The sequence below is a fragment of the Coregonus lavaretus genome (assembly GCF_964263955.1).
Source record: "Coregonus lavaretus genome assembly, chromosome: 20".
Taxonomy (NCBI): Eukaryota; Metazoa; Chordata; class Actinopteri; order Salmoniformes; family Salmonidae; genus Coregonus; species Coregonus lavaretus.
Genome location: NC_140007.1, coordinates 24,307,344 through 24,595,701, shown reverse-complemented (window position 1 = coordinate 24,595,701; position 288,358 = coordinate 24,307,344). Strand labels below are relative to the sequence as shown.

General features: G+C 42.9%; 15 protein-coding genes across 37 annotated transcripts; 8 read left to right on the top strand and 7 right to left on the bottom strand.

Moving 5' to 3' along the window:
- The first annotated feature begins 32,062 nt into the window (after positions 1-32,062).
- On the top strand, positions 32,063-51,760 carry LOC311147469 (cold shock domain-containing protein E1-like). 10 transcript variants are annotated; one of them, XR_014614793.1, is made up of 21 exons: positions 32,063-32,135; positions 35,912-36,563; positions 40,601-40,799; positions 41,171-41,337; positions 42,143-42,229; positions 42,320-42,417; positions 42,535-42,616; positions 42,714-42,842; positions 43,458-43,583; positions 43,707-43,922; positions 44,484-44,624; positions 44,959-45,129; positions 48,102-48,209; positions 48,341-48,516; positions 48,618-48,730; positions 48,845-48,964; positions 49,094-49,272; positions 49,506-49,669; positions 50,057-50,189; positions 50,309-50,719; positions 51,186-51,760. XR_014614793.1 is itself a non-coding variant. In XM_084184180.1 (20 exons), the coding sequence occupies exons 3-20, from the start codon at positions 40,601-40,603 to the stop codon at positions 50,354-50,356; spliced, it is 2,400 nt and encodes a 799-aa protein (XP_084040306.1). In that variant the 5' UTR covers positions 32,063-32,135; positions 35,912-36,563; the 3' UTR covers positions 50,357-51,760. The 10 variants fall into 10 exon arrangements, 9 of the variants coding, with proteins under 9 accessions (XP_084040306.1, XP_084040304.1, XP_084040305.1 ...); XM_084184180.1 differs by having other exon boundaries at positions 41,171-41,280; positions 50,309-51,760; XM_084184178.1 differs by having other exon boundaries at positions 41,171-41,280; positions 44,484-44,648; positions 50,309-51,760.
- On the bottom strand, positions 51,058-55,640 carry LOC311147480 (uncharacterized protein). Its single transcript, XM_084184204.1, has 2 exons — positions 53,637-55,640; positions 51,058-53,523 (listed from the first exon to the last, which is right to left on the bottom strand). The coding sequence occupies exons 1-2, from the start codon at positions 53,737-53,739 to the stop codon at positions 52,136-52,138; spliced, it is 1,491 nt and encodes a 496-aa protein (XP_084040330.1). The 5' UTR covers positions 53,740-55,640; the 3' UTR covers positions 51,058-52,135.
- A 4,174-nt stretch (positions 55,641-59,814) lies between these two features.
- LOC311147472 (AMP deaminase 1-like) lies at positions 59,815-81,924 on the top strand (the record flags this gene model as incomplete). 2 transcript variants are annotated; one of them, XM_084184183.1, is made up of 15 exons in its annotated part: positions 59,815-59,848; positions 64,322-64,487; positions 64,608-64,773; positions 65,472-65,637; positions 65,832-66,054; positions 67,096-67,225; positions 78,561-78,755; positions 78,990-79,121; positions 79,208-79,371; positions 79,641-79,767; positions 80,368-80,531; positions 80,716-80,836; positions 80,962-81,135; positions 81,361-81,471; positions 81,769-81,924. In XM_084184183.1, the coding sequence occupies 15 exons, from the start codon at positions 59,815-59,817 to the stop codon at positions 81,922-81,924; spliced, it is 2,229 nt and encodes a 742-aa protein (XP_084040309.1). The 2 variants fall into 2 exon arrangements, with proteins under 2 accessions (XP_084040309.1, XP_084040310.1); XM_084184184.1 differs by lacking the exon at positions 59,815-59,848 and having other exon boundaries at positions 64,336-64,491; positions 64,672-64,773.
- A 619-nt stretch (positions 81,925-82,543) lies between these two features.
- Positions 82,544-106,937, top strand: LOC311147468 (DENN domain-containing protein 2C-like). The gene is made up of 19 exons (XM_084184171.1): positions 82,544-83,027; positions 86,625-87,936; positions 89,415-89,539; positions 89,847-89,968; positions 90,086-90,235; positions 92,121-92,205; positions 92,425-92,469; positions 92,710-92,897; positions 93,145-93,254; positions 93,591-93,660; positions 94,000-94,077; positions 94,449-94,589; positions 94,997-95,145; positions 95,429-95,606; positions 95,985-96,026; positions 104,857-104,959; positions 105,118-105,354; positions 105,482-105,568; positions 105,656-106,937. Exons 2-19 carry the CDS (start codon positions 86,879-86,881, stop codon positions 105,679-105,681), a joined length of 2,994 nt encoding a protein of 997 aa, XP_084040297.1. The 5' UTR covers positions 82,544-83,027; positions 86,625-86,878; the 3' UTR covers positions 105,682-106,937.
- A 3,633-nt stretch (positions 106,938-110,570) lies between these two features.
- LOC311147478 (pre-mRNA-splicing factor SPF27-like) lies at positions 110,571-119,026 on the top strand. The gene is made up of 7 exons (XM_084184202.1): positions 110,571-110,778; positions 115,378-115,470; positions 115,647-115,717; positions 115,855-116,016; positions 116,840-116,890; positions 117,087-117,167; positions 117,254-119,026. The coding sequence occupies exons 1-7, from the start codon at positions 110,686-110,688 to the stop codon at positions 117,378-117,380; spliced, it is 678 nt and encodes a 225-aa protein (XP_084040328.1). The 5' UTR covers positions 110,571-110,685; the 3' UTR covers positions 117,381-119,026.
- Positions 119,027-119,878: 852 nt separating this feature from the next.
- Positions 119,879-146,617, top strand: LOC311147467 (E3 ubiquitin-protein ligase TRIM33-like). Its single transcript, XM_084184170.1, has 20 exons — positions 119,879-120,440; positions 125,179-125,297; positions 125,440-125,587; positions 125,973-126,105; positions 127,164-127,280; positions 129,818-129,932; positions 132,224-132,370; positions 132,553-132,670; positions 133,149-133,459; positions 133,840-134,025; positions 134,497-134,706; positions 139,111-139,252; positions 140,331-140,394; positions 140,637-140,799; positions 141,577-141,989; positions 142,204-142,327; positions 142,844-142,918; positions 143,293-143,445; positions 145,110-145,160; positions 145,735-146,617. The coding sequence occupies exons 1-20, from the start codon at positions 119,882-119,884 to the stop codon at positions 145,957-145,959; spliced, it is 3,573 nt and encodes a 1,190-aa protein (XP_084040296.1). The 5' UTR covers positions 119,879-119,881; the 3' UTR covers positions 145,960-146,617.
- A 779-nt stretch (positions 146,618-147,396) lies between these two features.
- Positions 147,397-152,649, top strand: LOC311147477 (lysosomal amino acid transporter 1 homolog). Of its 3 annotated transcripts, none has more exons than XM_084184201.1 (9): positions 147,397-147,901; positions 148,630-148,702; positions 149,019-149,219; positions 149,313-149,442; positions 149,675-149,762; positions 150,399-150,550; positions 150,663-150,755; positions 150,914-151,099; positions 151,481-152,649. In XM_084184201.1, the coding sequence occupies exons 3-9, from the start codon at positions 149,026-149,028 to the stop codon at positions 151,568-151,570; spliced, it is 933 nt and encodes a 310-aa protein (XP_084040327.1). In that variant the 5' UTR covers positions 147,397-147,901; positions 148,630-148,702; positions 149,019-149,025; the 3' UTR covers positions 151,571-152,649. The 3 variants fall into 3 exon arrangements, with proteins under 3 accessions (XP_084040327.1, XP_084040326.1, XP_084040325.1); XM_084184199.1 differs by lacking the exon at positions 147,397-147,901 and adding an exon at positions 148,251-148,308; XM_084184200.1 differs by having other exon boundaries at positions 147,815-147,901; positions 148,630-149,219.
- A 6,532-nt stretch (positions 152,650-159,181) lies between these two features.
- On the top strand, positions 159,182-181,614 carry LOC311147474 (bile acid receptor-like). 5 transcript variants are annotated; one of them, XM_084184192.1, is made up of 11 exons: positions 159,182-159,271; positions 175,239-175,380; positions 177,678-178,046; positions 178,276-178,416; positions 178,839-178,969; positions 179,498-179,596; positions 179,712-179,811; positions 180,013-180,162; positions 180,323-180,415; positions 180,796-180,909; positions 181,132-181,614. In XM_084184192.1, the coding sequence occupies exons 2-11, from the start codon at positions 175,284-175,286 to the stop codon at positions 181,347-181,349; spliced, it is 1,512 nt and encodes a 503-aa protein (XP_084040318.1). In that variant the 5' UTR covers positions 159,182-159,271; positions 175,239-175,283; the 3' UTR covers positions 181,350-181,614. The 5 variants fall into 5 exon arrangements, with proteins under 5 accessions (XP_084040318.1, XP_084040319.1, XP_084040316.1 ...); XM_084184190.1 differs by lacking the exon at positions 159,182-159,271 and adding an exon at positions 174,499-175,082 and having other exon boundaries at positions 181,135-181,614; XM_084184189.1 differs by lacking the exon at positions 159,182-159,271 and adding an exon at positions 174,499-175,082.
- A 1,654-nt stretch (positions 181,615-183,268) lies between these two features.
- On the bottom strand, positions 183,269-211,328 carry LOC311147649 (plasma membrane calcium-transporting ATPase 3-like; the record flags this gene model as incomplete). Its single annotated transcript, XM_084184378.1, has 22 exons — positions 183,269-183,706; positions 188,923-189,009; positions 189,773-189,955; positions 190,180-190,287; positions 190,492-190,703; positions 191,325-191,538; positions 191,847-192,038; positions 192,712-192,818; positions 192,921-193,008; positions 193,151-193,330; positions 193,961-194,195; positions 195,079-195,320; positions 195,692-195,934; positions 196,225-196,439; positions 196,792-196,953; positions 197,377-197,415; positions 197,752-197,802; positions 198,577-198,708; positions 204,015-204,140; positions 204,439-204,696; positions 205,329-205,526; positions 211,112-211,328. The coding sequence occupies 22 exons, from the start codon at positions 211,326-211,328 to the stop codon at positions 183,269-183,271; spliced, it is 3,927 nt and encodes a 1,308-aa protein (XP_084040504.1).
- Positions 211,329-221,399: 10,071 nt separating this feature from the next.
- On the bottom strand, positions 221,400-241,564 carry LOC311147648 (scavenger receptor cysteine-rich domain-containing protein DMBT1-like; the record flags this gene model as incomplete). Its single annotated transcript, XM_084184377.1, has 13 exons — positions 221,400-221,640; positions 221,960-222,004; positions 222,118-222,435; positions 224,131-224,175; positions 224,289-224,606; positions 224,702-224,795; positions 225,172-225,540; positions 239,075-239,310; positions 239,438-239,461; positions 239,603-239,920; positions 240,034-240,057; positions 240,263-240,598; positions 241,516-241,564. The coding sequence occupies 13 exons, from the start codon at positions 241,562-241,564 to the stop codon at positions 221,618-221,620; spliced, it is 2,199 nt and encodes a 732-aa protein (XP_084040503.1). The 3' UTR covers positions 221,400-221,617.
- A 1,906-nt stretch (positions 241,565-243,470) lies between these two features.
- On the top strand, positions 243,471-251,768 carry LOC311147473 (UDP-glucuronosyltransferase 2C1-like). 4 transcript variants are annotated; one of them, XM_084184187.1, is made up of 4 exons: positions 243,683-243,751; positions 245,340-245,433; positions 248,297-248,322; positions 249,912-251,768. In XM_084184187.1, exon 4 carries the CDS (start codon positions 249,919-249,921, stop codon positions 251,545-251,547), a length of 1,629 nt encoding a protein of 542 aa, XP_084040313.1. In that variant the 5' UTR covers positions 243,683-243,751; positions 245,340-245,433; positions 248,297-248,322; positions 249,912-249,918; the 3' UTR covers positions 251,548-251,768. The 4 variants fall into 4 exon arrangements, with proteins under 4 accessions (XP_084040311.1, XP_084040314.1, XP_084040313.1 ...); XM_084184185.1 differs by lacking the exon at positions 245,340-245,433 and having other exon boundaries at positions 243,471-243,751; XM_084184186.1 differs by lacking the exons at positions 243,683-243,751; positions 245,340-245,433 and adding an exon at positions 243,818-243,852.
- Positions 251,769-255,529: 3,761 nt separating this feature from the next.
- On the bottom strand, positions 255,530-259,614 carry LOC311147475 (death effector domain-containing protein-like). 4 transcript variants are annotated; one of them, XM_084184195.1, is made up of 5 exons: positions 259,476-259,614; positions 257,668-258,330; positions 257,309-257,410; positions 257,054-257,191; positions 255,530-256,727 (listed from the first exon to the last, which is right to left on the bottom strand). In XM_084184195.1, exons 2-5 carry the CDS (start codon positions 258,242-258,244, stop codon positions 256,306-256,308), a joined length of 1,239 nt encoding a protein of 412 aa, XP_084040321.1. In that variant the 5' UTR covers positions 258,245-258,330; positions 259,476-259,614; the 3' UTR covers positions 255,530-256,305. The 4 variants fall into 4 exon arrangements, with proteins under 4 accessions (XP_084040321.1, XP_084040320.1, XP_084040322.1 ...); XM_084184194.1 differs by having other exon boundaries at positions 259,484-259,614; XM_084184196.1 differs by having other exon boundaries at positions 259,480-259,582.
- Positions 259,615-259,934: 320 nt separating this feature from the next.
- Positions 259,935-263,961, bottom strand: LOC311147466 (phospholipase A and acyltransferase 1-like). The gene is made up of 3 exons (XM_084184169.1): positions 263,925-263,961; positions 261,271-261,391; positions 259,935-261,089 (listed from the first exon to the last, which is right to left on the bottom strand). The coding sequence occupies exons 1-3, from the start codon at positions 263,940-263,942 to the stop codon at positions 260,782-260,784; spliced, it is 447 nt and encodes a 148-aa protein (XP_084040295.1). The 5' UTR covers positions 263,943-263,961; the 3' UTR covers positions 259,935-260,781.
- A 1,640-nt stretch (positions 263,962-265,601) lies between these two features.
- LOC311147766 (biglycan-like) lies at positions 265,602-268,724 on the bottom strand (the record flags this gene model as incomplete). Its single annotated transcript, XM_084184539.1, has 7 exons — positions 265,602-265,799; positions 265,908-266,046; positions 266,771-266,864; positions 267,014-267,124; positions 267,300-267,513; positions 267,862-267,974; positions 268,460-268,724. The coding sequence occupies 7 exons, from the start codon at positions 268,722-268,724 to the stop codon at positions 265,602-265,604; spliced, it is 1,134 nt and encodes a 377-aa protein (XP_084040665.1).
- Positions 268,725-272,074: 3,350 nt separating this feature from the next.
- LOC311147748 (extracellular matrix protein 2-like) lies at positions 272,075-280,403 on the bottom strand (the record flags this gene model as incomplete). Its single annotated transcript, XM_084184521.1, has 10 exons — positions 272,075-272,267; positions 272,694-273,020; positions 273,813-273,952; positions 274,628-274,785; positions 275,091-275,226; positions 276,305-276,420; positions 276,731-277,235; positions 277,829-277,980; positions 279,804-279,929; positions 280,247-280,403. 10 exons carry the CDS (start codon positions 280,401-280,403, stop codon positions 272,075-272,077), a joined length of 2,010 nt encoding a protein of 669 aa, XP_084040647.1.
- Positions 280,404-288,358: the final 7,955 nt, after the last annotated feature.

Sequence of the window (288,358 nt, the reverse complement as noted above, 5' to 3'; positions counted from 1 at the left end):
GAATAAATGTTTTTGATTAAATTTTTAATATTCATATTTTTATTGATTTATTTAAAGGAAATACATTTTTTTTTTTTTTTTGGTGGGTTGTTTAAGTTATATTAATAATTAAAGGGGGGAAGCCATAGGCTATATAGGCTAAAATAAAATAGTTCACAATAAAGGAATATAAAAGAGTAGTTACAATGGGGAGAAAGGACAGCAAGGCTATGAAAGTTATTACACCGGTTGATATAGTGGAACATAGTAATTGGGCGGCAGGTAGCCTAGTGGGTAAGAGCGTTGTGCCAGTAACCGAAAGGTCGCTGGTTCTAATCCCCGAGCCGACTAGGTGAAAAATCTGTCGATGTGCCCTTGAGCAAGGCACTTAACCCTAATTGCTCCTGTAAGTCGCTCTGGATAAGAGCGTCTGCCAAATAACCAATTATATTATTATTATATTATAATCCTTTAGTTAAGGGTATTGCGAGATTATCCGGCAAATGGAACAAACGTTGGCCTGACATTGAACAACCATGGCCAGTGGAAGGGACTCTTAACCCTGACGTCATCAACATCATGAAAGTGCTTCTGTCAATTTACAAGGCAGATCAGAAGAAGAGAAAACAAAAGGAACGACGTAAAGAAAAGAGACAAAGGGAGCTGGGTGTTCTTAAACTGTTTGAAGATGAAGGACAAAAACTGATGAAAGATACCAACGATAAGGGAAGCAAAGGTATGGAGAAAAGGCTAAAGGAAGAGAAGTCGACAGAGAAACTAAGGGTAGAAGTCGGTATACCTTTCTCACATACGGATTCGGCGAAAAGACCCCCACCTTATGAGAAGGAAGTAGAGCTTAGGGATGCTTTTTCTCAGCTTCCAGTGATCCTCCAGCAGGGTGATTATTACATCAGAGATGAAGATGAACAAATAATAGAGAGAGGACAAGCAGAAACGACCATAAAAATGCATCCAAGCTCCAAAGGTAAAAAGAAAACGAGAAGTCTGAAAACTAAGGGTGGAATGAGGTTAAGTAGGATGGAACTGGATGAGGACGATGATGATCAGAGTGATTTAGAGGGGATCATGGGTGGATATGATCCTGTGATCAAACGGAGGTTGGCCAGAACGGAGAGAAGGGGTGAGGAAGGTTGGAAGAAGAAGGATACAAGATATTCCAGGGCTGAGGAAGGTTTGAAGAAGAAGGATACAATATATTCGAGTTCTGAGGAAAGCAAAGATGAAGACAGCGATAAAGAGGAGACTAAAGGTGCTGTGTATTCGAAAGGAGTTTATCCTGCAAAGACTGGCACAGAAGAAATAGAAGGAGATATAGACCGATGCTTATCAGAACTGGAGAATGCAAGGACTGCAGGAGAGGTAAGAGAGCTAGAGGAAGAACTCCAGACGCTGACCATACAGAAGGAGAAACAGCTGAAAAAAGAATCCAAAAAAGGTGAGACAAAATATGCATTAAGGTCAAGGAAAGAGACCACGAGCAAAATGATACCAGTTATCATTCGAGGTCAAAACTTTGAATATAAGCCGTTGCAAAATACCGATATGTCAAATATACTTGAGAAGCTGCCTATTCTTCAAAATGGGGCCTATCCTTGGATTTCGAAATTGGAAGAAATTACGGTGGGAACACAGTCCGCCATAGGAGACATCAAGAGACTGTTGGCTAATCTCATTGGGATTCCAGATATGGAAGAAGTCTTTCAGAGAGCTGGACTCATTAGATATGTAGGGACTGCAGGGAACGATCCTGAATTGTTGGCTGCAAGTAGGAATCGTCTGTGGAGAACATTGAAAGATACATTTCCAACAAATGTGCATCCTGATAATATTCTGATTGACCCGCTAGGACAACAAGAAAATCCGAGATCCTATGTGTCAAGAGTTCATCAAGTGTGGAGAAATATTACTGGAAATGATCCAGATGTGAGTCAAATTGAGCAGTCAATTTTGAGAGCTAAACTGCAAATGGGACTGCCCTCACCAGTAAGGAGCAAACTGGCAGAAGTGGTTGGACTTGGAAGCATGACAAAAGGTGTCTATACAGATCACATAGCTCATCAAGTGGATCTGTACAGGAAAAAGGAACTCAACCAGAAAGAGCAGGACGAAGAAACTCTCAGAAAACTCAATCAAATACAACTGGGGGAGAATAAAAAGGATAAGAAACAAGCTTTGGTTATGCAGAGTCAGTGTTCACCAAACCAACAATCACTGCCACAGCTTCAACCAGAACAGTTCCAACCGCAATTGTACCAGCCACCCATGGCGGGACCAGTTGATTCATATCCACAGCCAATTTCTGGACAGACACAGAGTTGGAGAGGAAGAGGACGAGAAGGCTTCGGAGAAAGAGGAAGATTTAAGTCATCCTTCCAGCAACTTTCAGAAGCATGTTATAGTTGTGGACAGGTTGGTCACTTTGCCCGTGGGTGCAATAGGTCAGGAGGAAACATCAGAGGGAATTTCAGAGGAGGATACAGGGGCCAGTCAAGATCATCTGGAGGACCGGTGAACCCCTACAGGGGTCCGGAGCAAGGATTCTAGAGGTGCCTAGATGATCCGAAAGGGGGGTGTCAGCTGGTAGCATCAGGACCGGAAAAAGATCCAACAATTGAGGTGAAAATAAACAACCGACCATTGGAAGTGATGGCGGATAGCGGAGCTGCGTTCACCTGTGTTCGACCTGAAGATGCTACACATCTCCCTATGTCCAATCAACTCGTTAGGACAATCGGATTTGAGGGAGTAAAACAGCTGATTCCTCTTACGGAACCAATTGAGCTCTGCTATAAAGATCAGAAAATTACAATACCCATACTGGTATCAGAACATACACCTATTGCATTATTGGGAAGAGATGCATTGTGTAAGTTGAACTGTACAATAAGATGTACACCAGACGGCTGTCTGATAGAAATGCCAAAGGAAAAGGTTTACCAATTGTCGATGATGACGGAGATGGATTCGTCTTCAGTATTCTGGATTGGAAATCTCAGTGAAGATTTTATGAAGCAGGCTAAGATATGGGAAAGATTTATTGTTGCAAATATGCCGGATGCAAAGCTTCCGGAATATCCATTCCATTGTACGCTCAAGTATTTCAAGAAGGCTGCCCAACCACACTCAGAGGAATGGTTGAGTCATCAACCGAAGAATGTTCAACTTAGCTCAAGTTGCATTATTTTAGGACCACAAGGAGCAGCTATGAAGATAAACACAGACGACTATCTGAATAAAGAATTTGATATTGAGGAGAGTGTGCCACATGTTACCTTGTTGGTTTCGGAAGGCTATGAGCAAAAACAAATAGGAGAAATGATGACAGAAGCAGAGAAACTTAGTTTCAGACCAATGAAAGAGAATTTGGCGATCTGGAGAAGTGAAGATCAACGATTTCTTAAAATAATGATTTCGGCTCAAGGACAAGGAGAGCCACAGGCTGTAGGAATGACACATGAATCTATTTGCAATATGAAGATGGATTCAGACTCTATGAAAGAGGAGATGTTGCAACAAGTTCCAGAAGGGTTGTGGTCTCAACATAGTACTGATATTGGACTTGTGAAATCAGCCCAACCTGTGAAAGTTGAACTTCGACCAGGAGCCAGACCTCCATGGAAAAATCAGTATCCATTGAAAGATGAAGCAATCCAAGGGATCGAACCACAAATTGAAGGACTTTCGAAAGCAGGTGTTTTAAGGACAACAAAAAACCCTCGGAGTAACACGCCTTTGTGGCCTGTGGAAAAACCAGATGGAACTTATCGTGTAGTTCATGATTTGAGAGCAGTAAATGAGGTAGTGACTGACTTTCCATCAGAAGTGCCAGACCCTCATACCTTGTTAGCCCAAGTTCCTCCTGATGCAACACATTTTACAGTACTAGACTTATGTGGAGCATTTTTCAGTGTTCCACTTAGTGTAGAGAGTCAGAATTTATTTGGGTTCACATATAAGGGACAGTTCTATGAGTACAGTAGAATGCCACAGGGGTACCGGCATTCGCCTCATATCTTCAATAAAGTACTGAAGGAGGATTTGGTAGGGATAGATCAGATATTGCAGAGCACTGTCATTCAGTACGTGGATGATATAATGGTTTGCTCACAAAATAAGGAAACATGTCATAGGGACTCAATTAAATTACTACAGGTATTGGCAGAAAAGGGGCATAAGGTTTCACAGAAAAAGCTGCAATATTGCCAGGAGAAAGTTGTATATTTAGGTCAAAACATAACTCATGGCCACAGAAACATTTCGGACAGGCAAGTGGAAACTATTCGTAAGGCTCCAAAACCTAGAACAGTCAGAGAAATGATGACATTTCTGGGTATTGCTGGTTATTCCTCAGCTTGGATAGAGGATTATACTAGTTTGATGGCACCTTTGAGAGCTATGGTTAGGGGTACTGAGAGTGGTCAACTCCATAGCAATCTTTCCTGGACACAGGAAGGCCATGTGGCATTTGAAACGATCAAACAGAGGTTGCAGGAGGCACCTGCACTTGCACTACCAGATTACTTGAATAACTTTTTGCTATATGTGTCTACTTCTACTGGAGGTAGATATGCGTGTGCGGTTCTTTGTCAACCGACAGGCACAGTGACGAATCCTCAGCCTGTTTCCTACTACTCTACTGCTTATTCAGAGGTAGAACTAGGGTTACCACTGTGCTACAGAGCAATGGTGGGAGTATATTCAATGTATGACAAAGCAGCATCGGTCACGATGGGCTACCCAGTAACAATTCTTACCCATCATAGTCTCAGAAATCTTCTGAACTATGGGAAATATACATTGACTATGCCTAGGCTCAGAGACTATCATAGGCTCTTAGAGCAGGAGGATGTCACCCTAGTGAGATGTGATACAGTAAATCCAGCCGAGAGTTTACCAACTTCAGAGGATGGTGAGCCACATGATTGTGTCCAAGAAGCAGAGAGATATTCGAGGCTTAGATCAGATTTACAAGCCTTTCCATTACGTGAGGCAGACCTGGAGTATTGGACTGATGGGTCTTGCTATCGGGTGGGAGATAAATTATGTGCTGGTTATGCAGTAGTTAGAGGCAGAGGAACGGGATTTGTTGTGGAAAAGGCTGAAGTAATACCACAGCCTGCGTCTGCACAACTTGCTGAACTTGTGGGGCTAACAGAAGCATGTTTGTTAGCAGAAGGAAAGCGAGTAACCATATACACTGATTCAGCATATGCACATAGTGTATGTCATTTGTTTGGGGCAGTATGGAAAGGTTGAGGGTTTAAGAAAACGGATGGTTCTCCGATACAACATCATGCACAAATAATGAAACTGTTGCATGCTATGATGAAGCCTAAAGAGATAGCGATAGCTAAGTGTGCAGCTCACAAGACAGATATGTCAAGAGTGACACAAGGGAACAAAGCTGCTGATGAAGCTGCAAAAGCCGTCGCAGGAGCGGATAAATTGGGAAAAGTTTTGCTGGTCACTCATGTAGTGGACTTGGAAGACAAAATTACGCTTCGGGATGTAATTTTGATGCAAGAAGCTGCTTCTATGATCGACAAACAGCTATGGCTAGACCGAGGAGCGGTCAAAGATGCTACTGGTCTGTGGAGAAACCATGAGGGGTTGATAGTAGCGCCTCTAGACCTCTTAGGTCTGATGATTCAAGAAGCACATGGGTTAGCTCATGTTGCGAGGGGGGAGGTTAACAGAAAGATCACAAAGGAATATGGTTTTTGGGCTCCATATTTGTTTGAACAAATTGATTATATGATAGGAAGGTGCACTATCTGTCTTAAAAATAATGTTCGAAGAGGGATACCTTTTCATCCAGGTTACATTCCTACACCAAGGGGTCCTATGCGTGAGTTGGTCATTGACTTTGTTGATATGATACAACCAGTTGATGGGAAAAGATACATGTTGGTGGTTGTAGATAGATTTTCACAATGGACGGAAGCTTGTCCAACCAAGCGTAAGGATGCTCAGTCGGTTGCCAAGTTCTTGTGTAAAGAAGTCATAAGCAGGTGGGGATTACCCGATCGAATATCCTCGGACAATGGAAGGGAATTTGTGGATAAATCAGTTAAATTGATGTTGCAAAAATTGGGAATTAAGCAACGTCTTGGAGCAGTTTATCACCCACAAAGTCAAGGGATGTGTGAAAGAATGAACGGTGTCTTGAAAAATCGCATTGTGAAAATTTGTCAACATACAGGTCTAAACTGGATAGCGGCGCTTCCTTTAGCACTAATGGTGTGTCGCTCAAGTGAGTTACGTGATCTACGTATGACACCCCATGAGTTGGTAACAGGAAGAAGGATGCCTACGCCTTGTTTGCGAACAAGCGGAAAGGGTCCAAGCTTGGCCCTGTTGGAAGATGAAATGAGAGCGTACGTTACATATATGGCCAATTTTCATAAAAAGTTGTCCACATATGTTTCTGACAGGCAAAGACAAGAAGAGGTGCAGAAGGCGCTTGAGGAGGATAAGAGGAATACAGTACAACCGGGAGACAAAGTATTCGTAAAGGTATTCAGAAGGAAGTGGTATAACGAACGTCGTGAAGGACCATTTGAAGTGGTTCGTAGTACTGGAACACCTGTCCAGGTTAAGGGGTCTCCTACGTGGTATCATTTGTCACATTGTGTTAAAGCACCTACAGAAGAGGTGCCACGCGCAGAGAGAGAGGATGGAGATAGGGGAGAACAGGAAGAGGGAGAGATTGTCAATGTTGGGGTTAACGTTGATAATGGTGACACTTCTGATGATGCCAGAGATGACTATGCAGGGGATGGAAAGGAAAGGGGATTTGGGGAAATTGATTTTCAATACGTCCCAGAAGCAACAGGGAATATTTCAGTGGGATGTGAAGCAGCAGAGACCACCAAGGGCAACTCTGTTACAGGAGAAGCTAGTGATTCAGTTAGACAAAGTAGGCCTAGACCAGTTAGGAGAAAAGTCAGACCAAAACGTTACGAAAACTAGGGATGAAGTTACAACAATAAAACCAACACTTCAGTCTGTTATAACAACAGTGGGAAGCAATTTAACTCTTTCAACATTGACAGTTATTAAAGCCATAAATATATCGCATTCGATTACAAGGGAACCAATAGCTCCAGCACCAATTTTAGAAGAAAAGACTGTTATTAAGGTTAGGAGGGGGGAGACAGCTCATCTTCCGTGTAGCTGTGAGAGATGGAGTGGGGGAGGGGACGTTCCTCCCACATGGAGAGATAATTATGGAGAAGAAGTATTGTTATCAGGACCAGATGTAGAAGCGGTGCCCCCTAGTGAAAGAAAGTATATTTTGTACAACAATAAGAGGGTTGTGAATGATTGTTCACTTATGTTGCGTAATGTTACAGAGAAAGATCAGGGAGAATATATGTGTACTTATCTAGTGCAAGCGTTAAAATTTGTTCCGGTTAAGAATTATTGGTTAAAAGGCTATGTAATTCGTAAAGTCACGATTATAATGGAAGAATTGAGGTCTGTTGTAGCCTCCACGGTCACCAAAGGAGTTCAGGATAAGTTTATCACAGTAGTCACTCCAACAATTAATAATACACAGAGAAAATCGGTAACTTTCCCACTAGAAATAATTAAGGTTAATACATCAACTAAATCAACTACTTTAATGGTAACTTTGGAAGGATTTAATGGTACGACGGCAATAACAAATGTAGGAAGTATGACACCGACACCGACAACAACTTTTCTGAAATTAAACGATGTAACAGGAATGACTCAGCAAATAGTGGTAGAGAACAATATAGGTTCATCTGAAATAGTACAAGATAATATCATGGAAGTACAGGATGAGGTCTTTGGGTTCAACTTAACATCAGAAGATACATATGATCAATACCGCTCGTTAGGGAAAAGAGAAGCTAAATGGAAAGCATATGGATTTGATTCGTCTGTTTTGAAGATTAAAGATCAATGGGCAGGGAGAAATCTTTGGTTCCAGCAGTTAACTCATTCTGTAAGATCAGTGAGGAATCTTGAGGGTCCATATCTGTTGAGAATTCCAGCACCAGAGATGTGGGGTTCAATTTTAGAGACGGTCGCTCAACCGCTATCAAGTGGGTGTCAGTCCTATGCGTTGAGATGGTTGTTGTATCATCAACGAGCATTGACAGATAAAGTAATGTCGTTGTCACAACATTTGTTTAAGCCTAGGTATAAGTGTTCTTGGTTAAATGAATTACCCTATGTGAATATGTTGGATGGTAAAGAAAGTCAGGTAACAGCGATCCCTGAAGCATTTGAGGTGAAAGCAGTGAGGGCTAAAAGTTGTTTTTGTTCTAATAAAACAGATGATGTAAATGGTATGTTCATGGGAATATCAGATTGTGATGATTATATGATGACTTTGGATAAGCACGGACATAAGGTTAGAAAGGACAAATATAATGTAACTTTTTATGTACCAGGTAGTAAGAAGAGCAGGACTTTGATGGTGAAAGATCAGCTTTTGCCTGTCAATGTAACTATTGGGAATTTTTGAGATATTTGGTGGGTTTGTGGTGATAAAGCATATATATTCTTACCCTATGGATGGAAAGGATGTTGTTACATGTCAACGTTGAAGCTTCCATATGAGGTTTTTACCATTAGAAGAGGGGTAGCACCGAACACAGATCAATCTGAAACTACTGTTGAAAATAGGGTGAAAAGAGACATGGCTACATTTAATAATCTTGAAGCCTACCATTGGAGAATAAGTCTGGGAGAGAAGTGGGGACTTGGTCTTTTTCCATGGTATGGTGTAACATTTTTAGCAGATCATATTGATAATATTACATATACTTTGCAGGGGTTTGCGAATGAAACAATAAGAGGGTTTCACCTTCTGTCAAATACTCAAAGAAGTCACAGACTGACGCTGTTGAAACATGACATGGCTCTTGATTATATTTTGGCAAAACAAGGTGGCTTATGTTTGGCTATGAATCTGACGGGGGATGATTGTTATACTTTGATCCCAGATAGTTCCGATAATATCACGAGTGTTATAGAGGCGTTGAAGAATATAAGGGATGCATTTGGGAGATCTGAGGGAGCTGGATGGTCAGCGAAGTCTTGGTTGCAAGATCAGTTAGGCCCAATAGGAGCAGTGATGGTTCAGATTTTAGTTGCAGCTCTGATAGCGTTGTGTGTCATGTTTTGCTTTTGTACTTTGTTACTGACCTTTGCAAAAGCTATGATATTAAGATGGGTTGGTGTTGTGATGCCTGGAGACAACACTCAGATGCCGTTGTTGACTGTTCCTGATCTGGATGAAGATGGACAAGGGGGTCTGATGGACTACTAATGGATAAATATCCTTTTTGATTATTTGATCATTTTTCAATTTTTTTAATATTAGTGTGATTTTTAGTATGATTTTATGAATCTAAGGGGGGGAAGAGGATAATGTGATTCATACATCATTTATATATCATTTTTATATTCTTAGTTGATATCATTTATATAGAATTTTTATATTCTTAGTTGATATCATTTATATAGCATTTTTATATTCTTAGTTGATATCATTTATATATCATTTTTATATTCTTAGTTGATATTGATGTTAAATTTGAAAGTGTTGTTTTGCAAAAGATACTGTTTGGTTTTTTATTTTCTTCCAGAAGCATTTGGGGGAACATGTGGAGATTGAAATACTCAAACAGGGACAATATGACTGGAGGAGATGAAACAAGGAGGGTGTGGCCGATTCCATCATCAACAATCCATTGGAAGTCGAGACTACGGGGAGATGAAGTGTAGTGGACTACATTCCAGTGTCTGCAATGAAATATAGACATATTTGATGTGTAATACATAATTGTGTCATATTCTTAGGTATTAAGTTTTGTAGAGTGATGTTTGATGTTATTGAATACATGTGAGGATCTTAGATGTTTTTGTTTATTTCGGTGATGCTTAGGGACAGGGAGTCTAGGCAGGGAGAGGTCCACTGTAGGGTCCAATGGGTTGACCAGCCTTAGAGTGGATATTTTTGGGATAGGATTTTGTTTGCAGGGGCTTACATGAGTATTTAATTGCATCATAGTTTCAAATGCATTTACATTGTTTATGAGTTTATCTGGAGTACCGAGGTGGTTGCCTGGGGCAGAGGGACCGTGAGAGAATTTTACTGTCTTGATTGATGGATGGATATCTGAAAAGATGGCTGCCGGACAGTTTTTCGCTCTTACACTCCATAAAGATTTGTTCATATTTCATAGTAATGTATTCACACTTCATAAAGATAGTAATGTATTCACACTTCATAAACAGTTATTCATATTTCATAGAAAGGTATATACACTCTAGAGGAGAATGTTTTTGGTTTAATGTTAAAGATACTCAATAAGATAAATTGTTACTTGTCATAATCCTATTCTGTTTGTTTTCGAGACTTTTAGTTTGTCTCGAAGGGGGGAAATGTCGTGTATTAGGATTATGCCTTTGTTAAATGTTTTTAAGTGGAACTGAAAGAATGTTGATTTTAGTATCAAGAGGGAATGTTTTAGTGTAACGCCACATACAACAGACAGGAAGTGTGTTGTAGACAGGGGATTGGACAGTAGAGGGAGCCACCCACATCTTGGGGAGTTTATATATACTGGGGGAAAAACGAAGAAGGGTCAGAAGCATTCAGATTAAATTGGGACGGGGCTTCTCCAGACTCCGCGGGTCTGTAACTTACGCTGTAACCTCGTGATTTTAATAAAAGCCTTTGAACACGGTGCAGCCTAAGCGGACTCCTTGATTGACGGCAACAGCCACGAACAACAGACACGACAGTCCCCAAGAACACAGTGGCCTCCATCCTTCTTAAATGGAAGAAGTTTGGAATCACCAAGACTCTTCCTAGAGCTGGCCGCCCGGCCAAACTGAGCAATCGGGGGAGAAGGGTCTTGGTCAGGGAGGTGACCAAGAACCTGATGGTCACTCTGACAGAGCTCCAGAGTTCCTCTGTGGAGATGAGAGAACCTTCCAGAAGGACAACCATCTCTGCAGTACTCCACCAATCAGGCCTTAATGGTAGAGTGGTCAGACGGAAGCCATTCCTCAGTAAAAGGCACATGACAGCTCGCTTGGAGTTTGCCAAAAGGCACCTAAAGACGCTTAGACCACAAGAAACAAGATTCTCTGGTCTGATGAAACCAAGATTGAACTCTTTGGCCTGAATGCCAAGCGTGACGTCTGGAGGAAACCTGGCACCATCACTACGGTGAAGCATGGTGGTGGTAGCATCATGCTGTGGGGATGTTTTTCAGCAGCAGGGACTGGGATACTAGTCAGGTTTGAGGGAAAGATGAACGGAGCAAAGTACAGTGAGATCCTTCATGAAAACCTGCTCCAGAGCACTCAGGACCTCAGACTGGGAAGAAGGTTCACCGTTCAACAGGACAACGAGCCTAAGCACACAGCCAAGACAATGCAGGAGTGGCTTCGGGACAAGTCTCTGAATGTCCTTGAGTGGCCCAGCCAGAGCCCGGACTTGAACCCTGTGGAACATCTCTGGAGAGACCTGAAAATAGCTGTGCAGTGATGCAACCTGAGTGGCGCAGTGGTCTAAGGCACTGCATCTCAGGGCTTGAGGCGTCACTACAGACCCCCTGGTTCGATTCCAGGATGTATCACAACCGGCCGTGATTGGGAGTCCCATAGGGCGGCGCACAATTGGCCCAGCGTCGTCCGGGTTTGGCCGGTGTAGGCCGTCATTGTAAATAAGAATTTGTTCTTAACTGACTTGCCTAGTTAAATAAAGGTAAAACAAAAAAATAAAATAAAAAACCTGACAGAGCTTGAGAGGATCTGCAGAAAAGAATGGGAGAAACTCTCCAAATACAGGTGTGCCAAGCTTGTAGCGTCATACCCAAGAGGACTCATGGTTGTAATCGCTGCTAAAGGTGCTTCAACAAAGTACTGAGTAAAGGGTCTGAATACTTATGTAAATGTTATATTTCAGATATTTGCAAAAAATTGGTTTGTGTGCTGTGTGTGTGCGTTGAGGAGATGTACCGTTTAAGAACTTGTGTGTGCACCTTGCTCTTATTTGCTGTGTGATGACAATCCATTCTAAATTTCTACATTTGTTTGCGTTGTTCCCAACGCAAACAGGGGGGAGTGTCTATAGGAATTGTTAACACGGCACACGGATATTTGGCTTGAATAAAATTAAAAGGAGTGTCCAGGGATAGCATGAAGGAATAATGCCAGGAAATAAGGAAAAAGTATACTTTTAGGACGTCGCTGATTTAAGGAAGCCCTCAAACGAGGTGATCATTAGGATGGGCCGAAAATCCTGAAAACTCACTAGGTTGATTTTTAAGGTCAGTTATGGGAACTGGAGTTTGTGGAAGATACATTCCATTGTAAGTTACCTCTCGACATATAGTTGACGAGGTATGTGTTCGAAGTAACCTCTCATTGAATATCTGCAACTCGAGGTAGCAGACATTTAGGAAGGAACAATGAGAAATAAGGAGCGACGGTAGCATGCTTAGTGTATTGTATGAACGGATGCATTCCTCTTGAATTGTGTGTGTGTGAGAGGAAGAGGGCCTAAAAGGGGAGGTCTCTGCTGTGTGTCGACTGAGGCTATGACAACAGGGGTTTTAGTTTTTTGTAAGTAAATATGTTAGTTAAGGTTAAAATCTTATGAGTCTCCATTAGAGAGAACGTTAATACTTGTTAACTATATATGAGCCACCGGGAGGACGTTAAGGTTAAAACCTTATATGAGTCTCTATAAAAGAGAACGTTTAATAATTGTTAAAAAACGATGAGCCCCTGGGAGGACGATTATTTGTAATGGATGAGAAAATAACTATAAAATCTGCAGATTAGAATAAGTGAAGATAAGAAACTTCGAAGTAGGATTTGTGTTCTATGTTCTGTGTTGGTTTGTGAGTTTTGTTAAGTGTTACTGTTTGTCTGTGTTGGAAATAACGGAGGGACAGCTGGTCTGTCTGCTTTCTGTTGTTTAGCATGGAGAGAGCTGCTTGGGAGAGCTCCTCTCGCTTTGAAATCGCACTGGTGAATGAGCTGCGCATGTGTGGGATTTTATGAGTTTAGAGTTACGTAGAGCAAATATGCCACTCCCCTGCCTGCACTGAGCTGCTGTGACACGCAGACTTAGTGCTGCAGGGATGTGAAAAGGGGGGAGATTTTGAATACACACGGATAAAGTATTCTGTTTGATAAGTGGCTGTTGCTTAACTATGAAACTATATGATTGAGATCAATTGAATTTATAAATGAGAGATATGTTGACGGATTAAAAATAAAAATAATTAAATAAATAAAATGCATTGATAAAATGTTATTGCGCTATTTATAATATTCCTGAGTTAAGCTGTTTGCTTATTTCTTAGCGCGAATGTGAACATAGGTATGCATAAAATACTAAATTGTTGTCTGTTTCCTTTGTTCTCCTGTCATGTGCGAGACGAGAAGGAGGAGACAGAGAGAGAGAGGAGGTGCTGACCAGTGCGTCACGCGACAGTGTATGCTGCTCCAGATTCAGTCCAATCAAGGCCAGTACTGTTCTGTTCACAAACTTACTTTCCCATACAGGATATTGTGTGTGCCTAGCATATTTCATGTTGTGACAATTTAACAGGGACTTGGCAACAGACTGATCAATTGATGTAATTAAGAATTGCACATTGGAGTTTTTTGTGCATGGGTTGGTTTGATTAGAGTTGTGTTGGAAATCCAGCACTGACATTATTCTGTAAAATTAAGGTAATTGGGTGATTATTAAGCAATTGGTTTGTGAGTGCTGTAGTGTTGCTGGATTACAGGTCTTTCTATTTTGGATTGCTCTGAAGTTGACTACTTTCCTTTACTTTTCCTGATTGGATGTGGTAAGATTGCCACTAATCAATAATTTGGTCAAATAAAATAAAATAAAAATTAATGAATTTAAAAAGAAAAAAGAAAAAAGAAAAGGAGGGAAACATAAGCTACATAGTCTAAAGTATTTTTTGGTTTACAAATTAATTGGTTTAAAATACTACTAATAATAAAATAATTCACAATAAAGGAATATAAAATAGTTGTTACAATGGGGAAAAAGGACATCAAAACTACGAAAGTAATTACTCCTGTTGATGTAGTACAAAATAGTAATCCTCTAGTTAATGGTATTGCAAGGTTATCTGGAAAATTGAATAAACGTTGGCCTGACATTGAACAACCATGGCCAGTGGAAGGGACTCTTAACCCAGACGTCATCAAGATAATGAAAGTGCTTGTGGCCACATATAAGGCAGATCAAAAGAAGGGGAAAAAAAGGGGAACAACGTAAAGAAAAGAGACAAAGGTGTTCTTAAGCTGTTTGAAAATGAAGGACAAAAACTGATAAAAGATACAAAAGATAAAAGAGACAGAGGTATATAGAAAATGGCAAAAGAGGTGAAGGTGACAGAAAAACTAATGGCAGAAGTCAATACACCTTTCTCACATATGGATTCAGCAAAAAGACCCCCACCTTACGAGGAAGAAGTAGAGTTTAAGGATGTCTATCCTCAGCTTCCAGTGATCATTCAGGAGGGTGATTATTGCATCAGAGATGAAGATGAACGAATAATAGAGAGAGGACAAGCAGAAACGACCATAAAGATGAATCCAAACTCAAAAGTAAGAAGAAAACGAGATGTCTGGAAACTAAGGGTGGAGTGAGGTTCAGGAGGATGGAACTTGAAGATGATGATGATGATGATCAGAGTGATTCAGAAGAGATCATGAGTGGATATGACCCTGTGATCAGATGGAGGTTGGCCAGAGCGGAAAGAAGGGGTGATGGAAGTTGGAAGGAGAAGAATACAAGAGATTCGAGTTCTGATGAAAGTGAAGATGAAGACAGCGATAAAGATTTGGAGATTAAAGGTGCTTCATATTCAAGAGGATTTTATCCTACAATGATTAGCACAGAAGAAATAGAAAAATATATAGATTGATGCATATCATGCCTGGATAAGGCCAATAATTTAGAAGAAGTAAGAGAACTGGAAGAACAACTCAAGAAGCTGAAGATACAGAAGAAGAAACTGCATAAAAAAGGATCCCAAGAATTGGAGAAGAGGTATACATTGAGGCCAAGACAAGGGGGCACAAGTAAGAAGATGATGCCAGTGATAATTCGAGGACAGAACCTGGAGTATAAGCCTTTGCAGAATACCGATATGTCAGATATACTTGAGAAGCTGCCTACTCTTCAAGATGGAGCATATCCTTGGATTTCAAAATTGGAAGAAATTACGGTGGGAACACAGTCTGCCATAGGAGACATTAAGAGACTTTTGGCTAATCTCCTTGGGATTCCAGGTATGGAAGACATTTTTCAGAGAGCTGGACTTCATCGATATGTGGGGACTGCGGTTAATGATCCTGAATTGTTGGCTGCAAGTAGAAATCGGCTGTGGAGAGCACTGAAAGATACGTTTCCAACAAATGTGCATCCTGACAACATTCTGATTGACCCACTAGGACAACAAGAAAATCCGAGAGCCTATGTGTCAAGAGTTCATCAAGTGTGGAGAAATATTACCGGAAATTATCCAGATGTGAGTCAAATTGAGCAGTCAATTTTGAGAGCTAAACTGCAGATGGGACTGCCCTCACCAGTAAGGAGCAAACTGGCAGAGGTGGTTGGACTTGGAAGCATGACAAAAGGTGTCTATACAGATCATATAGCCCATCAAGTGGATCTGTACCGGAAAAAGGAACACAACCAGAAAGAACAGGACCAAGAAACTCTCAGAAAACTCAATCAAATACAACTGGTGGAGAATAAGAAGGAGAAGAAACAAGCTTTGGTTATGCAGAATCAGTGTGCACCAAATCAACAATCACTGCCACAGCTTCAACCGAACCAGTTCCAACCGCAATTGTACCAGCCACCAATAGTGGTACCAGTTGTTTCATATCCACAGCCAGTTTCTGGACAGACACAGAATTGGAGAGGAAGAGGACGAGAAGGCTTAGGAAGAGGAAGAGGAGGAAGATTTAAGCCATACTTCCAGCAATCTTCAGAAGTGTGTTATAATTGTGGACAGGTTGGTCACTTTGTAATGAGTGTAATGGGCCAGGAGGAAACACCAGAGGGAATTTCAGAGGAAGATACAGGGGCCAGTCAAGATCATCTGGAGGACCGGTGAACCCTTATAGGGGCCCGGAGCAAGGATTCTAGAGGTGCCCAGAAGATCCGAAAGGGGGGTGTCAGCTGGTAACATCAGGACCGGAAAAAGATCCAACAATTGAGGTGAAAGTAAACAAACGACCATTGGAAGTGATGGCGGATAGCGGAGCTGCTTTTACCTGTGTTCGGCCTGAAGATGCTACACATCTCCCTATGTCCAATCAACTAATTAGGACAATCGGATTTGAGAGAGTGAAACAGCTGATTTCTCTTACGGAACCAATTGAGCTCTGCTATGAAAATCAGAAAATTACAATACCCATACTGGTATCAGAACATACACCTATTGCATTGTTGGGAAGAGATGCATTGTGTAAATTGAACTGTACAATAAAATGTACACCAGACGGCTGTCTGGTAGAAGTGCCAAAGGAAAAGGTTTACCAATTGTTGATGACGACAGAGATGGATTCTTCTTCAGTATTCTGGATTGGAAATCTCAGTGAATATTTTTTGAAGCAGGCTAAGATATGGGAGAAATTCATTGTGGCAAACATGCCAGATGCGAGGATTCCGGAATATCCATTTCATTGTACGCTCAAGTATTTCAAGAATGCTGCCCAATCGAACTCAGAGGAATGGTTGAGTCATCAACCAAAGAAAGTTCAACTCAGCTCATGTTGCATAATTTTAGGACCACAAGGAGCAGCTATGAAGATAAACACAGACGATTATCTGGATAAAGAATTTGAGATTGAGAAGAGTGTGCCACATGTGACCTTGTTGGTTTCTGAAGGCTATGAGCAGAAGCATATAGGAGAAATGATTACAGAAGCAGAGAAAGTTGTTTTTGCACTGATTAAAAAGAATTTGGAGGAGTGAAGATCAGCGATTTCTCAAAATCATGATTTTGGCTCAAGGACAAGGACAGCCACAAGCTGTACGGATGACACATGAATCTATTTGCAGTGCGAAGATGGATTCAGACCCTATGAAAGAGGAGATGTTGCAACAAGTTCCAGAATGTTTGTGGTCTCAACACAGTACCGATATTGGACTTGTGAAATCAGCCCAACCAGTGAAAGTTGAACTTCGACCAGGAGCCAGACCTCCTTGGAAGAATCAGTATCCATTGAAAGATGAAGCAATCCAAGGGATCGAACCACAAATTGAAGGACTTTCGAAAGCAGGTGTTTTGAAGACAATAAAAAATCCTCAGAGTAACAATCCTTTGTTGTCTTTGGAGAAACCATGAGGGGTTGATAGTAGCGCCTCTAGACCTATTAGGTCTGATGATTCAGGAAGCACATGGGTTAGCTCATGTTGCAAGGGGGGAGGTTAGGAGAAAGATCACAAAGGAGTATGGTTTTTGGACACCATATATGCTTGAACAGGTTGACTATGTCATAGGCAGGTGCACAATCTGTCTGAAAAATAATGTTCGCAGGGGTGTGACTGTTATTCCTGGTTACATTCCAACACCAAGAGGTGCATAATATGTCCAACTAGGTGAAAAGATGCTCAGTCGGTTGCTAAGTTCTTGTGTAAAGAAGTCATAAGCAGGTGAGGACTTCCCGATTTAATATCCTCAGAAAATGGGAAAGAGTTTTGTGGATAAATCAGTGAAATTGATTTTTCAAAAATTGAAAACAAATGTAAAATAAATAAAAAGTCTGACCAAAATGTTAGGAAAACTAGGGTTGAAGTAACTCTAGAACATTTGGAATATCTGATTGCGTGATAATTTTTCACGTCTTTACATATTATTGTGATATTTAGTATTTTCTCATGAATCAAAGGGGGGAAATGGAATGTGATTCATTTTATATATCATTTTATATATCATTTTTATATTATTGTTGATATTGATGTTTTAATTTGCATGTGTTGTTTTGCAAAAGATACTGGTTGGTGTTTTCTTTTCTTCCAGAAGTATATGGGGATGTGTAGAGTGGGATTCAAATACTCAAACATGGACAATATGAATGGACTGGAGGAAGTGGAACAAGGAAGGTGTGGAAATGTTCAGATTCCATCATCGACGTTGCATTGAAAGTCGACACTGCTGAGGAGATGCAGTGTAGTGGACTACATTCCAGTGTCTGCAATGATATATAGACATATTTGTATGTGTAATACATAATTTGTGTCATATTCTTTCTGTATACATTTTTTGAAGAATGATGTTTTCTGTTGTTGGGTACATGTGGGGACCTCAGATGTTTTTGTTTTTTTCGTGGATGCTTAGGGATATTGGGTCTAGGCATGGACAGAGAGAATCCACAGGAGGGTCCGATGGGTCGACCAGCCTGAATGTGGACATTTTTGATTGTATTTTGTTTTCTGAGGCTTTCATGTGTATTCAATTGCATCATAGCTTAAAATGCATTGATAAAGATTTATAAATTGATCTGGAGTACTTAGGTGGTCGCCTGGGGCAGAGGGGCCGTGAGAGAATTTTACTGTCTTGATTGATTGATGGATATTTGGAAAGAAAGCTGCCAGACAGGTTTTTCGCTCTTACACTCCATAACGATTTGTTTACACTTCATAAAAATTTGTTCACACTACATACATTTTGTTTTATTGTTAAAGTTACACAAGATTTGTCATAATCCTATTATTTTTGTTTTCGAGACTTAATTAGTCTCGAAGGGGGGAAATATTTAGTATCTGAACATTCCAGAACTTGGCTCTGCTTGCGGAAACATCTGGAAAACATTACTATAGGGGCCCCCTAAAACAGAGGAGAGTCTGCTATGTAAAGGCCAGGGATTGGTCTATTAAAATCACGCCATACCATGTTTTTGAACAAAGGACGGAGAGAATAACATATTTGAGATTGGGTCAGTTTCTGCAGGAGTCTGTAAATTCATACTGTAATCTTTGATGTAATAAACCATTATAATCAAGGACAGTGTCAGCAGGTTTCTTGTCATCACAGCATATCAGCATCATTGTCTCGACACCACACTACTTTCAGAAGTACTTGCAAAAAATTCTACAAAAGTACCGGAGAATCTCTTTAAAGAGGTAGGGTTTCAGACTTATCAGAAGTTGTGCAGGGACTCTGATGTCCTGTCATTAGGGGGAAGCTTGTTCCACCATTGGGGTGTAAGGTAAGAGAAGAGCTAGGGGTGGGAGAGCCAAGAGACCAGAGTTGGCAGAATGGAGTACTCGGGTTGGGGTCTAGGGTTTTAGCATAGCCTGAAGGTAGGGGAGGCAGTTCCTCTTGCTGCTCCGTAGACAAACACCTGAGTCTTGAAGATGATGCAAGCTTCGACTGGAAGCCAGTGGAGTGTGCGGAGGAGCGGGGTGACATGGGGGAACTTAGGAAGGTTGAACACCAGGCGGGCTGCGGCGTTCTGGATAAGTTGCAGAGGTTTGATGGCACAAGTTGGGAGCCCAGCCAACAGAGAGTTGCAGTAGTCTAGACGGGAGATGCCAAGTGCCTGGATGAGGACTTGCACCGCTTCATGTGTGAGGAAAGGTCGTACATTACAGATGTTGTAGAGCATGAACCTGCAGGAGCAAGTCACTGCTTTGATGTTTGCAGAGAATGACAATCTCTCCTTGTCCCAGTCTGTAATCCCAACATGTTTCAAGTTGACCACCATTGTCCCTGTTCCCAAGAGCTCCAAAGGTAACCTGCCTAAATTACATCTGTAATTATGAAGTCCTTTGAAAGGCTGGTCATGACACACATCAACACCATCATCCCAGACAAGCTGGACCCACTCCAATTTGCATACCGCCCCAATAGATCCACAGATAATGCAATCTTAATTGCACTTCACATTGCCCTCTCCCACCTAGACAAAAGGGGAAATAAACTAGACTACAGCTCAGCGTTCAACACCATAGTCCCCTCCAAGCTCATCACCAAGCTGGGGACCCTGGGACTGAACACCTCCCTCTGCAACTGGATTCTGGACTTCCTGACGGGCCGGCCCCAGGTGGTGAGGGAAGGCAACAACATCTTCACCATGCTGACCCTCAACACGGGGGCCCCTCAGGGGAGTGTGTTGAGTCCCCTCCTGTACTCCCTGTTCACCCACAACTGCGTGGCCACACACGACTCAAACACCATCATCAAGTTTGCTGACGATACGACGTGGTAGGCCTGATCACCGACGGCGATGAGACAGCCTCCAGGGAGGTCAGATATTTAGCAGTGTGGTGCCAGGAGAATAGCCTCTCATTCAACATCAGTAAGACCAAGGAGCTGATCGTGGACTATAGGAGAAAGAGGGGAGAGCACACCTCCATCCACATTAATGGGGCTTTAGTGGAGCGGGTCAAGAGCTTCAAATTCTTTGGTGTCTACATCATTAAGGACTTAACATGGTTCCTCAAGCTAAATTGCCATAAATTGCTAAAAAGTTAAAGGTCCCGTACAGTCATCCTATTTCCCCAAGTAAAAATTGCCTTTGAATGACCAAAACATCACCCATAACATTTTTATGCTATTAAAATGCTCAGAATTGAAGAAATGTTACCTTTTCGCTCATCTCTAACTATCAGCAAGCCTGAAAGCATAAGCTGAGTGGGTGGGGAGCTTATAATCATGAGCTCGCCTTGACTGAAACGCCCTTGTGGTTGTTGCCAGGTAACAAAGTAAACAATGGACCACATGTCATTCCATGCCTAAATAGTATGCCTCAAGGTCAACAGAGCTGATCATGAACTTTTAGATGTCAGACTAACAGCAGCAATACACAATTTCATTGTAACTAATTACAGAAGACAGTTAGTTCACTGATACACTTCTTCACAATAATTAGTAAAGCCTGGGTCACCTTAGAAGCTTAGACATAAGGGAATATACATGAAAACAGCATACAATAAGTGTACTGGACAATTTATTGGTGCCTCTGCATTAGCATTATAAATGACTATCTGTTCAGAATTGTCCAGTACACTTATTGTATGCTGTTTTCATGTATATTCCCTTATGTCATAGTCAAAATATTGATCAACATGAACACTTGTGATTCATTTGACATTTAAAAAAATGTATTAGAGCCATAAGCCTAATATAGGCATCCGGCCGCCCTACAGTGTGCAGGACCCATTGAGTCTGACAATTTGTAACAATACAAAGCAACAAAATGTGATTACATATCACATAAAAGTGAATTACTTAGGTTTTAGGAAATGCAAACAACTACAGAGATTGATGGGGAGGGGAGCGGGAGAGGGGGACCCATGTACCCCGCTTCAATCAAGCAGGCTTCAGTCACCCCAAGATTGAAGCGGGAGACAAATCCAGCTATGGCCTCCTCCTTGTCAGGCCTCTCACACTGGGCAGACAGGGGTCCTGGGATGGACAGCTCGCACAGCTTCCCCACTGGATCAATGGTGACCTCGTTGAAGAGGAGATCCAGGAGCCTATCTACATAGCCTGTAATGTTTTTGAAAAGGGAAATGTTTGTTAAATGGGTAGTGAATTAAATGTCCAGAGTTATGATACTATCAATTTCTTGATGTAATAAACTACTCATTCTACAATATGTTTTCTGGTGTTTTTTAAGTACTCAATTTGAAATATGAAATATTTGGTTGTGCACTTTTTTGTGAAACTTTTCAATGTTAGTATTTGGAAATGTTTGTATTTGAAATGAATAACCATGACTTATATTATGTTGGGTATGTCTTCACAGGCTTCACAGCATATCCCCTCTTCTTCGCCTTTGGGAAAGCTGATTTTGTATCACAGCATTCCTGCTGTGGTAGTTGCCTGGGAGGCTGTGTAGACAGAGTAGATGTTGAATTGTCTAAAATGTCTATCATTACTGCTTGATGATAGTGGGTTTGGAGCTGTTGTTTTTTTTCACACAAATTGTTAAATTATCATCGATGGTGGTCTTTATAAATGTATGTAGTGTTATTAACAAAGAAATGAACTTGCATTTCTTTAGTGGTCTGTCTTTTACTATGTTTCTCAAGAAAAACACAATGTCCCTATGGCGCTAGTCCAAGATGGACCTTTACTCCTTAAGGTCCAAGGACCGATATGCTATTTTCAGAGATAGACTGGCTCTGGCATCCAAAACAGCCAAATACTCCATCTAAACGTGAATTGACTCTCAATTGCAATACGGTTCTAGAAACATACAGCCCTTTACTTTTATATCACATCAAAATAATTTCACAAATGCTAAACATACACTTACTGTACACTGTTTAACCAGCTTTATCACAGCTGCAGCCGACAGTATTTTTCAGTGACTACACACTTCTGGCGGCCTTCTTCCGTTACACACAGGTGTTCGGAGCATGCTAGATAGCTAATTAGCACAGGTGGTCCCTCTGTCTTCCGTCTGTCTTCCGTAAACACGTGCTGTAACATGGAGATATGGCCGTGTGGAACACTAACCCTAACCCTATAAAGGTGTGTATCAATTGAATATTTTTTTTTATATGGAAGATAAGGTCCTTATGCTTCCAAACCCGTACTGCAAGCGATGCGTGTTAATGTTCAGACCGAGTGTCTGGGCTCTTAACAAAACTCTCCTGTACAGAAGACGCCTTCATCCAATGACTCTTATGTGTAATGTAATGGAACTGAGAGTCATGATCAAGGGCTAGGTCAGTGCTTGCGAGATCCACTGTCAATGACGGTACAGCACCCGTCTTATGGATTAACTTCCTGGCAAGACCTATCGTATGTTCTCCCCAATTGATAAAGCAACTTTGCTCGAAATGTGCACTGCACATGCTTGACATGATCTTAATTTTCAGTGCAGCCTGTCCACCCGAAATTAAAAGCAGCCACTGCTGTCTGATGTCTTCATTCTTCATTTACACTATGGCATCCAATCACAAGACAATGTGCTTTTGGCGGCATGCTGGTAAATAGCTTGCTAGCTAACGGTCACACCACGGATGAAATGTTACCAGTATCTTTAGTTGTACGTTCTGCTTGACTTACGGTTCGTAAACAGACGTAGCCGCACGTGATGATGGTTTTAAGGCAGTACATATTTAAATAGGTAAAGATGATAAGATGCTACCATTGGTGTATTAAAGTAAATCCTTGGTAATCCCTACCTCCTGAATCCAAGTTTGTTTGGCACGGGGGAGGCGACCAGTAACTTTATGATCAAACTTTTTCAATGTACCAGCTACAGTCATTCTTCATACTTGGGTCACCCTACTTTGAACTGGTTTCATCCAAATATCACCCAGTTTGCTGAAAAACATGATTTTCACTGTTCGGGTCCTTCAATTAAATGGTTACCTGGACTATCTGCATTGACTATGCACACTCACAAGACTACAGTGGAGGAAAAAAGTATTTAGTCAGCCACCAATTGTGCAAGTTCTCCCACTTAAAAAGATGAGAGAGGCCTGTAATTTTCATCATAGGTACACGTCAACTATGACAGACAAATTGAGATTTTGTTGTTATCAATATAAAAGACACCTGTCCACAACCTCAAACAGTCACACTCCAAACTCCACTATGGCCAAGACCAAAGAGCTGTCAAAGGACACCAGAAACAAAATTGTAGACCTGCACCAGGCTGGGAAGACTGAATCTGCAATAGGTAAGCAGCTTGGTTTGAAGAAATCAACTGTGGGAGCAATTATTAGGAAATGGAAGACATACAAGACCACTGATAATCTCCCTCGATCTGGGGCTCCACGCAAGATCTCACCACGTGGGGTCAAAATGATCACAAGCAAAAATCCCAGAACCACACGGGGGGACCTAGTGAATGACCTGCAGAGAGCTGGGACCAAAGTAACAAAGCCTACCATCAGTAACACACTACGCCGCCAGGGACTCAAATCCTGCAGTGCAAGACGTGTCCCCCTGCTTAAGCCAGTACATGTCCAGGCCCGTCTGAAGTTTGCTAGAGTGCATTTGGATGATCCAGAAGAGGATTGGGAGAATGTCATATGGTCAGATGAAACCAAAATAGAACATTTTGGTAAAAACTCAACTCGTCGTGTTTGGAGGACAAAGAATGCTGAGTTGCATCCAAAGAACACCATACCTACTGTGAAGCATGGGGGTGGAAACATCATGCTTTGGGGCTGTTTTTCTGCAAAGGGACCAGGACGACTGATCCGTGTAAAGGAAAGAATGAATGGGGCCATGTATCGTGAGATTTTGAGTGAAAACCTCCTTCCATCAGCAAGGGCATTGAAGATGAAACGTGGCTGGGTCTTTCAGCATGACAATGATCCCAAACACACCGCCCGGGCAACGAAGGAGTGGCTTCGTAAGAAGCATTTCAAGGTCCTGGAGTGGCCTAGCCAGTCTCCAGATCTCAACCCCATAGAAAATCTTTGGAGGGAGTTGAAAGTCTGTGTTGCCCAGCGACAGCCCCAAAACATCACTGCTCTAGAGGAGATCTGCATGGAGGAATGGGCCAAAATACCAGTAACAGTGTGTGAAAACCTTGTGAAGACTTACAAAAAACGTTTGACCTGTGTCATTGCCAACAAAGGGTATATAACAAAGTATTGAGAAACTTTTGTTATTGACCAAATACTTATTTTCCACCATAATTTGCAAATAAATTCATAAAAAATCCTACAATGTGATTTTCTGGATTTTTATTTCTCATTTTGTCTGTCATAGTTGACGTGTACGTATTATGAAAATTACAGGCCTCTCTCATCTTTTTAAGTGGGAGAACTTGCACAATTGGTGGCTGACTAAATACTTTTTTTCCCCACTGTATATATAAACACACACTTTTAAACTCATCATTCGCTGCTGCTACTCTGTTCTTTATTTTACTCTTATCATCTATCCTGATTCCTAGTCACTTTACCCTGCCTTCATGTGCATCTACCTCAAATACCTTGTACCCCTACAATTTGTATATGGCTTCATTTATTAGATTTGCTTATCCAGGAGCAATTAGGGTTAAGTGCCTTGCTGAAGGGCACATCAAGTGATTTTTCACCTAGTCAGCTCAGGGATTCGAACCAGGAACCTTTCGGTTACTGGCCCAACGCTCTTAACCGCTAGGCTACCTGCCGCCTAACACAGATCTGTTACTGGTACTCCTTGTATATGGCTTCATTCTTGTATATTTTACTTCTCTTGTGTTACTATTTGTCTTTTTATCATAATGTTTTTGCTCGTAAGCAAGCATTTTACGGTAAACGTCTAGCCCTGTTGTATTCGGCGCATGTGACAAATAACATTTGATTTTTTGGGTGTTGCCCAGGGTCACGAGAAAGTTATTTGCACTCAGAGAGGGGGAACAATGTGGAGTTGTTAAACATGATGAAGAGGTTTTGAAGCGTGCAGGCCTTCCCCGGGAGGAAAAGCAGCTCTGTCTTGTCGCGGTTGAGCTTGAGGTGGTGGGCCGACATCCAAGCTGAGATGTCTGCCAGGCCCGCAGACATGCGTGTCACCACCTGAGTGTCAGAAGGGGGGGAAGGAGAAAAGTAGTTGAGTGTCAAGTATCAAATCAAATCAAAGGCAGGAGCCTAGAAAGAAACCTAGAGAGGAACCAGGCTCTGAAGGGTGGCCAGTCCTCTTCTGGCTGTGCCGGGTGGAGATTAAAAGAGTACATGGCCATTAAGGCCAGATCGTTCTTCAAGATATTCAAACGTTCATAGATGACCAGCAAGGTCAAATAATGATCACTGTGGTTGGAGAGGGTGCAACAGGTCAGCACCTCCATAGTAAATGTCAGTTGGCTTTTCATAGCCAAGCATTTAGAGGACAAGACAGCAGTTGAGGTAGAGAGATCATAAAAATGATTAAAGGAGTAGTTCACTATTTTACAGCTTTATGTTAGAAGGTTCCCTGAAAGTAGTCTATGGGCTAAGATAAACTGTAATCAAGGGTTCAGTTCTCTTTAAACAGCCACTACAAACTTCAGGTAACCTTAGCCACCCCAAGCTAATAATCAATGGAAGTGATGGGGGCATCAAATAAAATAAAATATTATTCATCACATGCTTCGTAAACGACAGGTGTGGACTAACAGTGAAATGCTTACCTACGGGCCCTTCCCAACAATGCAGAGAGAAAGAAAATAGAGAAATAATAGAAAAGTAAAACATGTAATAATAAATGTAATAGTAGATACAGAATGAGTAACGATAACTTGGCTATATACAAGGGGTACCAGTATCGAGTCGATGTGCAGGGGTACGAGATAATTGAGGTACAGTTGAAGTCGGAAGTTTACATACACCTTAGCCAAATACATTTAAACTCAGTTTTTCACAATTCCTGACATTTAATCCTAGTAGGAATTCCCTGTCTTAGGTCAGTTAGGATCACCAATGTATTTTAAGAATGTAAAATGTCAGAATAATAGTAGAGAGAATGAATTATTTCAGCTTTTATTTATTTCATCACATTCCCAGTAGGTCAGAAGTTTACATACACTCAATTAGTATTTGGTAGCATTGCCTTTAAATTGTTTAACTTGGGTCAAACATTTCGGGTAGCCTTCCACAAGCTTCCCACAATAAGTTGGGTGAATTTTGGCCCATTCCTCCTGACAGAGCTGGTGTAACTGAGTCCGGTTTGTAGGCCTCCTTGCTCGCACACGCTTTTTCAGTTCTGCCCACAAATTTTGAGGTCAGGGCTTTGTGATGGCCACTCCAATACCTTGACTTTGTTGTCCTTAAGCCATTTTGCCACAACTTTGGAAGTATGCTTGGGATCATTGTCCATTTGGAAGACCCATTTGCGACCAAGCTTTAACTTCCTGACTGATGTCTTGAGATGTTACTTCAATATATCCACATAATTTTCCTTCCTCGTGATGCCATCTATTTTGTGAAGTGCACCAGTCCCTCCTGCAGCAAAGCACCCCCAAAGCATGATGCTGCCACCCCCGTGCTTCACGGTTGGGATGGTGTTCTTCGGCCTGCAAGCACCCCCGTTTTCCTCCAAACATAACGATGGTCATTATGGCCAAACAGTTCTATATTTGTTTCATCAGACCAGAGGACATTTCTCCAAAAAGTACGATCTTTGTCCCCATGTGCAGTTGCAAACCGTAGTCTTGTCTTTTTTATGGCGGTTTTGGAGCAGTGGCTTCTTCCTTGCTGAGCGGCCTTTCAGGTTATGTCGATATAGGACTCTTTTTACTGTGGATATAGATACTTTTGTACCTGTTTCCTCCAGCATCTTCACAAGGTCCTTTGCTGTTGTTCTGGGATTGATTTGCACTTTTCGCACCAAAGTACGTTCATCTCTAGGAGACAGAACAAGTCTCCTTCCCGATCGGTATGACGGCTGAGTGGTCCCATGGTGTTTATACTTGCATACTATTGTTTGTACAGATGAACGTGGTACCTTCAAGCGTTTGGAAATTGCACCCAAGGATGAACCAGACTTGTGGAGGTCTACAATTTTTTTTCTAAGGTCTTGGCTGATTTCTTTTGGTTTTCCAATGATGTCAACCAAAGAGGCACTGAGTTTGAAGGTAGGCCTTGAAATACATCCACAGGTACACCTCCAATTGACTCAAATGATGTCAATTAGCCTATCAGAAGCTTCTAAAGCCATGACATCATTTTCTGGAATTTTCCAAGCTGTTTAAAGGCACAGTCAACTTAGTGGATGTAAACTTCTGACCCACTGGAATTGTGATACAGTGAATTATAAGGGAAATAATCTGTCTGTAAACAATTGTTGGAAAAATTGTAAGTGTGACACACGTGACATCTGAGAAAAAACGGAGTTGTCCCTGTTCAAATTTTATGAGGTCTATGCATATTCATGAGGCAAGCATCTCACTCTCCATTGAATACAGGGGGTTGACGTCAACATCCCTCATCGAATATTCAAAAGAGTATTCAAATAACGAGATGTACACAGCCCACCGTTCCGCTCTTTGGATAACGAATCCCATTGTTAGGGCGGAGAGGGTGGTGCGATCAGCTCAACGCATCATCGGGGGCACACTGCCTGCCCTCCAGGACATCTACAGCATCCAGTGTCACAGGCCTTTATGGCAGAGTGGTCAGATGGAAGCCATTCCTCAGTAAAAGGCACATGACAGCCCGCTTGGAGTTTTCCAAAAGGCACCTAAAGACTCTCAGACCACGAGAAACAAGATTCTCTGGTCTGATGAAACCAAGATTGAACTCTTTGGCCGGAATGCCATACGTCACGTCTGGAGGAAACCTGGCACCATCCCTACGGTGAAGCATGGTGGTGGCAGTATCAGGCTGTGGGGATGTTTTTCAGCGGCAGGGACTGGGAGACTAGTCAAGATCGAGGGAAAGATAAATGGAGCAAAGTACAGAGAGATCCTTGATGAAAACCTGCTCCAGAGCGCTCAGGACCTCAGACTGGGGCGAAGGTTCAGATTCCAACAGGACAACGACCCTAAGCACACAGCCAAGACAATGCAGGAGTGGCTTCGGGACAAGTCTCTGAATGTCCTTGAGTGGACCAGCCAAAGCCCGGACTTGAATCCGATCGAACATCTCTGTAGAGACCTGAAAATAGCTGTGCAGCGACGCTCCCCATTTGACCTGACAGAGCTTGAGAGGATCTGCAGAGAAGAATGGGAGAAACTCCCCAAATACAGGTGTGCCAAGCTTGTAGCGACAAGAAGACTTGAGGCTGTAATCGCTGCCAAAGGTGCTTCAACAAAGTACTGAGTAAAGGGTCTGAATACTTATGTAAATGTGATATTTCCGTTTTTAAATTTGCTAAAATGTCTGAAAACCTGTTTTTGCTTCGTCATTGTGGGGTATTGTGTGTAGATTGATGAGGGGAAAAATCGATTTAATCAATTTTAGAACAAGGCTGTAACGTAACAAAATGTGGAAAACGTCAAGGGGTCTGAATACTTTCCGAATGCACTGTACATGTAGGTAGGGGTAAAAGTGACTAGGCAATCAGGATAGAAAATAAACAGAGTATCAGCAGCATATGTGAAGAGTGTGAAAGAGTGTGTATGTGTGTCTATGTGTGACGTTAATATGCATGTGTTTGTTTTTAGTTTGTGTGTGTGTGTGTATGTGTGTGTGTGTGTGTGTGTGTGTGTGTGTGTGTGTGTGTGTGTGTGTGTGTGTGTGTGTGTGTGTGTGTGTGTGTGTGTGTGTGTGTGTGTGTGTGTGTGTGTGTGTGTGTGTGTGTGTGTGTGTGGACATGTTTAACTATACTTGTGGGGACCAGAAGTCCCCACAAGAATAGTAAACCACATTTTTTTAAACAATTGGGGACATTTTGTTGGTCCCCACAAGGTCAAATGCTATTTCTAGGGGGTTTAGGGTTAAGGTTAGAATTAGTGTTAGGGTTAGAATTAGGGTTAGGGTTAGGAGATAGGGTTAGTTTTAGGGTTAGGGTTTGGGTTAAGGTTATGTTATTGGGTTAGTGTTAGGGTAAGGGTACAGGTTAGGGTTAGGTTTAGGGCAGGGTTGCCCAACCCTGTTCTTGGAGAGCTACCCTCCTGTAGGTTTTCGTTCTAACCCCAGGTGTTACTAACCTGATTCATCTTATCAACCTGCTAATTATTAGAATCAGGTGTGCTAGATTAGTGTTGGAGCAAAAACCTACAGGACGGTAGCTTTCCAGGAACAGGGTTGGGCAGTACTGGTTTAGGGGTTAGTGAAAGAGGATTTTGAATGGGACTGAATTGTACAGTACCAGTCAAAAGTTTGGACACACCTACTCATTCAAGGCTTTTTCTTTATTTTTGCTATTTTCTACATTGTAGAATAATAGTGAAGACATCAAAACTATGAAATAACACATATGGAATCATGTAGTAACCACAAAAGTGTTAATCAAATCTAAATATATTTTATATTTGAGATTCTTCAAATAGCCACCCTTTGCCTTGATGACAGCTTTGCACGCTCTTGGCATTCTCTCAACCAGCTTCATGAGGTAGTCACCTGGAATGCATTTCAATTAACAGGTGTGCCTTCTTAAAAGTTAATTTGTGGAATTTATTTCCTTCTTAATGCGTTTGAGCCAATCAGTTGTGTTGTGACAAGGTAGTGGGGGTATACAGAAGATAGCCCTACTTGGTAAAAGACCAAGTCCATATTATGGCAAGAACAGCTCAAATAAGCAAAGAGAAACGACAGTCCATCATTACTTTAAGACATGAAGGTCAGTCAATACGGAACATTTCAAGAACTTTGAAAGTTTCTTCAAATTAAGTCGCAAAAACCATCAAGCGCTATGATGAAACTGGCTCTCATGAGGACCACCACAGGAATGGAAGACCCAGAATTTCATTAGAGTTACCAGCCTCCGAAATTGCAGCCCAAATAAATGATTTACAGAGTTCAAGTCACAGACACATCTCAACATCAACAGTTCAGAGGAGACTGTGTGAATCAGGCCTTCATGGTCAAATTGCTGCAAAGAAACCACTACTAAAGGACACCAATAAGAAGAAGAGACTTGCTTGGGCCAAGAAACATGAGCAATGGACATTAGACCGGTGGAAATGTGTCCTTTGGTCTGGAGTCCAAACTGGAGATTTTTGGTTCAAACCGCCGCATCTTTGTGAGACGCAGTGTGGGTGAACGGATGATCTCTGCATGTGTAGTTCCCACCGTAAAGCATGGAGGAGGAGGTGTTATGGTGTGGGGGTGCTTTGCTGGTGACACTGTCTGTGATTTACTTAGAATTCAAGGCACACTTAACCAGCATGGCTACCACATCATTCTGCAGCGATACGCCATCCCATCTGGTTTGGGCTTAGTGTGACTAGGACGTTCAACAGGACAATGACCCAACACACCTCCAGGCTGTGTAAGGGCTATTTGACCAAGAAGGAGAGTTATGGAGTGCTGCATCAGATGACCTGGCCTCCACAATCCCCGACCTCAACCAAATTGAGATGGTTTGGGATGAGTCGGATGGCAGAGTGAAGGAAAAGCAGTGCTCAGCATATGTGGGAACTCCTTCAAGACTGCTGGAAAAGCATTCCAGGTGAAGCTGGTTGAGAGAATGCCAAGAGTGTGCAAAGCTGTCATCAAGGCAAAGGGAGGCTATTTGAAGAATCTCAAATACAAAATATAGTTTGATTTGTTTAACACTTTTTTGGTTACTACATGATTCCATATGTGTTATTTCATAGTTTTGATGTTTTCACTATTATTCTACAATGTAGAAAATTGTAAAAATAAAGAAAAACCCTTGAATGAGTAGGTGTGTCCAAACTTTTGACTGGTACTGTATGTCCCCACAAGGTTAGCTGCGCAAGACTGTGTGTGTGTGTGTTGGAGTGTCAGTGTAGTATGTGTGATTGTGTGGGTAGAGTCCAGTGAGTTTGCATAGAGCCAGTGCAAGAAAGTCAGTGCCAAAAAAAAAACAATAATTGTAATATTGAGAGTAAAGAAGTCAGGAAAAAAATCCAAACCAGGAAAAGTTAAACAGAGAAAACAGAATTCAGGAAAATACAAAATATAATTTTATGGGGCCCCCTTAGAGTTGTTTATTAACCATTATTTTACCAGGTATATTGACAGAAAACACATATTTTGTACACCTAGAGTTGTTGTTTTTTGGGGGGGAGTAGATTGTAACTTCCATCAATGTAATTGTCTGCATCACTTCCAATCCCCCATGTTTTTTTTATATATATACAGTGCTATGAAAAAGTATTTGCCCCCTTTCTAATTTTCTCTACTTTTGCTAGAAAATGTTATAGACCCCTGGTCTATACACACCATTATATTTGTATTCCGGACTCTGACATTGCTCGTTCTGATATTTCTTTATTTCTTTATTTTTACTTTTTGGATTATGTGCGTATTGTTTTGTATTGATAGGTCTTATTATTGCACTGTTGAAGTTAGAAACAAGCATTTCGCTGCATATGGGATAACATCCGTAAATCTATGTACGCGACCAATAAACTTTGATTTGATTTGAGACCCAAGCATCTCGTCATTATATCCAAATCTCTGGTATAGCCTCTCATTACCGCTATCATATGAAATCTCGCGATAGGATCCCACTCAGATCAATACGTAATGTGCCGTGCTGCTTCTGGCGGCGCTGGTGATAGTGCTGAAAGCTGTTGGGGTGAGTTTTGTTTAATTTACTAATTGAAAATTACCGTTGGAACCCCATTAACATGATTATATTCAAGTTATATATATCTATACAAAATAATTTGAAACTTAGTTCTTATCCTTCAAAGCTTAGGCGGGGTAGTGTTATCCGTTGTTTTTACTCGTCCTACCGACACGTTACAGTACTGTAGCTAGCTATCTGGGGAGCTATTTTAGTAAACGTTTCGACGTAATTAATAAGAAGCTGTTTAAACATGATCAATGGTTGAATTGTTTAATGGCTACCGGTATCGTCGCGTTATGTTTGGTGTTAAACAAATTGAAGTGACAAACGAGCTGACTTATCTGGACTTGCACGAGTTTAGCAAACGTTTGCTAGGTAGCCACAAGCTAGCGAATTTATCTGTCGCAGTTCCTTTGTTGTCCCGTGCCACACTAACTACTGCGCCTGCCACTCTTAATGTTAACCCTTGAAGTAAATGGGTTGTTGATATTGGCACAATATATATTGTTCGTATTCACAAATCCATGAATTAGGAAGAAACTATTTAATGTATGATTACCTAGCCAAGTGTTCACAATAAGTAACGTAGTTAGCTAGCGAAGTAAAGCTAACGGTAACGCGTTGTTGGCTAACTAGCTAACATCAGCTAGTTATCGTTTAACAAATATCGAACGTTAACTAGCCATTTGATTTGACAACTTGTTAACCCCTCCATTTGTTTTGTAGCTAGCTATTTAGTGTGCTTGTTAGCAAACCACGGCATGGTTAACCTTAGTCAGCTAGCTTGCAATGCAAACGAATGATGCGTTGGCTAGTAGGCCACGTTACTGCAATGCAAAGCGTGGCTGCTTGATAGCAAATCACATGGCTGTGCATAGTTATAGCTAACAGTAACCTATTTGCATGGTAATTAATTCATTGCTTGGTGTCAAACCTGTTTCAACCAACAGGGACATTTAGGTAACGTAATAACTAGTAATAATGAACGACCTAGCTAGGTTGCCATTATCCATGAACTTTACAGTTCTAGCCAGCTATCTAGCTGAGACGAGGCAGTATACGTATTAGGCTGGACAATAGAACGAGTCAAAATTCACCCAAGGCTGGAAAAACTGCAATAGAACGTTGGCTAAACTGGAACACTAGCGCGAGCCCATAGCAAACGAATTGAATCGAACGTTCGCAGTCTATTTTGACTGGGATTATGCTTAGAATTCCATTTCGCATAAATGGCACCAAAAAATGTATACCTTTTCATGTTACCACAACAATCTGTTCTTAGGACGAAACTGAAAAATATCAACTCGTGTAGAAAGTAAACGTCCACACCTCGATGGTGTCAACTGTGCTTATGTCTGCATAACGAGGAAGTAGGGGGGGGAAATGTCCACTTCTGACTATTTCTGGTCTAGCGATCGATGACAACTGAGTACGCTGCCCAGCCTTACATAATTAGAAAGAGGAGATTGTCGTGATTAAAATGGTGTCCTACTTGAAAAAATCAAAATATACACATTGCGAGGTATTTGGCGAAATATACCAGGATGCCTCTCCATAGGAAAACAATGGGGGGAGCTCAGCGTTCCAAGGGAAAAAAGTATTTCGGGGCTAGCGTTTGACGACAACTGAGTACGGTGCCCATCATTATATAATTAGAAAGAGGAGATTCTCATGATTAAAATGGTGCCCGACTTGAAAAAGTCATAATGGTCACATTGCGAGATATTTGGCGAAATAGACAGACATACCTATATTTCCCCTATAGGAAACAATGGGACGACCGCAGAGTTCCACGAGTAATTTTTTGTTCACGTTTTAACTATCAGCAATTTGTTCAACCTTGGCAGGTCTCATTGCCAACAATAGCGAAGCAGGCATTGTGACGTAGAACAATGGGCTGGGATTAAAACATTTGGAAGGCGAGTTGGTGCTCAATAGAACTAATAGGAGCTGGCAGGTTGAAAATGCCTTAAAATAAGGCCTATTTTTTCGTGATTACTTCAAAACTATGGCAAGCAGCTGGGACATATGGTAATATTATGGAGCTAGGCTCCACGGCTAATGCAATGAACTAGTTTTTATCTGAAAAAAGCGTTGTTAAAAATGTACTGTGTCCAATTCACTGACATGAATTCAGACTGGTGAAACATCAAAACAATATGTAACGTTAGCAAGTAAGATGACAAACAAGTTAGGGGCTTCTGAACTCAACAATGTTCGACCACCAGTTTTGGTAATCTGTGCGAAAAGGCCAATCATGGCCAGTGATTTTAGTGGGTGGGCACGGGTAGACAAATGTTGTTTTTATGGCTGCGTCATGAGCAGCTGAAAAGCACACGCTCCCAAGTTCCTGTTTTGTTTTAACCATGTTGATATTCTTCATTGGTTTAAGCAAGGGTTGTTGTCTGAGTGAATGTTTCCCCCACTCCTTTCAACCAACGTGACCCTATTACCAAGGGTGATGAGATTGCAGACCATTCTTCTGTTTGACAGTACAAGTGTTGTCTCAACTCACCTTGCTAAGTGGTAGTAGAGTTGTGCCAATCCGTTGACAGCCTAACCACACAATGACATGCTGTAACCAAACTCACTAATGAGTGTTATCAAGATGCATGTTAATGTAGATGTGAATTGAAATCATAGACTGGCAGGGCGTTACAATTTTTATTTATGTAGATAAGTGATCCATTATGATTGCATAATTTCTCTGAAACTTTGTTTTCAAAGAGATTAAACTGAGCGCTGCTGTCCATAAGCAGCTGTAGCCTGGATGCCAAGTATGAGCTTTAAAGACTCATCCACTCCTTGGAATTATATTTGACCCCTTTCACAACATTTAGTTTTTAGCCATGTGGTTTGGCGCTCATTGTGACACAGCCATGTCGGATTAGGTTTCATGTGGCCCTGTTCAGCCAATTTGTTTTCATACTGCTGCATTGAGGTCAATAATGCCAGCAATGCCCAGCTAAGGGGGTTGTCCCAAAAGCCAAACTTGGTGGATGTGTCCCTGCTTCTTGTTACTGTGCAAAGTCCTATACAGTTAAATGTTAGGATCAGTGTCTGAGCCTTTTGTCATGATCCACATAGCTCATGATTACACAGACCTCACTGGTTAGAAACGGCCATAAATATCAGAACAGCCAAAGGTATGCACAGGGACTTGTTTATCCACAGGACTTCTAGTATAGTATCTAGTCAGCTGGCACTGTGTGCAGGGGCAGCTGAGGAAGGTCTATATTTAGGCCTGGGAGTCTGGGGGCAACGAATCTGGAGTTCAATTCACATGTAAAGGAAGTGACCCAGGGCACTAGTCTACAGGTGGCTGTAACTGTTTTTCGTGGTACTCTTGAATCTGGAAAGTTGATTTAGAATGTTGTAATGGTAGCCCCTTAGTACTTTGTTGCAGTGTTTCCAACTCATGAGGTCCTAATTTATTGTCAACCTATGGGCTAATGGTACCACCACCACCATAAATGGTGACATATGTCTTTGATGGCACATTTATCAGGTGTCACCCAATTTGCTAGTTGCTTATTGAAATCGGTAGGCTATATGTACATTGAATATAGGCCTCCTGTAGCTCAGTTGGTAGAGCATGGTGCTTGCAATGCCAGGGTTGTGGGTTCGATTCCCACATGGGGCCAGTATGAAAAATGTATGCACTCACTAACTGTAAGTCGCTCTGGATAAGAGCGTCTGCTAAATGACTAAAATGTAAATGTAATGATTGCAAAATCTGATTTATTTTAAACTAATAGTGAATCTCATTTTTTACTCAACAGTATGAAGTGAAACGGAACTGAATTTTTTGTACCATCCGCAACTGCTTCTTCAAGTTCAGATCACAACGAAGAAACAAATTCAAGAGAAACATCCCGAAACGAACAGTCGCAACAACTCAAGGAAAGGATCACTTCAAAGGAAAATCTAGAAGCAACCAAACGAAGAAAACACCAAAGACAAAAGATACACGGCTGCCCAATCGAAACGCACTCAAGAGAAGCAATCCTTTGCCAACATTGCAAAACCGAGAAGATAATAACTGATCTGAGACCAGAAGTTTGTGCCTACTCAACAGCTTTGACAAAGCACACGTCCCAACGCTACTCCCAGCCATCCTCACCTCACCACCGACTCACCCTGGGGTGCCTAGAGGGCTGCTATTTGCTTTTTTTTATTTTTATTCTGTTCCTTTAACTATCTCCATCTCCTTCGTCTGTATCTCTTCTTGCTCTGTTTGTTGTTTTCAAGCACTGTTATTGCACCTGCGTTTGCCTTTTAAAAATAGTTTCCCCCCTTTTGCTTTATGCAACTCGTATCTAGAACTTGTGCCAGAAACCTGTAACAAATAAGTGTGTGTGCGAATGTGTGTGTGAAGATCTGCAAAGGCGTTAGCGTTCAAGGCTACCACAAGTTTCAAGACACCAAATCAAGGTAGGTCCATTAAAATATTTTTTAAAAACGTATTTCATAAATGTGTTGTCGTTTTGAATAACTGTTGTCTTTGTTTTTTTACGATACTTGTTTCAATGTGTCTAGAAAGGCATCCTTTATATGGGCCAGACATCTTGGCCATCTCCAAAGAAATTTGCACAAATGTCAAATGTATTTACACTGCATGAGGCTTTTACTTATCTACTCATCAAGGACTGATTTGATAGGACTCAATTAATAAATGCATTTGCAAAGTACTGTAATGGTGTATCACAGGGCATTTGATCTAGAAATGGATGCTCATGTTAATGTTACATTTGATGGTAAACCAATGAAGGGGAAAATGCAGGTTCCCAAGTACCAGTCTGGTTCCCTGCTGTGCTGACATGGCAGGATTGTAGATAATGTATTTGTTATGATAATGAACACAAATAATGCACTAAATGTCCCAATCTTGCCTGACTTAACAATATTCTGCTCTTGTAAATGTGCACATCCGCTACCATTTTAACTAGGATGGGGAATATTGCCCCTTACCTAAATGGTGGTGTTTGATATCATAGAAAAACTAGCTTTTCTTTGTGACATCAACATGCACAGCAGCTCCCCTAATTTGCTTGAGGGACTGACCTTTGCTTCTACTTGATAGGGATGAATCATTCTGCAACTTGTTTGGGTCAATTGTTAACAAGCTAAATTAATTGCACCAACTCTAGCAGAAAGATTTAGCACAGTTTTAAAGTGTTTTAGTGAGCCTATCTTTCTGCCATAGGCCTACTTCATTATGGAAGTTGTTTAGCTGTCTTTCCTCTGCCTCTGTATCCTGCCCCTCTACCTGGTCATATCTAGCCTTCTGTTCCCTTGTCTCCTCACGCCCACAGACCCTTTCCCATGATTGTGACACTTTGTTCACTGGCTGACCTTTTTGCCTTCCCCTTTATTTATTTTTTTGTCCCTTTCCCATTTTCACCCTTGCAGACGTCCAGAGGTGTATCATTGGGTGGTTGAGGGGGAAAAAAGGAAAAAAATAACAAACAAAAGTGAAGTCTGGGCAGTCAAGCAAACCAGTAATCAAGTACAACAAAGGGGTGGAGTTTGGTTTGAGTTTATGGAAAAATATGGGAAGCCCCTGGAAAGGCTTTGTTGAGTTTACCTTGCCCACGTCCCCACCTGCCGCATTTATTAGCGCTGACCTGAGCAGCACCTCCCCCGTCGGACTCAGCCTGTCACCATACGGCCGATCCGTAAGTTCCATCTTCCCCACCACCTCCCTCCGTCTCCCCCATCGAACACCCATTCACCCACCTTGCCCTGCCTCTCTCTGCTCTGACTGGCCTTACCTTTCCATTCCACGGGGCTCAGAGACTAGCCTCTGCTCAGGTGCAGTCAAGCAGGTACAGGGCGGTCTAAAGGTTACTGGGGATTTGGGTTTGTTTCAAATTTGGTTTTACCCTCCACAATTTATTTAAATAAGGCTGTAAATGCGTTTTGCCATGCCCCACACCCCTGAGATTAATGGTGTGGGATATGATTAGTGCTGCAATTTGTCTCTTATGTAGCCAATATAAACAAACAGATTTAGAATTAGTACATTTAGCCTAGTACATGTTTAGGAAAACAATGTGAGTGTAATCTAAGACTAAGTGAGAGAGGGTGACTGTTTAGCAGACTACAAAGCAGTATGCAGAGGCTAAGAAGATATTACTATTGATTTTCTGGTTTATTACAAAAGCTAAACTTGTGTTTTTGGTTGAGTCAATTATACCATGCCCATTTCAAGCTTGTCTAAAAACAAAATATGTTTTTAAATGTCACTACTTTGTCAAGTTAGCTGGCTAACTTTGTAGTTCACCCCTCAGGTGGCGTTGATGCTCAAAATAATGTGCCCAGTAGGAACCTGACTGTTCTTGACAAAACTATTTAAACGATGTCAGTTTGAGTCTTAAAAAAAAAAAAAGAATATTTTATTTTTGTCCGTTTGACAGTCTTTCCCAAATAATTAGACTGAAATAAAGCTAATTTAACTAAGGTAGGTCCGTTTTTTGCTAGTTTGTAAGACAAGTTGATTTCGAACTGAATGGCACCAGCCATCGGAAACTGTCGCTTAGTCTGAAATCTTAGGTATCGAACCAGCAAATAAAAAATATAGATTTATATTCAAGATTATTCACCCCATCGAGGACAGACCACCCAATCCACTAACTACTAGGAATTTCAACTGTTAACATTGATGCTAGTAAGGGACCTAACAGATAAGGCTGCTCTGGGACCCTTCATGTACACACTATCATCTTACTGTGTTGACATGCTTCTGTCTAACCTGTCTTTCACATCAGCACTTTCTGATTCTGTCAACTCTTATTTTAACATTATTTCAGGCAATAACGATAACAGCTTTTCATGAGTCATGATCACTTAAGTTACATGACCACCTTTCTCAACGCTTTGTTCCATTCCTTCAAATGTTGAATGGCAAATGTTTATTTTAGTTTTACTGATCAGGCTGATTATTGTAGGGTGTCGCAGAGACTACCTCACAGGGACATTCACTAGAGATGCTAGGTCTCTGCTAATAATTTATGAGTTTCTCTTAAGGAATTATGATTCCCAGGGTCAGCATCGATCTGTGTTTATACTTGCCCCTCACTTTTACAATTTAAAGTGTAAGAAAATAACTTCAGAGACCTAGAACGCTGCGGTGTAATGGAATGAAAGCTCATGAGTAAAACCACAGCTCCAAGTATCTGAATGTCCAAATTACCTTTTGACCCCCCCCCCACAACAGTGTGTCCCAGTCCTGACCCCACTGTCGGATATGGAGAAGGTGCACTCTGAACCCCCTTTGGCACGTAATACTGCCCCTTCCACCTCTGCGGTGGCTATCCCCCGCTCCTTCTCTGTTTCCCACAAAAAACACAAGCGGACCCCCCTGTATCAGAGATCAGTAAGTGGGCATGTTGTGTGGGCATCACATCAGTTGCACCCACAGTGGTAATGACTGCCAGGGGGATGTTAGTTAACCGCATGGTGTGTTTTGCAGTGGCTTTTGATTACTTAGAGTGAGATGATCAATAAATTGATTTCTGGTTCTGTGTGAAGTCATATTGTAGCACCCAGTTCATGTGTTTTTTGTTTATTTATTTTAAGACGTTTATTTATTTTAAGACGCTCTTATCCAGAGCGACTTACAGTTAGTGAATACATATTTTCTTTATACTGGCCCCCCGTGGGAATTGAACCCACAACCCTGGTGTTGCAAATGCCATGCTCTATCAACTGAGCTACATCCCTGCCGGCCATTCCCTCCCCTACCCTGGACGACGCTGGGCCAATTGTGCGCCGCCCATGAGTCTCCCGGTCGCGGCCGGCTGTGACAGAGCCTGGATTCGAACCAGGATCTCTAGTGGCACAGTTGGCACCTTAGACCACTGCGCCACTCAGGAGTACATGTTGACTTAATGTGCTAGTCAATGTGAGACGGCAATGGTTTCCTAGTAGGTTTGGATAAAGATTAAGTTCTATAACCAACTCTCTTTGCATGTATAATGTTCCCAACTTTGTCAATTCAGGGGTGCTTGTTGTGATAGTGACTGAGTGAATAGAAATGCATGATTCTCTTGAGCCAACTAGAAATGTCTATACAGTATGGCCTTTATGGTAGTGAATGGTCTGAATCAACATGAAAACCCATCTGGGGTTGGCCAATTGTGCTCACCGGCATTCACAAGAGGAAAATGGTCAGATAACACCAGAAGGCTCTTTTGGTTAGTCTCTCCAAACTTTGGTGCACCCACCAGTCAGGAAACACATTTTAGGTAGCGGATTTTCTTTGTAGATGTGTGTAAATGCATGTTTGGGTGAATTAGATCCTATTGGCGTGTATGTGGGAGTTTCATTTGTCAAAGAGAGTCATGCATTTACACAATCCCACTCATAAACTCACATCTGCTCTCATTCAATGTTAAGAGCTGTGTTTTGACTGACTGTTTGATATTTTTCTTCAATAAGTAACATTGTCCGTTTCTTGTTCTGCTCAGATGAGTTTTGACCCTGGCATGCTCCACAACAACGGGCACACTGCGTTTGCCAACGGCACGGCGGCGGGCATCAGGGAGACAGGAGTGGTGGAGAAGCTGCTCACCTCCTACGGGTTCATCCAGTGCTCGGAGCGGCAGGCGCGCCTCTTCTTTCACTGCTCCCAGTACAACGGCAACCTGCAGGAGCTCAAGATAGGAGGTGAGAGTCCAGGGCTGCTTCTAGGCATTTAGTAGTCTAGTCTCATCCACCAGCCTAATACTGAACAACACAACCTTTTTAGGGGTGGTTTCCCAGACACAAATTAAGCCTAATCCTGGACTAAAAAGCATTTTCAAATGACATTCTCCTTGAGTCTAGGAATAATCTGTCTGGGGAAACTCCTCCTAGATGTTTATCTGTTCAAAAATGAGAATTTCTTTAAAAAATCCTTGGATCTAAGTGGTAACAATTGATTTCTTCCTTGGTCTCTTCACAAGCTACTGTGTGCAGCCTTTAAGTCGATCAACCTCCATGAATGTCCGGTCAGCATTTGGTGACAACCTGTTTTCTTCATCTCTCTGCCTCTCTAGATGATGTGGAGTTTGAAGTGTCCTCAGACAGGCGCACTGGCAAGCCCATAGCAGTGAAGCTGCTTAAGATCAAACCAGAGGTGCTTCCAGAGGAGCGCATCTCGGGCCAGGTGGGGCCAGACTCGCACGCCTCTCCCTTTACTGTGCTGCATGGTTATATTCATCCAGTTAAGGAACACCATTTTACTTTTGGTTCTGTTTTTGTCCCTGTCACCTCAATGTCGGTGTTTGTTCGTCTGTTGGGTGTATGTTCAAGCTCATTGTAAATCTTTAAACTCATTTTTGGTTATTAATAGTTTCATAGATTTGTACATTCTTAATATGAAAACTTTCCCACCACTGATTTTAATCTGATTTTAAATCCACATTTGTATGGCCGTTATTTATGTTGGCCTTGGTCTGTTTGTCTGAAACACTAGGAATATATAATCTATTTCCATGGAGATTTACAATGGGCTTGGCTGTCCTCGACATACATGTTGTGTGGTGATGGTGTTCAGGGGTAGAGGTGGGATTTGACGTTTAAACAAAATAGCCTAAATCTTTGTCCAGAAAGTTGTTCCTAAATGAAGTTGAAGGCTTATTTTCAAAGGAATGACAAAATATGAAGTCAGTAAATCAAATAGGTTTGATTGGATGTAATATTTTGATAGCCATTGACATATATATTTTTTATTAGCCTTCTCTTCAAATGGCATTTACTCATTCAAATGAAGAAATTTGGCATCTCAAGCGTTTCACATCTCATGCAGTAGTGTCTATAGTACATAACAGACTTCTATCCCTTCACTCTCTTGATATACTTTTGAAAATCAACCAGTTTTTGTTTCCCCAGAATGATTATTGTAATTTATGCAATGTCATTTCCTTATTTAAGTGCACTGATTTATATGAAGGTAATCATGTTTGTGTGTTGAATCACCCAAATGCCATTCTTAACCATCTCCCGCTGTGGTTCTTGCTGTCCTTTAGGTTGTCTCAGCGATTCCCACTCACCTGGATGGCAAGTCTGCTCCAGGGCAGGTGCCCACTGGCAGTGTGTGTTATGAGAGAAACGGGGTAAGACTGTCAAATGGCCTGTAGAAAGAGACTTGTCATGACAAGGCTGGTAGTCAATGTAATGTAAAGTATGGATTCCTTCCCACGCAGGAGGTGTTTTACCTGACCTACACCCCAGACGACATAGAGGGCAACATGCACCTGGACACGGGAGACAAAGTCAGCTTCTACATGGAGACCAACAAGCAGTGAGTTGTTTTTCAAAAGTGTCTTATTGTTTCCCAAACTTGAGTTTCCCAATTTAAAATGTTATGATTGCATACTACCATCGCCCTTTCCTCATGCTTATCTTCTGTGTGTTTCAGCACTGGTGCAGTCAGTGCTCACAACATCGTCCTGGTAAAGAAGAAACAGATGAGGTGCCAGGGAGTTGTCTGTGCCACCAAGGTAAAGCCACAGTACACCCTTGTGGATCCCTGGCTGGACATTGGCTACTGAATGTGCCTGATTATGATCTAATCTATAACCCTTTGTTGTCTGGTAGGAGGCCTTTGGATTCATTGAGAGAGCTGACGTGGTGAAGGAGATCTTCTTCCACTACAGCGAGTTCAAGGGCGACTTGGAGGCCCTACAGGCCGGCGACGACGTGGAGTTCACCATCAAAGAGAGAAACGTAGGTGGCATCACAGGAACCGTTCTTCCTAGCCAACTCGAGTGATCCGTTCTAATGGATTGCAAAAGTATAGAATATGAGGCCAGTATTGGATCATTGGAATCAAGTTATTCTTAAGATGTTAGGGACTTAACTTGTCAAATCAAGCAATGATGGTTTAATGGCAGTGAGACTCTCAATAGGAAAAGCTGTTCAATAGAAATTGCTCATGTATACATTCTGAATACGTATTGATGCTATGAGCCTGTAAATATGCAAAATAATGGAGAGAAAAAAGCAACATTGAAGTAACTAAAGCATTTACGACGATACCGCCTCTGCAGAATTCAGGGCATTCATACTTCTTGCGTTTCGTGGAGCAGAGTTGTTGTGAAGGAAGTTGTCAAGGAAGTGAGTTTGTGTTTATACATGAACTCCCACCCCCACCTACGTCAACCAATCATGTCAATGCGGAGCTATACGGAGCCCTCCGTATTGTAACAACATTTGGGAGGTGCATGGCATTGCCGCAGGGAGCTCGATTTGACCTCCGGAGGCTCCGCAATTGAGCCTCTGGACCACTTTGCCTGATCAAGCATAAATCTGCTATAAAGCATTTTGTTTTCTCTCCTCTAGGGGAAAGAGGTGGCCACTGACGTGAGGCTGCTCGCCCAGGGAACGGTCATATTTGAGGATATCAGCATCGAGCAGTTTGAAGGCACTGTCGCCAAAGTCATCCCTAAAGTTCCAACCAAGAACCAGGTCTGCAACTTACACCATACCTTCATACTCAGGAGTAACCTGAGCTTGGTTTTTACTAAATCATCGATTGTTATTTTCTCATGATAATGACAAATATTTGTATTGTTCCTCCCCATCTTTTAGAATGATCCGCTCCCAGGTCGCATCTGTGCCAGGATCAGCTTCACGGACAAGGAGCTCCTGTTTGGTGAGAAGGACACCAAGTCCAAAGTGACCCTGCTGGAGGGTGACCATGTGCAGTTCAACATCTCAACAGACCGCAGGGACAAGCTGGAGCGGGCCACCAACATCGACATCCTGCCCGACACCTTCCACTTCACCAAGGAGTCCCGTGAGATGGTAAGGACCATGCAATCTATGGTACACTCTAGTTCATTTGAGGAAGCTTTGTGTGGAGTTGAATCAGTGAATGTCAACCTGAAATGTACATTCCTAAGAAGTTGTCTGTATTTCATACTGTTGTGTAGATCATATTAAATGGAAGAGCATAAACCTGCAGCCCCGAATGAAAGGGAAGGATTGGCACAGTTCAACATTTTATCTACAGTGCACTCTCTTTAATCTCGGTTAGAAGTAAAATCTTGTGTAATTTGGTCAGCTGCGTGATTAACTTCTGGGTCTATACATGCGTGTTAGCAAGTGAGATTTCTGGTGGTTAGCGAAGTCGCCACCTCTCCCCTCCGTGTGGGCACACAAAGCACTCAAAGTGAAGCGGTTTAAACACTGCCATCGCCCAATCCTGATACGTCCATATAACGAGTGACGAAAGCCCGAAGATCGGAACTACTGCAGCTCGTTATGTCACGCATCCCGTTCAGTCCCAGCAGATTATTCGGTCTACATGCAGAGTCGACGGCATCTCTGCTGTGTTAACGGCTCTCCCTGTCCTCTGTCCTATAGGGTGTGATCGCTGCAATGCGTGACGGCTTTGGCTTCATCAAGTGTGTGGACCGGGACGCCAGGATGTTCTTTCACTTTAGCGAGGTGCTGGAGGAGGGCCAGCTGCACATCTCTGATGAAGTCGAGTTCACCGTTGTGCCCGTGAGTCCAGAGAGAACATCCATGGTCCGTTTTTCAATATACAAATGCTGTCTTTTTAAAAATTCCTTTAATCTCTCCTTCCCACTTTTTCTCTGTCCATCATCCAAGGCTGTTAGTTTAGTAGGGAACTCTTGATTTTGAAATGAACATCCAGTAAATTGTTATAAATATTAGGGAATCTCACTCATTGAACCCATTCATGTTTCCTAGGCACATTGTCTTCCAAATGAATTTTGGTCTCTGGCTACCTCACAATATAATCCAGACAATCTCAATGAGCGCATTATCGAACACCAACACATTGGAACGGGTGTTTTCTCCCTCTCCTGTGCAGGACATGTTGTCTGCCCAGAGGAACCATGCGGTGCGCATCAAGAAGCTGCCCAAGGGCACAGTCTCCTTCCACATCCAGTCTGAGCAGCGCTTTGTGGGCGTGGTGGAGAAGGAGGCCACAGCAGCCATCACCAACAACAAGAGCGCCAGCCCCAGCAAGGCAAAAGAGAAGGTACGAAAGCACCCAGGGCAGCACTTGGGAACCCACAGCGACATTGTCAACATGTACATTTTTTTTTTTTTTTAACAGTATATGTTTCTTTCCTTCCCTGCTTGATGTTTCTTTTACTTTTCTTTCCTCTTCCCCTCTTCCTAGTCTGATCAGTATCGAAATTTAAAACCGCTCCGAGACCCACACGCACACATTTCCCCTTACAATCAGGCATTTTTCAGACCATTGATTTTTGACTCCTCTTTAGTTCTAATTCTCTGTTTGCTTTCTCCTTTCACCCTTTCCCCCCCATGCTCCTTCTCTCCATAGAAAAAAGACAAGGTAGGAGTTTTGTCTTTGCATGATGCCATCAAGTTGATCAACGCTAGATAGATAGATCTATCTAAATGTTTTCCTACCGGGTTGACACAAACTGAGGCAAAGTACTAACTACTAATTTTGTCTCAAATTGGCTAGATGATTTGCCAGACATTTTACATGGCAACTGTGACAAGTTCCCCTAGTTACCTTAAAATTCATAATGTATAGTTTTTTTGCCCAATTGCTTAAATCGGTTTCTCTCATTTCCTGACCTTTGCTCTTCACATTGCTGCAGACATACTGTAGTTGCCATGTACGCTCAAATAGGTAGACTAATTGTACATTTCTCTTATTTCTCAAGGGTAAAGTAGTAGAAAAGGTCAGTGGTGTGGTCTATGGCCTGCTGAATGTGCTCCTCACCCCATGGTTGACTGCATGTTTTCAGTCCTAATCAACCTCTAAATCAATTCCTCTGTAAAAACATTTCATTCTCACTTTTGTAGTCTTGTAATTTACTTTACTAGTTCCTAAGGAGATATGACATTAACTAAGGCTTACCCCATTAAGTCAACTCGTCAATTGTTTGGTCTATAGGCTTTTGGTCGACCAAGATTTATTTAGTTGAGCAGTAGCTAAAAATAAAAAGGTAATTAATAGCTTAGGATCATCATCACAAAAAGTGTTAATGATCCTAAGCTATTAATTACCTTATACAAATGTGCTACTACTTTTGGCCATAAACACCAATTCTACAGTGGCACCTCAAACCGACCAATGGGTTTGAATTTTAATACTGAGGGGTTGCAATGCCGATCGATTTGAAGATCCTGCTTGTGTTGCAGGTTTGTTTAATAGTCTACTGATTCCGTGATCACCAAGCCTCATGCAACCACATGTTGGATAAACATGTTCACAAATGTGGCTGTTTTTCATCTTTGCTATGCTTTAATAAAAGGTTAACTTTTTTTGTTAGAACAGCCTCTGGTATTATTTATGGTTTACTCTGTTCCAAATTGTCTGAAAAAATATGAATAATAAGCCTCTTTCGCGATCTCTTATTGTATTATTGTGATTATAATAACTAATGTCATTATCATTAAGAGCTTATAACAGCGTTGTATAACCACCATCACGCTGTAGGCCTAAGAGCGCATCCTGTTAGGTCTTAATACCGTAACTTACTTATGCCTATATTTCAATTCTTATATTGACTACTGTATCAATCATTCGTTCATGTCATCACACAGCATACAAGTTATTCATGAAATGCAATCAAGCATTTTCGTTTTAAACAAAAATAACAAAGTGACCCTTGAATAATTAGTATTAACAATAAATAAACTGTTCCATTCACAAATGAATGTCACGGTCTTTGCTGTAATAAACACTTTACAACATACTCTGGTACGCGTGTTATTTAGTGTTTATGTTGTTCCCAACGGTCAGGAAAATTATATTGTAATATAACAGCACCTGTTTGGCACGCAGCGCTTGCGCCTTACCTTCTTCTTGCTCTCCGGTATTTTCCACAACTAGTCAAATTTATTCCGCACATCACTTCCCCTTTTACCTCCTGAGCAACCAGTAAACATTCCCCAATTTCGAGTTTGTCAAGTCCTCTGCATCCGTTCTGATGTTATGGGGTTCAGAGTTTATAACCAAATTATTGATGTGATTATGATATGCTTTAGGTCCTATTGGTCACATGCATTCGACACATACGTGTCACAAGTTGAGGGAATAGGGAATGTTTTTCCTAAACATTTACATTTACATCATTTAGCAGACGCTCTTATCCAGAGCGACTTACAGAATTGGCTGTAATTATGTTGCAGCTTCAGCAACAAAGAGAGCGCGATAAACACTGATGTTCTGTGGTCACTGCAGCAGGGAGGAGAGAGAGAATGGGTGCTAGTCAGTCACTGGCTGTCTTTAACACAGCACAGCAAGTCTGAGCCCTGCCCTGCACAATCAAATCAATTGCGGTTGTACTCCCTCGAGTCATTTGTCTTATTTCATCAAACAGTTTGCTTAAAGCATCAGACAAGCTCAGTGCAAATAGTTGATTTGATTAAAACATGGACACATCCTATCAAAATACATGTTTTAAAATTGACTGATCGATTGGTCAAAAGAATGGACAACTCCCGGTCAAGCAAGATTTTTTAAAGTCTGGGACAGCCCTACATTTAACACTGTTTGTACAAAGGTGTTGATTTCAAACACTAGTCAATGCTAACCGAAATCTAACGGGTGCTTTGGAATGTGTGCTATTGAACATCTTGGTGCCAGTCATCTGCACTCTTAGTTTTAACAAGGAGTTGCTACTGCTGTTCATCTGATATACTCCAAAGCTTTTAAGATGCATCATTCCTCCCTTCCTCCTTTTGAAGTAATTACTGATATGCACCGGCGTGGATGAAATAAAACATTATCCTACACTTTTACTTTCATCTATCCAGCCTCTTCAGATCAGTAATTACTTTATTTTTTAGCCAGGAGCAGTGCATTTTTCTAACATGTCCCAATGCTCAGAACCACAGCAGTGGTGTTATCCAGGTGTAACAGTTCAATGCCTGAGTTCTGGAGAGGAGTGCAGCAGCCTACCTCTGACTCTTTGACTGAAACTGCCAGTCTAATCAGTTTTATGGTGTCTGTGTCCTCTCATGTAGGAAGCAGAAGAGGGAATGATTTCTTATGAGGACTGTGGAGTGAAGCTGACTGTGTCTTACCACGTCAAAGATCTGGAGGGAGCTGCCCAGCCACAGGCAGGAGACAAGGTACTGAAAACCAAACAAGTTCACACTGGCTCAAATGGGCTTTGTTGAAATGGCGACTTACCAAACCCCAAAAGATTAATAATGGAGTTGGCTCTGTTTTCATGTGGTGTAAATTCAACCATGTCCTCTAGGTGGAGTTCTCCATCAATGAGGTAAAGAGGACGGGCCAGCAGAGCGCTGTCACCATCAAGATCCTCAACCGCACCGTCAACACCAAGAGGCTGCTGGGATACATCGCCACCCTGAAAGATAACTTTGGCTTCATAGAGACAGCCAATCACGATCAAGAGATCTTCTTTCACTACAGGTACAACTATTCAACACAGGCAAGCTACAGTGTAAAATATGTTTGTTGGTGTGACATAAGATCTGCCCTGGTTTTTCATGCTTCCTGTTTGTCTGTTCCAGTGAGCTGTGTGGAGACTTGGAGAACCTGGAGCTGGGCGACACTGTGGAATACACCCTGTCCAAGGGCAAAGGAAACAAAGTCAGCGCTGAGAAGGTTACTAAGGTGGCAGCAGGTAGGCAGTAAAATGCTCTAGTTATTGTTTGAGTTTGCACTACAGTCAGTTCTATAGTGAAGAGTTTGTATCAACCATCCAAGTGAGTATGCTAATGGTGTTCTGTTATTGCAGTGAATGGTGTCGGGCAGGATGTTGGTGAGACAGTGATTTTGGGGAAGGTGGTGCGCCCTCTGCGCAGTGTGGATCCGTCCCAGACAGAGTACCAGGGGCTCATCGAGCTCTCGGAGGAAGGTAAGTCACCACTGGCAGTGGAGGGTTATGTTAATCAATTCAATGTTTTTACTAATGCACATACTCTATAATAACCAAATGGCTAAATTGACCATTCCTCTTCTCCCACCTGTCCTTCTACCCATTCAGATGGCACGAAGTGCCAGAATTACCCCTTTGGCATCGTGGGCATGGCGAACAAGGCAGACTGTCTGCAGAAAGGAGAGATGGTGAAGTTCCAGCTGTGCACAGTGGCCCAGACAGGACAGAAGATGGCCTGCAACGTTGTCCCCCAACGTAAAGCCCTGGTGGAGTGCGTCAAGGACCAGGTATCTGATCATGCTTGTCAAAATTGGTGGAGATGGACATGATTTTAAATTGCCTTTCAAAATTGAACTTAAATATTCTGCCATTTTTATTTATTTTCAAGTGTGGTAAGTAACCCAAACATGAAGTAATAAGAATGTATAATTTGTTTTGGGACTTTCTCACTATGCAAGGTATTGGTGTGGCTACCTATGAGCGCTATGCCTATTCAGTCTGTAATGTCTTGTCTCCCCAGTTTGGTTTTATCACATATGAAGTTGGCGAGAGTAAGAAGCTGTTTTTCCATGTCAAAGAGGTGCATGATGGCTTGGAGCTCCAGCCCGGGGATGAGGTGGAGTTCTCAGTCATCCTCAACCAACGCACAGGGAAATGTAGTGCCTGCAACGTGCGCAGAGTCAGGTAAATACTGCAGGGGGGGTGTACTAGTACCCATGTTCGGAAATGGAAGTATTACCTCAACTTAGCCAATAAGGATGCCCGTTTTCTTGATGGCAGGCAGTCAATGGAACTGAATAAGTGAAATTGGACCTCTAGCCTCCTGTAGCTCAGTTGGTAGAGCATGGCGCTTGCAACGCCAGGGTTGTGGGTTTGATTCCCACGGGGGGCCAGTATGAAAAATGTATGCACTAACTGTAAGTCGTTCTGTATAAGAGCGTCTGTTTAATGACTAAAATGTAAATGTAGCCCACACACTTGCTAGTCAGGTCTCACTTATGACCCAGTTATTCTAAACCTAGACAGTATATTGTTGGTAAAAAAATCCCTCTTGTTTCTCTACCCCCACAGTGAAGGGCCTAAACTGGTGGCAACCCCCCGTCCCGATCGCTTGGTCAACCGGCTCAAGAGCATCACCCTGGATGACGCTAGTGCCCCCCGCCTAGTCATTGTGAGACAGCCCCGCGGCCCTGACAACTCAAAGGTACACATATTTGAACACGTAATGCTGTATAATAAGTTCTGATGTTCACTTTTTATTTTTGGTTAATCTATAAAGCGTGTTGATTTTATAATGACTGGTCTCCTTTGTTTTGTACCCAGGGCTTCAATGTGGAGAGGAAGACCAGTCAACCGGGTGTCATTGACTGAGCTGTATATAACCCATCCCGTCTGGAATAGGTGGGCCCTGATTTAAAAATGCAACCAGAGAATGGAGGACAACAATGGAAAGGGATTTTTGCTGTCTTGCAGACACATGCTCCTACACACATACTCTTGATACACACAGGCACACAGAGAAATAAGCATGTGTAACCCCTCTCCCTGTTCCATCACCTGCAAGGGAACCCTCATTCCATTTGTCCTCTGCTGCCCATGTATGATGTACTGCAGGATACAAGGCGGGATCTCTCTTCCGAGTGTGCGCGTGTGATTGTTGTGCACAAGGTGTTTTAGAAATGGTAGAAGTTACAGAGGAATTTGTTTTGAGGGTTTCTCTGCCCCTTAGAATCAGTGACGGTTGCGTGGCAGTGTCTTGTCCCCATCTGCCGAATCTGCCTAATTGTCTGGAATTCTGCACCTGCAACCTGACGTGTGTGTGTGTGTGTGTGTGTGTGGGCATGTATTAGAGCTCATCTGCTTATTTTCCTCCATTTTGTTCTCCCTCATTTAAGGAAACTAAATGATTCTCATTTGCCAATGGTTTCCACTATGCTTTCCTACAAAATGCATAAAGCAAAGTTCCCTCCATAAGGAGGATCATGTTTCTCATGTGTGGACTAAAACAGAGGCTACTTCTCTGCTCGGTTTTTTTGAGCAGTTTAAAAAGAAAATCTTTATCCAAGAACTGGAGTGAAAGCATGGTGTTGTATGTGAATGTTTTAAGTGGTATATGATTTGTATTTACTTTCACAGATCTGGGGCCTTTAGATACCTTTTCGTTATTCACGCGCTTTGTAAGCAATTTCCCCAGGTGCAGAATTCCTAATGGCATCTTATATCGAGCAGTTTCAGACAATGTACTTTTTTTTTTGCACATCTTTGCTTTTTTGTTCCATTGATGTAAGAATACGGTGCCTAAACTACAAAAAAAAAAAAAAATGACATCCTCTGTCCCCAGCCCATCCGCCAAAATAGAAAAAACAATCTTAGGATGGCTTTTTTTGTAGAAATAATACTGATCTGCATCCCAATTACCTGTGGGTTGAAATATACTGTATGTAATGTGTGCTTTTTTTTTTCTTAGTGAAAGATTCAAACATCACAATATAACAAAAATACATTTAACTTCAGTAAAGGTGGGGGGGGGGGGGGAAGGAAGGGGAAGTGTAACAAAGCATTAGAATTAAGTTACGTCTTAAGGATCAGGATATCTATTGTGCTCTGGCGGTGTTGGTGTGGTCTGTTGTGCCTGTACGCACATACGGCAGTTGGAGACTAAATTAATTTAAACTCTGGAGATCACTGGGTTGATCCTGAACTGCACAGGCGCTCCTATGAACTTTTGTTAATGGTCTTGAATGAAGCAATTGAATTAAAGTTTTATGAAAATCATATTGCGTTTCTTTATTTGAAAGAAAATCCAGGCAGTTATTTATTTGTTCCTTTAAATTCCATAGAGTTTGTATAAACCATTTTATTCAATGGCAGCAAGAGACTAAAACATAAATGCTGTCCCTACTTTCAAACCAAAATGTGCCTGAACAGTGGAGCAAACTGAAGATGGAAAATATATTCCGCATCTCTTGGTAGGACAATAGAAGTTTGCTTAAAAAATGAATTTTATTGTTGCCACACTGAACCTTCATATAGAAATGTAAAACTGGGAACAAATCCCTGCACAGTTTGAATTATCACGCACATTATGAGAAGGCTATATTGTCTTTGCTTGTTTTAAACTGGAACGTTTCAGTTCTTGCTCTACCTCGTTCAAACTCTGGTGCTACCCAGATGTATCGTTATCGCGGCGCGATGCACAACCTTTGGTTTTGTTTCTGTATTTGGACTCGGGGCTTCAGACCAGTGTGTCCACAAGTCTCTAAGCTGATTTGGCCTTGAGGGCCGCAAGTCCTTGATCTGGTTTGGGGGAACTAGAGCATGCGGAAGATCTGAGTTCTCTCTGGGAGCAAACTTCCTGTCTGTATTTACCACGCTGACTGTAAGCGCTCTTGACTGATTCAAGGCCTCATTTGGCGTTGTCCACCCTGCAGCAGCAGGAGATGTGGCATCTTGGCTTGCAACATTCACTTTCTCCATTTGAACAGTTCTTCTGTCTCTTGAGGAATCAAGTCCTTGCATTTTCATTTTGTATTCTTCCAACTTGGCCTTACACGCCACAGCTTTTTCCTTAATCTCCAGGAACTGTTCCTCCAAGTCTTTTTGATATCCCTCTTCCGCCTTCAGCTCATTATCCCAAAATTCCAGCTGCTCTGCCTCCTCTATTACCTTCTGCTGGGCCTCTTGGTCAGTTTGCCTGGCCTTTTGTTGCTCCTCCAGCTCATGAATCTGACTATTCGTTGAGTTTATTTGAACCTGCAGCTCTTTCAGATTAGTCTGTTGGCGAGCAACTAGTCCTCTTAACCTCCTTTTCTCATCAACCATCTTAAGGGCACTGGTTGGATTCTGACAGCCCTCAGCATTTATCTTTGCCGTGCCAGCTTCTGGGTGTTTCTTAACATGTTGGTTATCCTTACCCTCATCAGAAATGTTACTCTTCTCTCTGTCCCTGCCCTGGTCTCCCATGCAGCAGGAGATTCGCTGGTGCTCAGTGGACTTGGCACTCTTTTCTCCTCTGACTTTGCTCTGCAAAACCCCAGGAGTGGAGGGATCCTTGGAAACAGTGACCGAAACATTCAGGGAATTACCATCCCTTTCGTCAGTGTCCTTGCTGTTTCCCTTTTCGTGGCTTGATTGGTTCGCTCCGCCTCTTCCTAGGCTCTCCAGCCATCCCCAAGCCTCCTCCATCAGGGTCAGGGACTTTCTTTTGGGCTTCTTCGGTTCTTCCGGTGGCTGTTTGGCTTGTTGCCGCAGGCGTGATAAGGGAGGTAGGCTTTGACGGTGTAAACTAAGACCACCATTACACCTTCGTACTTTGCCCCCAGCATCTGCTCTCCTCAGCTGAGGCCCAACTTGGTATCTGCTGCCTTTCCCTCTACTAGGCTCTTCGCAGAAGGATGGCCCGTTATGCAGCAGGGTGAGCTGGACCTCTCTGGCCTGCTGGCCGTACCTCTCAAGTGACTCCAGAAGCCGTTCATTGGGTGCCACATTCCGCTCAAACTCTTTGAATTTCTCTTTAAGTGTGTAGCGCCCAGGACGACCTAAGCAAAGGGAAATGATTGGGATGAATATATCACCTGAAAATATTGATTTGGATTGGACATTTCTAGTGAATTATACAGTAAAATTAAAACACTGCCAGACTTGTACTCACAAATGGATTGGGCCAAAGCTATGACCACTTCCTGGCATGTGGTTTTCTCAGTAACTCCACAGACAACTTGTGGGACTCCTTCCACTGATACCTTAACCTCCATTCTGTATTCAGAAAAGTTAAAGGATGAGAGCAAAATTCAGCATTACTGTAGGTTCTGAGGTCTCTGGGTATTACTGTACACACACATTGGAAGTGGTGGAGGCAGACAAATTACCCTCATGACCATTCTCTTATCAGTTTGTGCCCACCGTCTTGGCCAGGCTTGAGGGCAGTAAAAATTACATATTTGTAAGCTGAATGCAATCATCAAATTGCAATTTACAGTATTTTCAAATGAAGCCTAATGATACTCAAGGAGGTAAAAAAAAAAGCAACTTGTATATTGACGGTAAAACTTAAGTAAAAAAAAATAATTGTATCAAACAACTGCATTAATGCACAAAGCATCCAGTTCATGGCATAATCAGATTTGTGAAAACGGATACATTTTAGCTTCAAATCTACAGTATGTAGTTCCAAGTTTGGGAATTGCTCAAGATAATTGTAATAATCAGTTCTGTCAGAAAAGCACATGCATATACTGTTAAATTGTCCACCTACCTCTTAAGCCTTAAAGTTGATCCGATGCTGGGAGCCGTCCACTGTGCTGAAGGCACAATGCTCTGTAAGGGATGGAAAGGAGCACAGTGGAGTGATTACGGCCAATTTGAAGTCCCTTGGGTTTCTTCTACTGCAGCAAAGTTGAACCCACCCCTCTTGCAAATAAAAAGATTGAGGGCTGATCTATGTGAAAGATGTACAGATTAGATTTAAGGACAGTTTATCAGTATGTTTGCTATAATAATGTATAAATTAACATTTTGTTACAATACTTCTGAATACAGTCGATTCAAATACTGTTTTGTATGCATTGTGTGCTATATCCAGTTTGTGATGTTCAATGCCGCCATTCGATTTTAAAATTAAAATTGCCATTGTTCTGTCAAGACTAGTCTGGCGTTGCCATACCTCCAAAATCACGTTGTGGTTCGCGACTAGGCTACGTCAAGACTAATGCATTTACATTAATCTTACTCGGGTATAAATACAAATTCAAGTGGACATAATGCTTAGCTACTTATTTTATCCGATGACCCCAAATACTGTAAACATTGGTTCACTTGCGTCAGTAAACTGTCAGAGGTATTTTTGGCTCTGGGTGTATTTGTGTATCTTTCTGACAGGAAGGGTGATCTCTATCAGAATGGAATATATAAACATGCTGGTAAACTGTACAACTCCAGTAGGCATACACAAGATCTGGAACATTCCACAACTATTTCCTTTGATTTACCAAATACTTTCGGGTTCTTAGTCTCCGTCCTTGTCAAACAATACAGTAATCCCTCATTAGCTACTGACCCTTGTTCATCAAACTTGACCACAATATACTTGTAAACCTACTTCCACAGGACCCCTGACAAGTTGTCTGAACTAGTGCCCTGCTGAGATGTTCTAGGGAATGGATACTCTAAAATAATGTTACTGCCAATAACACCTTCAACTGAAGAGGATGCTCATACTGTACAAATGAAACATGAACTCAAAATATGGAGTTGGAAACAAACCTAAGCCCACAAGGGGGAGCAAAGGTTTTGTAATTTTCCACTCACAATCTTGAGTCTAATTAGTCAACAGATGAGAAGTTTTTACGCCCAATTAAAAATGGGTAGTTGTAGTTTATCATGTATCTAGTCTAGTGCACATTCTAGCCTAATTCACTCCTGTCCCAAAACTATTGGGACTGAGGTTGTGTATTGTGACAGACACCCTTGAAGAAATAAAGATATTGAATATAGTGTTGTGGAATTAAAGTATTTTTGTCCCAATGTTTTTTGCCACTTTATTTTAAGTAGGCTACATGTGTTTTTGTTTAGGGATGGGAGTGAATTAGGCTAGAATGTGCACCAGACTAGATACAGTGCCTTCAGAAAGTATTCACTCCCCTAGACTTTTTCCATATTTTGTTGTGTTACAAAGTGGGATTAAATTGGATTTAATGTACGTTTTTTGTCAATGATCTACACAATACTCTGTCAAATTTGACATTTGTAAAAAAGCAAAAACACAACAAAAAACATACCTTGATTTAGATAAGTATTCAACCCCCTGAGTCAATACATGTTAGAATCCCCCTTGGCAGCGATTACAGCTGTGAGTCCTGGGTAAGTCTCTAAGAGCTTTCTACACCTGGATGTGCAACATTATTATTTTCAAAATTCTTCAAGCTCTGTCAAATTGTTGATCATTGCTAGACAACAATTTTCAGGTCTTGCCATGGATTTTCAAGCAGATTTAAGTCAGAACTGTAACTCGGCCACTCAGGAACATTCACTGTCTTATTGGTAAGCAATTCCAGTGTAGATTTGGCCTTGTGTTTTAGGTTGTCCTGCTCAAAGGTGAATTAATCTCCCAGTGTCAAGTGGAAAACAGACTGAACCAGGTTTTCCTCTAGGATTTTGCCTGTGCTTAGCTCCATTCAGTTGTTTTTTTTATCCTGAAAAACTCCCCAGTCCTTAACAATTACAAGCATGCCCATAACATGATGCAGCCACTACTATGCTTGAAGATATAGAGTGTGGTACTCAGTAATGTGTTGTATTGGATTTGCCCCAAACATAACACTTTTGTTGTATTCCCCCCCAAAAAACAATTTGCTTTGCCACATTTTTTGCAGTATTACTTTAGTGCCTTCTTGCAAATAAGATGCATGTTTTGGAATATTTATATTCTGTACAGGCTTCCTCCTTTTCACTCTGTCAATTAGGTTAGTATTGTTGAGTAACTACAATGTTGTTGATCCATCTTCAGTTTAATCCTATCACAGCCATTAAACTCTAACTGTTTTAAAGTCACCATTTGCCTCATGGTGAGTTTCCACGTTGACATTATGGGGTACAGTGTAAAAAATCTCAATTTAATAAAACATTTATTCAGGCTGTAACACAAAATTTGGAACAATGTTATGGGGTGTGAATACTCTCTGAAGTCACTGTACATGATGGAAACTGCTGGAGTAAAAGGAAGTGGAACACCTGTTGTCAAACTTTCCTTCAGTCTGACAGTCCCTCCTCCCTAGATATGTTAATGGTAAGGGGAAATGTGAGATTTGAAACTTAGACACCAAGTGACCCACTAGAGAAAAGGCTAGTGTGGCTCTTTGGTGCTATAGCTTTAAAATTGTATGGGAAATGTGAAATATAGATTTTTTTCAGGTACTCCTCTCCTATGGTAAGAATGTATAATTTTGGACAACATATTTCCAGGAAACCTTTGTTCATAAGGAGTCGATGAGGCTGTGCTCTCTTGTATAAAGTCTTATTTTTGCAATGTCATGCCATATTCCTTTGATAATGATCCTTCCTACATCTAGAAATTGATTTATTGTGTATGTCATCCGTGATTTATGATAATGACACAATAACATGTAGAGTGCAGTTTTATATCACTTTGGCAATAATGCGGAAAGAGCTCATATCGTTATTGGTAATCTTCTGTAATATGACCAGTTGTGGTCAGAGGGCCAGGAATTAGTCCTTCAAATGATCTGGTATTCATTTTCAGAGTTTAGGGAAACTGCTGTGCCATTGCCCCCCACTGGCCACCTCCCTCCTCTCTACCCAATGCCCCCCACTGGCCACCTCCCTCCTCTCTACCCAATGCCCCCCACTGGCCACCTCCCTCCTCTCTACCCAATGCCCCCCACTGGCCACATCCCTCCTCTCTACCCAATGCCCCCCACTGGCCACCTCCCTCCTCTCTACCCAATGCCCCCCACTGGCCACCTCCCTCCTCTCTACCCAATGCCCCCCACTGGCCACCTCCCTCCTCTCTACCCAATGCCCCCCACTGGCCACCTCCCTCCTCTCTACCCAATGCCCCCCACTGGCCACCTCCCTCCTCTCTACCCAATGCCCCCCACTGGCCACCTCCCTCCTCTCTACCCAATGCCCCCCACTGGCCACCTCCCTCCTCTCTACCCAATGCCCCCCACTGGCCACCTCCCTCCTCTCTATCCATCTCTCTTACTTGATTTCCTTAATTGGCTGCACACTGAAATGAGCTTTGACATTTGGGATTGCATTCCCTAAATAGATTGGTTGTGTCTTCATGGCTGGTCTGAGCAAGCACGGGGGGACATTGGAGAATTGGGTATGAGGTTGGGGCATGGGCTTAGGTGTTCAGTGTGTTCTTAGCTTCAAGTTTTATCCCAGTACCGTCTCAAAAGTGTACCAAAAGAAAGGTCATAGAAAAACTTCCATGAGCTTCCCCTCTTTGCCAAACTGGGAGTTATGTTGTATCTTGGCTGTTCAAGATTAATCAAAAGACATTTCAGAATGTTTTATTTATTATCAATACGTCCTTTATATATTCTTAAAGGATCTCAGTCAGATTGGCTTACTTTACTTTGGTTTATTTTCCTGAGCAAGCAGAAGTCCTATTAGCAAAATTGAGTTTGGCACCCTTTAGAGCATGAAAGTGGGAGAAAGGAGAAAATCTTATATTTGAGATTACAGTACCTATTTCTCAGTGAACATTTTCTTACATGTTTTAACCTTAGCCCTGTCAGGGAGTGGAGGACTTCAATTTTGCAGTGCAAGAAAAGCAGGAACATTGCATGATGGAAATGGATCCACACACACTTATAAGATCATGTGATCTCAAGTGGTTACTCTTTCATATAATAATATAATATAATATGCCATTTAGCAGACGCTTTTATCCAAAGCGACTTACAGTCATGCGTGCATACATTTTTTTTTGTGTATGGGTGGTCCCGGGGATCGAACCCACTACCTTGGCGTTACAAGCGCCGTGCTCTACCAGCTGAGCTACAGAGGACCACACAATCAGTCACAACGCATGGTTTCATGGTTGTGACTAGATGGAGTAAGTAATTTGTCAGTGTTGTTGGAGACTCCACAGCCAAAATCCTTTTTTCTGGACCATGCAGATTTTCAGGCTTGGTTTGTCTGGTGTTCGTTCGTTTTTATACATTCTTACATTTCCAACCAGCAACCTGGCTATTCTTGGCTAATAAAAAGCTGCCCTTCCCTGTACACATGCTCAAAGGCCGTTGGAGCCTGATCTTTTGAGGGAGAAGTAGATTCCTTTGACAACGCAGGTTCTCTACTGTTGTTTCAGAAGCAGCTGGATATTTGATGCTCCTTTTGTGTTCAGCTGAACTATTTCACAGCTAACAATGACACCACAAATGAGTCTACTGTAGTAGCTTTTGCTGAATACATTTTGCAATGATTTGTGAACACTGCTAGATATTTAAGCAATAATGCCAGAGGGGGTGTGATATATGGCCAATATACCACGGCTAGGGCTGTTCTTAGAGACTAAGCAACACGGAGTGCCTGGACACAGCCCTTAGCCGTGGTATACTGGCCATATGTTATTTTAATTTTTTACTTATCAATTTGTTACTTAACACTTTTCTTAAAACTGCATTGTTGGTTAAGGGCTTGTAAGTAAGCATTTCACTAAGGTCTACACCTGTTGTATTCGGCGCATGTGGCGAATACAATTTTATTTGATTTACCACAAACCCCCGAGGTGCCTTATTGCTATTATAAACTGCTTACCATCATAATTAGGGCAGTAAAAATACCCGTTGTATACGGTGTGATATACCACGGCTGTCAGCCAATCAGCCTTCAGGGCTCGAACCCCCCAGTTTATAATTTATAATATAAAACATTGTTTAATTGTATACATGCATGTGTAGACTGTTCAGTGCCCATCTAGTTTTCCAGATAATTATTTTCCAGTCGTTGTCCCGCAGTTACCACGACCACCCTTCTGGAAACAGAAAAATAAGTGTGTGCTCTTGAACTTGACCAGCTATCAGACTTGTATAACACCAGACCCTCTCCCTCTATCCCTCTGTGTGTACTTGTCAGGGAGACCTGGCCTCATATTAAAACTTAAAATAGAGTGGGCACAGAGGATCCTCTTTTGCGTATCCAGTGTGGGCACAGCGGGCTCTGGTTACATGGTGCAGGCACAGCTTCATATTGCACTGGAGAGGCAGATGACTCTACACTTCCCTGCTACACCAGTCCTGTAGCTGACCTGCTTTGCTAGTCCTCAGGGAGCACGTTTGTGGAAGGGAACAGCCATCACCATGCCTAAAGTCAATATGCCAGGTGAGTCGTCTGGTGGGTGCCGCTGACTTTGTATAGACAGACTGCTGCCCCACTCAAGCCATGCCCAGCCCTGAGATTGTTAGTGGTTCTGTCATGCAGAACCATAGCCAATAAACCGTTTTTCAGATTGCAGTTTTTTATATATGAAAACGTAGCTCTTTGGTAATAGTCTTCTGTACAATGATTTGTCTATCCAATCTTAATCTTTCAGGGTTTATATTTATTTCACAGCTTTTTTTGTAATGGAACACCCATATTTAATTGTGAATGTCAGACAAATTATATGTTGGTGACTTTCTCACATTTGCAAGATTCAGTCACTTACCTCTGCTGATTTATCCCCTCACGTTTTGTTTTTATTTGAGAAAATCTGTTCATAAACGTTAATTTTAAGGATTTACACAGGATAACAGTAACAGTTTCTAATCTGTTCCTAATCTCAATTTGTCTTAATATCAGAGAGTTTTGGTATTTTGATTTACCGATGCAGTCACACCAGGTCTTGTGGCATGGGCACAGACCAGACCAACTGTTCAGGTGATACATACCCATTGAGGCATACCCATTTGGTTGTCTGTCTGCCAGCCAATGTCACTGACATTATTATTGATGGGCAGAGAATTTGCTTGACGTCTTTAGTGTCTAAACACCCAGTGCAATTCTACACTTTTTGTTTTGCTGTTTTATAGCTCATCTCATGCTTTTGTTCATATTTTGCCATGAGGCTGAGAGAAAATGTTGAAGTTTTAAAGCTAATTTACTGAAATTCTACACATTTTGCTATCTGGGGGTCTCCAGAACTCCAGTGGGCCCCAACGGGGTCAGGGATCCCTGGAGGTTGGGGACCCTGGGGCCCGTGCCCATGCGAACACCTTGCTGGCAAGATGCATACAGTTCCAATACGAAGTTGTTAAGGCATAATATGAACCTCCACTTATGAGCAAGCAGTCCACATGATCACATTCTCTGGTCTTCCCAGTTCCAGTATTTCTGTCCAAGACCTGTTATGTTACCTTGAACATGTGTGTGGATGTACTATAATACATGATGTTACGTGATGTCCTGTACTGGTGTTGCCTTTTAGATTGAGAGTAGAGGAGAAATTGAATGAGGCATATGCTGAGTGGTTGCGTCAGAGCAGTGAAATTGAGAGAGTTAGAGATTGATGGCTGTAGCTTGTCAGTAAACTCTGCTGGGTCAAGTGTCATTATGGAAGAACCCAGGACATTTGGGCAGGACTTATGTTGTATTTCATCAACATTTTTAGTGTTGGTCATTTTGTAATATGCTGAATGATGTTGTGTAAATGAAACACTAGACCCGTGTCACCATTCAGAAGGTTTATTTTTGTTTTGTTATGTTTCTACTAAGGCTAATGTTAGCCAAACAGCTGGCCCATGGCTTTCTTGTAATACTGGTACTGAATAGTACTGTATCATCTCTATCAGCTCCCGAATCACTATTGTAATGAGTTCCTGAGTGTAATTCCAATCATAAGAGGGCCCTGCTGTCTGGGGGGAGGGTTATCACTAACTGATGTCAGCAATCATTTTTTGAAGGGGTAGAAAATAGTTCGTTCAGACAGCTGCTCTCTAGGAGGCATTGGCTGGCTGGCTTGATAAGGGTGACAGTGGGTGCAGCGGTTGGAGAATGCACAGGGCCTAACGTAAACACAACACAGGAACATTCCCAGACTGTCTACAACTCCTATGCGGCCGTTGTCATAGTCGGTTGTGTTTAGGTCGAGTCATAATATATACAAAGGCCCTGCATAGTCAACATGGTTACAAAATGTATATGTTGAATTGTTGTGGATTGAAAAAAGGTAATATCACATGTCTCTGTACTCTAGCTAGCTAGGTATGTTACATTTAAAGGTTTTTGTATAAAAAAAAAATAATAATAATAATTTAGCCTGCAGCCAACCTGCTATCTTTTCATTAGCTCTCCCCCTCTGAGATAACCCACACATATTTTTGTTTGTTTCCTTCTACCTGGACTGTCCCTATGTGATTGGGACATTATGATAACTCCACAGAGGGAGAGGGTAAGTATGGAGAGAGACAGGGAAGTGGTATAGGAACACAGGAGTATCTCAAATGCATGGATCGCATTGGGATAGGTTGGCATAGTCCCCTTGATCACTGTGTTCCAATGCAGTGATTTCCCTGTAGGGAACACACCACAATGTGGTGGAATACAATGGACATGCAGACAAGAGGGTGCAATCTATTTATTTGTTTAGTGTTCACTTTACAATGTAGAACAATGGTCATTTTCTGGGTCGTCTTACTTATAGTAAAAGCAACTACAGTAGAGAAACATGTTATTCTTCATCCAAGGATAAGGTGAGAGTGAACACGTAAAGGAATAAATTAATAAAAGGTAGCCTGTCTCATTGAGTCACTGTAGACCTACATGAGAGTGCATGACAGTTGAAGTGACAATTGAACGAAATTACTACAGTAAGTGATTTCATGCTTGTTTGCATTGATGAATGTTTAACCTCAATACACATCCATCGATGCTCTAGTTGATTTTATGTCTGTCAGTCATGGTGCGATTCATTGTTAGTATTTTATCAACGCATTCATGAACTAACTCAATTGACTATCATTATGTTTAAGTCATCTCTAAATGGGAAAAGGGTTTTCTATTGTTTGATCAAATCAAACAGACCAGGGAGGGGTGGCTCATTCATTTTAATGTGTAATACCTTGGTAAGATCATCTAACTCATTAATTTAATTCCTAACATGACTTGTCTTTGTTTCTTTTGTTCCATTTTGGGTAATCCTCTGCTCCTGCTGCGGAATGCACGATCAGGTCAAAGTAAGTATAAAGGGTTAGAAGAAGATACCAACAGAAATCTGACCCTGCATATCATAAGTATTTACCCCCTTGGATTTTTTCACATTCTGTTGCATTACGAAGTGGGATTGAAATGGATATAATTGTGATCTACACAAAAAAAACTCAATATCAAAGTGAAAATAAAATTCTATACATTTTTACAAATTAATAATAACAATTTTTTAATGTTTTGGTTTTATAAGTATTCACCCCTTTTGTTATGGCAAGCCTAAATACGTTCAGGAGTCATAATTTGCTTAAGAAATCATGTAATAAGTTGCATGGACTCTGTATGCAATATTAGGGGTTAACATGATTTTTGAATTACCACCCAATCTCTGCACCCCACACATACAAGGTCCCTCAGTCGAGTAGTGTATTTCAAGCACAGATTCAACCACAAAGACCAGGGGGCATTTCCAGTGCCTCGCAAAGAAAGGCGCCGATTGGTAGCTGGGTAAAAAAAAAAAGCAGACACTGAATATACATTTGAGCATGGTAAAGTTATTAATTAGGAGAACTTGAAGAATTTTGAAAAGAATAATGGGCAAATATTGTACAATCCAGGTGTGGAAAGCTCTAAGAGACTTACCCCAAAAGACTCGCAGCTGTGATTGCTGCCAAAGGTGTTTCTAACATGTATTGACTCAGGGGGGTGAATACTTATCTAATCAAGATATTTTAGTGTTTAATTGTTCATTAATTTATTATTTTTTGTTAAATTTTTCTTCCACTGTTACATTGCAGAGTTTTGTGTAGATGATCGACAAAAAAGGACAGCATTCATTTTAATACCACTTTGAAACGCAATAATATGTGAAATAAATCCAAGGCGGTGAATGATATGCACTGTATGTCCCACCGTAGAAACTTGTGACTGTCAACATTAATTCAATCACTTATTTGTAATAGAATAAAGCAGTGTATGCTAGACAAAAAACATGAATCAATGAATTGATCAGTCCGATGGCGCTTGAGGTTTCTGGGCCTTGTGTCCAGAGACATTATGACTCCAGGAACAAGATAGGCCAAGAGGTGCTGCAGTTGTACAGTATCACAGCCTCCTTGTCTAGTTTGGCCCGAGTAGGCTGTCATGTTTGTACTATAGATATTTGATGTAAGTGCGGAGCAAGTTGTTGAGTGTTTATCTGAGTCGTCTTGCGCTAATCTTTGTGCTGGATTACTGTAGCTCTGTGTGCATGGAACCTTGTGTTCACAGCCCAGGCTAGTGGTGAGAGCTGTGAGTTGATGTTGGACCAAGTTCTGCTTGGTCTTATACACACAAAGCATGCGCTGCTGGAGAGTCTGTTTTCAACTGTTGCAGTAAGGTATGTCTAATGTTTCCCTTTGTGATAGTACCTTGTTGTTTACAAGATAATTTCAACCAATAATGTCAATCCTGATGAATCTGACCATCCTAGCTTGCTTTATCACACCTGTTGTATCTATGCTGCTGATAGCTTGTTCCATGTTCAGTGCTTGTTCCGGGTCAACGCTCCATGATGTCCATTTCATTGCATAATTTCCTGTTTAGTGCACTTTAATAGCTTTTGGCATAAGAAAAGTGCAAATTTTCAACTTAGTAACTACCTTTGAAAAAGCAGGGTGGGTAACACCTATGTGTTTCTGCCAGAGACCGATGAGCACATGCTTGCCTTTGCGGAGAAAGTCTTTGCATCTGAGACCAAAGGTGAGGGCGTCCGCGATGAGATCTCCATGTTTGAAGTGCAAGATGACTGTCCCATCCTTCAACAGGAAATGGCCCACCATCTGCACACCGATGAAGATACTGACAAACGGTGGGTAGTAGTTCCTAGATCTTTTTTTTCTTAATGTGAACTGTCCACCAATGGTAGCATCCTTTGCCTTACCACTAAATCCACTGTTTGTCTGTCCCTCCTCCCCCTCTTCCTCTGCAGTAAGAAGAGACAGCAGAAGTGTCGCATCATGACTTTACCTTCGTCCATGAGCAACCAGGCCAGGAAGGTGCTGGCCCCTGTGGCGGAGGTGTTGTTGGACACCCCAACCTACCTAGAAGTGCCTGACTTCCAGAGAGTGGCCATCATTGGAGACTACGCCTCTGGGGTATTATATCTTAGCTATGTAGCCTACGTTTCTCTCTTATCCAGGTTAGTCATATGGAGATCAAATTAAGAGAGACCTGGTCCAAGATGTCAGCGGGGTCCAACAGGATGGACCTCGCTCATAAACTCATAAATAACACATTATGTATGTCTCCACTTCCCTCTCTCCTCCTCAAATAGCAGCAGAATTAATTGAAGTCTCATTGACCATGTTTACATGTTGTGGAGCAGTGTCCTTATTGACAGGGGTTAAACTAAGCTGGATGTTGGAGGAGTAGCATGGCTGCCCATGCCCCTGGGTGTGAACTTGACCGTTATGGCTAGTATGTGTCTCTGGGTCTGGGCATTGACCTCCTGTAGGGAAGCCTCTTCACAGGAATAGATCCCTCTGGACTGGAAACTAGGAGCCCAGCAAAGGTTGTCTGGGTTTAAGTTTCAAGAATGTGGCTTACAGAGAGAAATCATAAGGAGGAGGTGGAGCTTGCTTATCAAACTGCTTGTAGCTCACTTTCCCAACTTAAGCACAACTACATAACCCACTTATCAATATTACATAATAATTTGGTCCGTTGTGAACGACTGACGACTTGCTGACAATTATCAATTTGTGTTAGATCAGTGATTACTTCAAGGAATGGAGGGATGGAAGGATGCATTGGAACAGGGCCCTTATTACATAATTCCCCTCTCTACTCTTAGGTGACCATGGATGACTTTGAGGTGTCCTGTAAGGGTGTGTACCGTGCTCTGACCATCAGAGAGAAGTACATGAGGCTGGCCTACCAGCGCTTCCCCCTCACCACATCCCAGTATCTGAGGGAAATTGAGGGAGAGCCCTTTAAGCCTGAACACACAGTGCAACCAGGTATGCAGACTAGGCTGACAAGTGTGAACATAATAGAGAGGGCATGTCTGGGATATGCATGCAGTAGTTTTCGTGACAGACTATTACTACCAAGAAAGTGTCTAACAGCTTCCTGTATAGCACTTTGTGACATCTGCTGATGTAAAAAGGGCTTTATAAATACATTTAATTGATTGATTGATTTTGTTTGCCAGTCTTCACATCGCCACCCAAGAAGGGTGAGGACCCCTTCAACACAAAGTGCTTGCCTGAGAACCTGAGCTGGGTAGCCCGTATGAAGGACGGTGTCATTTATACATACAAAGACGCGGCAGCGGCCGACCAACACAAACCCATTGAGAACATGCCTGCCCCTGACTACATCACCTTCATCGACGACATGAACTTCCTCATCGCTCTGATTGCACAGGGCCCAACGTGAGTCTTACTGCACGACTAGCTACAGAATTGTTAACGGAATATGTGATGCTCCATACCCATTACAGCTTGGCTAATGGAAAGCCTCGAAAGGAATTTTTCAACTAACCTGCTCTTGGCGATACTTTCTTCGTTCTTGATTCAGTAAAAAGTGTATGTTATAAATGTCCGTGTCCAGTTGCAGGTGGTTCTCCAAAAAACAGAGACTATTCAGAAATATATTAAATCCACGTTTTGGATCGAGTGTGAAATGCCTCTTGGATGTGTGTAGATCTTTGTTTTGGTCACACTGTTTGACGCACTCATCTACTTCTACACGTGGCTGCAGCCGCATCACATTGAAATGACTAGTTCCTGCAAAGATGTTGGGAAATGCAAGATCTCTGGCAGCTAAAATGGCGAGGGAAATCCCCTCTCGGTGGAAACCGTGGATTTAATATCTTTCTGAATATTCTCTGGTTTTAGAGAACCAATTAGACACTGACATGTATAAGATACAGTTTTTACCGAATCAAGAACAAAGAAAGTATTGCCAAGAACAGGTTAGTTGAAAAATTCCTTGCAAGGCTTTCCATTAGCCAAGCTGTAATGTGTATGGAGCATCACATATCCCGTTAACAATTCTGTAGCTACTGCACGACGGGAGATCAACTCCAACACAGCAGAGTCACAGCACTATGTATTTACAGGATGTACTGGCTTTTGATCCAACCCTGCTCTAACACACCTGATTCAACTAATTCTGATCTAAATTTAACACCATGATTATTTGAATCAAGTGAGTGAGGCTGCGTTTACACAGGCAGACCAATTTTGATTTTTCTTTTCCACTAATTGGTCTTTTGACTAATCAGATCAGCTCTTTTGCCAATAATTGGGCAAAAGATCAGAATTGGGCTGCCGGTGTAAACACAGCCTTAGTGCTGGTCTGGAACAAATAATCAAACATATGGACTACATATCACACCACGAAATGTCTAACAACTTTACAAGTTCCACATTACATGTTTGCTTGTCCTTTTTGTCTCTCCTGGGTGGCAGTAAGACGTACACTCACCGTCGTCTGAAGTTCCTCATGTCCAAGTTCAATGTGCATGAGATGCTGAACGAGATGGAGGAGCTGAAGGAGCTGAAGCTGAACCCCCACAGGGACTTCTACAACTGCAGGAAGGTAGATAGCTACCGCCTTACAAAACATATTAGCATTAGCCTAGCTTATTAGCCTGTTATTAGCCTCTTAAGACCTCTTAAAGTGTTGGCTTGACAGTCACTGGACCCGGGTTCGAGTCCTGGTCAGGGTTACCCAACTAATTTTCTACAGTAGACTTCCATGGTTGATTTAATTGACTCTCCCCTTTAACTGCCCCTAATTGATACAACTTCTGAGTCTGTTAGATAGGATCAGCTTGAGCAAAGTGAGTTGTATAATCACTGATCTACAAATAGGATTTAAGATTCATAGAGGTTCGCCTCCCATGGCTCAGGCAATCCCCCTGCCAAACACACACGCACAACCAGACATTGATTGATTGATTGATTGGAGACAGCTTGTGTCAATTACAGAGTATTTCATAGGATTTTCTACCTACAGCAACTAGTGGATAATGCTGGAAATACCGGTAAAAGCACAGTGCCTCCATTTACGCACAAAAGCAGGGCCCTAGACAATCAATCACAGAGCACATTTAACATGATAGCAACACTCAAAATAACTGCCTGTAATGGGCAATCCTCACCCTGTAAACTAGTTTCATTTAATTGATAAAAATTACAGCTATGACAAAATGACAAAATAAAGTCTCTCCTTTCAACAAATACCTTATATTTGTGAATACAAAAGACGTATATGGGCTTTAGATAAAATAGTACTTTATTACTAGAGTCAAGAAAATATTTACTAAATAAACTAAAGTAAAAAAACGTAACACAATAAAATAACAATAACGAGGCTATATACAGGGGGTACCGGTACTGAGTCAATGTGCGGGGGTACAGGTTAGTCAAGCGTTAAAAAAAGGTGGAGGGGGGGGGTAAATGCAAATAGTCGGGGTAGCCATTTGATTAGCTGTTCAGCAGTCTTATGGCTTGGGGGTAGAAGTTATTAAGTAGCCTTTTGGACCTAGACCTTATGCTCTGCTACCGCTTGCCGTGCGGTAGCAGAGAGAATAGTCTATGACTAAGATGCCTGGAGTCTTTGACAATTTGTAGGGCCTTCCTCTGACACCGCCTGGTATGGAGGTCCTGGATGGCAGGAAGCTTGGCCCCAGTGATGTACTGGGCCGTACGCACTACCCTCTGTAGTGCCTTGTGGTCGGAGGCCGAGCAGTTGCCATACCAGGCAGTGATGCAACCAGTCAGGATGCTCTCGATGGTGCAGCTGTATAACCTTTTGAGGATCTGAAGACCCATGCCAAATCTTTTCAGTCTCCTGAGGGGGAATAGGCGTTGTCGTGCCCTCTTCATGACTGTCCTGGTGTGTTTGGACCTTGATAGTTTGTTGGTGATGTGGACACCAAGGAACTTGAAGCTCTCGACCTGCTCCACTACAGCCCCGTCGATGTGGATGGGGGTGTGTTCGGCCCTTCTTTTCCTGTAGTCCACGATCATCTCCTTTGTCTTGATCACGTTGAGGGAGAGGTTGTTGTCCTGGCACCACATTGCCAGGTCTCTGACCTCCTCCCTATAGGCTGTCTCATCGTTGTCGGTGATCAGGCCTACCACTGTTGTGTCATCGGCAAACTTAATGATGGTGTTGGAGTCGTGCTTGGCCACTCAATAGTGGGTGAAAAGGGAGTACAGGAGGGGATTAAGCACGAACCCCTGAGGGGCCCCCATGTTGAGGATCAGCGTGGCAGGTTTTTTTTGTTGCCTACCCTTACCACCTGTGGGTGGCCCGTCAGGAAGTCCAGGATCCAGTTGCAGAGGGAGGTGTTTTATCCCTAGCTTAGTAATGAGCTTTGAAGGCACTATGGTGTTGAACGCTGAGCTGTAGTCAATGAACAGCATTCTCACATAGGTGTTTCTTTTGTCCAGGTGGGAAAGGGCAGTGTGGAGTGCAATAGAGATGGTGTAATCTGTGGATCTGTTAGGGTGGTATGCGCATTGGAGTGGGTCTAGGGTTTCTGGGATGATGGTGTTGATGTGAGCCATGACTAGCCTTTCATAGTACTTCATGTCTACAGACGTGAGTGCTACGGGTCGGTAGTCATTTAGGCAGGTTACCTTGGCGTTCTTGGGCACAGGGGCTATGGTGGTCTGCTTGAAACATGTAGGTATTACAGACTCAGTCAGGGACATGTTGAAAATGTCAGTGAAGACACTTGCCAGTTGGTCAGCGCATGCTCGGAGTACACGTCCTGGTAAACCGTCTGGCCCTGCGGCCTTGTGAATGTTGACCTGTTTAAAGTTCTTACTCACATCGGCTACGGAGAGTGTGATCACACAGTTGTCCAGAACAGCAGGTGCTCTCATGCATGTTTCAGTGTTGCTTGCCTAGCGTGCATAGAAGTAATTTAGCTCATCTGGTAGGCTCGGTTCACTGGGCAGCTCGCGGTTGGGCTTCCCTTTGTAGTCCTTAATAGTTTGCAAGCCTTACCACATCCGACGAGCATCAGAGCCGGTGTAGTAGGATTCAATCTCAGTCCTGTATTGACGCTTTGCCTGTTTGATGGTTCGTCAGAGGTTATAGCAGGATTTCTTATAAGCGTCCGGGTTAGAGTCCCGCTCCTTGAAAGCGGCTGCTCAACCTTTTAGCTCAGTGCGGATTTTGCCTATAATCCATGCCTTCTGGTTGGGGTATGTACTGTGGTCACTGTGGTGATGACGTCATCGATGCACTTATTGATGAAGCTGGTGACTGATGTGGTATACTCCTCAATGCCATCGGATGTATCCCAGAACATATTCTAGTCTGTGCTAGCAAAACAGTCCTGTAGCTTAACATCTGCGTCATCTGACCACTTCCGTATTGAGCGAGTCACTGGTACTTCCTGCTTTAGTTTTTGCTTGTAAGCAGGAATCAGGAGGATAGAATTATGGTCAGATTTTCCAAATGGAGGGCGAGGGAGAGCTTTGTATGCGTCTCTGTGTGTGGAGTAAAGGGGCTCTAGAGTTTGTTCTCCCTCTGGTTGCATATGTTACATGCTGGTAGAAATTAGGTAAAACGGATTTAAGTTTTCCTGCATTAAAGTCCCCGGCCACTAGGAGCACCACCTCTGGATGAGCATTTTCTTGTTTGCTTATGGCTCATACAGCTTTTTGAGTGTGGTCTTAGTGCCAGCATCGATTTGTGGTAGTAAATAGACAGCTACGAAAAAAATAGAAGAAAACTCTCTTGGTAAATAGTGTGGTCTACAGCTTATCATGAGGTACTCTACCTCAGGCGAGCAAAACCTTGAGACTTCTTTAATATTAGATTTCGCGCACCAGCTGTTATTGACAAATAGACACAGACCACCACCCCTCGTCTTACCGGAGGTAGCTGTTCTGCCTTGCCGATGCACGGAAAACCCAGCCAACTGTATATTATCCATGTCGTCGTTCAGCCACAACTCGGTGAAACATAAGATATTCCAGTTTTTAATGTCCTGTTGGTAGGATAGTCTCGAACGGAGCTCATCCAGTTTATTCTCCAATGATTGCACGTTGGCCATTAGGACGGATGGTAGAGGTGGGTTACCCACTCACCGACGAATTCTCACAAGGTACCCGGATCTGCGTCTCCTGTATCGGCGTCTCCTATTCATGCGAATGACGGGGATTTGGGCCTGGTCTGGTAGCAGCAGTAAATATTTCGCGTCCGACTCATTAAAGAAAAAATCTTCATCCAGTTCGAGGTGAGTAATCGCTGTTCTGATATCCAGAAGCTATTTTCGGTCATAAGAGACGGTGGCAGAAACATTATGTACAAAATAAGTTACAAACGTGAAAAAAACACACAAAATAGCACAATTGGTTAGGAGCCCTTAAAACGGCAGCCATCCCCTCCGGCGCCGTTCTGTATTCATAGGATGCCAATTTCCGACAAGTCAGTTCATCAAATTTCTGCCCTGCTAGAGCTGCCCCGGTCAACTGTAAGTCCTGTAATTGTGAAGTGGTATGCTACACAAGCTCACAGAATGGGACCGATGAGTGTTGAAGCGCGTAGCGCGCAAAAATCGTCTGTCCTCGGTTGCAACACTCACTACCGAGTACCAAACTGACTCTGGGAGCAATGTCAGCACAATAACTGTTTGTCGGGAGCTTCATGAAATGGGTTTCCATGGCCGAGCAGACACACACAAGCCTAAGATCCCCATGCGCAATGCCAAGCGTTGGCTGAATTGGTGTAAAGCTCGCCGCCATTGGACTCTGGAGCAGTGGAAACGCGTTCTCGGGAGTAATGAATCACGCTACACCATCTGGCAGTCTGACGGACGAATCTGGGTTTGGCGGATGCCAGGAGAACGCTACCTGCCCCAATGCATAGTGCCAACTGTAAAGTTTGGTGGATGAGGAATAATGGTCTGGGGATGTTTTTGTTTTTCATGTTTCATTGTATAAAAAAATAATAATTAGACTGATGGAATTGTATGTTTTTGAACAAATTATTGTTAACAATGTTGCTATTGCGATTTGACTTTTGATTTAGAGCAAAACACTTGGGTGAACTGTTGGAATCAAATTCTATAGCTAGAATGTAATAGTGGGCACTTTGAATACAGTTTGACATGGAGGGAGGAGTTATTGTGATAGGGTAGGAACCAAAGTGTTGACAAGTGTTTCCTAGAGGACCCTATAATCTTTCGCTATATTGAATGTTTTCTCTTAGCTACTTCATGTAGCTGACATATTATTCCTTCATGTATTTCTCTTTGTTTTAGAAGATACTGTTCTACAAATAACATGCAGATGTAGGTCTACAACAGGGTTGACCAACCCTGTTCCTGGAGAGCTACCCTCCTGTAGGTTTTCGCTCCAACCCCAGGTATTACTAACCTGATTCATTTTATCAACCTACTAATTATTAGAATCAGGTGTGCTAGATTAGGGTTGGAGCAAAAACCTACAGGACAGTAGCTCTCCAGGAACAGGGTTAGTCCTGGTCTACACCATCACTGATATTATCAGGCTGTATAGCTAGTTACGTTTGCTCTGACTCAGTATAACAAATTCTCTCCTTGACTGACGGGCAGGGCTAGGTCTGTGTGGAAAGCGGCATGGAGAGAGAGCGCGGAGAGAGATTACTCAAATAGCAAAGTAAACTATAAAAATTGATGTTACACACGGCGTATTGCACTATAGCCTATTTATTGCCTTACCTCCATAACTTGCTAAATTTGCACACACTGTATATATATTTTCTGTTGTATTTTTTGACTTTATGTTTTGTTTTACCCCATATGTAACTCTGTGTTATCGCACTGCTTTATTTTATCTTGGCCAGATCGCAGCTGTAAATGAGAACTTGCTCTCAACTGGCTTACCTGGTTAAATAAAGGTGAAATAAAAAAATAAAAAAAAGGATCACATTTAACAAACCAAACACTCAAATAGTTTTATAGAAGGTAAAGTAAAAACCCAAACCGGTCCGTGCATCAATACCGGTATATCATAAAATATGGTATACCGCCCAGTCCTACGCTACAGCATACAATGACATTCTAGACGATTCTGTGCTTCCAACTTTGTGGCAACAGTTTGGGGAAGGCCCTTTCCTGTTTCAGCATGACAATGCCCCTGTGCACAAAGCGAGGTCCATACAGAAATGGTTTGTCGAGATCAGTGTGGAAGAACTTGACTGGCCTGCAGAGAGCCCTGACCTCAACTCCATCGAACACCTTTGGGATGAATTGGAACGCCGACTGTGAGCCAGGCCTAATCACTCAACAGTGCCCGACCTCACTAATGCTCTTGTGGCTGAATGGAAGCAAGTACCCGCAGCAATGTTCCAACATCTAGTAGAAAGCCTTCCCAGAAGAGTGGAGGCTGTTGTAGCAGCAAAGGGGGGACCAACTTCATATTAATGCCCATGATTTTGGAATGAGATGTTCAATGAGCAGGTGTCCACATACTTTTGGTCATGCAGCATAACTCTAAATTAAGCATATAGGAGGACCTGTTTCTTTAACTTCTCAACGTACAAAATCAGCAGGAGATCAAATACTTTTTTCCCTCACTGTATGTATGTATGTATGTATGTATGTATGTATGTATGTATGTGTGTATATATATATATATGTATGTATATATATATACAGTGAGGGAAAGAAGTATTTGATCCCCTGCTGATTTTGTACGTTTGCACACTGACAAAGATATGATCAGTCTATAATTTTAATGGTAGGTTTATTTGAACAGTGAGAGACAGAATAACAACAACAAAATCCAGAAAAAATGTCAAAAATGTTATAAATTGATTTGCATTTTAATGAGGGAAATAAGTATTTGACCCCTCTGCAAAACATGACTTAGTACTTGGTGGCAAAACCCTTGTTGGCAATCACAGAGGTCAGATGTTTCTTGTAGTTGGCCACCAGGTTTGCACACATCTCAGGAGGGATATTGTTCCACTCCTCTTTGCAGATCTTCTCCAAGTCATTAAGGTTACGAGGCTGACGTTTGGCAACTCAAACCTTCAGCTCCCTCCACAGATCTTCTATGGGATTAAGGCCTGGAGACTGGCTAGGCCACTCCAGGACCTTACTGTGCTTCTTCTTGAGCCACTCCTTTGTTGCCTTGGCCATGTGTTTTGGGTCATTGTCATGCTGTTCTCACCCAATATTTGACGGTACATGGCCCCGTCCATCGTCCCTTTGATGCGGTGAAGTTGTCCTGTCCCCTTAGCAGAAAAACACCCCCAAAGCATAATGTTTCCACCTCCATGTTTGACGGTGGGGATGGTGTTCTTGGGGTCATAGGCAGCATTACTCCTCCTCCAAACACGGCGAGTTGAGTTGATGCCAAAGAGCTCAATTTTGGTCTCATCTGACCACAACACTTTCACCCAGTTCTCCTCTGAATCATTCAGATGTTCATTGGCCAACTTCAGACGGCCCTGTATATGAGCAGGGGGACCTTGCGGGCGCTGCAGGATTTCAGTCCTTCACGGCGTAGTGTGTTATCAATTGTTTTCTTGGTGACTATGGTCCCAGCTGCCTTGAGATCATTGAGAAGATCCTCCCGTGTAGTTCTGGGCTGATTCCTCACCGTTCTCATGTTCATTGCAACTCCACGAGGTGAGATCTTGCATGGAATACTCAAATACTTATTTCCCTCATTAAAATGCAAATCAATTTATAACATTTTTGACATGCGTTTTTCTGGATTTTTTTGTTGTTATTCTGTCTCTCACTGTTCAAATAAACCTACCATTAAGATTATAGACTGATCATTTCTTTGTCAGTGGGCAAACGTACAAAATCAGCAGGGGATCAAATACTTTTTTCCCTCCCTGTGTGTGTGTGTGTGTGTGTGTATGTATATATATATATATATATATATATATATATATATATACACTGTAAGAATAACTTTTGTATGACTGAAGCTTTTAGTTATAGGTCTAATGCTTCAATATTTAATCATTTCTGTCCTCCGAATTCATGTTCATTATATAAATAGGCCCGTTTAATTTTGTCTGGCTTGCCGTTCCAAATAAAATGGAATATTTTTTTCTCATATAATTTAAGAAACTGTTCGCTTGGCGTATGCAAGACCATAGGCAAATAGGTAAACTGGGATAATACTAAAGAGTTAATCAGGGTGATTTAACCACAAATAGACAGGTATTTACCGTTCCATGGTAGCAAGATCTTATCTATTTTTGCTAACTTTCTATTAGAATTTATTGGAGTGAGATCATTTATTTCATTTGGGATATGTATTCCGAGCATATCCACATCACCATCAGACCATTTTATTGGTAAACTACATGGTAATGTAAAAACTGTATTTTTTGTTATCCAATACTAATATAGTACATTTATCATAATTTGGTTGTAATCCAGAGAGGTTAGAAAATGTGTATATATATCCTCTGAGGCTGTGGAGGGATTAAAGTTGTGGATTTAAAATAAAACATCAGCGTACAATTACACCTTTGTTTTTAAGCCCTGGATTTCTAATCCCTTGATTTTATTGCTGGATCTGATTTTAATATCTAACATTTCGATGGCCATAATAAATAGATATACCAATACTGCCCGCTCCGTTGTGTCCTCCTCCCAGAGTGCAAAGAACCTTGGCGTGACCCTGGACAACACCCTGTTGTTCTCCGCTAACATCAAAGCGGTGACCCGATCCTGTAGGTTCATGCTCTACAACATTCGCAGAGTATGACCCTACCTTACACAGGAAGCGGCACAGGTCCTAATCCAGGCACTTGTCATCTCCCGTCTGGATTACTGCAACTCACTGTTGGCTGGGCTCCCTGCCTGTGCCATTAAACCCCTACAACTCATCCAGAACGCTGCAGCCCGTCTGGTGTTCAACCTTCCCAAGTTCTCTCACGTCACCCCGCTCCTCCGCACGCTCCACTGGCTTCCAGTTGAAGCTCGCATCTGCTACAAGACCATGGTGCTTGCCTACGGAGCTGTGAGGGGAACGGCACCTCCGTACCTTCAGGCTCTGATCAGTCTCTACACCCAAACGAGGGCATTGCGTTCATCCACCTCTGGCCTGCTGGCCCCCCTACCTCTGCGGAAGCACAGTTCCCGCTCAGCCCAGTCAAAACTGTTCGCTGCTCTGGCACCCCAATGGTGTTTTATTATTACAATCCCTACCATGGCTAGTATTGGGTGTTCCATTATTCGACTCCTCTATTAGAACTTTCAGAATAGCCATGGAGTATTATTTGTGTCGCGGAACATTTGGTTGTCAATATACAGTTTATCAACTACGAGAGCAACACGCTTCCCTTTTAATTTATATTCCTTGAAGATTGGGTACAGAACTTTGTGCCGTTCTGCAATCTCCCTCGGGAACTGATCATTCATGCCTATTTTCGTGCCAGCAAGTATTTTAGCTAGGCTTTTAACCATTACTTTATCCTTAAAGAAAGCAAATTTGGCAATGATTGGACGCTCATATCTCTGTCCTCTTTGTCTGAAACGGTGTACATGTTGGAGTTGGATTTTATCGACAGCATCGAGTGGGATTTGAAGCGCTGTAAGACAAAAGTCCTTCACAATTTTTTCGGTAACCTCTCCTTCTTTTTCTTGGATACCGTAGGTACTAGATTTCCTCTCATAGATCTAGTCTGTATGTCTAGTAAGGCTTCTCTCAGAAAGCTGTTCTCCCTTTTAAGTTCCTTAACATCCGTTTCTATCTTAGTGACTGTCCCTTTTAGCGTTTTTGTATCTTTCTCCATTATCGCAGCTTTTTCGTCACTCATTTCAAGACTCGCTTTCAACTCTTTTAAATCCTTACTGACCAACTCTAGTATGCCATTTATCGACTTCAACAGATCACTTTCCACACTTACCAGTCCCAGTGGTGAAAAGCATAAATCATCTGTATCCGTCGAGGAGTTGCGTTTTCTCTTGTTTCTATTTACGTCATTTAGCTGACGCTCTTATCCAGAGCGACTTGCAGTTAGTGCATACATTATTATTTTCATACTGGCCCCCCGTGGGAAACGAACCCACAACCCTGGCGTTGCTAACGCCATGCTCTATCAACTGAGCTACCTCCCTGCCTGCCATTCCCTCCCCTACCCTGGACAACGCTGGGCCAATTGTGCGCCACCCCATTGGTCTCCCGGTTGCAGCCGGCTACAGCAGAGCCTGGATTTATTTAATGGATTTATTGTGAAGGTGTAGGCTATTTTACATGGATTTATTAGACTTGTAGATGTAGATGTTCCAAAGGTCTGCATTAGTGGCTTGTAGGCTATGCATGGAAGCCAGGAGATGCAACATTTAATGACCGCCACAGCCCTACTCCCTGACCAAGGTCGTTCTTGCCCAGTTGCTCAGTTTGGTCGGATGGCCAGCTCTAGGCCGAGTCTAGGTAGTTCCATATTTTTTCCATTTCCCAATTATGAAGACCACTGTGTTCTTGGAAACTTTCAACACTCTAGAAATTGTTTTATACCCTTCCCCAGATATATGCCTCATTACAATTCTATCTTGGAGATCTACGGACAGTTCCGTGGACTTCATGGTATAGTTTCTGCTCTAACATGTACTGTCAACTGTGGGGCCTTATATAGACAGGTGTGTTTCTTTCTAAATCATGTCCAAACAATTGAATTGGCCACAGGTGGACTCCAATCAAGTTGTAGTGGCATCTTAAGGATGACCAACGAAAATTGGAGTGTCATATACAAAGGGGTGTGAATACTTACGTAAATGTGATTTCAATTCCAAGAAATTTGCAAAAATGTGGGGTATTGTGTGTAGCTGGGTCAGAAAAAAAATCTGTTTAATCAATTTTGAATTCAGGCTGTAACACAAAATGTTGAATAAGTCAAGGAGTATGAATACTTTCTGAAGGCACTGTATTTATCTCTCATGGTCGCCATTGACTAATGTAAATATTGCACATTTTAAATCGTTATAATTCAAAAAGTATAAATAGTATCAAAAATCTGTATATAAGCAATCTAAGTAGGGTCAGTCTGAACATCTCAACGTTGGTTTGGTGTTGATAACTTAAATGGTGAAAGAGGAGATAGGTGTAGAATGTTAGGTTATTTTACCATTGAAGTTTATGGCCCTTTTCTGCCATTGAATTGCATTGGGAGCTCATTTAAATATTATTGTAGTAAAAAAAGTATAAATGCTCTCAAAAATATTTTCTCAAGCAATCTAAATTGGGACAGTCTGCACATTTGGAAGTTGGTTTTGTGTTAATAGTGTACAACGTTTAAGCGCTAGGGTGACCCAAAGAAATCAAATAATAATAATAAGACTATGTAAGAAATCTAGAGTTGTGCTTGGCTTCAGCAAGCACACCTAATTATAGATATTTTTGGGACAAATATAGGCCGGTCAGGACCGGACGCGTGTGGACGTTGAAATCAGGGTCGGTCCAGACCAGACAAAATCTGAACCAAACATAGATGTCTATGTTTGGGCCAAGTATTGCCGGGGCGGCAGGTAGCTTAGTGGTTAAGAGCGTTTTGCCAGTAACCGAAAGGTCGCTGGTTCTAATCCCCAAGCCAACTAGGTGAAAAATCTGTTGATGTGCCCTTGAGCAAGGCACTTAACCCTAATTGCTCCTGTAAGTCGCTCTGGATAAGAGCGTCTGCTAAATGACAAAAAAAAAAAAAAAAAAAAGAAAAGTTACGTCCGGTCCGGACCAAAACTGAACCAAATATAGATGTCTATGATTGGTTCAGATTTTGTCCGGTCTGGACCAAAAATAACTGTCCTAGGATGTTGAAATCAAGGCCGGTCCGGACTGCACCAAAAAAAGACAGCGGGTCCAGACAGGACCAAAAAAAGACGTCGCTGACGGTAAATGCTTAGTGGGTAGTAACTCATAACAATTTTTTCTCTCAACTCCTGTGTGTGCTGTTGTAGGTAGACACCCACATCCATGCAGCTGCCTGCATGAACCAGAAGCACCTCCTGCGTTTCATCAAGAAGTCTTACCAGGTGGACGCTGACCGTGTAGTGCAAAACGTCAAGGGCAAAGATGTGACCATGAAGGAGCTGTTCGCCAACCTCAACCTGCACCCCTATGACCTCACTGTCGATTCCCTGGATGTGCATGCTGTGAGTCATACCGCTAGCTAGTTTAGCAATCAAAGGGGGGAAAGCAGTCCTGTGGCCACAGGGCAAGTGCGCTACTATTTCCTGTGTCATAAAGGTCCAGACCTCTTGGCAGAAGCCGTAGAATGCTTACATAGTAAGCTGCATATGGTGAAACTATTATTTTGTTACTTTTTCCATTGCCAAAGTGTACATTCCTTGGTCTTACATGCTTCTCTCTCTTTCTTTTCTCTTAAGGGCAGACAAACCTTTCAGCGTTTTGACAAGTTCAATGCCAAGTACAACCCTGTGGGAGCCAGCGAGCTGCGTGACCTCTACATGAAGACAGAGAACCACATCGATGGAGAGTACTTCGCCAGGATCATTAAGGTTAGACTCAGCGATTGCTTAGCTAGTGTCACTTTTGTAAACACCGCTTGATTACAACCAGCTAATTCTATATTTTTCGCACCCAGGAAGTGGCCTCTGATCTGGAGGATGCCAGGTACCAATATGCAGAGCCCCGTCTCTCCATCTATGGCTGCAACCCTAACGAGTGGACCAAGCTCTCCGGCTGGTTCAACAAGCACAGAGTCTTCTCCCCTCAACTCAAGTGGATGATTCAAGTGCCCAGGATCTAGTAAGTTCTATCTCTCTGTTCTTCAGTGAATGTGCCCTACCCTTTTTGCACCCTTTGGCAAGTTTGGCAAACTCAGTATAAAATTATACTATTTTATGGGCGTCATGTTGGCCCTCCAAGTAAAAACAAACAAACAGAATCTCTTTTTAAATGGCTCTCTAAATAATGATATTCGTACATTTAGAATAATGTCTGAAGAACACGTTTATTACAATGGCATGTCATGTTTGTAAACTACTAACCGCTCATTCTCTGTACTGCCACCTCAGTGACGTCTTCAGAGGCAGGAACTTTGTGCCCCACTTTGGAAAGATGCTGGAGAACATCTTCCTGCCTGTTTTCCAGGCCACCATCGAACCCCACGCTAACCCTGAGCTCAGCATCTTCCTCAAGCATGTGAGTGAGACTGGAATGAGGGACCATGGATGAAGGAGGTTTACTTTTTAAAGTTGCAATATGCAACCTTTTGTGCGACCCGACCAAATTCACATAGAAATGTGTGTTATAGATCTGTCATTCTCATTTAAAGCAAGTCTAAGAAGTAGTAGATCTGTTCTATGTGAGCTATTTCTGTGCTTCCTGTTCTCAAGTTTTGTTTTTGCGTCTTTTACTTTCGGTTTTGTACATCAGCTTCAAACAGCTGAAAGTACAATATTTCTGGTTATGGAAAATATATTTCACAGCGTTTTAGATGTTACAATGATTTTCTACACTGTACTTGCTTGTTTTGTCACATCAACTGAAATTAGGCAAACTAGCAACCAGGAAAGGCAGAGTGATTTCTGCATAGTGCATCTTTAAATTGATACTTTCAAGGGGTAGTTCACTCAAATGTCATAATTCATGATTGTTCTCCAGCCTTGATGGAAATGTTATCAGAATGTTTTTTACATTTTCAATCACTTTATTAAAAAGAATAGTTTGGTATGATATATGAAGATAATGCATTGAATATCAAGGCAATCTCTTTGTTCTCCATCTTCCTCCGCTCTGTAGGTGACAGGTTTTGACAGTGTGGATGACGAGTCCAAGCACAGTGGTCACATGTTCTGCACCAAGAGCCCCAAACCAGAGGAGTGGGACATTGTCAAGAACCCCTCCTACACTTACTACATCTACTACATGTATGCCAACATCACTATGATCAACCATCTCCGCAAGTGAGTATCGCATGTCAAATCACAACCCACTGGGCACACACTGGTTGAACCAACGTGGAATAGACGTTGAATTGACGTCTGTGCCCAGTGGGAATCCACATGTCCTTCAAGAAATTGTTGCATGAAAAGTAAAATTCAAACATGATACACTCCTAAAATTGTTTGTTTTGTGTTTGCTTTCTAGGGCTAGGGGAATGAACACCTTCCAGTTCAGGCCCCACTGTGGAGAGGCTGGAGCCGTCACCCATCTGCTGGCCTCCTTCATGACCGCTGACAACATCTCTCACGGCCTCAATCTCAAGAAGGTCCGTAGCCTCTCCAAACAATGGCCTCCTCTGTTTCTTTGGCACTATCAAAACCTAAACACATTACACAACTAACTCCTGTGGTCCTAATGTTGACGTTTGTATCTAACCCTCCCACTCAACAGAGCCCTGTGCTGCAGTACCTTTACTTCCTGGCCCAGATTCCCATTGCCATGTCTCCACTCAGCAACAACAGTCTCTTCCTGGAGTATGCCAAGAATCCTCTTCTGGAGTTCCTCAAGAAGGGCCTGATCGTCTCCCTGTCCACTGATGACCCCATGCAGTTCCACTACACCAGGGTGAGGCCAGACTGGGAGCCCGTCTGGTAGTGTGTGTGTTGTCTAGAAAGATATTTACCTGTTTTGGTGCTCTCTTGGTTAATGTTGGTGCATTATGCGCCAATCAACTGGCCCAAGGTTCCATTCAGTTCAAAATGGTAACGGCTAATGTTAAGCTGATCCTAAATCAGTTATAGAGAGTAAGCAAGACGCCAAGCTTACTCTGCTCTGGCTGTGTGTCCTCAGGAGCCCCTGATGGAGGAGTACGCCATTGCAGCCCAGGTGTTCAAGCTCAGCACCTGTGACATGTGTGAGATCTCCAGGAACAGTGTGCTGCAGAGCAGCCTGTCTGCTGAGGTAACAAACCCAACAGACGACAAACAGGATAGACAATATACTACCTCATAGACCCACAATTTAGCCACACTGTGTAAGGCCTGAAGCATTAATATTTTACACAAAGACAGGACAGATTATGATTCATGGCTAAACTCTTGCTTTTCTAACATTTTGATACATTACAATCTACATGAAAGTATGAGTTCAATCATAGTATAGACTAGTTGGATGACAGCACTGTAATAGACTGCCATGGCTAATTGCCATCATAATATCATCAGCACCAAAACGTGTTGCCTTGGTTTCTTTCTACAGGAGAAGACTCACTTCCTGGGTCCCGACTATCTGAAGGAGGGCCCTGAGGGCAATGACATACGCAAGACCAATGTCGCCCAGATCCGTATGGCTTATCGCTACGAGACACTGTGCTATGAGCTCAACCTTATCAAGGAGGGTCTGAAGACTGACTGAACAATCTGAGATGTTATGTTTTATGGTGATGGCCCCTGCTAAATGTAACGATTATTTAAGACAACCTTCTTGTGTACTGGTGTTCCCTCCATGGCAAACCACATGGTCTATTTATTTGAATGGGTGTTGCTAGTGTCATCTGGTGGTTGTGTGCAACTAATTTGAATTTAACACAGTTTGCATATTGTGATGGGGTCAGTGCTATCCGGAATCCTTGGGACGTCCATACCCTTAACAATTTCAACTTCAATGTGGTAGGGACATCACAAAGATACCGGATAGCACTGACCTATAGTGATCATCCTGTTTGTGTCTGTTGTATTCCATCTTTTCATTTGATTGGTTTCACTGTCCTTGTACTTGTTTATGAATGTGTGAAAACAATTCATCTTTCTAGATGTGCCATAATATTACAAGAATGATTTGAAACAAATAAATGAAATGTTAAAATAAATATAATTTGATTTCTGTATTCATATTTTTGTCTAACCAAACCACGACAGAATTGATTTGCTGAAATGTATGCCCTTGCCCTGTCAGTTACTGATTTCTGAGTGGATAGAAATGACATCTTCCTGTGATTGTGTCAATCAACCTTCTCCTACAAATCAAGACATCCAGTCGTTGGATGAGACAGCAGGAGGTGGCGACGCCTTTTAGCTCACAGGATCAATATGGAGCCCCCTGAAAACTTTCTCACTTGCTTCCAGTTGTACCACTAGCAAATATTTCGGTGCCTGCTTAACGTTATTCCTTACTGTCCAAGACTGGTGAACGGTAGTTGGAAGTAAATAGACGTTTTTGCTCTAAAATAATACATTTTGGTGATAGCTAGCTACAGTTAGCTTTAGCGGCTAATCAGCTAACGGGGAATGTGTGGCTAACTAACTAGTGCGATGGAACGCCCGATTTGGAATTCGTCGTGATTTCCTACTGCGAGAAACACTTGTAATGAGTCAACTAGGACGAAGATTATAGCTAATATTGTTGTCTAAAACCAACCACTACACACAGGGAACAGGTCTAATTTGCTGTTTACGATACTTTTTGCTATTAAAGAAGTTGGGATTGCTGCAAGCGACCTCGAGAGAAACCAATTGGAGGTGGGTAATACATATTGCTATGATTCAGTGGATTAAAAGCAAATAATTTGCTGTCTGAGATTAGGCATTTTGCTTGGTGTCCCCCGTTGCCTGGTCTCACATCCCATTTACTGATTTAGCTACAAGTTATCAGTAACTTGTTATAACGTGTTGCATTGATTGCACATTTGGCACCTCGCAACCTCGTCATGCATGGCATTATTTATTAATTTGTTTAGTTAATCTAGCCTACTACTTGCAAATTAATTACATCTGTTGATTAGGATAATCTTAATCAGATGTAAACAGGACAGCTAATCTCTAAGTATATTTACAGATACATTATGGCAAGGGTGAGATCAGCACCAGTGTAAGAATGAAAATACATTCCACATGACCTAATATAAACTGCATTGACTGTTTACTGAAACAACACTCCTTACCCCTTCTTTTGTATCCCACCTAGGGCAAGTTTTGTCATGCAGCAATTCTTGCAGAGGGCGGTTTATGGTTGTTTTGAACGTGCAATTAGGTTTAATTTATGTTGGTAGGTGATGACAGAGTATTTGGTTCTTGATGATCCCTGTTTGGATTCTACTGGAGTAACATTGGTGTTCGTGAGTTCCACTACAAGTTTAAAGTGGAATGATAAAATGACCATCCTACACACACAAATAAAGCAAGTGGGTAAGAGTGATAAGTGACAGTTTTCAGTGTAGGATGGGTCCTGGCTATGAGATTCCACTACATACATTGGATTTAGGTCAAACCAAACAAAAGCGTCATTTGCGGAGCCTGACTGACCTACTGTCTCTGGTCAAATGTATTCCCCCTGCCCCCTCCTAGCTGGAATGCAGCACATATAATCATTATTACCATGAGCATCACTGGAATTTCACCATGTCTCCCTTCTCTAAATGCTTTCAGCTTTCAACGTAATGTGCAATGTGTCTAAGTGCTTTGCTTCCAGCAAACAGAGTACAGTAACCAAATTAGAAAGGAAGCTGGAACAGGAGTTTGAATCTATTTAGGCAAGATTTCACATAAGGACTTGGGCCTCTCCATACAGTTTGGATGGTGCATACAATGAGGGGGCTGTGCAAGATCATACATATGAGTATTGCATGCCAAACTGTTCAGTTGTAGTTTTAGCACAAGCTAAATGCATTATGGAGGAATTCACTGTGAGGGACTCAAAATGTCAATGTTTCAATAGTCTGTTCCTATCAAATAGTCTACTAGGCCTAAATTAATTAAATTAGCTAAGAGTTTACGGCCATATAGAATATATTTTACAGTAATAAGACATCACTGTGGTTGTGATGGAGATTTACTGGAATCCTTCATAATTTATCTTAATTGTTTGTGCATGCGAATGCATGTGCTCCTATCTTCGGTTAATGTTTTTATGGCGCTTAGGCCTAGACATTCTGAAGTCAAGATAAAAATACTTGGAATACCCATCCTGGCATCTTTCCTGATCCACTGAAAGAGACCTTTTGAGATGAGAGTAAATTAGATGTAATGTTTTAATCTGTCATGGTGTTCTGTAATGGGACAGCTGTGGTTAAGGATGGGACAGGGGGACAGCCAACTCCCATGATATCACTCTGGCTGCACAAAGCTCCTGCCGTTCTCTTCTTTTCTCCTCCGGGTTTTATTTTTGGCTACTGACCTTGACATGAGCCTATCCTCTCCAGTTTCCTCCGGCCAAACACATCCCGTACGCCTTCCACTAACTCAGGAGTGTGCTGTTGAAAGATACAGTGCCTTCAGAAAGTATTCATACCACTTGACCTATTCCACATTTTGTTGTGTTACAGCCTGAATTCAAAATTGATTAAATAAATTTTTTTTCTCTCAACCATCTACACACACTACCCCATAATGACAAAGTGAAAACATGTTTTTAAAAATTGTTGCAAATTTATTGAAAATGAAATACAGAAATCTCATTTACACAGGTATTCACAGCCTTTTGCTATTACACTCCAAATTGAGCTCTAGTGCATCCAATTTTATTTGATCATCCTTGAGACGTCGCTACAACTTAATTGGAGTCCACCTGTGGCCAATTCAATTTTTTGGACATGGTTTAGAAAGAAACACACCTGTCTATACAGTTCACAGTGCATGTTGGAGCAGAAACTATACCATGAAGTCCAATGAACTGTCTATAGATCACAGAGATAGAATTGTGATGAGGCATATATCTGGGGAAGGGTATAAAACAATTTCTAGAGTGTTGAACGTTTCCAAGAGCACAGTGGTCTTCATCATTGGGAAATCGAAAAAATAGGGAACTACCTAGACTCGGCCTAGACCTGGCCGTCCGACCAAACTGAGCAACTGGGCAAGAACGACCTTGGTCAGGGAGGTGACCAAGAACCCAATGACTACTCTGACAGGACTACAGAGTTCCTTGGCTGAGATGGAGGACCTGCCAGAAGGACAACAGTCTATACCAGGGTTCTTCAATTCCGGTCCTGGAGGGCCGAAACACCTCTGTTTTTCATCCTCTCCTTCTAATCAGGGGCTAATTCAGACCTGGGACACCAGGTGAGTGCAATTAACTACCAGGTAGAAATAAAAAACAAGTGTTTCGGCCCTCCAGGACCGGAATTGAAGAACCCTGCTCTATACAGCACTTCACCAATCAGGGCTTTATGGGAGAGAGTGGCCAGACAGAAGCCACTCCTGAAAAAAAGGCACATGAAAGACTGAGATCATAAGGCAAAAAATTATGTGGTCTGATGAGACAAATCAAAATCTTTGGGCCAAATGCAAAGCGCTATATTTGATGAAAACCAGGCACAGCTCCTCACCCGTCTAACGCCATCCTTACCATGAAGCATGTGGCGGCAGCATCATGCTATGGGGATGCTTTTCAACGGCAGGGACTGGGAGACTGGTAAGGATAGAGGGAACAATGAATGGAGCCAAATACAGGCAAATCCTTGATGACAACCTGTTTCAGAGTGCAAACGACCTTAGACTGGGGGCGAAGATTGTCCATACAGCCAAAGCAACACTGGAATGGCTTCAGAACAAGAATGTGAAATTCATTGAGTGGCCCAGCCAAAGCCCAGACTTGAATCCCATTGAAAATCTGTGGACAGACTTGAAGATTGCTGTTCACCGCCGCTCCCCATCTAACTTAACAGAGCTTGAGAAAATCTGCAAGGAAGAATGGGAGAAAATCCCCAAATCCAGATGTGCAAAGCTAATACAGACATACCCAAGACGACTCAAAGCTGTAATCGCCGCCACAGGTGCTTCTACAAACTATTGACTCGGGTGTGGATACTTATGTAAATGAGCTTTTCTGTATTTCATTTTCAATACATTCGCACACATTTCTAAAAGCATGTTTTCACTTTGTCATTATGGGGTATTGTGTGTAGATGTGTGAGATTTTTTTAATTAAAAAAATCCATTATGAATTCTGTCTGTAACACAAAATGTGGAATAAGTCAAGGGGTATGAATACTTTCTGAAGGCACTGTAATAGTGTCGTCATCTTCCTCACTAGATAGTGCTTTCTCGTCAGAGTGTTGTCTTAACTTGTTTTGAAGTGCTGATGGGTGAGTAATAACTTTTGTGTCCATTGCTTTGCAGGTCCTTCTTTATGAGGAGAAGAGGGAAAAGAGCAGTCCCTGACCCTGTTTAACGGAAGAGGTTTAAAAGTAAAAAGGAAACGATAGAAGAAAGAACCCTGTGGATCTCCTTGCCTTCCATAGGCTACTGTGGTTATACCAGTCGTAGGACAGACTCACTGTTTTTAACAGTGTCTCTGTCTATACACCGGGAGGGTCCTCATGCCTCCACCAACTATGCAGTGAGGGTGAGCTGGCAGTGTGCCCCCTCTCACCATGCTGGCACTGGGCATAGAGCAGGGGAGAGGTGGAGGGGGACGGGGTCGGGCTACTGTGGCCTGGCAGGCCCCCTCCTCAGGGAAGCCTCTAACCCAGGACCCAGGGAGGCCTACTGTGGCCTGGCAGGCCCCCTCCTCAGGGAAGCCTCTAACCCAGGACCCAGGGAGGCCTACTGTGGCCTGGCAGGCCCCCTCCTCAGGGAAGCCTCTAACCCAGGACCTAGGGAGGCCTTCAACCCACAAACCAGGCCTCAACATCATGCAGAAGATCTCCCAGTGGGAAGGGCTCTGTCAACCAGACATTAGTGGGCAAGCCGATAGGGTCAAAGCGCATGCACCAGTTGTATCCCGATCTCTTTCAGGGGATGTCCAGGGTAACGGAGTATGTAGCGACAGTCGGAGAGGCGGACCTCTCAGCAAAGCCAACCTCTCTAAAGCCAAAAGCCTGGGTTTGGATTTCAGGGAAAACCTACAAGCACGGGGCGGACACAAGGTCATTGGCAGAAAGTCGGATCCCCCTCAGAATCACTCCTGTTTCAGTAAGACTTCAACCACAATACCAGTGTCCAAGCCATTCACAGTGCCTTCGCAAACTCTTACAACAGACACTACAAACATCTTCCAAGTAGAAAGGATCATCCCCACCAATGGTGAACTGAAGGTGGGTAATGTGTTGAAAGTTAAGTGGACCAAACCCCAATGTCTGTCAGTGGATGACCATGGAGAAAGCCTGCCCCCAGGGAATTTCTACACCTCAAGGGGCTTCTGGCGGCGGCTGGAGGGAGATGTGTTGTTCTGGGAGAAGGGAAGAAATACCTCCGCAGAGCCTCAGAGTGCTGTGGGTCCAGTGACTCGCCCTCCACCAAAACCACAACGGACGTTTCAGTATCAGGGAGCGGACAGCACCCCAGCACACTGGGTCCAATGGGATAGCAGGACTCCATCTGCCAACCAATCCAACACCAAGTGCAGTGGCATAACCCACCCACCTAGCTTCCCACCACCCCTGTGTCCTGTCAGCCATGGCAATGGGTTTTCCAGACACAGAAAGAACAGGTGAGTTAATGATACTGACACCTCTAGGCTAAATCTACAAGACCAGTGGGCGTGCGTCATGCCAGAGTAGTATAGAGAAAGTCTAGTTTACCATTTTAAAACAGAACATTTTGGGCATTTTCCTTTTGTAATGGCTTTAGTCAAGGGAAAACCTGGTTGTTCGAAATACAAAAACATATTAATTACTTGGTGAAAGTCTTTCTCTGTCCTGAGCTATTGTGCTCTCAAACAGTGTCCTTAGTTGTAAATTGTTTTATGTTAAGTTGGAGAATGAGAGTGTTTTAGAGGCAAAGTTTGAGTGAGAGAAGGGTCAGTCTAGCATTTGGGCGGCCTCCAGGTGTGATGTCACAATCTTTGGCAGCATTGCAGACTATTGTCTGGATATGGCCTACTTCCACAACAGCCAATGGTCCAGGGGTCACATTTGTTTGTTTTGACACGCATAAACACGCGAACACACACACACCAGCTCTGACATTGAATTCCACTAATGTAGTCTCCTAATTTTTCTATCAGTTTGTATTCTCTATGAGGGCAATTCCATATGAACACACAGTAAGGTTTCAAATGACACCAATACTGGCTTTGTAGCATCTACTGAAGGCCTGGGTAAATGTCACACATTATTTCTCAATAATCATTTTAGATAGACTTCAAAGGTATGCCAAAAATCCTACCCCTTAAGGACCTTTTCTATGGTTTTAATTTCAGGAAGATCCAAAAATCATATCTTTGGGCCAATCTCGTATGGGATTCCCCATGCGTCTTTAGCATAACCATCCAAATTGCTTTCTATTAGGTTTACTCTTGTAACACTCTTTCCTGCTCTCTCTCTTGCTCACACTCTCCGTATTGACCTTAACTCTTAGCCACATGTTCAATGTATTTTTCTCTAAGCTCTCCGTGCTTCTATTTTAGAATTTTCTTTTTTTTCTCCCTGACTCTCCCTCCTATGATCTTTATCGCCATCACTAGCCGGCTACCACCCGGTTACTCAACCCTGCACCTTAGAGGCTGCAGCCCTATGTACATAGACATGGAATCACTGGTCACTTTAATAATGGAACACTAGGCACTTTAATAATGTTTTACATGCTGTTTTACTCATTTAATATGTATATACTGTATTCTACTGTATTTTAGTCAATGCCACTCCGACATTGCTCGTCCTAATATTGATATATTTCTTAATTCCATTCTTTTACTTTTTGATTTGTGTGTATTGTTGTGAATTGTTAGATACTACTTCACTGTTGGAGCTAGGAACACAAGCATTTCGCTACACCCGCAATAACATCTGCTAAATATGTGTATGTGACCAATAAAATTTGATTTTATCAACTTGCGAAAACCCGTCCAATGCCGAGGCCCTTTGGCTGAACATAAGAGGACAATACATTGAACAACACCATGCTGACTGTGTTTAGAGTGACAGTGGCCCCTGTCTCACATCCCCCTCTCTCCCTCCATTTTTACAGGAAGTCCTTTGAGTTTGAGGATGTGGTGCGGTTGACAGCGCAGCAGGGCACACTGGGAAGTGGGGCCAGGCGCTCCGGCCTGTTCCACGCCTTCTCTGACGACAACATTTATGAGGACATTATCTGTGAGTTCACCCCTGACACAAAGTGAAAAAAGACACTTCACTAAGGCAGCCTGAGTCATCTTACAATCTCAGGAACATTTAGGAACCAATTATTTCCTAGTCTTACTTCCCATTGTCGTAACCACTGATAAAGAAAGGCTGGAATATACATTTTTCTCCATATTGTCACATATCAAGTCCTTTTTAGATCAGTGGTGGACATGAAAGGAGATAAAGGAAGCCATTTAAGACCATTAGGACTTAGTCATGGACTATTAGCGTATTATACTGTGTATCATCTGTCTCCCTCACCTTTGACCCTGGCCAGCTGGACCCCTGACCAGAGACAACCCATATGAGGATGTCAAGCTGTCTCCTACTATGTGTCTCCCCATCAGGCGTCCCCAACCCTGGACCATGGCACAGAGAGAGAGCCCTCACACCCCAAAGGTAGTAATGGCAACTGATTAACAGGATATTAGATTTCAATTGAGCCCAGTATGATATGGGAAAAAAAACATGCTTTAATCTTTAATTAACACGGTCCCCTTGTATCCTGTTTCGCAGCTCCCTCCCAAGCCTCTCACATTGCGGGTGGAGAGGAAGGAGACCCTGGCAGCGACACGATCCACCCCTACCTCCACTACTGAAGCCCCCCCCAGACCTGCCTTACCCAAGCGACCCACAACCACCCACAAAACATACAGACTGCCTCAGGTAAACACACACAAGCATTTTATACACAGTGGAAAGTGTATTTACCACAAACTATTAGCAATTTTATTTTGTAATTTGGCGCTGAGTGGGAATAGCAGCCTATTATGTTAGGTGGATTGGTTTGTTTGCATGACTACACATAGAGATCAATCTGAGCTTCCTGTATGCTTGGCTCTGGATCCAGGTCACTCATTCCGCTGCTCAAGTTGAAACTTGACAGATGGCCCTATCCAGTCCAAACTGGTACCCATTAGGATCAATCAATCAATCACATTTATTTATAAAGCCATTTTTACATCAGCAGATGTCACAAAGTGCTATATAGAAACCCAGCCTAAAACCCCAAACAGCAAGCAATGCTGATGTAGAATCATGGTGGCTAGGAAAAACTCCCTAGAAAGGCAGAAACCTAGGAAGAAACCTAGAGAGGAACCAGGCTCTGAGGGGTGGCCAGTCCCCTTCTGGCTGTGCCGGGTGGAGATTATAACAGTACATGGCCATTAAGGCCAGATTTTTCTCCCAAGATATTCAAACGTTCATAGATGACCAGCAGGGTCAAATAATAATCACAGTGGTTGCAACAGGTCAGTACATCAGGAGTAAATGTCACTTGGCTTTTCATAGCCTGGCATTTAGAGGTTGAAATAGCAGTTGAAACTGGAGTTGAAACTGGAGCAGCAGCACGACCAGGTGGACTGGGGACAGCAAGGAGTCATCAGGCCAGGTAGTCCTGAGGCATGGTCCTAGGGCTCAGATCCTCCGGGAGGGGAGGGAGAGAGGGAGAGTGAGAGAATTAGAGGGAGCGTACATAAATTCACACAGGACACCGGATAAGACAGGAGAATAACACCAGATATAACAGTCTGACCCTAGCCCCCCAGCACATAGACTATTGCAGCAAAGGAAACCTTTTTCAGTGCAAAAAGGAAGTTGTGCTTGAATTACATTTATTGATTCGCTAACTTTTCTAAAAGGTTTGTGGCCAGATCACATGTATGTCAACAACATTGTGATGATATGTCACATGGATGTGATTTATTTGTATCAGATAAATATACTGAACAAAAATATAAATGCAACAATTTCAAAGATTTTACTGAGTTACAGTTCATATAAGGAAATCAGTCAATTGAAATAAATAAATTAGGCCCTAATCTATGTATTTCACATGACTGGGCAGGGGTGCAGCCATGGGTAGGCCCACCCATTTGGCAGCCAGCCCCACCCACTGCGGAGCCAGGCCCAGCCAATCAGAATCAGTTTTTCCCCTCAAAGGGCTTTATTTCAGACAGAAATACTCCTCAGCCCCCCCACCCCCTCTCAGACGATCCTGCAGGTGAAGAAGCCGGATGTGGGGGTCCTGGGCTGGCCTCGTTACACTTGGTCTGCGGTTTTGAGGCCGGGTGGACTTACTGCCAAATTCTCTAAAACAACGTTGGAGGCAGCTTATGGTAGACATTCAACTCTCTGGCAATAGCTTGGTGGACATTCCTGCAGTCAGCATGCCAATTGCACGCTCCCTCAAAACTTGAAACATCTGTGGCATTGTGTTGTGTGACAAAACTGCACATTTTGAAGTGGCCTTTTATTGTCCCCAGCACAAGGTGCACCTGTGTAATGATCGTGCTGTTTAATCAGCTTCTTGATATGCCACACCTGTCAGGTGGATTGATTATCTTGGCAAAGGAGAACTACTCACTAACAGGGATGTAAACAAATTTGTGCACAACATTTTTGAGAAATAAGCTTTTTGTGTGTGTGATTTTTTAATTTTTAGCTCAAAACATGGGACCAACATAATAATTTACATGTTGCGTTTTTTATATTTTTGTTCAGTGTATATCTTTGTGTATGTGCTTGTTTGTGTGTGGTTTCTCTGACGCAGTATTTGAACAAGATTCATGTGATCTTTGACGCCAAGCGAGGGAGAAAGAGAGTGAAGAGCCAGGCACAGGGCGGTTCAGCTCGAGGTATGACTGTTTTTACCCTCGAACTTGTCTACAAGATGAAGATGTACTGCTCTCTGTAAATACCCAGCGTTTCATGAGATGCGATACATCCCGTCACTGGTACAAATACAATACAAAGACACTGTCTTCTATAATGTCTCTTTCTTTCATCCTTTTACTCGCTCTCTGCCTCTCTCTCATTTTCTCTTGCGCGCTCTCTCTCTCTTATGCTCTGAACAGAGGAGACCAGTGGAACTGAGAGTGACCCAGAGGACAACACTAAAGGTACTACTATAGGACTGACCTTCTGCTTGTCTAATTGTCATTCACATTTAAAGTAAAAGTCCATTCCAAAATCAATGTTTGGCAGATGTTTTTAGAATGTTGAGATCAGTCAATGTCCCACGCCTTCTACTACAGTTGTGTAGTTCCAGCCTCAATCCCAACATTTAATCAGATAAAATATCCTGTTCAACTAGATTCACCTTGTCAGGTTTTTTATTTTTAAAACTCTATCTCCACAAGGAGGGTCCAGGCGCTCGGTCTATGTCCAGTCCACGCTGAAGCGGAGGCCAGGCTACCGCACCCTGGAGAGGGACCTGATCCAGCTCCAGCAACAGCAGCTCTTCCAGCTCTTCGTGGTTGTGTCACTCCGAAAGAGTTCCCCGGGAAACACCTACTCCCCTGAGATCACGCAACAGTTTCCCAACAAGGTTATTGTCAATTGAAATCAATTGAAGCCAACCTCTTTCAGGTGGGTGGGCAACAGAGCTAGGCGGCAGGACCCACTTATCCAATTTTTATAGGGGAAACCATGGATGGACTCAAAGGAACCCCAGAATGTTTTGAGTTGCCATCGTTTTTTGTTACCATTGTATTTCTCTTAACCTTTTTCTGTTTTACTGGCCAGGGAATAAAATGAGTCTATAAAATGAGTCTCTCCTTTCTTTATGGGTGTAGTTTGCGAAGTCTTCTCGTCACTCCCGTGAAGCTGAAGACCGGCTGAAGGCCATCCCCAAGTTCTGCTTCCCAGACTCTCAGGACTGGCGGCCATCTGGAGACCTGCCCAGGTAAGCTGCTGTCACATTCACATTATGGTCACAGTATGTAGCAGTGGTGGATATTCATATAAGGGGGCTGAAACAACCACTTAATATAAGCATTGAAACAGATCAAAACTTAAAAAGTAGTTGCTTTTTTGTAATCACTGTGCTAGAATTAAATATGATTAAGTGCAAGATATGTCAAATGAAAGGTTGAACATCTAGTGATTCAGACAAAGAAAAACATGATTGCAGTTCATATGCTATGCTTAGTTTTTTCCCCAGGGAGTCTGCCCTAGAACACTGCTAAACTCTACTACAATGTGTATCCCTGTCATATTGTCTATGCTTCTGTCTCTATAGTGAAACGTTCTCTTTTGTCTTGACGGGAGAGGATGGCAGCCGTTGGTTTTGTTACTGTCGTAAGATCCTGGTGAGTGTGTGTGTGTGTGTCTGCCTGTGCATTTGTTTGTGAGGACTTGGCAGTAAAGTGCTTACTCAACATCTCTAAGGGATATACTCCATCTGAGTCATAGGCCATAAAACGTCTGAATCAATTAGCCAAACTAAAAATAATTTCACATTTGTCCGCATGTTAAATCTATGACTGTACATGAATGTTAGATTTGTGTGTTTTGAATGCATTGCTCAATGCATTGTTTCTGTTATCCCCCAGAAAGCCAGCGTTGATATAGCTTTTCAATAACATTGTTGATACTGAATGCCAGGGTTGGTTTTCACGCTCATCTCTGTGTTGATTTGTGCCATTTAGCCCTGTGGAAAGGGGAAGAGACTGCCTGAAGTTCACTGTATTGTAAGCAGATTGGGCTGCTTCAACCTGTTTGCTAAGGTAACCTGCAGTCTGATTAAACTCTTCATATAAAATGCATTTTAGCCTGCTTGTACACATTGAAAAGGGTTGAAACTAAATCCTGTGAAAATGTCCAAGCTAATCAGAAGGGTGTGTTTTGAGAAGGATCATTTATATATTTCACGATGTGTTATTATGTACCAGCCAATGTTTGAGTTGGTGCAGGTGAGAGGGGACAGGTGTGCATGCAGTGTAAATAAAAGGTGAAGAAAGCAGCCAGTATTTAATGGAGTCCTGGTGAATTCCCTTGTTGAGACTTGTCATCAGGATAGTCTTTGTGTTTAGGGGTGTAGTTATGGATTTATATACTGGGTGTGTCTTTGTGTGCGTGTGGGTGGGTGCGTTTTCAGATCTTGGAGGAGGTAGAGAGGCGTAGGGAGATCTGTCCTGCCCTGGTGTCCCCCTTCATGCGTAGCGTCATGGAGGCTCCTTTCCCCGCCCCTGGACGCACCATCACAGTCAAGAGCTTCCTCCCAGGCTCAGGAAATGAGGTAACACAATCACAACTAAGAGGAAGTCACCCTAGGACTATAGGTAAAGAGTCACTACAGGAAGTTAGAAGAAGTAACAAGAGGAAGTGACACTAGTTAAGTTCCTACCTACCTCTTTATTACAGACAATGTCAATAACAACTGCAATCATGTGCAATGTCTCTGCCCAGCAACCAACTGTTGTAAGAGCAATAGCCAACCGTGTGTCTCTGTGTGTGTGTGTCTCTCTGTCTGTGTGTGTGTGTGTGTCTGTGTGTGTGTGTGTGTGTGTCTCTGTGTGTGTCTGTGTGTCTCTGTGTGTGTGTGTGTGTGTGTGTGTGTCTCTGTGCGTGTGTGTCTCTGTGTGTGTGTGTGTGTGTGTGTGTGTGCGTGTGTGTGTGTGTCTCTGCGTGTGTGTGTGTGGTCAGGTGCTGACTCTGTGCCGGCCGGTGGACTCGAGGCTGGAGCATGTGGACTTTGAGAGCCTGCTGCAGTGCCTGAGCGTTGGGAGACTCCTGCAGGTGTTTGCCTCTCTGCTACTGGAGAGGAGGGTCATCTTTATCGCTGAGAAACTCAGGTGATGAGTTTCCTCTAGTACACACAGGTTCACTGGCATCTCCAGCTTGACTTGGGAGACAGTGGGAGGGCAGGTACAGCAGAGTACTGGTCCAGGATGGAATGTATTGTGCGCTTTGCTCTTCTGTTGGTCGGTGTGAAAAAGTGTGTACGTTTTCATAAGTAGTCCTAGTTAATTGTATTAAATAGACTGGATGAACTCCATATCTTTGACATGCCTTGTCTGTAAAGTGGGGGCCTCTTCTCTGGAATTTAACATCTCCATCCCTTTCTCCTCTCTTCAGTGTGCTGTCTCGTTGTGGCCATGCCGCGCTGGCGCTGCTCTACCCATTCACCTGGCAGCATACCTTTGTGCCTGTGCTACCTGCCAGCATGCTGGACATCAGCTGCTCTCCCACTCCCTTTCTCATGGGGGCGCTGGTGCCCTGCTTGCCCGAGCTGCTGGAGCTGCCCATAGAGGAGGTCAGTGACAAAGCTCACCATCTGATTCCCAGTGGCTAGTCACTAGATGGCCATGCTACAAAGGACAACATTGTCGATTTAATCAGAATTGATGAGGAAGTACAAGTGATTAGTTCCTTGAAAAGGTTTAGGGTTATTTAGCGTTTTGTCTCACACAGTGATTTATCAGACTTAATAAAGTATTGTAGTGCCACCTAGTGGTAGTTTTATAAATGTCATTACAGTAGAACTAACAAAAAACTGGAGTATCAAACTTCAAATAGTTACTAACAGTTAATGGTAGACAGTCCCTGATGTCTAATTTTGAAGCCCAATACTTGGACCTGCTTTCCTTTTGTCATTGATATGTTCTGTGTTCTGTCTCTGTTTGCATTCTAGGTGCTTATTGTAGATTTATGCGCAGACAAGTTTGTCAAACAGGTGTGTACATTTTACATTTTAGTCATTTAGCAGACGCTCTTATCCAGAGCGACTTACAGTATTCTTTCCTGTACTGGTCCCCCGTGGGAATCGAAGCCACAACTCTGGCGTTGCAAGCGCTATGCTCTACCAACTGAATTGTATTTAATTGCATTGTCTTTTGAAGTGACATTGTTTAATATCAATGTAAGTTGATGATTTCATACTACACTATGCCAGAGCTTGAATTTCTCTTGGATGTAGTCCAAATTCATATAGTGAGAATATTAAAGGGATAATCCACCCCCAGAAATAAAAATCATGGATCTCCTGTCAATTTGGTGAAAGCCTACATTCTATCAGTGGGTAAAATAACAATAACAAGTGGTCTGTCTGTGAAATCCGGAAAATGCATACCATACAGTGCATTCGGAAAGGATTCAGACCCCTTGACTTTTTCCACATTTTGTTAGGTTACAGCCTTATTCTAAAATGGATTAGATCGTTTTTTCCCCTCATCAATCTATACACAATATCCCATAATGACAAAGCAAAAACAGGTTTGTAGAAATGTTTGCAAATGTATAAAAAAATAAAAATACTGATTTACATAAGTATTCAGACCCTTTACTTAGTACCTTGTTGAAGCACCTTTGGCAGCGATTACAGCCTCAAGTCTTCCTGGGTATGACACTACAAGCTTTCTTGGGTATGATGCTACAAGCATTCAGAGACGTGTCCCGATGCCACTCCTGCGTTGTCTTGGCTGTGTGCTTAGGGTCGTTGTCCTGTTGGAAGGTAAACCTTCACCCCAGTTTGAGGTCCTGAGTGCTCTGGAGCAGGTTTTCATTAAGGATTTCTCTGTACCTTGCTCCATTCATCTTTCCCTCGATCCTAACTTGTCTCCCAGTCCCTGCCGCTGAAAAACATCCCCACAGCATGATGCTGCCACCACCATGCTTCACCGTAGGGATGGTACCAGGTTTCCTCCAGACGTGATGCTTGGCATTCAGGTCAAAGAGTTCAATCTTGGTTTCATCAGACCAGAGAATCTTGTTTCTCATGGTCTGAGAGTCCTTTAGGTGCCTTTTGGCAAACTCCAAGCGGGCTGTCATGTGCCTTTTACTGAGGAGTGGCTTCCATCAGACATTTTTTTGGTACCATTCCCCAGATCTGTGCCTCGACACAATCCTGTCTTGGAGCTCTACGGACAATTACTTCGACCTCATGGCTTGGTTTTTGCTCTGACATGCACTGTCAACTGTGGGACCTTATATAGACAGGTGTGTGCCTTTCCAAATCATGTCCAATCAATTGAATTTACCATAGGTGGACTCCAATCAAGTTGTAGAAATTTCAAGGATGATCAATGGAAACAGGATAAACCTGAGCTCAATTCTAGTCTCATAGCAAAGGGTCTGAATACTTATGTAAGTAAGGTATTTTCGTTTTTTATTTTTAATAAATGCGCTAAAATGTCCTAAAACCTTTTTTTTTGCTTTGTCATTATGGGGTAATGTGTGTAGATTGAGGATTTTTATTTATTTAATCAATTTTAGAAGACTGTAACGTAACAAAATGTGGAAAAAGGGAAGGGGTCTGAATACTTTCCGAATGCACTGTAGCTACAGAACATGGTTCTCCTCACTGCAGATAGGGGATAACACACTATCACATTTCATAACGCTTTTAAAACTATTACCTGCACTCCACATCACCAAATCAGCCAATAGATGGTATGGGCATGCTTGTCTAGAACACATCTATCCTTTCATATCGTCATGACAAAGTATACTGAACAGAAATAAAAACTCAACATCCAACAATTTCAACAATTTTACAGAGTTACAGTTCATATAAGGAAATCAGTCAATTGAAATAAATTAGGCCCTAATCTATGGATTTCACATGACTGGGCAGGGGTGCAGCCATGGGTAGGCCCACCCATTTGGCAGCCAGCCCCACCCACTGCGGAGCCAGGCCCAGCCAATCAGAATCAGTATTTCCCCACAAAAGGGCTATATTACAGAAAGTTTCAGCCCAGTTTCATCAGCTGTCCGGGTGGCTGGTCTCAGATGATCCCGCAGGTGAAGAAGCTGGATGTGGAGGTCCTGGGCTGGCGTGGTTACACGTGGTCTGCGGTTGTGAGGCCGGCTGGATGTACTTCCAAATTCTCTAAAACGACGTTAGAAGCGACTTATGGTAGAGAAATTAACATTCAATTTTCTGGCAACAGCTCTGGCGGACATTCCTGCAGTCAGCATGCCAATTGCACGCTCCCTCAAAACTTGAGACATCTGTGGCATTGTGTTGACAAAACTGCACATTGTAGAGTGCCTGTGTAATGATCATGCTTTTTGATATGGCACACCTGTCAGGTGGATGGATTATCTTGGCAAAGGAGAAATGCTCACAGGGATTTAAACAAATTTGTGCACACAATTTGAGAGAAATACGTTTTTTGTGCATGTGGAACATTTCTGTGATCTTTTATTCTAGCTCATGAAACATGGGACCAACACTTTACATGTTGCATTTATATTTTTATTTAGTATAGAGTGGGGAGAACAAGTATTTGATACACTGCCGATTTTTGCAGGTTTTCCTACTTACAAAGCATGTAGAGGTCTGTAATTTTTATCATAGGTACACTTCAACTGTGAGAGACGGAATCTAAAACAAAAATCCCTAAAATCATATTGTATAATTTTTAAGTAATTAATTTGCATTTTATTGCATGACATAAGTATTTGATACATCAGAAAAGCAGAACTTAATATTTGGTACAGAAACCTTTGTTTGCAATTACAGAGATCATACGTTTCCTGTAGGTCTTGACCAGGTTTGCACACACTGTAGCAGGGATTTTGGCCCACTCCTCCATACAGACCTTCTCCAGATCCTTCAGGTTTCGGGGCTGTCGCTGGGCAATACAGACTTTCAGCTCCCTCCAAAGATTTTCTATTGGGTTCAGGTCTGGAGACTGGCTAGGCCACTCCAGGACCTTGAGATGCTTCTTACGGAGCCACTCCTTAGTTGCCCTGGCTGTGTGTTTCGGGTCATTGTCATGCTGGAAGACCCAGCCACGACCCATCTTCAATGCTCTTACTGAGGGAAGGAGGTTGTTGGCCAAGATCTCGCGATACATGGCCCCATCCATCCTCCCCTCAATACGGTGCAGTCGTCCTGTCCCCTTTGCAGAAAAGCATCCCCAAAGAATGCTTCACGGTTGGTATGGTGTTCTTGGGGTTGTACTCATCCTTCTTCTTCCTCCAAACTCGGCGAGTGGAGTTTAGACCAAAAAGCTCTATTTTTGTCTCATCAGACCACATTACCTTCTCCCATTCCTCCTCTGGATCATCCAGATGATCATTGGCAAACTTCAGACGGGCCTGGACATGCGCTGGCTTGAGCAGGGGGACCTTGCGTGCGCTGCAGGATTTTAATCCATGACGGCGTAGTGTGTTACTAATGGTTTTCTTTGAGACTGTGGTCCCAGCTCTTTTCAGGTCATTGACCAGGTCCTGCCGTGTAGTTCTAGGTTGATCCCTCACCTTCCTCATGATCATTGATGCCCCACCAGGTGAGATCTTGCATGGAGCCCCAGACCGAGGGTGATTGACCGTCATCTTGAACTTCTTCAATTTTCTAATAATTGCGCCAACAGTTGTTGCCTTCTCACCAAGCTGCTTGCCTATTGTCCTGTAGCCCATCCCAGCCTTGTGTATGTCTACAATTTTATCCCTGATGTCCTTACACAGCTCTCTGGTCTTGGCCATTGTGGAGAGGTTGGAGTCTGTTTGATTGAGTGTGTGGACAGGTGTCTTTTATACAGGTAACGAGTTCAAACAGGTGCAGTTAATACAGGTGATGAGTGGAGAACAGGAGGGCTTCTTAAAGAAAAACTAACAGGTCTGTGAGAGACGGAATTCTTACTGGTTGGTAGGTGATCAAATACTTATGTCATGCAATAAAATGCAAATTAATTACTTAAAAATCATACAGTGTGATTTTCTGGATTTTTAGATTCCATCTCTCACAGTTGAAGTGTACCTATGATAAAAATTACAGACCTCTACATGCTTTGTAAGTAGGAGAACCTGCAAAATTGGCAGTGTATCAAATACTTGTTCTCCCCACTGTATATATTCCGCTTAGAGGTTCTCAATCTAAACATTGTCTGTAGGAAATGTGGAAAAGGGCTGTTGCCATAGCAACATACTCGGCATTTGCTCTGGGCATAGATTAACTGCAATTTGAACTCGTGAGAGACTCCTAAATTGATAGTGCAGTTTGTTTAGGCGATTTTTACAGCTAGCTAGTTCTTTCACATGCTGATATTGACCTTGGTATTACTGTGTGTAGATACGTAGCTAGCCAGTCAGCCCAGAGAGAGCATTGCGTTATGGATTTTGTAGTTGACTTGAGCTACAACACATTTCCAAAACGATTTTCACATATTGCTACCAACCTTGGGTGCGTTCGTAAATTCACTCTGGCTATCTACTCCGATTTCAGAGCACTCTCGTCTGAGTGTGCCAGAGCACAGAATAACTGATGAATTTACGAACGCTCAACACCTGTTGAATATGGCCGGTGTCAGTAAACGCCGGCAAAAAAGCGTAATTAAATTATTGCTAGCAGCACAGTTAGTCACCAACACTCTGGATAACATGAAAACAGCCTTAACCAGCTCTGCTAGGGTGAGTAAAATGGTCAGAGTGAGGTGTTTGTATCTGGAAGTAGCTAGCAAGCTAGCCAACGTTAGCCAGTTAGCTTGGGTGCTTGACTGCTGTTGTGAGGTCAACGCTCGGATTGTGAGATCAATACTCAGAGAGCGAAACGCTCTGAATTTACGAACGGACAATCTGACAACGCTCTAAATTTACGAACACCCAGAATGCACTCTGAGCACTCTGGCACTCCAGAGTGAATGTACGAATGCACCCCTTGTTATAACGACAAAAAATATTGTTTTCACATATTAGTGTTATTTAACACTGTTAATCATAGGAATTAATGGTTTGGGGTGGATTATCCCTTTACAGTGCATTCGGAAAGTATTCAGACCTTATCTTTCACATTTTGTTACATTACAGCCTTATTCTAAAATTGATTAAATTACTTTTTTTTTCATCAATCTACACACATTACCCCATAATGACAAAGCAAAAACGTGTTTTTAGAATTTTTTGCAAATCTATAAAAAATATAAAACCGAAATACCTTATTTACATAAGTATTCAGACCCTTTGCTATGGGACTCGAAATTGAGCTCAGGTGCATCCTGTTTCTATTGCTCATCCTTGAGATGTTTCTACAACTTGATTGGAATCCACCTGTGGTAAATTCAATTGATTGGACATGATTTGGAAAGGCACACACCTGTCTATATAAGGTCCCACAGTTGACAGTGCATGTCAGAGCAAAAATCAAGCCATGAGGTCGAAGGAATTGTCCGTAGAGCTCTGAGACAGGATTATGTCGAGGAACAGATATGGGGAAGGGTGCCAAAACATTTCTGCAGCATTGAAGGTCTTCTTAAATGGAAGAAGTTTGGAACCACCAAGACTCTTCCTAGAGCTGGCCGCCCGGCCAAACTGAGTAATCGGGGGAGAAGGGCCTTGGTAAGGGAGGTAACCTCTGTGGAGATGAGAGAACCTTCCAGAAGGACAACCATCTCTGCAGCACTCCACCAATCAGGCCTTTATGGTAGAGTGGCCAGATGGAAGCCACTCCTCAGTAAAAGGCACATGACAGCCCGCTTGGAGTTTGCCAAAAGGACTCTCAGACCATGAGAAACAAGATTCTCTGGTCTGATGAAACCAAGATTGAACTCTTTGGCCTGAATGCCAAGCGTCACATCTGGAGGAAACCTGGCACCATCCCTACGGTGAAGCATGGTGGTGGCAGCATCATGCTGTGGGGATGTTTTTCAGCGGCAGGGACTGGGAGACTAGTCAGGATCGAGGGAAAGATAAATGGAGCAAAGTACAGAGAGATCCTTGATGAAAACCTGCTCCAGAGCGCTCAGGACCTCAGACTGGGGTGAAGGTTCACCTTCCAACAGGACAACGACCCTAAGCACACAGCCAAGACAACGCAGGATTGGCTTCGGGACAAGTCTCTGAATGTCCTTTAGTGGCCCAGCCAGAGGCCGGACTTGAACCTGATCGAACATCTCTGGAGAGACCTGAAAATAGCTGTGCAGCTACGCTCCCCATCCAACCTGACAGAGCTTGAGAGGATCTGCAGAGAAGAATGGGAGAAACCCCCAAAATACAGGTATGCCAAGCTTGTAGCGTCGTACCCAAGAAGACTCAAGGCTGTAGTCGCTGCCAAAGGTGCTTCAACAAAATGTGGAAAAGGTCAAGGGGTCGGAATACTTCCATGATTACATTAAAATAATTTTATAGTTACAGTAACCTCAATGTGGCTATGGATGTGTTACTCATTTTAAGGTTGAATGTTACATTAGTTTGTAAGATTGAATTGTGTTTGGTTGACAACCCAACCAAATACTGTATCAACATTTAAAGGAGATGTATCTACTGGCTTGGATAGTTCCATTTGAGCCACTGGCTTAATCCCATTCTTTAACTTGGAGATGTGAATCCGACAATTTCTTTTTTTTGACTTGTTGACAAGTTTATAGGCTTTTTATTTTAAATGTGATTTTGAATTGTTTGGTTGTCAACGCAACCAAATATCAACATTTGAAGGAGATGTATCCTCCTTTAAATCAACCAGAGCTTGAAACCCTAGGCCTATTCTATTGTCTATTTTTAGTTGAATTCTGAGGTGAATTGAAACAATGGCTGTTGATGACTTTGCAAATGCTATAAAGGCCTAAATGGCATCATTGATGATATATGAGTGATAAAGTATGGTCACATTTAATTTGCTCTGATAAACCTACCCTTTGGAATGACTTCGATATCAACAGTGAATCTACAGTACACTGAACAAAAATATAAATGCAACATGTAAAGTCTTGGTTTCATGAGATGGAATAAAAGATCCCAGAAATGTTCCATATGCACAAAAAGCTTATTTTGCTCAAATGTATTTACTTCCCTGTTAGTGAGCATTTCTCCATTGCCAAGATAATCCATCCACCTGACAGGTGTGGCATATCAAGAAGCTGATTAAACAGCATGATCATTACACAGGTGCACCTTGTGCTGGAGACAGTAAAAGGCCACTCTAAAATGTAGTTTTGTCACACAACAATTCCACAGATGTCTCAAGTTTTGAGGGGGTGTGCAATTGGCATGCTGACTGCAGGAATGTCCACCAGAGCTGTTTCTAGATAATTTAATGTTCATTTCTCTACCATAAGCCGCCTCCAACGTTGTTTTAGAGAATTTGACAGCACATCCAACTGGCCTCACAACCACACACCACGTGTAACCACGCCAGCCCAGGACCTCCACATCCGGCTTCTTCACCTGCGGGATCGTCTGAGACCAGCCACCCGGACAGCTGATGAAACTGGGTTTGCACAATCAAAGAATTTCTGCACAAACTGTCTGAAACCGTCTCAGGGAAGCTCATCTGCGTGCTCATCGTCCTCACCAGAGTCTTGACCTGACTGCAGTTCGGCATCGTAACCGACTTTAGTGGGCAAATGCTCACCTTCGATGGCCACTGGCACACTGGAGAAGTGTGCTCGTCATGGATGAATCCCGGTTTCAACTATAACAGTCAGATTGCAGACGATTGTATGGCGTTGTGTGGGTGAGCGGTTTGCTGATGTCAACATTGTGAACAGAGTTGCCCCATGGTGGGGTTATGGTAAGGGCAGGCATAAGCTACGGACAACTAACACAATTGCATTTTATTGTGATGAGATCCTGAGGCCCATTGTCGTGCCATTCATCCGCAGCCATCACCTCATGTTTCAGCATGATAATACACGGCCCCATGTTGCAAGGATCTGTACACAATTCATGGAAGCTGAAAATGTCCCAGTTCTTCCATGGCCTGCATACTCACTAGACATCACTCATTGAGCATGTTTGGGATGCTCTGGATCGACGTGCACGGCAGCGTGTTCCAGTTCCCGCCAATATCCAGCAACTTCGCACAGCCATTGAAGAAGAGTGGGACAACATTCCACAGGCCACAATCAACAGCCTTATCAACTCTATGCGAAGGAGATGTCGCGCTGCATGAGGCAAATGGTCACACCAGATTCGGACTAGTTTTCTGATCCATGCCCCTACCTGTGACCAACATATGCATACCTGTATTCCCAGTCATGTGAAATCCATAGATTAGGGCCTAATGAATTTGTTTCTATTGATTTTATTTCCTTATTTGAACTGTAACTCTGTAAAATCTTTGAAATTGTTGCATTTTACATTTTTCGTCAGTATATTTAGTTAAGTGGAGATCTTTCGACAATCATTCTCACGATAGCACATTGGTAATCATTAGTGACACAGCTAAGCTGGGAAAGATTAAAACCCTGGATGGGAGACCAAAGGGTAGCTGTAGATAGATCAGTTCTCCAGTAGGAGGTGCTGTCCAGCATATTGTATTTTGTTTCTGATAGTGGATATAATGTTAAAGAGCTGACTTTGTTTTAAAGATACAAATTCAACCTATTTTATACAAGATTTGTCTATGTTGAAATTTGGTTACCATGATGACACAATCCTGTGGTTGAAATTTCACCCTCAAAACAGTTTACGTTTAACTTTTTTTCAAATCCAATGTAGATTCCACATCCACATTGACAAATTATGTTGAAACATTGATTCAACCAGTTTGTGTCCAGTGGGAGGTTCTCTTGCATGATGTGAGTTGCCCTGACCTCTCCTGTTAACTACTCATTTTTTCTCAGCTTGGTGATGAGGACTGTATCTTGCCCAGTAAGCTTCAGGCTGCACTGCAGCAGATCCTGGAGGAGAGAGGGCAGATACTGCGGCAAGACGGAGACTGCACAGGTTTGCACAGCCAGCTATTACTATATATCTGCCTTAAATGGCCTTGTCTCCCTGTCCATGTTGGATAATTTCTTAAAGCATTCTTCACTCACCTCTCCATTTTGACACCATCTACTTTTCTAACTGACTATCCCCCTCCCTACCATCTGTCCCTGCAGGCCAGCAGTGTGAGCTGAGCTCCCTGGTGTCGGAGGCCTTTGTGCATTTCTTCGTGGAGCTGGTGGGCCATTACTCCCTCCACATGGGTGCCAGCGGGGCCCGGGTGCTGCAGAGGGAGAGCTTCTGTAAGTCCCACCCCTCCCGTGGGGCCCGCCAGTTCCTGCAGCTCTTCATGGACACACAGATGTTCTCCGGCTTCATCCACGACAAGGAGTTGCGCAAAGGAGGGGGCAAAGGTCAGGGAGTGGCCCTGTTGTTGGAATACTTTGAGAATGCATTCTTCTTTCCTCTAAGTAATCACCTCTTACCTAAATGTATTTCCTTGTGGACCTTGTACTAAGCTCTTTTCTCCCCCTCCCACAGGGCTTTTTGAAGTTAGAGCTGCAGAATATTTGGCCTCAAACCCTGAGTCTGAATCTAGCGGATTTCTCAAGGGACTCAAGGGAATTGGTTAGTAGTGCTCCATTCATAACTTTCAATTAAACAAATATGACCTTTACTGACAGAGTTAATTAATTGTGTCAATTTTATTTTCAGGGATGAAATTCCTACAGAAGAAGTGACAATGTCAGCAGTCTGGTTGAAAATGCTTCTGTAAGAGAGGATGAGAATCATCCGCCGGATTGGCCGAGACATGTGCTATGACGTTACAGCTATATAGATATGTACATGACTCGACCAGGACATAATGGTGTTGGGCACAGAGATCCACAGTCCTAGATAGAGGGCTCTCTGTTTGAGACAGGACCAGTCTCTTCGTATTGCCCTGAAAGCACTCCAAGCCGGAGTGAAGTGCAATTGTAATTGGAGGAAAACTGGAAATGTGCATTTATGCGCAAACAACTTTTAAGATGTCAGAGGAAAGGCAGGAGCAAACACTATGTACTTGTGAAATCTACACAAACCATTTCAGCTACAAAACTCGGTATTAACTTAAGCAGATGTCGTGCCATCATAAACTAACCAACGCGTTTTTGTGTTTTTGCTAGTAATTTTTTAATGTTTGTTTTAGCCAAGTCTTTTGAGTGTTTGGTCTCCATATTATGGATATAGATGTTATTTTTAAGTTTAGTTTTGAACTCGTGTCTAGTTGGAAATGAATAAGGAAGGCTACTATTGATACCCTTCAGCACTCTGCTACAGAACAATGTAAGAATAATTATTTTTATTATGTGCATGATTGTTACTTTAAATATTTTAAGTTTGTTTTTAAATTGAGGTTAATGTATGTTGTCCCTGACATTTTGTTGGCCTTGACAAAACATCCAAGTAATGTTTGGATCATTAGGATAATGCATTACAATTCACATTTTGAATGTTGTATAGGGCATTCTGTAACTAAATATTTTGTTTACAATGTTTTAGCTACTTTTATACATTGTTTTGCATTGTGAACTTAAATTGAGATTGTATGAGTCTGTTTGGATACCCTTCCCTCAGTCATTTGATAGGATGGGTGAAAGCACATATTGAACTAGACCACCTTGACTAAGGATGTGATTTTAAATGATCAGAACTGGGTCTTAATCTCATGTATCCAACATTCCAATGCACAACGTTTGATTAAAACGTTTTTGATATTCCCATGTGGGTTTAGAAAGTCATAACTAGAGACCAGAAATTAACTTGTCACACCGCCTTCCTATTGTGGTGTTGCTACCATATAAAATATTGACTGGAGTTGCATACTTAGTGCCTTCAGGAAGTATTCACACCCCTTGACATTTTCCACATTTTGTTGTGTTACAGCCTGAATTTAAAATGGATTAAACAAAGGGTTATTTTGTCAATGGCCTACACACAATACCCCATAATGTGGAAATATGTTTTTTGAATTTTTTTACAACTTGATGAAAAGCTGGAAATGTCAGTAAGTATTCAACCCCTTCGTTATGGCAAGCCTATTAAGTTCACATAAAATGGTATTTGTCATGCGCGCTGAATAGAACAGGTGTAAACCTTACCGTGAAATGCTTACTTACAAGCCCATAACCAACAATGCAGAGTTTCTTTTATTTTAAGTAACAAAATATTTGCTAAAAAAAATTAGTACTATATACAGTACCAGTCAAAAGTTTGGACACACCTACTCATTCAAGGGTTTTTCTTTATTTTGACTATTTTCTACATTGTAGAATAATAGTGAAGACATCAAAACTATGAAATAACACATATGGAATCATGTAGTAACCAGAAAATTGTTAAACAAATCAAAATATATTTTATATTTGAGATTCTTCAAATAGCCACCCTTTGCCTTGATGACAGCTTTGCACACTATTGGCATTCTCTCAACCAGCTTCACCTGGAATGCTTTTCCAACAGTCTTGAAGGAGTTCCCACATAAACTGAGCACTTGTTGGCTGCTTTTCCTTCACTCTGCCGTCCGACTTATCCCAAACCATCTCAATTGGGTTGAGGATCGGGTGATTGTGGAGGCCAGGTCATCTGATGCAGCACTCCATCATTCTCCTTCTTGGTAAAATAGCCCTTACACAGCCTGGAGGTGTGTTGGGTCATTGTCCTGTTGAAAAACAAATAATAGTCCCACTAACCCCAAACCAGATGGGATGGCGTATCGCTGCAGAATGCTGTGGTAGCCATGCTGGTTAAGTGTTCCTTGAATTCTAAACAAATCACAGACCGTGTCACCAGCAAAGCACCCCCACACCATAACACCACCTCCTCCATGCGTTACGATGGGAACTACACATGTGGAGATCATCCATTCACCCACACCGCGTCTCACAAAGATACGGCTGTTGGAACCAAAAATCTTCATTTTGGACTCCAGACCAAAGGACACATTTCCACCGGTCTAATGTCCATTGCTTGTGTTTCTTGACCAAAGCAGGTCTCTTCTTCTTATTGGTGTCCTTTAGTAGTGGTTTCTTTGCAGCAATTTGACCATGAAGGCCTGATTCACACAGTCCCCTCTGAACAGTTGATGTTGAGATGTCTGTTACTTGAACTCTGTGAAGCATTTATTTGGGCTGCAATTTCTGAGGCTGGTAACTCTAATGAACTTATCCTATGCAGCAGAGGTAACTCTGGGTCTTCCATTCCTGTGGCGGTCCTCGCGCTTGATGGTTTTTGCGACTGCATTTCAAAGTTCTTGAAATGTTCTGTATTGACTGACCTTCATGTCTTGTAATGATGGGCTGTCGTTTCTCTTTGCTTATTTGAGCTGTTCTTGACATAATATGGACTTGGTATTTTACCAAATAGGGCTTTCTTCTGTATACCCCCCTACCTTGTCACAACAACTGATTAGCTCAAACACATTAAGAAGGAAATAAATTCCACGAATTAACTTTTAAGAAGGCACACCTGTTAATTGAAATGCATTCCAGGTGACTACCTCATGAAGCTGGTTAAGAGAATGCCAAGAGTGTGCAAAGCTGTCATCAAGGCAAAGGGTGGCTATTTGAAGAATATAAAATATAGTTTGATTTGTTTTACACTTTTTTTGGTTACTACATGATTCCATATGTGTTATTTCATAGTTTTGATGTCTTCACTATTATTCTACAATGTAAAAAATTGTAAAAATAAAGAAAAACCCTTGAATGAGTAGGTGTGTCCAAACTTTTGTAGTGTATATTATTCCTTTTTTAAGTAACACAAAATAACAAGAACGAGGCCATATATGGGGGTACCGAGTCAATGTGCGGGGGTACAGATTAGTCAAGGTAATTGAGGTCATATGTTCAGGAGTAAAAGTTTGCTTAACAAGTCACATAATAAGTTGCATGGACTCACTCTGTGTGCAATACGTGTTTAATGTGATTTTTGCATGACTACCTCATTTCTGTACCCCACACATACAATTAATGATCTTTACGGTCCCTCAGTCGAGCAGTGAATTTCAAACACAGATTCAACCACAAAGACCAGGGAGGTTTTCCAATGCCTCGCAAAGAAGGGCACCTAGTGGTAGATGGGTACAAATAAAGAAAGCAGACACTGAATATCCCTTTGAGCATGGTGAAGTTATTAATTACACTTCGGATGGTGTATCAGTACACCCAGTCACTACAAAGATACAGGCGTCCTTCCTAACTCAGTTGACGGAGAGGAAAGAAACCGCTCAGTGATTTCACCATGAGGCCAATGGTGTCTTTAAAACAGTTACAGCGTTTAATGGCTGTGATAGGAGAAGACTGAGGATGAATCAACAACATTCTAGTTGCTCCACAATACTTACCTAATTGAAAGAGAGAAAATAAGGAAGCCTGTACAGAATAAAAACATTCAAAAACATGCATCCTATCAGCAACAAGGCACTAAAGTAATACTGCAAAAAATGTGGCAAAGCAATTCACTTTTTGTCCTGAATACAAAGCATTATGTTTGGGGCAAATCCAATACAACAAATTACTGAGTACCACTCTCCATATTTTCAAGCATAGTGGGGGCTGCATCATGTTATGAGTATGCATGTAATCGTTAAGGACTGGGGAGTTTTTCAGGATAATAAAGAAATGGAATGGAGCTAAGCACAGGCAAAATCCTAGAGGAAAACCTGGTTCAGTCTGCTTTCCACCAGACACTGGGAGATTAATTCACCTTTCAGCAGGACAATAACCTAAAACACAAGGCCAAATCTACACTGGAGTTGCTTACTAAGAAGACCGTGAATGTTCCTGAGTGGCTGAGTTAGAGTTTTGACTTAAATCTACGGCAAGATCTGAAAATGGTTGTCTAGCAATGATCAAGAACCAATTTGACATGTTGAAGAATTTTTAAAATAATAATGGGCAAATGTTGCACAATCTAGGTGTGGAAAGCTCTTAGAGACTTACACAGAAAGACTCACAGCCGTAATCGCTGCCAAAGGTGTTTCTACAAAGTATTGACTCAGGTGTGAATACTTACGTAAATTAGATATTTCTGTATTTAATTCTCAATAAACTCTCTAAACTTTCTAAAAACATGTTCTCCTTTTGTCTTTCTGAGGTATTGTGTGAGATTTTTTTTTATTTAATCCATTTTGAATTTAGGCTGTAACAAAATTTGGAATAAGTGAAGGTGTATGAAAACTTTCTGAAGGCACTGTAAAATGTGCATCTCAACAGATACAATTTTGAACTATTGTACGTTTTTTTTGTTATGTTTTTATAAACGTGAAATGTCCACCCTACATGTCAAAATAAATGTGAAATGTGAGTTTGGTATTCATTCATGACTCCACTACTTCAACAAGTTTGTCTCCCTGTGTCCGGTCAGGTAAGTTATGTATTTTCTGTCCTAATGGCATGCCATTTTTGTGGTAATTAGTCATAGGGACCTAAGCTATTACATGATTAACACCAAATTCAGGATGCAAATGGAATATGTTGAAAGATATAGTATTAGCTATGTTACATAATTATGAAATAGTAATGAGTTAAGAATCACTCCAGGGCGTAAGGGGCGCTATACAACCAAAGGCCATAAGACACCAAAGAAAAATACGTTTAGCTTCCGGGAAGACGGCAGGAGAGACCGGCTGCGTTGTTTTGCTGCCGAGACAACTAGCTAGCTATCCAGCGGTGCTAGCAAACAAACAAACAACTAAACTGAATATGGCTGGAACTTCATCAGTAGCTGGTGAAGTATTTGTCGATGCCCTACCGTATTTTGACCAGGGTTATGATGCAGCCGGCGTCAGAGAGGCGGTAAGTATCTACTCTATACATAGCTACCAGTTGCTAACTAGCTAGCATCAGACATGAGCTAGCTGAGAAACGCTCAACTCCGTTCTCTTAAAGCCATTCATAATACACAATATAGAAAAACAGAGTATACAACGGAGTATACAAACAGTCAGGGGAATACAGAGAAATGATAAAGACCATTATAGCAAGTTTTGATTGCTTTTTTGTTATGAGAAGAAAATATTTATATATTGTTCAATTTCATTCGCAAAAATAGTTTTCCAACTCAAATTTACATTTATGAATATAGAATTTATCTAAAATAACAGGTTGATTTAAGAAGAAAGGCTTTGCATAGTCTTTGCTATACTTTGTAAAACCTAATCACATTTTCAGTATCGCGTGTGTTCTGGTAAGGAAACTGAGTCGGATGCACTCATGCACAGGTAGACGATAGCAACAAATCATTACAAGCAAACTGTTTTGAAGCACTTATTAAATCTTCCATAATCAAAATGATACCAAATCGTTTGTTTCATTTTCGTGTATTATAAAAAAATCAGTAGCCTTCATTAGCCTAATGGGGTGCTGTTCAGCAAATGTTAAAGCAAGATGTGTTTACAGTAATGACATACAAACACCATAGTTTGATCTAAGTGAGCTATAATTTTTTTTTTTGTATTTCATTAAAGAAAGATTATACATTTAAAGTGTTAATTACATTGTATTGGTCTATCCCCACATTCTTTATCATTTTTAAAAAGTAGTTATATTACAGTGAACTTCGACCCCTAGACTTGTTTTTTTGTTTGTTGATGTGCTACTAGTAGATCATTAGTCCAGTGTGATGACCATTGCATACCGTAAGATGCCCATATTATGCCATCTTAAAATATGGGGTAAAATAATTGGTTGTTATACACAGTGTACAAAACATTAGGACCACCTTCCTAATATTGAGTTGCACCCCCTTTTGCCCTCAGAACAGCCTCAATTCGTTGGGGCATGGACTACAAGGTGTCGAAAGCGTTCCACAGGGATGCTTGCCCGTGTTGACCCCAATGCTTCCCACAGTTGTCAAGTTGGCTGAATGTCCTTTGGGTGGTGGACCATTCTTGATACACACAGGAAGCTGTTGATTGTGGAAAACCCAGCAGCGTTGCTGTTCTTGACAGACTCCAACCAGTGCGCCTGGCACCTACTACTACTACCCTGTTCAAAGGCACTTAACTTGTCTCCACCCCTTCATCTACACTGATTGAAGTGAATTTAATAGGTGACATCAATAAGGGATCATAGCTTTCACCTGGTTAGTCTGTCATGGAAAGAGCAGGTGTTCCTAATTTTTTGTGCACTCTGTGTATATTACAGTGAACTTTGAGGGTGCCCATATTATGCCAGCTTAAATATGTTTTGTGACTTGTGCCACTAGTAGATTAATAATCCATTGCAAAGCATAACATGCCCATATTAAGCCAGCTACAATATTGGAACAATACTTGCTTGCTGTATATTACATTTAAACTTTCAGGAACCTACAGTTGATGTCTGAAGTTTCATACACCTTAGCCAAAGACATTTAAACTCAGTTTTTCACAATTCCTGACATTAAATCCTAGTAAAGATTCCCCGTCTTAGGTCAGTTAGGATCACCACTTTATTTTAAGAATGTGAAATGTCAGAATAATAGTAGTGATTTTATTTCAGCTTTTATTTCTTTCATCACATTCCCAGTGGGTCAGAAGTTTACATACACTCAATTAGTATTTGGTAGCATTGCCTTTAAATTGTTTAATTTGCGTCAAATGTTTCAGGTAGCCTTCCACAAGCTTCCCACAATAAGTTGGGTGACTTTTGGCCCATTCCTCCTGACAGAGCTGATGTAACTGAGTCATGTTTGTAGGCCTCCTTGCTCGCACACGCTTTTTCAGTTCTGCCCACAAATTGTCTATAGGATTGAGGTCAGGGCTTTATGATGGCCACTCCAATACCTTGACTTTGTTGTCCTTAAGCCATTTTGCCACAACTTTGGAAGTATGCTTGGGGTCATTGTCCATTTGGAAGACCCATTTTGACCAAGCTTTAACATCCTGACTGATGTCTTGAGATGTTGCTTCAATATATCCACATAATTTTCCTTCCTCATGATGCCATCTATTTTGTGAAGTGCACCAGTCCCTCCTGCAGCAAAGCACCCCCACAGCATGATGCTGCCACCCCCGTGCTTCACGGTTGGGATGGTGTTCTTCGGCTTAATCTACCCCCTTTTTCCTCCAAACATAACGATGGTCATTATGGCCAAACAGTTCTATTTTTGTTTCATCAGACCAGAGGACATTTCTCCAAAAAGTACGATCTTTGTCCCCATGCGCAGTTGCAAACCGTAGTCTGGCTCTTTTTTATGGCGGTTTTGGAGCAGTGGCTTCTTCCTTGCTGAGCGGCCTTTCAGGTTATGTCGATATAGGACTAGTTTTACTGTTGATATAGATACGTTTGTACCCGTTTCCTCCAGCTTCTTCACATGGTCCTTTGCTGTTGTTCTGGGATTGATTTGCACTTTTCACACCATCTCTAGGAGACAGAACGCGTCTCCTTCCAGAGCGGTATGACGGCTGCGTGGTCCCATGATGTTTATACTTGCGTACTATTTGTACAGATGAACGTGGTACCTTCAGGCGTTTGGAAATTGCTCCCAAGGATGAACCAGACTTGTGGAGGTCTACAATTAATTTTTCTGAGGTCTTGGCTGATTTCTTTTGATTTTCCCATGATGTCAAGCAAAGAGGCACTAAGTTTGAAGGTAGGCCTTGAAATACATCTACAGATACACCACTAATTGACTCAAATGATGTCAATTAGCCTATCAGAAGCTTCTAAAGCCATGACACATTTTCTGGAATTTTCCAAGCTGTTTAAAGGCACAGTCAACTTAGTGTATGTAAACTTCTGACCCACTGGAATTGTGATACAGTGAATTATATATGAAATAATCTGTCTGGAAACAATTGTTGGAAACATTACTTGTCATGCACAAAGTAGATGTCCTAACCGACTTGCCAAAACTATAGTTTGTTAACAATACATTTGTTGAGTGGTTGAAAAACGAGTTTTAATTACTCCAACCTAAGTGTGTGTAAACTTCTGACTTCAACTGTAATTCAATTTTAACCAGCGGTTGGAACAGGTTCAGGGAACAGAACAGAAAACCAGATAGATTTGAGGAACAGAACCCGAGAACGAAAGTAATCTAGACTGTTCTGAACAGAACTGTTATTTTAAAAAGCATGGGAACTGGCTAATAAAGTTATTTTACGTTCCGGGCATTTTTTTCAAGTCCCACAAAAAAATGCAGCCAGGCGCCTATGCAAAGCCCTCACTTTGTCACTCAGAAACGTATTCCAGTGTCTGCCTGCCAGCTGGAAATCTTTGCCAGTGTGTGTGTGTAGGCTACCTACCCCGCCCCTCTCCCTCCAAAGCATAGTCTACTGTAGCTACTGACGTTACAGGTGTGATTTTGAAATTGGGGAGGGAGATTTTTAGAGAAGAATGGATTAACGTTTTCAATGCTAATTAAAGGATACTAGGCCCACACAGATCATATATGAAATTAATAGCGATTCTATGTAATTCTATTATTACACTTAGGCTATAAAAAATAAGTGTGTGCGCGCGCTTGGGTGTCCTGTTCCGGTAAAAAATGTAATCTACTTTCACCACTGGTTAGGTTTAGGGTAGGGATGTTCCAAGGATCCCGGATAGCACTGGCGGATTCCATTGGAGAACGGAGTTGAGCGTTCCTCATCTAGCCTGCCAGCTGAAAATCTTTGCCAGTGTGCATGTGTAGGCAATCTGCCCCTCCGAAGGTTAGGCTATTGTAGCCTACTGACGTTACAAGCGTGATTCAGAAATTAGGGAGAGATGTTTAATTAACTTTTTCAATGCTAGTTACGAATACTATAGTTATCACGTTTCACATTGGATTTATTAACTACAAAAAGGTAAGACGTGTTTTTAATTCTGGTGCCGCTCTGCACACACAAGCTTGTTATCTCAGGCAACGTTAAGCCAACTCTCGGAAGTTCAAAGATTTTTCAAAGCCGCTCCTCCGTAGGTATAATTCTGTTGGCCTAATTCAGATAATACATGTCGTAACAAGATGCCCAGCGCGTCAAGCCAAACTTCCTCCTCCATCCTCTCTTGCTCTCTTCCCATCCGCAAAATTTCTGTCACATCTCGTGCCCTACACTTGTCTGTCCATCGCGCATGTAAACAACTATAGCTTGCCCGCACCATAGCAAGCGGATCTATCCGCACCGATTGGTGAAGTAATTTAATGTCGAGCTAATGTAAAAAAAAAAAATGATTTCAGAGGTTTAGAAAGGAAAGCTATAAACTGGTACTTTTGGGGGGTTCAAACCGGTTCAGAACTTTATTTTGTAGGTCAGAGCAGTGGAACTGAACGAAACAAAAATAATGGTTCAGAACAAACTATTGGAAAATAATTTAGGTTCCAACTCCTGCTTTTAGGTCACCTCAGTTACAAGTCTAGCTAGTCTACTGTACTAGTATGCTGTCTGTTAATCTGTTAAATGATGTAAATGTATTAATTTCCATACACAGGCTGCAGCCTTGGTAGAGGAGGAGACTCGCCGATACAGACCCACCAAGAACTACCTCAGTTATATGCCAACACCCGATTTCACTACATTTGAAGTAAGTACCACATACACAGTTCCTCATGCAATAAAAAAAGGCATAAATTAATATGTACACTAATGCCGTGCCATATGGCTGGCTTTTGACTGACTCATCACTGTCAACTGTGTAATCTACACTGCTCTACAATGACATTATGTGAAGCAAATACTAATGCTTATATCACCCATCAGACTGAAATCATGAGGAATGAGTTTGAGAGGCTAGCAGCCCGGCAGCCCCTTGAACTTCTCAGCATGAAGAGGTAAACCCAGTCTACTCTTTTGCTCAGAGCAAGAACAGTCATGTTAAAAAAAAGCTTGCTAACTTTCAATCCCCCATTCAGTTCTAACTTGATGCATTCTCAGAGTGTACACAACTGTTTCTGTTTCACCTGTGCAGATATGAGCTTCCAGCTCCATCGTCAGGGCAGAAGAATGACATCACTGCATGGCAGGACTGTGTGAACAACTCCATGGCTCAGCTGGAGCATCAAGCAGTGCGCATTGAGAACCTGGAACTCATGGCACACTACGGCACCAATGCATGGAAGGTCTACAATGAGTGAGTCAGTGGCTGCTGCTTGTGCCCAGTAGAGCTCTTCATTTATTTTTGTTTCCAAGAAAGAGTCAGGGGGGACAACCAAACTGATTTGAATTAAGCTAACAAATGGGGTTTGATAGTGATTTAATTTGATACTATAGGAGATCAGTCTTTTAGTCTTTTTACTTGTCAGTTTAGTCCTTTTTCAAATCAAATCATATTGTATTTGTCACATGTGCCGAATACAATAGGTGTAGACCTTACAGTGAAATGCTTACTTACAAGCACTTAACCAACAATGCAGTTTTAAGAAGAAAAAGTGTTAAGTAAAAAATAGATAACTAAAAAATTAAAATAACGAATAATTAAAGAGCAGCAGTAAAATAACAGTAGCGAGGCTATATACAGGGGGTACCGGTATAGAGTCAATGTGCGGGGGCACAGGTTAGTAGAGGTAATTGAGGTAATATGTACATGTAGGTAGAGTTAGTGACTATACATAGATAATAAACAGAGAGTAGCAGCAGCGTAAAAGAGGGGGTGGGGGGGGGAACAATGCAAATAGTCCGGGTAGCCATTTGATTAGCTGTTCAGGAGTCTTATGGCTTGGTGGTAGAAGCTGTTAAGAAGCCTTTTGGGCCTACACTTGGCGCTCCGGTACTGCTTGCCGTGTGGTAGCAGAGAGAACAGTCTATGTATAACTAATGATGCAGTCTACCAATCACTTGATTTCTTAACATATAGACAATATATATTTTTACACATGCTTGTCCTGAAGGGTAACGTATAGGTTCACAGGAATTTTGACGTTGCCTTCATCTTTGTCATTATTTCCACTCCACAGTAACCTGGCCTTTATGATTGAATTGGCTCAAAAAGAACTACAGAAATGTAGGTAAGTAAATGGTGTGAAAATGTTGCGTTACAATTTCCAGGTCGTGCATCACATTCCTCATGGTTAGCTTGTTTAGTAATAGTTTTGGACTGTGACACAAACTGTGTCAACAAGCTTCTGCATGTCAATAACGAGCTTCTGCCTATACAGTATATATTTTTAACAGCCTTTTCTGTTGTGTGTGTCATTTATACAGAAAGCAGATTCAGGACTTGAACTGGCAACGGAAGAATGATCAGCTTGCAGGCGGGGCCAAGCTGAGAGAGCTGGAGTCAAAGTCAGTTCTGTGAATGTTGTATTTTTCATTACTGTTCTCTCAAATGTGGTATGATTTCTAAACCCTTGCCATCTCTCTTGTAACAGTTGGGTGTCCCTCGTAAGTAAAAACTATGAGATTGAACGTGCCATTGTCCAGTTGGAGAATGAAGTTGGACAGCGCAAACAGCAGCATGGTGACGAGAACAAGGAAAACATTCGACAGGACTTCTAGAACCAGAACCTTGTACAAGAGACGTTCTACAAGAAAGGAAATGTTGAGCTTGCAGCTGAGAACAACGAAAACTAATGTGAAAAGAACAGGACTGTCACTCCAAACTTTAAGAACCTACTTGCCTTGGCTGCACAGCTTCTTATGAGAGAAAGTCTTTACATTAGTCTGACAGTGACCATTGAAAAACTATTGGCCCTGTGTAGAGCATATTCAGTGTACCTAGAGATCACTTCAGAGGTGAACTGTGAATTTTGGTGTATTTAAAATAAAAAAATAAAAAGATTGTCAATTTAAGTTCTAAAATGAGGTAGAGTTAAGAATAACTAATGATGCAGTCTACCAAAGTCACTTGATTTCTTAACATATAGACAAGTACCTGTGCACAAAAACATGCTAGCATGTGTTTAAGTGCATGTTATGATGAAGAAAATAATTTCCAAACTGATCAACTTCAACATAGCAAAGTTGTTTGAATTTTTTACTACTTTGTGATACAAAAGTTTTTGTGCATGTAGGCAATTATTATTATTTTTACACTATTATAATAAATGTGTCGAGACATTGTTTAAAGATTGGTTATGCGTCTACTGCCTTAACAGATACGCCCTTGTTCTTGCCTGTAAATAGATCTCCCTATCAGTGAATATGAAATATTGCGAAATGTTTAGTTGAAAAGGAGACGCTATTGCTGCTGTCATACGGCAATGAGTATTGCCTAATACTTTTTTTTATGAGGGAAATGCTACATTTCTTGTGGGTGAGATTTATAATTTTAAATCTTTCATATTATTTGGAAATGTAAAGCATTACTTTTATATTATCCTATCATTTTTGGGTCCTACAAATTATTTGGGAATGTTTATACACAGTTATTGACAAACATGGACAAAGATGATGCATGAATCCATAGAGAGCCTATTAAATTACTAGAAGGGCTATGTCATACACCCTCAAAGTTCCCAAATGGGTGAAAATGGCAGCCATATTAATCAGGGAGAAATCCAAACCAGTCTAATAATGGCAGTAGAGGTATAATCCTGATTTTACTAATGCAGGAAAATAAAAGGCATGTGATATCAGAAATTGTAATTGTCAACCTAAAATGTCATAAATATAGTTTATATGGGTTTTATACACATTCTGTATAAATAGCCTCATGTGAACAGACCATAAATGTCTAAAATATATATATATATATATATAGGAAAGCTGTGAGTTTTATTATATGATACAATATCATTACTTGTTGCATTTACAACTTGTCTATGTCCTATCATCAACTGATTTCAGTGTATAGATTGACACATTGTTTGAATGGAATGTTGGCAGTTAATTTGAAAAATTAATAGAATCATTCCTCAAACTGTGTGGCTAACAAACATACAGTGCAGATCAATTCTTCAAATTAATTATTTAACACAATATTTTAAACAATACAATCTTATCACAGCACTGGCAAACCATGGTTGACTAACTCCCTGACCAAAATGGCTGACCTTTATCCCATCATAAGAATGTTCATGGCCATTCAAGTATTCTAATTGTATTGTGTGTAATTTCTGTGTCAGGTCTCATCTGTAAAAGAAACCTTGGTCTCAGTATGACACCCTGATAAAATTATGGTTAAATAAACATTCCTAATTCTACGCATGAATCAATAGTCAAACGCAAGACCGTAAATCACGTAATGACGTAGCCAACACGTTTTTTTCATCGGTACGTAGGACGTTCAGGGTTGCGGTTCAAAACGGAGAGGCTATACGGACACGCCTGGTGTCCAAATTGATGACGTTTTCGCACAGAGAGAGTCGAGTGGAGACGAACGCATTCGGTTCAGTCATCCTGATGAGCGCTTCGACAGCTAGCTAGTTTATGATTACGGCTAGAAACTTCAGCGAGAATTTGTCTGCCGAAGTTGGGATTTGGGGGTGTTCAGACTCATTCCGTTTTTATAAGAGTAATTGTTCGTATTTTTACAATACATTTCAGTTGAAAATCACTACAATAAATGTGCTTTAGCTGTCATCCTGGCCTGATATTATCTACACACTATCTAGCTACTTCTCTCTCCTGCGGCAAACAGGAACGAAGGACACTGTGCCCGGTGTTGTGTTGCAGCGTATACTCTTCCGATTGAGCAGTATATAATGTATTAGTGACATCCAAGTGGTTACTACCAATATTACAAGTTATTTATCCTGTAGGCTGCTATCCTACTCGAAATAAAATGAAGTGGGATGGAACAAATTGGAGATGGTGACCAATACTACAAGTTATTTCTCCCTCGCCCATCGAAATAAACCTCGCTTTCTTTAACAAGTTGTAACTTGCGCCATGCTGCTGTTGTTGCTAGCTAGCCAACATAAACTAGCTGGTAAGGGCTTATCAGGACGACTGACTGAACCGAATCCATTCGTCTCCACACTCGATTCTCAGCTGCGTCATCAATTTGGGCACCAGGCGTGTCCCTATAGCCTCTCCCGGTTCAAAGAGGAAGGAAGATGGCGGACAACAAAGGCGAAGAGGATATCGAGAGCGCTTCCAAATTAGATTCAGAACCTCGGGGAGAGGATAGCGGAGACCCCGAATTGAAAGATGTGAATTCGGTGATTGTCATAGAGCCCGATTCGAAAGAAGGAGAGGATTTACAATCCCAAGATAATGTTTCTCAGATGTCTACACACGCTAACGTTAGCGGAGGAGGGGACGCTAGCAGCAACAGCGCGGGCGCAGGGGGGGAAGGCAGCACTAGCAGCAGTCCAGTTGGGAACACCAATGGGGGTACAACCGAGTCCTCGGGTGCTGGGGACATTGCTGGAACCTCACTAGCATTCACAACAGAAATGTCTCCACCGCCGACGGTTCCACCAGCCAACCCCGTCACCCCAATAAACCTTATGGATACGTGCGCTGTGTGTAAACAAAGTCTCCAGACCCGTGACTGTGAACCCAAACTCTTACCGTGTCTTCATTCATTTTGCTTGAAATGTATCCCCCAGCCAGAGCGACAAGTTACCGTACAGGTTCCCGGGCCGAACGGACAGCCAGACACCCACATAGGTGAGTGTAGCCCTTGATCATGACTCTCAGTTCCATCACATTAGTCATTGGACGAAGGCTTCTTCTGTAGGGGGGAGTTTTGTCAGCCAGACACCCACATAGGTGAGTGTAGCCCTTGATCATGACTCTCAGTTCCATCACATTACAGTCATTGGACGAAGGCGTCTTCTGTAGTGGGGAGTTTTGTCAAGAGTCGCGACGATCGGTCTTAACATTAACACACATCACTTGCGACACGGTTTTGAAAGTATAAGGACTTTATCTTCCATATCGGCGATAAATAATAATAACACACCTTTTTATAGGGTTAGGGTTCCCACACGGCCATATTTCCATGTTACAGCGCTTGTTTACGGAAAACAGAGTGGACTGACTACCTGTGCTAATTATCTAGCTATCTGCATCTCCGAACACCTGTGTGTAAACGGAAGACGGATGCCACAAACGTGTTGTCACTGAAAAATACTGTCGGCTGCAACTGTGTTAAAACCGTGTACAGTAAGTGTGTATTTTGCATTTGTGAAAATATTTTATATGAAAGTAAAGAATGTTATGTTCCTAGAACCGTACCGCAATTGAGAATAGATGCACGTTAAGATTGAGTATTTGTCTGTTTTGGCTTCCAGATCAAATTCGCCCTTTAAACAGAACATGCAAGGTCCTTGGACTAAGGAGTAACGTTAGGCTCCTTTAGTCCAATATTGGGCAAAGGTGAGTGTAGCCTACTTGATTGAAGTGGTCATAGATTATTTGTACCAGCAATTGTGTATAAACATTGAGTACCAGGCAGCAGCCCAATGGTCAGCAAGCGTAATGACATGCAAATAAATCGACTTGATGGAAAGTTTCAGGATAATATTGTTTTTCACTAATTACTAGATGTCATATGGAGATAGATATATTACTCACATTGTGACTCATTACAATAATGATTCACATTGGGCCTAACCTAGCTAATAATGGGAGTGCAACATAGCATACTGAATAGTCAACAGCCCCTGGGCCTGATAGGTCTATGCCAGAAGAGTATTCATATTGAATATCACGTGCCCCACGGTATAATTATTTTCAGTTTGTCTTATCTGTAAAGAGCCTTGGCCTAAGACCCAAAATTCAGTTTCTCCATCCTTCCTCAAGGTGGGAAGTTTGTCCATCCATAGAGCATTATCCTTGCATGACAATTACACCAGAACTACTATGCCCACATAAAGACAAGCCACATTCATATTTGGTAAGCCCCCAAAATTCTGTTATGGTGTTGCTTTGGGACCGGGTGACGTGATTGTTGTAAGTTTGTGCATGTCTTCAGACAGAACACACATTTTGTTTTACTTCTGTTAGCAAGGCTTCCAGGAGTAAAAATGTTGGAAGATCGGTGGATATGGAAAAGAGCTTGTTTTCTGTCAAAGGACGTTCAAATGATAAATCTCAGATCTTCAAGTCTGAGGGGCTCTTTGAGCCCACCACTATGGCAACCAAATAACCTACCCGGCTATGGGTCTGTCTGCGGTTGATATGGGAAAGATGCAATGATCCATTTCTCAAATTGATCCATGTGGAGTAGGCCAAACAATGTGAGAGGACATCCATGTGAGATTGGACCTTAAAGATATAGGCCTATAACGCCATTGACAAATCAAATGACTGATGAAACATTGTGCTCTTGGTTGCTTGCTGGGAAGAAATCATATGTTTTCCAGCTATACTAATTCAAGTCATTTAGCAGATTTTTCCAGTTCAGATTTGATTCACATAGACAGTTATGTCCAAAGAAGTCAACCAACCAACATTTTCCAGCTTGCAATAATGATTAGGCCCATTTCTGACTAGGCAAGACTTTGGATTACTATTTACTTTTACTCTATCAATGGTCAATTCTAGTAAACCCGTTCTTGATACATTAACCCTAGGCTAACTATTGACATTCAGAACTCATTTACAGACATTTTATGGGTAAGTTATTAAGGCCTAGGTTAAGATCATGGGCAACCAAGAACACATAATTCCAGCATTATTTCTGGCATGAAATCAAGGTAAAATGTTTCCCATTTTAGTTGTGACCTAGTTCTTCACCTTCTATTGGTGGACACTTGATAATGGCCCAGGAACACTACCCTTTCTGCTTGTCAGCACCCGTTGCGTTCTGGAAGATGCCATTATGACACTTCAGCCTACACCTAGCCTAGTCTGGTCCTCCTAGATCTGTTTGTGCGTATTGCAGCCAACCCCTATGGTCATTGACATACCAACGTTTTGGCATTGACAATTACCATAGTGGTTGGCTATACACTCCCGAGTGGCGCAGTGGTCTAAGGCACTGCATCTCAGTGCTTGAGGCGTCACTACAGACCCCCTGGTTCGATTCCAGGCTGTATCACAACCGGTCGTGATTGGGAGTCCCATAGGGCAGCGCACAATTTGCCCAGCGTCGTCCGGGTTAGGCCGGTGTAGGCCGTCATTGTAAATAATAATTTGTTCTTAACTGACTTGCCTAGTTAAATAAAGGTTAAATAAAATGTTTTTTAAAAATACACACAAACCGATATGGGACCAGGCTACGCCTTGCCTATTCAATGCCGATGGCATTTTGGGCACTGTGGTCAGAACTACCCAAGGGCTGTGCTTTTTTCTTTTAAATTATTAAGACCCACTTTGTCTTATCAACATGGCTAAGATCGGATGAATTCAATGCAAAACATAAATACAGAAGCCTAAATAAGAGCAGTAGACTTAGGCCTAACTGTTTACAATGCCATCATATATTTATTTATGTGTGCAAAGTCTACAAAAAAGAACAAAATCGCCACTTGGTTTGGTATAGCCTACCTACAGCTGAGGGATTGGGTTGGGGGAAACTCAAATTCAACGATTGAACTATGGATGCAAGGAATTGCAGTACATGAGATCGATATCATGGTTTTAAAAATATTTTGAAGCTATACATTTTTTATTTACAAATTAAGTGTTAGGCCAATCATACAACATTATATTTGGGGTTATTTGCCTTGCCCTCATAAATCGCTTATGTGAATGTGGCATTTGTGGTTTAGATTTCATGTAGACCAGTAAGCCTAACTGTAGCTGGAGGGCCTAACCATTGAATAAACAAACATGTGGACTAATGGTACAAAATTGTCAGTGTCATCCACATATAGGCTACTAAAAAGGTCAGACATGACCGGTGCCACAAAATTAGGCTATGCTTTAATGTTGGCTGTCTTAGTTTTCCCCTAGTCTGATAGCCATGTTACAATTTCAGACATTCATGCATGAAATTCTGCCTCACCTGTTATTTAGGTCATATAAACAGTATAATGTAACAATAACCAACCATGAAATAGATTTTGCATTTGGATACAATGTTTGTGTGCACTGCAATGTCTGTGTGCATGCGCCCTGACTTGCCGCAGTTGAAAGTGTCACAGCTGCAGTGGCAGATCAGATCAGCCTTGGTGGTGTGGTCTCACAAACCCTCTCCAGCTGCACTCACAGCCAATCACTCACAGCCCCCTGCAGCTGGGGCTTACACAAACCGGCTGTGTGCAGCCCGAGCCAGTATATACTGGCTCAAACCGGTCTGAGCTGGTTTGTGCTGCATCCAGTGATGTACAGGGGATTTAATTGATGGGTTTAAGGGAGTTGAGAGGAGTTAAGTGTGGAGTAGTTAAGGATTATGTATTCAACATTTAGGGTTATGTATTTTCAACATGCATATCATTGCCCACTTATGATATAGCTCACTGATTTACATATCTTGCATGAGCATAGCTACCTCATTATTCAGAAAACTTGAAAATAATAGGAAATATTGGGGTGAATCAGAATAAATAATAATAATTTAATGGATTTATATAACTCTTTTCCCAACCCTCAAAGGGAAACTGCCTCATCAACCGGTCGGGATTGGGAGTCCCATAGGGCGGCGCGCAATTGGCCCAGCGTCGTCCGGGTTTGGCCGGTGTAGGCCGTCATTGTAATGAAGAATTTGTTCTTAACTGACTTGCCTAGTTAAATACTTTAAAAAAAAAATATATATATATATATATATTTAAATCTACCACCAATATGTAGCACCCACCTACTTAGGTCCTGTGTAGCTCAGTTGGGAGAGCATGGCGTTTGCAACGCCAGGGTTGTGGGTTCGATTCCCATGGGGGGCCAGTATAAAAAATAAATAAATTATAAACTCACTAACTGTAAGTCGCTCTGGATAAGAGCGTCTGCTAAATTACTAAAATGTAAAAATAATGTATTTCATAGTCCGCTATTCATATGGTACTTACCAATTCAATTGTAACATCTTTATTATTACTAAGTTTAAGTACCAACCAATGGTAAATGGTAAAAAACTGACATGGCTGACCTTTCTCAAACAAGGCTACCCAGAAACCAGTCTTTCCATACAGTTCAGACTGTAGATACAATCAAACTCATCTTCATAAAAAAAAATGCATTGTGTTTGTGACAAGCTGAGAACATGTGGAGGGACAAATGATCATTCAAAAATGTAGTTGAACCAGCTTGTGATGCCTAATCTGTTTGATGATTTGCATCCATCTCTTTTCTATATAGGCTTTTTGAATAGCCTCTGACCTATGTAGTATCTGTATGAAAACAATTAGTGAGAAAATGCTGTTTTTTTGCTGATTTCAAATGTTTTCTTTGGCAATTTCACCCCTTCTTAGGCTATAGGCCTAACCAGTGCTTCTCTCTCATATCTTTCCTCTGTCTACTCTAGTGAATGTGATGCGGTGCATAGTTTGTTGTCAAGACTGCAAACAGAGTGACATCATTGACAACTACTTTGTCAAGGACACTACCGAGGCCTCCAACACTTCAGATGAAAAATCTGCACAGGTATACCACAATTGATAACACAATCCAGTTACATTCAATTGGATGGTTGATTTATTACAAGCTCCCCTTTTATCAGCAGCATGTAGCCTAGCCTAAGTATGTGTCTAAGTGTAAGTGGGGACATGTGTTTTGTCTCATTCAGATGTGCACCAGTTGTGAGGACAACGCAGATACCATAGGGTTCTGTGCAGAATGTGGAGAGTGGTTGTGCAAGACCTGCATTGAGGCTCACCAGAGGGTCAAAATCACCAAGGACCACAAGATCCGCAAGAAAGAAGACGTCTCTGAGGGTAAACTGCCCTACAAACCTAAACACAATATGAAATGTGTACCCTGGAATATCAAGTGACAATTTGACATAGTTGCATGTGTAGGCCAGCACTTTCTATTTGCAAGGAGGAGGCTCTGGGGTAGGCATTTGCTGTCTCATAGCACGGTGTAGTTTTTCCAGGCCTCCTAACTTCATAGCTGATTTGCTGTTGCCATGGCAACCATGCTGCAGAATCACTGACATGCAGTACTATATATTGTGGTTCTATCAGACTTTTCTGAAGCATTAATTTATATATCTCTCTCTTGCTTCTATTCTTTCTCTCACACTTTCTTTCACTTTTTTTCCACTCACCATATTTCATATTCTTTCATTCTTTCGTTTGTTTCTCTCGGTCTCTGTAGAGTCTGTAGGTGCGTCGGGTCAGAGACCTGTGTTCTGTCCCGTCCACAAACAGGAGCCCCTGAAACTCTTTTGTGAAACCTGTGACACACTCACCTGTCGGGACTGCCAACTGCTGGAGCACAAGGAGCACAGGTAGGACATGCAGTGCATAGACAACACAGGAATGATCTTTAGAATAGGGCATCTAAATCTGTAGTGGATACTGGTCGGTGGTGGTGGATGGTAATGCATTTGGTTTTGTGTTACATTCACATACACTACCGTTAAAAAGTTAGGGGTCACTTAGAAATGTCCTTGTTTTTGAAAGAAAAGCAATTTTTTTGTCCATTAAAATAACATCAAATTGATCAGAAATACAGTGTAGACATTGTTAATGTTGTAAATTGCTATTTTAGCTGGAAACGGCTGTTTTTAATGGAATATCTTCATAGGCGTACAGAGGCCCATTATCAGCAACCATCAGTCCTGTGTTCCAATGGCACATTGTGTTTGCTAATCCAAGTTTATCATTTTAAAAGGCTAATTGATCATTAGAAAACCCTTTTGCAATTATGTTAGCACAGCTGAAAACTGTTGTGCTGATTTAAAGAAACAATAAAACTGGCCTTCTTGAGACTAGTTGAGTATCTGGAGCATCAGCAATTGTGGGTTCGATTACAGGGTCAAAATGGCCAGAAACAAAGAACTTCCTTCTAAAACTCATCAGTCTATTCTTGTTCTGAGAAATTAAGGCTATTCCATGCGAGAAATTTTTTATTGCTTCTTTAATCAGCACAACAGTTTTCAGCTGTGCTAACATAATTGCAAAAGGGTTTTCTAATGATCAATTACCCCTTTGATAAACTTGGATTAGCAAACACAACGTGCCATTGGAACACAGGACTGATCGTTGCTGAAAATGGGCCTCTGTACGCCTATGTAGATATGCCATTCAAAATCAGCAATTTCCAGCTACAATAGCCATTTACAACATTAACAATGTCTACACTGTATTTCTGATCAATTTGGTGTTATTTTAATGGACAAAACATTTGCTTTTCTTTTGAAAACAAGGACATTTCTAAGTGACCCCTAACTTTTTAACGGTAGTGTATCTCCAATGAGGATCGGGCACAATGAGAAAAGCAGCAATCTCGTCCAGTGATCTAAGCCCTAGTGTTCTTTGCTGAACAAAGTTTATCCTCTCTCAGGTACCAATTTCTGGAGGAGGCCTTCCAGAACCAGAAAGGCTTCATCGAGACACACATGGCCAAACTGCAGGAGAAAAAGACCTACGTCCACTACTCACACTCTCACGTGACAAGCAGGTACAGCAGCATTCCCATCTCTTCTGTGAAAGTCTTGTAATGCGACTTCATAGCTGCAGGGGGAACTTTCTTCTAGGTACAAATCTGGAACCAGCTTCCTGTCCCCCAATCCTAATCTTAACCACAGTGGGGCAAATGCTAAACTGACCCAAGATCAGTGTCTTGGGGCCATTTCACCCTACAGCGATTTCATACAGGTTTGTTAATGGGTTGAGGACAATGTCCCCTCAAGCAGCGCGCGGGTGCGCAGTAGCCCCGAGACTGCTGCGCAGCTCCCCCGGGACTGCCAGCCAACGGAGAGAAGCACGAGATTCAATTTCACTTAACTTTCTAGAGTTTTCCATGTTAGTTTCCCTTTACTGTGGAATTGTGAACGAATCAACGCAATATTAGCCACTTTCAATGCAACATACCTAAATAAAACTAACTATGTTAGTATGCAAAACTAACTATGCAAGAGATTTTGTTGTAGGCAGAACGCATCGGAGTAGGATTCTATTGCATTAACATGAACGACTCAGCCCGTACTCTACACAGACCGGTGTGGTATAACCGATCAGAGCTGCAGTAGGCCTATATGCAAATAGATCATTACCATAAATGGAGCTGTGCCATTTACTTTGAACTGAACTGTGTTTACAGCATGAGCGGTCGTGAGTAGATGAACTTGTGCAGCGAGAGCTGCATGTAGGCCCGTGTGCACATTTTGTTCATGTCCTTTGCTAGTTAGTGAGTTATTAGCCCAGTTATAGATAATTTGTGGTCAGCAATAGGGGAGTTTTTGCTTCCTACAAGAGCACAAAACGTGTACATGTCTAGACATCTTTGAAAAGTGAGTCTGGTAAAGAGCTTTCTTTTGTCTTAAAGGGGTAGTGTTGTATTTTGAGGCAGGCTTGAAAAAGCTAAGTAGCCAATAAGCAGAGGGTAGTATAATTTGTCTGATTCTCTGTAATAATGGTATGGGAATAATAATGCATTTTATTTTGTATAGTGGTTTCTTTCATCAAACAACACAACAATATTTTCAGTCACCTCCTTGTCTGAAAGACAAGTGGATAAACAGGTTGTCAAGCCTTGCATGTTTTTTTTCAAAAGTCTTATCCTCAGGGGTGCGTGCTCAGTCCCCTCCTGTCCTCCCTGTTCACCCATGACCTCATGGCCAGGCACGACTCCAACGCCATCATTATGTTTGCCGACGACACAACAGTGGTAGGCCTGATCACCGATAACGATGAGACAGCTTATAGGGAGGAGGTCAGACCTGGCCGTGTGGTGCCAGGATAACAACCTCTCCCTCAACGTGATCAAGACAAATGAGATGATTGTGGACTACAGGAAAAAGAAGAGGACCGAGCACGCCCCCATTCTCATCGACGGGGCTGTAGTGGAGCAGGTTGAGAGCTTCAAGTTCCTTGGTGTCTACATCACCAGCAAACTATCATGGTCCAAACACACCAAGACAGTCATGAAGAGGGCACGACAAAGCCTATTCCCCCTCAGGAGACTGAAAAGATTTGGCATGGGTCCTCAGATCCTCAAAAAGTAATACAGCTGCACCATCGAGAGCATCCTGACTGGTTGCATCACTGCCTGGTATGGCAACTGCTCTGCCTCCGACCGCAAAGCACTACAGAGGGTAGTGCGTACGGCCCAATACATCACTGTGGCCAAGCTTCCTGCCATCAAGGACCTCTATACCAGGCGGTGTCAGAGGAAGGCCCTAAACATTGTCAAAGACTCCAGCCACCCTAGTCATAGATTGTTCTCTCTGCTACCGCACGGCAAGCGGTACCGGAGCGCCAAGTCGAGGTCCAAAGGCTTCTTAATAGCTTCTACCCCCAAGCCTTAAGACTCCTGAACAGCTAATCAAATGGCTACCCGGACTATTTACATTGTTCCTCCCCCCACCCCCTCTTTTACGCTGCTGCTACTCTCTGTTCATTATCTATGCATAGTCACTTTAACTCTACCTACATGTACATATTACCTCGACTAACCTGTGCCCCCGCACATTGACTCTGTACCGGTACCCCCTGTATATAGCCTCTCTACTGTTATTTTACTGCAGCTCTTATTTTTATTTTTTAGTTATCAATTTTCTACTTAACACTTATTTTTCTTAAAACTGCATTGTTGGTTAAGGGCTTGTAAGTAAGCATTTCACTGTAAGGTCTACACCTGTTGTATTCGGCGCATGTGACATAACATTTGATTTGATTGTAGGTCTACATTGAACATCACACATTGGCTGCTACTGTAGGCTGAATGATAGAACAGCTATATCCATGTTCAAATGTTATGAGATGCATTTTCTCCATTGTTTTTTATGGTAGGCCACTCTGGTAGGCCTACATTATGATCAAATAGCCACAGTAGCCTACTTGACCACTATTAAAACTGTAACTTAAAGCGGGTACAGCCCCAGTGTTCACAGTAAACGTATGCTGGAAGTTGCACAATTTTCTCAAAGTGCTATTTTATTGTTTATTAGTGTGTTTGTAGTTTGAGTGACTGTGTGTGTCCCCGTTTCCATCCAGGCTAAAGGAAGTTACTGAGACCCATAGGAAGGTGGAGCATGAGATCAAGATAGCCGTGTTCACTCTTATCAACGAAATCAACAAGAAGGGCAAGTGTTTACTGCAGCAGCTTGAGGTAAGGCCATTATGAAACCTATGCAAGGAATGTATTTAAACTTCTCTTCAGAACCCTTTGAATTTAGAAGATTTATGCTCTCAGGCCCATTTTCCTAGAGCCAGATTATGCCTAGTCCTGGACTCAAACACACTTTCAATTAAGGTTTTTAATCTAGGGTTCGGGAAACAGGCCTTCAGTGTTTTTATCAGCATCTACTAATGAACTGTATCTAGGCCTACAGTACCAGTCAAAAGTTTGGACAAACCTACTCATTCCAGGGTTTTTCTTTATTTTTACTATTTTCTATGTTGTAGAATAATAGTGAAGACATCAAAACTATGAAATAACACATATGGAATCATGTAGTAACAAAGTGTTAAACAAATCCAAATATATTTTAGTTTCTTCAAAGTAGCCACCCTTTGCCTTGATAACAGCTTTGCACACTCTTGGCATTCTCTCAACCAGCTTCATGAGGTAGTCACCTGGAATGAATTTCAATTAACAGGTGTGCCTTGTTAAAAGTACATTTGTGGAATTAATGCGTTTTAGCCAATCATTTGTGTTGTGACAAGGTAGGGGTGGTATACAGAAGAGAGCCCTATTTGGTAAAAGAACAGCTCAAATAAGCAAAGAGAAACGACAGTCCATCATTACTTTAAGACATGAAGGTCAGTCAATACGGAACATTTCAAGAACTTTGAAAGTTTCTTCAAGTGCAGTCGCAAAAACCATCAAGCGCTGTGATGAAACTGGCTCTCATGAGGACCGCCACAGGAATGGAAGACCCAGAGTTACTTCTGCTGCAGAGGATAAGTTCATTAGAGTTACCAGCCTCAGAAATTGCAGCCCAAATAAATGCTTCACAGAGTTCAAGTAACAGACACATTTCAACATCAACTGTTCAGAGGAGACTGCGTGAATCAGGCCTTCATTGTCGAATTGCTGCAAAGAAATCACTACTAAAGGACACCAATAAGAAGAAGAGACTTGCTTGGGCCAAGAAACACGAGCAATGGACATTAGACCGGTGGAAATCTGTCCTTTGGTCTGATGAGTCCAAATTTGAGATTTTTGGTTCCAACCGCCGTGTCTTTGTGAGACGCGGAGTAGGTGAATGGATGATCTCCGCATGTGTGGTTCCCACCGTGAAGCATGGAGGAGGTGGTGTGGGGGTGCTTTGCTGGTGACACTGTCAGTGATTTATTTAGAATTCAAGGCACAATTAACCAGCATGTGATACGCAATCTGCAGTGATACGCAATCCCGTCTCGTTTGGGCTTAGTGGGACTATCATTTTGTTTTTCAACAAGACAATGACCCAACACACCTCCAGGCTGTGTAAGGGCTATTTGACCAAGAAGGAGAGTAATGGAGTGCTGCATCAGATGACCTGGCCTCCACAATCATCCGACCTCAACCCAATTGAGATGGTTTGGGATGCGTTGGACCGCAGAGTGTTAAGGATCTGTGGGAACTCCTTCAAGACTGTTGGAAAAGCATTCCAGGTGAAGCTGGTTGAGAGAATGCCAAGAGTGTGCAAAGCTGTCAAGGCAAAGGGTGGCTACTTTGAAGAATCTCAAATATAAAATATATTTTGATTTGTTTAACACTTTTTTGGTTACTACATGATTCCATATGTGTTATTTCATAGTTTTGATGTCTTCACTATTATTCTACAATGTAGAACGTGGTCCTCTGTAGCTCAATTGGTAGAGCATGGCGCTTGTAACGCCAGGGTAGTGGGTTCGATCCCCGGGACCACCCATACGTAAAAATATATGCACACATGACTGTAAGTCGCTTTGGATAAAAGCGTCTGCTAAATGGCATATTATTATAGAAAATAGTAAAAATAAAGAAAAACCCTTGAATGAGTAGGTGCGTCCAAACTTTTGACTAGTACTGTATATATTGAGAAACATGAATACTAATAAATCACTATGAACTTAATCTCGCTCCTACATTGCCAGATGATGGGAAGTTTATTCTGTGATGTTACTTGGATACCGTTTTAATTGAATAGAAAAGGGGTTATGCTTGACCCTAATTACATAGTAATTACATAGGTGGTTGCCTGTTGGTAGTGGCAGGTAGCCTAGTGGGCTGCAGGTAGCCTAGCAGTAATGAGTTTTAGGCCCGTAACCGAAAGGTCACTGGTTCGAATCCCCGAACAGACTGAAATCAGTTGGTGCCCTTGTCCAAGGCACTTAAACATAATTGTTCCTGTAATTCGCTCTGGATAAGAGTGTCTGCTAATTGACTAAAATGTAAGGTTTCTCCCAACCGTTTGTCCCTTGGTCCTCCAGAGTGTGACTAAGGAGAGGAGCATGAAGCTGTTTTCCCAGCAGACAGACATCGCTAACCTGGCCAGGCAGATCCTCCACGTGCTCAACTTCACCCACTCTGCCATTAACAGCGGCAGCAGCACCGCGCTGCTTTACAGCAAGAGGCTGGTACGGAGTACAGATAAACACACACACACTCAGGGAAAAGCTCTCCGCAACGAAAGGCTAAAGAGTGCACTATATTATATGCGGAAGCTATGACGGTTGCCCTATCCTAAATCGATCCTCTGTATATAGTATATTGTCTATATAGTACCTACAAACAACATCCCAATATCTTCATTCTTCAGATCATCTACCAGCTGCGCAAGGTTCTGAAGGCTGGACTGGAACCAGTGCCTCAGGCTAATGGTTCTGTTCGCTTCTTCTGTGACCCCACATTCTGGGCCAAGAATGTGGTCAACCTAGGTGAGAGGACCCCCCTATGACTGTGATGGGGTTTTGGGGGTTTACTACTCTACATGCAGGGAAGTATGCAAGGACATCTGTTTCTGGTCACCGATGGTACAGTATAAAGCATTTAATAGAAAGGGAGATGGGGGACGGGGACGCACTCAATATACTTTGAAATGTCTAAATCCAATCGAAACTGTGTAGAAATGGTAATGAAATGAAATTATAACTACATTCATAGTTTCTTGACTGTGTCCAGCTTGTTAATAATCACCGAAATGAAAGCTAGACAGGTCAGGGAGCATCGAATTTAAGAAACGATGGATAGAAGACAGTTTTTCTCTCTCAAATTCTGATAGTTAGAAAATATAACATATTTTCAGTGTGGCCCTCCTTACCTAATTCGGCCTAGTTTGACAGCCTTGGTCTAGGGGAATCTTCATACACTCAGTCACTTACTCTTAGCCTCCCCTCTCTCCCCCTCCCACTGTAGGGAACCTGGTAATCGAGAAGATGCCCCAGGCTCAGCACCCTCCCAACATTATGGTGGGACCCATCTCCCCGGGCCATGGCCACCCAGGCCACGGAAAACACCCGGGGCAGATCAATCTGGCTCAGCTCCGCCTGCAGCACATGCAGCAGCAAGCCTTCGCCCAGCAGAAACAACAGCAACAACAACAGCAGCAGCACCAACAACAGCACCAACAGCAGCACCAACAGAGGATCCAGGAGCAGATGCGTATCGCTTCCCAAATGTCCCAGCAGCACCCCAGGCAGGGTGGACCTCCGATGGTACAGCAACAGGTAGACTGAGGAGGACAGCATTTTTTGATTATTTTAGGGTACCGTTGTTCCCATCGATAGCAGTGGTGTAGTGAAGGGTAAACATACGTAAACACTGTTTACGCACCTTTTTTATTTTGCACAAGCGTTTACCCACCTATTGCGAAAAAATGCATTGAAAATATAGGTAGTGTTAATTTACTCACCAATCATTTTTTGACCATTACATCACTGATTGATGGAGTACATTTGTCAAGCCAGGTTCACTTTTTTATTTACAGAAAATAGTTATACAGTCATAACATAGTGGAACTATAATAGTAATCAATATTATCTGTTGCTCTAAGGATTTAGTTAATTACAATGCAATTTTATGTAAAAGTCTAACGGTCTCTCCCCAGCCCCCGCGCCTCATCAGCATGCAGGCCCAGCAGAGGGGCCCCATGAACGGCGGTCCCCTCATGTACCCCCCCCACCACCTGCGCCTCGCCCCGGGACAGGGCCGCATGCCCAGCCCCAGCGCCCAGCCACGCATGCCCAACGGTCAGCAGTACCCCCCAATGATGCAGCCCCAGCTGCAGAGACAGGTCAGACTACACCACTCACATTATGTCCCTGAGGGGAGGTATAGATACTTTATTACTCCCCAAAAGGGAAATTGATCAGAAAGACAATATCCTTAGAATAATAACAAATACAGTAAACAATAGATATGTTTTATGCAGAAACCGGTGTGAGTGATTGGCACTACTGTCGCCATTTTGTAGTAGGATTTTCACTGAGTGTGTATGTATGGGTACCTTTTTGTGTTTAGCTGACTATAGATTCTGAGATGAGCCACCACAGGTTTCGTTTGTTACATCTAACAGGGGTTTGGCACTTTTTCTACTTGTACTTAAATAGTAGTTGTGTTTTGTGTTGCATGGGCATGATTAGTGATTATGCTTCCAAAAGTTACCTTTCAGCACGTCGTAGACCTGGTAGAATTGAACAATAATGAATAGTCAATGCTGTTGTAAATCTCTAGTTTTTGACCTCCTCCCTCCCTCTCCCTGTAGCATTCTAACCCAGGTCATGCTGGACCCTTCCCAGTGGCCTCTCTCCACAATGTGACCCCAGCCAACCCCACCAGTCCCACCAGTGCCAGCATGGCCAGCGCCCATGCCCACCGTGGCCCCGCCAGCCCCATAGTGGGCGCCATCGAGCTCATCCCATCCGTCACCAACCCAGAGAACCTGCCCTGCCTACCAGACATCCCTCCCATTCAGGTACACACAGCCCTCAGGGAGCAGGCACATGTCACGTACCTCCAAATCTCACCAAACCTGCTTCTATTCTCATCCCGCTCCTTTTCTCCTGGCCCCCACCTCTTTGCTTTTTGTAGATCTGATGGGATTGGATAGGTGTGAGTAATACAGTGCATTCGGAAAGGATTCAGACCCCTTGACTTTTTCCACTTTGTTACGTTACAGCCTTATTCTAAAATGGATTAAATTGTATTTTTCACCTCATAAATCTACACACAATAACCCAGACCCTTTACTCAATACTTTGTTGAAGCACCTTTGGCAGCAATTACAGCCTAGAGTCTTCTTGGGTATGATGCTACAAGCTTGGCACACTTGTATTTGGGGAGTTTCTCCCATTCTTCTCTGCAGATCCTCTCAAGCTCTGTCAGGTTGGATGGGGAGCGTCACTGCACAGCTATTTTCAGGTCTCTCCAGAGATGTTTGATCGGGTTCAAGTCCGTGCTCTGGCTGGGCCACTCATGGACATTCAGAGACTTGTCCCGAAGCCACTCCTGCATTGTCTTGGCTGTGTGCTTAGGTTGTCATTGTCCTGTTGGAAGATTAACCTTCGCCCCAGTCTGAGGTCCTGAGCACTCTGGAGAAGGTTTTCATCAAGGATCTATAATAATAATAATAATATTATGATCTCTCTGTACTTTGCTCCGTTCATCTTTGCCTCGATCTTGACTAGTCTCCCAGTCCCTACCGCTGAAAATCATCCCCACAGCATGATGCTGCCACCACCATGCTTCACCGTAGGGATGGTGCCACGTTTCCTCCAGACGTGACGCGTGGCATTCAGGCCGAAGAGTTCAACTTTGGTTTCATCAGACCAGAGAATCTTGTTTCTCATGGTCTGAGAGTCCTTTAGGTGCGTTTTGGCAAACTCCAAGCGGGCGGTCATGTGCCTTTTACTGAGGAGTGGCTTCCGTCTGGCCACTCTATAATAAAGGCCTGATTGGTGGTGTGCTGCAGAGATGGTTGTCCTTCTGGAAGGTTCTCCCATCTCCACAGAGGACCAAGGCCCTTCTTCCCGGATTGCTCAGTTTGGCCGGGCGGCCAGCTCTAGGAAGAGTCTTGTTGGTTCCAAACTTCTTCCATTTAAGAATAATGGAGGCCACTGTGTTCTTGGGGACCTTCAATGCTGCAGACATGTTTTGGTACACTTCCCCAGATCTGTGCCTTGACACAGTCCTGTCTTGGAGCTCTACGGCCAATTCCTTCGACCTCATGGCTTGGTTTTTGCTCTGACATGCACTGTCAACTGTGGGACCTTATATAGACAGGTGTGTGCCTTTCCAAATCATGTCCAATCAATTGAATTTACCACAGGTGGACTCCAATCATGTTGTAAAAACATCTCAAGGATGATAAATGGAAACAGGATGCACCTGAGCTCAATTTCGAGTCTCATAGCAAAGGGTCTGAATACTTATGTAAACAAGGTGTTTCTGTTTTTTCTTTTTAATACATTTGCAAAAATAATTACAAAATCTGTTTTCGCTTTGTTATTATGGGCTATTGTGTGTAGATTGATGGGAAAATAATCATTTAATCCAGTTTAGAATAAGGCTGTAAGGTAACAAAATGTGGAAAAGGGAAGGGGTCTGAAAACTTTCTAAATGCACTGTATGATTAATATTCAATGTAACTTCTGCCATATTGCTTTATACCCATCTGGTCCTTTCCTATTTTTGCTCATTGAAGGAGCTAGGGGTAGGGGAAGGGGGTAGGGAGCGGAATGGGAACCTGGCTCAACTCAGGTCAACTCAAATGTGGTGCCTAGTGAAAGTCTACACACCCTTTGCACTGTCACGTTTTCTCCCTTAAATGAAAAAAAATGAATTGGGATTTCCCCCTCCAATGATCTACACAACCTACTCCACACTTTCAAAGTAAAATAAAAATGATATACTTTTTTGGGGAAAAAATATATCTTGATTGCATAGGTCTACACACAAATCACACAATTACTTTTAATTGGGTCCATCTGTGTGCAAAAGTAATGGTTTTCATAATTTTTGAATAACTTCTGTCTCTAAGGTACCTCAGATGTATAGTAAATGTCAAACAATGATTTAACCTCAAAGCCACGAAAGTGCTTTAAAAACTTGTCAGGGATGAATTTGTAGACTGGGACAGATCAGGGGAAGGTTATGAAATCATTCCAATGCACTGAATAACCCTTTGAGTATAGTAATTAAGCTGTTGATGGTGTATCGTATCACCTGGGTACTGAGAGGATCTGACCGTCCTTCATAACTGCGGTAAGGAAGAGAATGGAAACTACTAAGCTAACATATTGAATTGTTTTAAGATTGTCATACCAAGGATCATTTAGCTATTTGATTTTGAGTTTTAGGACCCCTTAAGGTATAATTTGTTATTTATTTGACGTAACATTGAATTTGGGCTTATTGCTATTAGCCCATAGAAACACATTGAATAACAGCTTCTACAGTTGAAGTCGGAAGTTTACATACACCTTAGCCAAATATATTTAAACTCAGTTTTTCACAATTCCTGACATTTAATCCTAGTAAAAATTCCCTCTCTTAGGTCAGTTAGGAATGTGAAATGTCAGAATAATAGTAGAGAGAATTATTTTATTTCAGATGTATTTCTTTCATCACATTCCCAGTGGGTCACAAGTTTACATACACTCAATTAGTATTTGGTAGCATTGCCTTTAAATTGTTTAACTTGGGTCAAACGTTTCGGGTAGCCTTCCACAATAAGTTGGGTGAATTTTGGCCCATTCCTCCTGACAGAGCTGGTGTAACTGAGTCAGGTTTGTAGGCCTCCTTGCTCGCACACGCTTTTTCAGTTCTGCCCACACATTTTCTATAGAATTGAGGTCAGGGCTTTGTGATGGCCACTCCAATACCTTGACTTTGTTGTCCTTAAGCCATTTTGGCACAACTTTGGAAGTATTCTTGGGGTCATTGCCCATTTGGAAGACCTATTTGCGTCGTAGAGCAAAACGGAGAATAACACAGTGTTCATGAGTTATCTTTCCATAGAGCGGTCAAACCATTTGGATGCTACAGACGTTTTCGCGAGAATACAGATTTTCGGGATGTCTCATGGTCTGACAAACACAATCTAGCTCTGCCACCTTTCACAGCAGATGCGGAAGGTTGACATTGGCGGATGCAGTGGATTGAGATGCAGCCCATGCAAAACAACATATCTCTAGCTTAAACTGGCAGATTTTGATGGAGATTTTTTTATTATGCTAATTAGATTTCCATGTGGCCGCGTACATCGACTCTAGGGGGTTGTGGAAATCTGTGGATGGATCAACAACACTGCATTCATTCCACATCACTGGCCTGTATGTGGCATGTGCTAAAAAAATCTATTCCAAATCATCCTTCCTGTTTGCAAAAAGGCCATTAAGGAATACTGTAAGAGAATATGGCAAACAAATGTACTTTTTTTCATAAATGCAAAACTTTAGGTTTGGGGCAAATAAAAAAACAACAACATCAGAGTGAACCTTTCATATATTTCATGAATTGTGTCGGCATCATCATGTTAATATGGGTATGCTTGTTACCGGCAGGGACTTGGGAGTTTTGTGAAAGGGGCAAAGCACAGATGAAAGCATGCCTTTAGTCTTCTGAAGACCTTACACTGGGATAGAGATGTATTTTTCAGGGTGACAATTATCCAAATTATAAGTCCAAAGATGCACCATAATGGCTTTCCACAAGGTGTTCAGTGTTTCTGAGTGGTGTAATCTCAGCCCTGACTTAGATCTGCATGACAATCAGAGACAATACTTTAATATTGCTGTCCATTAATGATCCCCAACCAACTTGACTGAGCTTGAGCAATTTTGCCAAGAACAATGGATAGATGTTGCCCCAAGAGTTGTGGAAAGTTGGTGGAGCCTTATCCAAAATTATTTACATTTTACATTTTAGTCATTTAGCAGACGCTCTTATCCAGAGCGACTTACAGTTAAGTGAGTGCATACATTATTTTTTTCATACTGGCCCCCCGTGGGAATCGAACCCACAACCCTGGCGTTGCAAACGCCATGCTCTACCAACTGAGCTACATTGCTGGCAAAAGTATTAACTAAGGGGTGTGAAGACCTAATGCAATCAACAAGTCTTAATTTTTATAATTTTCATTTTGAAAGTGTGGACTAGTTTTGTGTAGATCAGTTGGGGGGAAAATCCCTCTTTTTTTTTTTTATCCATTGTTAGATTTTAATTTAAGCGAGCAAAATGTGACATGTGCGAAGGGTGTATAGGCTGTCACTAGGCACTGTACATGGTGATTCTTCATCAGAAATGGTCTCAAGGTGAACTGAAAATGACCACTAATTCTGTGTTATTTTCCTGTGGTTGGATGCTTTGGCACAATCAGCTGGAAGACGCGGGCTCCAGCAGTCTGGACGCCCTCCTGAGTCGCTGGATCTCAGCCAGCACATACCCTCAGCTAGGCCTGTGGCCCCCCGTGGACATGAATCCCTCCCCCGGACTCTCCACACACTCGCCTGGCTCCTCAGGTACTGGAGGACTACAACGCATACACACACACACACACACAGCTTCAATCCCATCTATGATTTTGAATCATTTGTCAAAAACAAGTGCTCATATATCACTGTCACGTTTTACGAAGATAATCTTTTGTATTACATGACTTCTATATTACTGCTAGGGTTGAATACCGGTGTCCCTGGACTTCCCGACCATGCCCCTTTCCGTTTCCCGAGAAATATATTGAACGGTCCCGTGGACTAATAATATAAAAATGTAATGCCGCACTAATGCAAAAATACAAAATATGCATGTGCGAATAGCTGCATGAACCGGACTTATCAACTCTCTGCCTTCATTCATACATTAGACTAGTCATCACAACGCTAGCAGCCTTCCATATTAAGCCTACTTGACGTAAAGTCTCCAATAGAAAACATAACTTGGTCTACTTGCATGACTTTTATAATTGCATTGCCGACTATCATGCGATGTCTCAACGCAGTTACTGAAGGCAATCTCCACATTCACAAATCTCCACTACTATGGTGCTGCTGAATCTCCGCTACTAGGCCTATTTTCTTATGTTTGTTTAGCTGGAATTGGATATGTTCCCTGTGACAGTCTCCACAATAAGCGGGTTATCATTAAGTAAAAACAGCCACAACCCTTATGAAATTCCCCTGATAGCCAGGTGCAAGGGGAGAGAAAAGTGCCAACAAGTTGGCTGACATCTTTCAGGCAAAGGTAAGCTAAAATGAAATGTAATTTTCACCAGGTTGTTGGTTAATAACCTTGTAATATTGTAGGCCTAAATCAACAAAATAGCGTGGTGACTTTGACAGAACTTTGAGTTGATTCAATTTTGGCAAATACAACAAGAAACCGTTAGATTCAAATCCATATTTCTCCATTTACAGTGTTATAATCATGTCAGATCTTTTTTTCTGCTGGTATTATTTGCTTTAATTAGCATTTCCAGTTTGAACAGGAATACCGGTATGGTTGCAATTTTCTCAGGAAGGAAATTGTTTTTATTTTCAGGAAAATATTCAACCCTAATTACTGCCTCATCCTTGCTCTCTGTCTGTCTCCCACCTGCAGGCTTATCAAACTCCCACACACCCGTACGGCCATCCAGTACATCCAGCACAGGAAGCAGGGGCAGGTAATGATGACACACAGGCTTAGCACTAGACCTCTGCGTGGAAAGTTCAAATGACGCTATTGCATAAAACTGTGGAACATCCATAGGATGGGCAGAAGGTAGCAATGCAGATATTGCACCATAGAGCAAGCTAGTCACTCCTGACCAATGAGTCCTTCTCTCACTGGTATACATGTAAAAGTATATGGATGACTGTAAGGGAGGTCTTGACTGTGTGTGTGTGTATACGTTTGTGTCCTCAGCTGTGGCTCTGCGGGGAGGCCAGTGCCAGCGAGCGCCCCAATGGAACAGCAGGTTAAAGTCAAGCAGGAGCCCGGAATCGAGAAGGAGTGTGGCTTCTCAGGAACCACCTCCTCCAATGTCAAAACTGAACGAGGGAAGGATGGAGGGAGGAGTGCGTGCATGGTAACACACCTCTAACTGCCCAGCTCTTTCACCTCCTTTTAGCCTGTCAGTACCTTGATCTTAATCTAGCAGGTATCTATGTACCTGAGGCTATGTACATTCTCCTCCGTATTTATTTGGACAGTGAAGCTAAAATGTTTAAATGTGACTCTATACTCCAGCATTTTGGATTTGAGATCAAATGTTTCATATGAGGTGACAGTACAGAATGTCACCAGGGTATTCTCTTACATATGTTTTACCATTTAGAAATGAAAACACTTTATATATCTAGTCCCCCCATTTGAAGAAGTCATAAGTATTTGGACAAATTCACTTATAGTGTATTAAAGTAGTCAAGTTTAGTATTTGGTCCCATATTCCTTGCACACAATGACTACCTCAAGCTTGTGACAAACATGTTGGATGCATTTGCAGTTTGTTTTGGTTGTTTCGGATTATGTTTTGCCCAATAGGAACTGAAAGGTGAATAATGTATTGTCATTTTGGAGTCACTTTTATTGTAAATAAGAATATAATATGTTTCTGAACACTTCTACATTTAATGTGGATGCTACCATGATTACAGATAATCATGAATAATAATGAGTGAGTTAGAGGCACAAAGATCAACCCCCCCCCCCCCCCTCCCCCCCTCCCCTGTTATTGGTAATGGTGAGAGGTTAACATTTTTTAGGACGTTTCGGCCTCACTTCTTGGTGCTACACCAGAATTCTCAATGTACTTAACCCACTTGAATGCGTTCAGCTTTTTTTAACGTGTGTGTCTGTCTCACAGATGAGTAGTCCCGAGATCAGCCGGACTCCCCCTCTCCCCGTGCTGGGCTCCATGGCTTCCGCCTCCTCTGTCCAGGACGCCCTCAAGAAGTTGGGGGAGCACGTCAAAACTGAGCCCCAGGACCAGGAGGCCTGCAGCGGGGCCAACGGGCCTAGCAAAGCCCCTAGCACCAGCCCATCCACTAAGGCCTCAGACGCCCCACTGACCAACAGCAAGGGAGCTGCGTCTGCTGCCGTGCGCACTCCACGCACTGCACAGGGGACCAACCAGAGTGGGGCGGGAGGGAAGGATGACGACCCCAATGAGGACTGGTGCGCCGTGTGCAACAACGGGGGAGAGCTGCTTTGCTGTGACCGCTGCCCCAAAGTCTTCCACATCACCTGTCACATCCCTACCTTGAAGTGCTCTCCGAGGTGAGCCCCTGATACATCCACACATGCATGCATACACACAGGCTGGCGTTGACTAGGTGTCAGAATGATAATTAATTTAATTAATATTTCAACATATAAGCCCTTTAACATTGGATGCTGATAGCTTGCCACACATCGGCTATCTTTCTCCCATGTATATGCCTATATATCTAGGTTATTGCTTCACATTTTCTCTCTGGGTTTCCCCCCTCAGTGGAGAGTGGATGTGCACGTTCTGCCGGAGCCTGGCCAGCCCGGAGATGGAGTACCAGCCTGACGACGAGCCTCGTGGCGAGAAGGACAACAGTGAGCAGGGCCTGAGTCCTGAGGACCAGAGGGTCAGTGGAACCATCCACCTGTAATACCTAGAACATGGCATTCCCTGCTTACAGTTGAAAGGACTTTCCCATAGCATTAGTAGTTACTACTGCCACTGTCAATTCAATGCATTTCCCCACTACTTATATCAGTGAATTTCAGTTGACTTTAGATGCCGTCACATTTGAGGAGTAAATCAGTATGAGTTAATTTATCACACTTCTCTTAGTAAGGAGTATGTGAATTACGGACAACTTGTATTTAGTAAGCTTGAACTCATGAAGCCTGATGCGCTACTCTTTCATCTTTAAGTGCTGCATTCAGACAGAGGGACACATGCCTCATCTCTCTCTCTCTCCTCTTTCTCTCTCTTACTCAATGTCTCTCGCTCTCTCTCTCTCTCTCTCTCTCTCTCTCTCTCTGTGTGTCCTAGCTGAGGAATGTTAAGCACTTATGTAATGTTCTCCTGCTTAACCACCCCTCTCTCACCCCCTCCCTCTCTATCGCTCTATTTCTTTCTGTCTCTCTCTCTGCAGAGGTGTGAGCGCCTCCTGCTGTATGTTTTCTGCCATGAGCTCAGCGAGGGGTTCCAGGAGCCTGTCCCTCCCTCTGTAAGTATCACAAGCATGTAAAAGGCAATGCCACCTGTATTCTATCTGACCTTGATGGCCACATGTACTCAACACCTCTACAGAGTACAGCCTCTCTAGGTTTTTTCTTTCTAGGGACTTTTTCCTGGGCACTGTGTTCTTGATTCTGCCATTGCTTTCTTTGGGGTCTTGGCCAGATTTCTGTAAAAGCACTTAGTGTGAACTGCTGATTTAAAAAATACATTGTATTTATAAATAAATTAGATTGATTGGTTTATTGATCCTGCCCTATGCCCACAGCACAACTTTACTTCAGCATTGTGGCTATAACCATAATGTTCTGTATAATAAATGAATGATCCAATATGGCTCTCTAACCATGGTGTTCCCACCAGATCCCTAATTACCACAAGATCATCAAGAAGCCCATGGACTTGACCCTGGTAAAACAGAAGCTACAGTTGAAGCATGTCCAGCACTACCAGAGCCCCATAGAGTTTGTCTCGGACGTGCGCCTGGTCTTCAGCAACTGTGCCAAATACAACGAGGTTAGTGGGCATGAATTCCATGCATGATGAGATGGGGCTGAGTGATAGTTTAATGGATGCAGGAGAACACATGCACACTAATCCTGTATGCGGGCAGTGGAAATGCACCATGCAGAATGTTGATATCCTTATCACACCATTTTGCATGAACTTGGGCACCCACAGGGATTAACACTGGATGACCGGATGCAGTTACTGTGTACTCACACTAGACTGTTTGTTTTGAGTGTGGTGTTGCAAAACTAATTTGCCTATGTGCTGATTTTCCAACCTAAATATTTTCATGGCCACTAATGTAATGTCTTCCTGGTCAGTTATTTTGTAAGCAGTGATATCGCCTGCTACCATAAGACTTCTTGATTTGTTTACTTATGAGTTAACAAAACAAGCACATCTATAAAGCATTGACTATTATTGTCATTATTGTCACAATATATTCAAGATTTTTGTCATTCTAAATAACTTGATGCTTTCTTGCAGCCAGATTACCTTTAAAATGCTAATACATTCCGTTTTGTCTGTATTCCTTATAGCTAACCGTTTCTATCAATGATAGATAGTTTGTCCTTGACTTGATAGTTTTTTGGGTGGAGTTTTCCTTTAATATCTTGGGCAAGCTATCTTTTGGTATTTGTTTCATTAGTCCATTGTTGATATAGTCCCAAAATAGAAATACAGCTGGTAAATGCATCATACGGCTGTATTTCTATATTTTGAAAGTTATATCTTGAAAACTTGATTGCTGACATGCAAAACATTTTGGGACTATATCAACAATGGACTAATGAAACAAATACCAAAATATCGTTTTGAGGGTGGAATTTTCCTTTAACGTGTATATTTTCAATACATACTAACCCAAATACTTGGACTTTTCGAATGCAAAAGTTGTCCCGTGTGTGGGATCTTCATTGCATTGGACCTTTTGATATGGTGTCAATTTTTACTTTCTTAATTGAATCTCTCTGGACATGTTTTTGAGTGATGTGTTTAGGGGAAAGATGCTTTACAAGGAATTTGGTGATTTAGATTTTCAATAGTGATTTGAAATGGAAAATACCTTGCATTGAGAGAATCAATGAGGAACTGAGTTGTGGAGGTAACGTTAAAAGGTTTCCTACTGGTTGCAGTTGACGTAGTCAACGGTCCAGCTCAATGTGTTATATATGCTAATTTAAGATTTAAAGGGACACTTACTAGATATCAGTGAAGGGACCGTCAGTGTCAAGGCTAGTAAATCAAGCTAACCAATTTAGCAAGGAGAGAAATTGAAAGACGTAATTCCCAGGAATATGCCAGGATCCACAGCAAGGCCATGGATGCTGTTCAGAATTCTCTCAACAGGCTGAAGCAGCCAGGTAAAGACAGACCGTAGGTAAAGACACTAGACTAGTTGGGAAAAGTAATGGCAAGATTTACCCAAGGTCTGCAACTGCAACCTTCTTAAGTTAGACAGTAAGTGAAACAAAAGTTTATGGAGGGATGACACAAACCACATTTGGACACCAGTTCAATAAGGGGTATATTTTACTTAGGCCGAAGACCTAGGTTAGTGACAGTACACATGGTTGTTACCTATAACCTGTCTGTGCTGTGAAATCCCCCTGCCCTCCCCCCCTTCTGCTTTTTGGTATTTTATTGTACTGTTATCACCCCTTTTTTAGATGTCTCGAATAATCCAGGTTTATGATGAGGAGAAACAGAGTAATGTGCAGGTAAGCTGTTTCTAATACACATGGAGGGGAAAGGTTTGGCTGCCCAACCTGCCACTTGGATTGTTAAAAACGTGGTTTTCCTGTGTTTTATATGTATTTCCACACTGAGGTTAGAATAATATTGTGAAAATTATGATAATGCCTTTTTAGTGTAAGAGCTGTTTGAAAAGACCGCCTGAAATTTCAGCCTGTTTTGGTGGGAAGGAGTTTTGGGGTAAATTTGTTTAGACCAATAAAGAGTTCCAAACCTCTCTGCCAATAACAGCTAGTTCTAGACAGTCCAAGCAAAATTCTTGCTTGAGAAATTGCTCTTTGCTTAAGAAGCTATTTTTTTTCCTTCTTATTTTTTACCATTTTATTTGAAAAAAATCACAGTAAGGTACTTAATTGTTACCCAGAAATGATTTGATATTGAGATAAAACATTTTAAAAAACCAGCTGCATTGGACCTTTTAACCCACTCTAGTGTACTCCATCCCCTCCCCTCCCATTCCTTACCCATTCTTCCCTCCTGTTCAATGATGCCCTCACACCCCACCTTCCTCATACTCTCCCCCTCCTTCCCTCCTGGCAGGCGGACTCGGAGGTGGCACAGGCAGGGAAAGCAGTGAGTTTGTACTTTGAGGAGAGGCTGCTGGAGCTCTACCCAGAGGAGAGTTTTCCCGAGGTACCAGAGGAGCCCGAGGCCCCAGTTGGAGAGGGAGAGGAGGCAGATCTCACAGAAGACTCAGAGGATGAATTTGTGCAACCTAAACGCAAGCGGTTAAAAACAGATGAAAAGATGCTCCACATCAAGTGAGAATCAGTGTTAAAAAAAGGAAAAGAAAAGGTCAAGAAGTGAAAGGATTTTGTCTTCCTTATCTGAAATGCAGGACCTATTGTACACATTTACACGTTTATTTCATCCTTTGCCTCTTTTAGTTATTGTAAAATAGAAATGAAATTAGTCTGTATCTGGCAAACTGGACTTTTTAAAGACATATTGGAATTTCCACTCCTCCATTTCCTCTGGCAATTTATGGATGTTCAAAAAAATGCTTGTACAGATTTTAAGTATGATTTGTTTGCAGTAGTCATTTTTTTTCTATTATCATTTATGATAATATTTGTGAAACATGCTTTATAAAATATCCAAAACTCCCATTTCCTCTAATCTTAAAGTTTGACATGAATTACCTACCAAGTATTTGTATTGTGTTTGAAATATTTTACCGGCTGTAAATAAGAAAAACCAAATGAGGAAAAACCAGTGGCTTGTTTGGTCTTTCATCAATAAATAAAATATGTTCAAATAATTCCTGTCAATGTTGCAAGACTTAATTTCAGGCTCTGAGAAAAAACAGATTGAACAATGTTGTTTCTGTGATCTTTTGCTTTCCATGATCTAAACAGGTCTCTTTTGGGAAAGATTTGTAATCTCATGATCTGAATAAAGGATAAAATGACGTTTTTAAATTAATACCAGGTTGGCAATGGGTTTTATAATCAATGACTCAAAGACTGGGTCACAATGGTTAATGAAATTGAAACATTTGCAACTCCAGATAATATGGTGCAGGTTTTCAAATGAAGTTACCAAACCTCAAATGAGGTTACGCAAATTGACTTCTCTTTTTACTTCTCTATTTTACATGAGTCAAAATGTGCCGCAATGAAGGACAAACCCGAGTCATCCCGACCCCTCCATCTCTCACATACCCAAGTACATAGGCTACCCAACCCTGAGAGACAATCTGCACTAAAAGGGGTTAATTCGTTTCTGTAAGTACATCACCCTTAGACAAAGTAGATAGGAAATGGCATTTCTAAATATCAATCCAATCAATCAACTAAAAGTACTGTATTGTCAAAGGTGTGAACGTTTTAATGGAACAGTCATTTTGTGACATCTCATTTAAAATCAGAGTCCGGGGCCTCCCGAGTGGCGCAGCGGTCAGACCCGGGTTAATTCCCGCGCTGTGCCACAACCGGCCATGGCCGGGAGTCCCATAGGACGGCGCACAATTGGCCCAGCGTCGTCCGGGTTAGGGGAGGGTTTGGCCGGGGGTGATTTACTTGGCTCATCGCGCCCTAGTGACTCCTTGTGGCGGGCCGGGTGCCTGCAGGCTGATACCCGTCGCCAGTGCAACGGTGTTTCGGTGTTTTTTTTTTTTTTCCCCACCTTTATTTAACCAGGTAAGCCAGTTGAGAACAGGTTCTCATTTACAACTGCGACCTGGCCAAGATAAAGAAAAGCAGTGCAATAAAAACAACACATTGGTGCGGCTGGCTTCCGTGTTAAGGAGCGCGGTTAGGCGGGTCATGTTTCGGAGGACGCGTGACCACCTTCGCTTCTCCCGAGCCGGTTGGGGAGTTGCAGCGATGAGAAAAGATCGTCAGATGCATGTCTGTGACAGAGTTGAACCCAGACCAAAATAGTACCTAGGGAAGGTATTTGGTGGAATAAACTGTGACATGAGATCAGAGCAGAGAGGAAGAGGCGAAGCGAGAGGGTTTGCTCCCGTCAAAATATGTCCCCGATAAGCAGATCGCCTGCCTTTCCCGCCTTTGGTACAACAACTCCCATTGTTAGGGAGGAGACAAGACCATCTCGTCATTATATACAGTTTCTCTGGATCAGCGTAGTTTTGTGCTGAGTCGTCAGTCAGGTGAGCAGTGTCAGCTGACAAATATGTTTCGATCGAAGACTCCCGCGAGCTGAGGACAAGAAGAGTTTTTTTTTTTAGAGCTTGTGTGTTGAGGTAAGCCATACTGTTACGTCTTCATTGTCATTAGAATACTTTAGGGATAAATGCATAATTGGCTACCTGGCGAGTCATTTGCGCGCGATCGGTAGAATAGCTGGAAAATGCCATGTTTCAGGCAGAAATATGCGGCCGCTGCGAACATCAGATGTACATGATACGGTCTTAATTTTCACAGCTTTATGAAAAAATGCAAACGCCTGTAGATCTTCGAAGACTGTGGGGCCGTGATGGGGAGGGAGGCTGGCTGCGCACTAATGGCAGAATTACCACGCAGATGGATGAGGCCAACTAACGAGGGCTGTTGATATGTGATGCGAACATGTGAAATTTGGACACAGGTTGCCGCTGTTCTGTAAATTACAGGAACTTGAGGACAATATTCATCATGCCTGTATTTCAAGGTACAACCTAAATTCCAGAAACGTGCCCCACAAACGCAGTTAACTAGTTCGAGATTATTATTTTGTGCTGTGACTTGGACATTTTAAAATGCAGTTGATTTGTTTTTGACGGGAGGTAAACTACAGACAGAATTTCTACATTGTACACACAAAATTAAGAATTAGAATAGGTAAATGTAATAGGATCTCTATGGTCGTAGGTAAATCGGTCGTGTAACTCCGCCTTTTCTCTGACGTTGGAGATCATCTTCCAATCAGTTCAGTTTGAGCTAAATTGTTGACAAGCTACTGTATGTTTTCTCCCAAACCTATGCAAGCCAGTCAGCAAACAGACGTCTGAAAAGGGCATCGTTGTTCCTCCCTGGACACACTTCAATAACCGACCGAGAATCAGGTAAGATACATTTTTTTTTAAATGTTGGACCACCACCTTTGTCCTAGAAGACGTTTGAAGCAGAGCCAGCTGTGAAAAGTCAGCTGGCTAACAAGCAAACAAAAGTTGTCAGCGAGCAACTTGTTTGTGCCCAACTCGAAAGTCTTTATCAGTACAAACCGATTTCACTCTGAATTCCATAGCAGATAGTACATTTTGAGACTGAGCTATGAACAAGTTTTGCAAATATAAAGAATAAGCGGTAGCTTGCTGTTTATTTAGCTAGCTACATTGTCTAGCTTGTTCGTTTAACGCTTTCCTCTCTGCTTAACATGAGCCTGAATATGGGGTCAGCTGATGGTGTCCTCATGCGGGGGTCCTTTGGATGGAACACTGATGGAAACTTCAGCTCTGTGTGCCCCAATGGGTCGGTATGGGTTTGGGAAGGGCTGGGGGAATGTGCCCAGGATGCCAGGGACATGGCCAGTGTCATCCTGGGTCTGCTGTCTATAGTGTGCTTCATGGTTTCTTCTCTGCCGTAAGTCTTGATTGGGAATACATTATTTCAGGCCATTTCCGATGTAAGGACAACACCTTTACTCTTCCTATTTTGTTGTGTTCATGAATACAGGCAGTACTACAGCTCTTGTAAGAGTGGGAATATGGACAGCGCCTTGTCCATTTGGTTTCTGTTACTGTGGCTGGGGGGCGACTCCTGCAATCTTGTAGGCTCATTCTTAGCTGACCAACTGCCGCTACAGGTAAGTGACAGCTATCTGGGTCAGTCAATATTACTGAAATGGTTTGAATAACAATAGAAACGTTTGTCTGTCAAGCATGAAAATAGGGGGATAAACTGAAATTGTCAACTCCAAGATACTAATGAAAAGATAACGACATTTTAATGTTACAAAAAAGTGTAATGATATGCATTTAAACAAGTATTCCCCTTGTCCACCGCACTGACATGTCTCTCTCCCCCTTCTCATACAGGCATACACAGCAGTGTATTATGTCCTGGCTGACTTATTGATGCTGGGATTGTACTTTTACTACGTAGCTAAGCACAAGATGAATAACAGTGAGTTTGTGTTTTTGTCTGTTAATGTATTTGATCTCTGTTCCAAATTAGCTGCTGTGAGATTTGTCTTCTCAATAATAAATCAAGGCCATTGGTCAGTGCACATTCCACACATTTACTATTAATTGAGGCCTCTGTGTGTTACACCGGGACCACAGTTTGTAATATACAGTATAACGCATGACAGAACAGGGTATGGCTTGTCCATGTTGTCCTATGTTCTGCCCATTCAGCAAATGTTCATTCCAAGACGCCTTCGTAAAAATGGCTCATTATGCCATAGAACACACTGCAAGGTTGTGTTTTATACATACAACTGTATACAGTTGTTATTTAACAGTTCAATGAACCTGACGGGTGTCAGATTAGACTGCTGTAGCCTATACACAGAGGGTCCCCAGGATTAGTTTTGAGAAACAGACATTCATTACACAGGAGGAAGAATCATACAAAACTAGTGTGATGTCAGCAATACTACTAGTGATGTCAGCAATACCTTGCATCACCACCACATTTTGTTCTTTCGTTCCTAATTGTTGTCGCAGCCATTGACACCATGACCCTTGGTTGGATGAATTTGCTGAGGTGGCGTCTACCAATATTGACGACTAATATCTTTATTTTTCCTTTACCCAGACAGGTCGGTTCTAAATGTAGTTGGTGTGGTCTATGTACTGGGCTTCTCTGCCAGCCTCGTTGCCTTACCTGGGTCAGGGTCCCAACAGGATGTGGTCCTCTCTGGGTTCAAGGGGCGGGCCTTGCTGTCAACCACTGTGGACGGTGTTAAGGTGAAATATGGGCTGGATGTTAATGTAATTGATTTGTTGATTTTATTCTGGCCTCTGGCCAACCTTTTATCTCTCTGAGTGACATGCAGACGCTTTGTCTTTGTGTGTCCAGGCTTTCAGCACCAAGGAGATCATTGGGTTTACCATTGGCTCCATATCCTCAGTGCTCTACCTCTGCTCCAGACTGCCACAGATGCACACTAATGTGAGTCTGAAAAGGGGGAGTGGGGAGGGGTTGTTAAGGGAGTGAACGAGTACTGGGTGGACAGATCATTTTAAAGTGGATGCGAAAACCTCCCTGTAAAAGTGTTGCATGGATCTTTTTCTTTCTCCTTATATTTAAAATGTTTCTTTCTCTGGTAGTACACAAGGAAGTCGACGGAGGGTGTGTCCTACTTCCTGTTTGCCCTGGTCATCCTGGGTAACACTACGTACGGCCTGAGCGTGCTGCTGAAGAACCCTGAGCAGGGCCAGGGAGAGGGAAGCTACGTCATCCACCACCTGCCCTGGCTCATAGGCAGCCTGGGCACCCTCTCTCTAGACGTCCTGGTATCCTTCTCATTATGAAAAATGTATGCACTCACTGACTGTAAGTCGCTCTGGATAAGAGCGTCTGCTAAATGACTAAAATGTAAATTACAATGCCTACTGGGCCTCAGGCCTCCCCAACAACACGTTTACTTGTAACATTTAGTGTGCTTTGACTTAACACTTAGCTTCTGCTTTTGACTTTGTATTACAATGACCCTAATGAACTTACCTAAATGCAACAGGTTCAGGTTGGTTTTTGACTAGTATTATCTAAGTACATTATCCTATATGCCAGCCTGCAGTTGTTGGAATGTGTTTCCTTTATAGTATCTAAAAGTTTGACCAGTTAAAAAAAAAAAAAAAAAAAACTTCATGAATTCCCTTGACTCGCTGCTTCAGATCTCCATACAGTTCCTGATATACCGCAATAACGCCCCTCTAGAGTTGGAATCGCAGCACGATGAGAGAGCTGCTCTGCTGGACAAATGAAACTGCTCCTTGGGTGCTGGATCTACAGTAGCAGTTCAGACACTTATCCCCACCCAATGGACTCTCATTCACATTCCTAAACACTAAATCATAACTTTTTGACACACAGGAAATCCCTTTCTTTTGACTATCGTTTTATTTATATGATCTGTGTTTTTGTGTTTTGAGAAAGATGCCACTGTTAATTGGGATGCAGCTGTAGTTTACTTTAATGAACTGTTCTTAATTCCTCTTAATCTTTAAGTGCTGGACCTTCCAACCGTTTGTCTAAATACTTATAGTATTTCAAATTTGTAACAAACCCGTCCTGACAATCATGACACTACTACTGGTCACTACGTGAAACCCTCTCATTGTCATATTAGAATAGTCTTGTTATTGTATTTCAGAAGTGATTGACTATAAATATTTTTTGCAGATCACTTCATGTCTTTTGAGTATAGAGACATTAATCTTAGTGTCTTGACATGTTCATGTGGATTTATTGTAACTTTTAATTAGTGTAAATGTCTGAAGTACTGTACTTAATTTATTTTATTGTTTACATAAATTGCCGTTAAGCATTTTGCATATGTGTACATTTGAGATTTATGTACTTTTTTGGGGGGTATGTCTTCAGATCTGGAGACTTGACCTCATGTTTGTTCAGTGTAAGCACACAGCAATGATGCTCCTGTTTCTTTTTTTTTAGTCTGTTCCCTAAACAAAAATGGTGTTACATCAGTCTACTGATATGCACAGGAAGGATTTAATGTTTTATCACATTGATAGTGTCTCATTCCCCACTTACTGCTACATTTAGGCAGTAAAAACAAAAAATTGTTAGAAATGAGTTGCGGGAATGTGTTTCTCATTTTGATAAATGTTTGTTCTGTTTCACTAATACGCTCAATAGGACACATCATGCTTTTAAACAAACTGAATTTGTATGGAGCCCTGATGTCATTTGGCCAGTGTACCTGATCTTTAGTGTGTTAAATACGCTGGCAACGTGATTTCATTTTCCACCTTACTTCCATATCCAGCCCATACTGTTTTTGACTGGACTTCAAGATTATATAATAAAATAATGAAAAGTCCTTTGGAAATTATTCAGACCCCTTCACTTTTTCCACATTTTGTTAGGTTACAGCCTTAGTCTAAAATTGATTAAATAAAATTTCCTCAATCTACACACTACCCTATAATAACAAAGCAAAAACTGTTTTTTTGAATTTTTGCTAATTTATTTAAAATAAACTGATCACATTTACATAGTATTCAGACCCTTTACTCAGTACTTTGTTGAAGCACCTTTGGCAGTGATTACAGCCTCGAGTCTTCTTGGGTATGATGCTACAAGCTTGGCACACCTGTATTTGGGGAGTTTCTCCCATTCTTCTCTGCAGATCCTCTCAAGCGCTGTCAAGTTGGATGGGGAGCGATGCTGCACAGCTGTTTTCAGGTCTCTCCAGAGATGTTTGATCGGGTTCAAGACCGGGCTCTGACTGGGCCACTCAAGGACATTCAGAGACTTGTCCCAAAGCCACTCCTGCATTGTCTTGGCTGTGTGCTTAGGGTCGTTGTCCTGTTGGAAGGTGAACCTTCGTCCCAGTCTGAGATCCTGAGTGCTCTGTTTATCTTTGCCTCGATCCTGACTAGTCTCCCAGTCCCTGCCGCTGAAAAACATCCCCACAGCATGATGCTGCCACCATGCTTCACCGTAGGGATGGTGCCAGGTTTCCTCCAGAGTTGACACTTGGCATTCAGGCCAAAGAGTTCAATCCTGGTTTCATCAGACCAGAGAATCTTGTTTCTCATGGTCTGAGAGTCTTTAGGTGCCTTTTGGCAAAATCCAAGCGGGCTGTCATGTGCCTTTTACTGAGGAGTGGCTTCCGTCTGGCCACTCTACCATAAAGGCCTGATTGGTGGAGTGCTGCAGAGATGGTTGTCCTTCTGGAAGGTTCTCCCATATCCACAGAGTAACTCTAGAGCTCTGTCACAGTGACCATCGGGTTATTGGTCACCTCTCTGACCAAGGCCCTTCTCCCCCGATTGCTTAGTTTGGCCGGGCAGCCAGCTCTAGGAAGAGTTTTGGTGGTTCCAAACTTCTTCCATTTAAGAATGATGGAGGTCACTGTGTTCTTGGGGACCTTCAATGCTGCAGAAATGTTTTGGTATCCTTCCCCAGATCTGTGCCTCGACACAATCTTGTCTCGGAGCTCTACGGACAATTCCTTCGACCTCATGGCTTGGTTTTTGATCTGACATGCACTGTCAACTGTGGGACCTTATATAGATCGGTGTTTGCCTTTCCAGATCATGTCCAATCAATTGAATTTAACACAGGTGGACTCCAATCAAGTTGTAGAAAGATCTCAAGGATGATCAATGGAAACAGGATGCACCTGAGCTCAATTTTGAGTCTCATAGCAAAGGGTCGGGATACCTATGTAAATAAGGTGTTTCTGTTTTTTATTTGTAATACATTTGCGAAAATTTCTAAAAACCTGTTTTCACTTTGTCTTTATGGGGTATTGTGTGTAGATTGATGACACATTTTATTTATTTAATCAATTTTAGAAGAAGGCTAACTTAACAAAATGTGGAAAAAGTCAAGGGGTCCGAGTACTTTCTGAATGTACTGTATAGAGTTGGGCCAATGCGGTTTCTGTCTGAATGTTCAGAGAGCGTTGCTAAGTGATAATTAACACTTCCGCGTTGTACTGTTTATTTCTGATAGTTTTCAAAAACTATGAAGGTGTCCATTGAAAGCATATATGCAATTTGTTGACACCACAACACAGTAGAGACTTGGATACACATTATCCCGAATGCTAATCAATAAAAATGTCTGTTAAATTCGCTGCTCTGTTTTGCTTGTTTACAGCAAGTCATTTCATAGGGAACTGTCGGAGGTGCTCTCATATTGTTACATCACCAACATTTAGAGAATAAACGCACCAACATGGTCGACCTCTCTCTCTATATATGGCTCTGGTATTATGTATTTCACCATATTTATCCAACTGTAACCTTGACTTTATCCCATGTACACTACCAGTCAAAAGTTTTAGAACCCCTACTCATTCAAGGGTTTTTCTTTATTTTTTACTATTTTCTACATTGTAGAATAATAGTGAATATATCAAAACTATGAAATAACACATGGAATCATGAAGTAACCCAAAAAGTGTTAAACAAATCAAAATATATTTTATATTTGAGATTCTTCAAATAGTCACCCTTTGCCTTGATGACAGCTTTGCACACTTGGCATTCTCTCAACCAGCTTCATGAGTTGGTAACCTGGAATGCATTTTAATTAACAGGTGTGCCTTGTTAAAAGTTAATTTGTGGAATTTCTTTCCTTCTTAATGCGTTTGAGCCAATCAGTTGTGTTGTGACAAGGTAGGGGGGTATACAGAAGATAGCCCTATTTGGTAAAAGACCAAGTCCATATTATGGCAAGAACAGATCAAATAAGCAAAGAGAAATGACAGTCCATCATTACTTTAAGACATGAAGATCAGTCAATACAGAACATTTCAAGAACTTTGAAAGTTTCTTCAAGTGCAGTTGCAAAAACCATCAAGCACTATGATGAAACTGGCTCTCATGAGGACCGCCACAGGAATGGAAGACCCAGAGTTACCTCTGCTGCAGAGGATAAGTTCATTAGAGTTACCAGCCTCAGAAATTGCAGCCCAAATAAATGCTTCACAGAGTTCAAGTAACAGACACATTTCAACATCAACTGTTCAGAGGAGACTGTGTGAATCAGGCCGTTATGGTCGAATTGCTGCAAAGAAACCACTACTAAAGGACAATACGAAGAAGAGACTTGCTTGAGCCAAGAAACACGAGCAATGGACATTAGACTGGTGGAAATATGTCCTTTGGTCTGGAGTCCAAATTTGAGATTTTTGGTTCAAACCGCTGTGTCTTTGTGGGACGCAGTGTGGGTGAACGGATGATCTCTGCATGTGTATTTCCCACCGTAAAGCATGGAGGAGGAGGTGTTATGGTGTGGGGGTGCTTTGCTGGTGACACTGTCTGTGATTTACTGTCTGTGATTTATTTACACTTAACCAGTATGGCTACCACAGCATTCTGCAGCGATACGCCATCCCATCTGGTTTGGGCTTAGTGGGACTATCATTTGTTTTTCAACAGGACAATGACCCAACACACCTCCAGGCTGTATAAGGGCTATTTTACCAAGAAGGAGAGTGATGGAGTTCTGCATCAGATGACCAGGCCTCCACAATCACCCGACCTCAACCAAATTGAGATGGTTTGGGATGGGTCGGACCGCAGAGTGACGGAAAAGCAGCCAACAAGTGCTCAGCATATGTCGGAACTCATTGGACTGTTGGAAAAGCATTCCAGGTTAAGCTGGTTGAGAGAATGCCAAGAGTGTGCAAAGCTGTCATCAAGGCAAAGGGTGGTTATTTGAAGAATCTCAAATATAAAATATATTTTAATTTGTTTAACACTTTTTTGGTTACTACATGATTCCATATGTGTTATTTCATAGTTTTGAGGACTTCACTATTATTTTACAATGTAGAAAATAGTAAAAATAATGAAAAACCCTTGAATGAGTAAGTGTTCTAAAACCTTTGACCGGTAGTGTACACTCAACCTTAATTTATCATGTCACGTGCAGGTCAAGCCCTAGTCCTGACCTCTGACCTTTCCACTCCACTATCTGGTAGACCCTGAGGGTGCCTGGTAGACCTGGCGCTAATGTTTGTGGAATACACAGCTTTGTTGTTTCTCTTCATTAGTGGAGTTAGTCTTATACTGTCCTGTTAGTGAAGAAAACGAGCGATGGGATTCGGACCCCGGGAACCCTCCTCTCACTCACTCACACGCACACACACACATTATCCCTCAGACACACACACACACACACTCGTTTTCCCTCTCACACGCATACACACACATATAAGTGACATTGAGGGCCCACCCAGCGAGGAAGGAAAGGTCAGAACAAAACTATCACGATGGGTTCAATGAAGAGATGAACTGTGTGGGGGCCTGATCTCATACAGTGACAGTGAGGGAGAAGGAGTATGTGTGCGTGTAGTCGTCGTCGGTTGTGAAACTGAGGTTGTGCTCCTAGGCAGTCCCAGGGCTTCTTACGGAGGGCAGCAGGAAAAGCCAGCGATAGCGGGCCATCATCCATCACCAGGAGGAACAAGAAGCTGTTTATAAACACACAATGCTGGGAATGTCTTAATGAGCCTGCTCTCTCTCACTGCAGGGCCAGGGCCCACACCATCACATCCACATTCCCCTCCGTTCTTCATTGTGGTGCTCCACATACTTCATATACACTACCGTTCAAAAGTTTGGGGTCACTTAGAAATGTCCTTGTTTTCCATGAAAACATACATGAAATGAGTTTGAATAGGAAATATAGCAAAATGAATAGGAAATGTAGTCATTGACAAGGTTAGAAATAATGATTTTTATTTGAAATAATAATTGTGTCCTTCAAACTTTGCTTTCGTCAAAGAATTCTCCATGGGCAGCAATTACAGCCTTGCAGACCTTTGGCATTCTAGTTGTCAATTTGTTGATGTAATCTGAAGAGATTTCACCCCATGCTTCCTGAAGCACCTCCCACAAGTTGGATTGGCTTGATGGGCATTTCTTACGTACCATATGGTCAAGCTGCTCCCACAACAGCTCAATAGAATACCAGCTGACTGCTTCTTCCCTAAATAGTTATTGCATAGTTTGGAGCTGTGCTTTGGGTCATTGTCCTGTTGTAGGAGGAAATTGGCTCCAATCAAGCGCCGTCCACAGGGTATGGCATGGCGTTCCAAAATGGAGTGATAGCCTTCCTTCTTCAAGATCCCTTTTACCCTGTACAAATCTCCCACTTTACCACCACCAAAGCACCCCCAGACCATCACATTGCCTCCACCATGCTTGACAGGTGGCATTAAGCACTCCTCCAGCATCTTTTCATTTGGTCTGCGTCTCACAAATGTTATTTTTTGTGATCCGAACACCTCAAACTTCGATTCGTCTGTCCATAACACTTTTTTCCAATCTTCCTCTGTCCAGTGTCTGTGTTCTTTTGCCAATCTAATATTTTCTTTTTATTGGCCAGTCTGAGATATGGCTTTTTCTTTGCAACTCTGCCTAGAAGGTCAGCATCCCGGAGTCGCCTCTTCACTGTTGACGTTGAGACTGGTGTTTTGCGGGTACTATTTAATGAAGCTGCCTGTTGAGGACCTGTGAGGTGTCTGTTTCTCAAACTAGACACTCTAATGTATTTGTCCTCTTGCTCAGTTGTGCACCGGGGCCTCCCACTCCTCTTTCTATTCTGGTTAGAGCCAGTTTGCGCTGTTCTGTGAAGGGAGTAGTACACAGCGTTGTACGAGATCTTCAGTTTCTTGGCAATTTCTCGCATGGAATAGCCTTCATTTCTCAGAACAAGAATATACTGACGAGTTTCAGAAGAAAGTTATTTGTTTCTGGCCATTTTGAGCCTGTAATCGAACCCACAATTGCTGATGCTCCAGATACTCAACAAGTCTCAAGAAGGCCAGTTTTATTGCTTATTTAATCATCATCAATCGTTTTCAGCTGTGCTAACATAATTGCAAAATGGTTTTCTAATGATCAATTAGCCTTTTAAAATGATAAACTTGGATTAGCAAACACAATGTGCCATTGGAACACAGCACTGATGGTTGCTGATAATGGGCCTCTGTACGCCTATGTAGATATTCCATTAAAAATCAGCCGTTTCCAGCTACAATAGCCATTTACAACATTAACAATGTCTACACTGTATTTCTGATCAATTTGATGTTATTTTAATGGACAAAAAAAAAGGCTTTTCTTTTGAAAACAAGGACATTTCTAAGTGACCCCAAACTTTTGAACGGTAGTGTACAGCCCTCAATGCTCTCTAGTTTTACACAATGCAATGAATTGAGGGAGGTATCAACTACTGTTTAAGATATCGCCTCATGAAGTAGGCCAAAGCAAGGTGTGCACACTCTCAGGAAAGATTTGTCAGTGCAATGATTTGACTTGAGCTAAATTATAAGGTTTGCCTACCGTGGCCTATGTATCACTGCATAGTTGTAGGTGCGTATATTTCTTTGCAGGCATTATTCATTTTTATAAATGACTGATCATGTTTGGGGAAGGAATCACATACATTACATTTCACAGACAATAACCTTGTACACTATAGTGACATCCTACTTACTGTATTGGATACAGTATCCAATACAGTGGTCCTCTGTAGCTCAGCTGGTAGAGCACGGCGCTTGTAACGCCAGGGTAGTGGGTTTGATCCCCGGGACCACCGTTACACAAAAATGTATGCACACATGACTGTAAGTCGCTTTGGATAAAAGCGTCTGCGAAATGGCATATTATTATTATTATATCTCTGCAAAATCTACTTTCAGAGCCCCTCTTCTTGAAAGAAATCCATGGTATCTAATACCCTAATCTATCTCATACAATGTTTCTGATATTGTGTCCTGTCTTTTGTTTGAGAGGGAAAGTTCTTGTTTGTACTTTGTGTGAGTGTGTGTATGCGCGAGCGTGTGTAGCGTGTGTGCATGTTTGGCAAGTGTAGGATGTCAGAGGCTGGACTGCAGTCAACATTACAAATGTAAGGGGAGGAAAAATCAAGAGGCTATCAGAAGAGTCAACACATGAGGAAGAAGACCACCACTGGTGAGTTCATATCACAATTTTTAATACATTTTACTGGATGAAGAGTAATAGCCTTGTTTCAATATGAGCCTTTATTCAAACTCTGCTATGGACTGTACATTTGGAAATCGTAGTTTTACCATCATTTTCCCCAAAGCCACTAGAATGTGTCCTCTTGTTAATGTGAAGAAGCTCAGCGGTGTCCTACTTCTCTTGAGAAACTTGCTACCTGATAGAGGAAGTGCTAAGGAGCCATAGTGCATCTTACTGCCTTACAGAGAAACAGAGAGATTTAGAAGTTTTAACTGTGTGCTTTGGAAGGGTAATCAACTAAGTCTACAGTTTTTTTATTAGTTTTATGTTTATTTTTACACATTAGTGATGCAAGCAAGAAGGAACTGACATTGGACAGGTTAGAGAGGTTTGATGGTTACACTTGCACTTTAAAAAAGGTTTTTGCCACAATGTCGAGACAGTGTTTTGACTTGATTCTGTGTCCGTTCTGTCCTGACAACAGTAGCCTAACACATTTATGAACTTTTTAAGACCTGCTGTTACAAGTAATGCATAAGGAACATTTAGTTGTTAAGCTTGCATCTACAGTATGTAGGGGGAAAAACCAAAATCTTGATTCTGTGGAATCCATTTGAGAGAGAAACATTTTCTGAAACCTGCAGTTGTACTAGACTAGCTCAAGCTTTCTAAAGCGACAACAGTGCCTTACAATTAGGTAAACTGTAATCAAATACTTTTATTGTGAATATTATGTTAGTATGTTCCGAATGTATTTCTAATAAACTGTTTGTTTCTAGTTAGGGCGATAACTTCAAGAGGTGAAATTAGTTCCTTTTCACATTTCACAACAACGGTATCAATGCACATTAACTGTGGTAAAAACAATGCTATTTACAAAACTGTAGTAACATTTTTAGTATTTACAAGTATTTGCAAAATACACACACACACACACACTGCCCCCTCAAATGTAGCACTGGACTTTACCCACAAATCCATCTACTGGCCCTCCCTGCAAGGCCACTCTAATCTAAGTGTACGTTTCCTGTTTGAATCAGTAAACACTGTGCTATCTGAATCAGGCTACCAGCAAACAGTGTGCAGCGATAAACAGACAACTGGGGAGACATGCTGAAGGAAAGAAAGAGAGAGAGATTTATTGTGTGCTTACTGCCTTCAGTCCACATTTTTTGTGAATCAAGGGTAAGGAGTTTAAGCCCACTCTTACCCTACCCTTCTCCTCCTCCTTCAACCTCCTCCTCCTCCTCCTTCACCTCCTCCTCCTCCTCCTTCTCCTCCAAAAAGCTTCCCTTGGGGATGTGCTACATGCTCAGGCCCTTGTCCAACAAGTGACAACTGGGCCAGACTAGAAGATCCATGGCCACATGTATACACTCCAATAAATTGTCCAAAAAATTAATGAATGCGCACCGACATCCACTCTTGTGCAGTCGTTCCCTTCGTTATTGTGCTCTCTCTCTCTCACAATCTCTTGGAGGTAGAGGACAGCATGAAGGATATCAAGGGCTTGTTTTGCCGGATATGTGAGGACATGACTAATGCAACAGTACAGTCGTGGTCAAATGTTTTGAGAATGACACAAGTATTGGTCTTCACAAAGTTCGCTGCTTCAGTGTTATGAGATATTTTTGTCAGATGTTACTATGGTATTCTGAAGTATAATTACAAGCATTCCATAAGTGTCAAAGGCTTTTATTGACAATTACATTAAGTTTATGCAAAGAGTCAATATTTGCAGTGTTGACCGTTCTTTTTCAAGACCTCTGCAATCCGCCCTGGCATGCTGTCAATTAACTTCTGGGCCACATCCTGACTGATGGCAGCCCATTCTTGCATAATCAATGCTTGGAGTTTGTCAGAATTTGTGGGTTTTTGTTTGTCCACCTGCCTCTTGAGGATCGACCACAAGTTCTCAATGGGATTAAGGTCTGGGGAGTTTCCTGGCCATGGACCTTAAATGTTGATGCTTTGTTCCCCGAGCCACTTAGTTATCACTTTTGCCTTATGGCAAGGTGCTCCATCATGCTGGAAAAGGCATTGGTCGTCACCAAACTGTTCTTGGATGGTTGGGAGAAGTTGCTCTCGGAGGATGTGTTGGTACCATTCTTTATTCATGGCTGTGTTCTTAGGCAAAATTGTGAGTGAGCCCACTCCCTTGGCTGAGAAGCAACCCCACACATGAATGGTCTCAGAATGCTTTACTGTTGGCATGACACAGGACTGATGGTAGCGCTCACCTTGTCTTCTCCGGTGTTTTCCGGATGCCCCAAACAATCGGTATTCATCAGAGAAAATGACTTTACCCCAGTCCTCAGCAGTCCAATCCCTGTACCTTTTGCAGAATATCAGTCTGTCCCTGATGTTTTTCCTGGAGAGAAGTAGCTTCTTTGCTGCCCTTCTTGACACCAGGCCATCCTCCAAAAGTCTTCGCCTCACTGTGCATACAGATGCACTCACACCTGCCTGCTGCTATTCCTGAGCAAGCTCTGCACTGGTGGTGCCCCGATCCCGCAGCTGAATCAACTTTAGGAGACGGTCCTGGCGCTTGCTGGACTTTCTTGGGCGCCCTGACGCCTTCTTCACAATAATTGAACCTCTCTCCTTGAAGTTCTTGATGATCCGAAAAATGGTTGATTTAGGTGCAATCTTACTAGTAGCAATATCCTTGCCTGTGAAGCCCTTTTTGTGCAAAGCAATGATGACAGCACGTGTTTCCTTGCAGGTAACCATGGTTAACAGAGGAAGAACAATGATTTAAAGCACCACCCTCCTTTTAAAGCTTCCAGTCTGTTATTCTAACTCAATCAGCATGACAGAGTGATCTCCAGCCTTGTCCTCGTCAACACTCTCACCTGTGTTATCGAGAGAATCACTGATATGATGGCAGCTGGTCCTTTTGTGGCAGGGCTGAAATGCAGTGGAAATGTTTTTTGGGGATTAAGTTCATTTTTATGGCAAAGGGGGACTTTGCAATTAATTGCAATTCATCTGATCACTCTTCATGACATTCTGGAGTATATAGTCCCGTGTAGCTCAGTTGGTAGAGCATGGCGCTTGCAACGCCAGGGTTGTGGGTTTGATTCCCACGGGGGGCCAGTATGAAGAAAAATACAAATGTATGCACTCACTAACTGTAAGTCGCTCTGGATAAGAGCGTCTGCTAAATGATTAAAATGTAAATGTATGCAAATTGCCATCATCAAAACGGAGGCAGCAGACTTTGTGAAAATTAGTATTTGTGTCATTCTCAAAATATTTGACCACGACTGTACAAATGACAGAGGAACATAACAACAGAAGCCTTTCCTGGGATTTGTTAATGTACTTTTACAATGACAAAGAGGAATCAGACAAACGTAATAATGACATAGTGTATTTGGGATTTGTCTCAATCTGGGACCTTAGTCAGTTATGGTATCAGGTGGAGTGATATAAGATGGATCCAAAGTTGACCCAATGTTAATGTGAGGTTGCTTTGTTGGGAGCTATGGAGAGAAATCGCAAGTTAACAGAGACGATCAATACAGAGGGTCTGTTTTTCTGCGCATCATCCAAGCTTGTATACGTAAATGTTCTTGAATCATCCAGAATCCACCAATAGTCAGGTTTACTTCCAGTTATATGTAACTAATTAGTCACCATAACTATTATTACTTTTATCACTTCATGTTATTTGTGTGTGCATATACTGTATGAATCCTACATACGGTGTACCTTCTCATTTGCACTGCTTGCTCAGCGCAGATGCTCAACACGTGGGATAGATAAAGTCTAATTAAATTAAATGCTGCTCGTTGCTCAGCTTAGTTCACACACAGGCCAGTGTAATGAGACAGTTGAGGAATGCGGTGAGGGTGGGAAGGACACCATAAGTTCTCTAGAGTCATGATGCATGTCAAACCCCATCAGCGAGAGGTAAGGGCAAATCTAGGGTCTCTCTCTCGCTCTCTCATCAGGGCTCAACTCGACCCAGTCAACTCCGAGTCTCCCAAACTCTAAATCTGCCCAGCGTCAAAAATTAACTGCAATACAAACAAAGCAGTGGCAAACATGTCCTTTAGGCTTCAAAGATGAGCTATCTGTCACACACACTCTTACAACACACACACTCATACACACACACACACACACACACACACACACACACACACACACACACACACACACACACACACACACACACACACACACACACACACACACACACACACACACACACACACACACACACACACACACACACACACACACACACACACACACACACACACACACACACACACACACACACACACACACACACACACACACACACACACACACACACAATCCCTAACCCTAACCCGTACTCTTACCCTTACCCTAACCTTAACCCTAATCTTAACCCAAAAACCTAACCTTAACCCTAACCCTAAACCTAACCCTAGCTCCTACCCTAACCCTAAAACTGACCCTAGCTCCTAACCCTAACCCTTAACGTAATTCTAACCCTACCACTAATTCTAACCTTAACCCTAACCCCCCTAGAAATAGCATTTGACCTCGTGGGGACTAACAAAATGTCCCCAGTTGGTCAAATTTTTGTTTGTTTACTATTCTTGTGGGGAATTCTGGTCCCCACAAGAATAGTTAAACACGTCCACTCACACACACACACACACACACACACACACACACACACACACACACACACACACACACACACACACACACACACACACACACACACACACACACACACACACACACACACACACACACACACACACGCACACACACACATACACACACACACACATAAACGCACACACACATACACGCACACACACATACATGCACACACACGTACATGCACACACACGCACACACACACACACACACACACAAACACATATTCACATACATTTTCTCTCAGACACGCACACACTCTTACAACACACACACATATTCACATACATTTACTCTCAGACACACACTCATACACACACACATATTCACATACATTTACTCTCAGGAGACTGAAAAGATTTGGTATGGGTCCACAGATCCTCAAAAAATTATACAGCTGCACCATTGAGAGCATCCTGACCGGTTGCATCACCGCCTGGTATGGCAACTGCTCGGCATCTGACCGTAAGGCGCTACAGAGGGTAGCGCCTTACATCACTGGGGCCAAGCTTCCAATCATCCAGGACCTACAGTGAGGGAAAAAAGTATTTGATCCCCTGCTGATTTTGTATGTTTGCCCACTGACAAAGACATGATCAGTCTATAATTTTAATGGTAGGTTTATTTGAACAGTGAGAGACAGAATAACAACAAAAAAATCCAGAAAAACGCATGTCAAAAATGTTGACATAAAGTCACATGTTTGCCATTTCAAAACACTGCCATTCAAAATGACACTACATGAGCTAATTGGCCAATACATGTGCCACCTGGTCAAACACCTCAATGGTTAATTGTTACCACTTCAATCAGGAAGTAAGCACTATGAAAAGACCACAGGTGAGCACCTTTTGTTTTACAACAACAATGGAAGACGTTGCAGAGAGAGGAAGAGGAAGAGGAAGAGGAAGAGGGAGGGTGAGAATGAGAGGGGGAGGAAGAGTGAGAGGTAGGGGTAGAGCTGGTAGAGGAGTTCATGGCCAAAGAAGACAACAACTTTCAAATGAAATCAGAGCAACCTTAGTTGATCATGTCATCAACCATGGGCTGACAATGCGAGAGGCTGGACAGAGAGTGCAGCCCAACTTGAGCCGTTTTACTGTCGCCTGTGTCATCCGGACATTTAGACTGGAGTACAGGTATGTAACCTAAATATATTTCACACTATGTAGTACACCCCATGTCATAGTGTATCAGTTGGGTGACACCTGTTTACTTCATGAATGGCTGATGTCATACACTAACTGCACAAGTTTCCTGTACAATTTACTCTACTGTGGGGGAAATATCTTTAGGCTGCATTGTCCAAGCCCTATATTTTTGTTTTTTTGTTTTTCTAAAGGACTGAGAGACACTGTCAGTAGCTGAGTGTAGATGCGGTGAGGAAATCAAGCGCAGGAAACACGGGCGTTCGTCAACAGACTTTAGTTAACAAAATGCAGCACCAAACAGGCGAACAGCCAACCCAACCGGGAGGCAAAATACAAATTACGCACAACACACACAGTGCGTAAAATGAAGATAGCGCACACAGTGCGGACTCTCGGAAAACAACAAACACGAGAGTAATACAAAAGAGCAACAGCTTGACTATAAACAATACCACATAACACCTGCCCCCACACACGAAAACTAAATAGGCAACCAAATCAAACACTAACAAGGGACAGGTGTACAAACAGACAAAACCAAACAAACATGAAACATCGAACGGTGGCAGCTAGTACTCCGGGGACGACGACCGCCGAAGCCTGCCCGAACAAGGAGGAGGAGCAGCCTCAGCCGAAACCCTTGACAGTACCCCCCCGATCCCGGCCTCGGGGACGACCAGGACGACGCGGAGCAGGGCGCGTAGGATGACCCCGATGGAACTCGGTCAGCAGGGACAGGTCTAATATGTCCCTCCTCGGCACCCAGCACCGCTCCTCCGGGCCGTACCCCTCCCACTCCACGAGATATTGGAGACCCCCCATCCGGCGTCTCGAATCAAGGATGGACCTCACAGTGTACGTCGGAGCCCCCTCGATGTCCAACGGGGGCGGAGGAGTCTCTTCTATCTCATAGTCCTGGAGTGGACCAGCTACCACCGGCCTGAGGAGAGACACATGGAACGAGGGGTTAATATTCCTGTAATCAATAGGCAGTTCTAACCTGTAACACACCTCGTTCAACCTCCTCAGGACTTTGAATGGCCCCACAAACCGCCGACCCAGCTTCCGACAGGGCAGGCGGAGGGGCAGGTTTCTGGTCGAGAGCCAGACTCGATCTCCAGGTGCGTACACAGGCCCCTCACTGCGGTGGAGATCGGCGCTCGTCTTATGCCGACGGATGGCCCGCTGCAGATGAACCTGGGCAGCGTTCCATGTCTCCTCCGAGCGCCGCACCCACTCATCCACCGCAGGGGCCTCGATCTGGCTCTCGTGCCAAGGTGCCAGAACCGGCTGGTACCCTAACACACACTGGAAAGGGGTTAGTTGGGTGGAGGAGTGGCGGAGAGAGTTCTGTGCCATCTCGGCCCACGGAACGTATCTCGCCCACTCCTCCGGCCGGCCCTGGCAATAAGACCTCAGAAACCTACCCACATCCTGGTTGACACGTTCAACCTGCCCATTACTCTCCGGGTGGTAACCCGAGGTAAGGCTCACCGAAACCCCCAACCATTCCATAAACGCTCTCCACACTCTGGAGGTGAACTGGGGGCCTCGATCAGACACTATATCCTCGGGTACCCCGTAATGCCGGAAGACATGGGTAAACAGAGCCTCAGCGGTCTGTAGGGCAGTAGGGAGACCCGGCATGGGAAGAAGACGACAGGCCTTCGAGAACCGATCCACAATGACCAGGATGGTAGTATTCCCCTGTGAGGGGGGAAGGTCTGTAACAAAATCCACCGAGAGGTGGGACCAGGGTCGTTGTGGAACGGGCAGGGGTTGTAGCTTACCCCTGGGCAAATGTCTGGGCGCCTTACACTGGGCACACACCGAACAGGAGGAGACATAAATCCTCACATCCCTGGCTAACGTTGGCCACCAGTACTTAGTGCTAAGGCAGTGAACTGTCTGGCCGATACCTGGATGTCCAGAGAAGGGGGACGTATGAGCCCAATAAATGAGGCGATCGCGTACCTCGAGCGGAACGTACGTCCGACCCACTGGACACTGTGGAGGACTTGGGTCGGTGCGTAACGCCCGCTCGATCTCTGCATCGACCTCCCATACCACCGGTGCAACCAGACAAGACTTTGGTAGTATGGGAGTGGGCTCAACGGACCTCTCCTCCGTGTCATACCGCCGAGACAGGGCATCTGCCTTCCCGTTCTGGGACCCAGGGATGTAGGTGATTTTAAACACAAACCGGGCTAGAAACATAGTCCAGCGGGCCTGGCGAGGATTCAGTCTCCTAGCTGCCCGGATGTATTCCAGGTTACGGTGGTCAGTCAAAATGAGGAAAGGGTGTTGAGCCCCCTCAAGCCAATGCCTCCACACCTTTAGGGCCTGTACCACGGCTAACAGCTCCCTGTCCCCTAGGTCATAATTCCGCTCCGCCGGACTGAGCTTCTTAGAATAAAAAGCACAGGGGCGGAGTTTAGGTGGTGTGCCAGACCGTTGTGAGAGAATGGCCCCAATACCGGCCTCGGACGCGTCTACCTCTACCTGGAATGGTAAAGCGGGATCCGGATGCGCCAACACCGGCGCCGAGGTGAACAGGTCCTTCAGTCTCCCAAAAGCCCTGTCCGCCTCAGCTGACCACCGCAAGCGCACCGGACCCCCCTTCAACAGAGACGTTATGGGAGCTGCCACCTGTCCAAAACCCCGGATAAACCTCCGGTAGTAATTCGCAAAACCCAAGAACTGTTGCACCTCTTTCACAGTGGTTGGGGTTTGCCAATTACGCACAGCTGACACCCGGTCAACCTCCATCTTCACCCCTGACGCAGACAACTGATAACCCAAAAAGGAGACCGACTTCTGAAAGAACAGACATTTCTCTGCCTTGACATATAGGTCATGCTCCAACAGCCTCCTCAACACTCGGCGCACCAGGGCTACATGCTCTGCTCGGGTAGAACTGTACACCAGAATATCGTCTATGTACACGACTACTCCCTGCCCCTGCATGTCCCGGAAAATCTCATTGACGAAGGATTGGAAGACTGAGGGAGCATTCATTAACCCATATGGCATGACGAGATACTCGTAATGACCGGAGGTCGTTCTAAACGCTGTCTTCCATTCATCGCCCTCTCTAATGCGCACCAAGTTATATGCGCTCCTGAGATCCAATTTTGTGAAGAACTGAGCACCGTGTAATGATTCCGTCATAGTCGCAATCAGAGGAAGTGGATAGCTGTACTTCACCGTAATCTGATTGAGACCGCGGTAATCAATACACGGGCGCAGACCTCCATCCTTTTTCTTCACAAAAAAGAAGCTCGAGGAAGCGGGTGAAGTGGAGGCCCGTATGTATCCCTGTCTCAGAGACTCGGCGATGTAAGTTTCCATCGCCTTCCTCTCCTCTTGAGACAAGGGATACACATGGCTCCGCGGGAGGGCTGCTCCTAACTGGAGATCTATCGCACAATCCCCCTGTCTATGAGGCGGCAGCTGCGCCGCCCTAGTCTTACTAAACACCAGTGTCAAATCCTCATACTCGGGGGGGAATATGCAGTGCAGGCATTAGATTCGGACTTTCCACCGAGGTCGCCCCTATGGAAACACCCAGACACAGCCCCTCACACTGAGCAGACCACCCTTTAAGAGCCTTCTCTCGCCACGAAATAGTAGGGTCATGGGTAATCAACCAGGGAAGCCCCAGCACCACCGGATACGCAGGAGAGTCAATCAGATAGAGCTGAATCGTCTCCTCATGACCCCCCTGCGCCTCCATCTTAAGGGGCGCTGTGACCTCCCTAATCAATCCAGATCCTAACGGACGGCTATCTAGGGCATGTACAGGGAAAGGCTTATCAACGGGAAGGAGAAGAATCCCTAATTCTACACAGAACTGGCGATCTACAAAGTTCCCAGCTGCGCCTGAATCGACTAGCGCCTTATGCTGGGAACGAGGTGCTACCTGTGGAAAACAAACAGGCAAGGTTATGTGAATGACAGAAAGCTCTGGGTAAGTAGGGCGCCTACTCACCTGGGAGGACTCCCCAATGCGTGGCCTGCCTTCACCTCCACCGGGGGACCTTCCCCAACACCTAGCCGCAGTGTGCCCCCCACGGCCACAGTTGGTGCAGGGGACGGCCCCCCTCGGGTTCCTACTCCTCCTTTCTCTAGCGCCAGCACCTCCGAGCTCCATAGGGCTCGGCTCGGAGGTGCTGGAGGGTGAAATGGGCGACCCCCATCCGGGACGTCCACGGGTGGCGAGCAGGGTGTCCAACCGAATGGCCATGTCGACTAGTTGGTCAAACGTCAACATGGTATCCCTGCACGCCAACTCTCTTTGGACGTCCTCCCGGAGGCTACAACGGAAGTGGTCTATGAGGGCCCGCTCATTCCACCCTGCATCTGCCGCTAGAGTCCGGAACTCCAGGGCAAAATCCTGTGCGCTCCTCATCCCCTGTCGGAGGAAGAACAGACGCTCCCCCGCCGCCTTCCCTTCTGGTGGATGGTCGAACACGGCCCGGAAGCGGCGGGAGAACTCCGCATAGGTGATGGTAGCGGCGTCCATTCTCCTCCATTCGGCGTTGGCCCACTCCAACGCCTTGCCGGTGAGACAGGAGATGAGGGCGGAGACGCTCTCGTGTCCCGAGGGCGCCGGGTGTACGGTGGCGAGGTAGAGCTCCACCTGTAGCAGGAACCCTTGACACCCGGCAGCGGAGCCGTCGTACGCCCTCGGGAGCGAGAGCCGAATCCCACTGGGTTCCGGAATGTGGACAGGAGGACTGACCGATGGGGATGGTCCGGTAGGTGGGGGCGTGGGTACCCCGCTGCTTTCCCATCGGTGGAGAGTGTTCATCACCCGATCCAAGGCGTGACCGATCTGGTTAATCCGGTCCTCCTGTCCACGAAGACGGTCCTCCATGACCTCTGTCGGCGCGGGTGCTCCTGCTGACTCCATGATGTGATGTGGTATTCTGTCAGTAGCTGAGTGTAGATGCGGTGAGGAAATCAAGCGCAGGAAACACGGGCGTTCGTCAACAGACTTTAGTTAACAAAATGCAGCACCAAACAGGCGAACAGCCAACCCAACCGGGAGGCAAAATACAAATTACGCACAACACACACAGTGCGTAAAATGAAGATAGCGCACACAGTGCGGACTCTCGGAAAACAACAAACACGAGAGTAATACAAAAGAGCAACAGCTTGACAATAAACAATACCACATAACACCTGCCCCCACACACGAAAACTAAATAGGCAACCAAATCAAACACTAACAAGGGACAGGTGTACAAACAGACAAAACCAAACAAACATGAAACATCGAACGGTGGCAGCTAGTACTCCGGGGACGACGACCGCCGAAGCCTGCCCGAACAAGGAGGAGGAGCAGCCTCGGCCGAAACCGTGACAGACGCAACCATGGTGGAGGAAGGGGCCAAATGTTCACCGGGGTACAGGAAGCTGCCATTGTAAGCTTGGTTTTGGAAAATAATGAAATCAGATTACGAGAAATTCAAAGCCACATCATCCAAGACAACACCATATTCAACAACATTCAACGAGTCAGTCTGTCCACATTGGCTCGCATTCTCAAGCGAGTTGTTTCATTCCCAAATCAGAATGAAACAACTTTATAAGGTGCCGTTTGAGAGAAACTCTCAAAGAAACAAAGAGGTCAGACGAGCATATGTGGATGTAAGTACAATATTGACTGCAGTATACTACACACATTGTTTCCCAGTGTACTGGATAACACCATATTGACTGCTTTTGTTCTTTGTTTTCAGGGAGTACTGGAAATGGATGCTCATGCAATCCCACATGAGTTCATCTTTATAGATGAGGCTGGGTTCAACCTAGCAAATACCAGAAGAAGGGGGAGAAACGTCATTGGCCACAGAGCCATTATAGATGTTCCTGGCCAACGTGGTGGGAACATCACAATGTGTGCTGCCATCTCCAATACGCATGGTGTCCTCCACCGTCATGCCAACCTTGGACCATACAACACAGCCCATATTGTCACATTTCTGGACAGACTCCACAACATTCTCATACCACCAGAGCGTATGAATGATGCAGACCATCAAAGAACCCGGTACGTTGTAGTATGGGACAACGTGAGCTTTCATCGTGCAGCCCCAGTCCAAAACTGGTTTGCTAACCACCCACCATTTCTCGTGCAATACCTCCCACCATACTCACCATTTCTGAACTCCATAGAAGAGTTATTTTCGGCATGGCGGTGGAAGGTATACGACTGGCAGCCCTTTGTGCGCATGCCTCTTGTGCAGGCTATGGAAGAGGCATGTGATGAGATTGATGTGGGTGCGATTCAGGGATGGATAAGGCACTCAATGTGCTTCTTCCCTTGATGTCTGGCAAGGGAAGATATTGCCTGTGATGTGGACGAGGCGTTGTGGCCAGACCCAGCTGTGTGGCAAGATGCTGCCTAATTATATTTCTTGCCTTTTTTTTTATATATATATTTTTCCTGCAATTTTCTTTTTCAGTTAACTGTTTTTTGTGAGCATATTTTTGTTCAGTCCGATGTAAATATATCTGCTGTGCAGATGTTGCACTGACTTGTTTGGTGAAAAATAAAGAAATAAATGTTTCAACAGCATGTGTGTGTATCTGCAAATATTTCTGTGCATGTGAACAATCTGAAGAATTTTCTACAATTTGAACTATTTTAGCATTATGGCAAAGCATACTTAAGATGAGAGTGCTTTTCATTATGCCCAACAGTGTGTAGTTGGTTAGACAAAAATCTGGTAATATGAATGAAGTGTGTGCCATTTCGTGCAAACGTTTGATTTTGATAATGCTATATGTAGTTTTGGTTGCAGTGCTTTATTTTGCAGGATATATGAGGTATTTTGCAGTTTGGGTGTGTGGTTTTGTGAATTGTGTTAAGTATTTTGATAAAACCAGCCTAGTTTGCAAAATTGTGTTTTAGCAATTGGGAAAAACTGTAAATTGATTTGCATTTTAATGAGGGAAATAAGTATTTGACCCCTCTGCAAAACATGACTTAGTACTTGGTGGCAAAACCCTTATTGGCAATCACAGAGGTCAGACGTTTCTTGTAGTTGGCCACCAGGTTTGCACACATCTCAGGAGGGATTTTGTCCCACTCCTCTTTGCAGATATTCTCCAAGTCATTAAGGTTTCGAGCCTGACGTTTAGCAACTCGAACCTTCAGCTCCCTCCACAGATTTTCTATGGGATTAAGGTCTGGAGACTGGCTAGGCCACTCCAGGACCTTAATGTTCTTCTTCTTGAGCCACTCCTTTGTTGCCTTGGCCATGTGTTTTGGGTCATTGTCATGCTGGAATACCCATCCACGACCCATTTTCAATGCCCTGGCTGAGGGAAGGAGGTTCTCACCCAAGATTTGACGGTACATGGCCTCGTCCATTGTCCCTTTGATGCGGTGATGTTGTCCTGTCCCCTTAGCAGAAAAACACCCCCAAAGCATAATGTTGCCACCTCCATTTTGACGGTGGGGATGGTGTTCTTGGGGTCATAGGCAGCATTCCTCCTCCTCCAAACACGGCGAGTTGAGTTGATGCCAAAGACCTCGATTTTGACCACAACACTTTCACCCAGTTCTCCTCTGAATCATTCAGATGTTCATTGGCAAACTTCAGACGGGCCTGTAGGATTTGCGGGCGCTGCAGGATTTCAGTCCTTCACGGCGTAGTGTGTTACCAATTGTTTTCTTGGTGACTATGGTCCCAGCTGCCTTGAGATCATTGACAAGATCCTCCTGTGTAGTTCTGGGCTGATTCCTCACTGTTCTCATGATCATTGCAACTCCACGAGATGAGATCTTGCATGGAGCCCCAGGCCGAGGGAGATTGACAGTTATTTTGTGTTTCTTCCATTTGCGAATAATCGCACCAACTGTTGTCACCTTCTCACCAAGCTGCTTGGCGATGGTTTTGTAGCCCATCCCAGCCTTGTGTAGGTCTACAATCTTGTCCCTGACATCCTTGGAGAGCTCGTTGGTCTTGGCCATGGTGGAGAGTTTGGAATCTGATTGATTGCTTCTGTGGACAGGTGTCTTTTATACAGGTAACAAACTGAGATAAGGAGCACTCCCTTTAAGAGTGTGCTCCTAATCTCAGCTCGTTACCTGTATAAAAGACACCTGGGAGCCAGAAATCTTTCTGATTGAGAGGGGGTCAAATACTTATTTCCCTCCTTAAAATGCAAATCAATATATAACATTTTTGACATGCGTTTTTCTGGATTATTTTGTTGTTATTCTGTCTCTCACTGTTCAAATAAACCTACCATTAAAATTATAGACTGATAATTTCTTTGTCAGTGGGCAAACGTACAAAATCAGCAGGGGATCAAATACTTTTTTCCCTCACTATATATACTAGGTGGTGTCATAGGAAAGTCAAAAAAATTGTCAAAGAGTCCAGTCACCCAAGTCATAGACTGTTCTCTCTGTTACCGCACGGCAAGCGGTACCGGAGCGCCAAGTCTAGGACCAAAAGGCTCATTAACAGCTTCTACCTCCAAGCCATACAACTGCTGAACAATTCATCAAATGGCCACCCGGACTATTTACATTGACCCCCCTCCATTTGTTTTTACACTGCTGCTACCCGCTGTCTATTATCTATGCATAGTCACTTCACCCCTACCTACATGTACAAATTACCTCGACTAACCTGTATCCCCGCACATTGGCTCGGTACCGGTACCCCCTGTACTCCTGAGTGGCGCAGTGGTCTAAGGCACTGCATCGCAGTGCTAACTGTGCCACTAGAGATCCTGGTTCGAATCCAGTCTCTGTCACAGCCGGCCGCGACCGGGAGACTCATGGGCGGCGCACAATTGGCCCAGCGTCGTCCAGGGTAGGGGAGGGAATGGCCGGCAGGGATGTAGCTCAGTTGATAGAGCATGGCGTTTGCAACGCCAGGGTTGTGGGTTCGATTCCCACGGGGGGCCAGTATAAAAAAATATGTATTCACTAACTGTAAGTCGCTCTGGATAAGAGCGTCTGCTAAATGACTGCAAAAAAAAAAAAAAAATATATATATATATATATATATAGCCTCGTTATCTTATTGTGTTACTTTTTATTATTTTTAACTAGTTTATTTGGTAAATATTTTCTTAACTCTTTCTTGAACTGCATTGTGGGTTAAGGGCTTGTAAGTAAGCATTTCACGGCGCATGTATTTGGCGCATGTGACAAATAAAGTTTGATTTGTATTGATAGACACACATGCACACACTCATACACACACACACACACACACATACACACACATACACTAATACACATACACACTCATACAGACAAACATGCATATAAACAAGCAAACATGCATAAGCCCGCGCGTGCACGCGTGCACGCGTGCACACACACACACACACACACACACACACACACACACACACACACACACACACACACACACACACACACACACACACACACACACACACACACACACACACACACACACACACACACACACTACCCACCCAGGGAGAGTAACTACAGCATAGTAATAGTATACTGTGTAGATGGGGAAGAGTATTAAAGGTATCAGGATGTTTATGGATAATATAATACATAATACAAAGATTGATCACGGGTCATGTCAAGTTTTGTTGGTACAGAGACAAGATAGCAGTGAGTTACCAACTACGGCTAAATCATTGATCCCACTCTGTGAACTCCTCTCCCACGACACACACAGGCTCAGGTGGGTGATTATTGGGTCCCAGCTGCTCCGTGGTGGGGTGGGATCCACCCAGGCCAAACCTGAGCTCCCCACCAGGGACAGGCCCCCATACGACAGGACCTCTCTCTTCCCTCTGAATACTCAGCCAGAGCAGCTGTTTGGACATGAGTCCCATCTCTGTCTTCTTCTCACACTCTCCTCGCTGTCCCTCGTCTCCCCGTGATGCCTCTCAGAGGAGCAGAGATCCATCACACTGCCACAGACTTCAGCTGCACGCCTCCCCGGTGGACAACAGTAACCTTTAGTTTTGCATCATAGAGGGTATCTTAAAATAGGCAATGATATCACAGTTAGGAGACTGAGGAGACCTGTCGTCAGCGTGGATATAAACAAATGTTTGGAGAGTTGCAGATTCCTCAGATGTGTGGTTCCCGGTGTGTGTGTCAATAGATTAAGCGGGTGTTCCTAGGGACTGACTGTGGATCAGCTGTCCAGATGAGAGAGTGGAGCGAGTCGGAGATGACCATGTCTGCCGGTGGTTACCTCTCCACCTTTGATGGATACGGCATCACCGAGCCTCTGCAGTACTACGGTGAGCGACTCTTTTGATCTGGACTGTCTGCAATTATACTAAAATAATCTAGTCCGATTTTTGAGGGGTTATAAATTGTCTGCAATACTATGGTATGCTGATCCAAACACAATTTATCCTGATACATACCCTGTAATTGTATGGTGATGACCTAATCAAATCAAAATGTAATGATTAGACATTTATATTCCACATGTTTATGCTTGCTTTGTTTTGCTTTAGTTTGTGTGTTGCTTTTTTGTTCAAATGTTTAGCGCCGTAGATTAGAAAAGGAGACTTGTAGGGATACACAATGTGGGTCTAACATTTAGAAAATAACTGTTTTTATTTGTATTTTTTCCAATACACAGGATGTTAGCTAACACAAAATGTCATTGGAAAGAGGGGCTATTTATAATGGTTGCAGTGGAGAGTTATGACCTAATACGAACTATGAGGTTTCTTTCTTCAAATTGTTGTCCTCTCCTCTCCAAGCTGGACGGATAGATATGACAAGCTGCATGATGGGGGGTAGCGTTCGTGTTCGTGGGAAGGAGGGAGGCCCGGGTGTTTACACAGTGCTGAAACGGTTTACAAACAGAGCTCACCACAGCGTTGTCACACAAGCACAAGCTCAGTATTGGCCTCCATCCTCGCCAGGACAGGAAACATCTGGGAGACACAGAGGAGAGACGGAATGAGTTAGGAAAGTAGAGAGAGAGAGAGAGAGAGAGAGAGAGAGAGAGAGAGAGAGAGAGAGAGAGAGAGAGAGAGAGAGAGAGAGAGAGAGAGAGAGAGAGAGGAGGAAGGCGGCGAGAGAGAGAGAGAGAGAGAGAGAGGAGGAAGGCTAGAGAGAGTCTAGGTTCTAGAAGAGGGGTGGGGAAGGTTGTGGTTGAGAATGGGGTGAGTGTTAGGGTTCAGAAATGAGGGGTCATAGGTCAGAGGTTGGATTCTAGAAGTCACTGTGGTATTCAGTCCATGTCAAGGCATCAGAGCTGTGGCTGAAAGAAGATACCTCTCACTATTTCAGTTGTTTTCTGAACTAATAAAACGCCAAGAGACTCAGGTTATGGAAGAGGATCTTTCTGATCAGAGTGACTGATTTAGGGCTGATCTGTGACCAGATCTTCTCCTTATAATGCAGATGTGCTTCAGAAGAGCTGCCAGGGGCGACACCAGTCTACACGGCCACAAAACACTGAATTAAACTCTATAAAAAATATCCAAATCATAAACAACGCTGTAACCTCTCAGCTGCATCCTGTTTCCACAGTCCAAACTGGTTCACAAGGTCTTGCTCGGATGTTTTTTTATTACCCCCCACAGCACCAATAAAAGACACGTAAGATTGTGGACAAGGAACACATTCTTGTGATGCACTTTGACTTAGAAACCAGTTTGACTGTGATAATAAAAATGCATTTATTTAGTCATACAGTGGGGAAAAAAAGTATTTAGTCAGCCACCAATTGTGCAAGTTCTCCCACTTAAAAAGATTAGAGAGGCCTGTAATTTTCATCATAGGTACACGTCAACTATGACAGACAAAATGAGAAAAAAACGACTGATCTGTGTAAAGGAAAGAATGAATGGGGCCATGTATCGTGAGATTTTGAGTGAAAACCTCCTTCCATCAGCAAGGGCATTGAAGATGAAACGTGGCTGGGTCTTTCAGCATGACAATGATCCCAAACACACCGCCCGGGCAACGAAGGAGTGGCTTCGTAAGAAGCATTTCAAGGTCCTGGAGTGGCCTAGCCAGTCTCCAGATCTCAACCCCATAGAAAATCTTTGGAGGGAGTTGAAAGTCCGTGTTGCCCAGTGACAGCCCCAAAACATCCCTGGTCTAGAGGAGATCTGCATGGAGGAATGGGCCAAAATACCAGCAACAGTGTGTGAAAACCTTGTGAAGACTTACAGAAAACGTTTGACCTGTGTCATTGCCAACAAAGGGTATATAACAAAGTATTGAGAAACTTTTTTTTATTGACCAAATACTTATTTTCCACCATAATTTGCAAATAAATTCATTAAAAAACCTACAATGTGATTTTCTGGATTTGTTTTCCTCATTTTGTCTGTCATAGTTGACGTGTACCTATGATGAAAATTACAGGCCTCTCTCATCTTTTTAAGTGGGAGAACTTGCACAATTGGTGGCTGACTAAATACTTTTTTTCCCCACTGTATGTGCCGGTGGACCCTCTAGGCTAGCCACTAGATGTTCCCACATCCACTCCTGTGGTGCACGTAAACTTAACCGGTGTGACCAGGACCAAAACACTTCATTAATTTTGTGTTGTTATCCCATCATACAGATGTGCTGGGGGACCCTTTGGGCTACCCTTTCCAGGAGCCAGACCTACAGGTCCTAGCCTTCAGCCAGCAGCAGTACAGCCCCGTCAACGTGCAATTCTCTGTCTACGAACCACCTTCCTCGCAGCCCTGCCACCCACCCTACACCCACCCTTACAGCCCCCACTACCTGGAGGCTCCCTGCGAGCCCAGCCCGGAGCCCCAGTGTGGAGGCCTGGGGAAAGGGGGAGGCGGGGTAGGTCTGCCCCTGGTCAAGAGGACCAGGCTGGGCCCTGGAGGGAGGGTGAGGGGCCTGGATGAGCTTTGTGTGGTGTGTGGAGACAAAGCCTCTGGCTACCATTACAATGCCCTCACCTGTGAAGGCTGCAAAGGTAGGGGAGGCAGTGTTTTCATCAAAGTTTACAACAATATTTGGGGGGTCAATCTGAAAGTTTTGTCACAGAGCCCGCTACTTCTGATATCTGTCTGAATATGTGGTTAGAATTGAAATTGAAAAATCTTTATCTGGATGAACTTGAATTGAAATGGACCCCAACTAGAGGTGGTTGCTACTCCAACCCATGTCATAATCTCTATCGTTACTGTACTCCTGTGTTTCAGGTTTCTTCCGAAGGAGTGTGACGAAGAAAGCAGTGTACCGGTGTAAAAGTGGCGGAGGCTGTGAGATGGACATGTACATGCGGAGGAAGTGCCAGGACTGCCGCCTGCGGAAATGTCGTGCTGTGGGCATGCTAGACGAATGTGTGTGGAACATACTATATCAAAATGCCTGTAGGGATATTTGAACTATTTTGAACAGAAAGTAATGTGAATACTTTGAAGAGAGGTAAAGTCAGATAGCAATAAGATCAAGAATCGTGACATTTTACATTTATATTTTAGTCATTTAGCAGACGCTCTTATCCAGAGCGACTTACAGTTAGTGAGCAGTTAGTGAGTGCATACATTTTCATACTTTTTTCATACTGACCAGTGATCATATCTCCAATTTAAAGCCAGGCGGATATAAACATATTTCATTGCTAAGACAACTAAAATACATTGGACATGGATCCCTTGCAAAAATGTGTTATATCTCAATACATCTCCCCCAGTTAAATAAAGGATAAATGAATGAAAGATAATTGCCTATGTGAGTCTGACAGAAGCAGTTGTGTTGCCAGGTCTGCTGACGGAGGTGCAGTGCCAGTCAAAGAGGCTGAGGAAGGGAGCCAAGCACAGAGGAGGAGGGCCTGAGGAGGAGGAAATCAGGGAGAGCAGGAGCGTCAGCTCCACCAGCAGGTTACCAGGACAGGTACATCCCTTTCTCCTCTCCTCCTCCATTCTAACTTTCTCATCTAGTTTTCTGACCTTAAGTATTTTGATTAACTTTCTTGAATATTATGAATGGGGAAGACATTGTAGCTTGCCGTTTCTGAAAGATACCCCAAGATCATATTATTTGTCCAAAGCAAATATCCAAGGGTCTAAATAGTTACAGACCGTTGGATGATCATCTTGTAGAATGGTTTGCACCACTGGAGTACCCGGATCTCTTCCTCAGACCCCAAGTTAACTTACTTTGATTCATAAGTGGCCCTCTCCCAGATTACTTTCTTGGACTTCCAGTTTAAGTTCTTGAACCATCACATTTTTGGACAATCAGATAATTTTATGCATAGGTCTTTGGAATGCTCCATCAGTAGCCTGTAACACTTGTGACTGATTTCTTATGGGGCCGCCCTGTAATACAAACCCTGCTTATACTCCAAGTCTGTGTCAGAATGGTAATTTCACTCAGCAATCAACTGATCTGTTTGTGATGCATTTTCTTCTGTGACAGGTGGTGTCTGCAAATTTGTCAAGAGAACAGAAGCATGTGCTGGACACGATGGTGGAGGCTCTTCGGCAGTACAGGGTGCAGGACGCAGGACACTGTAGGGTGGGTCGCTGATTAGAATAGTAATTCTGTTGTCAATGGATTGAGATTTGAAAGTTGTGTTATCATTTTTCTTCTCATCTCATTGAGAGCTTATTCAGGCAGTTTTTTTCTGCAGGTGTTTGAGGAGACTTGTACAGAGGATGGTGGAGACAGACTAACGGACATGGCCTCCCCTCCCTCTCAGAGGCTGCTGCAGTTTGCCAAGAGTGTACCTGGTGAGTTGGGCCTCATCTCGTACATCAGATTCCTCTCCTTTCTTGTTTCTGCACTGATATGAAAGAACCAGACAGGTCAAATGGAAAGCAAATACCTAGTAAGCATACACCATTTTGCTTTCACCTACCATATGTTTTCAGAACAAAAACACCCCTCTTTCGCTCTCTGTGGCCCCTCTGCTTCTGAACTACCTCCTGCAGTTTTAACTAATCTAGCGTCTGGTGTCCGTGTAGGCTTTGAGCTCCTGAACTGCTCGGACCAGAGCACCCTCCTCACTAGTTCCTCTGTGGAAGTCATGTTTCTGCTCTCAGCGCAGCAGTTCACCCAGAACCCTGCAGCTTCTAGTCCAGGTACTGACACCACTACACCACCATGAGGATTGTGGGTGTCTGAGTCATTTGGCCTGGCTCTATTTCAGCCTACCGAAGAGGTAGGGTATAGGGATGGAAATGGAACCGAGCCGAGCCGATTATGACATAGAGCTAATCGTTTTCTTTCTTCTTTTACAAGCACTACAGCCTTTCAACATCTCAACTCATCATTGGCTGAAAACCTTGGAGTCCAAGGAAAACATTCATAGTGGGACCGGCCCTGTAAACTCAGGTAAGGCACACTGTCCTATCTTATTAGATACAGTATATCCACCACCATTGTATCCCATCTTACGAGCTTTATTTACAATACTATTTGAAGAGAGGTTCAACGGATAAGGTAATTTTTTTGACGTTTTAGCTTATTTTCCACTAGCATTGCTACTGGCTAGCCAGGAGAATCTGAACATTGCTAAATAACCAGCTAAACAACTTAAAAACTGTTTGGATGAAACCAAAAAAAGGTACGTCGAAAATATGCTAAAACTTCTAAATAGTGAACTAAAACCTTTAAAGAAATTAGAATGAAGCATGCAGTGGGGCAATAAAGGAAAGGGGGTGTTTTTACTCTATCCTTCAATTGTGTGTCTTAGCTAGTGTGTCTGTGTGCAGGAGTCAATGAGGACCTGCTAGGACCCGTGATCAACTTCTTCCACAGCATGGCAGCACTGGGGGTGACCGAGGCTGAATATGCCCTGCTCACTGCTACAGCACTGCTATGCTCAGGTGATTGGCTCTCTATGCCTGACATATTACTGTATGAAAAGCAACATGTATTTAGGAATTAATTTTTAATACATATATCACCATACGTTTTTCTTAATAAAGACATACTTTTTATTGACTTATCATTTTCCTCCAAGAGTGTCTGAATATCTCCTCTAGCTTGGCCAGATAGTGACGAGCAACTCATGTATGTCGTTCTGTCATCTACTGTATCTCTGTTAGCAGACGAAGCGTCGCTGCGGGTGGTGGCGTGTGTGGAGAGCTTACAGGAGCTGATCTTGGAGTTGCTGTCCAGAGTGTGCGGAGCCTGGTGTGGAGCCCAGGGCCCTCAGGGAGCCCAGCGCTTCGCTCGCCTGTTGGGGAGACTCACGGAGCTGCGCACGCTACGACACAACCACCTCACCCTGCTCCGACAGCAGCCCTGGGACAGTCAGCCCTGAGACAGACACTGAGCACACAGAGACAGGGATACAAATAGTTAAAATAATATAGATTTAGACTTACTTTTGTATGTTTTATCGAATTTGTACCCCAAAAAAATAATTAACACTATTGGCCATATATGATTATGCAGTTTATCATGAAAAATACCATTATTTTCAGTGACTGGTTTTTACTGTAAAGTTTAAAGTGACAGACCAGTATTAAACCAATATGAGGTTTGTTATATGCAGTACACAGAGGTATTAAAAGTATTTTATCATACCTTGGCAGTCATCCTGTTTGTGTCAACTTGTTTTCAGGATGAAAATGAATCAACCACCATAGTAGGTCTGTTATACCTTGTTCTCTTGGAGTTTAAAGGGATAGTTAACAAAAAATATAAATGTATATTATTTTACACTTACCTGGAATGTTGTCGGTCGACAGTAGTAGCTTGGCAGTTTAGTGTAAAACAGTTTATTGATATCAATTGTGTCTAACATCAGAAAACATGGCAATACACCTTACAGATACCTCAGTCGTCCAACTTCTATTGCAACCATATCACTCCCACACTGTGATAAAGGGAATTCTTTCTCATGGTTGCTGAATTTCTTTTCTTCCGACAGCTTTAATAAGTGCTCCACAAAGCTGGGAGACATCCTATTTTCTACTTTCAAAAAACAAAATCACTCTTAAAACGCTATATGTGGAAATGTAAGTAAAACGTAAAAGAAAATATATATTCAATGGTTTTGTTCTGTTCTGATATCTAACTGTGCCACTGTAAAAGCTGTGACTAGTTATCACTGTTGATGGCAGTAAAGCATAGTTGGGTAGAAACACATAAAACATACAGTCTAATATTGTTTGATAGATTCTAAAGTACATCAAAAAGTCATTTTCATTTTGTGTTATGTGATCTACGCAAACTAAAAGACAAAAATGAAGAGAATACACATGGATTAATAAAATAATCATTTAAATAAATTCCTTTAATCATTACGCACAACTTAATATTTTCAATACTCAGTTCAGTTGTTCCTTTTGTTCATGGAAGTGTCCAAATGAATAACTTCATTCAAGACATATCTACATGAAGAGAAGAACCAAAACTATGAGTAGTACTTTTTGTGACTTTTTTTTAATAGCATATCTACTATTTTCTTAACATTTTGTGTTTTTAAGTTGTTGTATATGTTTATAAATTTATTTGTATAGTTATATTTATTTTTTTATTTTTTAAGACATACACAACACATGTAAACACAGAAAAGGAAAAAAGGGGACATGACCAGAAGGAGTATATAAAAACAGAAAAACAAGGAGACAAATACAGCAGTTAAGCGAACAAACAATACATACAGACATACATACATACATGGAAAGATAAAGCTAATTAATGAAGCATCATTAACTGGAATATAATAATTGTAGTAGTAATTGTAGTAATTGCAGTAGTAATAACAATAGTAATAATCTGAACAATTATATTGTTAAAAAGCAGAATGAATTAACCCCATTTCACTTTTCATTGAGTCTTTCATATTTTCAATCAAAAGGGCAAGAATCAATTCCAGTTCATTCTTGTCTCTACTACACCAATCACTCCTCTATTGCGTGCCTAGATATACATTTCAAAAGTGTCAATCAGAGTCTGGTGGGGTTAGCATCGTTGGATTGTGGAGCTTTTTGAGAGGATATGTGAGTGTTTTGAAGCAGAGAGTGCAGGCTAAAAGCAGTGGCTGTGGGGGAAAGGTTGGGCAAGGAAACAATCCATAAAACCATTGGTCTATACAATGTCATTTCCAGGTAATACTTTCTCTTTCCATGTCCAGTTTTCCTCTTCATTCCCTCTTTGTTGGGTTACATCCATGTCCATCAAAGTCATTGGTGTTTCCTCTCCCTACTTGTCAACCATGTGCCCAGATCATAGTTATACACAGGTCTCCAAGCTGTGCAATGGGCTGGCGGGGCGGCAGAGAGAAGCAGCTGGTAGTCTTGCATCTTTTGGGTTCAGATTATCTCCATTCTCAGCATCAGCAGCAGCAGTGGCGTTGTTGTTGCAGTTGAGTGTAACGGGGAGGCTCTGCTGGCGGTAGGGGGCTGGGCGGGAGGCGGAGCGGCAGCGAAGGGGAGGCTGAGGGGGCTGGGCAGGGGGAGGAGCTTGATGAAAAGCCAGGCGAACATTGTTGCAGTCTGAGCGCTCTGATTCTTCGGTTTCAATGTCTGTCTCGTCAATCAAGGGGATGTTGTGGACCAAGTCACTGATGAGAAATTCTGGGTGTGCCATGAAGTCGTGGATGGAGTTCTTGGATTCCGGCTTCTCAATGCCATCATAAAGTGGGTTATGGAATGCTTTCACCACTCGGATCTATGTTGAATTTTGTATATAATGGTCAAACAAGGGGAAAAATGCAGAAAGGAAAAGGGAATAGATGGGACAAACAAGTGGAGAGAGATTTAGATTTAAGCATTTAAAAGCGTCACAGTGGCAGAATTCTTTGGCTGAACTGACCTGAAAAAGTTATGAAAATACAACTTTTGAGTCTTCTGAAAATTCCACTAAATGTTAGTTAAATTCTAAATTAAAGGTTTTATTGTACAGTAGTAGGTTTGCCTGGGCGTGGGGAGGTGTACCTCTTTCTGTCCAATAAGGTAATTCCTAGATATTATTTTTGTCCATTTAGGGGACCCCTTTTGCTCAAGAACTTGCCCAGAGGCAAAAGTTCTGTATAGCCTCTTTAAAGGCAATCAATTACCTATGAGTTTGAAATGCCTCACTGACCTGATAAAACCTACTGTATGTGTACAATATGTACATGTCCACTTGGGATTACTCTGTAACTTTAAAGAACATTAGGGAAAGTAAAACAAATGAAAACTGAAATAATGACTTAAATAAAAGTTACTGTTGTCAGTTCAATATAAGATATTTAAAATGAATCAAATATTCATTGATGGATATACAACATTGTCTGACACGCACACACACACACACACACACACACACACACACACACACACACACACACACACACACACACACACACACACACACACACACACACACACACACACACAGAAACATTTTTGTACTGAACTCTGAACTTACATACGGGACAAGTGAAACAAGTGAGAGCATGGGATTCAGATCAGTTTGCAAACCAAACAACAACTGACATGCCAAGACTGATCATGTGACAGCCTCATTTACAGCCATGCTGTAAAAGAAAAACATTCAAGGTGGTCGTGCATGAGCTTGTCTTGATGCAAACGAAAATGGGTACAGCTGGATGACATATCATTTGGGTGTTGCAACGTCCAATGAGCCATAATGCAGCTACCAGTAAAGCTAAGGGAAAATCACCCACAATACAGACCAGTCACAGTAATCACAGGCTTCTGTTGACTTGATGAGTAATGTTGTTATATCACAGTAAAAGTTGTTCAAATTTACTCTGTAAATTCGGGGGCGGCTGTAAAAAAGGCAGGGCCTGTGAATGTGAATAATTTGTTCAACTTCAAAAAATAATTATTGTAAGTGAATTGTATATTTCTATTGAACATCTTGAACGTGTACTTTGTAAGTTGTCTAGGGTATATCTAAACTCAGATGTTTTACAGTACAAACAAATGTAAGGACATAAATACATTCATCCAGATCAGTACAAAAATGGCAATATAGTAGACAATGGTTGTATTTCATAAGGCACAATAGTCACCACACTGGAATTGCCAGAGTTGTACATCAAATCATTACCTTCAATGTCAGAACAATTGTTTTAAAAATTGTTCCTCAAAATCACATTATAAGCATGTGAAAATCTACATTTGAAACATTTATGATACACCACCAGTAGTTCTGTGTCCAGCCACAACATACCCATTTCCTTGTACAAAAATAATAATTAGTGATGGGTTATTCATCCACTCAAAGTCAGCACCCATTCACACAGAACTCAACACAAGTCTTAATAGGTAGGCATTATGGTGAATCTTGCTTTAATATTGTTAATGAGGAAAACAATACATTAATAAATAGGGTGTTTCTGTAATTACTATGGCTGGTCCTAGATGGTAAAGAGATGCACATATTGTGAAGTTTAATAAAATAAGAATAATACATTCATTCCCACAGAGCAAATAAGTGTGTGAACATGAATGCAATTATATTCTGTTGCGATGGGCACTACAGGCTGAATCCTAACTTGAGATACATGCAAGTAACTAAAACCTTTGTTTAAATCACGCGCTGATGTAAAAAGGGAGATTATGCTTAGGTCCTTATTCCTGTTTGCTCTGTGGACTGTACCTCAGCATGCACAAACAATATGATTTGTTTGTTCATTCCTGCAGCAAGCATAGCCACAAAGACCCATTTCTTCAGCAAGCACATCCAAAAAGACCAACCTTTGTAGCAAGCATTCTAAATGTGAAAATGACCACAAAGAAGCGACATGACCCAATAACCATGTTGTGATGAGGGAGTCAGGCAACACAGAGACACTGTTAAGGTTGACTTGTGCTGATTTGTTTTTCCAAGGAGCTGTTTGTTCCCATAAAGTAAATTATTTAGAAAATAAATAATTATTATGTGCCCTCTGAATTCATGTCCCCTTGTGAAAATTGTAAACTTTCGAGTATAGTGCCCACAATGGTCAATATAACACCACAGCTGTTGAAAATGAACTATTACTCAAGTCAATGTATTCACTTGGTTTCTTTCAAATGGGCCACCTAACTTTCTCTCAAGGAGCTGGATGGAAAAACAGAAGAAAATGAGAAGGCCTGTTTTATTGGGGTAGAGGTTGAATCCCATGGTCGCTCCAGGCTTATTGAATTACACTAGACAAAGGAAGAGAGGATGCTGGAGGGGAGGACACAGGTGTTTATGATAATAATGCAAACAAATTATAAAAGTCAGGGTTAGGCTCAATTCATTTCCTCTCAGTCAATTCAGGGAATTAAATGGAAATTATATTCATGAATTGGTCAAACTATTCTCAGTGAAGATAATGGACCATCCATCAATGTACAAAGTATGATGATTGAACTCCATTCCTGAATTGAATTCAGTTGAAATGGAGTTGACCCCAACCCTGACACAACATTTCAGACTTTCTTCATGAATCCTTTTTTCTAAACAAAGACATTCTGCTAGAGATCAGTTCGTTTTGAGTGTGATTCATAGTCTTCACAAAGCCGTGAGAAATATAAAAACATAAAAAACTGAAACATATGACAGGGAAAACAGACATTGTTGAATAAACATATAGGACAGACTCCTAATTTGAGAAGTGCGTTTGGAGAGTTGCACACGCATGGACATGATCACTGAACTGACAACCACAAAGTCAGGAAAGGAAAGGACATTAAGGGGAAACAATGTGAAGTACATATAAAAGCTGAACAGCAAAATAATTAAGTAAAAGACATTGCTTGGAACAATGCAAATTTAGAATTAGAAGTTAGAGTTCCTACATTCAGATGTCTACTAATCGTCCTAATATACCAAACAATCTGTGGCTGTTTATAAAATAAATTAATAAACCAAAAAGTCCTCAAAGGAAATGATAATAGGCAAAGTGCACAACACTTGAGGGACTGTTTTTGAATATGGGTTGGATGAATGCCTGGGTATTGCATTATACCAATTGCTGCAATGCAACCTCCAAAGGAAATGGAGACATTTGACATAACTGCAGGCAACAGAGATATGGCATGTCTTGCCCTTCAATTACGGTGTATTTTGCCATGTGTAAGTTGTCAGTCAAACTGAACAGAAGTTGGCTGTCAGTCAAACTGCGCAAAAGTGAAACCAAAACCTAAGTTAAGGCATTCATCCCGACTGGTTAAAAGGTTAGGGTTAAGGTTTGGGATAGGGTTAAAACAGAAAAACGATAATTACAAAACGAGTGCCTAGCACTAAGATTGAACCCGCAATGCTTGGAGCTGTAGCACGCAGTTTAAGCCCACCCTCAACCCATCATTGACTGATCTCAATGGAATAAGATAATCTGTATGTTTTATAAGAAAAGAAAACAACAACAAAAATGAACCATAATAATCAGTTAGAGTACGTTAGTACTACGTTAGGAAAAATAAAGGAAATACAACTATCTTCCTTCATGAGATGCAGAACCTACAATGAGAGAGAATGAAAGAGATCAAGTAAAATGAGGGTAGTTATTTGTACAAAGCAACACTGCAGATCCTATTTTGGCAGTCTGATCGAACCTAGGGACAGAGAAAGATTTGTATTGGTAGGGTGACCAAACAGTAACATCTCAGAAATGTCACTGTTGCAGGCTAACACTCGAAGGTTTACAACTGTTCAGAAGTGCACACACCCAAAATACATGTTATTTTGTTTCTTATCTTTTGTGTCTTTTTTAACCTTGATTTGCCATTTAAGAAATTGTTTAAATTGGCATGGCTGCTTCATTGTAATGCTCTGAATACAATTCTGATCTCATTGAAAATTAAACGTATGTATTGTCACAAATCTGATAAAACCATAGGAGCATACAGACAGTCTTCTCTGGGCAGTTTGAAACACGATTGATCACAGACTGCATCAAGCCAAACAAAGCAGCAAGATAAAGAAATAGATTAAGGCCAGGATTAAATCAGATCAGCAGCAACCCACATTAGCCAACAGGTATAACTACGCTATGAGCTGTCAAATTGGTGAGCTGCTGCTCTTGTGGACATTGACAAAAAAACATCCGTCCTTCCCTACAATGTTAGTAGTTCAAAACATCGATATGAAGTGTAGACTCTACTCGAATGTAAAATCGTTCAACGAAAAACAGTTTACAAAAGGCACCTGGCTACGTTCTCCTTATTTGTGCAGTCAAAAAGTATAAATGAGGAAACATTTTCAGAACTATGAAATTGTCATACATAAAGAATATTGGCTATAATAAAACAAAATATTATATAATCAATAAAAAAAAGAATACATAAATAATATTAAATACATATATTATTTATGGGTTCATTGAATACAGCTGGCCAGCTAATGATCATGCTTGAAGAAGCCAGGTAGCCTATACATAATTACGAAGACAAAAGAGTATGCAGCCTGACATCGCGGCACTCGAACAAGAGCTATGTGGTTGTCGGCTAGCGCAGATCTGATTGAATCCTGGCCTAAGATCATGAGGTAGTAGTGAAAAGGAGGTAGAGAAATATAATATTAAATTAACAAATAATACAACCACAAATATACACATAAACACACAGTCACTAAACTAATTTAAAAGATGATGGAGATAGAGATGGTAGATAAACCAGAAAAAAGGAGGAAAACTCAAATGAAAAGGTCAGTGGGTCAGGCGCCTCAGTGTTGACTCCCCCACCACACAACACACACACAGACAAACACACATATCTTTGATGCTTAATTGCATTTCTGGGCAGGCAAAGGTCCATTTTCTACATACAAGATGCTCATTTTGATGATGGTGAGTGGACTGTTTTTTGTTGTGTGCCGTTAATGGATGGCAGAAACTCACTCCCAGGCGCACCAGTTGCATTGGCAGTGGAGAGAACTACGTGAGTGGGAGTAGAAATATTGGTTACGTCATGGAGTTGGCTGAGAACTGAGGAGCGACGTCGCGCAGCACCCTGAAAGGAACCACTTCTCTTGAAGGTACTCACTACCTCCATCTGTTGGAGAGAAAGAGAGGATATTACAGAGAGGACATGACAATCTTGCAGTACCTCATGTCAGGTGGTAGGGGGCCCTGTGGGGCATATTGGAGGGCTATGAAACCAGCAGGCAGAATGAATCACGTTTAACGGGATGGTATAGTAGAACTTGTAGTTTTGTAGAGGTCATGTTCCAATATGAAGGTATCAAAAGCATGTATTAGATACAAAAAGGCATTTAAAAAGAAATGACGTTACCCTCAAAACATGGACTGGTAATGTTAATTATTGTATTTAGCACTACGTCCGCATCATATGTCTCATAAAGATGCTGGTTTGAGTACGAGACAGACTACAATTGGAACTCTTGTAATATATTTAATATACTTGTTGTTAGGATTATTAGGTATGATCATTGAAGACTTTTCTGTGTCACAGTGACGAGGATTAAGGATACATAAAAAATAAAGACAGAATCTGTGATAATAGCAATGACATGAGGAAGAAGGATAAAAAGTATTTTAGTGAGAAATATGACCATGAGATGGAATCAAAATTACTCTGATAGGTTAAAATAGAGAGAATTATATTTCAATAAATATAGGAAAACAAAGTGTGGTGAAATAAATTAAGGCATCAAATGGTGAAGAGAGACACAAATTAACAGAGATAAGTCGGGCAAGTAGAAAAGACTCCTCTTCGTAGGACAGTACAGTACATACCAGAGCCCTTGTTAGGGAAAGACAAGGGACAGAGAATGGTGGAGCCCAATGCACTGTACCTGAGTCTGGATGCGATTGAGGCCCCGGAACCAGAGGATCTGCCCTCGACGCAGCTCCCTCTCAGCATGGTCAATCTCTTGCTCATCATCTGCCATGTCATCATCAATCATCTCCTCCTTACCCAGCGCATGACCCGCTTCCTTCAGACAGGGCAGGCGGCTGGTGGGCACCGTGGTGATGAGCTGTTGGGGTTAGGGGTCAGCGTTAGTTGACGAGCAGAAGAACACAACTTCCGTTTCGGTCTGGTTGGTCCTAGCTAGTCCTTGTGTCAAAGCCAACTGAAGACTGGGTTATGGATATGTGGGTTTGTCTATGTCAAAGGCCTTAGTTGTGTCTTGACACAAAACCACTGTAGAACCACAGATTGGTTAACACATTCACACAACATTAACTCCAGCATAAGTACCTGTCCCCACAGTAGCTCTCCTACTCCCACGAGCAGACACCACAGCCACTGCTCCACATTGAGCGGTGTGCAGCTGAAAGGTTTCCCCCCAAACTGCACAATCACAAACTGTACAGAATAAGACACAAGACGAGAGAGATTTTATCACAAAAAGTGGTTGCCATTGGTTAGCCCAAATACATGTATCCTGTGCGACAATAATTAAGTAGTCAATATTATTAGGTATATGTCATGGTTGAATAACATTACTAGGATTGCTATAATGGAAATGGAAAATAACGTATAAGAAGTAAACGCTTGTGGTCCTGTCACCTGCATTAAAAAAGTCCCCAGCACGATACTGCAGAAAATAGGGTTGTGGAATATGCCGTCGAAAACATTCCTTTCACCGTGGATCTTGCGGGCATTGATCTCGTTGAACAGTTGCATGAGCACAAAGGTGTTGAAGATGATCGTGTAATGCTCGGAGGGGGGGGAGTGCAGAGGGGCGTTGCGTCCACTATCAATGTTGAAGATCTTTTCTCCTGAGATGGAGAGGAACACAAAAAGGATAAGCGGACAATAGAAAGAGACACATGTAGTCGAAGATATACTTCCTAGTTAAAGGGATAGTGCAAGATTCTGGAAATTAAGCTGTTTTTCTACTTACCCGGAGTCAGATGATACCATTTACTATGTCTCTGCGTGCAGTTTGAAAGAATTTGATGGTAGTTTCTACTTCCAGTCATTGCACTAACGCTAGTTAGCATTGGCTCGCGAATCTACCTCTAACCTCCTTCATACTGAATGCAGAGACATAAAAATGGTATCCATGAGTTTATCTGACTGGATAATTAGAAAAACACACTATCCCTTTAATGGCAAGCAAAGGTATACTAAATTATCATGTAAAATGCTATGAGCTAAATAGAGCACCATAGTTTCATGACTGTTTTACTTCAACCTTCTTGTTCCTCACCATTGCCTTTACCTACACCCCCCTCCCCCTTTCCCTTTCCCCACCTCCAGACTCCGTCCTCCACCTCCACCTGCAGCCCCCCTCCACCTCCACCTGCAGCCCCCCTCCACCTCCTCCCCTTGTCTCCATTCTGCCCCCACTTCCAGTCTCTCTCCTCCTCCTCCTCCTCCTCCTCCCTTGTGTGTACCCGCGAACAGCAGGGTGAAGATGATGGTGAGCTGGTAGATGGCATGACCCAGGATGTTCTTCATCATGGTGCGGGAGATGAGGGGGTTGTTGCGGCCGTAAGGTTTCCTCAGGAGCAGGGACTCAGTGGGCGGCTCGGTGGCTAAGGCCAGGGAGGCAAAGGTGTCCATGATCAGGTTCACCCACAACATCTGGACAGCCTTCAGGGGAGAGTCCTGAAGGGAGGAGAGAGAGGGAGGGGGTAGGGAGAGGTAAGGAGAGAGGGAGAAAGAGGTAGCGAGAGGGGGAAGGTAAGGGGCAGAGAGAGGGGGAAGTAAGAAGAGAAGCAGCAAGAGAGAGAGGTAAGGAGAGAAGGAGAGAGAAAAAGAGGTAAGTAGATAGAATTTAGCTTCAAAGCTTGTTTGGAATGTCCATAGACCGTTACCTACATCTTTGACCATTTAATTTTGGATTTTACACAACAGTGAATTGTGCTGTGGTGTGGTGTGCTGTGGTGTGCGAGAGTCAGAGATGGAGTGAGTACCTGTGTGATACAGGCGCCGGTGAAGGCCACAATGACAGCCACCACGTTGACAGTGAGCTGGAACTGGAGGAACTTGGAGATGCTGTCATAGACGTTACGTCCCCACATGACCGCCTTCACAATGCTTGAGAAGTTGTCATCAGTCAGGATGATGTCAGAGGCTTCCTTGGCTACGTCAGTACCAGCGATGCCCTACACAGAGCCACAGAGATAATCCACTTTAAATTCACACTGCTTTGAAAAGTATTCACCCCCCTGCTTGCACAGGTCTCACATTAAAAAAACATGTCACTAATACCTATGTATGTGCATGATAGTTACATAGCCGTAAGTACTATGTAAGTACTAATGTAACAATACCACAGTACATACTATGCCTATGTAACTACAATGTAAATAGGTAGGGAAATGTATTGTTAAAGTGATGCTCCAAAGGTTTTGTATAATTTCAGAGAGTAGTTCTGAAAGCCAAAACTGGTCCCTGAAAATTGTGCACAATTGTGTACATTTTACATTACATTTACATCATTTAGCAGACGCTCTTATCCAGAGCGACTTACAGTTAGTGCATGCATTTTTATTTTTTTTCATACCCCCCGTGGGAAACGAACCCACAACTATGAACTGAGCTACATCCCCTGCCGGCCATTACCTCCCCTACCCTAGACGACGCTGGGCCAATTGTGCGCCGCCCCATGGGTCTCCCGGTCGCGGCCGGCTACGTCAACCATTTCGTATGATATGTTACGATATGTTATTTGTAAGTGCTTATGATCCCGGACTGCAACTTTAAGTCTGGGACTTAATATTTTCCCAAAGTTACTAAAATGACAAAAGATTTGTCATCATCATCATGATGTCTCACCATGGCAAAGCCAACATCGGCCTTCTTCAAGGCAGGTCCATCGTTTGTCCCGTCCCCTGTCACAGCCACTACCTGCCGCTGCTCCAGTACGGTGCTGTCTATGATGCCTGCAGGGAGATTAAGGTCTCATTGGAAATGCTGTAGCTGCATGGTTTACAAACTGTTTACAAAAGAGTACTGTAGCTTTGAGTGTAGAATCTCTGACCCACCTTTGACCAGTGTATGTTTGTCTGTAGGTGAGGACCTGGCCAGAACTCTCAGTTTGGGCCAAACCTTATCAATGCGCTCCTGCTCAACCTGTAAGAAAGAAAGATTGGATATACACAGAAAATGTTGAGTCACGTAACACTATGTAACACAAGCTAAGGAACTGAATCAGGGCACTTCTATTTTTTGTCAGTAAAAGAGTGTTAAACAGTTCATGAATGATGAATTCTACCTCTCCTTTCTCATTTCTGATTCGTCGGTTGAATTCCTTCCCGTCTATACACAGGAAGTCATCCCCTGGCTGGATGATGCCACACTTGGCAGCGATGGCGCGCGCTGTGTTGATGTTGTCACCTGTCACCATGCGCACCGTGATCCCTGCTCGCTGGCATTTCTTGATAGCATCTGGGACCTGGTTAGAAAAGACACCTGGGTTTTGATAAAGCCTTGGCACCTCCTCTTACTTGCTAATGTGCATGAAACTACAGCTTTAATCACTGAATATTTACTACAATTATAACAATACCTATAATCTCGGAAACGCAGAACTAAAACCTTTTTTAATTGCTTCGGACACTCGATTCTGTTCTGGGGGCAGATGTGTTACTAGAACGAGGAGCGAAAGCAGGGCGGTAGCTCCACCCCCCTCTCTCTGTATGCTTTGGGCAAGTCTATGGTCCAAATGTCCGCTCCCCTTCCCAGTCTGTTGACAGATGCTACGATACCATTTATGTTATGTGTGAGATTACAATGCCTATACCTAACTATACCTTTACCTGCAGTATAACAATACCCGTTGTGTCATCCAACTGTTCCAGCCCTTCCATAGGTGCATGGGTCTCCCCACTCTAATCCTATGTATTAATAAATTCATATCTATCTGACTTATTTAGACATATATCTGCAGAATAACCCACTTGAAATGAAGAGCAAGAAACAGGCAATTGTCATCCCTGTGGAAAAACTCCACTCCAAATCTCTACCTACATCTGTAAACAACTGCACCGCAATAGAGAGTCCCTCTGCGTAAGGTCTTGGTTACCTCTGGGCGGACAGGGTCCTCGATGCCCACCACGGTGATACAGATGAGGTCGCTGACGATGCCTGCCTCGTCCTCCCAGTCGGGCTCAGGGCTGGCCGGCAAGTCCTTGTAGGCCACGCAGATGGTGCGCAGGCCGTCGCAGGCCATGGGCTCGATCACCTTCTTCACCATCTCGTCCCTGTCCCGCGGGCGGAAACCCCGCGGATCTCCACCGCCAGCCATGATAGAGGAGCACCTGACAGACAGAGAGTCAGAACTATGGTTGCAAAGCTACAGGTAATTACCGGAAATGTATACTTGAATAACTTTTTTTTATTTTTTATCTGTGTCCATATTTTTTATATCTGTGTCCATATTGCCCATGAGCTTCTAGTGAATAGACCATATGATAGACCAAATGGTTCAAGAGAAAATAGCCGATTTAATGAAAAAACAAACATCTAATCAACAATAGCATTATTTTAAATTAACTATTCAACACCTCCAACTATTAATTTTTTTCAGAACTACCACCAGTTTGGCACCACAACATTTACAACAAAGACATATTGACATTGTGAAAAATATATATATAAAGAATATTTTATGTTGGCATGGCCCAGGATTAAACACCAATGGTATTCACTAAATTGATGGTTTATACTTAGGATGTTTTACAGCTTTGTCATTCTATTTCTAATTTGATTTAAAATCATATTTTTTGATTATGTTATATATTGTACATATGATAAGGCCACACAGAGGGCAGAGATAATTACAGACACCTGTGATCATCTGAAGTACCCAAAAAGGCCACGAGATGTCCAGTGATAAATTCCTTAAAATCCTTGAAAGTTACCAAAATTGTGTTAGATACTGCTACTTTCCAGTAATATACCCTTCCTTTGCTACCCTAGTCAGGACACAAGTCAGATGTTCTGTATGTTAGGGCACAATATTAATGTTAGTTGTTTTGTTTTGTTCATCAATCCTCATTCAAGGCTCACTTTATCTTGAGGCCACCACCACCTCATTCTCTATCAAACCTGTAGCCTCAAATCAAATCCAACTTTATTTGAAAAGCGTGATTAACAGAAAAATGACTTTTCCGACTTCTTCAGCTTCGGAGTCAGACTTACTTCTTGAGCAGGATCTCAGAGGCCCCCTTGCTGTAGAGGCGGAAGGATCCATCGGGCAGCTGCACCACTGTGCTCATGGACTTGCGCACCGAGTTGAAGGTGTAGACCTTGTAGAGCTTCTCCTCAGGGATCTGTTCCCTCACGGGGGCATAGTCCCTTTTCAGGTCCAGGACGAAGCCAAGTAGGGCACATTCTGTCTTGTTGCCCACCTGCTTGGGTAGGCCTCCCTCCTTATCTGGGGGCTAAGGGATAAAATATGAAGTTACCATTCCCCCCCCGCTCAATAGATGTGGCTGTAAATAACAGACTGGGCAAAATGAGTCAAAGACAAGAAGGAAAAGAAAAGGTAAGGCGATATAATTTGTATGTAAATGTGTATGTAAATATGTAAATTCTGAATTCTATGAATTGTTTTAGCTACTGTATGTCGTGCTGACATGAACAAAATGAGTTTCCATCCAAATGGCCAATAAATATGTAAATATCCAACTAAACTACACTGGATAAACAGAAAAAATCTAGCTGTGTCCCGTTAGCACTGCAGACATATGTAGGAGCATTCAACAGTGTGCAGGTATCTACAGTATCTGTCTTTCATAATCCACCCTCTCACCATAATCTTTGAGGTGTAGGCGCTGTTGACAGCTATGGCGTTTACGAGCGTGTCCAGCACCATAGGATTCATCTGGTCAGGGTGTGGGACCATGTGGAAGTGCTGGTCGCCCGCGTAGGCCTGCACCACGGTCATGCGGTTGGTAGTGAGGGTGCCCGTCTTGTCAGAGCAGATGGCTGTGGCATTGCCCATGGTCTCACAGGCATCCAGGTGGCGCACCAAGTTATTGTCCTTCATCATTTTCTATAGGGAAGGAGGAGGAAACAGACGGAGAGGAATCTTACTGTTAGGCCTACACCTGAGAAACTACAATACAATTCAGCTGCATGCACAATATATAGTGTAATCGTGCCTTGATTTTGCCACATGGAGGATACTCGAGCAAAAATGTGATTTAACATGATTGTCACATAATGTCTGCAGCAACACACACACACACACACACACACACACACACACACACACACACACACACACACACACACACACACACACACACACACACACACACACACACAGCTTATTCCCCTCACCTTGACAGAGTAGGCCAGTGATATAGTGACAGCCAGCGGCAGCCCTTCAGGCACAGCCACCACCAGCACTGTGACGCCGATGATGAAGAACTTGACAAAGTACTGCACATAGACGGGGGTACACTCAGTGAGCCACTCCCGGCCCTGAACCACAAAGGTCTCGATCACAAAGTACATCACCAGGATGATCACTGTGATGGCTGACATGACCAGACCTGCGAAAGCGGACAGACAGACACTCAGACACGACCATTTAGACATGGCCCTGTGTAGCTCAGTTGGTAGCTCAGTTGGTAGAGCATGGTGTTTGCAACGCCAGGGTTGTGGGTTCGAGTCCCACGGGGGGCCAGTATGGAAAAAAATTAATGTATGCACTCACTAACTGTAAGTCACTCTGGATAAGAGCGTCTGCTAAATGACTAAAATTTTTTAAAAAATGGCTCCTTAGTTCAAAGGAAAATGTGAAGAGCTTGTCAGCAGTGTATACCTTGTGTATTCACAGGTCAAGTCAAAGTGAACAAGCAGGCCAGCAGAAAAGAGATGCTGAATGCTTTAGTCAGCCCTCACCTGCCTTCCCGATCTGCACGGCCAGTTTAGTGAGTTTGCCCTGGAGCACAGACTTCTCTTTTTTAGGCACGTTGCCCTTTTTCTTCTCCGCTTCCACCTCCCCTCCTTCAGCGCTCTTCAGGGGCTGCATCTCCATGGCAACAGCCTCATCCTGTTTCTTGGCTAAGGTTGGGGGTTGTCACAAAGTTAGGGAGTGGTTAGGACGGTTAGAGAAAAGACTAAAGGTGTGGTGAGCGTTGCGGCACAAAATGGCTGCCGTGCTTCCCCCAGGTTGGTGCTACAGTATGCAACTGTAACATGGAGTGCTTCCTATAGGATGTAAAGCCCTTTGAGACCTAATAGAAAGCGCTGTATACATACAATCCATTATTATAACATTTACAGGTGCAGGTAAGATGTTTTCAACATAAATCAAGAGATTGCTTCCATCTTATTTGAGAAGTAAAAATGTTCTATATAAATATTTGGTATAAATTATTACCTCATACCATCAGTTGTTCGTATAGTTCCCCAAACTATTTATATATGGCAGCCTATTTGAAATGAGGGATGATTAATCTGCCTTGAAATCCCACTGTTTCTTACCTTTGTTCTGATTGTTTTCCAATGTCCCATCTTGCTTACCTGCGATTGAGTGAGAGAGAGATAAATATCTAGACTGATACAGCTGAATGTGACAGACATAATGCTGCATGGGAGGCAAACATTGCTCCCATTTTAACCCCCCGAAAGAAGTAAAAATCGAATGGGAAAATGAATAGACAAAATGAAAGTGACAGAAACATGTGAAGAAATCGCAATGACATATCAACATGTTAAACATACTTTTCAAAATATGTTTACAGTTTGTACTTTTTTTCCAATTACGTTAGGGGCCCACAATTTCCCATGGAAGTCCCATGAAATATCTCTAGCAAATCCCTTCATCAATCTAACTAGTCTAATAGGGGAAACACCTACCATTCGTGATGCTGATCTGTTTTGCTTCGACTGCAGGGGTATTATTGCCCTCTGACGGGATAGTGGTTTGGGATTTGAGATAGGGACAGGGACAATAAGAGATCTTATCAAATTAAGAGACAAAAACAATCAAATCACAAAAAAGGATGGGCAACAGAAACAACAGAAAAAAGGAATGGATCAAAATGAATGAATGAGACCTCAGGAGCAGTAAATAAGTCAACCATTGCATCATATCTTTCTGTGGTCTACATTGTGAAGCTTGGTCCTTACCAGAGGCTTCCCTGTCTGTGTAACCCCATCTCCTTCTTGCTCCCTCTCTTTCCATTCAATTATTGATCGCTCTGCAGACTGCTATGCTTTTACTGGATATAATTATTAAACAGCTAGCTAGCTACCGCTCTCTTCATATCAAGGAGAGGGAGACAGGGAGGAAAGTCTCTGCCCATGTACTGTAAATGTACGCTGTACAGCTCAGAGACGCTCTGCTCTCTCTTTCTCAGCAGAAGTAACTTCAGGTCTTGAATGACTCACAGCTAAACGGAGGATCATTTCAACACACCTATTGAAAATGCCAATGCATGATTTATTTTCTTTTGTATTTATTTATTTGATACTTATACATGTCTGTCTTTGTATATACAGTATAAGAAACAGAGATTGTAAGTCAATCATACGTAAATACAGCCATGTACAGTATTTATCCATATTAAGCATCCCTGCTATATGTACTGAGATTCAAATGTAGGCTACTATATTTGCTTTTATACCAATGATACCAACGTCTTAAGGTCTTTACAACTTAAGCTTGTCTTATTATCTTACCTTTCTTGTCTTTCTTCTCCTCCTCCCCCTCCCCCTCTCCAGCCCCCAGTAGAGTGAAGATGATTCCAGTTTGAGAGTTGATCCCCACAGCAGTAACCAGCATCTTTCCAGAGCCTTCCATCACATGAGTTCCTAAGGGGACACAAAGATTACATTCATAAATAGGCATGGAAATAACTCACAGTTATCAACACTATATTAAACAGAGTACCTTTATTTATATGGCACCTCAAACAGAAGAGAAAATGTCCATTAATAATGTTTGCAAAGATATGGTGTTCAAAGATTGTTATTGCAGAAAAATCATGTTTTCAAAAGTGTTTATTTCTATGATGTATACTGAACAAAAATATAAACGCAACATGCAACAATTTCAAAGATTTTACTGAGTTACAGTTCATATGAGGAAATCAGTCAATTGAAATAAATTAATTAGGCCCTAATCTATGGATTTCACATGACTGGGAATACAGATATGCATCTGTTGGTCACAGATACCTTCAAAAAAATGGGCCTCACATTGGGCCTCAGGATCTAGTCACGGTATTTCTGTGCATACCATAAGCCTACCACCACCATGGGGCACTGTTCACAACGTTGACATCAGCAAACCGCTCGCCCACACGACGCCATGGTCTGCGGTTGTGAGACCGGTTAGACGTACAGTGCCTTCAGAAAGTATTCACACTCATTGACTTTTTCCACATTTTGTTGTGTTACAGCCTGAATTTAAAATGGATTAAATTTAGAATTAGTGTCACTGGCCTGCACACAATACCCCATAATGTCAAAGTGGAATGATGTTTTTCAAATGTTTTAATTAATTAAAAATGAAAATCTAAAATGTCTTGAGTCAATAAGTATTCATCCCATTTGTTATGGCAAGCCTAAATAAGTTCAGGAGTAAAAATATGCTTAACAAGTCACATAATAAGTTGCATGGACTCACTCTGTGTGCAATAGTAGTGTTTAACAATATTTTTGAATGACTACCTCATCTCTGTACCCCACACATACAATTATCTGTAAGGTCCCTCAGTCGAGCAGTGAACTTCAAACACAAAGACCAGGGAGGTTTTCCAATGCCTCGCAAAGAAGGGCACCTATTGATGGATGAGTAAAAGAAAAAGAAGCTGATATTGAATATCCCTTTGAGCATGGTGAAGTTATTAATTACACTTTGGATGCTGTATCAATACACCGAGTCACTACAAAAACACAGGCTCAGTGATTTCACTATGAGGCCAATGGTGACTTTAAAACAGTTACAGAGTTTAATGGCTGCGATAGGAGAAAACGGAGGATTGATCAACAACATTATAGTTACTCCACAATACTAACCTAATTGACCGAATGAAAAGAAGGAAGCCTGTACAGAAGAAAATTATTCCAAAACATGCATCCTGTTTGCAACAAGGCACTAAAGTAATACTGCACATATGGCAAAGCCATGACTACAAAGTGTTATGTTGGGGACAAATCCAATACAACACATTACTGAGTACCACTCGCCATATTTTCAAGCTTAGTGGGGGCTGCATCATGTTTTGGGTATGCTTGTAATCGTTAAGGACAGGCAGAATCCTAGAGGAAAACCTGGTTCAGTATGCTTTCCACCAGACACTGGAAGATGAATTCACCTTTCAGCAGGACAATAACCTAAAACACAAGGCCAAATATACACTAGAGTTGCTTACCAAGATGACATTTAATGTTTCTGAGTGGCCTAGTTAAAGTTTGACTTAAATCGGCTTGAAAATCTATGGCAAGACTTGAAAATGTCAGTCTAGCAATGATCAACAACCAACTTGCCAGAGCTTGAAGAATTAAAAAAATTATAATGTGCAAATATTGTACAATCCGGGTGTGCAAAGCTCTTAGAGACTTACCCAGAAAGACTCACATCTGTAATCACTACCAAAGGTGAATCTAACATGTATTGACTCAGGGGTGTGAATACTTATGTAAATGAGATGTTTCTGTATTTCATTTTCAATAAATGTGCAAACATTTCTAAAAACATGTTTTCACTTTGTCATTATGGGGTATTGTGTGTAGATGGGTGAGAAAAACAATATATTTAATCCATTTTGAATTCAAGCTGTAACACAACAAAATGTGGAATAAGTCAAGGGGTATGAATAATGTCTGAAGGCACTGTACTGCCAAATTCTCAAAAACAACGTTGGAGGCGGCTTATGGTAGAGAAATTAACATTCAGTTCTCTGGCAACAGCTCTGGTGGACATTCCTGCAGTCAGCATGCCAATTGCACGCTCCCTCAAAACATGAGACATCCGTGGCGTGTTGTGTGACAAAACTGCAAATTTTAGAGTGGCCTTTTTTTTGTCCCTAGCACAAGGGGCACCTGTGTAATGATCATGCTGTTTAATCAGCTTCTTGATATGCCACACCTGTCAGGTGGATGGATTATCTTGGCAAAAGAGAAATGCTCACTAACAGGGATGTAAACAAATTTGTGCAAACATTTTGAGAGAAATAAGGTTTTTGTGCATATGGAAAATTCCTGGGATCTTTTATTTCAGCTCATGAAACATGGGACCAACACTTTACATGTTGCGTTTATATTTTTGTTCAGTGTAGATATAGTGGACGGCTAAGTTTACATTACACAATGACGTCATCTTCCCTAAGACCTAAAAGCCAAATCTCATTCCTGGAGTGACTAGCTAGCTTTCTTGCTCTAGAGTTTTGCATGGTTGGCTTGAGTGAGGTGTGCCATTGGGAACGCAGATTCAAATCCAGGGTCAATGCAGAATTACACTCACCAATCTGAAACTACTGTAGTTTGTCTTTTTTAATCACTTTCTAAGGTCACTTTCCTCTGTATTTCCTACTGACCGGTGATCTAATTACTTTTGTACAGCAGAGCTTCATTATGTTCCCATTAATTAAACTACTCTATCACAAGAGACCAGGGATTGTTCAATAACCAGGGAGTGGAATAGCTCTCTGTGAGAAAGAACAATCAGTAATAGTGCAGAATACTGCTAAATATGTTTGATGTTTGTTATTGCTTAAATATGCAATGGCTTGGGACTGTGATTAATATGTGCACTAAACCACAGCATGTAGATGGTCAGACCAAGTAAAGTGAATGTATTTAAACTGGAACTGATCAATTCCCCTGCATTTACAGAGTTTGCATTCATCCAGTGTGCTGTGGCCCAAACATCAAGTGAGGTATGTAAGCGTGACAGGTACATACTGGAAAAAAACATCAATGATAAGAAAATGGAATTGTGTACAGTGGGGGGAAAAAGTCTTTAGTCAGCCACCAATTGTGCAAGTTCTCCCACTTAAAAAGATGAAAGAGGCCTGTAATTTTCATCATAGGTACACGTCAACTATGACAGACAAAATGAGGAAAAAAAATGCAGAAAATCACATTGTAGGATTTTTTATGAATTTATTTGCAAATTATGGTGGAAAATAAGTATTTGGTCAATAACAAAAGTTTCTCAATACTTTGTTATATACCCTTTGTTGGCAATGACACAGGTCAAACGTTTTCTGTAAGTCTTCACAAGGTTTTCACACACTGTTGCTGGTATTTTGGCCCATTCCTCCATGCAGATCTCCTCTAGAGCAGTGATGTTTTGGGGCTGTCGCTGGGCAACACGGACTTTCAACTCCCTCCAAAGATTTTCTATGGGGTTGAGATCTGGAGACTGGCTAGGCCACTCCAGGACCTTGAAATGCTTCTTACGAAGCCACTCCTTCGTTGCCGTGGCGGTGTGTTTGGGATCATTGTCATGCTGAAAGACCCAGCCATATTTCATCTTCAATGCCCTTGCTGATGGAAGGAGGTTTTCACTCAAAATCTCACGATACATGGCCCCATTCATTCTTTCCTTTACAAGGATCAGTCGTCCTGGTCCCTTTGCAGAAAAACAGCCCCAAAGCATGATGTTTCCACCCCCATGCTTCACAGTAGGTATGGTGTTCTTTGGATGCAACTCAGCATTCTTTGTCCTCTAAACACGACGAGTTGAGTTTTTACCAAAAGTTCTATTTTGGTTTCATCTGACCATATGACATTCTCCCAATCCTCTTCTGGATCATCCAAATGCACTCTAGCAAACTTCAGACGGGCCTGGACATGTACTGGCTTAAGCAGGGGGACACGTCTGGCACTGCAGGATTTGAGTCCCTGGCGGCGTAGTGTGTTACTGATGGTAGGCTTTGTTACTTTGGTCCCAGCTCTCTGCAGGTCATTCACTAGGTCCCCCCGTGTGGTTCTGGGATTTTTGCTCACCGTTCTTGTGATCATTTTGACCCCACGGGGTGAGATCTTGCGTGGAGCCCCAGATCGAGGGAGATTATCAGTGGTCTTGTATGTCTTCCATTTCCTAATAATTGCTCCCACAGTTGATTTCTTCAAACCAAGCTGCTTACCTATTGCAGATTCAGTCTTCCCAGCCTGGTGCAGGTCTACAATTTTGTTTCTGGTGTCCTTTGACAGCTCTTTGGTCTTGGCCATAGTGGAGTTTGGAGTGTGACTGTTTGAGGTTGTGGACAGGTGTCTTTTATACTGATAACAAGTTCAAACAGGTGCCATTAATACAGGTAACGATTGGAGGACAGAGGAGCCTCTTAAAGAAGAAGTTACAGGTCTGTGAGAGCCAGAAATCTTGCTTGTTTGTAGGTGACCAAATACTTATTTTCCACCATAATTTGCAAATAAATTCATTAAAAATCCTACAATGTGATTTTCTGGAATTTCTTTTCTCAATTTGTCTGTCATAGTTGACGTGTACCTATGATGAAAATTACAGGCCTCTCTCATCTTTTTAAGTGGGAGAACTTGCACAATTGGTGGCTGACTAAATACTTTTTTCCCCCACTGTATATTGCTTGATGAAATAACTGACCAATTGTATCATACATATTTCTAAACCTGCATCTGAATACTTTCAATACTTGTTCTTCTGCGCCATCACAGCAATGTGGATGAGGCTGCTACACCATGATCACAATAGCATGCTCTTCTTTTAGATCTCTGCATAGGCCTAGCCAGTCAGTGGACCTATGGAGTTAGTAGCAGAGTCCAGTTCCGAGTATCATTATTGGGAAAAGGATGAGAGAGGGTGTCCTGTGGGTCTAATGGATCCATGACCCAGTGCTCAGGAAGCTGACCAGAGGCTACAATCCGATTAGCCTTGTCAGGCTCCAGGGAACAGGGAGGATTCACTCTCTTACTGGGAGAGGCAATGAGATTTCTCCTCTCGGCATTGCAGCTAGCATACTGACACATTAGACAGGCCATTCACTCAGGCAGCTCATCAGTCAGAAAAAAAAGTACACGCATAAGAACGCACTTAGAACACACACACACCGCACAGAGGCAAACACCCCTAGCATGGCCTCTGTCTCCCGACTGTAACATGACTACTGTATTATATGCAAACAACTCACCAGACAGCAACATAGGGTCCTTGTCAACAGACTTTTTTACATGGTCAGACTCTCCTGTCAGCGAGCTCTCATCGATCTTCAGGTCGTTTCCCTGTATCAGTATCCCATCAGCAGGCAGGAGATCGCCTGTGTAGGAGCAGGAGCAGGAGGAGACATGGGACCAGAGACTTATAAGGATCTATACGGAATTATAAAGATCCAAACATAGTTATAACTGCTTAATAAAAGTCTACACAATACCAGATATGTTTAATGTATTATGTGGTTGCTGTTATAAGGACCAAGTGAGTTGTTATGAAAGTTTAATTCTTAATAGACCTTTTGTAAGATAGAAGCAACTACAAATGCATTTTACACAGGTAGCTACGTAGATAGTCTAACAAGGTATAATACATCAGGTGACCTTTCCTGAGCCTGGACTGACCATATTTGATTTGGGCCACGTCCCCAACCACCATTTCGGCCACGGGGATCTGGATGACGGTACCGTTCCGCACCACGGCGAATCGCTGCTCCTGCTCGATGCGGCTCTGCAGCCCCCGGAACTGTTTCTCCTTGCTCCAGTCATTGAAGGCCGTCACCAGCACCACACAGACTACAGACAGCAAGATGGCTGCGCCCTCGATCCAGCCAGCCTCCGCCTCGCCCTCGTCCTCCGCACCGGACGCCACGTTCCCACACGCTGCAGAGAGAGAGGGAGAGAGAGAAATAGAAAGAAAGATGACAGAGAGAGAGAGAAAGAAAGAGACGGCAGAGATAGAGAGAGAAAGAGAGGGGGCAGTAAAATTAGGGAAGATAGAACTCTGCTCATCTGATGAGTTACCTTAACTGATAGAACTGAAAACTTGTGTTTTGTATTTGTTTTTATTACGGATCCCCATTAGTGGCTGCCAAGGCAGCAGCTACTCTTCCTGGGGTCCAATCACAATACAAAATCAATAATACAGCAAAATAACAATATTAAAATGTGTGTGTGTAGAGTGCGTGTTAGCATGTGTTTGCAAATGCTGTGTGTGTGTGTGTGTCTCTTCACAGTCCGAGCTGTTCCATAAAGTGTAGTTGTATCTGTTTTTTAAATCTGATTTTACTGATTGACTGAGTTACATGATGTGGAATAGAGTTCCATTTAGTCATGGCTCTATGTAGTACTGTGCATTTCCCGTAGTCTGTTCTGGACTTGGGGACTGTGAAGAGACCTCTCCGGGTGGTGTTAGCTCCCAGAGGTAATGCCTAGGCATTAGCTCAGAGGGCTAATGCTTTCTTAAGGCATGCGGAAGGCCCAAGTTCGATACCTGGACAGTCAGTCACACCTACCTTCGCTCTCCTCTCCGGGTGGTTGGTAGAAGGACAGTGCGAGGGAGATGATGGCAGCTATCTCCAGGATGATGAGAGTGACATCCTGTAGGGCCTCCCAGACCAGCTCCAGGAACGACTTGGCCTTCTTAGGAGGGATAAAGTTCTGGCCAAACACCAGGCCACGCTTCTCCAGGTCTGACGGGTTGTCCGATAGGCCTAGAGAGGAGAGGGAATACTGCTACTGAACATGGTGCATGGCATCCCTTCATTTACCTCACTGGATTTTATGTAAAACGCTACTAGAGGGCATTAGAGTCTTGCGTGAATTCAGTAGGTAAGGGGGTAGTTCTGTCAGGATGCCTACATAAGACTAAACATTTGTCAAATTGCAGGTCTCTGCCTTGAGTTTCAGTGCATCATGCTTCACAAAGTCAGTGTGTAACACTTCATGATAGGTTCATATTAGAAACTGGCCTTGTGAAATACTGTTGTCATAAACAGTCATTACATTAATAATAATAATATAATATGCCATTTAGCAGACTCTTTTATCCAAAGCGACTTACAGTCATGTGTGCATACATTTTTACGTATGGGTAGTCCCGGGGATCGAACCCACTACCCTGGCGTTACAAGCGCCATGCTCTACCAATTGAGCTACAGAGGACCACATTACATTGGACGTGGTCATAATACTTGAGATCATGACAGTTTAGGCCATGTTTCTTATAGCCTTGTGTAGGCATTATGACAGAGCATTCAAATAAATTGCTATCACAATGTCTACATTAGAGCAGACAGAACACAGCCTAAGGCATCATACAATTATTTATGTAAATGTACATTTCAATAGACTCACTCGCTCACATGAATCCTATGACAGACATATAAATGTTTGAGTGCTGGGTGCTCTCTTGGTGAAGTGAGATAGATGGGGTGGGAACAGCACAGATGGCTAAGTCAGTGTGTCTGCTTCTCTGTGGGGTGTGTGCTCTGGCAAGCACACTCCTCATGTCCTCCCCTGCCAAACGTCACCTGCTGCTACTGGCAACCCAGTCATCACTCTCTCTGTATCTCTTTCTCTCCCTCTCTCTTTATCTGTTTCTTTTTCACACAATCCCATTTCGTGGTGTAGTCAAAATGTAGTCGCACTATAACCAGAGCTAGGCCTGCACTGCACACAGCACTCCATTTGACCTTGACCAAGTTCAGAAATTGTGTGAAACAGTCTGATGATAAAAAGACACGTGAGTAGGAACATCTCAGGTTGAGGAGATATGCACATTTTAATTCATCTGAAAGGAACCTATTTGTGAAAATACACCTTTTACTAATTCAGACAATATTCTTACCGTTTCTATGGTAATGAAAGGTTCATGAACAAATCCTCTTGATCTCCCTAACAAGATGGTGCCGACAGACACGATCGCTCTGTTTCTAGCTCCTATCCAACTTTGCAGTATTCACTATAGTTTTTTGTGTGTAATTTCTTATATTATTTGCTCAGAACGTTTATTTTATTATTACCTACACCTGGAAAGAACTTTTGGATATTAGATGTACACTACCTTTCAAAAGTTTGGGGTCACTTAGAAATGTCCTTGATTTCTAAAGAAATGTCCATTAAAATAACATCAAATTGATTAGAAATACAGTGTAGACATTGTTAATGTTGTAAATGGCTATTGTAGCTGGAAACGGCTGATTATTAATGGAATATCTACATAGGCGTAAAGAGGCCCATTATCAGCAACCATCAGTCCTGTGTTCCAATGGCACGTTGTGTTTGCTAAATCAAATGTATCATTTTAAAAGGCTAATTGATCATTAGAAAACCCTTTTGTAATTATGTTAGCACAGCTGAAAACTGTTGTGCTGATTAAAGAAGCAATAAAACTGGCTTTCTTGAGACTAGTTGAGTATGTGGAGCATCGGCAATTGTGGGTTTGTTTACAGGATCAAAATGGCCAGAAACAAATAACTTTTTTCTGAAACTCGTCAGTCTATTCTTGTTCTGAGAAATGAAGGCTATACCATGCAAGAAATTGCCAAGAAACTGAAGATCTCGTACAACGCTGTGTACTACTCCCTTCACAGAACAGCGCAAACTGGCTCTAACCAGAATAGAAAGAGGAGTGGGAGGCCCCGGTGCACAACTGAGCAAGAGGACAAATACATTAGAGTGTCTAGTTTGAGAAACAGACGCCTCACAGGTCCTCAACTGGCAGCTTCATTAAATAGTACCCGCAAAACACCAGTCTCAACGTCAACAGTGAAGAGGCGACTCCGGGATGCTGACCTAGACAGGGTTGCAAAGAATGTGTCCCTGGTTCGCAAGGTACTGGTCCGACTGCTGGAAAATTATCTTTATGCCTAAGGCAGAGAAGTGTGAGTTTTTCCAGCAGTCAGTCTCCTTCCTTGGATATCGCATTACCACCACAGGTGTGGAGATGGAGGGAGACCGCATTGCAGCCGTGCGTAATTGGCCGACTCCAACCACAGTAAAGGAGGTGCAGCGCTTCCTTGGCTTTGCCAACTACTATCGAAGGTTTATTCGGGGCTTTGGCAAGGTCGCAGCTCCCATTATCTCCTTGTTGAAGGGTGGGCTGTCCTGGCTCCGCTGGTCTGCTGAGGCTGATTTGGCCTTCAGTAGATTGCAGGGTTTGTTCACCTCAGCCCCGGTACTGGCTCACCCCGATCCATCACTACCGTTCGTAGTGGAGGTGGATGCGTCCGAGGTAGGGATAGGAGCTGTCTTATCCCAACGCTCGGGCACGCCACCCAAGCTCCGCCCCTGTGCCTTCTTCTCTAAGAAGCTCAGCTTGGCGGAGCAGAACTACGGCGTTGGTGATCGGGAGCTGCTGGCTGTTGTCCGAGCTTTGACGGTGTGGAGACATTGCCTCGAAGGGGCGAAACACCCTTTCCTCGTCTGGACAGACCACGAGTACATTCGGGCAGCAAGGAGGCTGAATCCTCGCCAGGCCAGGTGGGCCCTCTTCTTTACCCGGTTTGATTTCACACTCTCATACATTCCGGGTACGAAGGACGTGAAGGCAGACGCACTGTCTCGGCTGTATGACACAGAGGAGAGGCCCAGAGACAACACCCCCATACTCCCGGCCTCATCTATTGTGGCGCCGGTAGTATGGGCGATGGACGCAGATATAGCACAGGCATTACGCACAGATTCATCTCCACCGCAGTGTCCAGCTGGGCTGCAGTATGTGCCTGTGCTTATCCGTGATCGTCTGATCTACTGGGCACACACGTCACCCTCCTCTGGTATCGGTCGTACAATGCGTTGCCTGACCGAGAAGTACTGGTGGCCTACCTTGGCTAAGGACGTGAGGGTGTATCTTTCCTCATGCTCAGTGTGCGCCCAGAGTAAGGCACCTAGGCACCTCCCAGCGGGTAAGCTACAACCTTTACCAGTTCCACAACGACCATGGTCTCATCTGAGTATTGATTTTCTCACTGATCTTCCCCTCTCCCAAGGTAACACCACTATCCTGCCGCCTCCTTCCTCTTCCCGGTCTCCCCACGGCCCTACAAACTGCGGAGGCTCTGTTTACTCACGTCTTCCGGCACTACGGGGTACCAGAGGATATAGTGTCCGACCGAGGTCCCCAGTTCACGTCTAGAGTCTGGAAGGCGTTCATGGAACGTCTGAGGGTCTTGGTCAGCCTGACCTCTGGATTTCACCCCGAGAGTAATGGGCAGGTGGAAAGGGTGAATCAAGATGTGGGTAGGTTCCTGCGGACCTACTGTCAGGACCGGCCGGGGGAGTGGTCGGTGTTCCTGCCACGGGCAGAATATGCTCAGAACTCTCTGCCACTCCTCCACTAACCTAACACCCTTCCAATGTGTTTTGGGTTACCAACCGGTCCTGGCACCATGGCACCAGAGCCAGACCGAGGCTCCTGCGGTGGATGACTGGTTTCGGCACGCAGAGGAGACTTGGGACGCTGCCCACATTCGCCTCCAGCGCGCCGTGCGTCGTCAGAAGGCCAACGCTAACCGCCACCGCAGGGAGGCCCCGGTGTAAGTACCGGGGGATCGGATCTGGCTCCCGACCCGGAATCTGCCCCTCCGCCTGCCCTGCCGGAAGCTGAGCCCGCGGTTTGTGGGGCCGTTTAAAGTCCTGAGGAGAATAAACGAGGTGACATTACTGTATTAACCCCTCGTTTCATGTGTCTCTCCTCAGGCCGGTGGTAGCTGGTCCGCTCCAGGAATCTGAGGTACGGGAGGTTACTCCACCTCCTCTGGACATTGAGGGGGCCCTGGCGTACTCGGTCCGATTCGAGGCGTCGGGTGGGGGGTCTTCAGTATCTCGTGGAGTGGGAGGTGTACGGTCCGGAGGAACGGTGCTGGGTCCCAAGGCGGGACATCCTCGATCTCTCCCTGTTGAGGGATTTCCATCCTGCTGGAGCCGCGCGTCCGTCGGGGAGGGGGGGGGGGGGGGGCGTTCGGCGTTCGTTGTCACCGGAGTACTAGCTACTGCCGATCCCATTCTCATCACCCCACTTGTCATGTCTTGTCAATCACACACACCTGGTGCTCATTCCCCTAATTAGTATGTGTATAAGTGTTCCCTCTGTTCCCCTTGTCTTTGTGAGTGATTGTTTGTTGTGAGAGCGTGTAGCTTGGTTGAGCTACTAGTCACTGTGTTTATGCCAAGGTGGATGTTTTCCCTTGTAATAGTTTAGTTTGACGCTTGGGGCGTTTGATTTATGTAAACAGAATACTCTGGACTTCGGTATCTTACCTCCTGCGCCTGACTCCTTCATTCACACCTCGTCACAGGTAGTGTATATATATTTATAGTCCGGTATCTGACATTGCTCGTTCTGATATTTCTTAATTTCTAAATCTTTCTGGATTATGTGTGTATTGTTTTTTTTATTGCTAGGTATGGCTGCACTGTTGGAGCTACTAAGCATTTCACTGCACCTGCGATTACATCAGAAAATCTGTGTACGTGACAAATAAAATTTGATTTGATTATTGAAACAGCATACATGTATTTTTACTGAATTATAAAAAATCATTTTGTAATCATTATAAAAGTTTGCAGATATTAGAGGTGTGTTGAATTGTAAAAACAGGAATATTGAAAATTGTTCTTAAAAATGCAAATACAAATGAGACTCCTTTGCTCTTTACTTATTAATTTCCACTGATTCAAATTGAAACTGAAATCGACATTAATCGGAAAGTTCCCATTCCATACTCAACAGCATAAGCAAAAATCCCTGTTTAAGATGATATGGTGAAAAACAGTAAGGCACTTGTATAATTGAAGGTCATCTGATTTTTTTTTTTTTATTACATAATTTGAAACTATAATGTTGAACATAAAGCAATTATGCTGAAAACATGAAATGCTCTTATAGGTTTGAGCATCTCTCCTCAGGCCGATTTGATGTTTGCTGCAGGATGAATGAGAGGAGGTGTCTGTCTCTGCCTCACACCCACCAGATTGCTGATTCTTTTGTAGCTTAGCAACGACATGAAAGCATGTTCTGGCAGACTGGGTTGGGAATACAAAAATACAGATAGAAAACCAGGCGGATGAGGACAGTACAAATGATGACATTGAGTAAAGTAGAAACTGTCTATGCAAATGCGATGGCAGTGGTGCTATGGCATACAATATCATCAACTGGTTCTTCATAAAAAAAATCCAGTTGATTTGACCTATTGGTTTCAATTTGATTGGTAAGGTAGACTAATAAGGTGCATATTGTGTTACAAGTGAAGTATGTCACTCTGAGAGTGGTGTGTCTGAGTGAGACTCTCACCATCGGCTGGGGATGTCTTCAGTCTCTGACAGAGGCCCTCTGTGTCCGTGTAGTTCTCCTGAATCTTCTGAATGGCTTCTGCACCCCTCAGCTCCATAAGGTCCCGCAGGTCCTCCAGGGTAGCCCCGAAGTCCCCTGCATGGTTGACCTCCATTCCCCCTCCACTACCTCGCTTCTTGGGTTTGAACTCCACCGAGCTATTGGCTAAGTCCCCCATGATAATGTGTGGTTATAGAAGTGTATTGATTCTTCAAAAAACAATGATTCACTGATGGACTTCTTTAGTGCCTGAGCCAGGGTAGGATGTGGGGTATGCTTGACTATGTGATTTTTAGATTAATGTTCCCCCATGCCACTCCCTCCTCTGCCCCTTCTATGATTCTCCATATCAAGGCATGTGTGGAAGAACATATGGAAATGTTTTTGTCGTGTGATTTGACGGTGGTTTATTCCACCAGAGACCTTAATCTGGTGTGTCTCACAACCACAGAAGAGAAAAGGGCATCAAGCTAAATGATAGGGGGATACCAATCCATAGAGACAGATATTTGTAAGGAGATAAATAAAAAGAAGAGCTCAAGCGTTTGGGGGTAAAGAGTAAGATGCTTCAGAAGGTGGAGTGTTGGATTTACCTAGAGGCTGGAGAAGATGGAGAAAAGGGGTTTTGTAGAGAATATTCTTTCATCATTCAAATTGTGAACATTTGCCAACAGAGAAAAAAAATGATTAGTCCCCTTAAAAGACTATAAACCCATGTCTCAAAATAACTCTCAGATGTAAGGAATTCAGGGTCTTGGCAGGATGTCACTATGCCATGAAAATATGATCTATCATTTGCACCAAAGAGAATTCCTAATGAGCCAATAGGAGTTGCTGGAATCCCACCCCGCTTCACTGGGAGAAGAAACAAACAAAACAAAAAAACAGACACCATAACTTATTTATAAGAGGTCTATTGATTTGGAGTTTATTGATTTAGGAGGTTAAGGCCTCTCTGGCTTGAAACAGCTTAACAGTGGGTTGGCTCTCTGATCAGGGGGACATACATAACCATCCTGAATGCTCATACTAAAAATAGGAGGAGAAAGGCATTGGGATGAAAACCCATGCAAATATACAATATCTTTATAAGACTGATACTGTTATGTATCTATGAGTCAAAGTCACATCGTTGAATTGTGACTTGAAATTGTAATCGTTACAAAGAAATCTTTACATTTCCTTATGATTTTATACTTTATATTCAATGTTTTAAAGGCCTACGCAAATAATCAGATGGTGTGCATGGGATTTGCTTAATATTTTGGCCCTAATGAATTTGACAAGCTTTTAGCCTACTAATGCTACACTATTCTAAACTTTGTATAATTAATTAGCTTTGCATAATATTCTCCTTTCGTCATCATCTTCAAACAGTGAATTGTACTCCCTCGATGCTATTCCACCCATACATGACAAATTAGGCCTACTATATGCGCCCAGGAATCATCAAAATCTCAAGAACATTTTTTAAGGTTAAACACAAACAGTAAACACATTTCCAGAATATATTTGTTCTCACAGTACCGCCTTCTGAACGAGCGTCGTCACGCTCGTATGGAAATAGCCAATCCATGTCTAGAATGGGTTTCACGAAGGCGACGCGCACAGCCATGATGCTCAGCGATCTGGGATACAGAGGATACTCTCTTCCGAGTGATGCGCGGGTAAAAACACCTCCATCGTGGCACGAAGCATTATACTAAGATTTTCTTATATTTCCACAGTATCAAAGAGCGAATGGAAGCATTGTTTTTATATATCATATTTTTTAAATGCATCCCTTTCCCTTGCAACACGGAGCATGTGTTATTCTAGTACATTATCAAAATCCACCGTGCCCTTTACTTGTAACCTTCAGATATCAGTTGTTAACCTTGGTCTGCACAAAAATCTATTTTGTCAGCGATATCCTTCCATTACGATAGAAATGCACACCAAAGCATGGAATTATACACCTTTTCTTAAATTCATATTTTATTTTTAATTTCTAGAGGTGGAAGTGGGTATGATGGGCCTAACATGAATAAGAACACATTTTCGAGGCAACAGCTTTCAGAGGAATTGCAGCACATAGAAAAATACGATTGGAACATATTGCGTTTCTTGATAGTGGGAAAACGATAACATTCTGGCCGCGTGAATGTGCTACATTTAATCTGTGAGCTGGTTTAGGCTACTGCAAGGTTATCACCGGATAGACACCGGCTATGGTTTCTTTGCAGAATAACTCTTCTCTGTGGATTCAGACATAAATCATAGAAGTGACCGGTAGGCCTATACCCTATTCCCAGAATACGCCACATTTTAGATATTCCAGATGCCAGTGCTGCCCTACTAATGAATCATAATCTATTCCTGTTGCCCACAACATTAATGTAGCCTACCTAGATCATTTATAGCATTTCATATTGATAAAGGTAATGTAGCCACTGTATGTTCAGTGTTGGATGCATGAGTAGGCTATATTTTATCTCATGGATTGTCAGTATTATATAGCCTACCAGTCCCATAATATATCAATAGCCTTCTAGCGAGAAAGGTATAATAATAATAATAATAATGATAAAATAAATAAATGGTGCACATCATCGCCATTTTCACAGATCATTCAAATATCACGAGGCATTTTGAGGCAATATTATCCTTAGCCTATCATAATAATACAAAAAACACCATTGAACGGAGTTAAAATACTCACCCGGCCATGTCCAAGGACGTCAACGGGGAGTTTAGAAAAACAGAAAATCCAATGTTCTTCACTTTCAAATTCACTTCAAATCCGACAGAGAAAAAACGTTTGAAGGATGTATACCGACGTGATGTCCCATCTGTTGTTTCTGGTCAGCAGATAAAAATGTAGAGCACAGAATTGTGCAGACGTCTAGGCCTATGTGAAATTCCTCTAATGCTGAAGAAAATTAAATGATGAGGGTAGATATTAGCGTGTTTGCATAAATGAATGGTTATGGACTGCAGGTAGCTATTTGATATTATTAGGCCTACTGTTCTTGTCGTTGTTCCCAATGTTTCTCGTTGCTGTTATTTTTTTTGTCTGATAATACAGCATAAGCTCCAATAGGTGAGCAAGAATTTGGGTCTACATGCTGAAAAGATACCTCGCTTACCGGACTCATCCTACGGTGATGGCAACATTAAAATGGGCTGTTCTATGCGATGGGTAGGAGGGGGAGGGGTGGATGGATGCTGCCACTGCCGAGTTTGATGCTCGTAGCTATCCCTCCTTGCAACCCCTCCCGTTGCTCACCCTGACTGTACAATTAGACAATAATATTGGTACTATATCCCTAGATAGACTGTCTGAGCCTTATTCTAAAATTGCTTAAATTGTTTTTTCCCTCATCAATCTACACACAATACCCCATAAAAACAAAGCAAAAACAGTTTTTTTTTTAATTTTTTTTGCAAATGTATTAAAAATAATAAACGGAAATATTACATTTACATAAGTATTCAGACCCATTACTCAGTAATTTGTTGAAGCACCTTTGGCAGCGATTACAGCCTCGAGTCTTCCTGGGTATAATGCTACAAGCTTGGCACACCTGTATTTGGGGAGTTTCTCCCATTCCTCTCTGCAGATCCTCTCAAGCTCTTTCAGGTTGGATGGGGAGCATTGCTGCACAGCTATGTTCAGGTCTCTCCAGAGATGTTTGATCGGGTTCAAGTCCAGGCTCTGGCTGGGCCATTCAAGGACATTCAGAGACTCGTCCCGAAGCCACTCCTGCGTTGTCTTGGCTGTGTGCTTAGGGTCGTTGTCCTGTTGGAAGGTGAACCTTCGCCCCAGTCTGATGTCCTGAGCGCTCTGGAGCAGGTTTTCATCAAGGATCTATCTGTACTTTGCTCCGTATTTTTTTATTCAACCTTTATTTAACTAGGCAAGTCAGTTAAGAACAAATTCTTATTTACAATGATGGCCTACCAAAAGGCAAAAGGCCTCCTGCGGGGACTGGGGCTGGGATTTAAAATAAAATGAAAATATAGGACAAAACACACATCACGACAAGAGAGACACCACAACACTACATAAAGAGAGACCTAAGACAATAACATAGCATGGCAGCAACACATGACAACACAGCATAGTAGCAACACAACATGACAACAACATGGTAGCAACGCAACATGGCAGCAGCACAACATGGTAGGAGCACAAAACATGGTATAAACATTATTGGGCACAGACAACAGCACAAAGGGCAAGAAGGTAGAGCCAACAATACATCACACGAAGCAGCCACAACTGTCTGTAAGAGTGTCCATGATTGAGTCTTTGAATGAAGAGATGGAGATAAAACTGTCCAGTTTGAGTGTTTTTTGCAGCTCGTTCCAGTCTCTAGCTGCAGCAAACTGAAAACAGGAGCGACCCTGGGATGTGTGTGCTTTGGGGACCTTTAACAGAATGTGACTGGCAGAATGGGTGTTGTATGTGGAGGATGAGGGCTGCAGTAGGTATCTCAGATAAAGGGGAGTGAGGCCTAATAGGGTTTTATAAATAAGCATCAACCAGTGGGTCTTGCGACGGGTATACAGAGATGACCAGTTTACAGAGGAGTATAGAGTGCAGTGATGTGTCCTATAAGGAGCATTGGTGGCAAATCTGATGGCCGAATGGTAAAGAACAATTTGCCTCGATCCTGACTAGTCTCCCAGTCTCTGCCCCTGAAAAACATCCCCACAGCATGATGCTGCCACAACCATGCTTCACCATAGGGATGGTGCCAGGTTTCCTCCAGACGTGACGCCTTGCATTCAGGCCAAAGTGTTAAATCTAACCCAGTCAAATTGGAGCACAACTCATGAGCCCACCTCCTGCACTGCTCACACCTAATCCAGTCCCCACCTGTGACTGAAAAAAAGGGGAGAGATGCCAATTGAAAAGCTCTCTCTTAAAAACGTAGCTAGCTATCTAGGTATATGACATAAAATGCTGTGTAAAATAGCTAAAAGGCTATAAAGAAACATGAACTGTAAAGCTACCAGTCACTAGCGGAAACATTTACAACTGCAATTAAGTTACGTTATCTTTTTATTGTATTTTACCTCAGACGATCTGGTAGTAAGGTTGCTCGCTAGCACTCCTAGTAGCTTATGCTAATTAGTTAGCTGGCTAGCATTTACTGCTAGTGAAGTTCCTAGCTAGCAAGTTAGCATAAACTCGCGCTAACTGGGCTAGTCATTGTCTAAATGACAGGTAGAAACACATTCATAACCATAAAGGGGTAACTAGCTCCCAGGGGCCAGTTATCCCCTAGTAGGGGGGCAAGTTGCCCCCAACACATTCATCCAACATATTACTACTTTACAAAAATATTATGTAAATTTTTCTCTCTAAACAAGTGGATTATTTATCTTAATGCTTTCCTACTTGTATATATATATAGAACAAAAATTATAGATCTAACTTCATTTGTTCATATTTTACAACTTTTTCAAAATTGTAAAAAATTAGTTCAATTTATCACAAAATCGTTTTGTTGAAATACCTCAGAAAGTTGTGATGACACAGAGGTCATTTTTTGTTGAGCAAGAGCAGTGGCAGCCAGGGGAAATAATTTGGTGACATCTTGTGGTCTTAATGTGAATTACGGGTGGGGGAGGGGGGGGTGGGGGGGTGGGGGGGTGCAGTTATCCCCTAGTACCCTACATGTTTTTATTATCTTCATAATAATTAGCTAAGCATTTAGGCTTCAGAACATTATTAATAGACAATCAGAGCATAATAGTGTTACATAGCCTACTAGACATTACAGGTTGTTTCTCTGGTCCCGTTGATATGCACTGATCATTCATCATAATCAGATTTCTCCTGTCCTTCTCCCCAGAACAAGTTGCCTTCTATCTGCAGGGTTAGCTCCAGGTAAATATTGCAATCCTTTAGCCCAGGGGTGTCAAACGTCCGGCCCGCAAACGGGTTTAATCCGGCCCGCGAGATGATTTTGTAAAGTATAAAAATGAGCTGCAATTTTTCAATAAAAGAAACTGCTGTTCCAATTGTGTCCACTGGATAGCGCAATAGCAATTGTGTTAAGCAAGCAAACTGTTTATACCGGGGAAGAGCAAATAGGTCAAGCAAGTGCAGCCAGTCCGGATGAGCTACTTTGTTTTGCCCGCGATATTTATTACGGCTTCTACTTTTAACATTATGTGCTTTGCACCCTCATTGCCCCAATATGTCTCTGTCAAAAAAGAGAAAAGTGGACGCAGAGTGCAGAGTGTTCCAAGAAAAATTGTCATCCTTCTATTTATTCACGGAATTGAATGGGAAAGCTGTATGTTTGGTGTGTTCACAGCATGTTGCAGTGCTGAAAGAATATAACCTTCGTCGCCACTATGTGAGTCTTCATGCCGACAAATATGACAACTTTCAAGGACAGCGGAGAAGAGAGGAGGTGAATGAACTGTTGGCGGGTCTGAAGAAACAGCAGTCTGTGTTTACTCACAGCCGAGACATCAGTGACGCTGCAGTGAAAGCTAGCTACCTCATTGCTAATGAAATCGCAGTGGCTTCAAAACCATTTAGTGAGGGTGAATTTGTAAAAACATGCATGATGAAGGCAGCGGAGATTGTGTGCCCTGAAAAGCACCAGGCTTTTGCAAATATCAGCCTGACAAGAAACACAGTTGCAGACAGGATTTCCGATCTTTCAGTGGATTTGGACAGCCAGTTGAAGCAAAAAGTAAAGTAATTTATTGCGTTTTCGGTTGCAATTGATGAAAGCACGGACATTACAGATGTTGCACAACTGGCCATTTTCATCCGCAGAGTTGATGACACATTGACCGTGGAGTTGGTGCCGATGACAGATGATATTTTCACTGCACTCGTCAGCGCGCTGGACAGGGTCGGAGTGGACTGGTCCCGCGCTGTCAGCCTGGCTACAGATGGTGCGCCCTCAATGATCGGGAAAAAAGCAGGCGTTGTGACAAAGTTCAGAGAGAAAGTGCAATCTGCAAATGGAGGACGTGATTTTTGGACTTTTCACTGTATTTTGCACCAGGAGGCTTTGTGTTGCAAGTCATTAAAGATGGATAACGTCATGAAGGTGGTTATTATTTTTATTATATTATTATTATATTATTATATTATATTATTATTATATTATTATTATTATATTATCCAAACAGTTAATTTCATCCGATCCAGAAGCCTGAATCAACGTCAGTTTGACAGCCTTCTCAGAGAGAAAGACCACATCTATGGCCTGCCATACCACACTGAGGTAAGATGGTTAAGCCGAGGTGCTGTGCTGAGGCGTTTCTTTGATTTTCGAGAAGAAATTGAACAGTTCATGGAAGAAAAGGGCAAACCAGTGTTAGAATTTCATTCCGCAGAATGGATGCAGGACCTTGCATTTATGGTGGATGTTACAGAGCACCTGAATAACTTGAACAAACAGCTGCAAGGGTGCAACAAAGTTGCCACGCAGTATTATGACAGCATACGTTCTTTCAAGTTGAAGCTGTCATTGTGGGAGACGCAACTCGCCGGTGGTGATGCAGCTCACTTCCCCTGTCTGAAAAATGTGTGCGCGACCCAACATGTGGCAGACATGAAGCGGTTCAAAGATAAAATAACGGGACTGTTAAGGGAGTTTGAGCAACGTTTTCAGATTTTTGGTGAACTGGAGAAAGACTTCAACGTTTTTTGTTCGCCATTAACCGTGAATCCCTCTGATCTGCCCGTCAGCATCCAACTTGAAATAATAGACTTGCAGTGTGACTCGGATTTGAAGGGCAAATTTGCTGCAGCTGGCTTGGACACATTTTATCAGAATCTCTTGCCAGGTTACCCCAACTTGACAGCCCTCGCTGCAAAACTGTTGTGCATGTTTGGAACCACATATCTTTGTGAGCAAGTTCTCTGTAATGAGCATAAATAAAACAAAGCTGCGCTCAAGGCTCACGCACAAGCACTTGAATCACATCCTGAAGTTGGCTGCCACTCAGGATGTGACGCCTGATATTGATGCGCTGGTGAAAGCTAAAAGATGCCAGGTATCAGGAGTCAAATAAACTATGCAACCCCACTTAAAGTGCTGCATGAGACACCCTGATATAGTTCTGTGATCTGTGATATACTTCTGTGAATCACTGAGGCATTGTGTGTTTGTGTGTTGTTTGTCCTCAGAATTTCAAATAACTTGAGGTGTTTTATGATTAATAGTGATGTTGTGCTGTTGGACACACTGTCCTCAGGCTCCAGCTTTATGTTTATATGTTTTTATGTTTTTATGTTGATGTGCTATTGTTTTTAATTGATTTTAATTTATTTGTATATTTAACCTATTCTTGACTCTGTGGTTCTTGCACTTGTTTGGGGAACAGGATTTCATTATTTGTATCTACATTTCTGCCTGAGAAATGACACCCTGATATAGTTCTGTGATCTGTGAAACAGTTCTGTGAATCACTGAGGCATTGTGTGTTTGTGTGTTCTTTTTCTTTAGAATTTTCAAATAAACTTGAGGTGTTTTATGATTAATAGTGATGTTGTGCTTGTACTATTTTGGACACACTGTCCTCAGGCTCCAGCTTTATGTTTTATGTTGATAGTATTAAAACAAAGAAAACAATCTGAAGTTGTTGTTTTTAAGTTATATATACCATGATTTTACCGGTCCGGCCCACTTGGGAATAGATTTTCCTCCATGTGGCCCCTGAGCTAAAATGAGTTTGACACCCCTGCTTTAGCCATTCCTGGACCTGTGTCCAAAAACAAGCTACAAATGGACAGTACCAAAACAAATGATCTAATGATTCTGTCTCTTCGCAGCTAAATCTGCAGATCTGGGAAGATTGTATCCCCCATATAAATAACATTCTATTGGTAGCAAGAATTTTATATAATCATTTAAATTGAAAAATTCTACGTTTTGAATCCGGCGTCGTTTTGCGTATCAGTTCATAAACACTATGCCATGGAATCGGTACGTCAAAAATCTCTTCGCAACTATTTTGCAATCTATTTGGGACGGCTGTCAATCCTTTGGTCCTTAAATGAAACTGGTATACTTTTTTATTTATCGCAGTTTTCTTTAACCAATTATGTTCTTTAATGCAAGGCCGATAGACAAGTTCCTTACTTTTTCCCCCTTCCACTGTCATCTTCCATTTTTGTGGTAATGCTGCAATTATTTGGTTGTAATTTTGTGTAGAGCAGACATTTCCATATGTTTTTGTTAGCTGCATGTGCGACATAACTCCACCAGTCCTTCCGATAATATAATTTACGAAGATTATACCTTTTTTAAACATTTTATCAAATATGGTAAAGAACTTGGTCAGCCATGGTCAGCCAGTGCTGTGATAAAATATTGTGTAAGATTATCTGCACATTATGTTTATTAGCTAGCTAGTCAGGCAGTTTTAGTTTAATGATTCCATACATTTTTCAAATTAACTGTCAATATGCCAACATTCCATACAAACAATGCAGTCAATCCACAGCCATACACTGTCTGAAATCAGTTGATGATAGGATTTAGACAAGTTGTAAATGCAACAAGTAGGCTACTGATATTGTATCATATTGTAACACTCACAGCTTTCCAAGAAAACAAACACTGAGACATCTATGGTCTGTTTACATATATTTTAGAGGCTATTTATACAGAACACTGGTAGGCTATAAAACCTGTATAAATGTATTTATAATTATTTGACAATATTTTGGGGCGACAATATTTTATTACACAATTTCAGATAAACAATATCACTTGCCTTACTTTTATTTTCCTGAATAAGTAAAAGCAGGAAATGCATTACCTATTCTCTTACTGCCATTAATTCCAATTAGACTGGTTTGGATTTCCCCTGACCAAAATGGCTGCCATTATCATACCATTCTGGAACTTTGAGGGTTCATGGCATAGCCCCTTTAGTAATTAAATAGGATCTCTATGGTGAAACAATTGTAGTGATTGTGGGTGAGAAATAGGAGGACAGTAAATTAAAGTAGAAATGCTTTTGAAAAATGCATTCCTAATTGAGATTTGGGGGATATTCAAGTGTTCAAGATAGCCTAGGTAATAAAGCTTAATTAGATAACTTGATTATCTAACAACGACCTATTGTTGCTCTCTATTGATAGAGAAGATGGAGAGGAATTTAGCATGTGAACTTACTCTTCCTTGGAGAGGAACTTAGCATGTGAACTTACTCTTCCTTATGTGCAACTTGGTGAATATATGGGTAAAATCCCAAATAACTTTGAAGAACAATACAGTATTATTTGTTTTGATTTAATTACAGATAGAGTTAATGATAATAATTCACAATAGACTAGTTTGGGAATAGAACTCAAGGTCCTGTTACTTGTAGAATGCTAACTATGAAAGGAACATAATACAGTGTTTAGTATAACTAGAAAAATGTCAACACAAACAGTATCTATGGTTAACCATTGATACTCCTAGACTGTATGGATGAGAGATCTACATGCTTTCAGAAGCCTCCGGAACCAGAACCTAAAATTGAAAAACAGTCAAATATTGACACATAGGCTATGATTTGTTTCACACAGACTTTTACACAACGTCTAGGTATTTGCTAGCACAAACTTTTTGACAGATTTCTGCTTAAAGCCACTCACATCTGCTGATTACTTTTTTAAAGGATGAATGTTCTGTTGTGTGTATCGGGGGTTGGCATCAGTGTTAATATTCAACGACATTGCACACAATCAATCAAACATTTATTTTGGGGTACAATTAGGATTGAAGACCTCAAAAGTTGGATATGAATTGAATCTGACCCACTGGAATGATGAATAAGGATGTAACTTACCCTGGGTCCATGAAGAGGTGAATGGCTGGATGCCTCCAGAAGGACCTGAATATTCAGTTACATTTATTAGCTTGGAGTTACAGTGGTGATGTTAGTACTGTTACCAACATAGACAAATCATGATATCTAAACTTCATGTCAACAAACAGTAATCTTACCAGTGCAGGTAACTCCTGCATCTTCATGGTGGACACAGTTATGGTTCCCTAGTCCACTGTGGGGACACTGCAGCAAAGAGTCTTCAGAGCCAGAACAGGCCAGGTCATCCAGAGATATGGAGCCACTTCCTTCTCCAAACTCTGCAGATCTAAAGGCCTCTTGAGCTTCTCCACAGCCCAACTCTCTGCACACCACCTGGGCATCCATCTGATCCCACCAATCATCACACACTGTACCCCACTGGCCAAAGTGGAACACCTCCACTCTACCAGAGCAGTTGTTGGAGCCATTGACCAGACGCACTCTAGAAGTGCCATCTGTAAAAGACAAGAAAAACTGTGAAGATGGTGAAGATGAACCGATAATGGAATGGTTGTTGAGTTGAAAACTTTGTAGATGGAATATGTTTTTGTTAGCTGCATGTGCGACATAACTCCACCAGTCCTTCCGATAATATAATTTACGAAGATTATACCTTTTTTAAACATTTTGTCAAAAATGGTAAAGAACTTGGTCAGCCATGGTCAGCCAGTGCTGTGATAAAATATTGTGTAAGATTATCTGCACATTATGTTTATTAGCTAGCTAGTCAGGCAGTTTTAGTTGAATGATTCCATACATTTTTCAAATTAACTGTCAATATGCCAACATTCCATACAAACAATGCAGTCAATCCACAGCCATACACTGTCTGAAATCAGTTGATGATAGGATTTAGACAAGTTGTAAATGCAACAAGTAGGCTACTGATATTGTATCATATTGTAACACTCACAGCTTTCCAAGAAAACAAACACTGAGACATCTATGGTCTGTTTACATATATTTTAGAGGCTATTTATACAGAACACTGGTAGGCTATAAAACCTGTATAAATGTATTTATAATTATTTGACAATATTTTGGGGCGACAATATTTTATTACACAATTTCAGATAAACAGTATCACTTGCCTTACTTTTATTTTCCTGAATAAGTAAAAGCAGGAAATGCATTACCTATGCTCTTACTGCCATTAATTCCAATTAGACTGGTTTGGATTTCTCCCTGACCAAAATGGCTGCCATTATCATACCATTCTGGAACTTTGAGGGTTCATGGCATAGCCCCTTTAGTAATTAAATAGGATCTCTATGGTGAAACAATTGTAGTGATTGTGGGTGAGAAATAGGAGGACAGTAAATTAAAGTAGAAATGCTTTTGAAAAATGCATTCCTAATTGAGATTTGGGGGATATTCAAGTGTTCAAGATAGCCTAGGTGATAAAGCTTAATTAGATAACTTGATTATCTAACAACGACCTATTGTTGCTCTCTATTGATAGAGAAGATGGAGAGGAACTTAGCATGTGAACTTACTCTTCCTTGGAGAGGAACTTAGCATGTGAACTTACTCTTCCTTATGTGCAACTTGGTGAATATATGGGTAAAATCCCAAATAACTTTGAAGAACAATACAGTATTATTTGTTTTGATTTAATTACAGATAGAGTTAATGATAATAATTCACAATAGACTAGTTTGGGAATAGAACTCAAGGTCCTGTTACTTGTAGAATGCTAACTATGAAAGGAACATAATACAGTGTTTAGTATAACTAGAAAAATGTCAACACAAACAGTATCTATGGTTAACCATTGATACTCCTAGACTGTATGGATGAGAGATCTACATGCTTTCAGAAGCCTCCGGAACCAGAACCTAAAATTGAAAAACAGTCAAATATTGACACATAGGCTATGATTTGTTTCACACAGACTTTTACACAACGTCTAGGTATTTGCTAGCACAAACTTTTTGACAGATTTCTGCTTAAAGCCACTCACATCTGCTGATTACTTTTTTAAAGGATGAATGTTCTGTTGTGTGTATCGGGGGTTGGCATAAGTGTTAATATTCAACGACATTGCACACAATCAATCAAACATTTATTTTGGGGTACAATTAGGATTGAAGACCTCAAAAGTTGGATATGAATTGAATCTGACCCACTGGAATGAGGATGTAACTTACCCTGGGTCCATGAAGAGGTGAATGGCTGGATGCCTCCAGAAGGACCTGAATATTCAGTTACATTTATTAGCTTGGAGTTACAGTGGTGATGTTAGTACTGTTACCAACATAGACAAATCATGATATCTAAACTTCATGTCAACAAACAGTAATCTTACCAGTGCAGGTAACTCCTGCATCTTCATGGTGGACACAGTTATGGTTCCCTAGTCCACTGTGGGGACACTGCAGCAAAGAGTCTTCAGAGCCAGAACAGGCCAGGTCATCCAGAGATATGGAGCCACTTCCTTCTCCAAACTCTGCAGATCTAAAGGCCTCTTGAGCTTCTCCACAGCCCAACTCTCTGCACACCACCTGGGCATCCATCTGATCCCACCAATCATCACACACTGTACCCCACTGGCCAAAGTGGAACACCTCCACTCTACCAGAGCAGTTGTTGGAGCCATTGACCAGACGCACTCTAGAAGTGCCATCTGTAAAATACAAGAAAAACTGTGAAGATGAACCGATACTGGAATGGTTGTTGAGTTGAAAACTTTGTAGATGGAATATGAAGAGAATACATTACTGTAGGTCAATGTAGAGTTTGGCTGGATGTTTTCTGTAGGACCTGTAAACAAAGATAACTGTGAACTCCATTTACTAAGTGTTGTGATCAGAAATTAGGTGCTTCCCTGTTATGATTTATTTAGCAACAAACAGGTTAACGAACAACACTGAGGTGTGCGCATGTTTCATACATCTTACATTGGTTTTGCGTATAGCATAGCTCTATAAAAGCAAAGGCAAAAGTCGGCAACCTTGCCTGGTTCCTCTGCTCTGAAGGAATTGTTTTAATAGGACATCATTAGTGAATATGGCATTTGTTTTTTCATAAATGGTTTTGATCCAGTTAATAAAGTAAGACCCCATATTAGGACAACACTGAGTTAAATGGCTGGATGTCTCCAGAAGGACCTGTCATAGAATTAGGGTTTCCATCTAGTACTGTTAACAACATAGACAATATCATGATGTCTAAGCTTCATTCCACCAAACATTTATCTGATCAGTGCAGGTGACTCCTGCATCTTCATAGTGGGCACAGTTATAGTTCCCCAGTCCACTGTGGGGACACTTCAGCAAAGAGTCTTCAGAGCCAGAACAGGCCAGGACATCCAGAGAGATGGAGCCACTGCCCTCTCTAAACCTGTCAGATCCAAAGGCCTCTAGAGCTTCTCCAAAGCCCAACTCTCTGCACACCACCTGGGCATCCATCTGATCCCAGTCATCATCACACACTGTACTCCATTTGCCAGAGTGGAACACCTCCACTCTACCAGAGCAGTTGTTGGGGCTGTTGACTAGATGCACTTCAAAGATGCCATCTTCATGGTAAAGGTAACACATATATTTACTTGTCTTTGACTACGTTTACATGCACACAATACTAAGATTCATATAATAGTTTGATTGAAATGTTTACATGCTTTGCAAGAAGAATGATCACCCTTACAATCCGGCTTATTTGGGTACATCTGATAATCAGGCTACCTGATGGGACTTTGGAAAATGCAGAAAATCGGCAATCAAAATAAAAGTTATATCACAGTGACCATATTATTTTTGATCTGAGTTTGGACATATAAAGTTTGTAAGTAAAAACTATTTCTAAGATGCATACTTTCATATTTTCTGAACTTACTTTACTCATGCCAAAGAGCGAGGCTGGCGCTGCTCGTGATAGCACATGCGCAGATCAAATACACCGCAGGTACCGTGACAACCTTATTTTCCCCAACCTTTCTTACCTGCACAGATTACTCCTGCATCCTCATTATGGTCACAGTTGTGTACCCCTGGTTCACTTCCGCTGCAGTTTTGTAATGATCTCTCTGTGCCCTCACATGACACGTCGTCCAGACTGATGGTCCTGAGCCCTGACCAAAACAGGCTCTACCTGGGGCTTCCTGGGCCATCCCACAAGCCAGTGCTTGACACACCACCTGGGCATCCCTCAGATCCCAGTCATCATCACACACTATATCCCAATGGCCAGAGTGGAACACCTCCACTCTACCAGAGCAGTTGTTGGAGCCAGCGGCCAAGCGAATTGGGCCAAGCGAATTGAAGGTCCAGCTTTGATAGGTAAATAATCTGTTTTAATGTTAACCAATTGACGCATCAGGCTGTGGAGATTATTGTGTAGTGTGCAGACATATTAATGTACTGTCACGGATTCTGCCGAGGCTGCTCCTCCTCCTGGTTCGGGCAGGCTTCGGCGTTCGTCGTCCCCGGAGTACTAGCTGCCACCGTTGAATGTTTCTATGTTTGATTGCTTTTGTCTGTCTGTTACACCTGTGTCCGTTTGTGTCTGATTACGTGTTCTATAAGTTGCCTGTGTTGTTCTGGTTAGGTTGTGTGTTGTTTTTCGCCTGTCCGTAGTGCTGCGTGTTTTTTCTCTGTTTTGTTGTTTTATTGTTTTACGCATGGTTTGCGTAATAGCTCGCCTCTGTTTTGTTTGAGGCCGATCGTTGTATCTTTGCCTTGAAGTTCACAAGTATACTTTGTTGGACTAAGCTTCGGTGTCCTGCGCCTGACTCCCACACCACATACACCTCAGCCTTGATAGAACAACACACCAGTATGGAGTCAGCAGGAGCAGCGGCGGCACCCAAGTCGCTGGAGGATCGGATCAGCGACCAAGACACCATGATCCGGCAACTTGGGGCCGCCATGAACGAGGTGTCCAACACTCTGCGCCGGTTGGTTACGGGAGAGGTGCCCACGCCTTCCCACACCATACCATCACCAACGGCCAGTCCTACTCTCCCAGCACCGGAACCCAGTGGCATTCGGCTCTCGCTCCCGAGGGCATATGATGGTTCTGCAGCCGGGTGTCGGGGGTTCCTCCTGCAGGTGGAACTCTACCTGGCCACCATACACCCAGCGCCCTCGGGATACGAGAGCGTCTCCGCCCTCATCTCCTGTCTATCCGGCAAGGCGTTGGAGTGGGCCAACGCCGAATGGAGGGGAATAGACACCGCTACCATCACCTACGCGGAGTTCTCCCGCCGCTTCAGGGCTGTCTTCGATCATCCACCTGAGGGGAAGGCGGCGGGGGAGCGTCTGTTCCACCTCCGACAGGGGAAGAGGAGCGCACAGGAGTTCGCCCTGGAGTTCCGGACTCTAGCGGCGGATGCGGGGTGGAATGAGAGGGCCCTCATCGACCATTACCGGTGAAGCCTACGAGAGGACGTTCGTCGTGAGCTGGCCTGCAGGGACACCAACCTATCCTTCGACCAGTTGGTGGACATCTCCATCCGTCTCGACACCCTGCTGGCTACCCGCGGACATCCCGAGTGGGGGTCGTCCATTCCACCCTCCAGCACCTCCGAGCCGATTCCCATGGAGCTCGGAGGTGCTGGCGCTAGAGAGAGGAGGAGAGAGAACCCGAGGGGGGCCATCCCCTGCACCAACTGTGGCCGTGGAGGACACACCGCGGCCAGGTGCTGGGGAGGGTCTCCTGGGAGAGGGGACAACAGGTCACGCACTGGGGAGTCATTTCAGGTGAGTAGGCGCCCCACTTACCCAGAGCTCTCTGTTGGTCACATGAGTATACCTGTGAGATTTCCACAGGTGGCACCTCATTCCCAGCATAAGGCGCTAGTAGATTCAGGCGCAGCTGGGAATTTTGTTGATCGTGCATTTTGTTATAGGTTAGGAATTCCCCTTCGGCCGGTAGAAGCCCCCTTTCCTGTTCATGCCCTAGACAGCCGGCCGTTGGGGTCGGGGTTGATCAGAGAAGTCACAGCACCACTTAAGATGACGACGCAGGGGGGTCATGAGGAGATCATTCAGTTTTATCTGATTGACTCTCCTGCGTATCCCGTGGTGCTGGGGCTTCCCTGGTTAAGCACCCATGATCCTACCATTGCGTGGCAACAGAGGGCTCTTATGGAGTGGTCTGCCCAGTGTGTAGGGAGATGTCTAGGTGTTTCCTTAGGGGCGACCTCGGTAGAGAGTCCGAACCAAGTGCCCGCAATGCGCATTCCCCCTGAATATGAGGATTTAGCACTTGTGTTCAGCAAAACGAGGGCAACACGGCTACCACCTCATAGACAGGGGGATTGTGCGATAGATCTCCAAACAGGAGCGGCACTTCCACGGAGCCGTGTGTATCCCCTGTCTCAAGAGGAGACAGCGGCTATGGAGACTTACATAGCCGAGTCCTTGGCACAGGGATACATACGGTCCTCCACTTCCCCGGTTTCCTCGAGTTTCTTCTTTGTGAAGAAGAAGGACGGGGGTTTGCGCCCGTGTATTGATTACCGTAGTCTCAATCAGATCACGGTTAAGTACAGTTACCCTCTTCCACTGATTGCGACTATGACAGAATCATTACGCGGAGCGCGGTTCTTCACAAAGTTGGATCTCAGGAGCGCGTACAATCTGGTGCGCATTAGGGAGGGGGATGAATGGAAAACAGCATTTAGCACCACCTCGGGTCATTACGAGTATCTCGTCATGCCATACGGGTTAATGAATGCTCCTTCAGTCTTCCAATCCTTTGTTGACGAGATTTTCCGGGACATGCATGGGCAGGGTGTGGTAGTATACATCGACGACATCCTAGTGTACTCTTCTACACGAGCCGAGCATGTAGCCCTGGTGCGCCGAGTGTTGAGGAGACTGTTGGAGCATGACTTGTATGTCAAGGCAGAGAAATGCTTGTTCTTCCAGGAGTCCGTCTCCTTTTTGGGTTATCGGTTGTCCGAGTCTGGTGTGAAGATAGAGGTTGACCGTGTGTCGGCCGTGCGTAATTGGCAAACTCCAACCACTGTAAAAGAGGTGCAGCAGTTTTTGGGTTTTGCTAATTACTACCGGAGGTTTATCCGGGGCTTTGGACAGGTTGCAGCTCCCATTACGTCCCTGCTAAAGGGGGGTCCGGTTCGCTTGCAGTGGTCAGCTGAGGCGGACAGGGCATTTGTCAAACTGAAAAACCTGTTCACCTCGGCTCCGGTGATGGCGCATCCGGATCCCTCTTTACCATTCCAAGTAGAGGTAGACGCGTCCGAGGCCGGTATTGGGGCAGTCCTGTCGCAACGGTCCGGCACGCCACCTAAGCTCCGCCCCTGTGCGTTCTATTCTAAGAAGCTCAGCTCGGCGGAGCGTAATTATGACGTAGGGGACAGGGAGCTGTTAGCTGTAGTCCAGGCCCTAAAGGTGTGGAGGCATTGGCTTGAGGGGGCTCAACACCCTTTCCTCATTCTGACTGATCACCGTAACCTGGAGTACATCCGGGCAGCTAGGAGATTGAACCCTCGTCAGGCTAGGTGGAACATGTTCCTGACCCGGTTTGTTTTTAAGATCACATACATCCCAGGGTCCCAGAACGGTAAGGCAGACGCCCTGTCCCGGCGGTATGACACAGAGGAGAGGTCCATTGAGCCTACTCCCATACTGCCGGAGTCTTGTCTGGTGGCTCCGGTGGTGTGGGAGGTCGATGCGGAGATCGAGCGGGCACTGCGTACCGACCCTACTCCCCCCGAGTGTCCTGTGGGGCAGACGTACGTTCCGCTCGAGATTCGTGATCGCCTTATTTATTGGGCTCATACATCACCCTCCTCTGGACATCCAGGTATTGGCCGGACAGTGCACTGCCTTAGTGTGAAATACTGGTGGCCAACGTTAGCTAGGGATGTGAGGGTTTATGTCTCCTCCTGCTCGGTGTGCGCCCAGTGTAAGGCGCCTAGACATTTGCCCAGGGGAAAGTTACATCCCCTGCCCGTTCCACAACGACCATGGTCCCACCTCTCAGTGGATTTTGTGACCGACCTACCCCCCTCCCAGGGGAATACCACCATTTTGGTCATTGTGGATCGGTTTTCCAAGGCCTGTCGTCTCCTCCCGATGCCGGGTCTCCCTACTGCCCTACAGACCGCTGAGGCCCTATTTACCCACGTGTTCCGGCACTATGGGGTCCCCGTGGATATTGTGTCTGACCGAGGTCCCCAGTTCACCTCCAGAGTCTGGGGGGCGTTCATGGAACGCTTGGGGGTCTCGGTGAGCCTTACCTCGGGGTACCACCCAGAAAGCAATGGGCAGGTTGAACGAGTCAACCAGGATGTGGGTAGGTTTCTGAGGTCCTATTGCCAGGGCCGGCCGGAGGAGTGGTCTAGGTATATCCCCTGGGCAGAGATGGCCCAGAACTCTCTCCGCCACTCCTCCACCAATTTAACACCTTTCCAGTGTGTTTTAGGTTATCAGCCGGTCCTGGCACCATGGCACGAGAGCCAGATCGAGGCCCCTGCGGTGGATGAGTGGATTCGGCGCTCGGAGGAGACGAGGGAGGCTGCCCATGTCCATCTGCAGCGGGCCATCAGTCAACAAAAGGCGAGCGCCGATCGCCACCGCAGTGAGGGACCGGTATACGCACCGGGAGATCGAGTCTGGCTCTCGACTCGAAACCTGCCCCTCCGCCTGCCCTGCCGGAAGCTGGGTCGGCGGTTTGTGGGGCCCTTTAAAGTCCTGAGAAGATTGAATGAGGTGTGTTACAGGTTACAACTGCCTATTGAGTACAAGAATATTAACCCCTCGTTCCATGTGTCTCTTCTCAGGCCGGTGGTAGCTGGCCCACTCCAAGAACATGAGATAGGAGAGACCCCTCCGCCCCCTTTGGACATCGAGGGGGCCCCGGCGTACAGGGTCCGGACCATCTTGGACTCGAGGCGCCGGATGAGTGGTCTCCAGTATCTCGTGGAGTGGGAGGGGTACGGTCCGGAGGAACGGTGCTGGGTGCCTAGGAGGGACATCCTAGATCCATCCCTCCTGATGGAGTTCCACCGTGGGCATCCCACGCGCCCGGGTCCGCGTCCTCCTGGCCGTCCCCGAGGCCGGGGTCGGCGCACGGCTGGAGCAGCGCGTCAAGGGGGGGGGGGGTACTGTCACGGATTCTGCCGAGGCTGCTCCTCCTCCTGGTTCGGGCAGGCTTCGGCGTTCGTCGTCCCCGGAGTACTAGCTGCCACCGTTGAATGTTTCTATGTTTGATTGCTTTTGTCTGTCTGTTACACCTGTGTCCGTTTGTGTCTGATTACGTGTTCTATAAGTTGCCTGTGTTGTTCTGGTTAGGTTGTGTGTTGTTTTTCGCCTGTCCGTAGTGCTGCGTGTTTTTTCTCTGTTTTGTTGTTTTATTGTTTTACGCATGGTTTGCGTAATAGCTCGCCTCTGTTTTGTTTGAGGCCGATCGTTGTATCTTTGCCTTGAAGTTCACAAGTATACTTTGTTGGACTAAGCTTCGGTGTCCTGCGCCTGACTCCCACACCACATACACCTCAGCCTTGATAGAACAACACACCAGTATGGAGTCAGCAGGAGCAGCGGCGGCACCCAAGTCGCTGGAGGATCGGATCAGCGACCAAGACACCATGATCCGGCAACTTGGGGCCGCCATGAACGAGGTGTCCAACACTCTGCGCCGGTTGGTTACGGGAGAGGTGCCCACGCCTTCCCACACCATACCATCACCAACGGTGAGTGGCGCAGTGGTCTAAGGCACTGCATCGCAGTGCTAACTGTGCCACTAGAGATCCTGGTTCGAATCCAGGCTCTGTCGCCGCCGGCCGCGACCGGGAGACTCATGGGCGGCGCACAATTGGCCCAGCGTCGTCCAGGGTAGGGGAGGGAATGGCCGGCAGGGATGTAGCTCAGTTGATAGAGCATGGCGTTTGCAACGCCAGGGTTGTGGGTTCGATTCCCACGGGGGGCCAGTATAAAAAAAAAATATGTATTCACTAACTGTAAGTCGCTCTGGATAAGAGCGTCTGCTAAATGACTAAAATGTAAAATGTAAATGTAACGGCCAGTCCTACTCTCCCAGCACCGGAACCCAGTGGCATTCGGCTCTCGCTCCCGAGGGCATATGATGGTTCTGCAGCCGGGTGTCGGGGGTTCCTCCTGCAGGTGGAACTCTACCTGGCCACCATACACCCAGCGCCCTCGGGATACGAGAGCGTCTCCGCCCTCATCTCCTGTCTATCCGGCAAGGCGTTGGAGTGGGCCAACGCCGAATGGAGGGGAATAGACACCGCTACCATCACCTACGCGGAGTTCTCCCGCCGCTTCAGGGCTGTCTTCGATCATCCACCTGAGGGGAAGGCGGCGGGGGAGCGTCTGTTCCACCTCCGACAGGGGAAGAGGAGCGCACAGGAGTTCGCCCTGGAGTTCCGGACTCTAGCGGCGGATGCGGGGTGGAATGAGAGGGCCCTCATCGACCATTACCGGTGAAGCCTACGAGAGGACGTTCGTCGTGAGCTGGCCTGCAGGGACACCAACCTATCCTTCGACCAGTTGGTGGACATCTCCATCCGTCTCGACACCCTGCTGGCTACCCGCGGACATCCCGAGTGGGGGTCGTCCATTCCACCCTCCAGCACCTCCGAGCCGATTCCCATGGAGCTCGGAGGTGCTGGCGCTAGAGAGAGGAGGAGAGAGAACCCGAGGGGGGCCATCCCCTGCACCAACTGTGGCCGTGGAGGACACACCGCGGCCAGGTGCTGGGGAGGGTCTCCTGGGAGAGGGGACAACAGGTCACGCACTGGGGAGTCATTTCAGGTGAGTAGGCGCCCCACTTACCCAGAGCTCTCTGTTGGTCACATGAGTATACCTGTGAGATTTCCACAGGTGGCACCTCATTCCCAGCATAAGGCGCTAGTAGATTCAGGCGCAGCTGGGAATTTTGTTGATCGTGCATTTTGTTATAGGTTAGGAATTCCCCTTCGGCCGGTAGAAGCCCCCTTTCCTGTTCATGCCCTAGACAGCCGGCCGTTGGGGTCGGGGTTGATCAGAGAAGTCACAGCACCACTTAAGATGACGACGCAGGGGGGTCATGAGGAGATCATTCAGTTTTATCTGATTGACTCTCCTGCGTATCCCGTGGTGCTGGGGCTTCCCTGGTTAAGCACCCATGATCCTACCATTGCGTGGCAACAGAGGGCTCTTATGGAGTGGTCTGCCCAGTGTGTAGGGAGATGTCTAGGTGTTTCCTTAGGGGCGACCTCGGTAGAGAGTCCGAACCAAGTGCCCGCAATGCGCATTCCCCCTGAATATGAGGATTTAGCACTTGTGTTCAGCAAAACGAGGGCAACACGGCTACCACCTCATAGACAGGGGGATTGTGCGATAGATCTCCAAACAGGAGCGGCACTTCCACGGAGCCGTGTGTATCCCCTGTCTCAAGAGGAGACAGCGGCTATGGAGACTTACATAGCCGAGTCCTTGGCACAGGGATACATACGGTCCTCCACTTCCCCGGTTTCCTCGAGTTTCTTCTTTGTGAAGAAGAAGGACGGGGGTTTGCGCCCGTGTATTGATTACCGTAGTCTCAATCAGATCACGGTTAAGTACAGTTACCCTCTTCCACTGATTGCGACTATGACAGAATCATTACGCGGAGCGCGGTTCTTCACAAAGTTGGATCTCAGGAGCGCGTACAATCTGGTGCGCATTAGGGAGGGGGATGAATGGAAAACAGCATTTAGCACCACCTCGGGTCATTACGAGTATCTCGTCATGCCATACGGGTTAATGAATGCTCCTTCAGTCTTCCAATCCTTTGTTGACGAGATTTTCCGGGACATGCATGGGCAGGGTGTGGTAGTATACATCGACGACATCCTAGTGTACTCTTCTACACGAGCCGAGCATGTAGCCCTGGTGCGCCGAGTGTTGAGGAGACTGTTGGAGCATGACTTGTATGTCAAGGCAGAGAAATGCTTGTTCTTCCAGGAGTCCGTCTCCTTTTTGGGTTATCGGTTGTCCGAGTCTGGTGTGAAGATAGAGGTTGACCGTGTGTCGGCCGTGCGTAATTGGCAAACTCCAACCACTGTAAAAGAGGTGCAGCAGTTTTTGGGTTTTGCTAATTACTACCGGAGGTTTATCCGGGGCTTTGGACAGGTTGCAGCTCCCATTACGTCCCTGCTAAAGGGGGGTCCGGTTCGCTTGCAGTGGTCAGCTGAGGCGGACAGGGCATTTGTCAAACTGAAAAACCTGTTCACCTCGGCTCCGGTGATGGCGCATCCGGATCCCTCTTTACCATTCCAAGTAGAGGTAGACGCGTCCGAGGCCGGTATTGTGGCAGTCCTGTCGCAACGGTCCGGCACGCCACCTAAGCTCCGCCCCTGTGCGTTCTATTCTAAGAAGCTCAGCTCGGCGGAGCGTAATTATGACGTAGGGGACAGGGAGCTGTTAGCTGTAGTCCAGGCCCTAAAGGTGTGGAGGCATTGGCTTGAGGGGGCTCAACACCCTTTCCTCATTCTGACTGATCACCGTAACCTGGAGTACATCCGGGCAGCTAGGAGATTGAACCCTCGTCAGGCTAGGTGGAACATGTTCCTGACCCGGTTTGTTTTTAAGATCACATACATCCCAGGGTCCCAGAACGGTAAGGCAGACGCCCTGTCCCGGCGGTATGACACAGAGGAGAGGTCCATTGAGCCTACTCCCATACTGCCGGAGTCTTGTCTGGTGGCTCCGGTGGTGTGGGAGGTCGATGCGGAGATCGAGCGGGCACTGCGTACCGACCCTACTCCCCCCGAGTGTCCTGTGGGGCAGACGTACGTTCCGCTCGAGATTCGTGATCGCCTTATTTATTGGGCTCATACATCACCCTCCTCTGGACATCCAGGTATTGGCCGGACAGTGCACTGCCTTAGTGTGAAATACTGGTGGCCAACGTTAGCTAGGGATGTGAGGGTTTATGTCTCCTCCTGCTCGGTGTGCGCCCAGTGTAAGGCGCCTAGACATTTGCCCAGGGGAAAGTTACATCCCCTGCCCGTTCCACAACGACCATGGTCCCACCTCTCAGTGGATTTTGTGACCGACCTACCCCCCTCCCAGGGGAATACCACCATTTTGGTCATTGTGGATCGGTTTTCCAAGGCCTGTCGTCTCCTCCCGATGCCGGGTCTCCCTACTGCCCTACAGACCGCTGAGGCCCTATTTACCCACGTGTTCCGGCACTATGGGGTCCCCGTGGATATTGTGTCTGACCGAGGTCCCCAGTTCACCTCCAGAGTCTGGGGGGCGTTCATGGAACGCTTGGGGGTCTCGGTGAGCCTTACCTCGGGGTACCACCCAGAAAGCAATGGGCAGGTTGAACGAGTCAACCAGGATGTGGGTAGGTTTCTGAGGTCCTATTGCCAGGGCCGGCCGGAGGAGTGGTCTAGGTATATCCCCTGGGCAGAGATGGCCCAGAACTCTCTCCGCCACTCCTCCACCAATTTAACACCTTTCCAGTGTGTTTTAGGTTATCAGCCGGTCCTGGCACCATGGCACGAGAGCCAGATCGAGGCCCCTGCGGTGGATGAGTGGATTCGGCGCTCGGAGGAGACGAGGGAGGCTGCCCATGTCCATCTGCAGCGGGCCATCAGTCAACAAAAGGCGAGCGCCGATCGCCACCGCAGTGAGGGACCGGTATACGCACCGGGAGATCGAGTCTGGCTCTCGACTCGAAACCTGCCCCTCCGCCTGCCCTGCCGGAAGCTGGGTCGGCGGTTTGTGGGGCCCTTTAAAGTCCTGAGAAGATTGAATGAGGTGTGTTACAGGTTACAACTGCCTATTGAGTACAAGAATATTAACCCCTCGTTCCATGTGTCTCTTCTCAGGCCGGTGGTAGCTGGCCCACTCCAAGAACATGAGATAGGAGAGACCCCTCCGCCCCCTTTGGACATCGAGGGGGCCCCGGCGTACAGGGTCCGGACCATCTTGGACTCGAGGCGCCGGATGAGTGGTCTCCAGTATCTCGTGGAGTGGGAGGGGTACGGTCCGGAGGAACGGTGCTGGGTGCCTAGGAGGGACATCCTAGATCCATCCCTCCTGATGGAGTTCCACCGTGGGCATCCCACGCGCCCGGGTCCGCGTCCTCCTGGCCGTCCCCGAGGCCGGGGTCGGCGCACGGCTGGAGCAGCGCGTCAAGGGGGGGGGGGGTACTGTCACGGATTCTGCCGAGGCTGCTCCTCCTCCTGGTTCGGGCAGGCTTCGGCGTTCGTCGTCCCCGGAGTACTAGCTGCCACCGTTGAATGTTTCTATGTTTGATTGCTTTTGTCTGTCTGTTACACCTGTGTCCGTTTGTGTCTGATTACGTGTTCTATAAGTTGCCTGTGTTGTTCTGGTTAGGTTGTGTGTTGTTTTTCGCCTGTCCGTAGTGCTGCGTGTTTTTTCTCTGTTTTGTTGTTTTATTGTTTTACGCATGGTTTGCGTAATAGCTCGCCTCTGTTTTGTTTGAGGCCGATCGTTGTATCTTTGCCTTGAAGTTCACAAGTATACTTTGTTGGACTAAGCTTCGGTGTCCTGCGCCTGACTCCCACACCACATACACCTCAGCCTTGATATGTACTCACTCTGATGTGAACCTGCAGTCCATTGGGAGGAACATGAAAAACAAAGAGTTGTTGCATATACTGTATGTTACCTTGAAAAGCGCTATTAATAAATAAAGCTAACTGTGCCTTAAATTAGCTGAAGTTCGTAGTGGCTGTTTAAATAAAACTCAACCGAGGATTACAGTTTCGCCCATAAAACTCAACATCTCCCTCAACGTGATCAAGACAAAGGAGATGATTGTGGACTACGGGAAAAAGAGGACCGAGCACTCCTGAACAGCTAATCAAATGGCTACCCGGACTATTTGCATTGTCCCCCCCCCCCCCTTTACACTGCTGCTACTCTCTGTTTATTATCTATGCATAGTCACTTACATTAACTCTACCTACATGTACACTACCGTTCAAAAGTTTGGGGTCACTTAGAAATGTCCTTGTTTTCAAAATAAATGCAATTTTTTTGTCCATTAAAAATAACATCAAATTGATCAGAAATACAGTGTAGACATTGTTAATGTTGTAAATGGCTATTGTAGCTGGAAACGGCAGATTTTTAATGGAATATCTACATAGGCGTACAGAGGCCCATTATCAGCAACCATCAGTCCTGTGTTCCAATGGCACGTTGTGTTTGCTAATCCAAGTTTATCATTTTAAAAGGCTAATTTATCATTAGAAAACCCTTTTGCAATTGTGTTAGCACAGCTGAAAACTGTTGTGCTGATTAAAGAAGCAATAAAACTGGCCTTCTTGAGACTAGTTGAGTATCTGGAGCATCAGCAATTGTGGGTTTGATTACAGGCTCAAAATGGCCAGAAACAAAGAACTTTCTTCTGAAACTCGTCAGTCTATTCTTGTTCTGAGAAATGAAGGCTATATTGTTCTGAGAAACAGGCGCATCACAGGTCCTCAACTGGCAGCTTCATTAAATAGTACCCACAAAACACCAGTCTTGTCACGTCTCCTCCCGTTGCTCCCCTCAGGTGCTCTGATTCGCCGATCTACTGAGCCACCGATCTGAGCGCACCACCTCAGCAAGACTGGAATGGAAACCAAACACATCCTAATTACCTCCAGCGCACTGGCACCTCATCATCTCATCACCACCCCTATTTAGCCCTGGACTGTTCTGGATGATGTTGTGTGTGATTGTTTAGCTTCGTGTCGTTTACTCTATCTTTGTTATTTCTCTTTGTCATTGTTAAGTAAACCTTGACCTTGTTAATTCCTGCGTCTGTGTCCTGCCTCTTCGTATACTCAGTACTCGTCACAAGTCTTAACGTCAACAGTGAAGAGGCGTCTCCGGGATGCTGACCTTCTAGGCAGAGTTGCAAAGAAAAAGCCATATCTCAGACTGCCCATCTTAATCTTTTCTTTTTATTGGCCAGTCTGAGATATGGCTTTTTCTTTGCAACTCTGCCTAGAAGGTCAGCATCCCGGAGTTGCCTCTTCACTGTTGACGTTGAGCCTGTAATCGAACCCACAATTGCTGATGTTCCAGATACTCAACTAGTCTCAAGAAGGCCAGTTTTATTGCTTCTTTAATCAGCACAACAGTTTTCAGCTGTGCTAACATAATTGCAAAAGGGTTTTCTAATGATAAATTAGCCTTTTAAAATGATAAACTTGGATTAGCAAACACAACGTGCCATTGGAACACAGGACTGATGGTTGCTGATAATGGGCCTCTGTACGCCTAGGTAGAAATTCCATTAAAAATCAGCAGTTTCCAGCTACAATAGCCATTTACAACATTAACAATGTCTACACTGTATTTCTGATCAATTTGATGTTCTTTTAATGGACAAAAAAATTGCTTTTCTTTCGAAAAACAAGGAAATTTCTAAGTGACATCAAACTTTTGAACGGTAGTGTACATATTACCTAAATTACCTCGACTAACCTGTGCCCACGCACATTGACTCTGTACCGGTACCCCCTGTATATAGCTTCACTACTGTTATTTTACTGATGCTCTTAAATTTTTTTATTTTTTTGTTATCTATTTTTTACTTAACACTTATTTAAAAATAAATAAAAATATTGTCATTTAGCAGACGCTCTTATCCAGAGCGACTTACAGTTAGTGAATGCATACGTTTTTTTAGTGTGTTTTTTTATATTTTTTATACTGGCCCCCCGTGGGAAACAAACCCACATCCCTGCCGGCCAAACCCTCCCCTACCTTGGACGACGCTGGACCAATTGTGCGCCGCCCATGGGTCTCCCGGTTGCGGCTGGCTGCGACAGAGCCTGGACTCGAACCAGGATCTCTAGTGGCACAGCTACCACTGCGATGCAGTGCCTTAGACCACTGCCCCACTCTGAATTTTTCTTAAAACTGCATTGTTGGTTAAGGGCTTGTAAGTAAGCATTTCACTGTAAGGTCTACACCTGTTGTTTTCGGCACATGTGACAAATACATTTGATTTGATAAACTACTTTCAGGGTCTAACAGTTAAATACATAACTTTCCCTTTAATCTCACCTGAGCAGACCACACTCGCATCCTCAGAATGAATGCAGTTATGCTGACCTATCGCATCAGAAGTGCAGTCAAAGAGAGAGCCTTCTGTGCCAACACAGGCTATGTTGTCCAGCAGAATGGGAATTCCAACTCCCATTCCAAACCAGGCCCGTCCGGGGGCATTCATAGCCCACCCACAGCTGAGCTGTCTGCAGACCACGTCAGCGTCGCTCACGTCCCAGTCATCATCACACACCGTACCCCACTGCCCCGCATAATACACTTCCACCCTCCCTGAACACTGATCAGGACCATCCACCAGCCGGATCAACGGGCCATCATCTGGGACCACTGGAGAGAAGAGTACATTATGTTACGTAGTCTCAAGGCTTGGTTCCTCAGTGCAGTATATGTTTGCTTTGTAAGGACCACTCATATTGTCAATTATTTGAATATAGTTTTATGGAATTTATCTTACTGTTTCTATCTGGGTCCTCTTGTTCTTGAATTGGACGTTAGGAAAATATTAAATAATGAAAAAGGGGAGTGAGATATTGTGAAAAACAGGTTTTCAATTCTCCTTAATCTGAACATAAACTATTTTAGTCAATTGAGCTTACTGTATTTGTAGGCTGAGGCTTACCCATCATGCAAGTTACACTGGCATCTTCATCATGGCCACAGTTATGGTTTCCTATCCCTCCTGATCTGCATTCCAGTAAAGATCCCTCACTTCCCATGCACGCCACATCGTCCAATAGGATTGAGCCACTCCCCTCACCAAAGTGAGCCTGGTGAGGAGCCTCTGTGGCTGGTCCACAGCTCAGCTCCCTACATACAATTTGGGCATCTAGCAAACACCAGTTATCATCACAGACTGTCCCCCAACTCCCATCCTGGTAGACCTCCACCCTGCCAGAGCAGCGATTGGGACCATCAACTAGGCGCACTGTCAAGTCAGCTGTTTGAGTTAAAAGGAAGGGAAAGGGCACTGACTTTTTGTTTTGCAAATACGTATTAAGACTCGTTCTGCAACTGAAACATCAAGTAAGGAATAATTGTTTTATTACTCACAATGGGAATCTGAAGGGGATTGACCTGAGAGAGAGAGAGAGAGAGAGAGAGAGAGAGAGAGAGAGAGAGAGAGAGAGAGAGAGAGAGAGAGAGAGAGAGAGAGAGAGAGAGAGAGAGAGAGAGAGAGAAGGGCGGGTAGACAGTGAGAGAGAGAAATGGTAGCATTACACAAGCCCCTAGTTGAAGTTGGTAGTTTAGATACATCTTTATAGCAAATTCAACCACTCACCTGACTGACCCTCACATATCACTCCTGCATCCTCAAAGTGTCCACAGTTGTGTGACCCCAGTCCATCTGAGCTGCAGCTAAGCAGTGACTCTTCATTCCCAGAACATTCCACATCATCTAGCCAGATCTCCCCCCTGCCCCAGCCAAAGTGGGCCTGGTCCGGGGCCTCCAGGGCCGCTCCACAGCCCAGTGCTCTACACACTACCTTGGCATCCAGCAGGTCCCAGTCATCATCACACACTGTACCCCACTGGCCTGCATAGTACACCTCCACCCTGCCAGAGCAGTTGTTTGGGCCACGCACTAAACGTACTCCTCCAGCACTGACTGAGGTGGCTGGAAAATAATTGTTTAGTTAAGTCCCACGTTAAGGGCTCTATTCAATCTGTATCGCTGAAGCGTTACAGATTGCGCACTAGAAATGTAAAGGTAATTTCCGATTGAGCTGACATATGCAGCGTTTACCGTGAATGCAGTCTCAGCTAACGCGGAAACACTGCCTTTTAATTTCAATCACGCTGTAATGCTGAACTACCGCAATACGGATTGAATAGAGCCCTATTTGGTGACTGAGTATTTATATGATAGTCACATAAAGAGGTACTTTAACTAAAGTGTATGACTGACATCATGGAATGAAATTTTTTTATGGAGATTAAACTTGCCAACAAACTCAATAACATAACTTATTAGAGGGTCTATGGTCTCAGCGCTTCACTGTTATACTTACGTGTGTCTAGAACTCGAGATGCTCCTTCATTGGAGCAAACAACTACATGAGAGGAACATAATGATAAAACATACAATAAGTTAAAGATGTTATATTGTATTGCCATGTCAAAGGTCCTGTGTGTGTGAGTTGATAGGAGGTGGACATGGATGTGTTTCAGTCCTCATTTGCTATTAGTTAACAGATAAATTGGAAAACAAATTAGACCATGATATTAGTAGTCATATACTTCACAGTGCTGTTTCTGAACTTTCGCAAATTAATATGGCATTTATACAATGAAAATGTTAGTGAGCAGAGTCGCCATTGTGGATTAACTCATTAATATTAAATAAATTATGATTTGCAGAGAACCTTGCACAAAACTACTATATGAAATCCTAGACCCTGTGTAGTACACAACATATTAATTGTGTATTAAGTATTTTGTAAAACACACTTTTTGTTCACATGGGACAAACATTTTCATAAATAGTTAACATAAATATTAAGGTATGGTATTGTTAAAATACAATTTGCTCACCTGCAATCACAAATGCTAGGTACCACTTGCGCTTGGGTGTAAGAGTCATGATCAAAGTTGAGAATGTCATGTATGAGCCTTTTTATAGCCAGGTTTTGTTACCTTTTGTTGTGTGTCACCTGATTTCTCCAAAGAGGAAAACTGATATCTAACAAAAGGTGGCATTTATTTATCACTGAATATATATTACATAACACCAGTGAAGATTACTATTTGAAAAGAAACCACACAAAGGCATCTTCACTGGGAATAAGAGTAACACACTGTTTATCAAAACAGAATACAAGCTTTATGTGCTGGTTGTTCTATTGATCTTAGGCTCCGATTAAAGGAGAGCTCAACCATGAGGTGACAGAATTTAACAGCTAAATGAAAGTTGTCGGGTTATTTAATAGCATGTGAGAATATCAGGCACGGGCTGACACCAGCTCCATGATAGAAAGTATTTTGAGAAAATAGAATGCATGTATTTGGGTGGTGGTTGTTTCAGAGCCATGGGCTTTCCTCTTCCCACTTTCAATTCCCTGGGGGGTAGGCCTGTTTCATGATAGGTAGTGGTGTGGGGTCAATTTTAACAAGCTAATTTAGAAACACAACATCTCCTGGGCTTAGGCTCTGACTAGTTTCCTAGTGACTTTGACAAGTTTGCTCTTCTCACACAGTAAACATTCAAAGATTTTGACAGAATTATTGTTCTATGGGAAATCAAATCAAATTTTATTTGTCAAATGCGCCGAATACAACAGGTGTAGACCTTACCGTGAAATGCTTACTTACAAGCCCTTAACCAACAATGCAGTTTTAAGAAAGAACACCAAATAAAATCACAAAAAAATACAATATAAAATAATACTAAATAAAAGTAACAAATAATTAAAGAGCAGCAGTAAAAATAACAATAGCGAGGCTATATACAGGGGGTACCGGTACCGAGTCAACATGCGGGGGGTTCAGGAGTCTTATGGCTTGGGGGTAGAAGCTGTTTAGAACCCTCTTGGACCTAGACTTGGCGCTCCGGTACCGCTTGCCGTGCGGTAGCAGAGAGAACAGTCTATGACTAGGGTGGCTGGATTCTTTGACAATTTTTATGGCCTTCCTCTGACACCGCCTGGTATAGAGGTCCTGGATGGCAGGAAGCTTGGCCCCAGTGATGTACTGGGCCGTACGCACTACCCTCTGTAGTGCCTTGCGGTCGGAGGCCGAGCAGTTGCCATACCAGGCAGTGTTGCAACCAGTCAGGATGCTCTCCATATAAATTGATGTAATAAGGTGATGTAAGCCCCTCTCTTATTCGAAATGTTAACCTTGGACACGTAAACACAAGACAACATTAATTTAGCTCGTTACAAACTCCAAGGCTATCTTGACTAGTTAAACCCAGCCCGACAATCTTCTTTGACAGTGGAGGTAAATATCTAAAGTCCATGGTGTAAACGGATTCAACTCACAGCAACAAACCCAGTCTAACATTAAGCAAGGAAATAAGTCATTTCAGTGTGATGCATCAATATATCAATAGGTTACACATATAGGACACTCGCTATTCACTAAGGACCAAATCATAAATTGGGAAACAGGCACATGCATTATGTAAATGAGAAACTAAAGCAGGAAAATAAAAAATCTAGTTCTGAAAAAATGTATGTGGATTTGGCCTAGAAGACTCAGCCATGACCACAATACTAGAAATCCCCTTTAGATGTTATACAACTGCTAATGCTCTTACTATTGGTTTTCAAACAATATTTAGGCCTAATTATAATGAATGAATACGCTTGTATGGGAATAAATCTCAAATCTTGCACTTTTAAAGTGCACATTGTCTTTGGGTTATGAGAGGCTCAGTCAGTGTGAATGAATGTTACATAATTCCCTCTGCATAATCTGTTTTTGGAGCAGGCATTGAATTCCAGAACACGTGCTTCAGAAGCAGTACCCCTTCTCTCCCTCCACTATAGCACAGACCACGTCAGAAATCTGGGTCAAAGTTAATTTGTACTTTTCCTGCTGTGTGCCAAAGTGCAGCATATATGTTTGGTGTAGTAGTCTCTGAAAACCCTCGATAAGCAGAGAGAAATGCATGCACCCACGGAGAAGTGAAGAAACAGCCACTGCCAGGCTTTTATTTTCCATTGCCTTGGAAATATTCAACCTATTTTTACGAAGTGCTCTCATACCCAAAGGGGTTCTTTGGGGCCACTTACAACAAGGTACTCGTCATATCTTCAGACTCAAGGTAAATTGTGACGTGGAAACAACGTTGATTCAACCCGTTTTTGCTCAGTGGGATGTTTTTTTCTCCAAATGTCTTGTCTTATCATCCGTTGAATGATAATAGTAAGGACAAATAATCATCATTTTAAAAATGAATAGATTTGGTAGATGGTTTTTCATTATTTTCACCTTCCCACATTATAATTGGAAGAAGTGTAAACTCTAACATAGCCTATTAGCTAGGAAGGTAACTCCAAACTAGGGCTGTGACGATTATGGAATTTAGGGTAATGATTAATTGTCATGCAAATCGCCACAGTTATTGTCATAATTATGATTTTGTATTTATATTTTTTGCTTGTAATGCATCATAATGCATATTTGAAAAGCATACCTAATAAATACAACTACTACATACCTAATGTATACAACACAGCTTCGCTGACACCCCTGTCTCAAAAACGAATGGTTTTGACAGCTTAGATCTTTTTGAAATGAAGCTTTTAAAAGTGCCTTTTATAAACATTTCATGCAATTGTACATCATTTGACATATTAGCAGAATATTTTTTAATACCACACAAATTACCGAAATTACAGGCTAAGAATGGACAGAGAGATAGGCCTAACGTTATGTGTTCATCTTATCATATTTCTCCAATGCCAAATCGGTGTCTTGTTTGCAACGAAACTGTCCCTGTCTGCAAATAATTAAATCTGAGACATCATTAGGAATCTGAACATCATACTTTCCAAAGTTAGGCCTAGCAGAGTAGGTCTACCGAAGCAGAACAATTTAAGCTTTACTGCTGGCTACTCTACTTCCGTGGTTTAACCCAATGAGAGAAGGTCGCAGGTGTTTCCCTAAAAACTGTCTGGGTTTAAAAAATATTCTATTGTACAAAGTGAATAGCTTAATCAATTGATATTGACGGAATTAGATTACTTCCCAAGCAAAGTCTATTTTTGTGTCTCCTCGGCTATAGAAGGTTGTAACTCAGCCTCTGAATGTCAAAGAAACGAAACAATGATATTCCCATATGCATCGGAGTCACGTCTTTCCCGGCTATTTTACAGCTTGATGCTAGCATAAAGCATCGTGGACCAAAGCACTGTTATAGATCACTTTATATAATCGGATCAGTTATTCCTCAGGCTATTTAAAGAATGCATGGTGGGTGAAGGAATTGACAACAAATCTATGGATATACCAGCCTATAGCCTAATTTCGTCTGTCAAACAGGTAGGCCTACCTCTTATTTCTTAAATAGGAAGAAATAGGCTCCAACACAAAGCCCTCATGTTGTTAGTGAAGTATAGTTAAAATGAAGACGGTTAAAATGAATTATACCTACTTGAATTTGACTTCTTTCCACACCATGAGCTGTCCATTTCCGATTGATTGTGCCACAGCTGCTGGTTAAAATTTCAGCACCACAATGTAAATTACTTGAATTTGGATTATTGTGAGGTCAATAACTCTGATAAATACATCATGGGCAAGAAACATATTGTTTTAATAAAGTCAATTATAGTAGTAACAAGGTATCAAAGTTGACCTCCGGTCCTCCTCATCTTTGCTCTCTCCTTCTCAAACTGAACATAATATAGGTTATAGGCTAGTCCGCGCGCAAGATTGGACTAGGCCTAATCAACAACAACAAAAATCGGAAGAAGCCTTTGACTCTCCCCCTGAACTGCCACGGTAGGCCTACACAGCACAGCCATTGTTTAGGCAGCACACAAAAAAAGTTATTGATCAGCAAGAGCAGAGCAGGCCGGGGCTCAGAGTTCGAATATCCATTACAGTGTGTAATGCAGCCTAGTTGTATTTACACCAACCCAGCAGCTATCTTAGAAATATAACTTTGCTCTGTGCTTCTCCGAGCATGCACTTCGTTGCCTATAGGCAATAGATCATTTGATTGAGACCACACTAAATAGACCTATAGGCATACTTGATATTGCACGCCCAGCGGAGAATCAGAGATGAGGGCCGGCATGAGGCACACGATATATAGCCTAATAACAAACAAATTCTAAAACACTGAGAAATATTGAAATGTAATCAATTACAAATTACATGACTCTCCCCTGGACTAGATTTTAAAAAAAAAAATACTAAACCCTCCCCTTGACCGAAATTGAAAAAGAAAGCCCCTCCCCCATTTTCTTACAGGTAACCATTCTGTACATTTCAATCCATCCCTTAGCAATGTGTTGGCAAAAATGAATGTCCAAGTCAAGAAAGCTTGCGCGCAGCCAGCATCATTTTCCACGACTGGTACTCGCTGGTGCTTTTTCAAAGCCTATGTCATATACTCAAGTGAGTGTAATTAGCTCCAAATAGTGTAATATACTCAATATTAGGAGTTGAGAAATGAAGTTGACATCATTAGAAAGAAGATATTCCCCTATTTTCTACTGTAGGCATGTCATTCAAAATTAGTTTAGTCTGTTATTGATAGCGATATTCATAAAAACCTTGAAATGAAACAAATATATTTCCACGTAAAAAAAATCTAAAATTGCGGACCCCCGGTTGAATATCCCTGGCATAGCCTATTGGTGTGTGTGTGTGTGTGCATGTGATATTGAACATAATAGCTACAGTGGCTTGCGAAAGTATTCACCCCCCTTGCCATTTTTCCTATTTTGTTGCCTTACAACCTGGAATTAAAATGGATTTTTTGGGGGTTTGTATCATTTGATTTACACAATATGCCTACCACTTTGAAGATGCTAAATGTTTTTTGGGGTGAAACAAACAAGAAATAAGACAAAAAAAAACAGAACTTGAGCATGCATAACTATTCAACCCCCCCTCTATAAGAATGGCACATCTAGCCACTGGGATTTTTGCCCATTCTTCAAGGCAAAACTGTTCCAGCTCCTTCAAGTTGGATGGGTTCCGCTGGTGTACAGCAATCTTTAAGTCATACCACAGATTCTCAATTGGATTGAGGTCTGGGCTTTCACTAGGCCATTCCAAGACATTTAAATGTTTCCCCTTAAACCACTTGAGTGTTGCTTTAGCAGTATGCTTAGGGTCATTGTCCTGCTGGAAGGTGAACCTCCGTCCCAGTCTCAAATCTCTGGAAAACTGAAACAGGTTTCCCTCAAGAATTTCCCTGTTTTTAGTGCCATCCATCATTCCTTCAATTCTGACCAGTTTCCCAGTCCCTGCCGATGAAAAACATCCCCACAGCATGATGCTGCCACCACCATGCTTCACTGTGGGGATGGTGTTCTCGGGGTGATGAGAGGTGTTGGGTTTGCGCCAGACATAGCGTTTTCCTTGATGGCCAAAAAGCTCAATTTTAGTTTCATCTGACCAGAGTACCTTCTTCCATATGTTTGGGGAGTCTCCCACATGCCTTTTGGCGAACACCAAACGTGTTTGCTTATTTTTTTCTTTAAGCAATGGCTTTTTTCTGGCCACTCTTCCGTAAACCCCAGCTCTGTGGAGTGTACGGCTTAAAGTGGTCCTATGGACAGATACTCCAATCTCCGCTGTGGAGCTTTGCAGCTCCTTCAGGGTTATCTTTGGTCTCTTTGTTGCCTCTCTGATTAATGCCCTCCTTGCCTGGTCCATGAGTTTTGGTGGGCAGCCCTCTCTTGGCAGGTTTGTTGTGGTGCCATATTCTTTCCATTTTTATTAATGGATTTAATGGTGCTCCGTGGGATGTTCAAAGTTTCAGATATTTTTGTATAACGCAACCCTGATCTGTACTTCTCCACAACTTTGTCCCTGACCTGTTTGGAGAGGTCCTTGGTCTTCATGGTGCTGCTTGCTTGGTGGTGCCCCTTGCCTAGTGGTGTTGCAGAATCTGGGGCCTTTCAGAACAGGTGTATATATACTGAGATCATGTGACAGATCATGTGACACTTAGATTGCACACAGGTGGACTTTATTTAACTAATTATGTGACTTCTGAAGGTAATTGGTTGCACCAGATCTTATTTAGGGGCTTCATAGCAAAGGGGGTGAATACATATGCACGCACCACTTTTCCGTTATTAATATTTTAGAATTTATTGAAACAAGTTATTTTTTTCATTTCACTTCACCAATTTGGCCTATTTTGTGTATGTCCATTACATGAAATCCAAATAAAAATCCATTTAATTACAAGTTGTAATGCAACAAAATAGTAAAAACGCCAAGAGGGATAAATACTTTTGCAAGGCACTGTATATCTGGGTCGTTCCACGAATAGAGTGCTGTTGTGTCCCTTTGATATTTTAAGTAGAAACTGTGCACCAAAATTGAATTTTAAAAGCCTGTTATATTAAATTAAGTGCCCTTTAATATAAACCACATGGAATATTTAAATAATCCGATTTTTAATATAAATAAAGACTTGCGAAAGTGCCAGAAATGTTGAAATGTCCACATCTTTTTCTGACTTCTAGGAAGATTTTAACCCACTTTTCATTTTCCCAAGTTTTCACCATCATAAATTTAGTAAAACCCTAGTTATTTTGTTGCTTTGACAAAGTCATTTCTGAAGATTGTTTTATTTCATGTGATTAGTGTTTAATTTAAGTTTGTCCTTCATTTTAAGGTCAACCTTGTTACGTGTAAAAGCAGGTGAGCTGGTTCTTCTCTTTTTGGCAATTTTCTGGTGTTTTGTAGAGCATCAAGCATAACACGTCAACCATGTTACCAATAGTTACATGGGCTAGAAATGTTTTAACAAATTTTTTTGTTAAGCTTGCATTACATTTCCCTTCCATGTTGCCCACAACATTTCCCCTGCCACAACGGGAGTTATGGCTGATTTAAGATGAAATCGTCAACCCTGTTATGGTCAACCCTATTACGGTCAACCCTGTTACTTTAATGAGCACTTTTCCTGTTACTTTAATTGGCATTTTTCTTAATTTGACCTCTTGAAATACAATTTTAAATATATATATATAAAGTGGAACATGTGCTCTTTCTGACAGAATATTCAAATTAGGTGAAATAAAGTTGGTGTTTTTTGTGTGACATAATTACACTATCCAAAAAACACTTTTCATGGAATGACCCATGTGTAAGCTACATTATACACACACACTTTTGTATTCAGGGAAAGTTGATATGAGGTTGTGTTACACAAGAGATTGCAAAATGTTATGACTTTCTGTAAATGAGTAACAGAAAGTACCTGTACATACGATCCTCAAGCTTAATCACTAGCATGAACTTACTTGAACTGAGAATTGGTTCAATAGCACATTATGCTTTCAGTGACCTCCCAGTATCAGACATGTAATGTGCCTCCCTCTGATTACACTGAATGAGATCATATCTATGTGCAGTACATATCATCCATTATCTTGTCAAAACTTGTTTGACCATGTCCATTGTGGCTCTCACAAAGGTTGGTGTCGGGTAAAGGGAGGGACCCAACTTTGGTTCAAGTTTACAACATGACTACAACTACTGCTAATCGAATGCTACTCTCATCATGTTTAATCTAAGCACGAATTATTATCAATAATTGCCTCACCTACCCTCATATCTGCCTAGCCAGCTTCATATCCTCTTCTGCCGGCAAATCTTGAAGTTGCAGTAAGTCATCTCTTTACCAATGGCAGTCTGAAAATATGCAACCAATACACACACACACACTAAACATTATGTTATACTTGGTTAGATAGGCCATTATTTTGGCTACCATGGTTATGCCCCCATAGGATGACAATGCCCTCATCCACAGGGCATGAGTGGTCACTGAATGGTTTGATGAGCATGACAATAATGTAAACCATATGCCGTGCTGGTCTCATTCACCAGATCTCACCCACAATTTAACACTTATGGGAGATTCTAGAGCGGCGCAAGAGACAGCGTTTTCCACCACCATCAACAAAACACCAAATGATGGAATTTCTCGTGGAAGAATGGTGTCACATCCCTACAATAGAGTTCCAGACACTTGTAGAATCTATGCCAAGGTGTACTGAAGCTGTTCTGGCTCGTGCTGGACCAACGCCCTATTAAGACACTTAATGTTGGTGTTTCCTTTATTTTGGCAGTTACCTGTATGTTTGAGACTATAGTCACATGAATTAATGTGTGTGTGTGTGTGTGTGTGTGTGTGGTGAGACGGGGGTGGAAAGCAGTGGTCAATTAAAACACTTTCAACTATAGAAAGCAACCGTATTTGTTACGTTCTTTTTCCTCTCCAGACAAACCATGATAGTCACCGTGGCAGCCCCACCCTGCTTCCCTCCACATCCTGCTCTCCTCCTACTGACCTGTCTCCTGTGGGTGTTCCCAGCTCAGAGCCAGGCTGGCAACATCCTGGTGTACCCTGTGGACGGCAGCCATTGGCTCAACATGGACATCCTCCTGCGAGAGCTGCACCTGCGGGGGCACTCTTTAACAGTGGTCCGCTCATCCACTAGCTGGTACGTTCCTGAACACGCCCCCCACTACTCCTCAGTCACATTGCCCGTGCCCGGGGCCAATAGCCTGGAGGACCCGCAGTACATGGCATCCTTCCTGAAGAGGAGCCTAGAGATATGGACACGAGAGCGATCCATTTTGTCCTTCATCGAGCTACAGAAGGAGACTATTAATTTGCTGGAGGAGGCCCATCGCGGCAGTGCTGAAATGGCCCGCTTAGCCATGGAGGACAAACAGTTAATGGAGAAGCTGAAGGGAGCCAATTTTGATTTAATGTTGACAGATCCTGGATTTGCAGGAGGAGTTGTATTGGGGAGTTACTTGGGTCTTCCTATTGTGCTCAACGTTCGTTGGATCACCAATGCAGAGGGACACTTTGCGATTGCACCTTCGCCCCTTTCTTACATACCAACTATTGGGTCGCTGGTCACAGATAAAATGAGTTTTGTCAACAAACTAAAAAACGTCTTGCATTATGGAATCTCTCTTTATATTGATTACGGCATAACAAGACCTCTATACCAGGGTGTGATCAACGAATTCATCGATCCAAACACCAATATCTATTCTCTCATTCAGGGGGCTGACCTATGGCTGATGAGAGTGGACTTTGTGTTTGAGTTCCCACGCCCCACCATGCCCAACGTGGTCTACATGGGGGGCTTCCAGTGTAAGCCCTCTAAGCCTTTGCCCGCAGAGTTAGAGGCATTTGTGCAGAGCTCGGGGGAACATGGGGTCGTGGTCATGTCTTTGGGGAGTCTGCTGGGTAGCCTCCTCCCGGAGATCTCAGAGGTAATTGCAGCTGCCTTCGCCCGCCTGCCTCAGAAGGTGGTGTGGAGACATACAGGAGAGAAGCCCTCTACTCTAGGCAACAACACACTACTGGTGAACTGGCTGCCTCAGAACGACCTACTTGGCCATCCCAAAACAAGAGCCTTTGTGACACACGGGGGCACCAATGGGATCTATGAAGCCATCTACCATGGGGTTCCCATGTTAGGCCTTCCTCTCATCTTTGACCAGTTTGACAACATGCTTCGTCTACAGGCCAGGGGTGTGGCTAAGATTCTCGAGGTGACGGCCCTAGAGGTGGAACCTATGACACAGGCTCTGACAGACATCCTGGACAAGAGTAAGCCCTACGGAGAGAATATGCTCAGGATGTCAAAGCTCCACCACGATACACCTCTCAAACCAATGGACAACGCCATCTTCTGGCTAGAATTTGCTATGAGGCACAAGGGTGCAGCACACTTGCGCACCGAGTCCTACAAGATGCCCTGGTATGCTTACCACAATGTGGATATACTGGTACTTCTCCTGACTGTTGTTGTCTCTGTCCTGCTACTAACCCTAATGACTTGCAGGGTTCTAGGTAGGGCTCTTTGCCGAAAGAAAAAGGAAAAACTGCAGTAGTCTCTGAAGAATTCCAGTTTTACATACTACAGTACAGTATATACAACTACGCAACTACTATATTCTACTACAAGACAAATAGGCATGAAACATTGTCAAAATCACAAATGTTTATATTAGACTAGAGCCGGTTTCAGTCATTCTCAATTATTCTATTTCTTGTAATAAAATACAAACAGCAGTAAAGCATTTAAAATCAATGCAATCTGCTCAAAATGTCACATTGTTTATACAACATTTTTATTGACTTTTAAACAACGTATTTTTGTATTTGTGCAGACAAATGTACCAGTCACATATCAATGTAAATATTCACGTAATACCACAATCTCTTTTTTGGTCCAAAAAAGAAAAAGAAAAAAACACAACATACGGCGAATATGGGCAAACAATGTGATGCATTTCTTGCTTTTATGTCCTTGGTTTCTGAGTAGAGGATTTGACTATGTTTGTGTGCTACAGGTGAATATTTAAAACAGATAAAAAATAAAGTGCTCCTTCCCATCTGCTGTATGGTATGTATTGACAATATCGCTCCAATTTATGAACAGTTCCATTTGCTTGCACTACGCAAGAAAAATGAATTTAAAAAAGTTCCAAAGAAAACTAAATATAGCCTATTGAATTATCTACAGGTTACAGAAGTTGTCTCATGTTTCTGGGGATCATAATCAGACATGCAATCTATTAAGACAGGTGCTTAAAAACAATAACATAGAAACTATATAGTAGATACCAGTTTGCAACTTTGTGTTATATTCCATTAGGGAAACATATGAACAGCTGTATTGCATTGTAATACTTGCTTTAATGTGTGGTATGGCAAACTTCTCTATAACTTCAGTTGGCTGAGGGGACTAGTTTTTCAAATCTATCTATCTATCTATAGATAATTGGTTACAATTCCTTTTAAATGTATTTTTCTCATCCAACAGCAAGAAAAAGTAGCAGTAAAACTGAAATAAAAGATGGCACGTGACATATTGCAAAACAATGTGAATTTAATTTCTGGTGTTCTTACTTAAAACAGAACCTTATGTACCAAGATTAGATTTTAGTACCAAATATGATTAGCTCTTTTATTTAACATATGGAAAGGTAAAGGGAAATGTCACTGATAATTTTAACAAGTTAAAAGCAAGAGTGAATTTTGAAAGCGGTTGGCAAAATCATTTAATCTTCCATAAAAAAGTATATTGATCCAGGAAAAGAGACTATAAGTAGCAGCGCTGAAATGCTAATCTTGTTGGCTATAACATTCATTTACCAACACAAATTAAAACATATTAGGGGAATACAAATATTACAGATACTGCACTCTGATTAACTATATTACCTTTTCATGTGGGAGGAATCGTATAGATATTGAACATCTGTTCAAAGTAACAGATGTACACATTATACACTCAACCTATAGAAAATGTTGCCTAGAAAACACCCTCATATGTCAGAGGTATAGCCAACTGTATTAAATAATCTATCAGATGGCAGTCTTTGCTCAATGTTATTGTCTGTGGGTCTGACTCTGTCCGTACGTTCGTCACACGCGATATCTCAGACAGCACTGGGCCGATTTTGACAAAACGTAGGTAAGTGATGCATCTTGCCGTACAGATCCAGCATTTAGAAAATTACACTGATTGGCCCAAGGCGGTACGACATGTTTACTGTTCCTTGTTTCCTAAAGCAAGTATCAGAGGCTCCTAACTTGGGTAGCACTACACTATGCTACATTGTCTGATTGATTCTAGGGTAATGAACTGTGGACAAAGATGTCCTGAAAATGTGGTCCAAAATAATCACCAACTACTCTGGTCTTGCACATTTGCATGAAACAAAATATACCTAATTATACCGTTGTAGTAAAATGTATGATGACTTGGAAAGCAGATCAAAGACAGTATTCCATCAATATTAAGAGAGTCTGCTAAAATTAAAAATTTAAAAATATTGATCAACTCAATAAAATACAATTGTTCTCTGTGTACTTCACTAACTAAATGGTTGATAAATACTAAATGCAGTGTGTACAGTCGTGGTCAAAAGTTTTGAGAATGACACAAATACTAATTTTCACACTGCCTCAGTTTTGATGATGGCAATTTGCATATACTCCAGAATGTCATGAAGAGTGATCAGATGAATTGCAATTAATTGCAAAGTCCCTCTTTGCCATGAAAAATAAATTAATCCCCCAAAAACATTTCCACTGGATTTCAGCCCTGCCACAAAAGGACCAGCTGCCATCATGTCAGTGATTCTCTCGTTAACACAGGTGAGAGTGTTGACGAGGACAAGGCTGGAGATCACTCTGTCATGCTGATTGAGTTAGAATAACAGACTGGAAGCTTTAAAAGGAGGGTGGTGCTTGAAATCATTGTTCTTCCTCTGTTAACCATGGTTACCTGCAAGGAAACACGTGCCGTCATCATTGCTTTGCACAAAAAGGGCTTCACAGGCAAGGATATTGCTGCTAGTAAGATTGCACCTAAATCAACCATTTATCGGATCATCAAGAACTTCAAGGAGAAAGGTTCAATTGTTGTGAAGAAGGCGTCAGGGCGCCCAAGAAAGTCCAGCAAGCGCCAGGACCGTCTCCTAAAGTTGATTCAGCTGCGGGATCGGGGCACCACCAGTGCAGAGCTTGCTCAGGAATGGCAGGAGGCAGGTGTGAGTGCATCTGCACGCACAGTGAGGCGAAGACTTTTGGAGGATGGCCTGGTGTCAAGAAGGGCAGCGAGGAAGCCACTTCTCTCCAGGAAAAACATCAGGGACAGACTGATATTCTGCAAAAGGTACAGGGATTGGACTGCTGAGGACTGGGGTAAAGTCCTTTTCTCTGATGAATCCCCTTTCCGATTGTTTGGGGCATCTGGAAAACACCTTGTCCGGAGAAGACAAGGTGAGCGCTACCATCAGTCCTGTGTCATGCCAACAGTAAAGCATCCTGAGACCATTCATGTGTGGGGTTGCTTCTCAGCCAAGGGAGTGGGCTCACTCACAATTTTGCCTAAGAACACAGCCATGAATAAAGAATGGTACCAACACATCCTCTGAGAGCAACTTCCCCCAACCATCCAAGAACAGTTTGGTGATGACCAATGCCTTTACCAGCATAATGGAGCACCTTGCCATAAGGCAAAAGTGATAACTAAGTGGCTCAGGGAACAAAACATCGAAATGTTGGGTCCATGGCCAAACTCCCCAGACCTTAATCCCATTGAGAACTTGTGGCCGATCCTCAAGAGGCAGGTGGACAAACAAAACCCCACAAATTCTGACAAACTCCAAGCATTGATTATGCAAAAATGGGCTGCCATCAGTCAGGATGTGGCCCAGAAGTTAATTGACAGCATGCCAGGGCAGATTGCAGAGGTCTTGAAAAAGAAGGGTCAACACTGCAAATATTGACTCTTTGCATAAACGTAATGTAATTGTCAATAAAAGCTTGTAATTATACTTCAGTATACCATAGTAAAATCTGACAAAAATATCTCATAACACTGAAGCAGCGAACTTTGTGAAGACCAATACTTGTGTCATTCTCAAAACTTTTGACCACGACTGTAGAGCCTTTTCTCTTTACATGGAATGACCATTAAAAAGCAAAAATAAGGGGGGAACTATGTATGTTTGTTGTAACTCAAATATAATAAAACTACAAAACAATTGTTTAAAGTTGAGGTCCACATAAGGTGAAACAGGTTTTGTTTATGAAACAGCGCAGAGGAGCTTCGTGGTAAAAAAAAACGTGTAGGACCTACTCTGCTGTTCTATCGCGCTTGCAATGATGTGAGATGATGTCCGAGGGAAAAAACAGGGTTTCTTGTTTGAAGTACTGTCTTTGTTGTTGTAATATCGCAAACAGACGTGGCAATTTCACTGCTAAGAATTCCAGCTTTAATGAATAAATGTGTATATTTTTTCTAATGAAATTCTAATATTGACAAGCAAATCAAGAAATAGAAATCTGAGCCATGGGTGAATACACATTTTCTAAAAGGTCATTAATATTTGAGATGGGAGGGTAGATACAGTATTTGGGGAGCAAAATTATTTCAAAATGACTTGCTGTTTTTTAAATACTTATTACTGCATTCTATGTTGTTGAATTTGTTTGTGTTGCAATTTTCAAGCACATCTGAGACCACACAGTACGGTTAATCTTTTAAATCCTTGTTGAACCAAATCAACAAGAACGACCCGCACAAGATTTGTTCATTTGACAACGTACCAAAAGTGTTGGATAAAAATGTTTCTAAATTATTTACTACCAAATAATTGTATGATGGTATGTCTCTGGCTTACAATGATTCTGTCCTTGTCTGGCAGTAAACAAAATTCTAAATGTCCCAACAGGGACTTGCCTGTTTATAGCAATGTGTAGTAATAGTCTACTAGGGGCCATTTCAAGAACACTTTATGGCAAAGAGCTGTGTGATACCAAAATAAAATGTTAAATCAGATTTTATAGTCAATTCACAAGTTACAATATAAAATATTAGCATTGTCCTTCCAGCAGAAAAAAACAAAACCTTCAACATTCAAAACACTTATCTTATGTCTGTGTTCCATACATCTAACTCAACTTACTCTTGCTCACTTTTATTTCACATTCCCTTCATAGATGAAAGGGCAGGGCACCCAGCATACTTCTTTGTGAATCAGACCGTACTTTCCACTTTCCTTGCTTCTGTCAAGTCAAGTTCTCTTATTTGGGACACGGGTGCCCACTCAAAAAGAAGCAGACATGCGCTTCTAGGAGGATGGAGTCCCTCTGCTCCCTTCGGGTGCGGCTGCAGCCCCGGCCCCACCTCCAGTGACCAGGTTCCGGAGCAGCTTGCGGCGGCCGGCCTGATAGTCCTCCTCATCTACATTGACCAGCAGTTTGATGGCCTCATGGCCCACCGCCTGTTTGAGTGAGTCTGTGATGAAGACACCCTTCAGGGCCTCCAGCAGGGAGCCGTTGATGTAGTCCCGCCAGAAAGCATCTAGGTATGTGAGCTCTGAGAACTTGATGTCACAGATTATGGAGCCCAGGTCCCGGGACTTGAGAATAGTGTTTGCCTGGTTGAACCTCTCAAACTGCCTCTCCAGAGCCTCCTGCTTGTTGGAGAAGACGTTTCCCTGAAGCGCTGATTCATGCTGGCAATACTCGGCACGCACTCGTAAGCGGATGTCTGCAGGGGTGTGGGGTGAATAGGGAAGAGCAAGGGGAATGGTTACACAGAGGAAGAGTGTGCCGTCTAATGCCATGGAAACTATACAGTCAAGGAATTCTGGAGCAATTTAGACTTTTAATTCAGCATCTGTATAGTTTGGTCGCAGATATGTATGCATGTGCTTTAGCCAACTCTTTTGTCATTTATTGTCATGAAAGAACTGTCAAAAAGTAGATACACACATGCGGCCTCTGAAGGCATAAAGTTACTAAACAAGTTGCTTTTGAATTATTTTGAGGGGATATTTTTCATGCTTTCACAATAAACACCCAAAATTCCCTTACCACAGGTTTGCTTCTCCCTGCAGTCTCCTGTGGTGTGGGCCCTCTTCCTCTTGCGGCTGGGTAATGGGGGGCCTGGCTTGGTGCGGGGGGAGCCCACCTGGGGTCCCGATGGAGAACAGCATATTACTGGTTGGGGGCCTGTTAATGGAGTGGGAAAAAAATGCTAAGACATTTACAGATGTATTCATTTCACTATTTCCACACACACACACATATACTGTATGTAGATGTATACATGCAGAGTCACACATTCACCTGTCCTCCTATGGGGTGCAGCCTCCCTGCTCTCTCCTCCTCTGGGGGACACATAACGCACCGACGTCTCTTCCAGGTACTTATCCACTGGGTCTGGGCACACTGAAAGGAATGCTTTTGGTTAGTGACTTAATATTAAAATGTAACGTAAATTGTAAATTATTAACTAAGAAAACACAGAAAGTGTGTTTTCAAGAGGATGGTGAAAAGGGGGAATTTTTTTTTGGAATAACATTTTGGAGATTGACAACCTAAGTTTTTCTGTCTTGACGCCAATACATTTTGTTTGCTCTTTCATTTTCAATAGAATTTTAGTGGGCCTGAGAAAGACAAAGGTTGAGAAGGAAACCACCACTCACCGGTCTGTCTCTTCCTGAGTGTGACGTAGGGCAGCAGGTCGTGGCGTGTGATGATGCGGAGCAGCTGCAGGACGTGTCTGAAGTTGGTCTCATCACAGCGCCCCTGGCGCTCCAGAGCTAGCAGGAAGTCCTGGCCGCTCCTGATGCCTCCGCGCTCATACTCGTCGATGACGTCCACGAACAGGAAGGAGAGCACTCGCACGTCGCGGTGCGTGAGCTGGGCTCCCACTATGTCAAACATGCGGTGTAGTGAGTACAAGCCGTAAGAGTTGTCTACGGCCTCCTCAGGCCAGTGTTCGAAGCGTCCCGACGAGTGCCTCCTGGGGGTGGCAGAGTTAGTGCAGGAGGCCGAGGCGCCCCTGTTCACTGCCACTCCACTGGAGGTCCCCACCGATGAGGACCCCACACCACCCATCAGACCTCTGTGGGGGGCAAGGTGCCCCGCAGCACTACTCTGAGTAGAGTCCAGCTGGTTTGGATTAATGTGAGGTCTACCGTGGTGAGCTGACGAGTTCTGGGGGACGAGGAGGGGAGGGTTGACGTTTGCATTGGGGAGGAGATGCTGCTGTGAGGTCATCACTTTGTGTTAGGGGTGGACGATGACAACGGGATGCAGAAATCCCAACAACTTCTATGTTGTGTCTGAATACTTTAACTGCTTTCCTACAAAAAAAAGAGGGACAAAACACTTCACACCTGGCAAAACAGTAAAAGATCGGAACTGAAAGAGAGCATAAACTCAAACAATCTCAAACAAAGGAATGACTTTTAACATGAAATTAGGTTGATTATCTACACTTAAGTTTCAGCATCTAGATAGGTAACTAAGCTCTCTCTACTGTGTAGCTAAACTACTAACGTTAACGTTAGTGTCTACCAAGTCTATAGCTAGCAAGCTAACCAGACTGCAAGTTCCTAATGTAATGATAACAGCTAGCTTCTAGGCCAAATCATATTGCCCGGTTTATCCTTTTAAAATAAGAATAACACTTATTTGAGTAAGGGAAACAAATGTACACAACATCAGTGATGATATCAGTGACGTAACTCTCTAACTAAGTTTACTAAACATCAACATGGAAAATGGGCAATGATGACTGGCTTTCTAGGCTAGCTCAATGCACCAATCCAACAACAACGTAGCTACAGTAGGTAGCTAGCGCCATTCAGACAGGCAGAGGTCCAAGCTAGCTGGCTAGCTATATACAATAGCATAGCCAGTATATAGATCATCTTTGGTATAACTAGCTAACGTTAATCACAACAGTCAGGAAGCTAGCTAGGTAACGTTAGTTCTTGTTAACAACAATGACCATCTAACGTTACAGTCAGTACAGTAGCTACTAGTTAGTTAAGTTAGCTACATGAGGTCATTGTTCAATTTCCCTAACCCTAAATAACTAGCTAACGTTAGCTGGATAAACCACCCAGATAACTGGCTAACCACCAAGCTACAAGCAGCTTGTTATTGTGGAAACGTAGTTAACGTTAGCTAACAAGTAGCTGGTATGTAGCTAGCTAGCTAACGCGTTACATCAACTCGTTTAAATTGTAATTAACTAACGTTAGCTAGCTTGCTAAACGTTATTTAGTTACACACAACAACAAAAAAGTGGTCACAATAAATTAAACGACACTATCGGTAGCTAGCTAATGTTTGCTTAGGGGCTGGTTTGCTTATGCTAGCTAGTTGGCTAACTTTAGCAATGTAGATAACTAGTGCTAACAATGTTTACCTTAGCTACGTTACCTTAAGTTAATAACGTTAGCTACATTGATTCAAAATAAATCAACTTGAAAGACCGTACCTACTTACTTAACGTTCTTTGTGGAATGCTAAGCTCCTTCAAGATCAGAAAACACAATTATGGTGGATAATGTCAATATTTCCAGAGGCTAACAATTAGCATGCCCATTTTCCTTTCTCAGCTAAAATGAAAGAATATCCGGTACACAGTGGGATTCACATCCAGGTTATTAATTCAGGCCCTGTTAGAATACTTGTAAACCAGACAGTCTTTGCTTGTAAAGTGCATCCTTCCTTCCTTCCTCTCTCTCTTGAACTAATCTTTCATGTAAACATGAAATTGATCCTTTGTTTATGACAACATAAACAGGAGTATGTTTTTGGGTTATGAAAGGTGATATGCAGCTCATAACGGAGGCATTTACAAATTAGGCTTCAAGATGCGTAGCCTATGACAGCAGGACATCTTTCTGATCGCACCTATACTATACATGTAATTCAATATAGCCTACACAGTATTCACAGTATATATGATGGGGATTTTAATCTTTGTTTATACAGGTACCGGTAAGTAAATTAAGAAACAATTATTGTTTACAATGACAACTTGTCCGTTGAAACAAGAACCTATTTGAAAAAGAAAGTAACAGGCTGACGTGGAGAGAGTGAGCTGTACTTGGGCTCGATCCATGGATTCTGCGGTGCAGAGACGAGAGCTGTACTCCCTGCGCCACAAAAGCTTATGCCTAAGGGCTGAGGCAGAGCATCTTTCCATTCTCACCAAACCCCAAATGGCAACAGTTCCCTACAAAGGCCATCCCACAGCTACCACCAATGTAGCCTAATATGCACTATACTTTACTTGTGGTTATTATAAAATAATATAGACACAGGCTACTGATTGAGGATGAATCCACACTGGAAGCTTTACTTCTTAACACACACTACAGTTGCCCTGTAGGACACCTCATCCAAATACCACAAACATATCACAACAAAATCATCCACAACTCAAATGCCAAATGATTTCATATTGCTCTGCTCCATTGGCAACATTTAGCACATTAAGTCAAATAGATCCCGGTTTACTAAATAGATAGACACAATGTCTTGGAAAACATCTGTCCCGTCTTCACACTCCTTATCCTTAGTTCTTCCCAGAATAAAAAAAAAAAAACTCAAATGTGCTTCTCAAATGTATTTATTTTATGAGTACTTTGTGCCCAGAATGTCCTTGATATGCATCTCTAACTTTGGTCCCGGCAGCTATTGGATGTACATGTTTTTGTTCCAGCCCAGCACTTACACACCTGATTCAATTTCCAGAACTGGAGATGGAGACCCCAGTTCAACTGTATATGTATGTTTCAACTGACCTGGTTGCACACAGCTTCTCCATATCGTACAAATGAGGCAAAGTGTTCACAGTTGAGTGAGAATAGTCGGTATGGGAACTCTGTGTTCATCAGAGCATCACACCTCTGCCTCATATTTTCCTGTGATGAGGGCTGGTGGCCATGTTTGTTGTTGCTGATCATCACATGAACTCCTTTGGGCACGGTGACCTCCATCAGATGCATCCTGTGTATCTTGGTCTGCCCAAGAAGGAGGTCACCACACACAGGAAATGCTGCTTGCAGGTCATGGCGGATGGTACTCATCAGCCGCCCCTCATCTAGGATCAAAGCAGTTTGGGAATAAAGATGCACTTGAGGGTCATAAAATAGTAATTACATAAAAAGAGTTGTCAATTTGTTGACTCAAGACTTTATGGGTATCATTAACTCTAAATATCAATATATGAACTCTGTAACACACCAATCTTGCGTTACCCTGCTTTCACATTCATGTCTCACCTGCCACTGCAAAATGGATTATGTGTCCATCTTCATCATATACACCCCAATGTGAGTATCCAATAGGGTAAGATAATTCGATCAAGTCTCCAAACTTGGCAGCTGACACAATTTCATCAATCTGTACAGAACATACCATAAGCAATGCATTCAAAACTCCACCCTGTGACAGTTTACCTATCCGGTTTAGGAGCAGGTTTGACAACATTGTAGACGCAGGTGCAGGTTGGTAAATGATTTCACACAATAGTTCTTGCAATTTTCCAACATTCAATCAGTAGGCTTACTGTAGTTGAGTTATAGACTTGCAGTGCTGATTTTTTTTTTTTTTTAAGACACATCATACAGTGCCTTCAGAAAGTATTCACACCCCTCGACCTTTTCCACATTTTGTTGGTGTTACAGTCTGAAATTAAATTGCGATGTTTTGTCACTGGCCAACACACAATACCCCATAATGTCAAAGTGGAAATATGTTTTTAGACATTTTTACAAATAAATTAAAAATGAAAAGCTGAAATGTCTTGAGTCAATAAGTATTCAACCCCATTGTTATGGCATGCATAAATAAGGTCAGGAGTAAAAATTTGCTTAACAAGTCACATAATAAGTTACATGGACTCACTCCGTGTGCAATAATAGTGTTTAACATGATTTTTGAATGACTACCACATCTCTGTACCCCACTCATTTAATTATCTATATGGTCCGTCAGTTGAGCAGTGAATTACAAACACAGATTCAACCACACAGACCAGGGAAGTTTTCCAATGCGTCACAAAGAAGGCCACCTATTGGTAAAAAAAAAAAAAAAAAAAAAAATCATACATTGAATATCCCTTTGAGCATGGTGAAGTTATTAATTACACTTTGGGTGGTGTATCAATACACCCAGTCACTACAAATATACAGGCATCCTTCCTAATTCAGTTGCCGGAGGGGAAGGAAACCGGTCAGGAATTGCACCATAAGGCCAATGGTGACTTTAAAACAGTTACAGAGTTTAATGGCTGTGATAGTTGAAAACTTTGGATGGTTCAACAACATTGTAGTTACTCCACAATACTAACCTAATTGACAGAGTGAAGAAAAGGAAGCCTGTACAGAATACAAATATTCCAAAACGTGCATCCTGTTTGCAATAAGGCACTAAAGTAAAACTGCAAAAAATGTGGCAAAGAAATTAACTTCATGTCCTAAATACAAAGCGTTTGTTTGGAGCAAATCCAACACAACACATCACTAAGTATCACTCTTCAAATGTTCAAGCATTGTGGTGGCTGCATCATGTTATGGGTATGCTTGTCATCGGCAAGGACTAGGGAGTTTTTTTTATGATACAAAAAACAGAATAGAGTTAAGCACGGGAAAAATCCTAGTGGAAAACCTGGTTCAGTCTGCTTTCCGACAGACACTGGAAGACGAATTCACCTTTCAGGAGGACAATAACTTAAAACACAAGGCCAAATATACACTGGAGTTGCTTACCAATACGACATTGAATGTTGCTGAGTGGACTAGTTACAGTTTTGACTTAAAATCGGCTTGAGAATCTATGGCAAGACTTGAAAATGGCTGTCTAGCAATGATCAACAACCAACTTGACAGAGCTTGAAGAATTTTAAAAAGAATAATGTGCAAATATTGTACAATCCAGGTGTGCAGAGCACTTAGAGACTTAACCAGAAAGACTCACAGCTGTAATCGCTGCCAAAGGTGAATCTAACATTTATTGACTCAGGGGGTTGAATACTTATCTAATCAAGATATATTAGTGGTTTATTATTCATTACTTTATTTTTTTTAACAAATGTTAGAATTCTTCTTCCACTTTGACATTACATAGTACTTTGTATAGATCGATGACAAAAAATGACAATTCAATTAATTTTAATCCAACTTTGTAACACAAAACATTTAGGAAAAAGTCAAGGGGCGTGAATACTTTCTGAAGGCACTATACATTATACATTTACGTCATTTAGCAGACGCTCTTATCCAGAGCGACTTACAGTTAGTGAGTGCATACATTTTTATTTTTCATACTGGAATCGAACCCACAACCCTGGCGTTGCAAATGCCACACTCTACCAACTGAGCTACATCCCTGCCGGCCATTCCCTCCCCTACCCTGGACGACACTGGGCCGCCCCTTGGGTCTCCCAGTCGCGGCCGGCTACGACAGAGCCTGGATATGAACCAGGATTTCTAGTGGCACAGCTAGCACTGCGATGCAGTGCCTTAGACCACTGCAACACTCGGGAGGACATTATAGGACATTATATTATAGGCCTACATCTCATCTGTCATTTAACGACACTGTAGGCTACATAGGCCCACTATTTTGTAAAGTTGGTAGTTGGTCAAGAAATAAACTATAAGAGTGATTTATTAATAACCTGCTTTCAAAACATAATACACACACAAGGAAGGATTTACCCAAGTTCTGGAGGTGCACATTCCTTACCCGCAGCAGAAAGATAGGCTACAGTCACAGAGTACAGTAAAGCTGACAGGTGTTCTCGCGCGTTAATTAAAATGCAAATTGGTCAAATGTAAATTACATTTACAAACGAATTTCATCATCACTGACTGCTGTAGAACGCAATATTTTCTTAGTACATTAGGCTATGGTAAAATATATTATAGCTTACCTGCTGCGTGTAGTCCATTCTTGTGTCAATAGTTTTGACAACTAAATCTTAGCAGGTTTGGTGGCAGGGCGTGTTTTTCGAGTTTAAGGGAAAGTCGTTTGTAAAATGTTTTAAGTGTCAGTGACTCATTAATGTTTGGCTAGTATTTATATTATTGTCAGGCTGAAGCCTATTAAAACATTAGCCAGTCTGCAAGAATATTGAGAATATTCTAATAGGTAGGATAAAGTAGTAGAATATTGAATTTGTTGAAGAAATCACAAGATTTCATAAAAAGGTAGGCAAAATGTATTCTAAATAATTTCCAATAAGCCTATTCAATGTTCAACTCCATACAAAATGCAAACACATCATGACAACAAAATGTTTTCCACAAATTTTATGAGTGATCAATTCTTCTGAAGGTGCTTAAAGCTTTCAGCTGACAGTTTCTTTTATATCCAAAACATGAGATCAGTTGTCAGATCAAAGGTCAGTTGAGATCAAACAAAAACAAACAAACAAAATTACAGAGAATCACAAATTGCTATGGACCAGCTTAATTGAAAGTAGGCCTGGGTCATTCCACAAAATGAGTCCCTTTTGAGTATGTTAACTTGGTGAAAAAAACAAAAACATTTTATTTCAACTAATTTAAACAACAGATGTTCAACTTAATACAAAACGTGTTTTCCCATCTCAAGAGGTTAAATAAAAAAATACTATAGTAAGTGCCTATTAAGTGCCAAATAAAGTAACAGGGTTGCATAACAGGGTTGATTATTTAATCTTAAATCAGCCATAAATCCCCTTGTGACAGGAAGCTTGTTGTGTGAAACAGGGAGGGGCAATTAAATGAAAGCATCACAAAAAATGTAAGTTGTAAAACATTTCCACTAGCCTGTCTATGTATGGGTAACAGGGTTGACGTGTTATGCTCGACCCATTCAGTTTTCCACCACAAAACTCCAGAAAATGGCAAAAAAAGTACCTGCTTTTATACTATGAGGATAGTTTCACCATATTAGAGCAAGAGTTCAGTTCACGTAACATGGTTGACCTTAAAATGAGGGGCAGGTTTTTTTCTTCCTTAAAATTATTCAATAATCACATGAAATAAATAATAATCTTCAGAAATGACTTTGTCAAGCAACGAAAATAACCAAGGCTATGATGGTGAAAACTATGGAAAATGTTGGGGTTAAGTGGGTTAAACTCTTCCTTCAAGTCACAGAGTGCACATAGGGACATGTCAAAATGCAGAATGTTGGCACTTTAGCAAGTCTTTATTCATAAAAATAAATAAAAATGTCCACGTGCTCTATATTAAAGGGCACTTAATTTAATATAACAGGCTATTAAAATGCAATATTGGTGTAGAATTTCTACTTAAAATATCAAAGGGACGCAAAAGGGACTCATTTTGTGAAACAACCCACCTAAGATTTTACAAAAAACAAAAGTCTTATCGAAATACATTTGATTGATTGATTGATTGAAATGATGAGGATGATCCATTTTTTTTCCAATATACAATATCACCCACCCCATGCATGCAAAACAGACTTAAGTTATTTTAGTTATCTATCTTTTACGCTACGTCAGACTATTAATGAATTGTTTTTTAACTGTATAACAAAGTTATTTATTTTACATCTGAGTTGCATTTATTCCTCCCCAACTGGTGCCTCTCATGCACTACTTTTTGTGGTTGCCAAACTGCACAGCCATCCTGTTGCTGACACAGCGGAAGGTGGCCGGCTCCACCTCCCAGTAGTTGATTGGGTTATCAAAGAGACTGATCCCGTTGTAGTAAGTCTTCTTCACACCAAAGCCCTCAGGGCAGAAGTCATTCACCTCAACCTGGCTGATGTTGTTGGAGTGAAGGTAGACCACCTGTTTAAAAAACATTACATATATTGACTGTTATCAACAGAACATATCAAGTGAAATCACCAATATTGATGTGATTGATGCTGCTTCACAACCTCCTCCACACTTTACCTGCAGATACTTCATTCCAGCAAGGCCTCCAGGGACATTGGGGATCCGGTTGTTCTCTAGATGCAGCTCTCTCAGGTTTTGCAGGTAATACAGGCTGCCGTGCTCAATGTGGCGAATATGATTGTAGCCTAGACCCAACCTAACACACACACACACGCATGCGGATACGCACACACACACACACACATTGAAATCGAGTGATTGATGAGACAATGAAGGTCAGACCAACTAGAGAAGGGGTCCCTAATTACATTCAGCCTTGGGCCGATTTTCCTTGAGCGAATGGTCGGGCGGTCGAAACATAGTTATAAATAATTTGTACACAGCAGATTGACCACAATAATCCCAAACAGATATTGTATTTGACAAAAACAGAATCATTTCAAACATTGATGATTACATTGGGATACGATCACATATGCCTCTCTATTTATGCGTGGGAATACTTGGAATCAGATTTCCTAAATCAAAATCACTTTCAGCTAATTTCCTGGTGATTTTACAGTCTTTTATGTCCAAGAACAAAAATGATATATAAAAAAATCTCTCAGATGCTCACTTCTTATCTTCAAAGGAAAATATTTATAAAGAAAATTAAAAAGCATATAAGTAACAACAGCATAATAGAAGAGTAATTGTTCAAGTTGCACAACAGAAACGGTGTCGGGTATCATCATGATAGTGGCACCCTCTAATTCGGCCCGCGGGTGATTTTATTTTGCCCCCCAAGTTTTCTGAGCAAAGAAAAAATTATATATAGATCTACAGCATTCATAAACTCCCCATAAATGCATTATGCGATGGACTTTTAGAAACTCTCAGACATTGAACACCCTCTTGTAAAGCTACTTGTCCAGACCTACCTGTGCAAACCCTCATATTGCCTTAGGTCTTCTAGTTCAATGGCTTGAATTTGATTCTGATCCAAATGCAACTCATGTAGACCCTCAGGGAGATCTGGAAGTTGAAGGAAAACAGGTGACCAATAGATTCAAAGGATTTTTCAGTGTAAATGTGTGGGAAGTTTCAATGAAACAAATATTGCCCTGCAGCTTCGCAGAGCACTCCAAATAACATTATTGTAAAGGTTATGCCATGCTTTCCACCTTTAGGGATGCCTGTGAGTTTTGCCTCAGAAATGCGAAGGAAGGTAAGTTTGAGTCCATCAAAGGCTCCAGGCTCCAAACCACTGTTCTGAATAGGATTCCTCCCCAACTCTGTGGAAGAAAAGTATGTGTTTAAGTCAATGCCAATACCTGCTCCAGTACTGAAGCGGCTAGATGTACACTTCGAAGACCTTTTCCACCCAAAAAAAGAAAAAAAAACTAACTTTGAATCTGGTGCTAACACAGTAAATATGGCCTAAGTTCTAACTATAGCTTGTCATCTCACCAATGCAATTCATGCTGCCCAGGCCAGAGAAAGCCCCGGCCGCCACCCTCTTGATGCGGTTGTCATGGATGCGCAGCTCCACCAGGGAGGAGGGCAGGTTCTTGGGCACGGCTGTCAACTGGTTGTGGGAGAAGTAGAGCTTTTGCATCCTTTTTAGGGGCATGAAGGCCCGCGGGTGCACCCTGGAGATCTTGTTATTCACCAACACCAGAGCCTGAGAAAGGAGGGATAGGTCATGAGGAGACCAGCCACCCCGACCCAAAAGAAATATAGACCATCGCTTATAGAATAATACAAGCACTGTTTTCATTGTAATTCTAAACTATGATATATTCAAACACAGATACGAATCAACCCATTACCATTATAGAAAAAGTTATGTTTTATATATTGTACACAATATATTATTTGAAGAGACATCATTAAAAGTGTGTATATTTTCAGTATGGACACTGAAAGGGGGCGCTACTATGAAAAAAGCAAAGACAGACAAGTGACGTTTCCTTCTATTGAAATGCCAGAACTCTCTTCCACCATTTGTATTTTGACTGTTAGTGCTCACATAGAGGTTGCTGAGTCCCTTGAAGTCATCCTCTCTTATCTCTGTGATCTGGTTGCTTTGAAGGTCCAGGAGCCTGGTCTCCGGGGGGATGTCATATGGCACATAGTGTAAACCTGCAGATCAAACTACAAGAGATGAACTTACCTGCTTGACTTTACACACTTTTCCACATTCTGTCAGTTCACAATCATTACAGTTCAGTTGTAATATAAACAATTGTTATTGTTGCTTTACAGTTTTTTTCAATCTATGAATCATGACAATATACCTCTTGGACACACACAGTATGTTCTCAATCTTAAAGTTATATCTGGATAAATCCACAAGTTAGAATTTATCTTCATACTGTAATTTGGTAAATGCTGAGTAATTCTCTAGGCTATGGTTTGTACGGATATGTTGCACTTTGTTGTTGTTTGTGTGTGTGCTGTCACCATATAATTAGGAAGAAACCAGATGGCCAAGACTCCACGTAGCACTAAAAAGTAACGTGCAGTTGTGCAGTGTGACTGCTGTCTACACATTAACAATTGTATATTTGGTGTGAAGAATCATTTGGAGAGAATATAATATTGTGACATTGTATCTCTTAACTCACCCAAGTCAGAGCACTGCACAACCTTCTGGTTACACTGACAGCCGAATGGGCAAGTAGGCTGTTCTGGTTTGTAATATTCTGGTTTGTAGTATTCCTCAACTGCTGAGCCCTCCTCTTCATCATTCATCATCATCATCATCAGCCCCTCTACGTCAATGCTCTTCCCAAAGTCCAAGAAGCCCTTCTGCTCAAAGGGCAGTGCCAGAGAGGGGGTGGGTAGAGGTGTAGCACACAGCAGGAGAAGGACAACAGAGAAGGGAAGCATGGCTGGGCCTTTTGTTGAAGAGAAATCACAAGAGGAAGACAAAAAAAACACAAGGAAAATGAGCAACAGTCATTAAAGAGCCACAGTTATGAATCCAGCAACTATCTAACTAAATTCCTGTAGCCTACAATTGGAGAGTTGCTCCTCAATGTAAAAAATCGATTAACTACCAGTTAGAAAATAAAACAATACACACACAGAGGCAGTTGCTGGTTGTTTTATTCTTAGTGGATGCTGTATTTGCCCTTTAAGTGGCGGGATAGTACAAAATGGTTTATTTTGGGCATATATCTTAAATATAATTTGCTTAGCTCACCAGGAGTGGTTGGATTGTAATTGTATACACTGTAGATCTCAAATGTTGAATAAGAAGAAGTTTAAAATAACTAAAATCTCTCTCTCTGTTTGTCACACACACACACACACACACACACACACACACACACACACACACACACACACACACACACACACACACACACACACACACACACACACACACACACACACACACACACACACACACACACACACACACAACCTATAGCTAGCATTGTGTTACAGTTCACTCCTCCAGTCCAGAGTAATCTCATAGTCAACATTGCCACTCCAGAGCAAAAGTCAGTCTAAAACAAATAGTAACCAGCGACAAAGAGTGAAATACACCCTGGCTTTCATACATCTGTTTGTTAGGCTTCATCCTCAAGATTTGATCTATCATATATGTCATAGGCGTTCTCACTTAAAAGCCAGTCTTACTCTTCCCATCAATTTTGTGGTTGGCATAAGAGGCAGAAAATCATGAACCATGGATACTATGTTGTCTTAGGTCTGTAACTACTACAGTGTGTGCCATCTGTCAATATGCATTAGCAGGATTGTACTGCAAACTATCAATAGATGCCCTAAGGTAATTTGGGATAATCTCGGATAAGTCTTCAGTTCGAGGTTTCTTGTTGAAAATAAGAAAAGCATTGAATTGGTTTGTTCTTCAAAGTTATTTTTTCATATGAGCAAAGAGTCTTTACTCTGGAGTTTGACTTTTCCCTGCCTTTGCCACGTGTTGTGAAAGGCCTGCTTCCTCCCTGTCTCAGGAGTCAAACTCCCACACCCTTTACCACAGTAAGGCCCTAGAAGCCACATAACTGGCTGGTCTCAGGAAAGGTTTTTTTATAGACAAAGAGCTGGATTCAATCCGTTTTGCAGAAGTATTGTGGAAGATCCGCATTATAGCTTGATTAAAATTTTGTTCCCACGTTTGTGGAGACTGCATTCACGGTAAAACACTGCATATGTCGGTTCATTTGGAAATTACCTTTACATTTTTATGTGGATCTTCTGCGATACTTCTGCGATACGGATTGAATCCAGCCCCCACTCTGTCACAGCCACTCTTTTCCCAAAACATAAGCTATTTCAGCATAGGGTCCAACCTGGACCCAGGGGTAGACGTAACATAGTAAAAGTAAATGATTATGATATGTTATGTTTCGTATGGTATGTATTAATTTGTGGCTGTCCATCATCCATTTCGTATGATATGTTATGAATTACAATTTGTAGGATATGTTACGAATTGCAATTCATACAATATGTTACGAATTGCAATTCTTACAATATGTTACGAATTCCGATTTGTTGTGGCTAACGTTGCAAAGCTGTTAATTAGCTAAAATGTTTTTGCCTTAAGTAACCTTCTGTCTTATGTAACCAGACATTTACTATGTTACATTTAGTCTATGAGACCAGGCTGGAGGGTCAAATTTATAAATACAGTGAATGAGATGTATGACATACGCAAAAATGACTTATTTGCTGTTAAATTAAATTCTTAGTCTATCATTTTGTAATAGACTTGTCTCCCTGCAGTGAGCACTTTAACTACAGTATGGGGTGGCTCGAAGTTTTGAATGTTTATGAAATTGTCCATGTTTGTTATGTCTCAAGGGGAATTGATCAACTATGGCCAAAGCTATAAAAGGAATATAGAATTTGTAGGCTAGGGAGGGTTGTGTCGACCCAGAAGGCTAAAACAAATAATTTAAAACGTAATAGTCAATTTCAAATGTTATATATTACTTTAACAATAAAAAAAATTTCAAATGCAGAATATTCAACCAACTGTGAAATAAAGTTGTAGCATATAGTGTCCTCTTACTGTAAATGATACTGAATATACGATCATCTTTAAGTCAAGAAGCTCAAATAAATGTACTATGTCAGTCATAATGAAACAGGAAGACACTTACCGTTTCAGTAAAAAAAAAAAAGTAAGTTTAGAGGTTTAATTTTTTTTAAATAAAGATGAATTAAACCTCATAAACTGATATGCAGGACAAGTGTTTTATTCCATGGGATGATCCTTTATCTGTGAGTCCATCTGCCAGCAGCGTCAGAGCTCTGCACAGCACCACGGAAGGAGTTACCAAAAGGAAAAAAACAAGTATTTTAAGCCATAACCAATAATTGGTCCAGTCCCCTTTTCATTGCTGTGTGTGTGTGTGTGTGTGACAAACAGAGAGAGAGACATTTTAGTTTGAGATCTACAGTATATACACCAATTACAATCCAACCACTCCTGGTGAGCTAAACACATTTTATTTAAGATATATGCCCAAAATAAACCATTTTGAACTATGCCACCACTTAAAGGGCAAATACAGCATCCACTAAGGATAAAACAACCAGCAACTGCCTTTACCCAGTGCTGCACATGTAGATTGTTAGAGTTACTAAGATCTACTCAGGCTATTTAAAGTAACCATAGACAATGAATAGCAATTATTTAACATGTTTTATTTTCAAAATGTTTCTTTACACAAGTTGGTCACAAAGTTGAAACAGTTGTTCATCAATTCATAAAAAACAACAGTGAGTGTAGTGTAGAGGGCACCTGGACATCTTTGGCTCTCACTACTGTCAAGTAGCTACCTTGATCTCCCTGGGTAACTGCACATTCTTTTTCTTTCGATACATGCTACTATCAAGCAAGATTAAAGTAAAACCTAACACTGCCTTACAGAGTGAATCTGTGAAACAGGTAAAAGACAAACACACAATCTTTCTTATTACTTGTGATAATGAAGCCCACTCACAAAGGGCTGGTTGCATAAACATTGCCCTAGACTTATGGTAAGACTTAGGATAGAAGTCTAAGTTCACCTGTTGCATACAGCGTGGGTATCATAAGTCTGAATAACCTAATCACAACTCATCAGAGAAGAAGATAATCAGAGACAGACTCAGAGGAAATGATGTAATGAGGCACGCCGACTAGGTCAAACCCAGGACAAACTGACGGGGTGGAAGAAAGGGGGGGAAAAGAAGGAGGGAGGGGAGGAAGGGGGATACTAGTAATCTTCATGGTGGTAATCTTCCTCGTGACTCTGGGGCCGTAGTATGATGCTGTGGTAGGTCTTGATGCAGGAGAGGGCGGTGGGCGGGATGAGGCGCCGGTCAATCAGGTTGTACTCCAGGTGAATGGAAACTAGAGGCGAGTCTTCGCTCAGGCGCGTGTCACACAGAGAGTTCAGAGGAACGTACCTGCAGGGAAGAGAAAAAAACAGACATTTAGACAGATGATGGACACTTAGTGACCACCGACAGAAAGACAGAATACTCAGACAAGACAGAAGGACCTTTGATCCGACTAAAGGAAATAACAACTGAGAGAGAAACAAAATTACACATTGAGATTCACAATAGATTTGGATGGGCCATTATGGTTAGACTGCATGTGGCTAACTGGCTATCTCTGTTTCGAAAAAAGAGTACAGTACTGTGCTCTTCAAAAAAGTTGGTTCATCTCCCAGTGGGAGGAAGAGGACAGAGAGAGGAACTTAGTTATGTTAGATAATGTTGTAGTTGAGCTACCAGATAACTTTGTGGTTGAGTTACCTGATAACGCTGAGGTTGAGTTACCAGATAACATTGTGGTTGAGTAGTTTGTTAACGTTGTGGTTGAGTTACCTGATAACATTGTGGTTGAGGCGGAGGAGCTGCAGGCTCTTGAGCTTCAGTAGCCCCCTTGGGATGGAGCGAAGCTGGTTGTGGTCCAGCAGGAGTTCAGTCAGAGAGTTGTACAGACCCAGGAATGACACATTATCAATGCCGTCATTGCTCAGCCTGTTGTGGGACAGGTGAAGGAGGTCCAATCCCGGTTTCATGTGGCCAAACACGTAGCCAGGGATCCGCTCAATCTGGTTGTGGTGCAGGTGGAGCTGCTTTAGGCCCACAGGGAGGAAGGAGGGAACATGCACCAGCTTATTGTGCGACAGATCCAACGACTCCAACTTTCTGAAATGGTAGGGAAAATACAGGGAGATATTTTGCTCAATATATGAAAAGACATGAAGAGATAGAAGGTAATGAATATACTGCATTATGTCTCCAATTGACTGAGATTAAAAGGGGACTTTTTCCATTTTAGGACTATATTACTAGTCCACCTTTCCTTTAGAAGGCTGGTTCAATGTTTCCCAATCTTTCACCAGAGGGTTCCATCTTATCCATCACATCTATGCCACGACTTTGTAGGAGTTTCAAACCACTAAGAGCCTTCATACAAAGGCAGATGGCCAGCAGTCCCTCCCTTTGGGCTTGACTCTCTCCACAACCTATCATAAAGCTGGACTGTTTCTGCTGATCCGCTGTGTAGCCAGCCACATCAGCACGTCCCAAAACAATATCTTCCGTTGCTTTTCCCTCTCTTCTCTTTTTTCCCCTTTCTCCTTTTCTTCAAATATGCAATTAAAATTGTGCCCTGCAAACATTATATTTTCCGCTCATTATTGCCAGATGAATTACACCAATTAGAGTTTTGCTTAAGAATCATGTATGCAATCATGTTTATATTCATGCATTTCACTACATTGTTTGTAAAAAAAAATATATTCAATACATTCATAAAGTAAATACAGAGGTCACTTTTCTGCAAGATCTGAAATAGGAATAAAATGTGTTCCAATATTCCCCTCAAGGTGGCGATCAAAACCAGAGTAGCAGTAATCAGCAATCATTGCACTGAACAATAACCTCCTAAATGCTGCAAAAGTAAGAATGGAGAGCGGTTGGGTTGTTGGGACTTACAACAGGTTTATCCAGGCCCTTGGGGCTATGCGGTCCTCCCGGATCTTGTTATGACTGAGGTCCAGAAACCTGAGGTTGACGGTCTTGTTAAGGATCCTCTCATGCACCTCTTCTATTCTGTTATCCGACAGGTGAAGTGTCTGGAAATACAAGCAGCAAAACACCTTGAGTGTCCGTGTTGTTAGGGGTTCAGGGGGACCTACTGTGTTGTTAGGGGGGTGAGGGGGACCTACTGTGTTGTTAGGGGGGTGAGGGGGACCTACTGCGTTGTTAGGGGGGTGAGGGGGACCTACTGTGTTGTTAGGGGGGTGAGGGGGACCTAATCAGTCTACACACTACAGATCGGGAGTTTGTGATATGTGTGGACCTAGCTCGCAATTACAAAAAAAACCTGCATGTTTAGTAAAACATCAGAAGCCTCTGTCATGTTACTACATTATTGAAGAGTCTGTGGACTATACCAAGACGTATTTCATTTTATTATACATATTTTTACTTTATTCAGACAGTGGGGAAATTAGGTGTGGAGATAGGCAAGTGGGGAAAACTGTGGGAAGGCTGGACGCAAGGATTGAACCCTGGTCTCCAGTGGGGAGTTGTATATGTGACATGTGCCGGGGAGTGTTACCACGCCATCATCGCTCTGCACCCAAGACACATTTCAAATAAGGGAACGTTTGATTGACCCACATGTCTCAGAAAGTCATGCCTCCCCAAGCTAAACTCCTCTGTTGGATTGAGGCTACTTACTGCATGTCATTGGCTCTTGCATGCTCACTACAATGGCACCACAGGCACCTTGTCCAATCACTGACCTGCAGGGTCGTAGGAAGCCCCGAGGGGATGGCCCGGAACTTGTTGTCCTCCAGTCGCAGATAGATTAGTTTCTTCAGGGGCCGGAAGGTCAAAGGTGACACATTCCCATCGTGGAAGTGGTTATCCTCAAGCTCCAGAGTCAGCAGTTTGGACAAACCTGAAGAGAGACACGTTTTCAAATCGCAACACGACAATATCAACATGTCAATAATATCCAATGTAGTTACTTGACTTGTTTTCCAGATATTTGTTGCCAAATGGGCTATGCCAACAATGCTAAAGAACTATTCTGCACATCCTATCAGAACAAAGCTTTGTACACATTCTCTTTCTCTCTCTCTCTCTCTCTCTCTCTCTCTCTCTCTCTCTCTCTCTCTCTCTCTCTCTCTCTCTCTCTCTCTCTCTCTCTCTCTCTCTCTCTCTCTATCTCTCTCTTTCTCTGTAAATCTCACAATCATATACCTTTAAAGCTGCTAGGTGTGAGGCCCAGGATCTTGTTGTCATTGATCTTCAGCTCCACCAGGGACGGCGGTAGAAACGAGGGGACTTTGGTCAGATTGTTGCCATCTAGATTCAGCCTCCTCAGCTTGGTTAGGATCTGAAACAAGCCAGGAAGCCACCCACCTTAGAACAGAAGGCGTGCTAACTGTGATGTAACCAGTGTCCCTCTCTCTCTATTATGGCCAAGCACAAGAACTGCAATTTTACCTTAACCTTCTACTTTGCTGTTTAAGAGATGTACCAAATGAAACACACATTTTTGGTATAAGGCATATGACATAGGCGCAGGAATAATAATTTAATTTCTCCAGCAATGGCTGTTCTCCCAGTGGGGATTTGATTGAATTCCACCCTATGTCTTATTTCTGATGTGTTTTTCATGATGTGTTTTGTTATCTAATCTTTGTCAACTCTGAGATGTACTGAAAGCAGAGTAGTTGATAAACACTAACGTTCTCTCTAGGGAGTTTTTAACACTGTGAGTTCTTGGCATCAAGGGACTCTGACAACTAAGTGGGAACAGGTGAATGTTAGGACACCTTGCCAAAAAATATTGTTCTGTTTTCAGTTGTGGCTTGTCTGTTGACTGACAATATTCCCAGATTTATTGCAACAGCTAAGTGAGATTCAACTCGATGGCACCAGATTCGACTTCTGCTCTTATGCGCTAACTGGGAGACAGCAGAAGTCCTAGCAGTCCAACTACAAGATGGATCGTCTTGTTGAAACATTAGGCGCTACCTATAACATAAATGACTGTAACATGCACATACCTGTACTATACTATAACAGGGTTCCCAAACTCGGTCCTGGGGCCCCCCATGGGTGCACGTTTTGGTTTTTGCCCTAGCACTACACAGCTGATTCAAATAACCAACTCATCATCAATCTTTGATTATTTGAATCAACTTTGTAATGCTAGGACAAAAAACAAAACGTGCACCCGGGGGGGGGGGAGGGGCAGAACCGAGTTTGGAAAACCCTGTTCTATAACACTACATGTTTATATTCTATCATAACAGACTGAGAGGAATCCAGGTAATGCAGCATGAGAATGGTCAATAGAGCCCTTAGTAACATGAGGCTGAGATATGTAGGTGGGTCTGGCGGCGCAGTAGAGGTCCAACTGGAACCAAAGCCAAATGTGTTGAGAAGAAATACGCTCCGAGACTCACCTGGAACAGGTCAGGGCTGATGGAGGAGTCGTCCAGCTTGTTCTTGCTCAGGTCCAGCCACTCCAGGTTGGGCAGCCCAGCCAGAGCCTGGGGAGGGATCTTACTGATCTTATTGTCTGATAAGAGAATAGAACACAAGCTGACCCAGCCACCTCAAACAGAGAAAAACCTGGGCCCTCATGCCATTGGACCTGCATTAGTGTTTATGCAGTATCTTTGTGTACAAACTATGTTTATATGCAACTGTGTATGCACCGCAAAGCACATTTGATTGTATTGAAGCCATTATAGATAAATCCTTTGCCTTCACGAAATTCAAACTTATTAAACATAGCTACCCATCTTAATAAACCATATTCTTGTCCCCCCTCTTGACTCTGCTAATTGTCCCTGTAAGGAACATGTGAGATCTCTGTATCTCCTCACCTGCCAGATAGAGGGTCTTGACCCCCTGGTCTGAGAGGATGGGGATGTGGGCCATGCCAGTGCTGCCACAGGTGATCAGAGACTCCAAGAGCAGGCAGCCAGCAGGGAGAGACTCCATGATGCTGTGTTTCCTGGGGAATGTGACCACAGGATGTTCCGGCCCCGGCGCCCTCGCCACGGGTTTCCTAGTGGTGGTCGTAGCCAGTCGGCCAGTCACCATGGTGACTGGTCTCCCCGTCGGTGCCACAGCCAGGTGCACGGTGGCCCTCATGGTGGATTTTCCCATGGCCCTGATGATGTAATTGTCATCGTCGTCATCATCATCATCATGCTCGTTGTGGTCGTGGTCATCGTGATCGTCATCATCATCGTCATCGTAGGGAAGGTATGGAAGGCTGACTTTGGTTATCTTTGGGCCACGCCTTTTGGCCACAGGGACCTCGGCCCTCCTGACCTCTGTCTTCACCACCACTTCCTGTTTTTTCACAGCTTCTTCTTGCTTCTTCTTCTGGGTGGCCACGGGTTTTACAACATAGACATCACACACAAAATATATACAATTATATATATATTTAAAATTATTATTCATTTGGTGACTCATTGCCCTCACAAATATCCCTGTCAGTCAATACTTAGTCATAAACGCAGGTTAGTGTTTTTCGTCATGAATCTTGTTCTGTAGGCAGCTCTGCAAAGTGGTCACTAACTGGCACAGCCACAAAGTCATAAAATCTGATTTTAAACCTAACCCTAACCTTAACCAGACTGCTAACCCTAATTCCTAACCCTAAATCGCCCAGTTCTGCCTCCAGGACAAGACTAATGACAATAAACGTCAACCTGCGTCATAAACATTTACATTTTAGTCATTTAGCAAACGCTCTTATGCAGAGCGACTTACAGTTAGTTAGTGAGTGCATACATTTTCATACTGGCCCCCTTGGCCCCCCGTGGGAATCAAACCCACAACCCTGGCGTTGCAAGCGCCATGCTCTACCAACTGAGCTACACGGGGCAAACAACATTTAAAGCATTGTTAGTTCATCTGCTGTGCAGGTCCTATAGCATTGCCCTCTTCATATTCCCGTGGGCACCCACCGCTTTCGCTGGAGTAACAGGCCGCTCCACCTTCTTCTGACTTCCTGCTCTTCTTTGGAGACTCTTCTTCCGCTTTGGGATCCCCTCTTTCTCCTCTGCATTAGGGGAGGGCTTCTTGGCTTTGGGAGCCACTGTCTGCTGGTTGTTTGAACCTGAGGGAAAGGGCAATACAGTGGGGAAAAAAAGTATTTAGTCAGCCACCAATTGTGCAAGTTCTCCCACTTAAAAAGATGAGAGAGGCCTGTAATTTTCATCATAGGTACACGTCAACTATGACAGACAAATTCAGAAAAGAAAATCCAGAAAATCACATTGTAGGATTTTTTATGAATTTATTTCTCTCACAGACCTGTAACTTCTTCTTTGAGAGGCTCCTCTGTCCTCCACTCGTTACCTGTATTAATGGCACCTGTTTGAACTTGTTATCAGTATAAAAGACACCTGTCCACAACCTCAAACAGTCACACTCCAAACTCCACTATGGCCAAGACCAAAGAGCTGTCAAAGGACACCAGAAACAAAATTGTAGACCTGCACCAGGCTGGGAAGACTGAATCTGCAATAGGTAAGCAGCTTGGTTTGAAGAAATCAACTGTGGGAGCAATTATTAGGAAATGGAAGACATACAAGACCACTGATAATCTCCCTCGATCTGGGGCTCCACGCAAGATCTCACCCCGTGGGGTCAAAATGATCACAAGAACGGTGAGCAAAAATCCCAGAACCACACGGGGGGACCTAGTGAATGACCTGCAGAGAGCTGGGACCAAAGTAACAAAGCCTACCATCAGTAACACACTACGCAGTCAGGGACTCAAATCCTGCACTGCAAGACGTGTCCCCCTGCTTGTCCAGGCCCATCTGAAGTTTGCTAGAGTGCATTTGGATGATCCAGAAGAGGATTGGGAGAATGTCATATGGTCAGATGAAACCAAAATATAACTTTTTGGTAAAAACTCAACTCGTCGTGTTTGGAGGACAAAGAATGCTGAGTTGCATCCAAAGAACACCATACCTACTGTGAAGCATGGGGGTGGAAACATCATGCTTTGGGGCTGTTTTTCTGCAAAGGGACCAGGACGACTGATCCGTGTAAAGGAAAGAATGAATGGGGCCATGTATCGTGAGATTTTGAGTGAAAACCTCCTTCCATCAGCAAGGGCATTGAAGATGAAACGTGGCTGGGTCTTTCAGCATGACAATGATCCCAAACACACCGCCCGGGCAACGAAGGCCTGGCTTCGTAAGAAGCATTTCAAGGTCCTGGAGTGGCTTAGCCAGTCTCCAGATCTCAACCCCATAGAAAATCTTTGGAGGGAGTTGAAAGTCTGTGTTGCCCAGCGACAGCCCCAAAACATCACTGCTCTAGAGGAGATCTGCATGGAGGAATGGGCCAAAATACCAGCAACAGTGTGTGAAAACCTTGTGAAGACTTACAGAAAACGTTTGACCTGTGTCATTGTCAACAGAGGGTATATAACAAAGTATTGAGAAACTTTTGTTATTGACCAAATACTTATTTTCCACCATAATTTGCAAATAAATTCATTACAAATCCTACAATGTGATTTTCTGGATTTTTTTTTCTCATTTTGTCTGTCATAGTTGATGTGTACCTATGATGAAAATTACAGGCCTCTCTCATCTTTTTAAGTGGGAGAACTTGTACAATTGGTGGTTGACTAAATACTTTTTTTCCCCACTGTATATGTTAAATTCACATTTATACAGTATATATGTACACATATATGTATGTTCAATTCCATGCCCTGATCAATTTGTAAAATGTATGCAGCATGGACCATTTCAACTAGAAAGCTGCCATGAAATCTAATAACAACAAATAAGAGTATAATCGTTCAATAACAATCTACAACTTGAATGATGAACAATAGGAGTGAAGGCAGACGTACAAACTGGCTGCAGTGTAAATGTAGCTAGTAAACGTTTGTTATTTGAGCAGCTGCCAGCTTACCGGCGCAGGTGACAGAGTGACAGCTGACAGTTCCCATCTGACACTGACACACGAGGCAGGGCTGAGGCGACCACATGGCCCCGTCAAACAGGGACATCCCATTCACCGAGCACTGCCTGCTCCGTCCTGTAATAGACAGACAGACAGACAGACAGACAGACAGACAGACAGACAGACAGACAGACAGACACAGACACACACAGCATTACTCACCTGCACGACACATGATCCACAGGTAAAGTCCACATGAAACTGATACAAGCCCCACACTCCAATTCAGTCTTAGAAAACTGAATGCAGTTCTTTGTGAAGGATTGTGAACCACCCTTGACTTGGGTAAACACTCTATAATCACAAAAACTAGAAGCACTGGGAAGTATGCATACATATTTCCTCCATCTAACTTTCCACCACCCTTTTCCAAGAGCATGTTGAAAACTTACCGAGGAGGAGAGCATCATCAGTATCATCCGGTTCAGATGAGTCAGTTACTACCAGGGGTTTGGACCTCCTGAGCTTCTCTGCTTTCCTGCTGGGCTTCCCATTGATTAGTGAGACTGCTGCACATAGGCAGAGACATAGGAGCGCTAATCTGTTCATGGTCAGCTCTGCCCTGGACTCTCCTGGTCAACCTTCCTTTGGACAGAAACCCTTTCAAAGTGAGTGCGAGGAATCTCAACTCCTGAAGGACCTTTATATACTCTCACCCCCAACAAATGATTTTTGGCCACACACCCCAGAAAAAACCCAAAGGTGAAAGGAGAGAGGAGTGGAGAGAGGAAGCAGGGGAGTGGGTGAAAAAATAAAAGGAAAACATTTTCAGGACAAAGACCCTCTTTCATTCCTCTTTAAGAAACCACCTACCTCTCCTCTCCCCACCTCTCACCTCTCCGCCCCCAGCCCCTGGTACACCAAACAAACCAATAGAGGAGGTCCAGTCAGAGAGTGCTTATTGGAGGGGTCAAATAATTACTGCGATGTCAACCAGCGGAGTGCTTTCTGACAGTTCCCATTCCCATTGACCACGAGCCAGAAGAGGTATAGCCCGCTGTACGGTATGGCCAGGAAGGAAGAAAAAAAGTATCTCTCCAAGCTCTCCAATAGGAACCGAGCTGGAATGAAAGGCTGCTTTGAGTCCAACACCCCCCCAACCACCAACCACTACCAGCCAACAGGACAGGGGGACACAGAGACCACACTCCTGAGAAATTCTTGGATTTTCTTCCTCTGGTTTGCGACCCTGCTTGACCGCACGGTTTTCCCCCTGTAGTGTCCCAAGGGCCTTGCCTCTCCTCTGTTTACACACAATGCGTGTAACTAAGACAACCACAATGTATGTCGACAAAGTAGATTCATGTTTCCCGATATAGTAAGTTTAATATACACTTAACCTTATCTCTGGGAGTGGAGTGGGATATGGTTGCAGCAACACTCACTGCATTCTGGGCCAACTCTTTCACTGTCCCTCTGCCACTATTTCTCTCAGTATGACCCCTGGTTGCATTTCATGTCTAATTTCTTAAACATTTCTCAAAACCCCATCCAAATTTTCCATTGTGGTGTCCACATCCTGTTTGTGAGATTTAAAAAGGTGTGCCTGACACCAACCGCTCAGAGAGAGTAAATACCAAACACTCCTACATCATCCTGCTTTTAGAAACAGACACCTGCTGAACTGCTGCCTGGCCAACCAGGAACAAAACAGACTGAGTACGCAATCCTAATGAGTCATCTGAGCATACGCCATAGATACTTATAGGATCAGATTTACTCAACGATTGCACTAGTTCAAAGTTTGCACATGGGCCCGTATTCATAAAGAATCTTAGGAGTTCTGATCTAGGATCAAGACCCCTCTCTAAAAGGCTAAACTGATCCTAGATCAGCGATATTACTCTGAGACGGTTTATGAATATGGGCCCCAATATCTACTGGTAAAGGTCATGTCACGCCCTGGCTCTGGGGACTCTTATATGTTGAGCCAGGGTGTGGATTGTCCATGTTGTATTTTCTATGTTATGTTCTAGATCATGTAGATCTATGTTGGCCAGGGTGGTTCCCAATCAGAGGCAGCTGATTCTCGTTGTCTCTGATTGGGAACCATACTTAGGCAGCCGTTTGGGCAGTTGTGTTTTGTGGGATCTTGTTCCGTGTTGGTTTGTTTGGTAACCGAGGACTTCACGTTTCGTTTTGTTGTTTTTGTTTGTGTGGTGAATATAATAAAAGATGTACGTATTCCACGCTGCGCCTTGGTCTACTCCTTTTGACGATCGTGACAGAAGATCCCACCAATACTGGACCAAGCAGCGTGTTTCGGAGCTAATGCCGGGTAAGGAGATGGAGAAGTTGGCGATGGCCCAGGTGGGCCAATGGTGGTCCTGGGAGGACATGTTCGAGGGCAGAGGACCATGGGCAAAGGTTAAAGCCTTGGCGAGAGAGGAGGTACGGCGCCAACAGTGTCGTCGTCGGACAGGCGAGAGGCAACCCCAAGAAATGTTTAGGGGGGGGCACATGGCATGGACGACGGGGCTGCTGGAGGCAGATAAGGGGCGAGTTTGTGGACGAGGAGAGAAGGCCACCGGGTTACGGGAGCCATTGGTGATTAGAGGGAGGGAAAGTGTAGAGGCACGGCGAGAGGTACTGAAGTGTGTTGCCAGTCCGGTCCGGCCCGTTCCTGATCCCCGTATAAGGCCAGTGGTGTGTGTTCCCAGTGCGGTCCGGCCTGTTCCTGTCCCTCGCACCAAGCCTGTGATGCGCGTCGCCAGCCCGGCCCGGCCTGTTCCTGCCCCTCGCACCAAGCCAATGGTGCGCGTTACCAGCCCGGCCCGGCCTGTTCCTGCTCCTCGCACCAAGCCTATGGTGCGCGTCGCCAGCCCGGCCCGGCCCGTTCCTGCTCCCCGCACCAAGCCAATGGTGCGCGTCACCAGCCCGGCCCGGCCTGTTCCTGCCCCTCGCACCAAGCCAATGGTGCGCGTCGCCAGCCCGGCCCGGCCTGTTCCTGCCCCTCGCACCAAGCCAATGGTGCGCGTCGCCAGCCCGGTCCGGCCCGTTCCTGCTCCCCGCACCAAGCCAGTGGTGCGCGTCGTCAGCCCGGTCCGGCCCGTTCCTGCTCCCCGCACCAAGACAGTGGTGCGCGTCGTCAGCCCGGTCCGGCCCGTTCCTGCTCCCCGCACCAAGCCAGTGGTGCGCGTCGCCAGCCCGGTCCGGCCCGTTCCTGCTCCCCGCACCAAGCCAGTGTTGCGCGTCGTCAGCCCGGTCCGGCCCGTTCCTGCTCCCCGCACCAAGCCAGTGGTGCGCGTCGTCAGCCCAGTCCGGCCCGTTCCTGCTCCCCGCACCAAGCCAGTGCTGCGCGTCGTCAGCCCGGTCTGGCCCGTTCCTGCTCCCCGCACCAAGCCAGTGGTGCACGTCGTCAGTCCGGCACGGCCCGTGCCTGTTCCACCGGTGCCTGGTCCGGCACCGGTCAGCTGCTCCACTGCGGAGCCAGAGCAATCCGCTCCACCGGTGTCCAGTCCAGCTCCGGCCAGCGGGACCAGACCAGGGGCGCTACGGGGGGGTAGCGAGAGGGTGGTGGTCACGCACGGAGCCGGATCCGCCTCCGAGGCGGAATGCCCACCCGGTCCCTCCCCTGTTGGTTTTGGTTGGCGCGGTCGCAGTCCGCGCCTTTGGGGGGGGGGGGGGGGGGGTACTGTCACGCCCTGGCTCTGGGGACTCTTATATGTTGAGCCAGGGTGTGGATTGTCTATGTTGTATTTTCTATGTTATGTTCTAGATCATGTAGATCTATGTTGGCCAGGGTGGTTCCCAATCAGAGGCAGCTGATTCTCGTTGTCTCTGATTGGGAACCATACTTAGGCAGCCGTTTGGGCAGTTGTGTTTTGTGGGATCTTGTTCCGTGTTGGTTTGTTTGGTAACCGAGGACTTCACGTTTCGTTTTGTTGTTTTGTTAGTTGTGTAAGTACTCTAATAAAAGAGGTACGCATTCCACGCTGCGCCTTGGTCTACTCCTTTTGACGATCGTGACAGGTCAATAAAAGATTGTGAGAATTAACAGCCTTACAGCAAGTATACAAAACACAGGTGCAAACTTTGCACTGGTGCAAACGCTTAATAAATCTGTCCTTGTGCCTTTCAATGCACTGCATGGTCTGAGAATTCAGAAATCTTGAATATTTTCACAATGCCTTTTTACTAAGCAGGTGATTGGCTAAGAGGCTGACCTCAATTTACCCTTGACAGCGAACCATAGAAGGTTATTTGAGTCCATGTGAGAATCAAGTCTGGTTTGCTACACAATTAATTTACTATTGTTTTTACTTTGACTCTCACTGTTATAAAACATTTGTCTCAATATATACAGTTGAAGTCGGAAGTTTACATACACCTTAGCCAAATACATTTAAACTCAGTTTTTCACAATTCCTAACATTTAATCCTAGTAAATATTCCCTCTCTTAGGTCAGTTAGGATCACCACTTTATTTTAAGAATGTGAAATGTCAGAATAATAGTAGAGAGAATGATTTATTTCAGCTTTTATTTCTTTCATCACATTCCCAGTGGGTCAGAAGTTTACATACACTCAATTAGTATTTGGTAGCATTGCCTTTAAATTGTTTAACTTGGGTCAAACGTTTCGGGTAGCCTTCCACAAGCTTCCCACAATAAGTTGGGTGAATTTTGGTCCATTCCTCCTGACAGAGCGGGTGTAACTGAGTCAGGTTTGTAGGCCTCCTTGCTCACACACGCTTTTTCAGTTCTGCCCACAAATGTTCTATAGGATTGAGGTCAGGGCTTTGTGATGGCCATTCCAATACCTTGACATTGTTGTCCTTAAGCCATTTTGCCACAACTTTGGAAGTATGCTTGGGGTCATTGTCCATTTGGAAGACGCATTTGCGACCAACCTTTAACTTCCTGACTGATGTCTTGAGATGTTGCTTCAATATATCCACATAATTTTTCTTCCTCATGATGCCATCTATTTTGTGAAGTGCACCAGACCCTCCTGCAGCAAAGCACCCCCACAGCATGATGCTGCCACCCCCGTGCTTCACGGTTGGGATGGTGTTCTTCGGCTTGCAAGCAACCCCCTTTTTCCTCCAAACATAACGATGGTCATTATGGCCAAACAGTTCTATTTTTGTTTCATCAGACCAGAGGACATTTCTCAAAAAGTACGATCTCTATCCCCATGTGCAGTTGCAAACCGTAGTCTGGCTTTTTTATGGCGTTTTTGGAGCAGTGGCTTCTTCCTTGCTGAGCGTCCTTTCAAGTTCTGTCGATATAGGACTCGTTTTACTGTGGATATAGATACTTTTGTACATGTTTCCTCCAGCATCTTCACAAGGTCCTTTGCTGTTGTTCTGGGATTGATTTGCACTTTTCGCACCAAAGTACGTTCATCTCTAGGAGACAGAACGCGTCTCCTTCCTGAGCGGTATGACGGTTGCGTGGTCCCATGGTGTTTATACTTGCGTACTATTGTTTGTACAGATGAAAGTGGTACCTTCAGGCGTTTGGAAATTGCTCCCAAGGATGAACCAGACCTGTGGAGGTCTACAAAAAAATGTCGGAGGTATTGGCTGATTTCTTTTGATTTTCCCATGATGTCAAGCAAAGAGGCACTGAGTTTGAAGGTAGGCCTTGAAATACATCCACAGGTACACTGCCAATTGACTCAAATGATGTCAATTATCCTATCAGAAGCTTCTAAAGCCATGACATCATTTTCTGGAATTTTCCAAGCTGTTTAAAGGCACAGTCAACTTAGTGTATGTAAACTTTTGACCCACTGGAATTGTGATACAGTGAATTATAAGTGAAATAATCTGTCTGTAAACAATTGTTGGAAAAATTACTTGTGTCATGCACAAAGTAGATGTCCTAACCGATTTGCCAAAACTATAGTTTGTTAACAAGAAATGTGTGGAGTGGTTAAAAAACAAGTTTTAATGACTCCAACCTAAGTGTATGTAAACTTCCGACTTCAACTGTATATTATGTTTGAATAAGTATCTAAACCTATGTGCAGTATCTGTTGCCACAATAAGGGAATTACATAATTCCAGACACAAAATAACATGTGGCTAAGTTAAGTGCTCAAAGTAACTGAATTCATCCATCCCCATTATAAGTCCTGACAAACCTCAGGTTATTCTAGAGAGCAGTGTGGTGTGAGAGGAAGTCACATTTGTCACACACGTTTCAAAATAGTATTTTTACTCAAGGCCTGGCATTTATGACAGAGTTACATATGAAGCTTATCTTTGCTCAATACACAAGGAAACCTGAAACCTCACTACATGCAAATAAATGATGTTCACATCAGACATATATTCACACTTCATGAGATGAAACACCTAACTGACATAACCAGAGTTTGCCACTGTGCAGATTGTGGTCACTTATCACCATAAAAATCAGACTATTATTTATGGTCTGTTTATTTTAGGTCCGCATAAGAGATTAGATCTTTGACCTGGGGCCTGTAATACAGCTGGCAGACAATGGCAGGTGCTGTCTGTGAAGAGGAAAGATTTATCATCTGCCATTTCACCAAACCATATTCTCTCTCTCTCTCTCTCTCTCTCTCTCTCTCTCTCTCTCTCTCTCTCTCTCTCTCTCTCTCTCTCTCTCTCTCTCTCTCTCTCTCTCTCTCTCTCTCTCTCTCTCTCTCTCTCTCTCTCTCTCTCTCTCTCTCTCTCTCTCTCTCTCTGACAGCTGAGATGTTGGTGCAGGCACACTATTTCCGGTCAAGGACACAAAGCATCCAAAATAGCTTTACTGTATCTACAGTTGAAGTCGGAAGTTTACATACACTTAGGTTGGAGTCATTAAAACTCGTTTTTCAACCACTCCACACATTTCTTGTTAACAAACTATAGTTTTGGCAAGTCGGTTAGGACATCTACTTTGTGCATTACACAAGTAATTTTTCCAACAATTGTTTACAGACAGATTATTTCACTTATAATTCACTGTATCACAATTCCAGTGGGTCAGAAGTTTACATACACTAGGTTGACTGTGCCTTTAAACAGCTTGGAGAATTCCAGAAAACGATGTCATGGCTTTAGAAGCTTCTGATAGGCTAATTGAAATCATTTGAGTCAATTGGAGGTGTACCTGTGGATGTATTTCAAGGCCTACCTTCATACTCAGTGCCTCTTTGCTTGACATCATGGGAAAATCAAAAGAAATCAGCCAAGACCTCAGAAAATGTTTTGTACACCTCCACAAGTCTGGTTCATCCTTGGGAGCAATTTCCAAACGCCTGAAGGTACCACGTTCATCGGTACAAACAATAGTACGCAAGTATAAACACCATGGGACCACGCAGCCGTCATACCGCTCAGGAAGGAGACGCGTTCTGTCTCCTAGAGATGAACGTACTTTGGTGCGAAAAGTGCAAATCAATCCCAGAACAACAACAAAGGACCTTGTGAAGATGCTGGAGGAAACAGGTACAAATGTATTTATATCCACAGTAAAACAAGTCCTATATCGACATAACCTGAAAGGCCGCTCAGCAAGGAAGAAGCCACTGCTCCAAAACCGCCATAAAAAAGCCAGACTACGGTTTGCAACTGCACATGGGGACAAAGATCGTACTTTTTGGAGAAATGTCCTCTGGTCTGATGAAACAAAAATATAACTGTTTGGTCATAATGACCATCGTTACGTTTGAATGAAAAAGGGGGAGCTTGCAAGCTGAAGAACTCCATCCCAACCGTGAAGCACAGGGGTGGCAGCTTCATGCTGTGGGGGTGCTTTGCTGCAGGAGGGACTGGTGCAGCGTGTGCGAGCAAGGAGGCCTACAAACCTGACCCAGTTACACCAGCTCTGTCAGGAGGAATGGGCCAAAATTCACCCAACTTATTGTGGGAAACTTGTGGAAGGCTACCCGAAACGTTTGACCCAAGTTAAACAATTTAAAGGCAATGCTACCAAATACTAATTGAGTATATGTAAACTTCTGACCCACTGGGAATGTGATGAAAGAAATAAAAGCTGAAATAAATAATTCTCTCTACTATTATTCTGACATTTCACATTAAAGTAAAGTGGTGATCCTAACTGACCTAAGAGAGGGAATTTTTACTAGGATTAAATGTCAGGAATTGTGAAAAACTGAGTTTAAATGTATTTGGCTAAGGTGTATGTAAACTTCCGACTTCAACTGTATTTATCTATTGTCATAATGACTTCCCGTGCCCATTTCACCCACCGATTGTCAGGGAATTCTCTTCCTCTTTCTTTGCTGATTTCAGAAGTTCGCTGTATAAAGTATATGTAGCTAAACATATTATACATTTATAGGCCTATCAAGAATATAGGGAACGTGCAGACCAATACATCTAGTGTTCATGTGATTGCTTTTGAATAATCCTTAAAAACTACAGAATATGAAGAGCTTAAACAATTAAAAAGAAATGTACATTTGATGCCTCTGTGTTGACTTCGTGTATTTTGAGGACATTCATACAGCTTATGATAGACAGGGCTTCACTTATGCAGCCCTCCACTTAGGCCCAACTGTAGTTTAAACCCCCTCTT

Bases quoted from the DNA above. Each gene is read 5' to 3' on its own strand.
- LOC311147467 (XM_084184170.1), top strand. From the start codon at position 119,882: ATGGCGGACAACAAAGGCGAAGAGGATATCGAGAGCGCTTCCAAATTA. The intron at 129,933-132,223 runs GTAAGGCCATTA...TTGGTCCTCCAG, and splicing joins GTTTACTGCAGCAGCTTGAG to AGTGTGACTAAGGAGAGGAG. The intron at 134,707-139,110 runs GTACACACAGCC...TGGCACAATCAG, and splicing joins CAGACATCCCTCCCATTCAG to CTGGAAGACGCGGGCTCCAG.
- LOC311147466 (XM_084184169.1), bottom strand. The intron at 261,090-261,270 runs GTGAGACATGAA...CTTTGATCCTAG, and splicing joins AATCCATTTTGCAGTGGCAG to ATGAGGGGCGGCTGATGAGT.
- LOC311147473 (XM_084184185.1), top strand. From the start codon at position 243,596: ATGCACCCACGGAGAAGTGAAGAAACAGCCACTGCCAGGCTTTTATTT. The intron at 243,752-248,296 runs GTAAATTGTGAC...CTTCATTTTAAG, and splicing joins GTCATATCTTCAGACTCAAG to GTCAACCTTGTTACGTGTAA. The intron at 248,323-249,911 runs GTGAGCTGGTTC...TTTCCTCTCCAG, and splicing joins CTTGTTACGTGTAAAAGCAG to ACAAACCATGATAGTCACCG.
- LOC311147475 (XM_084184195.1), bottom strand. From the start codon at position 258,244: ATGACCTCACAGCAGCATCTCCTCCCCAATGCAAACGTCAACCCTCCC. The intron at 257,411-257,667 runs GTGAGTGGTGGT...CATTCCTTTCAG, and splicing joins ACTCAGGAAGAGACAGACCG to TGTGCCCAGACCCAGTGGAT. The intron at 257,192-257,308 runs GTGAATGTGTGA...CTCCATTAACAG, and splicing joins TGCACCCCATAGGAGGACAG to GCCCCCAACCAGTAATATGC.
- LOC311147474 (XM_084184189.1), top strand. From the start codon at position 175,011: ATGCCTCTCAGAGGAGCAGAGATCCATCACACTGCCACAGACTTCAGC. The intron at 175,083-175,238 runs GTAACCTTTAGT...GTGTGTCAATAG, and splicing joins CGCCTCCCCGGTGGACAACA to ATTAAGCGGGTGTTCCTAGG. The intron at 178,417-178,838 runs GTGTGTGGAACA...TTGTGTTGCCAG, and splicing joins TGTGGGCATGCTAGACGAAT to GTCTGCTGACGGAGGTGCAG.
- LOC311147469 (XM_084184173.1), top strand. From the start codon at position 37,682: ATGGGAAGCCCCTGGAAAGGCTTTGTTGAGTTTACCTTGCCCACGTCC. The intron at 45,130-48,101 runs GTACGAAAGCAC...CCTCTCATGTAG, and splicing joins CCAGCAAGGCAAAAGAGAAG to GAAGCAGAAGAGGGAATGAT. The intron at 48,731-48,844 runs GTAGGCAGTAAA...CTGTTATTGCAG, and splicing joins GGTTACTAAGGTGGCAGCAG to TGAATGGTGTCGGGCAGGAT.
- LOC311147468 (XM_084184171.1), top strand. From the start codon at position 86,879: ATGCTGGCACTGGGCATAGAGCAGGGGAGAGGTGGAGGGGGACGGGGT. The intron at 94,590-94,996 runs GTAACACAATCA...GTGTGTGGTCAG, and splicing joins TCCCAGGCTCAGGAAATGAG to GTGCTGACTCTGTGCCGGCC. The intron at 95,607-95,984 runs GTCAGTGACAAA...TTTGCATTCTAG, and splicing joins TGGAGCTGCCCATAGAGGAG to GTGCTTATTGTAGATTTATG.
- LOC311147478 (XM_084184202.1), top strand. From the start codon at position 110,686: ATGGCTGGAACTTCATCAGTAGCTGGTGAAGTATTTGTCGATGCCCTA. The intron at 115,471-115,646 runs GTAAGTACCACA...ATCACCCATCAG, and splicing joins CCGATTTCACTACATTTGAA to ACTGAAATCATGAGGAATGA. The intron at 115,718-115,854 runs GTAAACCCAGTC...TCACCTGTGCAG, and splicing joins GAACTTCTCAGCATGAAGAG to ATATGAGCTTCCAGCTCCAT.
- LOC311147480 (XM_084184204.1), bottom strand. From the start codon at position 53,739: ATGGAGGTTAAGGTATCAGTGGAAGGAGTCCCACAAGTTGTCTGTGGA. The intron at 53,524-53,636 runs GTGAGTACAAGT...CCCTTTGCTTAG, and splicing joins AGCTTTGGCCCAATCCATTT to GTCGTCCTGGGCGCTACACA.
- LOC311147477 (XM_084184199.1), top strand. The intron at 148,703-149,018 runs GTAAGATACATT...GCTTAACATGAG, and splicing joins AATAACCGACCGAGAATCAG to CCTGAATATGGGGTCAGCTG. The intron at 150,756-150,913 runs GTGAGTCTGAAA...TTTCTCTGGTAG, and splicing joins TGCCACAGATGCACACTAAT to TACACAAGGAAGTCGACGGA.